At 39.1% G+C, this 288,358-nt stretch overlaps 2 protein-coding genes, 1 non-coding gene and 1 pseudogene across 6 annotated transcripts; all 4 read right to left on the bottom strand.

Annotated features, from left to right (window-relative positions):
- Window positions 1-27,775: 27,775 nt before the first annotated feature.
- On the bottom strand, window positions 27,776-100,866 carry Edem3 (ER degradation enhancing alpha-mannosidase like protein 3). 4 transcript variants are annotated; one of them, XM_026392839.1, is made up of 20 exons: window positions 100,486-100,866; window positions 95,875-95,920; window positions 81,365-81,465; window positions 80,838-80,877; window positions 76,129-76,241; window positions 74,933-75,086; window positions 71,503-71,637; window positions 68,534-68,639; window positions 63,493-63,590; window positions 61,731-61,856; window positions 61,184-61,267; window positions 59,012-59,095; window positions 58,366-58,490; window positions 53,644-53,809; window positions 53,271-53,425; window positions 52,217-52,373; window positions 49,882-50,073; window positions 48,438-48,603; window positions 45,053-45,238; window positions 27,776-31,707 (listed from the first exon to the last, which is right to left on the bottom strand). In XM_026392839.1, exons 1-20 carry the CDS (start codon window positions 100,644-100,646, stop codon window positions 31,298-31,300), a joined length of 2,805 nt encoding a protein of 934 aa, XP_026248624.1. In that variant the 5' UTR covers window positions 100,647-100,866; the 3' UTR covers window positions 27,776-31,297. The 4 variants fall into 4 exon arrangements, with proteins under 4 accessions (XP_026248624.1, XP_026248626.1, XP_026248625.1 ...); XM_026392841.1 differs by having other exon boundaries at window positions 52,274-52,373; XM_026392840.2 differs by having other exon boundaries at window positions 52,217-52,370.
- Window positions 100,867-127,431: 26,565 nt separating this feature from the next.
- On the bottom strand, window positions 127,432-266,050 carry Niban1 (niban apoptosis regulator 1). The gene is made up of 14 exons (XM_026392838.2): window positions 265,869-266,050; window positions 206,930-207,060; window positions 203,662-203,793; window positions 200,049-200,163; window positions 194,513-194,680; window positions 157,879-157,994; window positions 151,614-151,718; window positions 151,141-151,303; window positions 146,144-146,331; window positions 143,198-143,359; window positions 141,504-141,614; window positions 139,803-139,910; window positions 133,509-133,620; window positions 127,432-131,730 (listed from the first exon to the last, which is right to left on the bottom strand). Exons 1-14 carry the CDS (start codon window positions 265,921-265,923, stop codon window positions 130,640-130,642), a joined length of 2,757 nt encoding a protein of 918 aa, XP_026248623.2. The 5' UTR covers window positions 265,924-266,050; the 3' UTR covers window positions 127,432-130,639.
- On the bottom strand, window positions 163,154-163,260 carry LOC113185683 (U6 spliceosomal RNA). The gene has a single exon (XR_003301154.1). It is a non-coding gene; the product is annotated as a U6 spliceosomal RNA (small nuclear RNA).
- On the bottom strand, window positions 178,470-179,533 carry LOC113185624 (large ribosomal subunit protein eL33 pseudogene; annotated as a pseudogene).
- Window positions 266,051-288,358: the final 22,308 nt, after the last annotated feature.

Genomic DNA, 288,358 nt, shown 5'->3' with positions numbered 1-288,358 from the left:
ATGAACTTGGACAAGCATCTCCAAAATAGAAAAGTTCCATTAGTAACTGTTCAGGGAATAGACAGGACTCAGAAATGAGCTCCCTGAAAGAGCTGCAGAGTAGCTCTGCTGCTTCATCGTTTTTGAATGCCCCACCCATTGAATTCCATGTCCTATTTTTATTTTATTTATTTGTTTGTTTCGTTAGTTTTAGATGGGGTATTGTTATGTTGCCCAGATTGGTCCTGAACTTCTGGGTCCCAGCAATCCTCCTGCCTCAGCATCCTAACTAGCTGGGACTTCAGGTATGCATCACCAGCTCATGTCCTATTTTTAAACTCAGTTTTACCTTAAGATGACAAAACAGGTCTTTGGAAATTATATAAAGTCCACAATTTCGATCTGTTTATGAATTAGCATTAAATTGGAGAAGAGTTGTATGTATATACACATGTATATGCTGTTGCACTGTTTATATTTCTGTACTATGTAGATAACATATAAACATAAACATTGTACATTATATGTTACACAATTTATAAATATATGTAAATGTTATTTATGTTTTAGATGTGGTGTCCCCCAAAAGCTCACGTGGGAGACAATGCAAGAAGGTTCAGAGGAGAAATGATTGGGCTATATTCTTAACCTAACCAGTGAATTAATCCCTGATGGGGTTAACTGAGTGATAACTGGAGACAGGTTGGGTGTGGCTGGAGGAAGTCGTCTACTGGGGTCATGACTATGGGGTATATATTTTGTATCTGGAGAATGGAGTCTCTCTCTCTCTCTGCTTCCTAATCATCAAGTGAGCTGCTTCCTTCTGCCATACTCTTCCACCATGATGTTCACCCTTATCTTGAGCCCCAAGGAATAGTCTGCTATGTATGGATTGAGACATTTGAAACTGTGAGCCCTCTTAATAAACATTTCCTCTCCTAAAATTATTCTGGTCAGATCTTTTAGTCACAGCATCAAAAAAGCTAAGACGTATAAATGTATATGCATAATTATGCACTATGTGTATTTATGTTTATGCACGTTTGTACATATATGCATATGTATTCATGTATGTTCTGGGCTTAACGTATATTTTCCAGTCAATCCTTACAATTCTATACAATAACTGTTATTTTTCAAGCAAGGAAACTCATCAACAAGTTCAAATCTCTCACCCAAGGATGCTGAGTATTAACGAACATGGTATTTAACCTCAGTGCTGTCTGATTTTAGAGCTGGTGTCTCTCTTCCAGGATGTCATTCGTCTCACAAGTGACAATACAGGAACATCAAATTTTGGAACACAAAGGAAGCTCAGAGATCATTTACCTAACCTCTCCTCGATGGGAGGAATTGAAATGACTGCTCAACTTCACAGAGCTAATTAAGTGACCAGAGCTATGGCCTCTCTGAAGCTCCTAACTTCAGAACTCTACTCACACTGTGAGAGCACTCTGTGAGATTTTTGTTGGGATTTCTCCCAACAAAACTACTCTGGATGCGTATTCTGTATATAAAGGAATACATGATTTAAAAACTAGCTTTCACTCCGTTGGGTGTGGTGGCGCACACCTGTAATCCCAGCGGCTTGGAAGGCTGAAGCAAGAGGAATGAAAGTTTAAAGCTAGCCTCAGCAGTTTAGCAAGGCCCTAAGGCAATTTAGGGAGACCCTGTCTCTAAATAGAAAATGAAAAGGGCTAAGAATGTGGCACAGTGGCTAAGCACTCCTAGGTTCAATCCCTGGTACCAAAAGTAAATAGATAAATTTTCAAAAATACTCAAGTAAAAGAAAAAGAAAAATAGCATTCACTCTGCAAAAAAATTGTGCATATGCATAAAGAGTTGTATTTTTAAAATGCATATGTGTGTGTGTGTATGTGTGTGTGTATAAAATCAGAACATACAATAAAGGCATATAATCAATTAACAACCCCATCACTAGTCTTTCTTACATTCTCTTATTTAACACTACACAAACACATATACATGCATTCAAGGGTTGTCAATATGTGTTCTACAAAAACACCCCTCTATTCTCTGAAGTTCGTTTTTATCACTTAAAAACACTGTGAAAATCCTCCAACTCAACTGGCAAAGCTCTTGTTGAAGATGGCATCGTATTACTGGGTTGGGAATATACTGTAATTTACTCATTTCCCTTTCATAACTTCTCGTTTTTTAATCACCTGCTGTTTGCCCCTGCAAACAATGCTCCAGTGAACAACCCCACCCTGGGGCTTTCTTTCTATAGTGCAGACTTCCAGGAGTTGAACTGGGGAGTCAAAGGATGTGTAGATTTAAAATGCTAAGAGAGGTTGCCAGAATGCACTCCAAAAATGACTGTGACATTCCACATTTCCACTAGCAATGAATTCTTCTTCATGATTCCCTACCAGCTGTGGAATCACTTTTTTAATGTTTGCCAACCTGATGGGCAAGGAGTGCTATTGCACTGTTATTCTGATTTGCATTTCCATTAGCAAACACTTTTACATAATGCTGCGCTCTGTGCTGGGCTTGCTGTGCTCCTAGGCATATACAGCGCATCACCCTAACAACCCTCTGGTGAGACAGATGCTCTGAGCATCCCATTTGTAAGATGATGAACTGAGGCACAGGAACACTCAATAACGTGCCCCAGGTCACACCACCAGCTGTCTGTCTCCACAGGAGCTCAACTAATCCAATCGCTACACCAGAATCGTGGGTGCAGAATGTTTCCAGGAGTTTAAGAATACTTAAGAATGCTTTTTATAAACTCACTTTTTTCTTTTGTTTATGCAGTGTGAGGGATGGCACCCAGGGCTTCTCGCATGCCAGGCAAGTGTGGAGCCACATCCCCATCCATTCATCACTTTTCTATTTGATCACCTTTTTGATTTTCAATTTGAAGTGTCCTTTGATGTGTAGATTTAACTATAAACTCATGTCTCTTGATTCAGTTATGGTATTTTTTTAAACCACATGAAAGTTTTAAAATTTTATCTTCTGGCTTTCCTGTATTAGTAAAAATGTTTTCCCAAACATGCAGGTTATAATATGTGCACACATAAATTTCTTTTCTTTATTTTAGGGTTTTAATCAATCAGAACTTTCACATATGATGTGCGGTAGGGATCCAACTTCACTTCTTCCAGATGGACAGTACAATGGCATTGTTTATGACAGTACACTAACTGTCTTTTCCATGTAGTAAATTATATTATATTATTATTTGTATTGAGAACTATTTCTGAGTTCTTTAGGTTGTTTCATGGATTTTGCTGTGGTTTGTTTTTTTTTTTTTTAATTTCATACCACACCTACTGTTTGTTTTACAGTGACATTAGCAAATGGTTCAATTTCTGGTAAGAAAGTACTCCTTCACTACACTTTTCTCATTTATGACTACTTTTGGACATACACTCTTTCACAGGAATCTTAAATTTTTTATCCAATTAAGTAAAAACCTTTAGTTAGATTAGAATTAGAATTCCATGAATTATGCATATTATCGAGGAAAACTATTTTTGTGGTAAGAAGTTATCCCGTCTACACTATATCTTTTGATTGTTTTTCTGATCTTGCTTTAAATTACATGATAAAATATTATGTCTTACTTTCTATGGTTCCTGTGATTTTCTTATCTGCATTTATATCCTATATATTTTGATTAATTTTAGTATTATTGTGAATTTATTGGATTTTCTAGATATAAAATTATATTACCAAAGCTTCTATATGTCACTTTCTTTTTTCTAAATTTATACAAAATATTGTAATTTATTGTTTTCTTTCATTTACTAGAATGTCAAAATAATGTTGACTTATTAATAATGGTGATTATGCCAGGCACAGTGGTGCATGCCTGTAATTCCAGCAATTTGGGAGGCTGAAGCAGGAGGATCAAAAGTTTGAGACCAGCCTAGGCAAAAGAGTGAGACTCTAAGCAACTTAGCAAGATCCTGTCTAAAAAAAAAAAAAAATATGAGGTTGTGGCTCAGTGGTAAAGCATTGCTGGGTTCATTTCTCAGTACCCCTGATTCCCATAAAAAGTGTATCTGGCAAATAAAAATGAATAATAAATAATGATGATGATTATGAATCATTAGTAAGTAATAATGGTGTTTAGAATACTTAGAATGCTTTTTATAATCTGATTATTTGTATATTTTACTCACTTTTTTCTTTCATTTACACAGTGGTGGGGATGGAACCCAGGGCTTCACACATTCTAGGCAAGCGCTGTATGTCTTTTCTATTCCTGATTTCCATGAAAAGAACATTATTACCACTTCATTATTTATAATGATGTTTACTAAAAAATCGATATTTATTAACCTATCACATTTATATGCTTTCTGTTTATGTTTTACTTAGGTTTTTAAAACTAATAATGTGCTTTAGTATATTGGTATATATTATAAACCTTGTACAGTTACATTGATGGATTTATTGCTATTGAACCATTTTCATATTCCTAGAAAAAGCCCTCCTTGGTCAAACATTATTATTCTTATGACATATTGTTCTACTTGCTCATTTTTTTCAACATTTTTGCAAAAATGTTTATTATAGGATTGTAATACAGTTTTCTTCTGTTTTAGACTTTTAAAAAAAATTTCTTACACAAGCTATTTTTCAGTGTATTCATTGGGATTTATTTTTTGTTAGTTTTCTTATTTTAAAAAATTATTTGTATTTTGCCAGACATGGTGGTACAAACCTGTAATCCCAGCTACTCCGGAGGCTGAGACAGGAAGATCACAAGTTCAAGACCAGCCTCAGCAATTTAGCAAGATCCAGGCTCAAATTAAAGATTAAAAAGAGCTCAGAATGTAGCACCTCTGAGTACCAAAAAAACAAAAAAAGTTATTTTTCTCACTTCAGGGATACTGTAGCAAGAATTTAATCCCTAAATTTTGCTTTTAAATTGTTGAATGAAAGTTGGGGAAAATAGTGAATTTAAAATTGCAAGTCAACTCTTTTCTGAAAAGATAACCACTTGTACCGACTTCTGATACACTATCACTTTTGTTCTGGGATACATGAATAAGCCCTTTGTTTTTGCAAAATTCATTCAGAGAAAAACATGGAATCATTCTTGCTCCAAAAGGGAGCTTCTTGGCTTAAGCAGCCTGTGCCTGCATGTGCTTGTGCGTCTGCTGACTGGCTGATTCCTGCAGACCTGAGGGGTATCCTTCTGTCTGAAAAACACCCCGATTATGAAAGACCCCCCGTTTCCCTGTCCAAGGAGAATCACACGAAACACTGGCTGCAAAAGCACGAGGTGGTTTATTGAGACACAGGCGCCTGCGGGTGCCCAGCAGAACCTCAGCCGGAGCTTTGGTGAACTGGCACACCGGGCTTGGGGATACAGAGATTTTTATAAGGTTTGGGGCAGGTTTCGCGCGCGGGAAGCAACAGGTTTCTTATTGGTTTGTTTAAATCTAGCATATAGGCCACCTAGGGGGTACAGGTCTGCATTCCAAAAACCACAGGTCTGCATTCTATTCTTTCTGTTCCTGCTTATCTGTTCCTGTTTATTCATTCATGCCTCAGGATGTGGGTGCTCTGTCCTTTCTCAACCGGTTATATGGAAAGCACATCCTGAGCCTGAGCCTGTTTGTGACAAGCCCGGTATCTTGGTTTCATCTCTTGGCCTTAGGTAACTGGGCTGACTGGGCTAGGGTCTTTCATGTCTCTTGCCCTTGGTGTTTTATGACATGGTGAAAGGAAACCAGAAGTGCTTCCCTCTTCTGAAAGAATTTAGAATGCACCCTGTCACAAACTGTAGGACCAAATTGCAAGTGACATACAGTGAAGCAAATAAATCATGGGCCACCTAGGACAGCTAGGCTGAGTCTGTTTTGTAAAATTCAATGATCCAGAATCTGCAGATGAGAAACTAATATGAGGTGGCTTTCTCCTCCCCAGACCCCGGCCTGTGGATGGGTGTAAAATGGCATCTCCAGGAAGCCTGTGGGCTCTCCACTTTGAATAATACTGGCAAGAGGTTGACCCTAGGACCACAGATGGAACCAGGGAGGCTGTGTTGGGCAGAAGCAGACAGTATTTTGTTCTCTTCTGGCCTTGGGCAGTTGGGTCTGGACTTGAAGGTGTGATGCAGGGTTGAGCAGGCCCAGGTGGCAGAGCCAGGCCACGAGGTCCTAAGTGAGAGCCACGAAGACCTGTGTGCTCTGAGTGTGGCCAACTCTCACATTAGTCATGACCCGTTCTCTACTGCGTCCTATTACCTTTTGACGTTCCCAGCCCTTCAGAAAGTTCCTCCCCAGCCATGCTGAGGGGAATTAAGGGCGCTGCTCCCTCTGTGGGCAGCAGGAAAGCTGTGCCTCCGTGGCCACCTCCCCTCAAGACAAGTGGCCCAGCAGCTGTGGGCTCTTCCAGGATCTGTCTCAGGGTGGTGAGCCTCCCTGCCCTGGGCAGTCCCTTCCTGGACAGCTCTCCTATGGGGACCAAGTGGAGAGCTTATAAAATGCTGGCCCAAGTGACTCTGGACGCTTGGAGCGCAGTACTTTCTCCAGTGATTCTCCAGCAGGTTGGCGGAGGCTGTGTTGGGCCTGTGTTAAAGCTCATCTGCTCTCTTCCTTTCCTTCTTTTCATATGTTGGTCTCTTAGGACCATCCAGAAGTCCAGCCATGTCCTAGCTTCTGCCTTTGTAGAATCCATACTGTAAGGGCAAAGGGCACAGGCGCAGTGGCGTGTTGGCAAAGTGAAGAAGTGGGAGAGGAAGGGTGCTGCCTGACCTTGAGCACCTGGGGCAGAGGGAGGAGGGGCTCTCAGAAACAACGACAGGGTCAGATGGAGAAGAGGGACAGCGATCTGTGGAAGCATCTAGCACTCGGGCCCTGTGATCTGTTCCTCGCACCTGGTTCACTGTGGCACGTGGGAAGAAAGGCTCCTGAGGCATCCATTCTTCAGCTCCCTCCCACGACTCTCTCTTGGCCAATCTCCAGCCCTGAACTTACTATTCACTTACACCAGTAGGTCCTTGTCCCTCCAGGTGACAAGTCTCCCCATGTCCTGCAGTCTCATCCTCCAATCCAATTGTTTCTGTTTTAGGAGTATAATCAAAAACTCCCCTCACTTGCCCTTTCCTATTCCTCCTTCCAGTTCAAGAAAGAGTAACTGGGCCAAGATTTCGGATAACAGGACACAGTAGAGAATGGGTCATAACTAATGCGAGACATGGCCATCTCAACAAAATCTACTAATGCCTTGCCCTCAGGTCTCCACCTCTTTGAGAAGCGGCAAAGCCTGCTTTAACAAGCTTGCAAAATGCCTGTGTGTTTAACAATCAGCATCTGAGACCTGATAGGAGCTGCTTGAGCATACCACTAACAGGTATGCTCTCCAGGTCACCCCCAACCAGCACGCATCTTACTGTTTTTGCATTGTTACTGACTGACACAACTCTGTTGTCACTGGGCCCACACTGTCCTGGAGACATCACATCTGCTCTCATTCAGTCCTCACAAAATCAACTACTCCTCCCTCCATTTCACATGTCATGGATGCTACCAGAGGATCAGCACCTTCTACCTGGCCTGATTTAGAAAGAATAAGGCACTGCACTTGTTGGGAAAGCAGTGCACTCCTCTTACAAGTATTTTGTAATGTAATGGAGTTCTTATAAGCATAAATTTATTATAAAAGTAATGTATGACTTTGCAAAGGAAGTCAGAAATCAATCATTAATTCTTTCATGTTTTAAGACTATTCAAGGTGATGGTATAATATTTATGACCTATAGTTTTGATCCTCTGTATCCTTGGATTCCACATCCATGGATTCAGCAAACCAAGGGTAAAAATATTTTTTAAAATGTGTACTGAATACAATTTTTTGTCTTGTCATTATTCACCCACAATATAGTGTAACAACTATATACATAGTGTTGACATTGTAGTTGGTATTATAAATAATCTAGAGATGATATAAAATATGTGGGAAGATGTATGCACATAGTATGCAAACTCATTCATTTTGCATAAGGCACTTCATCATCCGTGGATTTTGGTATCTGAGGACAGATGACTATTGCATTTAATTGTGGGATGTAATCTAACAACCTACAATATGATACTGATTCTGTAAAATGGTAAATACATTAATGAAACAGTGGAAGTAAATGGGAGATGCTAACAGTAGTTATCACTGAACAATAGAAAGCAAAGATTTTTTTTCCTTTCCTTTTTACAGCTTCTGTATTTTCCACAGTTACTACATCAATATGTAGTTCAGTTAAAATGAGAAAATACATATTATTCTTATTTGGAAAATATAAAAATGACAACAAAATCCATGGTCTCACCATTCAGACTCACCACCAATGGTTTCCATTTTATTTAATATAATGTATTTGAAAGGGGTTTAATTTAAAAGAAATGGCAGTACAGAGCATGGGCTCTGCAGCTGCAGGAGAGCAGCCTTGGCCTTGTCTGACCCACCACATTCTGAGTGAGGGCCCAGGGAGGGTCTGGAGGCTCCCCACACCTTATCCCACAGGACTCTTTCCCATGTGCCTTTTTACATTATCTCTAATCTTTACAAAATCCCTGCAAGAAGCATATCATTCCCGTTTCAGAGATGATAATGAAACTCAGAAATTCATCATGAGGACAGGACTGTGTCTTATCTCGTATCCACACACCAAGCATCTTTTTACTGGGAGGCCCGATGGTTAGAAGCATGGTCTTTTCTTGGGTAGAATTAGGTTCTCGGGCCAGGCACAGTCACTCTTTGGGAGTGTGGTGTCTCCCTGAACACGCAGTTGAACTAAACTTCCATTTTTTATCAAATAAAGACTAGGAGATCACTTCTCTAAAAGGGTTGTTCTGAACATTAAATGACAGCAACGAAAGAACCTTAACACTGTAAGGACTAACCAACCACTCGGAGGCCGAGGTGAGACCTGAACACAGATCGACGTGGTTCCAAAATCCACGCGTCGTGCAAAGTCTCAACTGTGTAACGTCGTGGCTTCTTTTCTCTCCAGGGCTCCCCTCTCCTCTGGGAGGGGTCCCCAGGGGTCTCCTCCCGCGCAGAAACTCCGCCTTCAGCTGCAGCACAGCGCCCCCAACAGGCTGCGGGCCCCGCGGGCATTTCTGACTCCTGAGGCTGCGGGCTTGCAGGGGAGCTCGGAGCTGCCTCCGCCCGCTCCTGTGGTCTCCCAGGAGCCTGGGCAAGCAGTGTTCCTTCTGCCTGGCAGGTGGCCCTCCAGGGACTCCTTCCCCATTCCAGGTCGAGGCTGCTCCTTGCTGACCAAGTATCTTGGGCAGCTGGGTTGCAGGTGCGTCCTTTCCCCAGGGGGTTCTCCCTGCCAGGCTCTCGGAACCAGATTTTCCCGGTTACACCTTTGTCAGAAAACGTCAGCGCGCACGGGGAGCCGGGCCCTCCCGATGGCGAGCAGGTAACTCCCCGCTCTTTGGTGTTGGCAGGGGCTCTGCTGGTTGGCTCCTGCTCGCCCCCAGGGCCCGGGCTGGGAGGAAGCAATGGAAGACTAGGGGCTCCCAGAACACTGAGGAGTTCCTGCCGTTCTCTCCCGCGGAGCTGAACTTGAACTTGGAGTGGAGAGGGCGGGCGCGAAGGAGGGGTCAGCTTGGTAGCTGTGAGTTTGCATTTATGGGGAGACGTTCTTGCAGGGACTCTAAGGAGCGACCTGGAGGAGGCCTTGGAGGGGCCAAGGAAATCCGCCCAGGCCCTCAGGGTGCTGGAGCCCAGAGACACTTCTGCTCTGCCAGGAGCAGTGCCTTTTCAACAGCGCTGCTTCTCCTCTTGCTCAGTACCTTAGTATTCTGAGTGGCGGCCCCTCAGAGCCCGGGCCTGGAAGGCCGTCTAGGGTAGTGGTTGAGGACAAAGGTTTTTGTTTTGCAGAGGAACCCATGAGGCTCATGTTCCATCTCCTTTTCTCTCCCGTTGTGCAACCTCAGCTCCGGGGACTTCTCAGTTAAGGCTTGCTTCTCTGAAAAGCAGGGAGATCAAAATGCCCCTACTCATGGGGTACCTCCCATGAGTGTCCATGAGTGTCGCAAGGACCCCCCCCCCCCAGGTGCCCACACTGCGCCTTGTGTGTGTTATCTCATTTTACAGGGCAGGTAACATTTCTGAAAGACCAGGCGGCTAAAAGGCAAACAGCTTGCTAGCACGTTAAAGGGAAAGAAAGAAAAGAAATTGTTCAAGCCGGGAATGCCTGCTGTGTCAAGACACCTAATTAGCAAACAACGTCATAGTGAATTAGTGGGGCAAGTCTCCAGCTCCGCCAGAAGAGCTAAAATAAATGTGCCACCAGAGGACTCAGAAAGCAAAGCCTATTATCGTCCCAGTGATTCTGGCGAGTTTACGCACAAGTCAGGGGACTGGGCACGCAGCTCTGTCTTAGTAGCCGGCTAAACGGTAATTCTTTCAGACACACTTGCCAAATCACTAAGAGAATCCTACTGCCATCAGAGATCTCCAGGTCAATTGGGCTTGTCAAGTTGTAAGAGGAAACATCAAGGTAATTCAAACACCAAAATAAAACACTTTTGACAGTGGCTAAGCAACAACAGAACATAGGCAGTTCTTATGTAGAGAGATGCTTTCAACTGGCTCAAGCATTTCACAATGGAGGATTGCAGAGAATCATCAAGGTCCCTCTGGGGACTCAGAAATCCATTGTTGCAATCACCATTGATATCAGACCTTCCTTTTATCTCTCACTTATTTTTCCATTCATTCAGCCACGGAGGTGATGGCCATGCCATAATGGGCAGAGACAGGGTGAGGTAAAGTACCAAAAAAGAAATAGTACACACCCTTGAGGGACCGCATCCCTTAGGAAAGAATCCAGTGGAAAAGACTGGCAGTTACGAAAAATAACTGTGGCTCAGGTTTGGACTAGGATGGCCTGTGAGTGCTAATAAACTTGACGTTTATTGTGCAGGTGATAATGGTGCCATCAAAGAGTTTTGAACCCAGGAGTATGTATTCTGGGAGTGAGTGTTGTGCAAGATAGGGTAGAGGCAAGGAGGCCAGTGAGGGAGTGAGACCAATCATCCTTCATGGTGTTGACCCCCTGACTTTTCCAGTGTCATTTCACCCTTCCTCCTCTCCCTAAAGGGCATTCTGGCTTTCTCTCCACCTCTTGGCTGAAACTCTTTTTTCCTGTGGCACAAATGACCCTTTACTGGCCAAAGGCCAAAAAAAAAAAACTTTCTCAGTTTTAGCTTATAAGACCTGTCTCGTCCACTTGCATGGTAAGACATGAACTCTGGCTGGAAACTGTTCCCTGAAACACAATTTCTTGCTCATCTATCACCACCTCTCAGGATGTTGTCTGCTTCAGGCTCTTTACCCATCTGCCCATTAGTAAGCCCTGGTGTCCTGAAGACTCACCCTGACCCCTGCTTCTAATCTGAAATACACCCTGGGAAACGTCTTGCTTCCCCCACCCCCAAATTCTACAGTAGAATCCCTCTTCTATAGAAAATGTGTTAATAAACAGAACCTGAAAGTGGGGTACACTGTTACCACTACAGTTGGTATCAGTATTTAATTGTAATTAATCTCTATTTTAGGGTGAAGATTTGGGTCATATAAGTAATGTCCCATTCCCTTTAACCCTTGTTATATCTGTGCTGGGGCCTGTTTATGCCCACAATCGGACTAGAGGGACTGAGTGCATCAGATGAGATGTGAAAGAGACTGTGTAATCTTCTCAGTGATTTGTTACTGAGTTGCTGGTAGCAGGCCTTTCCCAGGCCCCTAAGGCCCAGCCCCCAGGTAGCAGGCCTTTCCCAGGCCCCTGAGGCCCAGTGCCCAGTTCTTTGTAATGCATGTCAAAGTGGCCAGCTCACTAGGCCATGAAAGCAGGCTTGCGGTTTTCCTGCTTGTCTGCCTGAGACATATGTGTTCCACAGGAACGCCAGGAACGTCTTGACCTTTTTCTGCTCTGGTGGACTCCCTGATAAGAGAAGTTTCAGTGTCTAACAATGGCAGATGTCGTAGCCGAATTTCTCCCCTCTCCCTCCCTTTTCTGAGTAATTTTCCACTCCTGCTGCTTGGGGGATATAAGGGGAGGATGTTAGTAATAGAAAGAGACTCCTGGATGAAGAACCTTGGTGTCCTGTGTATTTCTTAACCTCATCGTCCCTCGCCGGACTCGGTTCCAGTTAGCCGGACGCGGCACTGAGTGAAGTCTTTTAAGGTCACCATCTCAGGTGGGGATACAGCTCAGTTGGTAGAGTGCTTGCCACACATGCACATAAGCCCTGGGTTCAATCCCCAGCGCCACACACTCACATACAAAATCATCATCTCTGGTCCATCAAGGGCATCTAGATGCTCTTCAACAGATGAATGGATTTTTAAAATGTGGCATTTATACACAATGGAATATTACTCAGCACTAAAAAATAATAAAATCATGGCATTTGCAGGCAAATGGATGGCATTAGAGCAGATTATGCTAAGTGAAGTTAGCCAATCCCTAAAAAACAAATGCTGAATATCTTCTCTGATATAAAGGGGGTGACTCAAAATGGGATAGGGAGGAAGAGCATGAGAAGAAGACTACCACTAAATAGGGGAGAGAGGTGGGAGGGGAAAAGAGGGAGAAGGGGAGTTGCACCGAAGATGGAAGGAGAACCTCATTGTTATACAGAACACATATATGATGTTGTAATGAGAAAAAGAAAAAAAAGTGTGTCACATTAGATTGGATAGAGAGAAAGGATGGGAGAGGAGGGGAGGAGTAAGGAGGATAGGAAGGGCAGCAGAATAGAATAGACAATATGATGGATGTATGTACATTCCATGTATGTATTATATGTCAAAATGCATTCTACTGTCATGTATGACTAAAAAAATAAATAAAAATTTTTAAAAAGAGACATTTTGCTTCTTTTTTTCTCCATCAGTACATTGTTGATTAAAATTTAAAGAAAGCTCCCTGGGGCTGGAATTTTACTTTGTTCCTTGCTGATTCCCCAGGATTTAGAAAAGTGCTTGGCACCAGCCAAGGAGTCAAAAACATAGAAGTGAACGAGTCCTCTCTGTTTCATGTCTGGTGAATGTGGGCCACACACACATGTTCCTGGTTTGTGGAGGTAAGGGAGATAATGACAAAAAGAACTTTGGCCAAACTACTGAAGCATCAGATTAATAAAATTAAGAAGAGGTCAACTTTAGGATTTTTCAGCTTTAGATCTTATACAAACTTCTTACTGCATCCAAAAGACTCAAAACCTTTTGGGGGGCCCGGGGTTTGGCAGTCACAACTGTAAATGAGGTAAGGTTTGGGGATATAATCAAATCAACCAGCTATGAACTAGATCAACGTGAACACAGAAGCTCCACTCTGGATTGACGTCTTTCTGTTCTTTCATCTCAGCACAAATGCCTTAAAATTTGTAGATTGCATGCTTCTCTCTGATGGGGCTCTGGTCATGTTTTTTATATAGTTTAGTTTAAAAGATCCAGTCATCTAACAGAGCCTTCTTCCCTAAGGCCTGTTTGTGGTCTGCTCTAACAGGTAGGGCCCAGTGCGATCTGCTCACCAGTGTCAAGCCATCGATCGAGAAATGCAATGAGTGCAGTTCATTTCCTTCAAGTTGTTGTCCTTCAATTCATCATCATATTTAACTAAGTTCTGTTTTCACTTTCTTCCGGGTGGGGGCCACCCTGAAGTTCCTCGGGCTGCTCTGTCTGAGACCTCCAGCAGGATTCCAGGCCCTTGGAACATTTATGCTACCATGTAGGAATTTCTTATCAATAATAGACAAGATCACCTGCTGTTCCTGGCTCAAGCTTTCCCCAAACTTTCATTCTGTGGATTGAAATGAATTTTTGGTTTTGCTGCTTATACTTAAAGCCCAATCAATAATTAATCTTTATAATGAACAAGCAGCATTTTACACTGCCTTCATGTCTTCAGAGTTAAGTATGTTTTTTTTTTTTAAACCATGCACACATTTTTTTTCTCAAAAAATAAATAGTGCAAATGGAGCGTGCTTTATGTCCTTCTTTTAAACTACATACTAATCACTTTCAGACCCTTTTGATCTTTGCAAAGAATGCCTTTCCTGCTATGAGAAGGGGTGGTGGGTGTTGCTCCCCTGGGCAATGGATGACCTCAGGTTATGACCAGGGACCAAGAGTTTCTATTCTACCTTCAGAAATAAGGGCTGAGGATCAATTACTGCCAAGCCAAAGTCATTTTTAGCTTATGCTCCTAAAACTAAAAAATGGTGTGTTTATACAACTATAGACAGCAGGGCACCTCATTCTGTTTCTAGAGGTTCATTTCATAACTGGTTTCCACTGGAGTGTTCAAAGGAAGCTGTCTTGTTTGATGTGAGATGGGTGACAGGTGTCTTGCTAGCGTTTTCTTCTGTGAGATGGATGTTTGCTAACTATTGTTCTGAATTTTTATTCATTGTGCTCTCTGGTGGAGAACTTGGGAATTTCATTGTGTGTTTCATTTGTGGGGGAAAGTCTCCAAATGGTTTGAAAAGAGACCCTTAGCCCTGGGCACATGATATGTTTCTCTCCATCGTCTTTGTAAACAACTCTTTTTAAACATCATACGAGGCTAAGCACAAGAAGGAACACAATGGTGAGTAGAATTGGCTCCATGGTTTACCTCTGTATCAGGCAGTTTTTCATTTTTCATATAACACAGAACTCAAGACAGGCAAACTTGATAAGAAATGGATTTATTTACCTCATGGTTCCCAAGGTTCAAAGTGTACACAGCATACAGCAGGTTCTGAGCCAAAGACGGTGCATTGGCCCCGTGGCCTCGAGGCAGATAGTAACGGTGGAAGCGCCATCAGAAGCAAAAAAAGATTTCATCTGGAGGCATGAGGCAGGGAGTGCCAGGCTTGCTCCCTTTATAACAACCCTCTCCCAGAAACTCCTTAGGGATTACAGGAGAAAGACCTAGAGTCCCCTCTACTGGACCTCATTTCTTTCTTTCGTTTATGCGTGTATTATAGTTATACACAATTTGATTGATTCCATTTCAGTCCCTGGGCCCCCTTTCCCTACCTTCCTCCCTCCTCCATTCTCCTTCCTCGACGGCTCTTCCTTTCACTCATTTATTTATTTTTTGAATTGGTGCTTTGTAGATAGACATAAGGGGAATTCACAGTGGTATATGTATACATGCACATAGTGTGATCTTGTTAAATTCATTCGGCATTTCCTCCCATTTCCTGTCCCCCTTCCCTCCCTTTTGATTTCTTTCTTTAACTCTGCTGATCTTTATGACATCCAATCCTTGCCCCCTTTTCCCTCTCATTTTGGTCTAGTTGCCACACAGGAGAGAAAAACATTCAACCCTTGACTCTCTGAGCCTGGCTTATTTCACTTAGCATGATGTTCTCCAGTTCCATCCGTTTACCAGAAAATGACATAACTTCATTCTTCTTTATGGCTGAGTAAAACTCCAGTGTGTCTATATGCCACGTTTTCTTCATCCAGTTCATCTCTTTGACGGGCATCTGAGCTGAACCCATAACTTGGCTATTGTGAAGTGTGAGGCCCCACATCCTAAAGTTTCCACCTCCTCCCAATACTGCCATCCTGGGACCAAGCCACCACTCACACGAGCCTCTGGAGAGACAGAAGTAACTCATACCCAGACCATAGTGCCCTCATTACTCTCATTTCATATTGAAGCAAGACCCTTGGGTTTGGCTCCAACTTTCACCAAACAATGCAAACCTTATTTCCTACTTGGGTGGTTTTGAAATCAGGTGGCCTGGCTCTGAGCAACACAGACCCCACACTGAATCTCATTCTGCTGTGCTCTGCTGTCCCAAAGATATTTCAGATCTACTCCTCGGTTACCCTTTTCCCTATTAAAGTCCTAATGCCTAATTCTGGTTTCCAAACTTTGTTTAAAACAGAGGACTTTTTTTTTCTCTTCTTCAAAGAATATTTGATTTGGAAACCAAATAACGTCAAATAAATGAGTTTTGAAGCTACTTTGTTTCTATTCAAAAACAGGGTGGAATACTGACTGCCTCCCCAATTGTCTTTCTTTCTCCAGAAACCTGACAGAATTCTGCTAAGCCTACTGTGAAAACCACAGTCCAGTAGCTGGCTGATTTACACTGTGAAATGGCCTTAGAACTCAGCCTCTGGGGCCCACCCTCCAGGCTGAACCATCCATGGAACCTGAGCTGACCGACAATCTGGTTCTCAAGACAATCATCTCTGTTGTTGCTTTTCTGTATGTTTTTAAATCAGCTGCCTACCCTGCTCCGAATGCACCAGCAAAAACACATCTCCTTGTGTGCCTCTGGTGCTCCATATCACGCCCCAGGCTACTGCAAAGTGATAGAAACTGGGACTCAGCTTAGAAAGGACGGTCAAGCAGGGGGCCGCTATTGAAGTAGCTTTCCAATTCTTAGGACTCCGAGTTTCTTTTTTCCTCCTCGGTGCTTGTCCAAGAATCCGTCACCCCACTTAGTGTAACCAGCGGGTTCTTACCCACACACAGTTCTGAAAAGAGAAAACACTACATAAGCAGATCAGCTCTCAGATACTTGCAAAGAAGTCTGCAGAGAGAGAATATATTGCAGAGAATACAAATCTGGCTGATCCAGTATTTGTATTTTCAGAGAAGATTTTGGGAGGGAGAATGAGAAAGAGAGGGAGAGAGGGAGAGACAGAGAGAAAGGTTTCTAATTCAGACCTGCAGCATAATCTCACCATCTGCTGGAAAAAGTTCCCATGACACAAAATCCTGCAATCCCTTCCCTTCTCACACCCCTGCACTGTTTCTGCTTCATTGCTAGGAGAGGCTTTCTAGAACTGGGAAGTTTTTGCAAAGTTGCTGGTTTCTGCCAACATCACTTCCTGTACCCCAAATATTTCCCAGAATTTAGGGAAAAGGGGGACAAGGGAGTTTTGATTTTGTTGTTGCTTATCTGTCTTTAGGGACACTCTTCTCTTCCTGAATATAGAAAAAAATGCACCGGATAAAACCTAATGCTGATCAGGGGGTAGACTCACAGGATCTCACACACTATTGGTGGGGCTGTACATTGGTTGATGCAACCACCTGGGAAAAATAGTTTGATGCTATCTTTTAATTATTATTTGACTAATTATAATTGTATGTATTTATTGAGTATAACATGATGCTATGATATATGTGTATAATGCGAAATGATTAGACCAAGGGAATTAACATATCCACGATTCATATACTTATTTTTTTGTGTTAAGAACACTTAAATGTCTAATTTCTTAGCAATTTTCAAGTGTATAACACATTGTTGCTAAATATATAGTCACTGTGCTGCACAATAGACCTCAAAGAACCCACACTCCTGCCTGACTGAAACTTTGTCCCCTTTAACCAACATCTCAATTTCCCCCTACCCCCAGCTTTTGGTAGCCACCATTCTACTCTCCATTTCCCTTTTTCTTTTTCTTTTTTTGGTACCAGAGATTTATCCCAGGGGTGCTTAACTACTGAGTCCCAGCCCTTTTTATGTTTTATTTAGAGACAGTATCACTGGGTTGCTTAGCGCCTCATTTCTGCTGAGGCTGGCTTTGAATTCACTATCCTCCTGCCTCAGCCTCCTGAGCCACTGGGATGACAGGCGTGTGCTCCTTGCCCGGCTCTACTCTCCATTTCTATGGTTTCATTGTTTTAGATTCTGTATATGAGTGAGATTGTGCTGTGTTTGTCATTCTGTGCCGGAATTATTTCACTCCATGTAATCATCTCTGATTCCATCCATGTTATCACAAATGACAGGATTTCATGCTTTTTTAATGACTGAGTCATGTTCCACTGGGTACTTGTACCACATTTTCTTTATCCACTCAGTTGATGGACATTTAGGCTGTTTCCATTTCTTTGCTAATGTGGACAGTGCTGCAACGAACATGGCAATTCAGATGTCTCTTCGACATACTGACTTCATTGCCTTTGGATATAGTAGGTTGGATCCCATGGCAATTCTGTTTTTAGTTTTTTTGGAAACTCACATACTATTTTCCATCATGTCTGTTCTAATAACTTTCCCACACACAGTGTATAAGGGTTCCCTTTTCTATTTATCCTTGCCAACACTTAATCTTTTCTCTTTCTTAACCATAGCCATTCTGACAGGTGTGAGTTGATAATCTCATTATGGTTTTCCTTTGCAATTTCCCTAATGGTGAGTGACATCCAGCAGTTTTTCATGTATCTGTTAATGGGATTGCATTAAGCTTCTGCCATCAAAAGAAACAATTAAACGGGTGAAGAGACCGTCTGGATTGGAAGAAAACATTTGCAAACCAGATATCAGATAAGGGGTTAATATTCAAAATATATAAGGAACTCTAACAGTTGAAATGCAAGAAAACAGACTACCCATTAAAAATGGGCAAAGGATCTGAATCGACATTCCTCAAAAGAAGGAATGTGTGTAAAGGACCTTTGTGTATAAAGGGCCTCTTTTAAAGCAGGACTTTCCTATACACGGTGGAAAGCATTCCCATTCTAGGGTTTATATCTGAAAGGAATTGTCACACAGGGGAACACTGAGGCACATGTACAAAGATGTTTACTGCAGCACTGTTTATAACAGCAAAAGCTGGAAACTAGCCTAAATACAGAATAAATGACAATATAGTCACACAATGAAATATTAAAGTCATTAAAATAAATGATCTGCGGTTGCATGCATCAGTATGGATGAATTTTAGCAATATAACAGAAGTTAAAAAAAGAAAAACAAGTCCCTAAAGATAATACGGAGCAGACTATGCTAGTTAAAAAGTTAAAGCCATCAAAATGTAAAATACATGCTTTTTAGGAGTATATATTGATCAGATATGGCTTCATTAAAAGGAAATGAAAGGAATGATGAGATTTGATATGCTGTTTAGCTTAGATAAAGTGGTGAATGAGCTGGGGAAGGATTCATGGCTCCATGTGAACTTTTTTTTAAAACAATAACTATATTTTATTTATTTATTTGTTTTCATGTGGTGCTGAGGATCGAACCCAGGGCCTTGCACATGCTAGGTGAGCACTCTACCATTAAGCCACAACTCCAGCCCTACATGAGAATTTTTATAGGAGTCTTAGCTTTCAAATTCAGCAGTCGATTTGTATTTATTACATTATAATCAACAAAAACATTAACAGATAACAGCGATACATGTACTTATGAGGGGAATGTTCCTTGAACTATGGAGTATGACTAATTCAATTCTGAATATATCTGGGGTCCAAAGGGAAAAACAAAAACAAAACTCATGCGTTCACTGTGAATGAACTCCTCCCTGATTGTATCCTCCTAAGAGATAATCACGACTAACATTTTGGTATATTTCCTTTTAGCTATTTTTTCTAATTTGTATTTTTGAAGAAAAATATAATCATGATATTTAAACATAGCCTTATTCTTTATATTTTATATTATGTAAATTTTTTTAAATAGAGAGAGAGAGAGAGAATTTTTTAATATTTATTTTTTAGTTTTTGGCGGATACAACATCTTTGTTTGTATGTGGTGCTGAGAAAAAGGGAGAGGGCACAATTTACCAACATTGGGAAAGAAGAGAATATCACTGTATCTTGTTGACAATAAAGGATACAAGCAATTATTGTGAACAACTTTAAAAAAAAAATTTTTTAGTTTTAGTTGGACACGATAGCTTTATTTATTTTAGTGTGGTGCTGAGGATCGAACCCAGTGCCTCACACGTGCAAGGTGGGCACTCTACCACTGAGCTACAGCCCCAGCCCCATTGTGAACAACTTTATATCAATAAATTCAACAATTTAAATGAAATGCATAAGTTACTTGAAAAACCACAATACCGACAAAAGAAGAAAGGAAATTTAAATAATGATATGTCTATTTTTTTGATTGAATTTGTTATTAAACCTTCTCACAAAAGAACCCCAGGTCATAACTCAGTGGTAGAGCGCTTGCCTTACATGTGTGAGGCACTGGGCTCGATCCTTAGCACCTCATTAAAAATAAATAAATAAATAAAATAAAGATATTGTGTCCATCCACAACTTAAAAACAAAATAAAACAAACCCAGGTCCATTATCTAGTTAAGGGCTAAGTGATTTTTTTTCAATGAGCAATTTTGGACTTTGTTAATTTTTTTCTACATGTATAAAATACATCATATCCAAGTAAGGCTTATACCTCAAGAATTCCAGGTTGGTTTAATTTTTGAAAATCAGTCCATGTAATTTTCTGTGGTAATGATATAATGGAAAAAAGCCACATGATTCATGCAATAGATACATAAAAAGTATTTGACAAAATTTAATATCCATTCATGATAAATTCTCATTAAATTAGGAATAAAAAGAAGGTTGACCTAAAAAAAGACATTTCTGGAAAACATAGGTTAGCCACAGAGACAAACCCACTTCAGGGTACCAATTTCTATGTTAGTCAGCTTTTTCACTGCTGTGACTAAAGAACCCAACCAGTACAATTGTAGAGGAGGAAAAGTTTATTTCAGAGCTCATGGTTTCAAAGATCTCAGTCCATAGAAGTCTGGCACCATGCCACAGGGCTCCAGGTGAGGCTGAACATCAAGGCAGAAAAGTGTGGTGGAGGGCAGCCGCTCACGTGATGATCAGAAAGCAGAGAGAGGTCTCTACTTGCCAAATACAAACATTTTGAGCTTTTTGGAATTGGTGGGAGGAATTTTGAGGTGCTTAGCAGTGTGTCATGGTTTAGATTGAGGTGTCCCCCAAAATCTCACATGGGAGGTAATGCAAGAAGATTTGGAGGAGAAATGATTGGGTTGTATCCTTAACCTAATCAGTGAATTAAACTCTGATGGGATTAACTGGGCAGTAACTGGGGGCAGGTGGGCTATGGCTGGAGGAAGTGGTTCGTGGGGGTGGGGCCATGGGGTATATATTTTGCATCTGGCAATCGGAATCTTTCTCTGCTTCCTGATCCTCACGTGAGCTGCTCTCCTCCACCACACTCTTCCACCATGATGTCCTGCTGGAGGTGCCCTTCTATGGACTAAGACCTCGGAAACCATGAGTCCTCGAATAAACGTTTCCTCTCCTAAAATTGTTCTGGTCAAATATTTTAGTCACAGAAAAAATCTGACTAAAACAAAGGTGATCATATAAAGTTTCCTTCTGATAAATAAAATGAAAAATCTCAAAAGCCTATGGATTTACAAACTAATACAAAGTGCTAACACATTATTTTAAAATTAGGCAGATTTACCCCCAAGGCACTGGGAGAGCAGGAAAATTCAGGCTTTTTCCCATTACCAACCCCCTCCCCTCTTAGGCTGAAACTCCCTTTACTATACAGTCAAAAGTAGATCTAGAAGTGAGTTCTCACTGACAAGCAGGTAAACTACCAACTCAGCAACCTGCTAACTAGCTGATGGAGAGCAAGTCGGAGAATCCTCAGGATGGGCACTTCTCATGGAAGCATGCCAAATATGAAGTCAGTCTGTCTCTCTTTCTCTGTCTCTCTCTCTCTCACACACAAACTGTTCATAGACTTCCTAGTCTTCTGTACCTACTACCAATTTCATATAAAGGGATTCTGAATTTGATTCTCCAATTCAAAACTCCATCTCAAAGTCCAGGGTACGTGTAGCTCATTGGCAGAATTAAAACTATGAGGCTGCCAAAGCAAGGGTATGTCCAAGAGACTTTATTTCCATACTGGCATCACTAACAGGAAATGGAGGAAGTTAGGTAACTTGCTAGGATCACATAGCTAGCATGTGGTTCTGCACTTACAAATCAAATACTTCCTAAGCCAGCTCTGGGAATTAAGGCTTCTGGAATTTTGTTTCTTAAACAGGAGAAAGAAAATTTGATGGAAAAACAAGGTGACACAGAACCACCAAGACTCTGTGCAGCCCAAAGCCACTGCAGCAGGGCGGGGGTGGCGGGGCGGGATGCCTTCCCCTAGGTTTTCCAGGGAGCAATGCCTCCCACCTTTTTTGTACCAAGGATTTGCCGGAGTCCGGCTGGGCAAAATAACCGAGAGGTGACAAGCCACTTGAAGGTTGAAATGGGAACTACTTTATTGCGAGTGAACTCAGCAGGAACTGAGCAAGAACTCAAAGTAGGGGGCACCCAAGGTAGCAGGAGCTGCTTCTCTGCGGGACAGCAGAGGTACATAGACCCAACCAATTACACACAGCTTAACTTAATTAACATCATCTAGAAACAGTAGTCAGTCAATAAGGAATCCTCATCATCTTAATGGCTCCGTGGCGTTACTTCACAAACCACTCCTCCTGGCAAACTGCCAGGTGCCATCCTGACTTAAGTTGCATCCCCATCAAGGATTGAACCCAGGAGCGCTTTCCACTTAGCCACATCCCCAGCCCTTTTTATGTTTTATCTAGAGACAGGGACTTGCTAAGTTGCTTAGGGCCTCACTAAGCTGCTGAGGCTGGCTTTGAACTCGAAATCCTTCTGCCTAAGCCTCCTGAGCTGCTGAAATTGCAGGTCTGTGTCATCATGCCCCATGTGATGTCCCTTTTTGATGGTGAGTTTAGAATGCCCAGGAAAGCACTTTAGTCCCCCCCCCCTCCAAATCTAGTGTTCTGTTGGAATCACTGCCTTGTTTTACTTAAAATCCTTTCCACCTGTGTTCCCAAAAGCCTCTTTGGCAATTTCAAGCTCTTCCTCTGGTTTTGGAGATTGTGCAAAAGCTGGCACCGTGCAGCCTGGCTCCTTTGGCTCTGGAACCCAGCACACTTTACAACACTCATTTTACATGATGGAAACCCCTCTGGGCAGTTGCCTGGTTCATCTCTGCATGTCACTAGGAGGCAGCCTTGGTACTGCCTCGCAGAGCTGGCTAGCCTCCCTGCTTGGCTGGTTCCCTTCCGGAGATTCTCAGGACGGTAACTACAGTGGAGAATAAATCCTGGTGTCCTGAGGATGCACCTCCCTTGTGTTAACTTTTCCTTTTTTCTTCACACTGAGATTCAGTTTATTACCTAGTCTCCTGCTGCATAAGATCTCCATGAACAATTCAGGCCATTTCTTTTTTGCTTCTCTCCCAAACACCCGACTTCTGAACTCTCTTTATTGTTTCAAGGGATATTTTTTTGCTTTTTTTTTCTTTTTAATATTTTAGTTGCAGATGGACACAATACTTTATTTTGTGTGTTATTTTTGTGTGGTGCTGAAGATCGAACCCAGTGCCTCACACATACTAGGCAATCGCCCTGCCACTGAGCTACAACCTTAGCCCCTTCTGCTTTTATTTATTTATTTTTTTGGTACTGAGGATTGAACTCAGGGGCACTCAATCACTGAGCCACATGCTCAGCCCTTTTTTGTATTTTATTTAGAGACAGGGTCTCACTGAGTTGCTTATCACCTTGCTTTTCCTGCCCTAGCCTCCCAAGCTGCTGGGATTATAGGCATCCACGCCTGGCCCTTCTGCTGTTTTCTGATTGAGACAGGCGTGTTTCTGCTGATGGGATGCCTTCCCTGCATCTAAGTCAAAGGCCGGATCACCCAGCCAAGATGCTAGTGGCAACCAACAGAGCTGATTCCTACAGTGGGAACCTACAGGCAAAGCTTAAGGAGGGCAATCTGGAGGGAGGTGATGTGAGGAGGGGACTTAAAGGCACAATGGCTAATTATAGCAACCATATTGGGTAGGAGCCAACTTCTCCAGAAATAGCCATCCTTGAAAACGGGTTTATGATTATGCCCACTTCACAGGTGAAGAAACTGGGAGACCCAGTTCAAGGTCACAGAATAAGAGGCAGCCTCTGAATTCTAACCTCAGCAGCCTGGTTCCAGGGTCTGGACTCTCAGCTTCTACATTACATGTAATAAATTGAGGAGAAAAAAAATCTATTACATGTAATAGACTGAGAAAAAGTCAACTGCCCTCTTTAGTTCCCTTGGTGCCACCACTAGGACCCTGTAAGAGACTTTTCTTTTCCTATGACACCCCCCACCCTGTGAAAGTGCTTCTGGTTGTGGCTAAAGACACCACTTGCTAGGCTTTAATTTTTTCATCCATAAAATGGGAATAACATTTAAGCTATAAGCACCTGATAAGTATAGCCATCTCATAAAGGAGCATAATTATTACAGGGTATACCAAGTTTCACAGAGGTTAGGAAAGAACTAGCTAGAAATGTGATGTCTCTGGTTTCATGAATCTAGAACTTTCCATAATTGCCTTACCAATATAGAGATAAACGGGTTGGGAGGATGGGAGAGAATGTGTTCAGCATGTGCAAGGACCTGGGTTGTATTCCAAGCACCACCAAAAGAGAGGGGAGGGAGTGACAGGTCATTTATCATTCTTTCTTACAGTTCTATTACTCAGAATCTCTAATTTAGAAATGCTAGATTCAGTGATTCAGGACTAAAGGGAACCATTTCTGCCAACATCACAAAGCTTGGGGACCCCTGGATTTGAAACCACCCAGCAGAGAGGATCTGAATCCTGGTCTCACTGCTTGGAGTTCTGCCCTACACATAATTAAGATGAATAACAGCACAAAAGAAAAGAACAAAACGTATTGTTTCATTAATGGTTTTATTCACTGGGAAGAATAAATGTTGCCAATGAGAAAGACCAGTTTTCAGGGAATTATGACATTTTTGCTTGAAGGTGCAGAAAGTGTGAACAATGAACAGTGGACTGTCTAAGCCAGTGGTGGTTAACCCATATTCCATACAGCCCTGATGTTTTACAAATGCATCTCAGGGCAGCTCTGAAGTTAGTGATGACCTTACTGGCTGAATGTTAACTTGTAAAGGAATGGATGAACAGAGGCTATGAAACAAAACCATGACCTTAAAGCAGAAGCCCCGGAACTTCTTTGCTTGCTAAAGACATAATTAGTTCTAGACAGTGGTGACAAGGTCAAATCACTCCCCACCCTTGCCTTCTGTTTTCCAAGAAGGCCAATAAGGAGAATCAATGATGGGATGATCTCAAGAACCTGTTAGCTCTAAAATTCTTAGATCCCTATGTGAATTGTGTTATTTTCAAGGTCGACTTCTAACAAAAAAAAATATTTTTAGAATTACCTTTACCTTTACACAATTGCCTCAAAGTTCATACATCATTTCTTTTCTCCTTTTTTTCGGTATTGGGAATTGAACCCAGGGTTGCTTAACCCACTGAGCCACATCCTTAGCCCTTTTTAATTTTGAGACAAGGTCTAAATTGAGCAGGGTCCTGATAAGTTGCTAAAGCTGGCCTCAAACTTGTGATCCTCCTGTCTCAGCCTCCCAAGTCATTGGGATTACAGGTGTGTGCCAGCATGCCCAGTGGTACATCACTTAACATTTCTCAGTGATGACAAATCCTAGTTTTTTCAGAACAAATGAGATTTGGGGAAGCGAAAAAATGATTTCATATATTCCAAACCAGATACCCAAAGGCTTTGTGAGTGCCTTTCAAGAACTGGGTGCTAGTGAAAGCATGACGAAAGTGAATAGGCCAAACTTTTCCTTTCCTCAAGGGGTTCCAAGTCTTGTGATAAGCTGGCAAAATGGGTTTAACATGTGTGTGTGTGTGTGTGTTTTATATCCTAAGTCAGGCCATTCTGACTGGAGATAATGAAATGTTTGAGCCAAAGATCAGAGAAACTGGTGGTCACCTTAGAAATAAGACCTACCTCCACCATCTACAATTTTTCCATTCATTTGATTCAAGTGTAGGGGTCCAGCTATCCAGAAAAAGCTTTGTACACATGCAGGGAAATTTCTAAGTGCAAGTCCATGTAATGTGTATCCAGCAGGCATATGGGTTGGTGGAAGTTGAGGGCCTGCTCATCTGCATCTATTTTCTCAATGATGAGGCAAGTGACAGGGGAGGAGTGTGGGAGATTTAAACAGTGGGGTGAGACTTGTTTCAGAGTGCAAAAATAAAGAAATATGCCTGGAACTTTGGAAAGTAGTGAATCTCATTTGAGATTTCCAGTCATGACTGGTCAGCAAGAGAGGTGATTTCATCCAGTCCCAACAGCTACTTCAGTCTAGGTGTACAATCAGTGGGCAGTTGGATTTAATCATATTTAAGGTTTTGCCAAGTTAGTTCAATAGAGGAAAAGAGGTTAATGCTGGCCAAGATAGGAAGCAAAGTCAAGGGCAGGAATGGATTGGGATTCCTGAAAAATTATCAAACTCGGTGGACAAAGTTGAACTGGAAGAATAGGAAATAATGATTAGGGACTTAGATCACAGGGCTTTGAAAATGTTTTTAATTGTGCAGTTAAGACAACTGAGGCCAGAATACAATTAGCTTAAAGCTCTCCATGGGGCAGAGTGGCTGAATGAACAGACTAGCATTTCTAGTAGCAGCAGCTACCAGGGACTTAGTAGAGAACGCTATCTACTCTACCAGTGGAGGAAGCTGGAAGGAAAGTGGAGAAAAAAGACAAGAGAGCTCGCAGTGTTACACTGCCTCTGAGCCTGAAGGGAGTTGGCTTTTCTTAGAGGTTCAGAAAAAATGAAGGTGGGTGTGCCCCATGTTTCGATCAAATGCCAATAACAGAGCAGTGGGCTGGTGGGTCAGCCTTTTAGCTTGAAGTTCCTTTCATTGGTGTATTTAGGGACTTTGGTTCTCTCCTCAACCATAAGAGGAAATTTGAATCTTTTTAAGAAGTTATATCGTATTATGACCCCAATGTATTTTCTCAACATTACCTGCTGCTGTTAGTAGATATTTCTACCTTCAATTTTGGTAATACTGTGCCAAAAGTACCTCACGACTTCTAAACAGTCACTGTCCCACTGTCATTTGGGATGTCAAAAGTACATTCTTTTATGGGTTCAGAAAATCGTCAGTAGCTTCCCATTTGCTATCTCACTCAGGGTAGATGGTAATTGACTAGCCTAACCCAAGAACAAGACCAACTAGTTAGGTTTAAGAGGTGGAAACCTTACTAGCATGCAGAGGCTGGCACTTTCTATTCTCCATTAACGTTTAAAATATTTAGCCCTTCTTAGTAAATGGATACCTTTAAAATCAACCTCCCCTTTGAAAACTTTCAAAATACACTGTCTCTGGGTTCCTTTAACTCTGGCTGTAACAGAGATGCATTCGTTGTCCTGGACAAATGGGGACATGCCAAGACCAGAATCTTTGCCCAGAGAACCTAAGAATAGATAACTATCATTTCTCAACTTCAATCTCAGAAGGGGGAAAGGTCAAGTGGGAAAAAAGTGGCTGAGAAAAAGGTGAGCAGAGTCTGAAATAAGGGAGGAAGGCTGAGAAAGCCGGGGGAAGGTAGTGCACTGGAAAGAGCCCCAGCCTGGGCCTGCGGGAATTAGGCCTCACAGCCCAGTTGTTCAATGTGCACTTTGAGAAGGATGCTTACATGTTCAAGTATCAGTTTGTTCATTTTAAAGACAACAGTTACCAATGAAATGCGCTCAGAACCCTTGAACAGTACAGATGAAAAGCACAGTGTCATGGTATAGAGGTTACGGGAAGGAAATTACTTCACTGGAGTTAACAGGGAAGGGTTGGTGTTACTTTGGATGATAACATTAAGAGGCCAAGTGATTTTTATTAAATATAAGTAAGCCCAAAATATAAGCATGTTACCAGGATTGACACTGAATTATTAGTATTTTTCCAACCATCATCTGAGGACCCTTGACACTGAGTTGTGGAATTGAATTCAACATATGCCTGGATTCCTATACCCAAAGATGTCCCCCCCAAATTCAATGCCCTGGGATAATATGAAAAGAAAAAGAGAACAGAATGGTGAAAAAAATTAAAGATATCCAAACTATAAAGATATGCACAATAACTCTAAAAGTTCAAATTAAAACTAGACCTAAATATTTACATATTTTATTAAATCTTTACAATCAGTAATTATAATCAAATACACAATTATATACAAGAATTATATACATTTTGCCCAGACTTTTACATCACAGTACATAGTTTCCCTTAGAAATATTGTATACATTTATCACCAAACAATAAAACCCAACAACATAAGTGTTACAGCACCTGTTAGTACAGACATCTTTTTCATAAATTACATCATAAGAAAATATACGGCTGTAAATTGGGCTTTTAAAAATGTCTTTTATAAAATCTGAACATACAATGTTTCATTCACAGAATGTTTTTTTCTATGTTCTGACTGAAGCCTTGTGCATAAAACGACCAGTTGAATATTTACTAAATTCTACCCACCCCTCTAAAATTATAAGCACTATTTAAATTTCTTATGCTGAGCTTTCTTTATGATGAATTTGGCATGGGGTTTGGTGAGAGAACAAATGCTGGCTTCACTATAAAAAGGGTTCTGTGACAGTAATTTAAATCTAAAAGAGTTCTCAAGAGATATATTAGGGAAATTAAACTCAAAGTGCACAATTTTTCATTTTAAAATCTAATACTGTGAAGAAAAAAGGAAAAGGAAAATGTCACAAAGTAATTTGTTCTGAAACAATTATACTCTTTTTGGAAGCCTGTTACAGTTAAAAAGAAAAAAGAAAACTTAACCAACAAAATATACCATCCCAAACATATCTAGTAAATTACAATTCTTCACACTTAAAACTTTATGGAAAAAGTACTGCAAATTAGGGCATATTATTTCAGTGGATTTTTATATGCAAAAAAAACATATAGCTATTTTTATTAGGTAAACAAGTTAAGTTTTAAAACTTGAAAATACCTGAATTAAATACTTGCTCTAATAGATAACTTTTAACTTTCAGATAAAATCCTTACTTGGTTCCAGGTTTGTAAACATTGTATAAATCTTTCTTAGTCAATTTTATGGCTGTGGTGATCATTTCAGCTCTATTTCTAAGCAGTCAACATTTAACTGAGGTAGACCAGATGTTTCTAAATTCAAGGTCTCATAGAGTTCCCTGAATCTTTAGCAAGTAAATAAAACATCTATGCAAGGTATTTCACAAACAAAACATTATAAAAACTAATGCTGTTTGAATTTTTTAATGAATTAAAAAATGACTTCATGGCAGTATGTCAAATAAGTAAATGAATGCTGAGTCAATTATGTTGGTGTTTGAAGCTGAATGAAAAAATATATATATATACATGTGTGTGTATATATATTCTTAACTAGGGAAAAATTGTATATAATTCATTCTGGGTATTAAGTATAACTGATTAAACTTTTTTCCCCTCTTTTTAGGAAAGGATTTAGTTTATCAAACAAGTGAATGATTTGCTTCTAAATCTCAGTGAAAGGCAACAACTCCCCCTAATGGCCAAAGGGAGAGTAGCAGTAAGATGGCTGTTCCCAAAGGGCCTGCCACAGCATCCTCCATGCCATTAAGTTTTCCTTGTTGGAAAAAAAAATTATGTGGTTTTGATAACTCAGAAGAATTAGATTTAGACAGAAATGCTTTGAGTTACAAATACAAAATCAAATCAACGTATATAAGGCTTCTGTAATCAAAGTCTTAGAGGAACATCTGCTCCTTTTCTCCAAGCCCCAGTCCTATAAATCAAGGCAAGTCAAGTAATTAAGCTTCAGCTATTTTGGCAGCTTTGCAATTAAATAAACAAAGCACTATGTCTATCCTTCTGTATACTGTATGTATTATAGTTCTATCTTCTTACATCAAATTTCACATGCAGAGACTAAAAATATCCATTTTTTGGTGTCAGGTTTTAAGGGCCAATAAAGGTCTTGTTATACTACTTTTTCTCCCCCTTCCCTTCCCACCAAAGTGAATTCTTTATTAGATTTGTTACTCACTGACCCAATTATGTTTAGATTGAATTTAAAAGCAGGTATTTATCCCTTTATAAAAAAATATATTTACCTGGGATCTAAGACATACTGTACATGAATATACACAAGTACAATACAGCACTGCTGTTCTTCAACAGCTCCATATATAGTGTAGGATATTTAGTACCTCAAAACCAAGTTTTAGGAAAAGGTTATTGTGTGATGTCATGGTAAAAGAAAGGAATTAAGTCTCTCAAATATTCCTTTATAACTGATTAAGATAGGTTTAAGCAAATAAATAAAATGAGTAAAGCCATGATTTCAATAATGGGCTGTCTACCAATATCAACAACAAAATTTCAACAATTTAAATGTGGCCAGCACCAGACTGCCACCAAAAAAAAAAAAAAAAAATTTTCCTTAAGCTATATGGCTATATGTAGTTGCTACTGTGTAAATTCTTTACACAGGTTACCATAGAGTAATTTTCAAGTCCACATCAGAAAGAATATGTTAAAACAAAAAACAAAAACAATTCTAAAAACCATGATTCAACAGAAAATGTGACAGATTCCTTAGGTATAACTTTAGAAACAAAAGTTTCAAAGGAGAAAGTGGGAATTTTAGACTACTACCACTTTTATCATGGCTCCATAAGATAGAAAAATGGAACAGAATATATTCAGGTTGGCTATCCAGGCCTGTTGGCTCAAATTGCATACTAAACATGGGCTGGAGTAAGGCTGATGGCTAGAGGTAACCACCTCCAAAAGAAATGACTGGGAAAGATTTATAATCTACCCCACAAGGATATAACTCTAAGCTCCATTTAAGAGTAGTCACAGCTTTCCCTATGGAAGGCCCCATGGAAAGTTCATATTGCAACTTACAATTTCTCCCTTCCTCAATTTATCAAAAGAATTAAGTAACCAGTTTCCATAACATATGACCTTTTACCTCATCCCACTGATTAGTCTTTATGTGGAAAACTCACTGAGAAAGTATATTGGTTTCACCTTTGGTTTAACTGAAAAGAACATTGTTTGGGATGGGGGGGATCAAGTCATCTTAATCATTTGTCACTGAACAAAGTAAGCATAAGTGATGAGCAAAAATTTTTTATCATGAATGTATTTGTTTCATAACCAGTTAGGTCACTTAAAGTGATTTTGTGAAGGCAGCATAACCAGAATGCCACAAGACCCATATGTCTTCCCAAGAAGAGCCTCTTACCCCAAAACCAGGAAAGTAGAGCTTCCTTTAATTAGAAATCTACACGAACTCCCATTTCCCACTCCATTATTAACTGAATGTGTTTCTTGTCTATCCAGAGACTAGAATATGGTTCCTAGAAATGCCCAGTAATCTCTCCCTGGCCTGACATGCTGCAGGGTGTGCAACACTGTCATTTGAGGAGAAGACTGAGTTTTTCCATTTTGATGGGACAGTTTAAACAAGATCAATTCTAACACAGCATGCTCCAGATTCCTATGACAACTACCAATCCCAGTCAGAACGTGGTTGCTCATCACCATACTTAAAGCCTCCCACTGGAGAGCCTGCTCAGTATTAGGGGGTCTATGACCACAGTTTACCTTTGCTTTTAAAATACCTACCACAAGATTCTTTAGTGAGTCATAGTTCATCCTTCTCCATCATTTCAAATGCTTCTATATCTTCATTCCAGTCTGCTAATATGGAGTCTATAGGCTGGACCTTTTTACCCCAGCTGACGTTAGGATTGGAATCTTCCTCAGTTTCTGATTGTTCTTGAAGTTGGTTATCTAAATCTGTACATTCACCATCAAGACTTGTAGTCTCATGGTCTTCTGTGGGATTAGAAGTCTGTTCAGAAGGGGAAAGGCTTGCAGCATCATCGCTGTCTGCCGGAGACAACGACTCTGGGTGAGAGTTCAGAGAACTTTCCTCAGGAGACTCTTGATCAACCAAATCAACTGCCTGAGAAATCGATATAATCTGTTCAGCACTTTGATTCTGAGAATCATTTTCAGAGGATGGTTGTTCTTCATTTTCCATTTCAGGATCTGTATAGAAAAAAAAACAAACTTCATACTACTTTTCCTCTCAAATTTTACTACTGTACTTGAAAAGCCATACTGGTTTTTGCAATAAAAGAAAGAATAAAATGTCACACAATCACATTAATGTAGAACAGTGAACATCAGCACTGAAGAGAAGATGATTGTCTTCTAATAATGCAAACACATTTTCTTAATATTTATTTTGCAAAATATGCCAGCATTAGGAAATAAACATTCTTCCAAACTGAAAGGAATGACCAATAACAGCTAAGACTGACTTCAATGAATACTAGTAAATACCAAAAAATTCATTCAACAATATTAAAATGCATATAAATTTGCAATAAACAACAAAAATTTATTAAATATCTAAATTTAGGAAAGTTTGTACATGAGAATAGAATAAAAAAAAAAGTTTTTTCTCAGCAAAAGAAACAATAAGATAGGTAAATAGGGAGCCTACATCCTGGGAACAAATCTTTACTCCTCACACTTCAGATAGAGCCCTAATATCCAGAGTACACAAAGAACTCAAAAAATTAAACAATAAGAAAACAAATAACCCAATCAACAAATGGGCCAAGGACCTGAACAGACACTTCTCAGAGGAGGACATACAATCAATCAACAAGTACATGAAAAAATGCTCACCATCTCTAGCAGTCAGAGAAATGCAAATCAAAACCACCCTAAGATACCATCTCACTCCAGTAAGATTGGCAGCCATTATGAAGTCAAACAACAAGTGCTGGCGAGGATGTGGGGAAAAGGGTACACTTGTACATTGCTGGTGAGACTGCAAATTGGTGCAGCCAATTTGGAAAGCAGTATGGAGATTTCTTGGAAAGCTGGGAATGGAACCACCATTTGACCCAGCTATTCCCCTTCTCGGTCTATTCCCTAAAGACCTAAAAAGAGCATGCTACAGGGACACCGCTACATCGATGTTCATAGCAGCACAATTCACAATAGCAAGACTGTGGAACCAACCTAGATGCCCTTCAATAGACGAATGGATTAAAAAATGTGGCATTTATACACAATGGAGTATTACTCTGCATTAAAAAATGACAAAATCATAGTATTTGCAGGGAAATGGATGGCATTAGAGCAGATTATGCTAAGTGAAGCTAGCCAATCCCTAAAAAACAAATGCCGAATGTCTTCTCTGATATAAGGAGAATAACTAAGAACAGAGTTGGGAGGAAGAGCATGAGAAGAAGATTAACATTAAACAGGGACAAGAGGTGGGAGGGAAAGGGAGAGAGAAGGGAAATTGCATGGAAGTGGAAGGAGACCCTCATTGTTATACAAAATTACATACAAGAGGAAGTGAGGGGAAAGGGGAAAATACAAGGGGGAGAAATGAATTACAGTAGAGGGGGTAGAGAGAGAAGATGGGAGGGGAGGGCAGGGAATGGGGGATAGTAGAGGATAGGAAAGGCAGCAGAATACAACAGACATTAGTATAGCAATATGTAAAACAGTGGATGTGTAACCGATGTGATGCTGCAATCTGTATACGGGGTAAAAATGGGAGTTCATAACCCACTTGAATCAAAGTGTGAAATATGATATGTCAAGAACTATGTAATGTTTTGAACAACCAACAATAAAAATTAAAGAAAAAAATAAATTAAATGTGTCACCTTAGCTAAGCAAAGATGCCCAATTGTTTGGTCAAATACCAATATTTGTAGATGTGATTGATCAGCATTTGAACCAGTTGACTTTGAATAAAGCAGATGAATCCTCCAGAATGTGGGCAGGCCTTCCCCAATCAGCTGAAGGCCTTAAGAAAATAAAGACAGAGAAACCCTGAAGAAGAAGAAACTTTGCTTCCAGACTGCTACACAGGAATCCCACCTGAGTGTTCCAGTCTGCTAGCCTGTCTTACGGATTTTATATTCAAAACTACAAAACCATCTTTTACCTACATTTGCAGATTGCTGCTGGCCCTGTAGGTTTGGACTTGCCAGTCCCTTAAGATATATCTATCTATCTATATCTCTCTCTCTCTCTCTCTCATTATTTGAGGTTTCAGTTTCCTGCTGTTGTTTCAGCCAACCTTGGTCCAAAAATATTAAACAGAAAATTCTAGAAATAAACAACTCATAAATTAAAAAAAGAACAGAATAAATAGAATACAATTTTAAACAGCACATATCATCACTGCTATATTTTAAAATAATGTATCTTTGAAAAGTGAAATTATCACTCAGTAAGCTGTGAAGATTCATTTAGCAAGATTTTGGGTGAATATAGGTATTAAAGCAACAGATCAAATAAAATATTTTTACAAAGACAAGAAGAGATTATTTACAAAACTTCCCATTGTATGTGTATGAATTTTAAGGCATACTCATTCTAAAATCCACTGCAAGGCTGAAGAGTAGATTAAACCTCTTGTAATGAATATACAGTGAAACAACTAGAGGCACTTTATTTAGGGTTCCTGCAAAAGTGTTTAAATAGTATCAATGCCCACGTGCTATATCTTAGTGTCTGCTTCTGTGATGCAGTCAGTCAGCAGATAGCTACAGAGTGTTCACTGTGCGTGGTACTAGAGATAAAATGAGGGACAAAATCAAATGCTGTCCTACCCTTATGCATCCCATAGTCCAAAGGGGAAAAAGATATTTAAATACACAAAATAAAAACTCCAACTGTGACACATATTTTGAAAGAGGTATGTGGTGTTAGGAAAGCTTATTGTAAGTAAAGAAATGAGAGGTTCCTTCAGAAAGTAACCCTTGAGCTGAGATTTAAAGGATAAGCTGAGTTCATTAGTCAAAGAAGGAAAAAAAAAAAAAAAACCAGAAAATCTGAAGAAAATGTGGGCATGCAGACAGGATGTGAATTGATTCATCCTGCTTAAGAAGGAAGTTTATGTCCTTAGTTTTTTTTTTTGTTTTTTTTTTTTTTTTTTGAGGGAGAAGTCCTCACATATCTTCTCTGTCTTCTGAGATATAGAAGAAGTAAATTTAATTAAACAGTTAGGGAAACCATGATGGAATCCAAAGAAATCAGGGAGCTAGTTGCTTAGGGCTTAAGTTCCAAGGAGAACCAAAGAAAGATATTTAAGTTTCTTTCTGGATTGTACTGTTGTAGTTTAGAAGGACAGAAAAGGGTGCAGGATTGTGTTGCCTAGTAGTGAAGACTGAGCTTCTGACCACATATAATACAATATTACTTTTGAAATCTAAATAAAGCAATAGGATAAGAAAATAGAATAAACAGTATAAGTACAGGAAACAGAACTATAAAATTATTGTAAATTATTATAAAAACCTAAAGCAACTCTAATAAGAAAATACTAAGGCTAATAAAGTAATTTAATAAGATTAAAATCACTGCAAATACCTATCAATCCTCTATAGTAGCAATCACAAGCTAAAAATAAAATCATACTCTTTTCATAATAAAAACAAAATAAAGCTACAAAACAGAACTAAATTCATTGTGAAAGTTATAAGGCTCATATTGCTTACTACTATAAAATCATAATAAAAACAACACAGGATCTGATACACACACACACACACACAGACACACACACACACACACACACACACAAATATATATCTACCCAGAAAGTCTTAATTTTTTTTCATTTATATATGACAACAGAATGCAGTACAATTCACACTACACATATAGAACACAAATTTTTTGTATCTCTGGTTGTATACAAAGTATATTCACACCAATTTGTGTCTTCATACATGTACTTTTGATAATGATGTCCATCACATTCCACCATCATTTCTAACCCCATGCCCCCTCCATTCCCCTCCCACCCCTCTGCCCTATCTAGAGTTTGTCTATTCCTCCCATGCTCCCCCTCCCTACCCTACTATGAATAAGCCTCCTTTTATCAGAGAAAACATTTGACATTTTGTTTTTTTGGGATTGGCTAACTTCACTTAGCATTATCTTCTCTAACTTCATCCATTTACCTGCAAATGCCATGATTTTATTCTCTTTTATTGCTGAGTAATATTCCATTGTGTATATGTGCCACATTTTTTAATCCATTCATCTACTGAAGGACATTTAGATTGGTTCCACAGTTTAGCTATTGTGAACCAAGCTGTTATAAACATTGATGTGGCTATGTCCCTGTTATATGCTGTTTTTAAGTCCTTTGGGTATAGACTGAGGAGTGGGATAGCTGCGTCAAATGGTGGTTCCATTCCCAGTTTTCCAAGGAATCTCCATACTGCTTTCCATATTGGCTGCTCCAATTTGCAGTCCCACCAGCACTGTATGAGTGTACCTTTTCCCCCACATCCTCGCCAACACTTATTGTTGTTTGTATTCATAATAGCTGCCATTCTGACTGAAGTGAGATGATATCTTAGAGTAGTTTTGATTTGCATTTCTCTAATTGCTAACAGTGATTGAACATTTTTTCATATATTTGTTGATTGATTGTATTATCTTCTTCTGAGAAGAGACTGTCGGGACCTTGGCCCATTTATTGATTGGATTATTTGTTTTTTGGGTGTTTAGCTTTTGAGCTCTTTATATACCCTAGAGATTAGTGCTCTATTTGATGTGTCAGGGGTAAAGATTTACTCTCAAGATGTAGGCTCTCTATTCACCTCACAGATTGTTTCTTTTGCTGGGAAGAGACTTTTTAGTTTGAAAGTCTTAATACTTTACCTTTAAATTAGGAAAATGTTGTTAAGTATGTGATTACAAATGAATCCCATTTCTTTTCTTTTCTTCTCTTTTTTTTGGAACCAGATAGAATTATTTTAAAGTTCCTATGCAAGAATATATGTCAAAGAAAGACAAGATTCTGAAAAGAATCAGTAAAGGCAAAAAAATTCATACCAAAAAACCAAATGACTCAATTAATGGGCAAATGATTTAAACAGACACTTCTCAAAAGAAGAAATACAAATGGCTAATAAATATATGAAAAAAACATTTAATATCAGTAGCAATTAGAGAAATGCTGATCAAAACTACACTTAGAGTTCATCTCACTCCAGTCAGAATGGCAGTCATCAAGAACACAAATAATAATAAACTCTAGAGAGAACGCGTAGAAGGAGGAACACTTTCACACTGGTGGGGTTATAAAATTAGTACAACTACTTTGGAAATCAGTATGGAGGTTCCTCAAAAGGCTAGGCATGGAACCTCCATATGGCCCAGCTATGCCACTCCTAGTTATTTATACTGACAAAGTGAAGTCATCAAACCACAGTAATGCATGCATACCCATGTTTATGGCAGCACAATTCACAATAGCCAAAATAAAATCATCAGCCCAGATGTCCATCAATGAATAAATGGATTAAAAAAAGTATATATACACAATGAAGGTTTATTCAGCCATAAAGAAAAATAAAATTATATCACTTGCAGGAAAATGGATGGAACTAGGGACTATCATGTTAAATGAAATATGCCAAACTAGACAGTCAAGAGTCTTATGTTTTCTCTCATCTACAGAAGCTAGAGAGGAAAAAGGAAAAGAAAGGTGGGGGTAGATCTCATGAAAATCAAAAGGGAGTCAGTGGAGGAAAGGGATCAAGAAGTGGGAAGTATAGAAGGGGAGTGCTGGGGAGCTTGGTATACTGTGTACTGTGTGCATGTATGAATAGGTAACAACAAAGGCCATCACTACATACAACTATAATGTACCAATAAAGAAGTAGGGAAACTGAGAAACAAAGTTTGTATTTTCAGTCCTTTTGCTACTCCGAGGCCAAGAGCTTGCTTATCCTGGCGATTTGCCTTCAGTTTCCTGAAGGTGCTTTTTCCACAGTCAAGGTGAGGCTGATGCCCACTGAAATTGAAAATAGCTGTACAAGTTCACTTTGTGTTTTCTGATTTCCATGGCTGATAGGTAGCTTTAATAAGCACTCTTCTATTGACACACTATCTTGATTCTGTGTTCCTTATTAAGAATGGCTTGAAATCATGTTGATATTTGAGTGTGGGTATGCAAGAGAAAAGCATACTTCTGCTTACTTGTCCTGATTTGAAAGTGTTATTTTTCTATAATAAATGCTCTACCATAGAAATGAATGTGGCTATACTATTTCTCAAAAAAAAGTGGGAGTAAAAATAAAGAGTAAGGGGAGAGCAGCCATATTAGACATTAAAATTATTCAAAACAAAATATTTTATTATTGGCATAGGAATAAATGGATTAGTAGAACAAAAGTGCAATTCTAGAAAAAGATCCAACTATGTAAAAAATATTTGATATATAGCAAAGATGGTAGTTTAATTCCAAGAGAAATGGGTGGTTTGCTTAATAAATGGTATTTAATAACTGACCACTCAATTGGAAAGTTAGGATCCTACTTATATTTTAAAAATAAATTCCATGTGAATTAAAAACCAAAAATTAAAGAAATGGTAAAAATTCCAGAAGAAAACTTAGGAAAATATTATGTACACCTAGGAAGGTGTGATCTTTTGAAGAAAGACTGGAAACCCAAGATCCTTAAATGAATTAATTAGTATTTCTGGTTACATAAAAATTTTAAATAAAATAAATTAACATAAAGTCAAAAGATGCTATGCCTTAAACAATATATAAATATTCTCTCTATAACTGTCTTTTATATGTATATATCCTTCTACACATAAAAATAGGTCCTATAAATAATGTAGAAAGACACACAATCTTATTTAAGGAAGGCAAAACTTATGAATAGACAACTTAGTCCCTTTATATTTTTCATTTGTGTTGATAACAAATAATACTAATAACAATAATTTTGTCACTGTGGTCCAGTCCTGTGTGGCTCCTTTAAGCTATTAACCCATGTGGGACTCACTGAGCCAACATTACAGAAAATATTCCTTTTGAACCAATACATTATTCTTAGTCTTGTCTTGAAAGCCTTACCTTGGCCTATGTAGCTTTTACATACCTATATGCTTCTGATTTCATTACTAACCTTATGAATAAGATTTCTGGATATTGCCTTGCATCACCAGTTAAACCTGTCACTTATCACACTGTCTTCTTAGGATGTTCCTTTCAACTGTAATTTACTTGTCTGTTCTAGTTACACGTCTTTGGACTCTTGAATACAGACATACATCTCTGAAGAAGCAAGACCAATCTCAATGAAAAATATACATGTGAAGGCAAATCTGCTGTACAATTAACAGAAACATGCACTCTCATTTCTTGCTGCAAGGGATATGAACTGCTACTGCAATTTGCAACATTTATTAAAATTAAAAAACCTGTATCTTTTTCGCCAGCACTCCATTTTAGTAAACCTCAATTTTTCCACAGGTAAAAGTATCAACAGATAAGAAGACATGTACAGGATGTTCCCTGCACCACTGTATATAGTGACAAAACAAACTAAAAATCCTAGAACTGATTTGGACACTTAACAGTGAAATGATTAAATAAATCATTGTAAGTCATACTACAAAATTTAATGTAGCTTTTAAAAGAATAAGTTCTGCTACCCTACTAGCATGGAGCAATGTACTTAATATGGATTTAACTGTAAAAGGCAGTTACTGAATGATATTTATAGTATATACCATTATTGTGAAAAGGAAAAAAAAATCTATAACTTTGAAAGGTATGAAGCACAAAAGAAAATAACAAAGATTACATACCAAACTCTTAATATGGGTTGGTTATCTCAGGAAAATGAGATTATTTAAAAACTTTTAATATACCCCTGAGTGAACTTGTTACAAGTTGAAATTTTATTAAAAAAGAAAAAAGAAAAAAAAAAAGCAACTGGGCACGAGGATGCACAATTGTAATACCAGCAGCTCAGGAGGCTGAGGCAGGAGGATCACGAGTTCAAAGCCAGCCTTAGCAATGGCAAGGCACTAAGTAAGAAAGACCCTGTCTTTAAATAAAATTTACAAAATAGGGCTGGGGATGTAGCTCAGGGGTTGAGTACCCCTGAGTTCAATCCCTGGGTATATTCCCCCCCCCCCCCCGGCAAAAAAGGAAAGTTTCCCAAATGCCAAATGTTTTCTCTGATATAAGGAGACTGATTCATAGTGGGGTAGAGAGGGGGAGCTACAGATGAACTCTAGATAGGGCAGAGGGGTGGGAGGGGGCAAGGGGTTAGCAATGATGGTGGAATGTGATGGACATCATTATCCAAAGTACGTGCATGAAGACACGAATTGGTGTGAATATACTTTATATACAACCAGAGATATGAAAAACTGTGCTCTATATGTGTAATATGAATTATAATGCATTCTGCTATCATTTATTTTAAAAAATCAATAAAAAAGTGAAAAGTGTGGAGGGAAAAGATTCCATAACACATAACAGATATAAAAACATGTCCAACAAATCAATGAGAAAAACACAGACAACTCAACAGAAAAATGTGCAAGAACGTTGAGGAGGCATTTCACAGAAGAGAATATCCAATTGCCCTATAAATACATGAAAAAGGAGTCAACCCCATTAGCAACCAGTGAAATGCAAAAACTGAATACAAATTAGATGTATTCATGGAGAACACTATCCAGAATGGCTAAAATTAAAAGAAATGACCATAATAAGCATCGGCAAAAATGTAGAGTAAGAGAAGCTTCATACACTACTGGTGAGAGTGAAAATTTGTATAATCCCTTTGGAGAATAGTTTGGCATATCCGCTAAAGCAAGCAAGCATACATATGCTCTATTATCCAGCAACTCCATATGGACATGCTCAATAATGGTTATAGCAGCTGTGTTTGTAATAGACCCAAACTGGAAACAAACCACATGTCCAGCAATAGTAGTAGAATGGTTAAATAATTTGTGCTATGTTCATACAAAAGAATTTGATATAGCAATGAAAATAAATTCATTCTACCCATAATATGTATAAATTTCATAAACACATCATTAATCAAAACAACCCTGACTTAAAAAGCATACTGTGCAACTTTATTTCCATGACTCTTGAAAAACAGAGTGTTTAGAGATGCCTGATTAAATGATAATTAAGAATGCCAAGTAAGTGATGATTAAAAAAAAAAAAGTTTTCCAAATGATAGCAATAATCACTGTATGAGGCCAACTAAATTGAAAGGTAAAGGTGGATGGTTAAGATATCAAGAAGAAAACATTTTGGTTTTCACAAACTTATGGAACTATATAGAATGAGAAATACAGGCAGCAGTCAGGAAAATAAAAATGGCAGTTGGAGTTAAGGTCCTTCATACTACTATAAATCTTTATACCAAGATGCTTGTTTTTTTTTTTTTTTTATACCAGTGATCATAGTTTCAAGAGTATAATTTTTTTATATTGTGGGTATGTCCACCATTATGTACAACTATAATGCCCCAAGAAAAAAATTTTTTTAAAAAAGTATTACATTAAATTCTGGAATGCTGTAGCAGAAATACAGGAAGCAAAGGAAGAAGAAAATCTTGAGATCCAAAGAAAAGAAAATCAGTATTAATAAAAAGGGACAGGAATCTTAGTAAAGACTTAAGAAATTGGATTTTCTTCCTTCCTTCCTCTGTACACTGTTTACTGAAGCAAGGAATACAGAGAACTATTTAATGTAAAGAACTATATAATGTCATATAAATATCGTAGAACTATAAAAAGACACCTTAGATTTTACGGGACAGTAAGAGAAAGTTTCTTACCAAGATGCCGTTTCAATTGGACATTTAGGGGACGGGGACACATTTTCTAGTGTTCTCAAAGGGGAAAAGGGCCATGGGGATAGGGACAGAGATCGATAAGACATTTCCAGAAAGAGGGAAGATATGTGCAAATGCAAAAGAGCATGCAAAAATGTGCAGTCGTTAGAGAAGGACGGTAGCTAAGTAGCAATTCTGCCAATAAAAATGTTTGGGATGTTCCTCTCCAGGCAAATATGTTCTAGAGTTTTTTTTTCCTTGGAGTCAAATCTTTTCAGCCATCTGAGTTCTATAGTTCAAGTATAGAACATATTCACCACAACCAATTTGAGCAGGGAATAATCTTAGGAAAAGTGACACTGCCTGACTTAAATTGGGAGCAGTTCAAAGGATGAAACCTTATTTACTTTTGTAATTTTAATTATTTGTTTTAATGTGGTGCTGAGGGTAAAACCCAGTGCCTCACACATGCCAGGTAAGTGCTCTTACTACTACAACTCCAGCCCTGAGACCTTATTAATTTTGAAAAATCTTTCCCCCCATTTTCTCTACCTTTTTACCAGGTAGATACAAATATAGGAGTAGCCCTGAAACTGTCTTTCTATAGCACTGTAAGCTGCAAGCATGACAATGTACTAGAACTTCAAAATGCTGATTTATCCTCCTTGAGAAATATTAAGGAAAAGAAGAAGTTGATTCTTAATTATAAATTGCCTCAATTTGGATCTAAAGGTAACAAAAGTTTGGCTTTTGTTTGTGGGCACTGGGATTGGAATTATTAAGTATTTTATAAATTGAAATTTCAGAAAGATGAGACACATGAGAGATAATATTAAACATTTTGTTCAACAACAGAATGCAGACGACTTTTAGAAGTGCCACTGATTTGACTCAAGGAAGCAATATTTTCACTTGATAAATCACTAATGTTTTATCATCTGAAGAAGAATGGGTAATAACATATCTGAAGATTGTGGCAAGCAGGCAGGACTATTTCACGTACGTATACACTAATGACTAGAATTTACCAGAATAAGAAGATGGAAGTGGGAACAGGGGCTTGTTTGGGGGCTTCTGTTTTCTGTATTATATATGCAAAAGACTGCTCAATCAGTATGGTGTGACTTTATAAAGAAAAATACATATAAGTGGAATGAGGTTGTTAGAACAATTTAGAGGATATTTTACTGTTTGAATTTTAAGGCTGTTACTATCTGATGTATTTATGTAGTCTTAACTACTACCCATAATGATCCCAAATGGCCATACACATCTGTTTCTTCAGAATATAGCTGAGGAACTACTACTTCACAGTCGCCTGGGATGCAAGCAACTGTGAAGTAGTAGGTAGGATCTGACTCCTGTCTGCAGAGAGTCTGATTCAATACCTTGGTGTAGGATTAAGGAGGCTACACTTTTAACAAGTACATCAGCTGACTCTAATACACGGGAGAAACATGTCTATGTAATAATTCAGGATGAATTAATGATAACACTACAGACCTTAATTTCTTAGAACATTATCCTAAATGAATAAAGTAGTTAATTTCATTAAATTATTATCATGGATTTTTGTCACAAATATTAATAATTAAAACTTGTTGCTAATTTGGTTTGATAGAGCTGTATAGTTCTCAAAAGAGATGTTATACAACAGGATTTCTAAGACTTTTTATCTAAGGATCATGATGTAATAGAATCACAATAAATTTAAAAACCATCAATATATTTTTTAAAAATCACTGAAATAATGTCCTTTCACTGTAAAATCCCTAAGAGTACTGTTTAACAAACTTCTTTTTCCCTTATAGAATTAGTCCCCAAATCCTTTCTCTAGTATGGGAAGTACATTCTTTACCATAATCTTTAGTCCTAACCCCATGTGTGCCCCCTCCATTGTCAGCTTTTAAAACAAATCAATATTTTAAAATTTTACTTGTATTTAAACAAAAAAATGATCCAAAGTTATAAATACCTAAACAATAATGCTGTTAGTATTGGGGATTGAACTCAACACTGAGCAACATCCCCAGCCTTTTTTGTATTTTATTTAGAGACAGGGTCTCACTGACTCACTTAGGACCTTGCTAAGTTGCTGAAGTGGGTTTTTAACTCACAATCTTCCTACCTCAGCCTTCCCAGCTGCTGGAATTACAGGCATGCATGCACTACCATACCCAGCTTACAGTGACTCTTACATGAACATGATCTAGTGAATCCATCTATTATACAGAATGTATACTTTATAGAATTTGTTATGACAGGCTTGACAAAGAATTATATTTATTATGGGATGGCTGACTAGGCATGAAAATAATTTAATTACATTAAACAAGAAATTATGATGGTATTCACTGAAACAAAATTATATATGTATATATGTGTCTGTACAACACATACACATATATAATTTAAGGCTTATTAATGCAAGATACTTACTACTATTAATAATGTAGCTTGGAATCATTTTACCTTTTAATATTGCTGCTGAAATTCCAATGACAGCACAAAATGGGGGGAAAAAGCAAAGGCATTAAAGAGTTACATAAAATAATATTAATTTGCCTACATTTGGTGTGCCTAATTTCATGTATGTAGAAATGAAGATCTAAATTTAGAAAAATTGCCTGGGGGAAGGGAGAAAATAAGGCACATAGGAGGATTTAAGAAGAAAACCTTGTATTCTACTTCCATCTATGTGTCCTTACATATATATAGCCTACAGCCTACTCCATTGCTCTTCAGTAGCTGACAATGCAAAGAATCTTAAAAGATAAAGAAGACAAAACACTGAGAAGCAAACATCAGATTACTAACAAACTTTTTTTTTTTTTTTTTTTTTAAAGAATGTCCCACTTGGAAGTCACAATGAAATGAATCAGTTTCCTACACATCTACCAAATACGATAGGGGACGTAGCAACCCTATACAAACTGTACAACTCCACTCATGTAAGGGGGAAGGGAGGCACAGGGTGTCTGCAGCAAGTAAGAAAGACTGCTACCACAAGCAGGATCACAGCCCATGTCTGATGGTTCACATTCCCTCATCTCTCGCCTATCCCTGGGTGTAAACTATAAAAGAATACCAGTAAGACCTTTCCTTTATATAGTAGTAATTTGAAAGCTTTTTTAAAACCTAACACACACTTTGGCCTAAAGAGGACTACATGCTTTCCTGAATTCAGGTATGTTATCTTGTTCTTCAGGCACAGCCACTCTTATAAATACCCAGGTGATAAACCTAGATCTCAACAGTACAATACTGCTAGATTTCTATGGCCATCATCAAGACAATGGTTATATGAGTATAAGCGGCTGGTGAGACAAATTACTATCATATATTAGATAACATCATTCTATACCATCTATTCTTTTTCCTTATAAAAGACATCAAAGCAATCAGTGAAACTGAATGGAAAATATGAAAATGGCTTTCTTGATGTTGTGTATTTATCATCTGGACAGAACCATGGTAAAAATTATAAATTACATATAAAAATATAATTGTACAATCATTCTCATTCAGAAAACCGAGCAAATAAATATTTTACTACTCTTTATTTTCAAACCAAAATATATCCTGAAATCATCTAAAAATTTTACTTACTTTACCAATGAAAAACACACACACATACAACTCTCACTTTCTGGTAACTCATTTTTGTTGTAAAACTAGAAAAATTAATGCTAAGCTGCACAAAAAAAAAAAAAAATTATTTTTACCCTTACCTCGATCTTTTGCTTTATCAGAAAGGAGCACTTCGACCTCCTCATATTCCCGGATGGCATCTAATATGATACTTCCTTCTTTGCTGAATAAGAATAGCATGGGGATCTTGATGTCATCCGTATCCTTTCCATCACCTGCCATCTGGAACAGCGGGGCAGTATCACTGCTGCTCCCCTCATTGTCATCTAGACAAAATGAATGCAGCAAATATCAAGACATCTGTCCACTAAAAAGATTGATCATATGTTACTGCTCTTTTTTTTTTTTTAACCTGTTGAGAGATTTAATCTGCATCAAGAGCCAAAAAAAACTCCAAACATTTTGGACCCATTAATTATCCTAAAGAAATAATTCAAAAAGAAGCAAAAAACTCCATACCCAAAGAAGTTTACTGGACTGCTATTTATAATTGTGCACAATTATAAACTATTATAAACAAATGATAATGAAATATTTGATGGAAAACAAAGAAAAACAGAATGACAAATGAATCACAGAATGCAAAATTCTATTATAACTGTAAAAATTTCATGTGCTTAGGGAAAAGCCTGGAAATAGAAAAATTTAATAAACCAGATTACAGTGTCAGAACTATGAATGAGTTTTTGTTGTTCTAGATTCCCTTTAATGACATCATTATAGGTCAAACATCCCTTATCTGAAAATACAAAACCCTATGAAATTACAGATTTTCAGATTAGGAATTTATAAACTGATAGTCTATGAAAACATCACAAAATCCAAAACTTAAAACTCCAAAATTTGAAATACTTCTGGTCCCAAACATTTTGGACAAGGGATATTTATTCTGTATATTGTCTTTAACTAAACTAAAAATTGATATAACTTTTATATGTAATACAAAGAATAATTATGACTATATATATTTTTTCCTCTATAAACCAGTTACACCGTACAGTTATTTCACACTGGTTCAATAACATTTAAGCAGCCCTGTTTAAATGCACTGTTATAAAGGAGGGGTCAATCATGTCCACCCCCAGTATCACATGCCAACTTCCCTGAAGAAATTGCCTGTCCTATCTTAGAGCACTTGCTCTCATAAACCACTGCTAAGTGGAGAATACGACATATGACCCCCACTCTTAGTAGACAAAGGATGCTACCTGACTGTTTCCCTGGAGAACACAGAGAGACTGTCTGTGTCTGTTAGTGGTGAGCAGTAGTCCTGTTAAGTGATGCAGACTCAGGGTTGAGGCTGTCATTTAAAAAAAAAAAAAAAAACGATTGGAATTGATGAACAAAGAGGGAGCAGGCTGGTGAGAAGCTGGAGAAAGAGGCAGAATTACAAAGAAAAGCAAAGAAGAGAGTCGAGAAGGATCCAGAGATGCAGATAGAAACAGAAATAGAAAAAATGTTAGTATCATGGTTTCTAGTTTCTACTGCTACCTCTAGCATACATAGGACATATTTTAGACTTTGTAGTTCTCTGTTGTAACTTCCCATCTCTGAAGCTCAAAGCCATAAGACAATATAGAAACAAATCAGAGTGGCCATGTTCCTATCTAACTTTTTACAGAAACAGGCAGTGCGCTGGACTTGGCCTATAGTCTATTGTATGGTTTGGATATGAAATGACCCAGCAAAGCACATAAGTTAATGCAAGAGTTGAAATAATTAGATTATGAGGGTTGTCATCTAATCAATGGATTAATCTATTTGACAAATTAATAATTTAAATGGACTAATTGGGTGGTAATTGTAGGCTGGTGGGGCATGGCTGGAGGTATAGTTAGGTCACTGGGGGGGTGCCTTTGGAGTTTATGTATTGTGTCCAGGGTTCCTGCCACGTTCTCCTGCTTTCTGGATACCATGAGGTGAGCAGCTTTCCTCTACTGCCTGTCCTTTCGCCATGGTGTTCTGCCTCACCTTGGGACCAAAGAGATGGGAGTCAGCTAACCATGGACTGAATCTTTAAAACCATGAGCCCATAATAAACTATTCCTCCTCTAAGGTGGTCCTGTTGGATATTTTATTCATGGTAACATTAAGCAGACTACCACAATCCATAGTTTGCCAATTGCTGATTTATTAAATAGAAGTTCTCTTAATATTTATTTAACTAATAAATCAATATTGAAGAACCCATATGGAATAAACAAAAGAAATGAAAATAAATTTTCACTGAGATAAATCCTAATTTTAAATGTCTTTTTTTCCTCCCATGGTACTAGGATCAAACCCTGGGCTTTCTACTATGCTAAACCCCCAGACCTTTAAATGTCTTTTTGCTTACCCTGAATTCAGAAATCTATCCTAACTGCGGGGTGGGAGAAGATCCAAAATGGATATTCCCTGTGAGAAAAACACTACAGAAGAACTCACAATTATAGTAAGATCCCAGCTCTTCTACTTCTTTTGAAATGTAAACTCCTGTTTTGTTTTTTGGTTTTTTGTACCGGGGGTTAAACCCAGGAGTGCTTTACCACTAAGCCATATTCCCAGCCTATATTTTTTATTTTGAAACAGGATTTTACTAAGTTGCTGAGGCAGGCTTTGAACTTGAAACCCTCTTGCCTCAGCCTCCTGAGCCGCTTAGGTTATTATAGGCATGCACCACTGTACCTGGCTTCTATTTGCTTTAAACAGAAAAATTATGTTTCCCTTGACAGCAATCATAGGCTGCTTGCCGAAATATAAGTGATTTTCTATGAAGGGCAAAAATACAAAACCTACTGGTTGAAATATATAAAGTGATTTAAAGCTGGTAATTTATAATTTCAGTAGAAAAATATATAAGTGGATAAAAATTTGCTGGTAACTAGTACTAATATTGATACCCTCTGTTATGCCTAGAAATTTTATATATGTTATCTTTAAACCTTGCAACAACCTAAAAGGTATTTCTTACCATTTTTTATTGGAGCTCAAAAAATATTCTACATAACAACAAAAGGTTAAAAAAAATAATAAACTGTATCTGGGCCAATGTTACACTGTGATTTTGTGGCAGAGCCTGGAACTATGTTCACATGTCTCTGGCTCCAAAGCCTGCTTCTCTGAGAAAGAACAGAAGTTGTCAGGGGCTCCCCACTGGAGCTGGCAGAGTACAATTCTTGCCTTAAGGAGTCTCATGGGTACATTTTCTTTTCCACAGTATTGAGCATTGTTACCACTCCTCCACCACCCTCACTCTTTACCCCAAATATTTTCACTGATATTAACATACAGAAACAGGTAACTAGGCTTTAAAAAAAAAAGATATTATAATAGAGAAATTATTAAGTCATTGAATTATCTGTCATTTATGTTCTCAAAATAAAAATAATATGACAACTCTATAATAAAACTTTAGAAAACAAAAGGAAGAATTCTAAAGCTTCTCTCTCCCTGGTCGACACAATGGCACAGAGGCTTACTTACCAATGACAATGCCACCGATGGCTCCAGCATTCTGGATGTTGCGAGCCTTTTCTGCAAACATGCACTGTCCTCTTTGTATCAGTGCGATTTTTCCCATCACTGCCTCAGGGTTAGTAAGCTCTGAACAACCATTGTATGGTTTACTGCTTGCCACAAATCCTCGAGTCTGTCAGAAATAAAAGTAACTCAAATCTTCTATCTTCTCATATTACAATCTAGTCATTAAACCTCGATAAAGTCTATAGCTTTAATGAAATTAGAACATTTCTTTTCTAATGATAACATATCTAATATAATTTAGCAAAATTTTTGTTAACATTTTGTAACAGTACTCCATTGTGCTTTGTATTTGTATTGTGCTTTTGTATTTTGTAAAACATTTTTCAGAAATTACTAAACCTGATCTGTAGGATGACTGAAGGAAACAAAGCACATATTTCCATCTTGTTATGGGGCAACTCAGGCCAAGGTTAACATAATTTGCTCAAAGATACAATAGTTTTAGCTATTATCTATATTAAGCTCCTAAGTTATATTTTTGTTCAAATAAAGGTTCTACTAGTTGTTAAAGGTCTGAAAATAATTTTTTTTTAAAAAAGGATATTTTTAGTTGTAGATGGACATACTACCTTTATTTTATTTATTTTTATGTGGTGCTAAGGATTGAACCCAGTACCTCATACATGCTAGGCAAGTAGCATGTATGAGGGGCTGGGTTTGTAGCTCTACCACTAAGCTACAAACCCAGCCCCTGAATATCATTTTTTATATAAATTAAGGTACTAAGTCAGATCATAGAATCTGAGCAATATTTTATTTTACTTTGTAGTTTTTAAGTGCTGGGGATTAAACCTAGGGACTCACACACATGAAGCATATGTTCTACTGCTGAACTATATGCCAACTCCCCCCAAGATATATATATATATATATATATATATATATATATATATATATATATATATTTTAATGGGTTCTTTTTAGTTACACATGATAGTAGAATCCATTTTGACATAATTATACAAGCATAGAATACATCTTGTTCTAATTCAGACCCAGGTATCTCTCCTTCCTCTTCCCTCTCCCCATACCCTGTTCTCTTCCCTCTATTCATCTCTAAAAAATATTTTAAATAAAATTGTATATGCACATTACATACAAGATATACTTTAATTTTATTAAATCTGGGAGACTAGTTTTTTTGATGGTACTCAGGATTGAATCTAGGGGCTCATACACGCTAATCATGTGCTCTACCACTGAGCTATAGCCCTAGCTCCTAGGTTTTTATTTATTTTATATTTTAAATATGGGAGGGGGTGCTGGAGATCAAAACCCTAAAGGTTTTTAAAAATAAATTAAAACCACTGTTAGAGACAAAGAAATTAGACAATACTAAATATTTTAAATTCAGTTTTGACAAGCCTATTTCAAGTGGACATACCTCCTTATGTTTAGACAGATCCAGCCCAAACTGAGCTGGTCCAGCAGTCAACACTACCCTGCCAAAAAATGGGTGAGAGACAATTTGCACAGCTCGTGGAGGCAGTTGCTGCTCTTTTTGCTGCTGACTTGACAATTCAATCATCTCCTGCATGAACCTCAATCCATCTTCAGCATCGATTGAACTAGCAGCCTATGGAACAAACAGATTTGTTTCATCCTTCCTTTCTGAAAACTTCCACCATGTCTTTGATTTCCTAAGTGTACTGCACTATAGTCTCCTGCTCATAATTTCTCCTTTTAGTTTTAGATAACTGCTAAATTGGTGGTACTTGGGATTGAACCTAGGGGCTCATACATGCAAAGTATGTGCTCCACCACTGAGCTATAGCCCTAGCCTTATGGGCCTTATTTACTTGTCCCCAAAATAAATATTACTTCCAGGTTTGCTTATTTTCCCCACTGCCCCCCCTCAAGAGATAAACCTCATATCTGACCAATATCCTCCCTCCTTGAAATCATGAACTAATAGGCAGATTCAATTTGATTCAGAACACACAAATCAGGCACCTATTCTATCACAGCACTTCCCTAGGCACAGGGGAGACTGCCCCGTAAGTATGCTTCTAAAGGAGAAAGACATGTAAAATTAACTATGATAAAGTCTCTTAAGTGAAAAAGTGGAATAGATCATAGGCAATAACTGATTTTGCTTGTATATTTGAGAAAGATCAGAATAACATTTGAATTGAATCTTAACCAAGGAAAAGTTGGAAAACATTGTAGAAAAAAGATGGTGGATTCTTGACACTTTACAAGAAAAAACCAAGACTTGATGAAAGTTGGAGGGTTGAGGGCAGAATTTAAGCCTATTCTCAATTTTCTAGTGTTCCTGACTTAAAAGAATGATGTTAGGGTTTACTAATATAGAGAACAAAAAAATAAAAGATGAGCTGAAGTGGAAGTAGGAAGAGAGCAAAGGAGGAGGAGATGATTCAAGTTTGGACAGGTTGAGACTGAGATGCAGAAATGTATAACGGGTAGATTAAGGCTGGGTTTAGGACTGTAGGTAGTAGGTTTTCACACTACATCTAAGAAGTACAAAGATCACAGCTGACCTGTAGAAACAGGGAGGCTGCTGAAGAAAAGGACAGAAAGAAAAGAATGTCACCTAGAGTCTTAGGTAGCACCTATGTTGAGGGAGTATGCCAAGAAAGGAATTCAAAGGAATCTGCAAAGCAGTGAACAAAACAAACAAACAAACAAACAAAAAACCTGTGTTGCCAGAATATCCTGGACACCAGAAAGGAAAATGTTTTAAGAAGGGACCAGTCAATAATTAAAGAAAAGTTAAAGCACATTAAGGATTAAGAGTCACTTGGTGGCAATTTCATCACTGGAGCCTAAGTGAAAGTGCTAGAGGCACCACTGTCACTACTAGGGAGGGAGAGTGAATCAATGAAGAAGAAAACATCCTCTTTAATGAAGAATAGAGATGAAATAAAACTCTGAGGGAAATGTGAGGTCATGGGACATTTGAATTTGAGATGAAGATACAACTGAATATGATTGCAATTTAAAATCATTCAGCAAACTAAATTTTCTCAGAATCTGTACGCTTAATAAGATAAATAATGTAAAGGTCTCATGTTATGAAAACTTTTAAAGTAAAAATTTTCCTTAAAATACATGTTACTTTCCTAGTCACAAATACATACAAATTTTGATTTCTACAATGAATAAAATACTTAGATTCGGTAATTTTTTGGAAAGTAAGATAATGTGACACACTGAGATATAAATATTAAAAGTAATGACTAACTTCTAAAATTATGCTTGAAATTAAAGTAATAATGAAAAGATGGACCAAGAAACAGAAAATTAGATACAGGTCCTATATTTGTTTGGGAGGGTGGGGGTTTACTGGGGATTGAACCGAGGGGCACTTAACCACTAAGCCACATCCCCGGCCCATTTTATTTTTTGAGAGGTCTCACTAAATTGCCGAGGCTGGCCTCAAACTTGTACTCCTCCTGAATCAGCCTCCAAATCACTGGGATTATAGATGTACGGCACCCCTCCTGGCTCTGGGTCCTGCATTTGACTCTATTAATATAAGCAAAATATCCAATCTGATTTAACTGTTATTATACTACAAAGGGGTTAGAATTAGATTACTTTCCAAGATACTTCTAAATTCTAAAATCCTGATTCTCTAAACCATGTATTCTAAAAAAAAACAAAAAAAAGGGGCAGGTGCCATTATCTTATTAAACCTAAGGAGACCAAAAAGGGCAGAGAAGAGAGAGTATCTAATTAGTATAGCAAAGTCTTACTTGGATTGCATGTTGGACCAACTGGACTCTCCCATCTTTGAGGTGAATCAAACTCACCCCCATCTTCTTCAGTATTTCTAAATGTTCAGGGTTAGTGGCCATGAAATCTCTGGCTCTCAGAGGGGGTTTAGCTCCACTCCTGAAACTCTCCTCTCTGCTAAAAATAATTATAGGCAAGGCTTTAAAAATTATGAATTAGAATTACAGAGAAAATATAGAACAAATTAAAATGTTAGATATTCGCAAATTTGCTAATTTTAGAACTAATAAAACAGAAATAGCTAGAACATTTATTTTTCTACACATATTAATAAGTTGTATAACTTTCAAATATACTTTCCAGTTATAAAAGCATATATATCATCTAGATAAGGCAGTATTAGTCAACAGTACTCAAACTCTTTGAAGACATAGAGTAGGTAGTGTCTGTCTCTCAAAACACAGTTTTTTCTCCCAATATTTAAAACAAAACAATATTTGTATTAGTGAATAATGCTCACTTAAAAAAATTTTTTTAACTTCTTTATAATGGCCTCCCTAATGAAACTATCTGCAAGAAAATGAACAGATCAAATCAAACAGAATTTAAACCAAGAATCAGTAATACCTTTAAAAATAAAAACAAAACAACAGAACCCTAGTTTTCACTACCCACCAACTACAGACACAGGATAAATATTTTATTATGCATGTATCCTCTATATAAAAATGAGCTAGAGATATTAAAAACTGTTACATTCTGCCCACTACTATTACTCAGTTCAAAGGATTCATTGAAAATTTCCAAAATAATACATGACTGCAAATCAGTTTCACTGTCTAACTTTACTAATAATACAATGAGTGATATTTTTGGTGTAAGTGAATGCCTTAGCTGATGGAATATGCTCCTTAAGCTCTCTGTCATCTACTAAGAATTAACTGTGGTGTGCGCACATACAGATGTGCAACGACAAATCCCATCAGTGAGTGTAACTATAATGCACTGATACAAAACGTGTGTGGGGGGTAATAATTAATTTTGGTATTAATAAACACAAAAATTATACATTACACTCTGCTGATGCCTCTTGGACAGCTCTTATCCACCACATTTTTCAAGGGTTCACGAATGCTCTGGGCATACAATGGATCATTAGGAAAGAGAATCTGAGTATTTGGACAAGTCCAATCAAAATTACTGTCATCCAGTTCTGTATATTCTGAGGTCTACAATATAAAAGAATTTTATATAAATAAAAATGATTTTACTTTACATTTCATTTAAAAGAAACTTTTAACAAAAACATAAGAAAATACTATATTTACTTTTTCTCTTAGCATACATGTATTTATTAAATTCTAGTCATGGATTACCTTTTACTTAGAAAATAAAACAAATACATAGAAATGTAAAATAGAATAAGATATTTAAGTGAAAAACTCACTGTGTTCTTCTTAGAGATGCTTTGATTTGTAGTAGAGAGCCAAAGGGGCAACAGATGAGCTTCTGTGGTAAAGATGTAATCTTCTATGTCAAAAATAATGTCTTCTTTATCAGCAAATAATAGATACAGATATTTAAACATTTCAGCCAAGAAGAAAGAATCCATTCTAAAAATAAAAAGTCACAAATAAACAAACACATTAAAAACATCTAAATGTCAACTACTGAAAGACAGTCAAGGTTGATGACCTTGTCTACACCAATTTTAATGTCCAAAGATCTATAGAATCTCTCACTTCCCCAGTTTCAGAATAACTGTGACTCCAAGTATATTTTAAGGAAATAAAAAAAAAAGACCAGAGGAGCTGCCTCACACACAGACACACTAAATCTTGTTAATAATGAAGATAAGGTTTTTCTATAGGCCTCTAATGAGGGGAAGTTCTCTATTTTTTCTATAAAGGATCAATAGCAGAAAGGTGCCCCAGATGAATTTTACTAGTGAAACCCATATAAGAATTTTCAACTAACCAGGTGTGGTAGCTCACGCCTGTAATCTCAGCGGCTCAGGAGGCAGAGGGAGGAGGATCGTGAGTTCAAAACCAGCCTCAGCAATGGCCAGGTGCTAAGCAACTGAGACCCTGTCTCTAAATAAAATTTTAAAAATGGGGCTGGGGATGTAGCTCAGTGGTTGACTGCCCCTGAGTTCAATTCCTAATACCAAAAAGAATCTTCAACTAATATTAACAGAATGGGATGAAGTGATATGACTGATAAATTTTATTATGCAGCCATTTAAGTGATAAATAAGAAGGCTTTAAGGGTAAAGGAAACCATTTATAAGAAGTCAATGAAGAAAGTACAACATGAAGTCACGTGCACTATAATTCTAACTTTATAAATATTTATATATCTGTCAAGACGAGAATGAGGAGGAAAAAAAGGGGGTAAAAGATATGTGCCTTTACAAATGACTTAATGTTATAATGTTTTAATAACATTAAAAAAAGTTTAAATAAAATTAAGTATCAGGAAAAGAGCATAGCTCATTGATGGAGTTATAGTAACATCAAATTTATTTCCTGGTCCAAAGCTTCCAAGGTTTTGGCAGTAATAAATAACTTAATAGTTTACTAGACAGGTTGCATAGTATCAAACCTCTGGCCAAATATACAAATATCCTAGTATACAGTAGGCACTCAATAAACATTTACTAAATTGAAAAGTTTAAAGAACATTACTAAATAAGCTGGAGAGGCATCAGACTACAATAGTGGAGAACATGGGCTTTGGATACAGAAAGATCATCCACCAACTAGCTCTGTGATTACTGGGATATTGTATGAGAACTGTTGCTTCAGTTTACTCTTCTGTAAAAGGAATATAATAATAAACTCACAACACTGATATAAAGACCAAATGAGATATTATTTAGCACAGTACTTAGCATATACATGAGATCAATGCTACAGCTCTCTTTTTCTTATTATAAATGATTTCTTATTTTGGAACAAAAACTCACTTATAAAGTTTCAAAATTGTTTTGCTCATTTTGGATGTTAATCTCATAAGAATGGACAAAAAAACTTTCCCTTCAACTTGTAATACACTTATCATAATTTAACCCTGAAGGGCTGATAGTCACCATCATGAACAAACGTTATTTTGAGAATTGTAGACTAGTAAGTAAGACATTTGGCAAATTTGAGAACAAATTATAAAACATGATTTGTAAATATTTAAAAGAATAAGATCACTAAAATTTAATGAATTGGGTAAAATCAGCAAGTTGAATATAATATCCTATGATCTAATTTGTATTTAAAAGCCATAAACAAGCCAGGCGAGGTGCCACACACCTGTAATCCCAGTGGCTCAGGAGACTGAGACAGGAGGATTGCAAGTTCAAAGCCAGTCTTAGCAAAAGCAAGGTGCTAAACAACTCAGTAAGACCCTGTCTCTAAATAAAATACTAAATAGGGCTGGAGATGTAGCTCAGTGGTCAAGTGCCCCTGAGTTCAATCTCTGGTACCAAAAAAAGAGAAGAAACCATACATAAACAGATGCACAAATGCAAACACGTAGGCATTAAAAATATATGGAAGGCTATCAAATTGCTAACAAATGCTAGCTTAGGCAGGAAGAAGAAAGTGTCTTTAAAAGGATTTTCATATTACTCTTTTTTTTTCCCTTTAAATTCTTTTTGGTAATCATGGATTAGGAAAATAGGGTATTTTGAAAAACCAAGCGTGCACGCGTGTCTGCACACATGCGTACATTCAGGCCTTGGAGCACGTGGATGCTAGTAAGCTAAAGGATCCTGCCAGCAGAATAAGCAACCAAATGCAAAAAGCCTGTCCCTGAAAGCTCTCCAGTGCCATAGCATGAGGCACCAGTCATGATCCCACCCAAAATTCTTTCCAATAATTTGTTTGAGAAAAATTTAAGGTATGCTTATGCAAAATGCAGATCACTGAAACTAAGTTTAGCTTAGAGACTGAAACTGACTGAGATGACAGTCAACATCGTTTTGGTCTAGAAACAGAATAAAAAAAACAGCCAAGGAAATTTTGCTGGGATGGATATAAAGTTCTAAGTTTACACTAAAAAAGAAATTGGTTGCTCAAGAGCAGGGTGGAGAACATCCATTTGTCAGCAGGCTTTGGTTAAGCATCTGAGACCAGCTGGGGTCAGTCACAAGCTCACTGTGAGTAGAACACAATAAAGCTGTTAAAAGTCTAATGCAGGCGTAATAACAAGTATAATAAAGATCAGTAGTTGTCAACCATTTTTGGGGTGAAATGTATCTGAGAGGCAAAATGTCCCATGAGGAAGAGTAAGTTGGTGAAGGAGTGACCCTCACTAGATAGAAGTGTGAACCTGTCAGCCTCTGAGAAAATTAGCAATCCTTTGTCTGAATTCAGATGTTTATAGTGCTGCTGTGCTGGGCATATCTTGAGTTTGGGTAATTCTAGACAATTTTTGTGATGCTGAGGACTGAACCTAGAACCTTGTAACTACTAGGCAAACACTCTACCACTGAGCTACATCCCCAGTCCATGGACATGATATTTTGAGAGATATTCTACATACTGGAATAAAATCAGAACAGAGCAAAGGCAGTTGTAAGAGGTCCAGAAACTATGAGAAAAGGAATATTTGGTGGGAAAAAGAAAGACGTGAAATTTTGGAAAATGGAACCCCCCCCAAAAAACTAGTAAATCATATTTTCCTCTATAATATCTCCATCTGTCTCTCTTTTGCTACTATAGCATCATATATCTGTGGTTCCAATTGTTTCTTTCCATATATGTTTTATTCACCAACTATAAATTATGGGAGGGCAGAGACTGGTTCTAATTTACCCTTTCATCCTCACACCTAAGTGCAGTGCCTGGCAGACAGTAGGTGGTTAATTATTGTTCTTTGAATATAGTATAGTTGTCAAAATCCAATGTGCACTGACTAGAATTCTGATTTTCAGCTAACTGTGTAATCTTGAGCAAGTTCTCTAATTTTTCTTTGCCTTGGTTTCTTTATCTTTAACATGAAGATCATCACACAAGTATGCTTCAGGGGACGGTTGTAAGATCAGAGTTAAATACAGAAAATGCTCAGAAGACTGCCCGGAGTTCAGGTGACAGTCAACAAATGTTCCAGCTATCCACAGTATCTGCTTTCATTTCTTGCTGTTATCTGTATGCCTGCTTCCAGAAACCTACCCATTTCTTACCAGCTGTGGTCAGGTAAAGGGGTTACCAACAATCTGAGTGAAGGACTGAGGGACAGTCCTGTGAGTAGATGATGACTGCTCTGTTTCTCGTGTCTTTATTCCCTGAAACTTCTTTTGTCTTCTAACTCTTGCTCATCCTTCAGGACTCAGGATCCTGCAGGAACTTCTCAGTGACTATCACATCCCAACTGGCCTTCCCGTCCCTTTCATGTATTTCACAGCACTTATGCAATGTTTTAACAGTCTGTTTATCTAAAAAATAAAAGTCTGTATATCTGTCTGTCCTCAGTGACAGAATGGACGTTTCTTCATAGCTTTAATCCTTAAAAACTGCCATAATGCTAACCCAAGAGAGGCCTCAGTAAATATTTATGGAATGGACATTTGCTAATAAGCAAACAAGTTCAGTTAGCTAGATAACTGATCCTGGAATAATTGGAATGTTGGTGAATAGCAAATTGACCAAAGTGTGCTTTTTATAGCTTGAATACTTCATGCCATCCATACCCATCTAGTATCCAGTGAAACAGCAACTACCACTGAGGGTCTTACCCACCCCTCCAAATCAGGAACAGAGTAAGAGTACACACATTAACCAAGATGTGTTTTTGTGAAATGTTAGACCGAATACTATTAATCATCCAGATCTTTCACCATTATCTTGATAGTTTCTAACATCACACACAACATAAAAACTGTTAACAAAGGGGGAAAAACATTTCGAACACTCCTAATACCAAGGTTCTGATATTCAACAATTATTCATTCATCCATTTAAAACTTATTTGAGCACTTATTATATGCTATGGTAAAAATACAAACCTTTTGAAAAATTTTAAATGTGTCTATTCAAAAGAGCTTTAAAAATAAACAATTGCACCCTCTACTATACTTTATCAAAACATTAAACTTAGCTGAATCCTAGCAGCTATTTGTATTTTGTGCTGTTTCAGTTACCCTAACAAAAGGGGGAGTTAGCAGTTGTTTTACCTGTCCTCATGACTTCCAGTACGAACATCCTTCATGGCAGCAAATCCGCAAGGCACTCTAGCATACTTATTTAGATTTTCAATAAGTGTTTTCCCTACTTCAAGGTAGTAAGGATCTCCTGTAGCCTATTAAAAAGGAGAATATATATATATATATATATATATATACACACACATATATATATAGCTTATATATTATCCATTCATTTATCAAATATTTATTGAGTACCTCCTGGTGCCAGGCACTGTATCAGGCACTGTGATGCATGTTACACAGAACCTAGATCTGAAAATAAACCATGGATCCGCCTCACAGAATTTCTTAAACAATTGAAAATATGCTCAATTGCAAACTTTAGCATTTAGATTAAATTTCTAATGCCCCAGAAGGTTTCCAGAGACACATGCTTTAGAAAGCAGCTCTAGAAAACCCAAATTCTCTTGAAAGAATTGTTTGGCTAAATATGTTGAAAAGGCATAAAAAGTACACATAAAATCTTATATCTTTCAATAACTTTATGGGCTAGAAGAGTATAAATGGTGATATATCCAACCATTATAACATTAAATGTCAATTTCTATTATAAAAGAGTGAGAGATCCAACAGGGAATGGGGCTAAAAAGCAAAGAAAGGTAAAATATCTTACTTTATATAAGAAATAGGTACTTTCTGCAAATTCTGGCCTTAAAGGATGTTGAGCCCAATGTACCCTGAAATCTGTAGTAAATGCCTGAAAGAAAACATAAAATGTGATTAAAAGAATGAGCAGGCATTTCTAGAATATAAAGTGGCATATATTAACAGATAAAAGTAATTAAAATATCAATCATATATTTTCATTTATAAAACATAATTTTTCACTGCGAAAAATCACAATTAATTTTTACCAAGGCTACCCTTTTTATTAATTAAATGGATTACTCTGCAAATAGCCATTTGAGCTCTTAGGAAATCAAGAAAACTCAGTAAAAAAGTGATGAAATTCAGTAACTCTTAATACATGAATCCTGATGGTTTATATAATTGCGTTTTCTTTTTTTCCTTTTCCCACCATTTCCTTTTATTTTTGGTCCTGGGGATTGAACTCAGGGGCATTCAACCACTGAGCCACATCCCCAGCCCTATTTACTTATTTTTTTTTTTAATTTTTAGTTGTAGTTGGACACAATACTTTCATTTTTTACTTATTTTTATGTGGTGCTGAGGATGGAACCCAGGGCCCTGCACGTGCTAGGCAAGCACGCTAGCCCCAGCCCCCAGCCATATTTTGTATTTTATTTAGAGACAGGATCTCACTGAGTTGCTTAGTGCCTTGCTTTGAACTCATGACCCTCCTGCTGCAGCCTCCTGAGCCACTGGGATTACAGGTGTGCACCACTGCGCCCAGCTTGACCATTCCCTCTTAATTATCACTTACCTAGTCCTCATAATTCCTTTTAAATTTCTTTAACTGACAAAAACCATATGTGGTACACAATATGATGTTTTGATATATGTGTATACATTGTGGAATGGTTAAATCAAGCATTTCCTAAACATTTTTTTTGTGTGATGAGAAACATTTAAAATCTACTTTCATAGCTATTTTCAAGTATATATATTTCTATCTTAACATTATTTTAGTATATATTTTCTTTTCTAACAACCTCAAATCATTTTTGGAAGGGGACAAAGGAATTGATTAAAAATAAATCTTACTCTATTTGAAATTTAAATCTCTCAATAAGAGAGCCATCTGTTTAAAAAAGAGGAAACCAAAATCTTTATAGGAATCAAACAAAAATTTATGTGATAGATGTATCTGTTGAAACCTCATTTTATTCTTCCTGAATATGAACTTTCTCCATTGCCATGTCCTACTTACCTAAAGGCTATAAAACAATACTCTGTAAAACAAATGTATCAGGGAGCATTCTGAGTTAGTGGAATGCTTAGAACTCTCACAGAGAGTAAATAATCAGGGACAGAACAAGGCCATCACATTTGGAAATTTGTAAAGGTACATTTCTGGAAAGCCAAAAGGCATGGTATTAAAATCTTGTCATATAGATCTAGTAAGAATACTTATTATTAATATAATGTTAAAATTTTAAAAAAAAAAGAGTAATTCACAGCCAGTATGAACAAGGCCAGATATTCTCCAAATTTCCAGGAAGCATGTGTGACCAGCAAAAGTACACTTAATGTAAACAGGCATCAAACAAATATTAGAAAATAAAAGATGACAGGATCTCCCTAGCAGGTAGGTACACATGGAAAGTTAAAATGAGAGACTATTAGGGTGCTGAGGATACAACTTAGTGGCAGACAGCCTAGCATGTGTGAGGCCCTGGATTCAATCGCTAACACCATAGGAAAAAAATTGACAATATTGCAATGGCATGGGTTAGAAAGGTTGACAAACACTATGTTGGAATTTCTTTTTTCTTTTTTTTTTTTATAAAAAATTAATATAATAATGGCATTATCCAAAAATTAAGCTGCTCACTTTGATACATGAAGAAAAGCAAAAACAGGGGCTGGGGTTGTGGCTCAGTGGTAGATGCTTGCCTAGCATACACAAGGCACTAGGTTCGATCTGCAGCACCACATAAATGTAAAATAAAGATACTGTATCCACCTAAAACTAAAAAATAAATATTAAAAAAAAGAAAACATATAATGTTACATAAACAACAACAAAAAACCTATTTAACCAGGGGAAAATTAATTAAAAAGAGCAAACCATGTTGCAAACATGTTATGAAGATGTCATTTTTTTTAAATTAGCAATTTACAGTATATATGTAAATGAGAATTCTAAAGATTACTTGCTTACCTCTGGTAGAAAATTGTGTTTTTTAATAACTTGATATAGCATTTCATGAGTTTCAATAGCAGGTCTAATATCCCCCTTTAAAACCTAGAAGTCAAAAACCACAAAATGACCCAATAAAATATGAGTTAATTTTATATATAGTCATTTTACAAATGGATATGAGTATATTAAGACAACTTTGGAAAGGGACTATATTTTGTCATTCAATTTTAGAGATTATAAATGTACTTAATTAAAATCATTTTATTTTAATATCAACAAAATGTACTAGGAGAAGAAAAGTGAGGAATGCTGGAATGAATCTGACCTTTCTTCTGCACATACATGACTATACCACAGTGAATTTTTATCTTTATGCACATCTATAATGCAATAATTTAAAAAACTATAAATAAGTAGAAGAAAGATCAAGGGAGTAAAGGAAACAGGGGGAAGTAATGGGGACTGAATTGGAACAAATTATATTCCATGCTTATATAATGTCAAAATGAACCCTAACATTACGTATAACTAAAATGAATTTAAGAAGAAAATGTCCTCTCCATACCTGTAAGCCTGGAAAAAAGGCAAGCAAAGCATCCATCCAAGTCCGAGCATTCAGCATTGGTTTGTGGATATGCACGTCAAGTAGAAGAGGGGGCTGGCTGATGTACCTCATTATGGCATCATAGTGCTAAGAGATTATAATAATGTGTTCATTAAAGTAGACTGAAAAACACGTGCTACTCTAAATATACTAAATAGTGCAGTCAAGAAATTAAGCCTGAATTTATGTTCATAAATAAATTCACATCTGTTAACTGTGGAAATACTTGAATTATTTTAGATGGATTTTTTTTCTGAAACATATATTCTCCCTTATGTCCTTTAAGTCAGACGCAGAATACTAAGGACTGTATTTAATATGAGATTTTTAGAGGAATAAATCCAAACATCCCTACCTCCTTTTGGGATCAGCCTGTGGTTAGCATGCCTTTGCAGCCCAATGATGCTCTTAGCTCTCCTTGGAATACAGTCACAGGCTTCTATGTTACAGACTTAGTTTTCTCCTGTGTCTAGGAAGTTTGGTGCATTCTCAGCTAACTGGTGCTCACGACTACTGAAGTTAACATAACATCACTGTTCCTACTCTTATGGTCTCCTATCTTTGCTTTTTACGCTCTTAGCAACTCTTTTTCTCTTTCTTTTGTCTTCTCCTTGGTATGTCTCAGCTTTCTAAAGAGGACAAGCTGTGTTTATGAGCCAACAAAAGGTTATCTGTCCAAATTCACCTCAAGAAAAATCTTACTGTAATCTAACAAAAAATATATGTGATAGTATTTTTAAAGCATTCAATTGATAATTTAGTAGGGCATATAATAGGTTGTTTGGTTACTATTGTTACTTTGCTAGCTTGTCTACTCTTTGCTAATCACTATTACTGAGTACCTGCCACGTGTTAAGGCACTCTTCTAATCACTTTATGTATATGTATGTTTATTTAATCCTCCCAATAGCCATATAAATAGTATTAATACTTGCATTTCATAAATGAGAAATAAAGGCCAACAGGGTTATTAAACTTGCCCAAAGTCACAAAACTAACAGGCGGTACAATCAAGATTTAAAGCAGGATGACTCTCATACTTTTACCCTCTTACTGTCTCACATATGTAATGTGGGTGAACTGATGGGGTGGATAAAAAAAAGAAAGAAAGAAAGAAAAAAGGTAAAAATTATGCTTAAAAGAACATAATGATATAGCCTATGAGTTTGCCATATTAATTTCAGTTTGCTTCACTTACAAAGGCAATGCAATTGAGCTCAACAATCACCCCACTCCCCCAAAATTATGACTGTGGTGCTGATTCAGTCCTGACCCTTATAAACCTGCTTCTGAAATGCACTGTCATTAGTTTCTCCAAATTCTGCTCTATTTGGTATCATCAAGGACTAAGCCAAACTTTCAAGATTCAAAAAAAATTGGATTCCAAAGGAAAAAGCTAACTGTAACTTATTCCAATAACTGTCTTCCTTGCATAAAAGATGAGGTAAAACTCAAATCTACATATTTTATTACTTACTGGCAAATCTAGAAAATTTCTGATAAAAGATTAAAAAACAAAACTATTATGTAAGTTAATTTTTTGAAATGTATGTAGCTTTTACACTGTCTCTGTCTAATATCATCAGGGAATTCTGACAAAAAACTACCAAACATTTAAAAACAAATTATTTTTTAGACTGCAACTCAGGCAATTGAGTTTCTATCAAAATCTTAACTCAAATGAAATTGGCTATAAAATTAATACAAAATTTGATCAACTTACTGTATTAAATCTTTCCAGAAAACTGTCATCTCCAAGCAAGACATAGGCTTTCAAGAGATACTCATAATATGAATCAATCCCTGCTCCAACTCCACTATCTATAGAAAATACATATAAATGATCTTTCATTAAACAAGTCTTAAAAATTCTTTAGAGTACAAATGAGGGTACGAGTATATCAATAATGAAAAATTAGTCTAAACACGAAATTGTTTAAAGTAAAAATTATACATTTACAGAAATATTAACCCTACTATATAAATAATAGTTCCCTTGTTGATAATAGTTGTTTTTTTCTTTTAAAATCACTTTGTAAAATTGTTTACAAAGGGCTTATTTAAGAGCAAGAGATATTAGAAAAGACATATGGAAGATGGAATAGAAACAACAGTGATTTAGATAACAAGAATTACAAAGAAATAAAAGTGAAAGGGATAAAATACCTAAAAAACTATCAATTTTTAGCAAATTAAAGATTTTAAAAGAAAGGGCCCACATAATATAGAAAGGAGAGATACAGAGGAAAACCTACACCTAAAATTATAGTAATTCTTTTCAAAATTTCTCCTTGTCTTTGATATTCATACTCCTTCAGAAAGAAAGAGAAGATCACACATAAAGGCACTGAAATAAAAATGATATCACTTTGTGTGTATGTGTGTGTGCGTGTGGTACTAGGGATGGAACCCAGGGCCTTGCACACACTAGGCAAGTGCACTACCACTAAGCTGCATCCCCAGCACTTGCTGTCATATTTTAAAAACTGGCTTAAGAAGACAATGAGTGCTCACTTTAGCAGCACCTATACTAAAATTGGATCATGAAGCGTTTCATGTATCTAATTAACAATATTTCAATTTTCCCAATTCTTTGTGTATATAGTATTAAACAAAGTGCTTCTAAATGAAAGAATAATAAACATTTCAATCCCAGTTTAAAAAGAAAAAGACAAAAGAGCTGTATTTTCAAAACTTCACTCAAACATGAAAGCACAATAAAGATATTGTTAGGCATAATCCCTCAGCAGTTATTAAACACAAGAGTTTGGGCTGAAATGTAATTATCCCTTGGTATGTGCAGGAGACTGGTTTCAGGACTCCTGGTAGATACCAAATCCAAGGATGCCCAAGTACCTTACATAAATCAGTGTAGTATTTACATAAAATTTATGCCCATCCTCCCATTTACTCTAAATTGTCTTTAGATTACTTATAATACCTAATGTGATATAAATATTAAGAAAATGGTTATTATACCATATTGTTTAGAGAATGATGACAAGAAAAATAAGACTTTACATGTTTGGTACAGATACAATTTTTTTCCAGATATTTTCAATTCACAATTGGTTGAATCTGCGAAGGCAGAACGCACAGATATGGAAAGCTGACTCTACTTTTTGTTTTTTGGGGGGTATGGGGATTGAACTCGGGGTCACTCACCACTGAGCGACATCCCCAATCCTATTTTATATTTTATTTAGAGACAGAATCTCACTGAATTGCTTAGGGCCTTGCTTTTGCTGATGCTGGCTTTGCACTCCTGATACTCCTGCCTCAGCTTCGGATTACAGGCCTGCGCCAACATGCCCAGCCTGACTCTACTTAAATAAGAAGAGAGATAAACCCAGATGTTGATAGGAAGAGAGAAAGAGAGAACTCCAAGACTAAAAGAAAAAAAGAAACAAAGGGATGGGAGAACATACTAAAGTTTATGTTTTCAGGAGGCAAATGCAGGCATCAATGAAAAACAAAAGGATTCAAAAGAAAAATAGAAAAGAGACATACTGAAATAATATTAACATAGTATAAAGAATGTCGAAATATGTTAAAATATCAAATATGTAGATGGACTAAAATTAACAATTACGAGACAAAGACAAAACAGATTTAAAGATATATATTTTTACCAAAGACACACTTATAGCATAAATACCTGCAAAGACTGAACACAAAAGAATGGAAAAAGACTTACTAGGAAAATGCTATGCAAGATAAAGCTGATGTAGTTACTACCAGACAAAATACATTTTCAGACAGAGTATTATTAGAAATGGACAGGGTCACTACATAATGTTAAAAGGTTTAACTAAGAAGAGAAAGCAATTTAAAATGAATGCACTCAACAGAATATGTAAAGCAAAATCCAAAACTATAAAAAGAGCATTGTTGGAAATTTACCTAATTTTCTTAATGATTAATAGATCAAGCAAACAGAAAATCACTAGGATGTACACATATTATTAGTAACTAAGCAAACTAACATACATAGGGTTCTAATCTGACAACTGGAAAAATTACAATTTCTCTTAAGCATATGTGGAACATTTATAAAAACTGACTATGTTCTAGGCCAAAAAGAATACTTCAACAAGTTTCAAAGGATAGGTGTCACATAGACCATAAACATCATACACGTAGCATACAGACCACTGAACTGTAACTATTATAACATTTTTAAAAATATCTCCCTATATTTGTAAAGTGGAAAACACTTCTAAAAATTCTAAGAAAGTAGAAATCTGTGAGAAGTAGTTTTACCTCTCATTACAAACACAAATCAACTCCAGATGGCTTAAGAATTTCAATGTCAATAATAAAACTTAAAAACTTCTAATACTTAAATATCTTATGAACCTCTGATTAGTAAGAGAGTCCTAAACAGGACAAAAAAGTATTGATCATAAAATCAGACTGATAAGTACAACTACATTAAAAATTTAAAAGAACTTAAAGTCAAAGTTGTGAATCATAAACTGGAAGAAGATATATGTGAGACACACAACTGACAAAGAATTAGTATTAAGAATATATAAAAAACTTTTACAAATAATTCTTTTACAAAAGCACACACGAACCCAAAAGAAACGGAAAAAGTATAAGACCATACAATTTAAAAAACAAGGAAACATACATAACCAATAAATATGAAGTATTCAGCATCATTAGTGATCAAGAAAATGTAAACTAAACCATAACAGGATGTTATTTAGAAACTCATTTGTATGGCAAATACTTTAAAATCTAACAATATACAATATACAATGTTGGAGGGCATGTCAATTCACAGGTAATCTTATAGTATAAAGTGATGAAATAACTGTGAAAAACAATTGGACATTATCTCCCAAAGCCGAACATTAACTTATCTTCTGACTTAAAAAATTCCACTCCTAGGTACATGGCCAAGAGAAACTCTTAAGACATGTACAACTGGAGTAAACAACAAAAATATTCACAACACTATTGCTCACAATAGCAAAATTCTATAAGCAAATGCCCATGATGGAGTTAGTAATTCAATAAATTATCAAACAGCAATTAAAAAATTATAACTCCATGCAACAATATGCATGAATCTGAGTAATGTAATGTTAAGTGAAAAAAGTCTCATAGGGGCATCAAATATGACATCCTTTAATAACATTTAAAACAAACTACACATTTTTAAGAATACATGTAGATTTAATAAAATTTAATTAAAAGGAAATTAAGAGAACAATCAACATAAAGATGATGACTACTTCAGGTGGAAGGAGGCAAAGGTGTGGAGTTACAAAGGTGGGGAGAATCAAGGACCATGTTCAATAGCATATTATCAAGTAAGTTGCTGTTGTAATGGTTCATTAGTGGGTATTTATTATAAAAAAATGATTAAATAAAATGGGTCATGTATGGACCAATGATAAGTGTCATGTCATATAAGTCAAGAATTATGACCAATTCAAAATTAATTATGATTAATTAATTTATACAAGAGGCTTAAAGTAGGTTTAAAAAAAAGGAGAAAAAATGCAGAATTTTGAAGCCTATATTCAGTTTTCTTTCAGAAACCATTCAGATAAAACTTAGGAAAATTTTTATGATACTGAAAAGATAAATAGTTTTATTTTAATGTTTAATAAGCAATTATATAAGATAATTTTACTTATTTAAATATAGGCAATTATTTTTTATTTTATACAGAAACAAGATAAGCCCTGTGGAACATAGAGAATTATATAAAAAAAGATAATCTCATTAGGAACATTCTAGTATATTTCCATTCTTTGATGTTTATTTTATAGGGGCATTTTTTTCATTTAATTTTATTTTCTTATTGGTGTATCTCATCTATACATAATGGTGGGTTTCATTGTTACATATCTGCATATACATAAAAACACAATTTGATTAATTTCACTACCAAATACACCCCCTACCCTTCCCTGCTTCCCCCACCCCCACTCTAATGGTTATCCTTCTAATTCCATGGCATTATAGGGCTGTTTTATAAATATAAAATTATATTCTTTGTACAATCATATCCTATGTGTTCATATAACATTGCAATGTTTATTTCCTTAATTCTAATTCATTTTAGTAACTTAATAATTCAACATTCATATAAAATAACTTTCTTAGCTATTCTTTTTCCAGTGTTAAAAATAACTATATGATGAACACCTTTGGGGACAATTTTCTATAGTTTTTATTAAGCTAAATTAAAGAAGTAAAATTATTGATCAAAAGGACTAAGATCACATTAATGTGCACTTCATAGTAAATGTAGTGTGCCAAGGAGGCACTGTTCTAAATGCTTTACATTAACTCATTTAATCCTCACAATCAATCCGTAAAGTGCTACTATTATCCCCATTTTACAGATATGGGGATGTTAATATGGAGAGGCACACAGAAGTTAAACAACTTACCTCTGATTACACAGCCTCAATTCCAAAAATATGACTCCAGAGTCCATGTTCTTAGCTACTATGCTACACTTTATTTCCAGAGGTAGGAAAAAAACCCATGAAGGACTGATAACATTAAATATGCCCACTAAGCTATACCATGATGTGAGATGGCTGAGGTATCCAGATCCTGTAGTCCTCAAATAAATTAATTCTAGTGTTTCGTCTATACCCTATACCTATAATGCCATACCTATAAAGGCATGAAACAGAATATTATACAAAGATTATTTGAAAAAATGAAATCCTTTATTTCCCAACTATAATGAGGACATGAAGGTTTGACTTTTAAAAGCCCAAGTTACATACCTTTCCGCACCCAATCTCCAGTATGAATATTGATAGTCACACCCACTAAATTACTACTTCGCTGTCTTTTTTCCCATAGAAAATCAAGAGCTTTTCTTGCATATTCCTAAAATTTAAAAAGAAAAGCAAACTTGAAGAACTGCATGCCTTTGGAAAAAAGGAAACAAACAAAAATCAAAGGCCCACAGGATATTTTAAGAATTAAGTAAAATTCTTAAGCTAACCATTTATAATATAAACGTCTTTGAAGTCGTATCTTGGCTCTTTTTCAGTCAGTCTATTTAAGGACTCTGAAAATGCTTTTTAGTGGCAGTGATCCCACTTTGAGATCACCCATTTTCATTTAAACTTACAGTACACCTTCACAACACATATGTATCATTAAATTATATTAATGGCTGGCATATTAAATGCACTTGTTAAAATAATTTCTGTCACTTAAATGATCTAAGGAGTATCTAACCTCCTTAGATTCTTTATTGGAAGAGAATTTTAAAGTTGGAATGCTATCTTTGAAAGAGTCATTTCAGAACCTCTCTCTTTGTGGGGGAAGGAAGTACTGGGGATTGAACCCAGGGGTGTTCTACCAATGATCTACATCCCTGTCCCTTTTATTTTGAGACAGGGTCTTGCCAAGTTACCCAGGCTGTGTTCCAACTTGAAATCCTCCTCCCTCTGCCTGGATTAGAGGTGTGTACCACAGTGCTCTGCTAGATCCTACTTTAAATGACACATGACATCATTAGTAAAAAGTTAGTAAATTAACTAGGTTTCTGAACATTTATTTGGTTTTACCAAACTTACAACCTTATGACAACTTTTTATGTTTTCATTTTTAACTACTGAATATGAAATTAAAATGATTTCTGATTAAATTCTTAGTGTGGGATAAAAATGTTAGAAAAATAAAAGCAAAGGGCATGTAAAGGTGAAGTTAATTTCAGAACACAAGCCTAATAGAAGTACCACTATAAAAGAAAAAAATCATTAAACCAATCTGCCACTTTGTATATTTAAGAATAGAGTGTAAAGCAGGGCGTGGTGGCTCATGACTGTTAATCCCAGCGGCTTGGGAGGCTGAGGCAAGAAGAATGCAAGTTCAAAGCCAACCTCAGCAACTTAATGAGGCCTTAAGCAACTTAGTGAGACCCTGTCTCAAAATAAAGTACAAAATAGGCTGGGGATGTGGCTTAGTGATAGAGAGCCCCTTGGTTCAATTCCCAGTCCAAAATAACAACAACAACAACAAAAAGACCCAGTGAAATAGAAAACTTAACCCAAGTTTAAAATGGAACTCTAGGACACTAATACAAGAACTCAGACCTTTTCATAGGTTAGACCAAGGTTGGCAAACTTTTTCTGACAAGGGCTTGACAGTAATTATTTCAGGCATTATATGCCATGTTGTCACTGATCAAAATTCTCAACTCTGTTACTGTAACACAAAGCAGTCATAGGCCAAAATAATTAAGCATGACTGTGTTCTAATAAAACTTTTTTTTTAAAATACAAAAATAGAGAGGGTTGGGCATATAGCTCAGTGGTAAAGCAATTGGTGAGCATGTGCTAGACTCTGGATTCAATCTCCAATATCATTACTTAAAAAAAAAAAAAAAAAAAAAAAAAAGGCAGGTAGTGGCTAGATTTGGTCCACAGGCCAGTTTACCTATTATATCAATGCTCTGTCCATCAATTGCATCAGGTTGCTTCTCTGAAAATCAATTACTGTATATTCAAGAAGTTTTTAAAAAATCATGATTTTCAATAGATTTAGTTATAAACACAAACAAGCCCAGTGGAAAGAGCATGAACTTTGAATTCAGAAAGAGATGGATTCTAATTCCAACTGCATTCATTCACCCACTAGCTCTATAGGTCTCTTATCCTCTCTTAGCCTTATTTTCCTCACCTTTAAATTCATCAACATCTCTGAGTTTGTGGCTCATATTTAAAAGTATGCAATAGTATTTAAACTTTTTAATGAAGGGAAAACATTAATCAACAAGGTATGGAATAAGATTTTTTAAAGGTTACCTGTTCCACCATGATAAATGTGTCCTTAAGACATCTGAACATACAGACACACATACACAAAAAGATCATTTCACTTGTTTTATTTATAGTCTGATCCAATGTCTATAATGCTGGTATGCATTTCTTATTTCTGTTTTGTCCATGTGTACCATTTGCTGAATTTTAAAAAACTCACCTAAGTCATATGTTTGAAAAAGAGGGTGCTTTATGTAACTATTGCACTCCAGTGACAGGCTTACATAATTAGCTTTTCAAAAAGACAGAGAGACAGAGACAGAGACATAGCTACACCACAACAAACTATGTGGATGTTAAGTCTTCTAGATAATAAGTAATATTTCCCTTGGAGTAAATACATTTATGGATCAAACTCTCAATCATGACTTACATGCAAAAATTTCACTATGGTTTTAGCAGAGTAGTGAAGGTTTCCAAAATGCAACTGACTGTTCAGAAGTCTAACAAAATAGACATAGTATTTCATATAAGACATTTGTATTAAGGAGCCATGAAATATTTTTAAAAAAATTTTTTTAGTTGTTGATGGACCTTTATTTTATTTGCTTATTTATATGTGGTGTTAGGAATTGAACCAAGTGCCCCACATGCGAGGCAAGTGCTCTGCTGCTGAGCTACAACTCCAGCCCACGGAGCCATGAAATATTTATATAATATAGCTAAACAATCTTCTAAGAATAAAATTAAACTTTTATTTTGTAGTTTGTGAACAAAATACAGAGTGATATTTAACATAATTGCTTCGCAATGACTTTGATGTTTTCAACAATTAAAAACTATGTAATAGAATTAGATGAAAAGTTCATCAAAATAACATTTATCATCCAACTGATAATCTTAAAACTTAACCAAAGGAAAACAAATATGAAAAGAGCTATGCCCAAAACCCAGGAGATCAAAGACCATGAAAAGCAAACCTCAAATATTGTTGCTCCTGTGAATCGACTTAAAGCAGCAAACTCAAGGATCAAGGTACCTGCACATGCTGTACAGGTATCTGTCTCAGTTCCCGTGCGAGCTTCCGGTTTTCTGATGCCAAACTTTAAATTGATCTATTATAGAACCAGAAGACTATAATTAGCAACTATCAAGAGATATTAGATTTTTTGATAAGAAATTACCTTTTTATCAAATCATGAAAAATAATTCATGAAATAACTGATCACTGAGATTTACTCTGATGAGCTTTGTGACTTTCCAATTAATGTCTAAGGAAATACATTCTAAGCACATAATATTCATGTGCCATTTTCTACAAAATTAGCAAGAAGGATTCAATCTTTCTTTTATTTTATTTTTTAGCTTATGGGAATCCTATTGTTGACATTTGGTCTAGAAGCTGGTAGGCTCCTGTCCTCTTGACTAGGCCTCCAGTGTCTGATGTAGAGCAGGCACTGGTAATGGTGTCCAATTATTAGTGTAGATGTTAGAAACAAAAAGCTTATTGCCCTACTTACTTGAAGGCTTAAGACAAAAAGATACAAAAGTATTAATAAACTTTTATATTTAGAAGGAATCTGAACCTGGTTCTTCCTGATCTTGAGTTCCCGAAAAATCACAAAGTGGTTTTTAAAAAGGATACTTTTTTATTGAAAAGAAAAACAATAAATTACCTACACTAAATTTATCTACATTATCTCTTTGCTATCCTGGAAAATCCTTAAAACGTGTACAAATCATAACAGAATTTCTATTAACCCTGTATTTTAGGACATGATCATTATTCGACCTTAGGAGTAAGACCTTATCTGAAAAGTGGACAAGTTGCTTTCAATTAACTTTAAAGAAATGGCAATATGTAGTGTGGATAAGCTTTAAAGGTCAGTTTAAAAAATGTCCAGCAGCTCTTACAACAGCATTTCTGTCTAGCAAATTCTTTTGGGTTAAAAACAGTAACACAAATTTTATCAATTATGTATGATACCTAAGACAGAATGGTTACACAAATTTTAATAGGCAAAAGCAGTTATTTACTAAGTATGTAGAAGGAAGGATAGAAAGACATTTTCTTCTGGAGTCTCTCTTTTTAAAAAAGTTTAAAAAATCTTTGTTTACTATAATGCTCATGGTATCTTCTATTGCAATTCCATGCTTGGTTTTCATATTATGGTAAAAGTAAAGAAATGCTAGATTCCTCAAAATACAGCACCTCTATTTATAACAAAAACTAAAAATATTCACTAAAAATAAACTTAATTAAGTAAATATCTATATATTGTTTAAAAATAGTTTAAAATTGCTTCTAATTTTAATAAGTTGAAAGTGAATCAACAAAAAATTTAACCAATAAGCATATAGATTCACATTAAAGAGATTCTATTTTTTTCTCATTAAATTGGTAAAAAAAAATGATAACTGTTGGCCCCAGCACCACGGCACATGCACTTTTATGTAAAACTGAAAAAGTACAGAAGAAACTTTCCGGGAAGCAATTGGGCAATTAAGTAATTCCTCTTCTAGTAATTTAGCTTAAATAAAAAATGTAGTCTCTTTTTTTTTTTAACAGATTTAAGAATGTTTTTACACACGTAAGAATGTTCACAGGAAAACCTATTTAAAATATCAAAAACTGGAAACTTAAATTGAAGCTTATTTCTAGGCTTTTTCATTAAAGAAAAAAGTGCTGATCTTAACCCACTAAACTTAATGGATAAGTAATGGGATGTGTACTCTAATTTGAAAAGCACTAGCCATTAGCATGCTATATGTCTACCTAGTCAAAGATGGCTTTTTTTTTTTTTTTTTTTTTTTGTGGGGTGGGTACTAGGGAATGAACTCAAGAGCACCAAGTCCTATTTTGTATTTTATTTAGAGACAGGGTCTCACTGAATTGCTTGGCACTCACTTTTGTTACAAAGATAATTTCTTGATGGAGAAAACAGCCTTACTGATTTATACTGGTAGAGAAGTAATGCCAAGTAATAGATAAAGTAGGCCTAAAAATATGGACTGAAAAAAAAAAAAAAACCCAGGCATTTCAGGGGAACCTAGACTGCTTTGGTTGAGGTGGAAAAATGATTCCACTGGGGTATGGTACTGTAAGAGAATGCCAAAAAGTCTACTGTCTAACTATGAAGAGTTCTAAATGATAAAGAACACTTAATACAATAGGGACGATGAATGAGCAAAACTTTTAAGTTATGCTTTAGTAATATTAATTTTTCAAGTGCTCTGGATCATAAACCAAAAGAGAAAAGAGTAGGATAGGTATTTACAGAAGTTTAGGAAAAAAATTATATTTGCTTCAACAGTATAGCTGCAATAAGAAAAGGGAAAAAGTGATAGAGCTTGGTAATGCCTGAGGTATCTGACTTTGATAAAAAGAAGAAAATAACAGTGCTAATAAAGAATGAAAAAAATCAGAAGAGACAGCTCTTTCCATCTTCAATGACCTCCTTCCCTCTGCTTTAAATAAAAAATTCTCTCAGAGGAAAAATCAAATAAAAAATTCCCACAATGACTCTATTGCCAGCATTCCTTTAACTACCAACACAGAAGAAACCCCCAAATAAGTGGTCCACATGTACTTTCTACCTACTTTAGATTCTTCTTTCCCCTTTAATTTACCCTACTACAACCTTCAAGGTTCTGATTGCACTTGATTCTCCTCAAGTTTTCTAGGATGGTGTGTGTGTGCGTGTGTGTGTGTGTATGTATGTGTGTTACTAGGAATTTAACCAAGGGTGCTTCACACATGCCAGGTGAGTACTCTACCACTCAGTCCCCCACCTCTTTTTTTTTTTTTTTTTTTTTGAGGCCCTGTATTACTAATTTGCCCAGAATGGCCTTGAACCTGGGATCCTCCTGGCTCAGCCTTCCAAGTAGCATTATCTGGGATTATAGGAGTGTTGCCATCATGATTGGTGAACATCTCCTTTATAAGTTCCCATTTTTGGATTTTATAATACTATTTATATTTATATATTTATAATACTATTCACCAGCTCTACCTCCTCCTCATTCCTCTGTCTGTCCCCTCTTCTCTCTGGTCTTTTCCTTTGGAGAATAATACCTACCTGCTCTCAGTGCTTTGACCATAACTTCAGCACAAACAATTCTGGCTCAAGGTTTAGTCTAGCATATATTTCTTCCTTCTGCAGCATAATCCAAATTGTTATACATAGACACAACAAAGCTTAAACTAATCTAATTCTCACATCACTCAAATGTAAGTTAATTGAAATGTCAATATAAATTTATTATATAGCTTTGAAGCATTTTTTTCCAGTGCTAATAAAGAATGAAACCACTGAGAAACAATGGCTCTGATCAAAAAAACATTTAAATGTTTTGTAAAACAACAAAGGAAGTATACAAAGACTGTTATACATATTTAGAATTACTTACTCTTGGGTAAGGAAGGCCACTGGTAGTATTGAAAGCTGGTAAAAGTTTGTAACCCAATTGCTTTGCCATTTGCAGAAGTTCATCATTGTACCACTGCATGTATTCACCTTTTTCTTTCAGCATGATTGCCAGTGAGTGTCCACCCAAAAGACCCCTGTAATCACAGAGATGAAATATTATCCACCTCTTATAGACACTTAAACATACCACCTAAAAATGTGTGAGCATTTTGTTATCAACAAGTAAACGTAAGTAAGGAAAGACCATAGAAGACCTTAATTCTTTACTGGCTACTTATGTTATGGCAAACTATTAGAATTACATAGCCAACATCAGATATTCTATGTTATTGTAAAGTGTTTGGCATTTTTAAATACACTAAATTTTCTTAAAACAAAGAACATCCTAGACATCGCATCTAACAATCATGACAAATTAATCTTAACAAATTGCAAACTTAAAAATTTATCACCATAACATTTTAAAAATAAAAACCTCCTACTCCAGTAAGTGTAAAAGATTCATAAACTCTGAAAAGCTACATTACCACTCATATTTAATTGAAGAGTAGACTTATTTGAACAAAAGGAAATGAGGTACAATAAAAGTAATTATTAAATATAAAAATTTACTAATGTTGAAATGAATAACTAAATCTTATAATTACACATTTAAAAAAATTTTAGTTGTATGTGGACACAATATCTTTATTTTTATTTGTTTATTTTTATGTGGTGCTGAGGATTGAACCCAGGGCCTCACGCATGAGAGGCAAGCGCTCCACCACTGAGCTACAACCACAGCCCATAATTACACATTTTTAAGCACCCCAAGATCATTTCACATTGTTTAGTTGAAAGGCAATCCTATAAATTTGAATTTATTCAGCTTCGTTGGGAGGTGCATGGCTAAGTTTAACCAACTATGGAAGCTAGTGAAAAAACCTGTGACATAGCTAATACGACCTATGTCCAACCTTCTGTTGCTTTTTACATAGGGAATACCTCTGATTTGAAGCTACCACTCCAAAACCAGCTGCTGTCTGTGACCAATATAAAGCAAGGTTTTCCTAACTCTGTGGGACAATACTCCAGTTTTTGAACATAAGAAACTACTTCCTTACCTTTGATCCATAAGCAATTTACCCTAAGCTTCTCAATTACTAAAATTAAAGCATTGTTGGCTTAAGTACTCACCCCAGAACTCTGATGTTTGTTTCAAAGACAGAAACAACGACATCATTATCTAAATTAACATCTCTTAAAACTTTTCTCACAGCTTCCTCAAATTCTTTAGTTTTATTTAATACCTAGGAGAAGAAAATTACAAAATAAAGTTCTTTTCTACAAAGTGAAGGACAAATATTCTCAGAATGAGCTACTAAAAGCAACTTACAATACTTTAAAATGCAAAAAAGTGGCATATATAATAATTAATATTTCCCTTAAGTGTATTATAAAAATGTCATATCTCAAACTAAAAAAAATTAAATGCCTAATTACATAGCCTCTTTATACCTTTCTTTTTTAGACATACTGAAGTATCATTTTTTTTTTTTAGTTGTAGTTGGACACAATACCTTTATACACCTTTATTTATTTATTTATTTTAATGTGGTGCTGAGGATCAAACCCAGGGCCTCGTACATGCTAGGCAAGCACTCTACCACTGAGCCGCAACCCCAGCCCCATACTGAAGCATCTTTAGAACTTTAAAACAATCATTAGCAAAACTGATACTAGTTTCTTAGTACATGTTGGGCATCTCTAAGCCAAAAATTGGAAATCTGAGCATTTTTGAGTTTTCAAGGTTATATTGGCATTACTCAAAATGTTTCTGATTTTGGATCATTTCAGATTTTTGGGTTAGGGATCCAAAAAAGTAAAGGCTATTACAGCATACCAAAATACAAAAACTGAAATCTCTAACACTTCTGGTCCCATGTATTTCAGGAAACCACCTTCCCTCATAAATATGTGTGTTCGTTCTCTCTCTCTCTCTCTCTCCACATACACACATGAAAAACCTATGACCTCATGAGGTGAACTTTACTGGGATTGGTTTCCAAGTCAAAAACCAAACAAACCACCCATCCTATATACCAAACACCATCTTAAACAACAGTTTACTCTCAGAAGAAAGTGCTTTCTTTAACTGACTGATCCTAAGCGTACACCTGCCATCTTTATCCCATGGTCGTCCTGTTCATTAAGGAAGCTGTGTAATAATACAGCTCATAGGCTCTCAGTTTGATCCCCAGCACCAAGAAAAAAGCAGGTCCTGATCGGAATTCTGGTTCTTTCACTTACTACCTCCGATCCAAGTCAAGTTCCTTTAACCTCTGAGCCTGTTCCTTCACCTAGAAAAAAGAAGAAATGCCTACTCCTTCGGTTGCTTTCCTTAAATGAGATAATGTGTTTCAACTGCTTTTAGCAAAGTGTCTGAATACTAAGTCTTAACATCAAGTGTCTAACCTCATTACTATTATCACCACGTAGGTCTAAAATTCTGATTAAACAACTCTGTGGATTCTTGCATGAGCTCTATCACATGGCTCACTGTTTTTACACAGGCTGTTTTGATCTTTCAGTCTAAATTAAGGCTGCATGACTAGATGTTATTTAGAGACTAGACGCATTAGAAGTGTTCTTCCTTCACTTGACTGTTCAATATTTTTGTTTTAGAGTTGTTTTTTTTTTTTAACTTGACCTGATACTTTCACAAAAAATTCTAATTCAGGTTTAAGACATTCCATAAGATTATGTGCCTAATTTCAAGTAAAAGTAAATCAATCAGAGGCAAGTTCTAAGTACTAAGTCTTTTCAATCTCAAAATCCATGTAAACTCTGCAGCAATAAAAGTAGATACAAATGGTCCTGGTCCCCTCACTTGTGGAATGAAACACAACAGTTCTACCCTCCCCACCCTCCAAACACATACATTTTAGTATCCAGTTTCTAATCGCATCTCACCTTCTCCCTAGTCTATCTCCTGAGTTTTTCTTTTTCTGTCACTCTTCTTACAAATCTCCTTCCACATGTGTTCTCTAACTGAATAACTTTTCCCTCTTCTCTCCAATATCAAACTAACCAATAACAGTACAAAATCATGTGTTTCAAATGAGAATAAAAGGGGACAGAGTTATCTCTGTATATAATTAGCTAGAAAATTTGTTTTAAAACAGCTCCAATAGTTTCTTAATCTTCTAGGTGATAACAAAAGGACAATCCAGATCTCATCCTTTCCCCCATGATCTTTAATCTGTTTCAATTTTTTTCTACAGATTTCATGGTAATGTTGAATTTAAAGGCACCCTTAACATTTCACTGTTTGACTCTATGACAATCAATAGAAACTAGATACCTGGTATTTTGAATAGTTTAAATTTGAAGATCAAATTATGGCAATAGAAATTCTACTTAACATATTATGGTATGAAAAAAATAAAAATGGTAGAGCTGTATACACTGTTACAGTGATATATCCTATTAATATTTTCAAATTGTTAAATCACCAAATGAAAAATTAATCACAGAATAAAAGCAAAGTCAATCAGAAATATTACTACTTGTATTGACAAATGTATAATATAGCATTCCTTCTAACTATAGCAAAACATTTCAAAGTACTTTAATTTCCTCTAATTTTTTGTTTAAATTCAGAAGAAAATATTTAATAAAAATTCAAAATGAATTTATATATTTCAAAGCTTTAATACTATGTAATAAGTTACTTTCATTATTCCCTGTTGAAAAGACTAAAATTTAAAGATTTCATGTAGTAAGTTTTTAAGTGTTTATCAGACTTTACTGATTTTTGTGCTTGACTCCTCTTAGACAGCTTCAACAACCAAGCATTACTTATCTAACTCTAAACCAAAGATTAGTGAGAAGTAATATAGCTATTAGGGACCAGCACCTATTCTAGACCCTTTTGTAGTAAAAACAGGGGTCCACAGAAATTAAATAATTTGGCCAAGTATCACTTCTTGTTCAGAGCGAGGACACAACTTACAGCACAATCTTGTTACACCACACACTTTGGTGTGACCTACTAGATCAGAGTTCACATGTTAGCAAGATTCCTAGGCAACCTACAGTACATTCAAGCTTAAAAATTACTGCATACATCAGAATCATCTGGAAACTTGTTTATGTGCTGGGCCTCTCTCCCAGTTTCTGACTCAGTATGTCTACAATACAGCCAGAGAATTTGTATTTCTAACTAGATCTCAGGTAATGCTGATGCTACTGGCCCAGGGATCTTATTTTGAGAACCAATGCCAAAGTGTGTAACAAGTATAACCTGAAGGATATAACCTTCATAATAATTAATGGCTTCCCCATTAGAGAGGCTGACAGATTTCTAAATATAGGAAAAGTTATGCATCCTGAAACTACTTTTTTCTCCTTCATTTCTGATAATATTTTGGAAAACTCATATGTTGAGGTCAGTGTTCATGAAAATCAACTAATAACTTAAGAGAAATGATGAAAAACTTGTTACATAGAGAAATAAAGCTGAGACAAATAATGAGAAACAAATTTAAGCACACCTATGGTCTTTCCCAATGCAAAGCTTCTGCTCTTCACCTACTCCCCAAAGTAGACCTGATATGTAACAGGTACAAATAAAAATTACCTATACCTGTACAGGTACAGTTAGCAATAAGCTATTTTATGCTGAACACCCAGGACAACTAAACCAAAAATTAGGCATCAAGTAGGAGAAATGAAAAAAAATGTACATTCTATTTTTCATAGATATTATAATGGGGCTTACACATTCCATTAGTCTCTTAAAAAAATGAAGTTCAAAACTCTGACCCAGTTAAGAAGATCTAAACAACCACATTTTTCTCAACCATTGACACATTTTAAAACTGAAGAGACTCAACTACTATGTAGAACTATAAAGCTCTAATAGAAAATTTTTAAAAGAGGAAAAAATAAACAGTAATACCCAGCGTCACCCAGAATAATTAAATCAGAATAACTTAAGCAGGGATTCCCCCACCCCCACAGGTGATCTTTGTAGGTTGCTATTAGAACTGAGAATCTTTGTTCTAAAAATAAAATATGCCTTGGTAAAAAAAGAATATTGAAACTATCCAGAAGCAAAGTTTGGTTATGAAAACTTTCTGCTACCCTGAAGATATTTTTGTCTTGTTTTGTTTTTTGAATACTAATAAGCACTTGGGACATCAACATCAGGCCTAAAGAAAATCCTTAAAAGAGATTACTTTTATACTATAAGATCTAAAAGAAAGACACTACTTGAAATCATAACATCTGGAACTCAATCTTTCCCCTTTGTGATTTCAAATAGTTCTACATCATATGAGCTTGAAGAGAGCCAAGAAGTCATTAATGCTAAAAATTACCGTTCAGAAAATAAACTTGTTTATGAACATAATGTAAAAAGATTCTAGTTAACAATTTCAGTGTTATTGTGGCATATCATTATGAAACAAGAATATCAATGACATTTGCCAAAAGTATTTTCTTCTAATAGCTTCAACCCAACTTAAAAAGGCTAGGAGGGGGCTGGGGTTGTGGCTCAGTGACAGCAATTTGCCTAGCATATGTGAGGCATCGGGTTCAATTCTCAACACCGCATATAAATAAATAAAACAAAGTTTCATCAACATAAAAAAAAAAAAAAGGCTAGGAGAACCTCCCTAAGATGTCATCACATAAAGTGACAGCCCTATAAATTATTTGGGTATTTCTATTATTCTGCATAATTTCACTTGACATTCACTTGACACCATTAACTCTACAGTGATTTATTTAGAAGCAAACATCTGCACATCTTAAATTCTGAAGGCTTTTATTTTATACTGTATTGATTATATTTATAATACTTGAGTGAGTATATTATATCCAAAAAGAATCAAACGTACCACAAGAGTGTCCAAAGAATCAATCAGTGTCAGGGAAAATCTGAGAAACAAGTATAATGAGACACAAAACATTAGCATTCTAAGTATTTTATTCACAAAGTATAAACAGACATACCCACATCCTATTACTGGTAGCTTCTATTAACTAGTACTTCCATATATCTATGTTGCAATATAACATAAAAAGCACTGAATGAATCTGAAAAGTCTTAACATTCTACACATCTTTGAAGATATACACAGACATTTATTAGTGATTTTAAAAACAAATGAAAATATAAAAGTAACAACACTTTATAATGTTAATATGCATATAGCTTTAACAAACTAATTTTTCTCCAATCTAAGAGGTAAATTGATCAATTTTTTTTACAAAGACAATAGAAAGGAACAAAGGTATTTAATGTAATACTTAAAAGTGATTTTCAAAATTTAGCAAATTCCTGGAAAGTTAGATTGCAAACTGCCTCTAAGGAGCCTATGACATGGGACTGTGAATGCTAGGCCAGGCCTTGCACTCTACTCACTTTCCCAAGGCATCATCCACATCGCCCCGACTTGGCTCCTGGCCTCTCACTCGACCTCTACAGGTTAAAGGCATGAGTTCATCAGCTGGGTAAGCATGTTCCTGCAAAAGAAAACTTACTAAGTCACTAAGGAAGATAAGAGAAAGTACAAACCATTTAGGAAATATGACCTTTTCATGGTTAAAAAAAAAAAAAGTAAGATGAGATTTAGTCAAAAGTTGTACAGTCTGGAAAATTTTAAATTATAATTACTAATGTAACACCTGCTTGAAAAAAAGTCAAACAATACAAAAAACATTCCTTTAAAAAGCTGATAACCAGGGCTGGGGGTGTAGCTCATTGGTAGAGTATTTGCTTAGCATGTGTGAGGTCCTAGGTTCAAACCCCAGTCCCAAACAAAACAAAACTAAACAAAAAACCTATCCAAATAAAAACTCCCCACACAATCTAATTTCCCTCCACTAATCTCATTCCCCAGAGGTTACTACTGTTAAGACTGGCATTTAGGATTAGGGTTGTGGCTTAGAGGTGCCTAGCACGCTTGCCTAGCATGCTTGAGGGACTGGGTTCAATCCTCAATACCACATAAAAGTGAAGATATTGTGTCCACCTACAACTAAAAAATAAATGTTAAAAGACTAGCATTTATCTTCCAGATTTATCCATACACATTCAAATGTATGTACATATATAATTAATAATTTTTATTTATATATAGGTGCTATGCCACATGCATATACTACTCTAAAATTTGTTCATTTGAATCACAGTGAGGTTTCCCCCCATGCTAGAATACTATGGATATACTACATTCTAATAACTGCAAAGTAATAATTTAATATTAGCTAATAGTCACTGAGCACTTACATTCTAAGCACTATTCTATGATTTTAATAATTTAATTATCACAACAACCCTCTGCAATAGACTCAACTCCATTTTACAGCTGAGAAAATTGGGGCCTAGAGAAATTAAAGAAGCCTAGGCCATGCAGGTAGTAAATGAAGGATCCAGAATTCAAAGCAAGGTATTCTGACTCCAGAACCTATGGTTCCTGCTCCTCAGAGTATTCCAGTACAGACATGCCAATTTATTTATATCTTCATTGATGAATATGTAGGTTGATTTCACATTTTCAGAATGCAAACAATGCTGCAATGTGCACAAGGCCTTGGGTTCAATCTCTAGCACCACCAAAAACAAATAACAAAAAAAACAATGCTATAATGTGCATCTGCCTCTTATACATATGCTAGAATTTCCGTGAATTACTTGAAAACAACCTGCTGAGTCAAGGGCATATTAATTTTTTAGTATTCCCTTTTCTAATAGTCATAATTAATTTTTGATATTATCTAACCAATGGCATCAATTTACAATTTATTATATTCTAACATAGGAGATAATCAATGCTTTATATTTTGCCAATCTGGATTAAAAAACTGTAATCTCAAATTTCAGTTTTAATAAGGATAAGCATCTTTTTGTTTTTATTAGTCATTGCTACTACCTTTTTGAAATGTTTGTTTATACCTTTTTTCCATTTTTCTGGGTTATGGGGGGGGTGCAAAAGAGACATTATGTTTGTTATATGTAAATATTTTTCTCCTGTCTTTTGATTTTTTTTATGGTGTTTTCACATTAAGCTTTAAATATACAGTCTCTTCCTTTTCAGGCATACTTTATAAGACAACCCTAGGCCTCTGAAAATAGTACTCTTACAATTGAATATATTTTTTTCTTACATTTAAATATCTACCTAGAATCTACTTTGTGTTTATAATGTGAAATAGGGAATTTAACAGCATTAGCACCCCCAACAGCCAATTTTATAAATGCCACTTTAAAAAAAAAAATTAGTTCCCACAATGATTTTTCTGCTGCAATAAATTATTAAAATGTACAGAGATTCACTGCCCGCAAACACACATTTTTGTAGTCTCTATTCTGTTCTGTGGACATATTTGCCTATCCCAAAACCATTATCTTAATTATTCTATCTTTGCACCATACTTTCTCACATTGATTCTAGATAATTTTAAAATTTCCTTCATATGCTAAAGTTTTAATCAGAAGAACCTAATCTGGGAGAACTGATGTCTTTACTGATTCTTCCTATCTAGGAATATATTACCATATTTATTCACAATTTTATGAATTCAGTTCTCACATATTTTTTATTAAGAGCATATTCAGTTCTGACTTTTTTTTTTTTTTTTTTTTTTGGTACCAGGGATTGAACTCAGGGGCACTCAACAACTGAGCCATATCCCCAGCCAATTTTGTATTTTATTAGGAGACAGGGTCTCACTGAGTTGCTTAATGCCTTGCTTTTGCTGAGGATGGATTTGAACTCTTAATCCTCCTGTCTCAGCCTCCCGAGCTGCTGGGATTACAGGCATGAGCCACCGTGCCTAGCTTCTCACATATTTTAATTAGAGCATTATAATTATGCATACATATATTTCTAATATTATTAACAGGTACTTTATAGTTTGGATTACTGAGATTTTTTTTTTTTAGAGAGAGAGAGAGAGAGAAAATATGAATAAATTTTAATATTTATTTTTTAGTTTGGGGCAGACACAACATCTTTGTTTGTATGTGGTGCTGAGAATCGAACCGGGGCCGCATGCATGCCAGGCGAGCGCGCTACCACTTGAGCCACATCCCCAGCCCTGAGATTTTCTTTTTTTAAAAGAATGACATGACATTTCATTTTCAGTTTAGATGCTGATAAAGTACGTGCAAAAATCTTTTTTCCTACCTACTATAAACACAAGCTGAGCTTGAAAATAAAGAAATTTTCAAGTACCAAAAGTAAATAGTGGATTATAGAAGATAAAGCTGCATGACTACAACATAAGCACTAGGAATAAAGAGGCTTTAGTGGGAATCACAGTAATGCCTAAAGGGCACCAGAGTTGATGCTGCTGGCCCTGCACATGTGGCCATAGCCAGGACCAGGCTCTCTAAGTTGGCTAGCTGCTTCTATGAAACTGGACTGAAATATTTCCTACCTTCTAGTCACAGAATTAATAGAAAAGGAAAGAAACAAGAAACACCTGCTAAACTTTATATTTTCTTCACCAAGGGAGAGTCATAAAAGATTTTCCCTAAGATTAATACAATATCAGAAGCATTTAGAGGTTAGAAACATTGTGTTAACTTCATGTTTCAATTTTAGAAAACAATTATTAACTTCCTGCCAAGAAAATAATAGGATTACCATACTCTTACTTTTCCCCACTTAATATAGCACTTTTGTCAGCTATGTTATCATAGGCAGTCTACTCTTCACATGGTCTCACTTTGCATAATTTTCTACCACTACAACTTAAACATCCAAGAACATGGTTCAAATGTCAGTTAGTAACTGCATAAAATACAAATTTTGATGCTAGTTCTTTAGCCCACAAATCACTACATAAATAACAGATGTTTATCCTGATTGGCAGTCAACTGTATTACTTCCTTCAATGTCAGTCAGTAACTGATCACTCTGTATATTCATGTCCAAGTCCTTAAGTTCACACATAGAAAGCAAGGATGTGGTATGCTGACTTCTTGTCATTCAGTGATAATCATCCTATGTGACAGTTTACAGACTGGATAATAAAAGAGAATTAGTCAACAAAGATGAAAGCTCAGGAAAGAAAAAGAAAAATGGAAGGTTGGAAGTGAAATTCGAATTGAACCTAAATGGGTTTAGAGAAAAAATGGCTGACCCTGGAAATGTTAACACTGCACCATTCAAGAAACATATGCAGCCAGAGAAACTTAGTGAAAGCCAAGTTACCAACATAACTTAAGAAAGTGGTTGGGAAAGGATGAAGACATCACAGAGGAAGTGAGGCCTGCAAAAGCCTTCTTATTGAAGGAAGTCCAGGAACATTTCTTGACACTAAAAGAGCAAAGGATAAAATGTCAGAAGTGGATCCAAACTTAAAAGCAGTGTGAAAATTCATCAAGCATAGAAAAGATGCTTGCTCCTATCCTAAGTGATACAGTGAGAAGCCACAGGCAAGGAAGCGTTGTTCAAACTGCTTTTAATGAGTGTTTTACAAAGAAAAACAACTTATTTTTCAATATTTTTAAATATTTTTAATTGTGGTATACCAAATATCATTTTGCTATTTTTTCCATTTCTCTCTAAATTTATAACCATCAGAAACAGACTTTTTAATGTTTTGACAAAGATTTTTCGAGGCTTATTACATTTGCATTTTAGTGTGGAATCTCAATTCCCAATATTGCTAGTGTTAGAGCCCTTCTACATGAGGGGAGTCAATTACACCATTTTTCTATGGACTCTCCATTCTTGAAGTTTTAGTTTTGACTTCTCCTAGTTGCCCAGTGTCCTCAGGTAGTTTATTTATATTAGCTTATTTTAAATATTGTTCTGGTTTTCCTGGGACAACAATCTGAATGGATGCTTGAGGCAGCTTTCCTTCAGAAATTGGAAGATACATCTCCACACCCTTCATATATTCACTGGGTACTGCTGTGGCAAAGTTTCTAAGAGCAGTCCAATCTTTTGTACACTGTACGTAACTTGTTTTTATTACGTGAATGCCCATGAGTTTTCATTCTTAAATTTCAGCAAGAATGGTTCCAACTACATGTCCAACTTTCTCCTACTGCCTCTCACTCAACTGAATTATCTAGATTCTAAACTCATAGTACATTAAGTAAAAGAAAAATAGAGACCAGGAACATTACACATACAGTCAATAGAAAGGCAAAGACAAAAAAACAAAATTAACCAACCAAACAAAACACTCAAAACTTTTAAAACTAGCTGAAGAATACGAAAAAGAAAAAGCATCGAAACCTAAAACCTCTTCAAGTATTCATAAAAATTGAGTGCTCTATGATTCATTCCCTGAGGAAAGGATTCCAGGCAACAGATGTTTTGATATAATTAGAATCCACATACAGCTACCAAATTCTGAATTCAATACAGTACTCAGTAATTTTTTCATCATAAATACCTAATTACTTTTACATGTGTTTTTTACATGTCAAATTCCTAATTACTTTTTCAGGTGTCAATTCCAATAGAACTGATTTCCCAGAATGGACATATTTCACTGCTTTATAGTTTAATATTTAACATATAAGTAACAGAAGTCAGGAAAACCAAAATTTTAAAAGTTGCTGATGTATTTCAAAAGTCATTCTGTAAAAAGCTCATTAAATGTTAATTTGGTTGTTAAAATTTCCTTTCTATTTTAAACCCCTGCTTAGAAAACTTCACACTATTTTTAAGGTTTTATAAAACAGACACAAATACCTCTGTCTGAAATAAAATACAAACTCCAAATAAAATATGAAAATCCAAACCCTGAACTTACCTAATAATAAAAATGTAACTAGCAAGGAAAGCATAACAATCGCATAAAGGAGTTTTGAGCCACGTATGAAAATATTTTATGTCCTTTTGTTTCAAGATTAAGGATAAAAGTAAGACCACACCCTTTTCTTTGGGTTAACCACAAAGCAAACTAGAGAGGGCTCCAGAGAGTAATGCATACGTGGCAAATAAACAGAGACTTCAAACATCCTGGCTGTCCCAAGTACAGTAGTATCTCCTCTTCACAGTGTGCTTCCAGGCATGACTGAGAGCCACGAAGACATTTAATAACTACCACTCAGAAATAAAATACGAGTGATAAAAAAGTCCTATACAAATTAAGTGTATGTGCCTAGCTAAAGCAAAAGGGTAAAAAGTAAATTATAAAGAAACAGTAGACTGTCCACATCAGACTTAAATTTAATAGGGTCTTGAGGTGACAAACTGATCTAAAACAATCAAAGAAACATCAAAAATTTACTTTTTAGTAAAATAAATTCTAAAATTAGTTAAGAGAAAAGGTTTTATACTACTAAAACCAATAATTTAAAAAATCATTAATTATAAAAATTGTTGGAAATACCAGTTATGCTTATTTTCAATAGTTACATACACTTTTTAATGTTTTATTCCAGATCCTCATTGTTAAATATCCTTCCTCCCTAAGGCAGCTAAGATACTCCTTCTTAAAATAAAAACACAACAGAAATAAATAAAAACTAACAAACATACTAATAGAATATGCTAGCTACTGTACCTGCACAATCTACCAATTGTCTTTGCAATTCCACTCCTTTTCTATTTATCACTTATATTCATTTATCAATTTTTTTCAGGTGTTTAGAAATTCACTTATCTAAAGTATTTGACTAACTTCCTACACTGAATATTTGTTGTCCTTTAAGGTATCCTATTTCATGAAATGTTTCTCTACTGAGAAGAAATAAGTAAAAAAACTGGAGTTGTCTCATATGATTTTAAATTAATACTACAGATGTAATTATATTTCAAGTTTGTATTCAAATTTAGATGAAAACAAAAGTCTCCAAATTCTTTATTAAAATCAATTTGGTTTTGGCCAATAAAATAAATCAAACTGATATAATATTGTTATATGAAAAAAATAATAAATAATGAAATAAAGTCTTGCTACTAGCAGATTTTTTGAATAAAATATTATAACAAGGGCTGGAACTGTAGCTCAGTGGTAGAACACATGCCTCACATGTATGGGACACTGGGTTTATCCTCAGCACTACATAAAAATAAATAAAATAAAGATATTATGTCCATCTACAACTAGAACCCGTGCAAAGAGGGTTTTAAAAAAAAATTATAACAATAGATGCAGAAAAAGCATCTGGCAAAATTCATGATCAAATTTCTCATTCCAGGAATAGAGGGGAATTTAAGTTGATAAAGGGCATCAACAACAACAACAAAAAAACCCAACATCTAAACTTGTACTCAATAGTGAAAGACTTTTACCCTAAAATTATGAATTAGGCAAGGATCTCACCATTTCTCTTCAATATGCTACTGGAGGTCCAAGCCACTGCCGTAGCAGATGGCATGACTGACCACATGGAAGATCCTAAGGAATTACCAAAGGGCTACTAGAAACAACAAGCTCAGTCTGTCAGAAGACAAAAGTTACTCTATTTCTGTGTAATATTAATGGGAATAAGGGAATTAAAATTAGAAAACTATCATTTACAATAGCATCAAAATACAAAATATTTTGGATAAATTTAGCAAAAGCTGCACAAAGACCTGCACATTTAAAACTACAAAATGAGGCTTGGACATTAAATAAGGCCTAAATAATGAGACAGAAACATTATATTAATGGATTAAAAGACAATGTTGTGGGGGCTGGGGATGTGGCTCAAGCAGTAGCGCGCTCGCCTGGCATGCGTGCGGCCCGGGTTCGATCCTCAGCACCACATACCAACAAAGATGTTGTGTCCGCCGAGAACTAAAAAATAAATATTAAAAATTCTCTCTCTCTCTCACACTCTCTCTCCTCTCTCACTCTCTCTTTAAAAAAAAAAAAAAAAGACAATGTTGTTAAGAAACCAATCTCTTTAAATTGATTCTCAGATTTAAACTGTACAAGAAAGCTCAAAGGACTTTTTAAAATAGAAATTGACAATGCGATTCTAAAATTTACGTGAAAATGTAAAGGATCTAAAATAGCCAAAACCATACTGAAAATAAATAATAAAACTGACAGATCAACACTGCTTGAGTTTAGAACTCAACATGAAGCTATAATAATCAAGACAATGAGATATTGGTATAAGGTTATTTAGATCACTAGAACAAGATACAGAGTCTACAAAGAGACCCACATGTGCATACAAATGGTCTATGGATTGTTTACCCCCCACACACACACATGTATCATGGTAATTTAGTGGGGAAAGAATATTAATTTTAACAAATGGTGATAGAATAATTGGATAGGCTCATAGGAAAAAAAATGTAAATCCACCTTTACCTCATACCATATACAAAAAATTAACTCAAAATGGATATAAATCTAGATGAACAAGTTAAAATTATAAAACATCTATAAGAAGAAAAGAAAAACTTTGTGATCTTGGGCTAGACAAATTTTTTTAGGTAAGATATTAAAGGCATGAATTATAAAAGAGAAATTGATAAATTGGACTTGATAGATAATCTTTACAACTTAGTAATAACAGAACAAATGACCTGATTTTGAAATGGAAAAAAAAAGATGTGAACAGACGCTTTATCAAAAAAGATACAGAGGCTGGGATTGTAGCTCAGTAGTAGAGAGCTTGCTTAGTATGCTTAAGGCGCTGGGCTCAGGGCTGGGGATGTGGCTCAAGCGGTAGCGCGCTTGCCTGGCATGCGTGCGGCCCGGTTCGATCCTCAGCACCACATACCAACAAAGATGTTGTGTCTGCCGAGAACTAAAAAATAAATATTGAAAATTCTCTCTCTCTCTCTTTCTCTTCTCTTAAAAAAAAAAAAAAAAAAAGGCGCTGAGTTCAATCCTCAGCATCACATAAAAAAAAATAAATAAAATAAAGGTATTGTGTCCATCTACAACTAGGAAAAATATTTTAGAAAAGATATATGAATAGCAAATAGGCACATGGGAAGATTTTCAACATATTATACACCAGGAAAAATCAAATTAAAGTCATAATGAAATAGCATTACACATCCACTAGAATGGTAAAATTAAAAAGACTAAAAATACCAAGTTTTTTAGAGGACATTTAGTAACAAACTCACACACTGCCAGTTGCAAACACAAAATATTGCAGCTACTTCAGAAAAGTTTGGAAGTTTCTTATAAAGTTAAACTTACATATGATCTAGTAGTTCTACTCCTAGGTGGAAAATATATGAAAACATATGTCCACACAAAAACTTGCACTCACGAGTTCATAACAGTTTTATAATAATATCAGAAACAAGTTAAATACTCATCAACAAATAGTGTTCTATCAAAACCAACTGAACATTACTGAGCAACAAATACACTATGATGTCTCACCAATATCAGTAAATCTCAAAAGCATCATGCTAAATGAAGAAACCTGAATCAAAAGACTACATACTATATGACAACGTGAAATCCTAGAAAATGGAAAACTACTGTGACAAAAAAAATGAAGCAATATTTGGAAGGGTCCGAAGTAAGGGAAAGGAATTTACTGCAGAGGAGCACAAAGAAAATTTGGGGGGATGTTAGAAATGTTTTATATCATGATTATGGTGGTAATTAAATAATTACATACAAATGTCAAACTAAGAATTGTGCACTTAAAATTGGAACTTTACTCCTCATAAATCATACCTAAATTACAGAAAGATCTAGTTCTCCTGAATTAAAACTCTATTTGGGGTACCAGAATATAATTAAAAAACATTATGAGTTAATATGATAGCATATAGGTTTGGTGAGGTTTTAGGATGCTACAAAAGTAGAGGTCAAGGAACAATGACTAATACATGATAATCCCCCAATGGTTTATACAAAGAGATAAATATAAATTTATATCCTCTAAAATACTTTGTTTGTAGATTTTTTTTTTATTTGCACTGTGGATTGAATCCAGGTACATTTAATCACTGAACAATGTCACCAGTCCTTTTTATTTTTCATTTTGAGTCAGGGTCTTGCTAAGTTGCTTAGGGCCTCACTAAATTGATGAAGCTGGTCTCAAACTTGCTATCTTCTTGCCTCAGCCTCCTGAGTTACTGAGATTATAAGTGTGTACCACCATGCCTGGCCAGATTATTCTTTTTAATGAACAAACTATTAAAAAGAAACATCAGGTACAGTCTCAGATGGAGAAGATGAAAAAAATTCCAGATGAATGTTCAACAATGTGAATGAACTTAATGCCACAGAACTGGCATTAAGTTAACTGGCATTAAGTTAACTGTATACGTAAAAACAGTTTCTCGGGTTCAACAATAAACATTAATTAACTATTTCTTTTACGAAATCAAACTTAAAAGTGGTTATAGCATTAGCTATGATTTTACTAGTTAATGGACACTCTGCTTACCAATTCATTCCAAGTCTACTTGTAATACTTAGTGCTCTACCAAGTGCAATTATTGCTTAAGAGAGTTTCTATAGTAGTCAGGAAAAACACTGGGAAATAAATACCATGTTAGAGTTAAGATCCAAAAAGGTTCTACATTTGTGTGTTCCAAATACATGTCATTTTGTCATCTACATTAATCTGTGAACTGAATTTAGCATAAAGATTCAAAAATATGCTACTAGGAGCCCTAAAGTGACTATGGTCTGGGGTTAAGTAAGGTTACACAAGATTTGCCAAAATAAATGTCAAATTTCATGTTATTTTGGGAAAAGAGAAAGCCATCTGTGCAACTCACTGTGGATAAACTGAATTCTGATTAGGGTTAGAGATCTGTCAATCATTACAATATTAATGATTATGCCAATAATTGAAGAGATCAGAAAATTCCTGAATGTAACTCCAGGGATAGCAGAGATATAATAATCTACCAAAAGCGGGCAGGACATTTTTATTAAGAAATAAACTGAAGAAAATCTTTTATTTCATGACCAGAAATAAAAAGTAAACTCAAAGGGCACATGCCCAGAACAGGAAAGAATGTATGTGTTTTAAGGAACTTCTCTGTACAATCTGAAGAAAAAGCTCAGAATTAAAGCTTAAATGAATTTTAGAGGGCAATATCAATCTCAGGCAGAGGATACATAATAATAATAGTAGTTATTATTAGTAGTTGTTAGTAGAATAGGTAGTAAATTCTTACATAGAGCTATTATCAGTAGCAGTTGTGAGGAGTAGTAGTCAATTCTTGCATAGCACTTCCTATCACTATAAGGCTTGCAAACCATTGTCTCTATTTCACAGAGATGAGGAAACAGGCTCTGGGAGATTAGGTAACTTTCCCATTGTAACCCAGCTGGTAGGTGGCAGAGCCACCTAAGGGTATCCTGTTCCAAGTCCAGAGCTTTTGCTCTTAATTACATTATGTTGCCTGTCTTTGGAAAATACCATTGTTTTCCTGGGAACTAAGAAGGCTAAAGGAACTGTTAACTACAGACTAGGCCAGAGAATATAAGGAAAACTATGAAATGAGGAAAAGCTATCAACATTTATTAAAAGCTCACCATGCACCAGATATTTTACATTTTAGCAGAGTAAGCAACTGACAATTACAAAGTAAGGAGATTTAAGAACCCCAAATTCACCATAAACATGAGTGTGTGTATGTGTGTGTGTGTGTGGGGGGGGTAATGAGGATGGAACCCGGGAGAGAGGGAGGGGGGCTGGGAGAGGAGATGAAGAGGGGGAGGGGGGGAGAGTGGGGGGAGGGGGGAGAGTGGGGGGAGGGGGGAGAGAGGGGGGGAGAGAGGGGGGAGGGGGGAGAGAGGGGGGAGGGGGGAGAGAGGGGGGAGGGAGGGAGGGAGAGAGGGGGAGAGAGAGAGGGAGAGAGTATGTGTGTATGTTAGTTACTGGGGATAGAACCCAGGGCTTCAAGTATGCCAGGCAAGTGCTCCATCACTAAGCCACATCCCCAACCTCATAAATTTGTATTTTTATTTTTTGATTTGATACTGGATATTTAACCTAGGGGTGCTATACCACTGAGCCACATCACCTCCCCAGTCCTTTATATTTTTTATTTTGAGACAGGGTCTCACTAAGTTGCATAGGGCTTCCTTGATAAGTTGCTAAGGCTAGCCTCAAACGTGTGATCTTCCTGCCTCTTCGTCCTGAGCCACCAGGGTTACAGGTGTACCCCACCTCGCCTGGCCATAAACTCATATTTTGAAGAAAGTTATTATTTCTTTGGAAAAGGCAAATATGGAGTGTAATACTCAAATACAAAAAATAAACATTACTTGATTTTATCTTTACCAATAATTCACTTTTAAAAAAATTAATAAGCACTTATAGTCCACATTCAATGCACAGAAAATAAAAAATTAAAAATAAAGAAAAAGAGTCTCTGTTCTCAAAAAATCTTATTGTTTACAATAGTACTTTGTAATCACCTCCATTTTACATCACTAAGACATGGCTCCAAGGGGTTAAATGATCGGTTTAGGGCTAAACTATTGAAGAGCAGACTCAGAAGTTGAACTCAAAACCATCTAACCCTAAAACTAATACATTTTTGCGTGGTAACAAGCTAACAGTGTTTCGGAATGTAGAAACTAGAAAAACTTTTCAAGTAACTTCAAATAACAATTAAAAGGTACCTGGATTCTCTTTAATATTTTAGAACTGTGTCATATCAGTTGAGAACCTGAAAAGGGGAAGGATAAACTCTAGACTAAATCTTGGGTTACATACCTCACAGATTGGGCCTAACATGAGGACAATGCAAGAGTCATGCAGATTGTAAAATATTTGAACATTTAAAAATGAATTGCAGTGAGTATGGCCCACTGGAAATATGGGAGAGGCTGCTTTCAGAAATTCCCAGTCTTTGGAGTTGAAATCTCTCTAGCTTAAATCTCATAAGTAGTTGTAGCAAAAAGTTAACCTGGTTAGATTACAAAAGGAACTGGGCCAAAAAGTTCGTTGAAGACTGCCCTCAGTACCTGCTTTGTCACAAACTCATTATTTAAGTATACTCTATGGTGAGAAAAAAATGCATTGGTATAACTTTCTGTTGTTTAAGAGACACAAGATATTAAAGGTATCAAGCTTTATAAAGAGAGGCTCCTATTCCTAGTAAGAAGTAGTAAATTTATCTAGTTAAATACTTTTTTCGACTTTCTAACCAAAAGTCTACATTTATGAGATGACTATGATTTGGGGAGTAGAACATGAATCTACCTGCCCCTCTCAAAACCATTAGCCTAGACTTGTTAAACTATGCTTTATCCAAACTGCATTAAGCAGGTATAAATAATTTTCAAAAAACTATTAAGGGAATGGCTGAAGTCTAAAACTTAAAACTCTTGTTTTCAATGTAAATCCAAAAACTTAATTACTATCATATTCTAAAATACTAAGAAGTCAAAATGTGCTCTTACTAAATGAGCAATATAAAAAAGAACAAGGATTATCAAATGTAAAACATGTTTTAAAAAGACAAAAACAAAGTACATATACTCAGATGTTCATCAACAATAATGATGTTACTTTATGAAGATATTTGGTTGATATATAATAAAAATGGATTCAAAGAACTATATACCTCTTGAAAAATATTGAAAACAAAATTCTACTTAGCTCCCTGCCAAACTTTTGCCAACTACATTTTAAAGACTATAATCATAAAAGAAAATCTGCTAACATTTTTATTTCATTTTTGGTACCAAGGATTGATTCCATACAGGGGCCCTCAAACACTGAGCCACATCCCCAATCTGCTTTTTTATTTTTGGAGACAGGGTCTCACTAAATTGCTTAGGCCCATGCTGTGTTGGCTTTGACCTCTCGATCTTCCTGCCTCAGCCTCCCAAGCCGCTGGGACTATAGGCATGTACCACCACGCCTAGGACATATTTTTTAAATGTGAAAACAAGGTTATAAAAAGTAATTCTTGAGCTAGAGATATAGTTCAGTGATAAAGTTGCTTCCCTAGGATGCCAGAGGCCCTGGGTTTGATCCCTAGCTATGCAAAAAAAGAAAAAAGAAAAGTAATTCTCGGGATAATTTGACTGAACACTTAAAATTACACAAATTTATATGCAAAACTTTCTTTTAAACTCTAAAATCTGCCCTACAGATTGTATAATAGATGTCAAGAATTTTCACCTTGTAAAACTGAAACCATATTTCATTTTAAAGGAGTTTTAAAACAGTATAGATGTATAGATTAGTATAGCAGAGAGCAAAATGTATTCAATTCAGAGTTCATAAGGATATAATTTGAATGGAAGCTAGGTGATACAATTCGTCTCTTTTAATAGTTTTCTTCAAAGATTATATAAAGTAATAAAAGTTTTTTAACTTAAGAATTTTCCTTAAAGTCACGGCTAACTTCTTTTTCATGTTTTCATCCCTAATATCTAGTTATACAAAACACTCAATGAGCATTGTTGAAAATGCCCAAGGAAGCTTTATTTATTTATTTATTTTTTGGTACCAGGGATTGAACCCAAAGGCGCTTAACCACTGAGCCACATCCCAAGTACCCTCCCCCCATTTTAATATATATTTATTTAGAGACAGGGTCTCACTGAGTTGCTTAGGGCCTTGCTAAGTTGCTGAGGTTGGCTTTGAACTCTCATCCGCCTACCTCAGGCTCCCAAGGCACTGAGATTACAGGCTTGCTCCACAGAGCCCAGCTCCAAGGAAACTTTAAATACAAAGATTAATGATTGATCGATTTTCAATTTATTCTTACCTATTTGGTAAGAATAAATTGAAAATCTATCCATTCACTTAAAACCACCATATTCTGTTGCTTATGCTTGCCCAGATGTTTTTAAAATCTTTTTTAAAATTTCTTTCCATATTTTGTTAATTGGTGCTTTATAATTGAACATAAAGGTGGAACTCACTATTACATATTTGCTCATATGCACACAATAAAAACTTTCTTTAAAAAATATGCTAGTAATGTGGGTTTCAAAATTCCCAGTTATGGTGCCCATATAATAATCAGCTTATATAAATGAAAAGATAAGCTTTCTACTTACCATATAGTTACCATAAGCATGATCAAACATTTCCAGTACTTGATTCCTAATTTCAAAAAACACAGAAATGGAGAAAAGTTAAATACATTATATTTATCATGTTACAAAAAGTTAATTTTCCCTAAATATTCCAACAAAAAGCAAAAGAAATATTTAGTTAGACAGGGACATAGAGAGTCAGGAAATATACCAGTTAGTAAATAAATTTTCATAAATTCACTGCAAAGAGCTGGGCCAAACTTTACTCCTGGTAATTGAAAAAAAGTTCATCTTATAATTTTTCCTAAAAACAACAACAACAACAAAAAAAAACACCTGCAAATGATGTGTGCCATAAACAGAGGGAAGAAATCTTGATGAAAGAGGGAAGGAAATCTGATGATGAAAACCAATTACTATACCTCTTAACATAATTATTTAATATGTCTTGAAAGGGGAATACTACTGGAGAGCTCCAAAAGAAATAATTATTGGTACCATTCATTATTTATTCCTATGTGTCCTACCAAAAGAGAGGGATGGGTGTGTGTGAATAGTGATATGAAATAATATTTAATCAAGCCAATGTCTTTCTAGATAAACTGAATAAAAGCAGTAATGCCTAGTTTAAGAATATATTTATGGTTTGTCACATTTCCAAAAGATATATTTTATGATATACTCTGTTCCCTTTAAACAAACAAACAAACAAAAAACCCTGTAAAAATAGTACTCACCTGTAAAGTGAGAAACCGAAGGCTCAAAAAAATTAATATGCTGTAGCTAACATCACTCAAGACCTTCAAGGTGACTATTTAAAAAGGATTTCAGATTTACTAAACGAAAACCTATGAACCAGACGTACTGGCACATGCCTGTAATCCCAGCAACTTGGGAGGCTGAGGCAGGAGGACTGCAAATTCAAAGCCATTCTGGGCAACTAAGTCAGATTCTGTCCCAAAACAAAAAGCACTGGGGATGTAGCTCAGTGGTAAGGCACCTCTGGGTTCATTCCCAGTAGTGCAAAATAATAATAATAACAACAACAGAAAACAAAAACAAAAGAACCACCTATAAGGTTGGGACAAAGGAATCAGTGTCTCAACGTTCAGGGGCTTGAATGCTATTAGAAAAACCACAAAAGTATATGTTGTGGCCAGACAAGGTCAGAGCTCTCAAAAATTAACAGAGGACAATAGCTAAACAATCTATTATTAACTCTTCCCCAAATTCCAATTACTAGTAGCAAGAACTGAAAAAGTATAAAGAAATAGATAGTATTTTTATTTTGCCTCCTATTATAATGCAACTGTTATTTTTGTCATTGTAATCGTGGATGATGAAATACTGATAATCAACAACCTAGGAGACAGAAAAGACCTAATTTCTGGACCCTGGCTAAAAGACCAGCAAAATCAGGTACACTCAAACTTGTGATATGAATAAGCCCTGAAAACATTTTTTTAAATGAATAATAATAATTTTAAAACACCCAATCAGTAAACCCAGGTGCAGGCCTATAATCCCTGACTACTAAGGAGGTTGAGGCAGGAGGGAGGATTCAAAGTTCAAGGAAGGTTGGGCAACTTAACAAGATCCTGTCTGAGGACGAAGCTGAGTGGTAAAGTGCAGGCCTAACACACACAAGGTCCTGGATCCCCAGTAACAGAAGGAAAACAACACCTCATCATTAGAAATATTTTATTCACTTGGTTAAAACATTCATTCTTTATGAATTTGTATAGATATGATAGAATATTGGGGGCTGGGTTGTGGCTCAGTGGTAGAGCACTTGCCTAGCACTGGGTTTGATCCTTAGCACCACATAAAAAATAAACAATAAAGGTATTGTGTCCATCTATAATTAAAATATTTTTTAAAAATGATTAAAACCAAGAAGTAGAAATTGCTATAACTAGAAATGGTAGTGCCTAGGTGGGAGTGTTCCAAATGACAAGCTTTAACTTGCTAACCCAACTTTGCAAGCACTGAATTTTCAAAATTATAAGTAAATTATGATTGCTTACAAGTAAGACACACTATTTTTCCAATCCTTTCATTTTAAAGGATCCTTTCTTATGATCAGCAAATTTCACAACACATACTTCAAAGTGGACATATTTAATATCTAGCTGCTCTCTGACTTACAAGTCCTAAGAAAGACATATTTAAACACAAAATAATATCTAAATACAAAAGAATTGCTATATTAAACAGAAAAATTGTTTCTATAAGATTTTATATCTTTTAACAACTGAATAAAAATGTATTGAAAAGCATATCTCCAGTTTAAAAATCATGTCTTTTTCATTTTAGATAATTTTTAAAGTTACATTGCCTGCCAACACCTATGGTAATTGAATTGTTTTATAGTCATTTTTAAACAAAAAAGATAGCATTAGCAAAAGCTGCCCTAACATTTGGAAACAAAATTAAAGAACAATGTATTACATGAAAGATAAGACTATGATCAGGTAAATAATCCACAAACTACAAGCAACTGCTTACTATTCATAACAATCCCAGTTTTTTATTTTCTGTTTGGTTTGGGGTGCAGGGAAAAGGGTAGGGCATTGTCTTTTTATCATAAATCTTATTTGGACTTTTTTTAAAAAATCACACAGGTGAATCTAATAAATCAGAGTTCACATTCTGAAAGTTTCCAAAGGAGACAGTCACCATGTATTTGTGGTTTGTAGCTCTAGTCTTATTCTACTCTTATTCTAGGACAATCTAAATTAAGAAGCCTAAATAACTGTATTTCACTTTTGCAAATGATCTCAAATTTTGAGCTGAAATCTCAAGCCCATTTGGTTGGATTTTTCCAACTGAAAATTAATTCTAATAAAAAATGAGTTATCCAATGACTCCTTCAAATAATTTTTTAAGGAGAAAAAACAATGGTCAAATAAAATACCTATGGTCCATAATCAACTTCATATATCTAAGTTTTAAGAAAGTGCCCAATGGATGGGATCTGAGATCAGACAGACCATGGTTTGAAAACTGGTTCCACCACTTACTAGCTTCACAACTCTTAACAAGTTAACCTTAAATCTCAGTTTCTTCACTAATAAAATGAAAATCCCATTCACCTCATGAAATAATAGTATCACAGAGACAACACATGTAAAGTACTAACAAAATGGGGTATTCATTAAAAGTTGTCAATGATACATTAAATTCACTGAGAAAATGTAAGACACTAATTAGTTTACTGGGTAATTCTGTTTTGATAGTTAATACTTTTATTTTTTTTCCATTATGATCTTTGTTGCTATTTTATTTAAAATAGATTCTTGCAATCATTTAAATAAAGTACATAAATTAAAACCTGATGGTTCCACCTCCCTTTCATCCTAACGCTACGAAATAATTATCTTTTCATTTTTTCAAATCTTATTAGACAATATTTTTCTTTAAAAAAGTATGGTATAGTACTATATATAGATTATTCCACAACTTGCTTGGGCATGTGAGTGTGTGTGTGTGTTGGAAAACATCCTGAACAGCCTTCTAAGGACGCACCTCCTTCTTCCTAATGCGTGAATCTACTCCATAATACATGCAACATATTCAAGCATTTCCCTCCAAGGAACAGTTCTCTTATAATGTACATCAATCTCAGTGCTTTTATTTCTCCAAGACGGAATCCCAGGGGTAGGACTGATGAATCAAACAGTATGCACAATTTTTTAATTTTGTAAATTTACAGATACAGTCTGTAAGTCACATTTACACTCCCATTAAGTTTTTTCCCCAAGTCGTAATTAGCCAGAACAGTATCCTTGTGTTTTGTATTTACTAATCTGTTAGGCAAAAGTAGCTGTCTTGTTTTAATCTGCATCTCTTACATTTATGTGGTTGAATAACTTCATGTTTATTGACCACGTGAAGTCCCTCTTCTCTGACTTAACTGTTCATACTTTTGCCCGTTTTCTATTGGTTCTCGGCTTTTTTCTTATTCTTATGCGGAATCTCGTGCCAATTAGCATTACTGAGACTAAATTAAATGCTGAAAATACAACTGATAGTTTTATGACACTTTCAAGCCGATAAAACGACTCTGGGTACAGTGAGTAGGTACACTTATTTAGGACTTTTGATTAATACTATCAAACAGTCTACTATGAAAACCGCAGTCAGGAAAACACTGCAAGGAAATAGTAAAATCTGTAAAGTTCCAATGAACGTCCCTTTTCCCTAACAGGTGTAAGCCTTAACTAATGCGAGATCAGCAACATTTTCCAGCTGGGAGTTCATCTGGGCGAGAAATCTAACCACGCCTCTGTGGGCAGGGAACCTCGGGACTCTCGCACGCGGCTACACGGGCTGTAGCCCCCTCACGGGTCACTGACATGGCAGCTGTGTTGACACACCGCGGCTGGACTCAAGGAGCCCGCACATGTCACCGACAGCCCGAGCGACACCTCGACAGCCTCTCGAGGTCACGTCGCGGGCAGCGGTTCCCATCTTCCCGGACCCCTGTCCACCCCTCCGAGGTCCTCGCGCGGCAGCAGCTGTTCCACTCGCGACAGGGGAGGCCACTGCGCGCCCGGGTGTCAATGACAGGCACCTCGCCTGTGGTCAGCCTCACCAGGAAACCCACCCCAGGCTGCCAAGCACCCTTACCCAAGCTTCTGTTTCTCCTCCCTACTCATGGGCGCGGCCACCGCCGTCCCCACGGACGTGGCCGACACCAGGCAGAGCGCGGCCGTCGCCGCCACCAGGCTCCATGGCGCTCGCTGGGGGACCGGAGACCCAGAGCCCCGGCCGCCGCCGGCTTCGCTCATGGCCCCGCGGTTCCGCGCACGCGCAGCTGCTATGCCCGGTCCGTGGGACACATCGCCAGACGCCGGTGGCGAGGGGGCTGCAAGCCGTGCCGCGGGCGGGACGTGGAGTGAGGCGGGCAGCCGCCGGCGCCAAACTGTTTGCTGAAGCCACCGAGCCGGTCCCCAGCGCCAGCGCTGCCACCGCCCTCCGCCCTCAGCAGCAGGGAGCGCCTCCCCCAGCTTTCCGGTGTCGTAGTCTAGGAAACCGCCTCCCCCAACGCTACTTCCGGGTAGGGCCTCGGCGTTGAGCCTCAGGACCAATGGAGACCGCCTTGGAGAGGGCCAGCGCCGGCGCCGGGCGAGCGCATTGGCCCTGAGAAGTGAGACGTGGACGAAAGGCGGGACGGGGGAGGGATCCGCCGCTGCGACCCTCCTCCGACCCTCCAAGTCGCCACCTGGAGACTTCCAGTCCCAGCCTGCGCTGTGGAGCCCCGCACCCCCATATCCCTGCTCGCGCCTCCTCCGTAAATTGCGTCCCTGGCTGGCGCGCTGCACCCTGGGATGTGTAGTCTTCGCGGGGCGCGAGCGGCTCCGTACGCCCCGCGCTCCCCAGCGCCCCGCGGGCATCCTCCTTCGGTGGGCTGCAGGGTCCCGTCAGCTGTTGATCCCTCTTCCTACGCGGGATGTTTCCCTGAGGGCGGACAAGATGAGGCGCACCATACCTAGGTCGGTGCTTAGGAAGTAGTGTTGGAACCGTCCTCTGCCTTCAGGGAGATTACAAAACACGAAAACAGCAAATGAGTTAAGACTTTGACAGCATTGTGCTCAAGTGTTACTTACATTATTTTATACACTCTTCTTGACTCTAATAGGTAAGTACCCACCACCAGCCCTCCATCATTTGCACACGAGGAAACCGAGGCTTAGAGGAATTAGTGAACCAATCCTCCTGACACTGCTGGATTGCATTGCAGCCAGCGTCTGATTCAGAAGTCGTTGCATTTAGCACTGGGTCAGAACCACAAAGACGAAGAAGGGTGCATAAGGACTAGTTATCAAAAAAGTTAGGTGTAAGATAAAATGAGCTGTCGGTTCCTCTTGAAAAAGCACATTGCTTTTTCTTTTGTGGTATTTCAGTAAGTGCATAGTGGAGGAGTGTGGATGTGACTTCTGTGACCACAGTAAATTGCTTATTTGTCCCCTCAGCGGAGTTCAGATCTCTGGATACTTCCTTGGCTTGTATAACTTTACCACTTACCTCTTTGATTAACCATTCAGGCTCCATTAGTGACGCCCCTTCCTTCACTCCCCATCTCTCCTCCTTCCCCTCCTCCTCCTCCTCCTCTTCTTACAAATACAGGTTTCTTTCTGTCCTCTTTCTCTTCATTCTCTAATTATTCCTTGGTGATTTCTTATATGGAGCCAACTCTATTTCTTGGTTGATTTCTAGATCAGTGTATGCCCTGATCATTATACCCATCCTCCCTAAGAGAAATTTCCTATGCCTGGCCCAAGAGTAGCTCAAATGTAAAGTGAATGTATTTAGAATCATCTTCACCTCATCCTCTTCCCTTATAGTTGGTGTCCAGTCCGTTGCCAGATTACATAGATTCTACCTCTGGTATCTTTCTAATTATTGCCTTCCTACTCCTACTTCTGCTTAGTTTGAGTGTTCATTACCTCTTTCCTGAACCATTGCAATGGCTTCCTTGTGATTTCTCTACCATCCTGTTCTTTTTTACACTGCTACCAAGTTGGCATTCAAGGACATCTGCAAATGCTCTGCACACTTTCTCCCTTCTCTCCTGCCCTGTCCTCAAAACTTATGCAAGGATCTTACATCCTTTCTGTGCCTTTGCTCTTACCGTCCCCTCTTCTACCCCACCATCTTTGTAGAATACCCACAATCCCCATTAAGGCTTGGATCAGACTCCATCTTCACAAAAACCATCATTTTTAAAAAATATTTTTTAGTTGTAGATGGACACAACACCTTTATTTTATTTGTTTATTTTTTTATGTGGTGCCAGGGATCAAACCTAGTGCCTCACACATGCTAGGCAAGCGCTTTACCACTGAGCCATAACTCCGGCCCACAAAACCATTATTAACCTTCCAGTCAGTACAACTCACCCTCTCTCTTGTTCCTCCATTGTAGTCTGTGCCTTTATTATTTCATATTTCACAGTCTATCATGTTCATTAGATTGTGACCACTGGAAGGGTAATGACTTGTTTATTTAGTACCAAAACTCCAACCTGTGTGTTTCCTACTAAAATGTTGAGCATTTTTGTTTTCTGATCACTTCAGTTTTCTCACCTATAAAACGAAAAAAATATATGGTTTTTAGGTACATACATGAATGCTGTCAATCACATGAGGTCATTTCTAAAAAGTGTTTAATTTTATCTTTTTATGAACCTGCAATCCTGCATTGGTTAAATCCTGGATCCTCTCTGGCAAACTTAATGATGAAGTTAGCTAAATCAATAAATACCTATGAGTTGATCTTGGCTGTGTGATAGAGAACATAACACATTAAAGGTCAACACCAATCATCCAGTATTTGAAAACTAAGAACAAAGAACATTGAAAAACAGTCAATGGCTTTGAGTTAATGGAAATACAATCAAGTCAGAGTGGAATACTGTCAGTGACTCATTTTTCTTTACCTTCCTGCTGTTCAAGCCTTCATAAGAAGTCCAATTTGACTATTAACTCATTAAGAAGGAGCATACTGAAGAAAGGGAGATACTGGCTTTTAGGTATTTAACATTGTCTGCATTTTTGTTGTTTGAAGCTAACACTGCATTTTTAAGTGTCATCATTGAGAAGCCAGAACATATTTTTTGTTGACTTGCTAAATAATAAGCATCTTTTTCTTCTTTACTAAAATTTATTTTTTAGCTAATGGTTGAGTCCATTTTTCACTGACCTGCAAACCTCTAAGTAGAGAAGCTGATGTTGCCTAAAAAGTATTGAAATGTATCATAATCTAAGGTGGATTCCCCCATGGAAGTGAAACATATATTTATTTACAAATGCATTTCAAAAGAGAACCCATTTATGGTTGCAAGTGCAGCTTAGTGGTAGAGGGCTTGCCTGGCATGAGTGAGGTCCTGGGTTCAGTCCCTAGCACCAAAAAACAAAGAAAGAAAAGGAGATAATACTTACAATAATTAAAAAGGAGAATCTATTTTAACACCTTAATGAAAATAATAGGAATTCTTAATTATCAGTTTTGGACCCTAGGAAAAATTTATAAGCCCAATATACTACTGATTAAAAGGATATAGGAATTAATTGAGAGAGCTTGGTGTTTTACACGGGAGAAAACACTGGTGAAAAGCCCTTAAGGAGAATAAAAGATAAGGACTTTATGGGTCAGCATAATTCATAGATGGGTAAAGCCCATTAGAAATAATAAGAAATTGCTGGGTGAGGTGGCATAGGTCTGTAATCCCAGTGGCTCAAGACGCTGAGGCTGACCTCACAAGTCTGAGGTCAGCCTCAGCAACTTAGCAAGCCCCTAAGTAATTTAGCAAGAGCCTGTCTCAAAATAAAAAATAGAAAGGACTGGGGATAAGATTCAGTGATAAAGTGCCCCTAGGTTCAATACCTAGTACAGAAAAAAAAAAAGAATATTAAGTAGAAGAAAGAAAGAATAAGAGTCATTTATAAAGTGCCCTTTAACCAGCTAAGAGTTTGTTTGCACAGCCTTGTACCTTATGTAAATATCTTTGTTCTGTCAGCTGTGAGGAAGGAGTAGGAGCTTAGATAGAACCATATGGATTCACAAACATAAGAGAGAGGCTCCACTTTAACATTATGGCTCAGAAAGAGTCTGGGAGGCTTGGACCAGCTGCATGAGACAGGTTATACAGCAGCAGTTGCCTCTAAATGAATTCTTTAATATTACAGATCCAGTTACTCTTAAAATTCTAGCATGGAATTTGGGAGTGGTGGTTTTGTCATTCTTCACATCGCTTTTCCCATTGTTTGTGAGTGTGTGGAATTTCCAAAACACTTCTCTTCTTGAGAACCCAGTCTTGCAATCATGAACTCAAGACAGTGCTTATTCTACTTTCACAGCTTGGGACTGGAGGCCCTAGAAGGAGTACTTCATGAAAAAAGTAGTCAGTGAATGTTGTGGACTGACTCCCTGCATAACTGTCTGACTTATCCAAATTCCAAGAGAGAGAATGAAGAATTCAGATGACTTGCTACCCCAAAGATGTCCCCAGGCCTTTTTCTATTTCTCAGACATGATTTGAGATCTAATATTGAAATTAAGCTGTATTTTCAATCTCTTTTGCCCAAGAATATGCATTTTAACAAAATTTGATGCTATTTCCTTTTATACTTACCCCAGAACACTAAGGTAGGGGGACTTTTGCACCCAAATTCTACCACATTAAGTATAATATGATGGAACCAAAATAGACCTGTAGACCAGAATAGAGGACAAAAACATACATGGGAGAAAAGATTGCCTCTTCAACAAATGGTGTTGGGAAAACTGGAAATACACATGTAATAAAATGAAATTAAACCTCTACCTCTCACCACGCACAAAACTCAAAGTGGATCAAGGACATAGGAATTAAACCAGAGACCTTGCGCCTAATGGGAGAAAAAGTAGGCTCAAATCTCCATCATGTTGGATTAGGCCCCAACTTTCTTAATAAGACTCCTATAGAGCAAGAATTAAAACCAAGAATCAATAAATGGGAAGGATTCAAACTAAAAAGCTTCTTCTCAGGAAAAGTAACAATCTGTGAGGTGAATAGAGAGTCTACAGAATGGGAGCAAATCTTTACCACAAGCACATCAGATAGAGCACTAATCTCTAGGATATATAAAGCACTCAAAAACCTTAACACCAAAAAAAAAAAAAAAAGAAAAACCAAACAACAAATAACCCAATCAATAAATGGTCCAAGGAACTGAATAGACACTTCTCAGAAGAGGATATACAACTAATCAACAAACATACAAAAAATGTTCAGCATCTCTAGCAATTAGAGAACTGCAAATCAAAACTATTCTTAAGGTTTCATCTCATTCCAGCAAGCATGGCAGCTATTAAGAATACAAACAACAATAAGTGTTGGCAAGGATGTGGGGGAAAGGGCACACTCATACACTGCTGAGCCAATCTGGAAAGCAGTATGGCGATTCCTTGAAAAACTTGGAATGGAACCCCCATTACCCAGCTATGCCACTCCTCGGTTTCTACCCAAAGGACTTAAAAACAGCATACTACAGGGTCACAGCCACATCAATGTTTAGAACAGCACAATTCACAAATTATGCTGCTAAATTATGGAACCAACCAAGATACCCTTCAGTAGATGAATGGATAGGGAAACTTTGGTATATGTACACAATGGAACATCACTCAACATTAAAAGAGAATAAAATCATGGCATTTGCAGGTAAATGGATGAAGTTGGAGAATATAATGCTAAGTGAAGCAAGCCAATTCCAAAAAACCAAAGGCTGAATGTTTTCTTTGATATGAGGATGCTGACTCAAAAAGGCGATGGAGGGGGTATGGGAGGAATGGAGAAACTTTAGATAGGGCAAAGGGGAGGGAGGGGAAAGGAGGGGGCAAAGGGGTAGGAATGATGGTGGAATGAGTTAGACATCATTACCCTAAGTACATGTATGAAGACATAAATGGTGTGAAAATACTTTGTGTACAGTGACTTGAAAAATTGTGCTCTAGATGTGTAATATGAAATGAATTGCATTCTTCCATCATGTATAACAAATTAGAATAAATCAACAATTTAATACAAAAGTATAATATGAAAATCACACCTTTGGTGTAGAATTAGATTTACCAGTCAACTGTGGGAACTGAGATGCACATCTCTTGGATGCATTGAAAGAGCATTTACTGGAAGATCATTCCTTTTTCAGGCAAAGTCAAAATTCCAGACCACAGGAATGCCTTTTCCTGAAATGATAAAGAAAGAAAGCGGTGGGTCCATGTGTGTGGGTTGAGAAATGCTGGTCTTTTCTCATCAGAGGGTTCTAGAAGAGATTATGCTGGCCTAAGGCTCAGCAGTGAGCTGGCTGCTAGAAATAAAAAGTGCTATTGTGTGAGGTAGAGGCAGCCCTCTGTCACCCATAAACCCGTCACTGGTTGACTCTGTTTACGCCAATTAGTGGCTATTGTTCCATTATTTTTCATGGGCCATTCTCTGATATTTACTATTTTTTGGAGCTTCCGCACCAAAGTTAAGCTACAGCCATTGATATTTTCTTACCTTCTCTGATGATGCCTGAGTCTTGCCAACAGTGGGCCCTCAACAGTGATTGGCAGCAATGGCAGGATGACAACAGAGACCAATAATAAGGCCAGCTAGACAACCTGGAATTCTATGATTAAAGTAATTTTTTGTTGTTGATTTTGTTTTTGCTGTGTGCCTTAGATTTGGTTCAATTCCAGGAAGGTTTTATTTTATTTTATTTTTTATTTTTGGAGGGATGTGTGTCAAGGGGAGGACAAGTTAAAATTGGTTACCATGGTCTGAGAGGGAAAATAAGTGTTTTAAGTAGGGAATACTAAAAAGAGCATTATTTCTGTGAAATTTATACCCAGTTCATTCTAAAAATAAATCATTCACAATAAGCATCTTAAATTTTTAAGATCTGAGAAATAGAAAATGTTTTCTAATAAAATTGTTTCTTACAGATTTATTATTCATCTCAAAGGATCAAAACCCACTATAAAATTTTTAAAAATATATTTTTGTATAAAGAGATTATTTTAAGGCAGACTCTTTGTAAATGGTTGTGAAAATGAAACTTTTAGCTGTTGTGAAATCAAAACTTAGTGTATATCAAGTATTTAATAAATATTTATTGAATAAATAAGTAGAATTCCTGGAAGACAGAGATATGAGTAAAGATGAGTCTATCTTTAAAATGTTCAGCACTGTAGATTGGTAGCATACAGAAACCTTGTCAAAATTTATAATAAAACATGTTGAACTCTTGGCTACATCTTGAAAGTATCCACTAGGTATTTTGTGGTGTCATGGACGGGTTGGGGGTGATGGTAATGTTTTGAGCTGGGAGAATGCGAAAATTGTTGTTTATCACATTTTCCAAGGAACAAAATTCCATTATTTCCTAATCTAATACATGAACACTACCTTCATCCTCCACCCTCACCCTTTTACTTTGTTAGGATAATGAAATTTTGGTGGTTGGTTTCTAAATGAGTTCTTAACATCATTCTGGGTGTTTTGTGTGTGTATGTTTTTTTTATCCTCTTAACAATTCTTAGAGGTAAGTACTATAATGAGTCTCGTTCTCCAGAAGAGGAAAATGAGGTACCAAGTGGCCCTCAGTTTCCTGGTCATTAAATGGCAAAGCCACATTTCAAACCCATGCAGTCCTACCTCAGAGGCAGCATTTGACCAGCCAACACCTGGCCTCATGAGTGACTTCCAAGATGAGTTAGTGCCTTCCCTGCTGCCAAACTGACTAAAGCAAAAGTCTGTAATTTATTTAAATAGTGTGCTGCTCTCATCCAGCAGCTCGGGAGGCCGAGGCAGGAGGATTGTGAGTTCAAAGACAGCCTCAGCAAAGGTGAGGTGCTAAGCAACTCAGTGAGACCCTATCTCTAAATAAAATACGAAATAGGACTAAGGATGTGGCTCAGTGGTCAAGTGCCCCTGAGTTTAATCCCCAGCACCAAATAAGTAAATAAATAGATAGATAGTAGACTCCTCTCAAATTGGAAAGCAATGCACAATTTATCCTATTTGTAACATTTAATTAACTTATAGGACATCTACATTGCCTTTAAATGTTTTTAAATATAAAAGGCATTCATTAACTCTATAATGAATAATTTACCGTTCCCAGCTATAAATACAGAGTCTGTAGGAAAAACCCTCTCTGATGGGAGATATAGGATAAGCACACGAATCATACATGAAGCAGCAAACAAATGCCATCTGAGAAAAGCAAATAGAGTTAAGGAAATTCAGGGAGGTAAAGCTGCCAAATTTAGTGACCTAAAGCTCTAAGAGTGTCCTATCTTCTTGAGTGTCGTTTGTAATACCTGCTCTGCTATGTGTAAACCATGATGAAATCTTTGAAGATGTCATAATGAGGAGCAAGACCCTAGAGAAGGTATTGATAAGTTAGCATTTCTTGGTTATAAGGTAAGATTCATTGAACTTAATAACTATATCACATGAAATCCTCTGAGTACACTTCTGAAAAACTATGTTCCTCAGTTTTCTGGAAATACTGTTAAATGGGCTCCCCTACGTCATTCTCATTACTCCCTATTGTCTTCATCATATTTGACCTATCCTTTCATTCATTCATCAGTTTAGTCATTCAGTAGACATTTGTTCATAAGTAGCAGTTTGGGCAAACGGTTGAATGGCTGTACCACTCAACACAATGGAAACCACAGGTGAAGGACCATTGGGAAGAGGAGGACATGAGTTTGGTTGGGACAGATGAATCTGAGGTGCCTGTGTGACATTCAAGTGAAGGAATACAATAAGCATAGAGGCTAAATATACAAAACTTGAGAGTCACTAGCCACATAGGTGGTAGTTACACCCATATAAAAGTAGCTCTTAACCTGAGGGGTAAGTACCCTTAGGAGGTCTACCATTTGCTTCAGGATGTCCATGTCATCCTAAACTTTCATCATGACTTCTTCTCCCCAATCCCCAGTGAAGTTTCCTGGACTTTTACCACAATCTCCATGATGTCCGTGACTCCCCAAAAACGGATAAAAATAATTGTGGAAAGAGAATGATAGGGACTAGGGTTGTGGCTCAGCAGTAGAGCACTTGCCTAGCACGTGTGAGGCCCTGGGTTCAATCCTCAGCACCACATAAAAATAAATAAATAAATTAAATGAAGGTCTTGTGTCCAACTACTACAATTAAAAAACAATATTTTTTTTTTTAAAAAGAAAGTTGGGGACTGTCCAACAGTTAAGAGGGAGAGGAAAATGACTGGGTGGGGGGAAGACCAGAGCTGGTGGTGGTACATGCCTATAATCCCAGGGACTTATGAAGTTGAGACAGGAGGATTGCAAGTTCAAAGCCAGCCTCAGCAACTTAGCAGGGCCTTAGCATCTTGGTGAGATCCTACTTCAAAATTCCAAAAAAATTTTAAAAGGGCGGGGACTCAGCTCAGTGGTAAAGGGTCACAGGTTCAATCCCCAGTGCAAAAAATAAAAAAATTTAAAAAGCAGAAAGTTTGGAAGCAACCATGGAAAAGAACCATGGCAAAGAGTAATAATTCAAAGGACGAGAAAGTTTCAAGGAGGGTGTGGTCCATGGTGTCTCATTCTGCAGAAAGGTCAGTTAAAGTCAGAAAGGTCCTTATCTTATTTGCACATTCCTCTAGGGTGGATTCTGTATACTCAGTTAATGCAGTTAATGTTAGTAGAAAAACATTAGGGCCATTAAATAATTTGAAAAGAGTGAAATAAAAAATCAAAATTAATAAAAAGACATGCTAATTTATTAGGTTTGCCTTCACATGAATAAATAAACATATGAGATTGGACAATAAAACTTTATTAAGTCATTTTACAAAGTTTCTTCTAGGTAGTGAACTGAATCAATCTCCCAAATAATTAGAGCTAGTTTTATACATAGGTAAAGTAGGCACAGCTGGGCTGGGGTTGTGGCTCAGTGGCAAAGCACTTGCCTAGCACATGTGAGACACTGGGTTCAACTCTCAGCACCATATGTAAATACATAAATAAAATAAAGGTCCATTGACAACTCAAAAAATATTTTTTAAAAAGTAGGCAGCAGCTTCCATGGAGTATTTGAAAAGATGCTTATCCCTATGTTTCACCCTCCTGTTGCTACACTGAAAGACCAATTATTCTGGAAGTAGTGCATGTGACCTGGATCATGTTTTCTGGGAGGTTGGCCACATTAAGCAGGCTTAGTGTGTGTGTGTGTGTGTGTGTGTGTGTGTGTGTATGTGTTTTAAAGAAGGAAGTTTTGAGCATAGTAGTACAAATGACAATGATGATGCTACAGAATAAGCCAAGGTGCTAGAAAAAAGTGACCCCAAATACAATGGCTTGTACAAGATGGAAGGTATTTTTCTCAGGTAACAGTCAGAAGTATGTGGATGATCCAGGGCTGATGGCCTATGTACTCGATGGTCGTTCAGGAGCTCAGGCTGCTCTATCAGTTGATAGGTGTCTCTAGGGTTCACCAGCATCAGATAAAGTATCCAGCCTTCCTGATGGTAGAAAGAGAAAGGACAGCAGGCAGCTTCCTTTATAAAGATGTGGCGTGGAAGTTGAACATCCCTTTATTCATCTTTTGGGGAAGGAGCTAATCCCTAGGCCACACTTGGCTACAAGGCTGAGATTTTTTTTTTTCTCTGAACAGCCATGTACCCATCTTAATTTGGGGATTCAATAACTAGAAAAAAGAAGAGAATAACAAATATTGGGAAACACTTGGCAGTCTGTGTCAAAATCGTTGCTTTGATGTCTTTGTAAGTCATCATTAAACTTATAGTGAATATGCAAATGTGAATTTTTAAAACACTTAAAAGATTTCTAAAATGGGTTAGCTGTGGGAAAATCAATCCCAGTTTACTTTTCACTTTTATTGCTATCTATAGTTTTATCTATTGAAACCCTTACTACTATAAATAAATTATCTCTTTGAAAAGATGCTTAAAAACCTCATTATTTTGACTGAGCCTTGGGGAATCTTTATAGTTGCCCAGTTTATCATTTTGGCTTTCCTTCTCCTTTCTCCTCAGTATCAGACGTGTAGAAATAATATGTTACTGGAAATACTGCAAGGCAGCTTCCCTTGTGAGTACTTAAGTCCCATGGTGATAAGAGATGTAGCTAGTAAACAGTAAAAGCTAGAATACTAGCGATTGAAAGAGCACCTAAAATTAAAGAATAAAAAAAAATATAGTAGCCTTCGCATAAAAGCACCACAGAGATGTTACTTCTTGTTCCATTTTTGGAGAGGAGGAGCCTGTCAGAGTTGATAAGAAAAGTTAGTGGTTTGCAGACTTATTTGATTTACTTTATATTGGGTTTTGGCAAGAAGGCAGGGAAATCATGAGAATTAACACTCAAGGGAGGGAGAATGTAGCAAGTAAACAGAAGTCTTTCTTCATCACCTCCATTCTTCCAAGATTCCAAGAAACTTGGATTTTTAGAAACAATTCTGTTCTGTGTTTATGAAGGTTTATTTTTTTTCACCCCTAGAAATCTGATTAGATTTCACTAATGGCATGTGCTCAAACTGTGAAGTCCACCATCCACATGTGGCCCTTTGATCACGGGAAACTGTTCATTCTCAAGTGTAAATAGACGGATTTTATTCTAATATCACAGATTTCGGAGACTTGTTAAAGTATGTGAGATGATTTTTGAACGTTGATTAAATATTTAAATGGATTTTTAGATATATTGCTGAATAAACTATGATCACTAATTTCACCTTTTTCTTTTTGCCTGTGTGTGTGTGTGTGTGTGTGTGTGTGTGTACACACAAGCTCAAGCTCTCCTGTGCTTGCCTGCTCATATGCTGATGCAGATGCAGGCACTGAGGATTGAACCTAGAGCCTTGTGTATTCTAGGTAAGCACTCTACCTCTGAGCTACACTCCCAGCCCTCTTTTGCTTTTTCTAATGTAAATTAATTAAATTTTAAATTATGTCTGTTGGATAAGAGAGAAGGTAGCTGCTCTTTTCCAAGCTTGAATTAATCTATTCCGTAGTAATTTGCTTTAACCTAAAGGTTGTGAAGATTTAAACCAACAGCCTCTCCACCTAAAATTCCTTCATACTCCAAGTCAATGCAAGAGCACTTATAGGATAGATAGGGTTGTTGGCTTGGGGTTGAGCAGTTTTTAATGGTGGATGTTTTGCTAATCTGCATAAAGATATTTTCTATTTATTACTTCTATCAGATAGCCCTTCCTCACATTGGGAAGAAATTGGGTTCTTTGTACTTCAACTTCTGAAACTTTTCTCTTTACCATAATAAAAATAAACCTAATTCTTGCCATATGAGTCTTCCTATTTAGTTGAATTTAAAAAGTACAAGGCTGTGCAAGAAAAGCTGTCAACAGCTGTCAGCCACCTTCCCCAGCTCCAGACTATTCCTCCCCAGGGCAAACAGAACAGTCCCTGTTGTCTCTTATTTGTTTGACAAATTCTCATATCAATAGAAGTTCTTTTATCAGAAAATTCATTCTAAGCTCTGCAAATACAAGTTTGTGGAAGAAAGCAAGTCATTCTAAGATGAAAATAGTCACTAATGAACTGAGCTCTAAGAAATTAGCCTGCACTCAAACATCACTTTCACACCAACGTCATTAGGATACAATAGTTTCTTTCAAAGAGAGTGATTTAAATACCAAAGGATGGAAAAGCAAACCAGGAAAATAGAAGAAATCTTTTAAAGGATGATTTTTTTTTATAATGGTGTGACAAAATTCATATGATATGAATTGTCTCATGTGATACTATCAAATGATTATTTCCAGGAGAAGGTTTTTTTTGTAAATAAGACAACAGCACGTTTGTGAGATAGGTTGAAAAATATGACCCTAGTATTTTTTCACCTCCTCTAAAGGGTGAGGTCTCATTTCCTCCCTTTGAATTGGATCTGGCCTCATGATTTGCTTTGGTTTATAGAATATATTAGAAATGGCAACATGAAAGTCCCAAAGGTCTGGCCCCAAGATTCCTGTAGTTTTCACTTTGGGCCTCTTGAAATGCACCTGCTAAGTAAAGGAGATCTAAGCTGGTCTACAGGATGAGGAGTGACCACACAGAAAGAGAGGTCCAGCCAAAAATCAACACCAGCACCTGTAAATGAGGTCATTGTGGTCATCCAACCTCAGTTAAGATGCTAGATAATTGCAGCAAATAGTTGACCTTGGATAATGAGAAATGTTAAAGTTGTTATTTTGATATACAAAACAACAACTTTGTATACAAAGAACTCAAAGAGTTAAACAACACAAAGACAAATAACCCAATCAACAAATGGGCCAAGGACCTGAACAGACACTTCTCAGAAGAGGATATACAATCAATCAACAAATACACAAAAAAATGCTCACCATCTCCAGCAATCAGAGAAATGCAAATTAAAACTACTCTAAGATACCATCTCACTGCAGTAAGAATGGCAGCCATTATGAAGTCAAACAACAATAAGTGCTGGCGAGGATGGGGGGGGGTGTGGAGGTACACTCATACACTGCTGGTGGGACTGCAAATTGGTGCAGCCAATTTGGAAAGCAGTATGGAGATTCCATGGAAAACTGGGAATGGAACCACCATTTGACCCAGCTATTCCTCTTCTCGGAGTATACTCAAAAGACCTAAAAATGGCATACTACAGGGACACAGCCACATCAATGTTCATTGCAGCACAGTTCACAATAGCTAGACTATAGAACCAACCTAGATGCCCTTCAATGGATGAATGGATAAAAAAAATGTGGCATTTATACACAATGGAATACTACTCAGCACTAAAAAATAACAAGATCATGGCATTTGCAGGGAAATGGATGGCATTAGAGCAGATTATGCTAAGTAAAGTTAGCCAATCCCTAAAAAACAAATGCCAAATGTCTTCTCTGATATAAGGGAGGTGACTCAAAATGGGGTAGGGAGGAAGAGCATGAGAAGAAAATTACCTCTAGATAGGGAAGAGAGGTGGGAGGGAAAAGGAGAGAGAATGGGAATTGCATGGAAGAGGGAAGGAGGATCCCGTTCATTATACAGAATACAGGTATGACGATGTGAGGTGGGGGAAAAAGCAGTGGGTCACATTAGATTGGGTAGAGAGAAGTGATGGGAGGAGAGGGAAGGGGAAGTGGGGAATGGAAGGACACAGAATAAAATAGACATTATTATTGCTGTGTGTATATACATGACTGCATGACCAATGTAATTCTGCAACCTGTACACTCAGAAAAATCAGAAATTATATCCCATCTGATTCAAAGGTATGATATGTCAAGGTCATTGTACTGTCATGTGTAACTAATTAAAACAAATTTAAAAAGTTGTTATTTTGAGTCATTAATTTCTGGGATGGTTTGGTATGTAACAGTAGATAACCTGATTCAGATGAATGATCATATTTTCATAACCCACCTTCCCCTACTCTATTATCTCTCTAACCTCTGTCTTTCAACTCTCCTTCTTATGCATTCTAACCACATATCTGTTTGCTGTGACTTTACCCCAAGCACAACAAAGTCAATCCTGGCTTGCAGACCTTATCCCTCACCTCCTTCAGGTCATTAATTCTGCAGAAGACTGACCCCACTGGGGCTATATTAATCTACGCATTTATCTCTCAGTCTTTAGTTTTTGTGTTTGACATTATCCTTTCCAAGTTTTGACTCTGATCACTTGTTTTTAGTTAATCCAATGAATATTTGTTAGAAAATGTTATAGGAAAGAATCGACAGAATTGTTGTAATTAATGAATCAAGGCTGTAATGCATAATTTTACTACAGGATTGCTGATTCTGAGCAAATTGCTTTTCAAAACAGATTCTTGGTAAGAGCTCTGTATAATTTTTGAAGGGTCACCAGTTTTAATTAAGTGGAACAAAGCCACTGCTTCCATGATAAGTATTATGTAACCAGGAGGAAAAAATAATTAAAGAAAGCTCTCCAATTTTATGGTTTACTAAACTTTAAATAGAGTAGTCATGAACCCACTGCTGTAGTGCACACCTATAATCCCAGCAACCCAGGAGGCTGAGACGGGAGAATTCCAAGTTCAAGTCCAACTTGGGCAACTTAGAAAGACCCTGTTTCAAAAAAGTAAATAAACAAAGGGCTGGTGACGGAGCTCAGGATAGAGTCCCTCTGGGTTCAATCCTTGGTATGACAATAAATAGATAAATTAATTAAGTAATTAAAAAAGAATAATTATGATCTTGTTCTGTCCAAGCTGACAGAGGCTTTCCCATCTTCATCTTGTAGCTTGCTTGGGCATTGACAAGTTGCTGACAGGCAGGCGGATAAAGAAAAGTTCACGCATGACTTTCACTGGGAATTCTGCTCCTGACCCATCAGAGATGTGCTGAAAACAGTTGTGGGCATGTGTTTGGTCTCTTCTCCTTAATGGAGTCTATTAATGTTATTGTCAGGGTTTTTTTTTTTTTTTCCACCAAGAGAGTTTCTATCTGTGCTTTTGATCTAGAAAGCATTATTTTGCAAACAAAAACAAACAAAAACCCATTTACACATCAAAGGATATTCCAGGTGAAAATTTTAAAACTCAGTAGGCTTTTCAGATTTCAAATAACCATATGTTGTGTTTCTCACTACACGGCATGTTGTGATTTAATGAGTGCCATCTCTTTCGTGTTTGCAATTTCTGAAGGCCCATGAAGCAAATGGAAATGGCCTTAAATAAATTAAGTTTTCTTTCATGTTAGACCTCCCAGGGGATTCCTCAGCAACACATAGCTGAGACTATAACCTGGGAGTTCCTAACTCCCATCTGGCCAGGCATTCACAACTCGCCGCCATGCCTAGTGCTTGGCTTCCTATGATGGGAAGAAAGTACCAGCAAAGTAACCTGCCAGATGCCAGGATGTCAAAATAGGAATTCTGATGGAGAAGATCTGAGTTGAGGTCAGAACTTCAAAGATCAGAAGAACCCTTCAGAACAGTTCTTGTCAAATGGTGATTTTATTTGTTCTCATTAGTTGTACATGACAATAGAATGCATTTTGATACATCATACATAAATGGAGTATAACATTCTTCTGGTTGTACATGACGTAGAGTCAAACCAGACATGTAATCATATATGCCCTTAGGGTAATAATGTCTGATTTCTCCTACTATCATTCCTACCCCCATATACCTTTCCCTCCTTTCCCTTAACTCTGTCTAGTCCAAAGTACCTCTGTTCTTCCCTTGCCCCACCCTTACTGTGAATTAGCATCTGCATATCAGACAGAACATTAGGCCTTTGGTTCTTTGATATTGGCTTATTTCACTAAGCATGATATTCTCCAGCTCCATCCATTTGCTGGCAAATGCCATAATGAAGAACGCTTTTGCTAAATTCAAATTCTAATTAAATTATTATTAAACATTCATTTTTTCCGATTTGACGGTAATACACCTTCATTGTAAAACATGAAGATGATCTCACCACTTCAAGCCATCCTTTCCATTTTAACAGTTTTCTCCTCGGCTCTTCTCTCTGTGCATATATGTTTGACCTTCTTGTGACTATGTAACCCATAGCTAAACCTTTCCCACATTACTACAGTTTGTAAACAATTCAAAGTTGCTATACCCAGATATAATGAAAATAAAACTTGCAGAAAGATTCAGATGATTCTTCTTGGTATTTTGAAGTTTATTCCAACATGAGTTTGGAGGCCTGCAGTTAGAAGGGACGTTATCTATCCTTTCTCTCTTTCTGGCTGGTCTCAATGGAGTCTGAATCCAGTTCACTGGATGAGTGCCACAGGCTATATCTTGCTGGAGATGATGTCTCCTACATGCATTAGTGATGTAGAAGTCATCACCAAGCATAAGCCACATTTCTCAATGATGATCTAAGCCACTACCCTCCCTGTGTAGCTGTAGCCCACTTTGTTAATGGTCTGGTTTTAAAAATAATTTTTAATGACTATTCTATCATTTATATTCTATTCATAGATGGAATACTACTAAGTAATAAAGTTCTTGGTTGCAAACAATACTCTTGCTAATTGAAGAAACTAGTATTTACATTAATGTGTTCTTTTCTTGGAAGGCCCAAGAACCTGGCCTGAAGAATCTACACCTGTGACATTGGAGCCCTGCTGCTGGACCTCTGTCTCCGTCTCTCTGCCAGTCCACCACACTCAGCAGAATGGATTTTCCAGAGACACCTCCTATTCTTATCAGTCTTTTGAATAGTAATTGTATAAGTGAGCCTGCTTGGTAGAGCATACATCAGATACCATGGCCTACCTGCAAAGGAGAGTGGAAAAGTTAAGTTGGTGGCTTCTAATTTAACCACACATATTCTTATAAGGTGAGAAATCTCTCCCATAGGGGAAGATTATTCATAAGCTTCTGGACAGACAAAAAGTCTTCAATACAACTACATAATGCTAGATTGTATAAATGTTTCATAATATATAAATTGTATATTTATACATTACATAAATATTTCATAATATATTTAATAATTCCTTTATTGTTTAGCCACTTAGGAAATTTTTTACAATCAGGTTTATTGAGGTATAGTTTGCATACAAAAAAAAATTGACTCTTTTATATGGTTTACCCTTTTTGGTAAATGGTTTTATGAGTATTGACAAAAGTACATAGTCACGGAGAAACCACCATAATCAAGACACAGGATGGTTCCATCACCCCACAAAATTTCCTCACATACCACTGATTTATTTTTGTTCTTATAGTGTTTCCTTTCCCAGAATGTTAGATAAGAAGAATCATAGTATGTAGGCTCTCCAGGTCTAGTATTTTCTACTGTACCCCATTGTTTTGGGATTCATCTGTATTATTGTACATCTCAGCAGAACAAGTCTTCATTACTTTGTAGTATTCCATCTATGAACGTACCATAGCTTGTCTATCTATTCACAACCTGAAGGACATTTGGATTGTTTTGGGGTTTTGACAGATATAAAGATAGCAAACAATGGGCTGGGATTGTGGCTCAGTGGTAGAACATTCACTTAGCACATGCAAGGCCCTAGATTTGATCCTCACCACCACATAAGAATAAATAAATAAAATAAAGGTATTGTATCCAACTACTTCTAAAAAAAATAAATATTAAAAAAAAGATAGCAAACATACTCATTTGCCTATGTTTTTTTTAATGAACCAAGTTTTCATTTCTTTTCAATGAACAGCTAGGTTTAGCATTATTGGATCATATGGTAAAGGTATATTTAACTTTAGAAAATACTGCCAAACTGTTTTCCAATGTCATGCCATCTTGCATTTCCACCAGCAATGACTGAGGGTCCCTGTTGTATCCTCACCAGTACTCAAATTTTAAAAAAATTTATCTATAGCTAATATGTGTTAAAAATAATATTGATGCTAACCCTCAATGAAATTTCAGGACAGAAAACAAAATTGTGTAATACAATACAGCGAACCTCAGTGAAAAATCATGCTCTTTCCCTGTTCCTCAACTTTCCTGATGAAATTTCATCTTCTTGGAGATAGGAAGAAAATATGAATGACGTAGTTACTATTACCTAGGTGAATTAGTAGTTGGTTCTGTCCAACTCCAACAGTTCCACATGGGAAGAGTTCCTTTGAAAAGAGTTAGAAGTTCCTTTGAAAAGAGTTAGAAGAGTTAGAAATGTCCTGTATCGTTTCTGATATATCAAAACCCTTGGAATTTTGAAGGACAATTAGCCTTGCACATTGAGGAAAGGAAATGAAAGCCACTAGAAGTCTAAAAGTTACGATCAATATATATATATATTGAGCCTGAAGTGACTTTGAATGTTCTATTAATTTCTCTGACTTCTGTATTTATCATTTGCATTGAATTTTCTCATCTACATTGTGATTTGGCTCAGTTCCTGATTATCCACCATTCCATATCCATTGCCCATCGCCTACATAACAACCTTAGTACCAAATGCACCGATTCCCCTGTCTTCCGACCTGCTAGTGTCAGCATTTTGATGTTTGTTTTTGGCTTCAAACCCAGCCATATCTTCCAGTTTTCACCCCATCCTTACCTGAATGCCTGTGACTTTACATTATTGATTACTTGGATGGGAACACTGATGGTGCATAAAGCAAATTTATGGATGACATAAAGCCAGATGAATAATATATTAGATGACAGGCTGGAACAAAGAACTCAAACTAACAATGTAAATTGTAACTAAATGGATTTTTGAATTTTATTTTACAACTTAACTGCATGAGCACAGAATGGGAAGTCATGAATTTCTTCTGCCACATGTGGAAATGGCTTAAGGTATAAACAGATGACATATTGTATGAGTCACTGGAGTGGTGCAATTAGTGGACAGCCAAAACATAATACAAAACAAAAAAAATACCTTAATGTGGCCAGAAGCTCACTAATAGAGTGATTGTTCAAAATGGAGTGATAATCCTAGTTTGTTCCAACAGGCCACAGACCATGCTTAGAATATCAGATTGAGTCTGATGTAATACACTCTAAGGCAGACAAAGACAAACTAGAGTGTGTCTACCCCATCAAATCAGCTTTGTATCTTTCCAAGGTACTAATAAAGAAGCCAGTGGACACATTTCATCCTCATCCTACCTGATCTTTTCTGCAGACACACTGACTACCCCCTCCTTCAAGGTGTCTTCTCTAGTTCCTAACCATTGCTCTTACTTTTTTTTCTAACTCCCTTTCTGACTTTCTCCCCACTTTTCCCACATCTATGGATGCTACCTAAGTTTCCTAGCTCACTTTTCTATAGAGTCTCAAGGGAAATATTCTATCCACTCTCAAAGCTTCAGCTACCACATATATGCCTTTGGCTCTCAAATTCTTATTCTAGCCTTGACATATTTTGGGCTCTTGTTCTATACATCCATTTTGTGGGAGTAGAAATTTGTGATTAGTAAATGCTCAGAAGACCACAAAGAGGTCTCAAAGAGGAATAATCAAATATCAAAAAGAGATTAACAAGACACATCAAGTTGAAGAAAAGATTTGCTAAGACAAATCTAGCAGAGATTTCTTATGGTCTGGAAGCCCTTACAGATGAAAAAAACTATGGAAACACCTTTGTTTTTCCCAAATTGCATGCTAGGAAGAGGTGTTTTCTAGAAAGAAAGGATTCTTATGTCCTTCTCCAAGCTGGGGTCAGAAGTAGAAAGGGTATGTTGGTGAGCCTCACCTTTAGAAATAAGTTGAGGGCTGACAACAAACAAGTCTTTCTTTTACCACCTCTGAAGGAGTTAAAAATGGTAGATCTGAAAACTTGAATATAAAAAAAAACTTTTAATTTTTGTAATTTCAGAGTTTTTATTGTTTTATCCCATTTATGTTTCCCATAGTTCTCGGAAGCAAAAGCTTTCACATTAAATTGGGGTGGGGGGAGTATTCTTTGCATTCCTTTGAAAATAACAAGTAGGGTAGATAGTGAAAGGAGGTGTCTCACTCTGTGTCAGGTATAGGGAAAAGAAATCTGTAGGTGTCAGACTGAGGTAGAGGCTATTGAAGGAGAAGGGGGATATTTTGATAAATCAGCTTCTAGGAAAAAAGGAAAGCACAAGGAATTAGTTTGTAAAAAGACCCAACATAGAAACTCAAAGCCACGCCACATTAAAAAGAGAAGGATTTGGGAATATTTCGTCTGAAGAAGACATCTCAGTTTGGAGATATTTGAAAGCTGTTATGAGGAAAACGGCTTGGAATGTTGTGTACTGCCCTGATGGAAGAAACTGGACCCACAGGGTGAAAATTATGGCATGCGTTTGGGGAGGTGAATGAAGCAGGGGAAAATGGGAGGGCCATATTTTTTACCCTCTCATTATTACAGTTGTCTGGAAATGGCGTGTGCTCCTTAGAGAGAGAGTGGGTTTCTCATCCCTGGCAGATGACCACACAGCAGGCAGGTTTTAAAAAGGAAATGCAAGCACAACAGATGCATTTGCACTGAATGAACTTCAGAGAATGTTCTAGCCTCAAGCGTTTATGATTCTATGAGTATATTGATGTCTAGACATTGAGCACAAACTTTCTGTCCTCTAAAATCTTAACCAACTGGTTGAGACAAAACACATGAGAAATCATTAAAGATTTCTTGGTGGCACATAGAGAAATGCCCAAATCAATATCGTTAGCAATACTAACCAAGAGAATTCATAGGAAGGAAGCTTAGAATTATGTGGTCCTGTGGAAAAGGAAGAGATTCTGGGGAGACGGCATACGCAAGAAGTAGAATAAAATTGTCATAAGTCTCAAAAACTTTTATTCAGCTTTTATTAAAAATTTGAAAGGAAACTGTAGGTCACTCAGCACAACAATATTCTTTTTTAAAAAAATTTCTTTAGTTTGTAGATGAACACACAGTATCTTCATTTATTTTTTTGTGATGCTGAGGATCAAACCCAGTACCTCACATATGGGAGGCAAACACTTTACCTTTACATTACAGCCCCAGCTGCTGCAGTCTGGCTGGGCACAAAATAACCAAGCCACCACAAAAGCCTTGTAGATTCAAACAGCAACTCTTTATTCTTGAACTGTCACCGGCACTCTACATGCACGTTCTGGGAAAATCCACACACTCCACCCGGCTCTGCATACTAAATACTCTCTGAATCCCCTGAGAACTCAATGGGAACTCAAGGAGCGGGCGCCTGAGGCAGCAGGATACGCCCTATTCCCAGCAGGATCCACCCTAAACCCGGATCCACCCTGGTCCTTGAGTAGGGTCACCTTTCTCAAACATTCATGCAATGTCACTGCAAATGACCTGGGTCCAAGGCAAGTCCATTTCCATAATGGAGAGTCCTCCCTCTAAGCAACATTGGGTAGGCTGACAAGGAAATTGCCATGCGTCATTCCTACTTGGCTATGGCTCTCAGCACCCAGCCCAGCACAACAATATTCTAATGAGAAAACCTCACGGGCAAAATCTGATAACAAGTGTTTTCAAGAATATTGTATCCTGGGGGTCACATTTTAATAGGCAAAGGAGAGGGGTAATGAATAATGTTCATCAAATCAGTTAACTTAGCATTATAAAGAATAAAGGGTATTAACCAGGCAGGATAAAGGTTGTAAGTAAGATTTTTATTTGATTGTTTGGTGGTAGGAAATTGAGTTTCTAGCTAGTGTTTTGTTTTATTTATTTGTTTGATTGATTTAATTGGGAGAAAGGAAAAGAGCTTCCTTCAAAAGCAGGTACATGTTTATAGTTATCCCCCTAAAGGAATTTAACTTTTTATAGAGACTATAATTATTTGCCATAGAAAAATGCATTGGTTATTAACATTTTGGAGAAAGAATTGTGCTTGCTACATCAGTTACAAACTATGTTTGTCATATGTGATGTTTTGGCACTCTCTTTGAGATAATTAACATGTTAACTGTCACCACTGAACTTATTATAATTAGTCTAAGAGAGATATAAACAATTTAAATTTTTTTTGTGCTAAATTAGTGGTAAAATCTTCTTTAGATCTTTTTTCTTACAAGGTTTATGAATTCTAAAAAAGATATTTTTAATAGAAGATTCATTCTCAAAACCAATGCAAAAATCAAGGTTCTGGGGCTGGGGATATAGCTCAGTTGGTAGAGTGCTTGCCTCATATGCAAAAAGCCCTGGGTTCAATCCCCAGCACCACAAATAATACTAGTAATAATCAAGGTTCCTTGTTAGATCAAAGGCTTGGAGTTGGGAACGATCATGTTTTGTTCGCCCAATAGCAAGTCTGGCTCCAGCAGAGACTAGACATTAGAAGAGTGCATGACAGTGACTTAGATTGGCTGAGGGAGTATTTATAGTTAGTGCAGTCTGGAGGCAAGAGTGTGGGTTTTAGAGACCAGCAGGAGTCATTTGAATCCTGGTGAAGTAAACAGATTGCACTGATAGTCCCTGGTTAATGGCATCCTTGGATTTATGCCCAATGTGGTGTGACCTTGCAGCTCTCCTATCCTTTGAAACTTGGCCAGCCTCTTGACTTCCTTTAGCCAACAGAATAGGGAGGAAGTGATGGCAGGCCAGTTCTGGCCCAGGACTCTAAGAGCCTTCTGCTGGCTTCTCCTTCTGTCTCCCTCTCTCTTTCTCTCTTTACCTTGCTTCTACCTGAAGAATAAGCCTGGACTAGTCTGCTGACATCTGGGAGGCCACATGGGGTAGAGCCCAGTTGTCCCAAAGGTGTCTAGACTAGACCGACATCTAGCCACTCAATTCCCAAACATATTGAGAGAGCCATATTCAGAGAACTATGTACCTGATGCTCAACCTATAGTCTTTGGCTCAAGAATGTTTTAAGCTACTGAGTGTTAAGAATGGTTTGTTTTGTAATGATTGCTACATGGTACAACTGCTTAACTAGTCACCAGCTATGTAACCTGCAGGACATTACTTAATTTCTCTGAGCCTATTTTATTCATCTGGGCTTAAGTTTTATAGTACATTACCTTTTTAAATCCCCACAACAACTTTTAAAAAGGAAAGTGAATGAAGTGACAGTTGTGCAACATTCTCACAAAGGACCTCAGAGAGAGAGTGAACCTAATTGATAATCAGGCTTAATGAAGAATTTATTACAGTCTGGACACAAAGTGACCCCCAAAGACTAATGCGTTGAAGCTTGATCCCCCGTGCAGCCAGACCAGAGGTGAAGTCTTTGGAAAGTGATTGGATCATGAGGGCTCTAATCTCATCCGTGCATTAGTCCATTGATAGTTGAATGGACTTCTGGGAAGTGGGACGCAATTGGAGGAAGTCACAGTTACTGGGGGGATGCCTCAGAAGATAATTTCTTGTCCCTGGTACCTCTCTTTCTCTCTGCTTCCTGGCAGTCATGAGTGAACAATTTTCTTCCATTATGTCCTTCCTCCATGATGTTCGGCCCCACATCAGGCCCAAAGTGATGGAGCTGGCTGACCATATACTGAAACCTCTGCCACCAAGATCCCTCCAATACCTTTCCTCTCTGGAGTTGTTTTTCTCAGGTATTTGTCACAGCAAGAAAAAGCTGACATGGAGTTCCAAAATGTGATTTGATTTTTTTTATGTGTATTAAATTTCTCCCTAAAGTTAAATAATTGAAATTTTCAGAACAGAAAAGATAGCCCACAAATCTGAATGGAATGAGGGCAAGGACTGATTGTTTTGCTTACCACTCTATTCTCAGGGCCTGGCAGAATATGCAACACAGAAAGTAGTTTCAAAGAGGGGGCAGAGAAGGGCAAAGCTAACCAGAAGGGTCCAGGTTCTAACAAAGAAAGGAGCCTATGTTTTCTTTATTTATATCAGAAGACATCAAAGAGATTCTATGGAAAGTTCTTCACCAAAACAGGATAGAGGTGGAGGCAGGTAGGCTGCTCAGTTCCTAGCTGCTCGGGCCCATCTTTTTTTTTTTTTAATTTTAATATTTATTTATTTTTAGTTTTCGGCGGATACCACATCTTTGTTTGTATGTGGTGCTGAGGATCGAACCTGGGCCGCACGCATGCCAGGCGAGTGCACTACCTCTTGAGCCACATCCACAACCTTGGCGTTATTAGCACCACGCTCTAACCAACTGAGCTAACTGGCCGCTCGAGCCCATCTTTGATGCTGCATGAGAACACTTAGCAGAGCTGAGGGGGAGTTCACTTGCATTTGGGATATCTATCCCTGTGGGACTGCCTCGGGAAGTTCCCGATGCCAGATCTACGCCCCCATTGGCTACGATGCTGAAGAAGGTCCTCACGCATTTCACGGATGGCTTCCTGCAGCGGTACATTGAAAGCATCATCTAACACAAATAGAAAAATTCAAGGACTCAAAAACTTGAAGCCTCCAATAGATAGAAATAAAGACACCTTCCTTTTTTCCCCTCATGATCTCACTCAAATTTATGTTCAAATAAAATCACTTTCCCCAAAAATGGGAGTGTAGAAGGCAGGAATTGAAATCATACCAGGAGAAGTCACCTCTTAGTTTCAACGTCACCTCAGTGGCTTCTTCAGCACACAAACACACTTCCCTGCCCAGTGTGCCTTGTCTCCCACCCTCTTGGGATGGTTAACCCACATAGAGTCCTTCCCCACTGCATGTAAGTACTGCTTTGTGTAGACACCAGGTGGAAGACACACCAGGTCTGCAGAAAGTCTAGAACAGCACCCACAGAGGACGCGAGATTCCTGGAAAGAGTTTGTAGGAATGAGATAAAGGAATTTTGGTAATTACCAAGTTTTCTTCAGGGTTTAAAAGAGGCAAAAAGAGGGCAGGCTTAATAGGTTCAATAATTAAACATGAACTTGGGTGGATAGTCAGTAGTTGCTCCTCATGTGTGCTATCAGGACTCTCCTCCTCTTCTTGCAGAACTCCCATTGGTTTCTAGGTCTTCCCAACTAGACTGAGCTTCCTAAAAAGCAGGGACCATATCTTCTTTCCTGCTCCTTGCCCAGCAAGAGGAGAAATGGCCAGAAGGCAAAGGCTCTCTATGAGTATTGGTGGGTTTTGCAGACTAGAACGCAAAGCAAGGGAACTTTTTAACCTTTTTTCATAGTTTATATCATGGAGACCTTGGGAAAGCCCATTGGAAGCCACTCTCCTATCAGGGTTCATAGTACCCCTGATTTGGGGGTAACTTGGCCTTCAAACTCCCTCCTGAAAAAAATGGGTTTGCATAAACTCATGGTCAAGTTTCATCAGTAAAACAGCACACCAGGTTGAGTAATTGCCATCTTTACACATCCTTCAGGTACACTGAACGGTCATCAGCTTTACTTTTATCCAACATCTGGAATGGGTGATATTTACTTATTCATTCATTCAACATGGATTGAGCATTTACTATACATAAGGACTGTCTGTCTGCTAGGGACACAAAGATTGAAGACGGGGGTACATGCCCCAAAGGCAGAGGGAAGGTAAATGGCTACATTAGAGTAAGAGAGGAGAACAGAAGTAGGCAAGTAAGTCAGGGTGAGAGTTCAGAAAATGTTATTGGGTATGGGGGCAGGGTGGGGAGTTTGTCCTCATGTGTCCCGACTTTCAGGAAAAGTGGGAACTGGCCAGATGGAAAGGGAGAGCTGGATGCTTATGGTAAAGTGAAGAATATGGCAAAGATTTAGAGATGCTCAAGAAACAGCCACTCTGAGTGTGGCTAAGGAGAGAATAACTTTAGAAGACTCTTCTCAAAGCCTCTACTGTCCGAAGCTACACCCAATAAGCATAGATAAGAACAAAAACAAAAACACCCCAAAACTCTGCACACTTCCAAATCAACTCCCTCATCTTCTCCAATTCCAATATGATTATTGGCCCTACATAGAAGGTCCAAAGGGGCCACTCTGGGACTGATAATTGGATATTGTAAATTTAGTATGGAAGAAGGAGAAAGAATGATAAAGTTTATGCCACGCTGAGCATCTCCATAGCTGCTAGACTTGATTTTTGCAACGTATCTCTCCTGCCTGAGTGGTTGGTGTAGAATTAAAGCTGAGACAATAGACAAGGTTATGTCAAATGAGGAAGCAAATTTCCAGTCTAAGTTCACGTCACAGACATTCTGGCCATGTCCACCCTGAGAATTTGAGTTTGCTGATTGCAGGATCACAACTACTGTGTTTGCTTTTATTTCTCCACCACCCACTATAGTCAATGCCTGTATATAACAGATACACAGTCATTATTTTTTTTTTGGTGAATGAATTCATGGATAAATGAGCAACTGTGAATGAGAGTGAATAAATACAATTTTATAATTATAGAAGGACTGAATGTTTTGTCCAATGTTACCCACTGAAAAGATATTTAAGATTGAACAGCCATTTAATGCGCTGAGTAATGGCCCATTTCTGTACTATGGGTGTGATCCAATTCCTAGAAAAATAAGCATATGCATTATCAAAGTGTAATTTCCCCTGGCATTAAGCGGCTTCCCTGCAGATTCCGTCCTAACAATAGAAAAGCAAAAGTTGCACAGTGTAGCAAGGGTGACTCACCTTTCATTTCTGCTCCTTCCAGCTCAAGTATGACATTTGCTTAAAAGATGAAACCAGTCCTATTCCAAATAAATGACATCTGGACAGCTCTTCAAGGATGAGGATTTTATTGGAATATAGGCACTTGGCAGAGTAAATGCATGGCTACAAAGTGTTTTGAGTTTATTTGCTTCAAATAGTGACCATAAAAATAAAACTACAGTATAGATTTATTTTTTTTTTTCTTCATGAAGTTGCAGACTTCTGAAGCCAAACCCCCAAACCCATTTGTTTATGGAAAAGTACGGAGGCACAAGTTGCCAGCTTTTTCACCTAGTGAAACTGTGTTGTTAAGTCAGCAATGTCCTTCCCTTTCCCCATCTGAAATTGCTGTGTAGCACCTAACAGTCACTTCTTATAAGGAAGGAAAGTCTGGGAGGATAGTAAAACTCTCTGAAGTCATGGGCTCTGATCCGGAGAACTGCAAAACCAGCCTTGAGAATCTTTATAATCAAATATAGGTCAGACCTAAGAAACTGCTGTTCGTCACCTTCAGCCTCTTTATAAAGCTTTTGGAAAAACTGAAATCTTATCCTTATAGTCACAAGGGTAGTTTTTTTTTTTCTTCTTTCTTTCTTTTTTGGTTAGGAAAAAAAATAGATAATGCAAGGCACTACTCTCTGTCCTCCAAACTACATAGGAAAAAATGACAAGCCAAGTTTTTTTTCCAAGGAAAATATTTTCTTTGTGAAAGGTCAACAGTAACATAAATGGTTTAATGTCATCATTTTTGCCAAAAACCATGTCTTTGGATTTTAGGCATTTCTAATGCTTTGCCCATAACAGAAACCCCCCAGAGCAAAACGTGGAGGCTGCTCATTGAGATCACAGTAGCCTGGCTCCCACCAGGAAGCCACCAAAGCAACACACACAAACCAGCGTGAGCAGCAAGACAAACACCTGGAAGTTCTTCCCTTCAAACTGTTAACACGGTTACAGATTAATGCGCTTCTGTTTCCTGCTCCATCCTAGTATGTAACAAGCACTCTGCTTATTTGAGAGAACTTGAGAAGTGTGTAAAAGCAAAGTTCCTCGAATGCATTTTCCAGCACATCTTGCCACTTCGAGCCTCATCCTTGATGTATAAAAGAAGGGCAAGGATACTGGTCCTTCCGACACAGTCAAATGAATCCTCCTTTAGGGTTGGAAAGTTCTCAGCTTTTTTAAAGGGGGCGAGAAGCCCTGAGGTGAGCAAAGGGAAGAGGCTCTGGAGGGGGGCTGGCTGTGCCCTAGGACTGCACCAGCACGGGATCTCCTAGGGACAGCGCAGTCTGTGGGGCTGGGCACTGCTCCTTTGGCTCCTTGCCTTACTGGGCGATGTTTCTGGCCATCTGGCTGTCAGCCCCTTGGACTTTGAACTTTATTGAAGGGAAGACTCACCAAGGGCAGAAAGCCTGCTTACAAACAGCTCCCTTCCTAACAGCAAGCCCCAAATAGCCCGTGCACAGCAGCGAGCAGGGTGTTCAGTTCCCACGTTTCCTGAGCAGGGTGACACGTGCCAGTTCCTGCACTAGGCGTCAGGGATATGAAGGGTACTGCACATGCAGGAAGCCATTACTCAGGGCTGTGGGCTTGCAGCAGGAAGCACATAGGATGACTAACCCCTAGGCTCTGTCCTTGAAGAGAGCTTCTGGGAGAGGCAGGAAGTAAACATGATTTCAATACTCGGGGCAGAAAGCCAGGATGTGAGGGAGGGAGCCCAGGGTGGGCAGGGACCAAGGGAGGAGTGGCCTCTTGCCCTCCTCACCTGTGATGGGATCACCCCGGGACATGAGGGTCTAACCACTCTAAGAGGAGCTGAAGCAATTCAACAGGAGACCATTCGGATACTATCATTCATCCTTTATGGGGAAGGGAAATATTTTAATTCTTGATTAAATGGCTGACCTGTGAAACCAATTCTCTGAAGAACTGATGTAAATGTACTTGATGGGGATAATCAAAACAGGCTTTTAGGGCAATATGTTGAAATCTAATATTAAAAAGTCTCTGGAAGGAATCTTCAGGATGTAGTACTTGGGACAATCTGGCATTTTCTGAAGGACAACAGAACAAATCTTAATTTTTTGCAAGTAAGTCTATTCTATCTTGAACATTAATGGTTACAGACTATGCTCCATTTAGAAGATTTGGTATTCTCAAAAATATTTCTATTTCCTTCCAAGAAGAAAGAACAGCAGCTTTTTCATGGGGTATCCCCAGTGGTTTTTAACTCACAGGAACTCAATTAACTTGCTGAACGACCAAATGATTTCTACTTTTTGGTAACATTTTTGGAACTTGATTATACAAACCTTGGCTTCTGTCTTTATTCATTCCTTTTTTTATTCATTTATTTTGTTCCCTTCTGTGAATGAGTCAGGATCATTTGAATGGAAAGAGAGAAAGCTGCTATGGTTTGACAATTGGCACTTGTTTTTCTTCTAGACTAAATTCTCATGGGTCTTTTAATTTGTATAAGACAAAGCACCTTACCTTTTCTTTTGTCATTACTATGCCTAATACTGTATGTGGCGTGCAGTAGCTGTTCAAATAATGTTTTGTTTAACTAGTAGGCTTTAAGCGCCATAATTTAGCTGAGTTCTTTGCACCGTCTATGGCTAATTTGAAATGCTTTCAGGCTTATCTACGCCAATGAGATTTCCTTGCCTCATCTGAATTTCCTTAAAAGGTGATGAACTGATACGAATCAATAAGATTCATTAACAAGAAATTGATAGCAGAATTAGGAACAGGCCCAGACAAGATCACAACCTTCCTCCCTCAGTTTCAACTCAGCTTCTCCAGAGACCACACAGGCATGGGCGGCCCCCTGGGGCTGCACATGGCAGGGGCCACTAGGTTCCTGACCTTCCCTTCCTTGCAGCCTGACTGAGGACCAATGCTGAGTCTTGAAGAGGCTGTGAACTTGATAGAGTACATGGTGAGGCTGGAGTTACAGTGTGTATTTGTATTCTTACTCAAAATTTCAAAGCCTTAAAGTGCAAGTGGAAGACTGCACCCGTGCAGTGTGAGAACACCAAGCCCTGAGCTCCCTCTCCTGGCTTGAGCTCTCTCTCACCCCAGCCCTTTGGTGATGCCTATTAAAATGCTAAAGCAATCATTCATGGTGGAGCAGTCCTGTCCCACAAGAGTCTGCCTCCATGTTCACACCCTGTGTGTGTGACCTCTGGAAATAGTTCAGAATTTTTTGATAGCAACTCCTAAGCATGCCCATAACTAGAACCCTTTAACTGACTTTGTTCGAAGAAAGACTCTCGCCAGATTATCCCTCTCACTCCTCCAAGGGCTGCTCTGGGGTGCTCTCCTGACAAGCTTCCCACTCCTTCCCGTCCTCTAGGCCCTGGGTGTGGGGGGCGCTCTCGACCACCCACTGACACTCATGAACGCGGGCAGCCTTAACCTCAGTACCACTTCCCACGGCTGGGGCTGTGCAGCTTTCCCCTCCCATTGCTTCTCCTTCCTCAGAAACCTGGCTCTCTCTGGGGCAGCCGGGGTCAGAACCTACAGTGCCAGCCTCCTGCAACGCGGCCTCTCCTTCACGGGCCTCCGGCATGGAAGTCCCTGCTGCCGGCTCCCTCTCGGGGGGCTCCACAGCCTCTGCTGGCCCCTCCGCAGAGCCTGGACAGCTGGCCTCCTGGCTGATCTCTCCACTGGCTGGCTGAGAAGCAGGGCTGCTGGCCTCTGGAGATGCCCCCGTGTCCACTCCGGGGACCTCAGCCTCTGGAAGGGGAGGTTGGGCCTCCCTCTCACGGACTGGGCTTTCCTCAGAGTTGTCCTGGGGGGCAGCTGCTGGACTGCCCTCGGTGTGGATCTGGGGTTCCTCTTCTTCTTTTTCATTTTCTTGGGGAACCAGTGTCTCATTGGTGTCTGTTCCCATCCCCAGGGCTGACTCCGCTGGTCCATCATCAGTCACCGTCAACAGCTCTCTGAGCTCCTTCAGGGATCCAGAGGCGGCCATGGGCTCGGGCTTCCCAGGGCTGGGTTCTTCATCCCCAGGTGGCTTTCCCGACCTCGGCTCTGCTGAAGGTGTGCTCAGGGCTCCTGCTGCGTCCTCTGCAGCCAGGTCATTGAGCACCTGCTCATCCCCACCTGGAGGAGGGCTGGGCCCAGGGAGAGAAAGGCTTTCTCCTTCTGCCTCCGGCTGCTGGTGTTCCCCGGACTCCTGGAACACCTCGCTGCCACTCGGGGGCTCGCTGTCTGGAGCTTCCGGAGGGACAAGGGCAGACAGTCTCCTGGCAGGGCTGGCCTGGTTTGACCCCGGGGGGGTTTTAAGATCTGTTAAGCTGGACACGCTTTCACTGGGCAAGGCCAAATTGTCTTCAAATAAGTTGTGCTTCTTCAGAATCGCAGCCTCCTTTATCACTGAGATACACCGGAAAACACAACACAGTGTTAACACTCTGCTTGGCAAACCTGGATTTTCTCATTTTTATCCAGAAACCAAACTCCCCCGCCACCCTCTCTGGATACCCACATTCTCAATTTCAAGACCCGGCTTATGGCCATCCACTCCAGGTCCCCTTCCCTGATGACCAGTGACTACAAATGTCTCTCCAGACTCAACCCTGGCAGCATTTGTTCATTCATTTATTCAAACTGCAGATGTCTGTGGGGCATCGATATGGAACCAGCACTGGGAATCCAGAGGTGAATTAGAGATGGCCTTTGCTTTCGGAGGCTCACAGTCTCCAGCAGCGTCTCACTCAGAGAGGGCCCATCACATTGCATGCTAATACGTGTAGCTCTGTGTGTCCACCTAGACTGGAATTCCTGCAGGGCAGGGGCGGCCTTTTTGCCTCTGCTTTTTCTCAGAGCACATTCCTGAGTGTGTCCTAGGTGTTCAGTTCTGATCATGCATCTGACAGAGCCTTGTTGGCATGAAAATCTCTGCTCACGGAGACCAGCCTCAAAGCCTTGGGAGGGAGGCAAGACAGCAACAACAAAACAGTAGCAGCTGTTTCTGGCCACAGGCCTCCACTCCTGGCTGTGAGGGCTTGCGGTCCCAATAAGGCCACATTCCTGGGGGTGCCATCCCTATCAGAGGCAGTATAGATTTGTGTCTTTGGTATAATTTTTCATCAGCTTGCCATAGACTATTGTAATGAAATTAGGATATCGTGACAATTTTCTTATTTTTTAAAAAATTTATAGAATTTTATTTGAAAAACAGGGAAATACAGAAGATGTGAAATGTTTAAAGTGCATTGTGACAATTTCTTTTTTAAACATTTCTTTATAATTTCATTAAAAAACACTCATGGGGAAATACTGATATAATTAAGTTTTGACAGTTTTCTGTCCAAAGGAAAGGAGCCTGCTTCCAAATCACCCAGAGGTGGCTGTGATAGCTGCCTGCAGCCCTGACAGGGTCCTCCTTGGTGTGGACACCATGCCGGCCCCTTTACACGCCTCATCTCCTCAATCCCTGTGATTAGCTACTGTGACATGCATGGGCCTTGTGCACGGCCAGTTTTCTGTGTGGAAGCATTTAGGGACACTCCAGGTCTCTGCCACGGAGACCAGATGCCTCCTAGGCCTGCAGTTTGATGGTGGCCCTCTCCAGCATATTTTTATCAAAGTGTCCCCATTTACACTCCAATTCCAGGCAAGCTCCGATTCCACAGCACACGGGGTGCCAGAGTCCTAGCAAGGCTCCCAGGGCACTGTGTCATCATCACTCTGTGTCTTTTTCTGTCTGGCCTAGCGGAGGTGAGGAATGTGCTGAGCAAGCTTGGGTCGAGCCTGCGGCTGGAGCCACCGCTGCCCTGCTCCAGGAGGGGCCCTGAGCCTCTGCCCACAGCTCTTTCCCCGGTTCTATCTGGCACGGTGCATGGAGACAGCTCTTCAGAAGAGACCCTCATTTAATCCCCCTAAGCCTCAATTTTCTCATCTGTTAATGGAAGCTTAACATCCCCATCTCCAGAGTTCATGTTTGTTGAAAGAGGATAATATCTGAAGGGCTAGCACACTGGGTGCCAAATCAGGGGTGCTCAGTCAAGGTCACCTCCTTCCTTCCCCACCCTCCTGGCTCTCTCTCTAATGCCAACTGTCTCTTCCCCTTTCTGAGTCTTCCTAAGTCCCACTTCAGAAGTCCTTCCCTCTACAGAGAGTTCCCTCCAGTGCCCCGTGAGCCCGCTTACCTTTTAGAGCTTCATCGAGGAGGATCTGATATAAAATCTCCTCATAGACATTTTCAACGTGGATCATATTGGTGTGATCTGCAAAGATGAACTGCTCGTATTTCTGAAGCTCCTGAAGAGACAGAAATAAGAGGATGAAGAGGAGAAGCCGTGCAATGGGATTTCTGGTCTCGGGGAAGATAAGGAAAGGGTGACTCCCACTTGTGATCCCCTCCTGGGAGTGGGAGGGAGGGACGAGGGTCCTGTTGGCCCACAGGCAAAAGATGCTTAGATAACAGCTGAGTCCAGCCATCGTGGACTGTGTCCTCTCCCATCTGAGTCCCTCGAGGCACGCAGGCACGTAGGCAGGGTTAACTGCCCAGGACAGGGTGGTGCCTGACCCTTGGCAGTTCCAGTCCCTTCCCTCATCCTGGGCACACATCCTAGGTGCCTCAAGGGGGAAGACAGAAGAGATTTTTGGACCATCTCAAAACCTTGTCAGGCCTTGATAGAAAATAAGGGTCTGGGCTGCCTTATTTTCTATCAAATCTAATGTATTTCCTTTTTCCTTTTTAATTTAATGCCAACAGTATTTTATTGTATATATAAAATATATTATATATAATATATGCTATATCATATATTATACATAGTATACAATAAAATACATAGATTTTAAAAGTACAGTCCAACAATGTTAAATATATAAATATGCCCGTGTAACCACAACCCAGATCAGGATGGAGAACTCTTCCTTTGCCCCCAAGGCTCCTCCTTGGCCCCCTCAAGTCCACAGCCCTCCAACAGAGAAGCACCATCTGACACACATCATGATAGATTCCTATTTGCTTGTTCATGAATAAACAAAATTATATATTCATTGTGTTTGTGTTTGCTTTTCGTATTTTTCCGTGTTTCTGCATGTATCTGTAGCTCATTCCTTTCCATCGATAAATAGCATTTACCATATGGATAAACTAAAATTATTTATCCATACTCCTTGGACATTGAGATTTTTCCACTTTTTGACTGTCGGAACTGCCATGTTATTGGTACATATTAATTATAGAAAATGATGGGTTTTGTTGGGACATATTCGTACATGCATAGTACATATTTTGATCATATGCACCCCCCCCCACTGTTCTCTCCATGACAGTAGAATGTATTTTGACATATCATACGTACATGGAGTATAACTTCCCAGTTTGGTGGTTGTACGTGATGTGGACAACCAGCTACACTGGTTATGTATTCATATACGAACATAGGAAAGTTATGTCCGATTTATTCTACTGTCTTTCACATACCCATTCCCCCTCCCTTCCAATCTGGTGAACCTCCACTCTTCCCTCCCACAACCCCTCACCTATTATGAGTCAGCATCCACCTATCAGAGAGAGCATTTGGCTTTTGGTTTTTTGGGATTGACTTATTTCACTTAGCATGATAGTCTCCAGTTCCATCCATTTACCAGCAAATGCCACAATTTCACTCTTCTTTATGGATGAGTAATACTCTACTGTGTATATGTACCCCATTTCTTTATCCATTCATCATAGCATGAATAGCCAGAACCATCAGTGCAAAGATTGCTGAGAAGCAGGATAACTGGGTTCCATTCCAAGTTTTCTGAGGAATCTTCATACTGCTTTCCAGAGTGGTTGCACCAATTGCAGTCCCACCAGCAGTGTATGAGTGCATTGCTTCTTTCCCCATATCCTGGCCAACATTTATTGTTACTTGGTTTTTTTTTTGTTTGTTTGTTACTCAGGATTGAACCCAGGGGTGCTTAACCACTGAGCTACATCTCCATCCCTTTTTATATTTTATTTAGAGACAGGATAGAGCTATAGTAACAAAAATGGCATGGTATTTCCAGTTGCTTAGGACTTTGCTAAGTTGCTGAGACTCTTGGCTTTGAACTCGTGATCCTCCTGCCTCGGCCTCCCGAGCCACTGGGATTACAGTTGTGTACCGCCATGCCTAGTTATTACTTTTATTCTTAATAATTGCCATTATGACTGGAGTGAGATGAAATCTCAATGTAGTTTTAATTTTTTAAATATTTACTTATTTTTAAGTTTTAGGTGGACATAATATCTTTATTTTACATTTATGTGGTGCTGAGGATAGAACCCAGTGCCTCATGCATGCTAGGCGAGCACGCTACCACTGAGGCACAACCCCAGCCCTCCGTGTAGTTTTAATTTGCATTTCTCTAATTGCTAGAGATATTGCACATTTTTTCCTATTTTTGTTCACTGACTGTATTTCTTCTTTGTGAAGTACCTGTTCAGTTCCTTGCCCATTGATTGATTGGGTTATTTGGTGTCTTGGTGTTAAGTTTTTTGAGTTCTTTGTATATCCTGGAGATCAATGCTCTATCTGAAGTGCAGGTGGCAAAGATCTTCTCCCATTGCGTAGGCTCTCTCTTCATGATTTGATTGTTTCCTTTGCTGTGAAGAAGCTTTTAGTTTGGTACCATCCCATTTATTGATTCTTGATTTTATTCCTTACACTTTAGTAGTCTTGTTGAGGAAGTTAATTCCTAAGCTGACATGAAGGAGATTTGGGCCGACTTTTTCTTCTATTAGGCACAGAGTCTCTGGTCTAATGCCTAGGTCCTTTATCCACTTTGAGTTTTGTACAGGGAGCGAGATAGGGGTCTGATTTCATTTTATTACATATGGATTTTGGGTTTTCTGGCACCGTTTGTTGAAGAGGCTATCTTTTCTCCAAGATACGTTTATGGAGCCTTTGTCTAGTGTAACTGTATTTGTGTGGGTTTGTCTCTGAATCTTTACTCTATACCATTGGTCTTCCTGTCTGTTTTGGTGCTGACACCATGCTTCTTTTTGATACTATACCTCTCTAGTACAAGTAATTTAAGATCTGGTGTTGTGATGCCTCCTGCTTCACTTTTCTTGATGAGGATTGTTTTGGCTATTCTGGGCCTCTTGTTTTTTCCAAACAAATTTCATGACTGATTTTTCTATTTCTGTGAAGAACATCATTGGAAACTTCATAGGAACTGCATTATATCTGAATAGTGCTTTTGGTAGCATGGCCATTTTGATATGTTCCAATATTAATTCTGCCTATCCAAGAACACGGGAGATCTTTCCATCTTCTAAGGTCTTCTTCAATTTCTTTTTCTTTTTATTTCTTTCTTTCTTTCTTTTTTTTTTTTTTTTTGGTGCCAAGTATTGAACTTGGGGGCACTTGACCACTGAGCCACATCCTCTGCCCTATTTTGTATTTTATTTAGAGACAGGGTCTTACTGAGTTGCTTAGTGCCTTGCTGTTGCTGAATCTGGCTTTGAACTCGTGATCCTCCTGCCTCAGCCTCCAGAGCCATCTTCTTTAATTTCTTTCTTTAGTTTTTTGAGGCCTTAAGGACTTTATTTATCTTGGGTCTATACCTAGAAGTGAGGTTTCTGGGTCATGAGGTAGACATAGCTTTAATTTTATAAGACCCCTTTTCTGGCTGAAGAGTCATGTGAGGATTATTCAAAAACATTCTCCTCCATTCTTCCAACTGACCCTGACATTTACCCATTCCTTCTAAGATAGCCCAGGCATGATGCCAAATCCCTTAACCTTTTCTGCTGTCTAAGGATTTCCCAGTGGCTGCCTGTGATCAGCACAAGGACAGGGCAGGGGTCATAGTGTACCAAATCATGTTCCAGTGACCAAGTCAGCAAGCTTTGCACTGATGGTTCTGGCTCTTAGAGAACTAGAGTGGGATTTGATGCCTTCAGCAAGTGAGTGGAATCACAACATTCAAACAGATTTCAGTGCTAAGACTTGGGTGTGCTGTGGTCCAGGTTTGTAATGCCAGTAGGCAATGATGGGATCCCTTGATACCCACCTGAGAGGAAACCCAAAGGCTTGGAGAGACATGAGCTTCAGTGACTCCTAGACAGTTTATGAGACCAGGAAGATGGACAGATCACTGCCCAGGAGACTGGACACTGTCCTGAATGCACCACTGGCTCCTGGGTAAGCCATGTCACCACTCTGAACCTCTGTCTTTTCCTCTGCTAAATGAGGGACAGAGGTTCATGCGTGGAACACCATTTCATCTTCCCTTCCTCTGTCATTCATCCCTGAGGACCAACTGAAGGCACGACTCTGGCAAGTCCTCCCTGATCCTAAAAGCAGGGTCCAGCACAGTCCCAGGAATCCTCCTGCACTGGGCCACTGTTGTGCTCCCCATGCGGCATCCCACATGCCTGTCACCTGCCTCTACACTGTGAACTCCAGGACAGCAGGACACGGCTGGGCACAATGCCTTGATCGTATTTGATGCATTTTAATACGTGGTGACTGAATAAATAGACCTTTAAAGTTTCAACCAACAGAATAATTCTGTGAGAAGGAATAATGGAGGGACATTTGTACTGCTGTGACATGCCCAGTTTTACAAAACAGGTCTTCTATATTGAATTGATTGAACTTCATCATATGCTTAATTCTCTGAACCAATTAAATTGGAATCCTGGGGATGAGTCTTGGGGATTTTTTTTTTTTTCCAAAGTTCCCCAGGTTCTTCTAATAGCAGCTAGGATAGGGTTGAGTGCCACAGAACTAGGAAGTTCCCAAGAACCAAGGCAAACACGTGACAGTAAAATAAAGACTCCTATGAAGCAGATAATCCCCATATTTACCCATTCTGTAAATATAGAGCTTTGAAAGCTCATGACACTGACACAAAACTCAGAGTCACCGGCTCTTCTGAAAGCAGTATCTCTTGGTTCAATGGCAGGTCTCTGTGGACTGGACCCAGCTCACTCTGCTGAGGCTCGGAAGCGAGGTGCAGACAGGAAGGGGAACCGTCTTTGCCCTGCCCTTGTCTGGGAGGAGGTGGCTCTGAGACCTCCAAACTGCCTTAGGGACTGAAAAAGAGAAGTCCAACTGCAGGCACATTTAGAGGTGGACGCAGTGGTGGGCTGCACATAAGGCCAAGGGACAGTCAGGTAGGCCAACTCTTTCCCCTTTAGCTTAATCAAATGCTTTTCTACTAAAGAAATACGCCCCCAGAAATAAATGCCAATACTAGATACACCAACGACTAGCTGAAGGAAAATGGCGTTTACAGAATATAAAAGTGACCAAAGAAAATTCCACAGTGAAATAAACTCACAGATGAATTTTAATGTGTCATTGCTTGGAGACTCTCCAAGCTGCCAAAAAGCCCTTTATGGGATAAAGAAGTTCTTGAATCTTTACTCCAAGAGGGAGCAGGCCTCGCCAATGCCCAAGCTTGCAAGTCATTCTTAAAATGCAGAAGTGTGACAGGCGAACAGCTTCAGGGAACCCACCATGGTACAGGTGAGTGTGGACTGTTTAAATTCGGGTGGGAACCTGCACTGTGACTTTGGGCTTGTTGCTTAACCTCTCAGATTTCCTCATTTGCACAATGAGGATATAAACAGGACCTCCTCAAAGGGCTATTGTGAAATTTCTTGCAATAATCCACTTTGTTTAAGCATCGTAAGCATTCATCAAGTGTTAAGGGTATCATTCTAGTCTTCTCAGTCTTAAGAAAGATACTGCAAAATATTATTGGCTACATTTTTAAAAGATGAATTCTAGACCAAAAGAGGAGAAGTGACTGGCCCAGGGCCCAAGGGCAGAAACATGCAGGATCTGGGACTTGAACCCTGGTTCTGAACCAGCCCTAAGACTCCACTTGCCCACGACTCTTCCCCTCAGACCAAGTCACACCTCTGCGATCATGGCTATCCTTGTGTGCCGGCTGTGTGCAGCACATTTACACAATGTCATTGATTTCAGTAAGCAAACATTACTGGATGTAACAGAACAAATACCCTATTGTAATCATGTTGCTGGAGATTTTCTGGATGTTGAAGTCAAGTTTCGGAGCACATGTTGGACTTATGAGCCGTGCTATAATAGGGAACACCTGGTCCCCCTTAGGCATTCAGTGCCTTAGCTTGGCTCAAGTTCAGATAATTACCCTTTGAGATTTCCTCTAGTTCAGGGGTCAGCAAATCCTGGCAGCTTCCTGTTTTTGTAAATAAAGCTTATTGGAACACAGACTTAGATCTGTCTGTGCGCCGTCTCTGGCTGCTTGGGTGCCACAACCGCAGAGTTGAGCAGTCACAACAGAAGTGATAAAATGGCCCATGAAGCTTAAACTATTTACTATTTATAAAAAAAAAAAAAAAAGTGTGCCAACCCCTCCCCAGGCCCAGTCAGATGTTTGCAAGTACAGAGCAGCGAAAGAGCTCATTTGAACTTCAGAGGCAATAAGAGCAGGCTCTTTAGGGTGACCCATTCGCTTACTGGTTTGCACGTGGATGCCAGTGCCTTCTGCATGGTGGGAAGTGTGATCTGAACCAGCGCCTCCTGAAAGATCTTCTTCCGGATGGTGCTGCTGTCATAATCATATTGCTGTCAAGGCAGAAACATATGTTAAACAGGAGCACGACAATCTGTTAACTTTCCCTTAAACAAAAAACTCAAGACGCCCACGTCATCTCCCTTCCCCAACCCAAACTTCTGAGGACTCTTGCATTTCCAAGGTCTCAGAGATCTTTCTGTGTCATTCCTGCATATACTCTCTAGGTGTAGGTGGTGACGGGATGACCCATCTCACCATCCCCTCTGACAGATATGGAAACTGAGGCAAGGTCAAAACAGAGAGGTGGTATCCGTGTTATCAAGCAGTTGGAGATGGAACGAGGGGGTGAGTGTGCACCTCATCACCCTGTCTGGGTAGGCCCCTGGGAGTCCCGGTTGGCTATTACATTCCACTCTGTTCTGCAGGCAGGGTCAGTGTGTCGCAATGATTTGTACAGAGAAGAGAGGGCCTGGCTCGTAGCACCCTCAACACTGAGACCTATCAACCAAAGAAATTCAATATCTAGAACAAGAAGGATGACGGCTCTCTGTTCTGAATTGAATACCCACACCTGGAGCCCAGGATTTGATTTTCGATGTCACTTCAAGGTGATCACAGACAATGTAGAGAACAGTCATAGGCATATGAGCAGAATGGTCAGGCCAACTGAAGGATAGTTAGGTGAGGGCACTTATCAAGTATTATGGGAGCACTTGATAGTGGCACTATCTTTTCTTTCAGGTCAATTGTAAGTGCATCATTATTATTTGTATTATCATGTTTTCATTGTTTTTATCATTGTTTTTAATTGCAATGATTTGGTTGCTAGAGTTTCCTCTGGTCTATGAGACATCAAGAGCAGGTGTAAAATCCAAGGACCTCCTCCAGGCTTTGACCTTCTGAGAGCAATGTTTAGGGGAAACAGCAGATGGTAAAAAATTAGTAGATCACCACTGACTAGCTGATTGAGCTTTGGTAAAAAAAAAAAAAATCAAACTTTTTGAGGATCCGTTTCCTCATCTGTACATTGGGGATACATTCTAATCATCTCACAACTTCCTGTGAGAATCAAACGAAACAGCCTAGGTGTTTTTAAAAAGCTTTAACAATAACTGTAGTGACTTTATATTTATACAAATTCCTATTATTGCAACCATTTACTCTGCACTCACATGTGAAGCCAGTTTAAAACAATTTCATTTGGCAGATATCTTTTCCTTGCAATTCCTTTGCCTTCAGATTTTGATTTTTCTTAAAAATGCTGGCTGATTTTATGGATTTTACTATGTTGTGAACTCTTTAAAGAGAGAATCTGTGCCTTGCTTGTTTTTATATATTATGCAATACCTGTCACAGTGCTTGTGGGGACAGCCAATAACGTTTGTCAAGTTCGACTGCTGTGAAAGTAAGCTTAGTTTACAACTAAGCGGTGGGTAAGGATGTTTAGTAGCTGTAGTCCCCAAAGTGTCCACTAGATGGCAGAAGAGGCATGAAAGCCACTGGGGGAATTGCTGCTGGATGACAGTCACGGGGAGAAGGAGAGGGGAAGAGCAGATTGAAAGGGAGGACAAGATATGTTCACCTAACAAAAGAAACAGGGGCTTTCTTGTTTTATGCTTCCACAGATGAGAAAAAGCCTTTACCTTCAGGACTCGGAGCTTGACCTTCTCAATGGCAGCTGCAATTTTGGAGGCGTCTCCTTGGAGATGTGGGGAAAGCAACTGCTCAAAAGTGAATACTGCATTTTGCATGAGCTAGAAACCAGAACAACACAGAAACAGAACAAGTGAGAGGCTGGGATGACAACCCAGCTGTGTCCATCTGGGCTTGGAGAGAAGGGAGGGGTTGAGCCCACAGAGTCCTGCTGTTCTGGGAGGTGACCCAGGGCAACGGGTTCTCATCCACTACCTGGGCTGTGAGACCAACAGCCACATGGCTACAGGGCAATCAGTAAGAGGTTAGAAGGGACGTATGCAGGTCTGCATGCATGTATATATATATATTTTTTCCTCATCTGTTTCCCATTGTCCCTCATCTAGAAAGCCCAGGGCTGTGGGACTGAGACGCCCCTCCTCCATGCTCTGGTGCTGCAACCACAGATTGACAAGATGAGGTGGGAGCCTTTGCCAACCATTTACGGGCTGCACCTCCAGGCTTAGGTGGACATCAACTACTCCACAGCACATCTCTCTGCTTCCCATCCTACCACCTCACATCCTTCCTTTCTCTGCAAGGCTGGGAAGGGAGGGAGGGTGAGGTCAGGAAACAGAGACAGTTCAGATAGATGTCTTATTCTCTACAGTTGTACCTGTATCCAGTGCTCAGGGGTGCACTCTTATCTGGACTGCTGTTAAACTGTAGTCCAGTTTTGTTCCTTGCCCATCTTTAATCCCTCATGACTCAGAGGTTAGGTAATAAGATATATTGATGAATCCTACCCATAACTGTTAAAAAAAAAAAAAAAAACGCTCCTTTCTTTCCCATGCCTGGGATTGATCCCACACCATTCAACCCATTTTCAACACTGTAGTGAACTTATCTAAGAATTTGTGTCACTACTGAACTGTGAAGTGGGATCTGGCACAATGTCCAGCCTAGAGTAAGCTTGCCCCCAAATATCTGTGAAACAGAATAGTGTCTGATTACACCTTTCTTCATTTAGGAATACTGTAATACGGAAAGAGTTTGGTATTCATTTCTGTTCCTGGGGAAAAAATTCCTTGTGGGTTAAAAAAAAAAAAAGGGAATCTTTCAATAGACACAAGAAATTCAAATATGAAGTCATGATTGATTGACTGGCTTACTCTGAATCAGATTAGGAAATTAACTTAAGCCAGTAGTTCTCAATCCCAGCTGTGTATTAGAAAGAGTGGGAAGGCAGGCAGGGGAAGCTCTCTTAAAAATTTTACATATATATAAATTATAAATATTTACATATATAAATTAATATTTATGGGAATCACATATATAAAATATCTGTCCACCTACTTATATACATCAATATATATTCAGAATCACTGGGGATAAGGTGGAGACATCAGTATGTCTTAAAATCTCCCCAGAAGTGTCTAAAGTGCAGGCCAAGCAAGGTGAAAAGCACCGAGCAACCAAGTAATAACCAATGAATGCTACTCTAGTCCCTCAGGTATTTCTTCTCTGTGATGCTCATCAACATAGAAGGAAGGAGAAGCCTGTGAAGGACAGAGTGTGTCTTCAGTCAACAGGACCGAGGAATCGTGCCCATTTCCCTGCGCGGCACCAGTACCCGCTCGCCTGCCAGCACTTTTCTCTGCCCCCTCTCCGTCCTCATGAACCAGGGCTGCCCTGCGGCTCCCACCTCCTGCATGTCGTTCTGTGTCCTCTGGACCACCAGATCCACGTGGGGGCATCTGAAGCGGCTCTGGAGTTCCTGCAGGCGCTCTGGGAGCAGGTTGACTTTAGTGTAACAAGGTTCCATCTTCACAGAATCCAGAGGAAGATTCATAAGCTGGTCTAGGTGCTGCGTTTCAGTGAAGAGAAAAATTAAATACCTTCAGACTGGAGCCCTATTTCCTACATGTCATACAGTTAGAGGGAATCACTACTCAGACCTGGGACGCTTTCAGCTGCTTTGTTTCCATTCTTCAGTGGGTCCCTTGGGCCACTCTATTGCTAGGACAGAAACCCATGTCAGAAACAACCGGGTGACAGGAAGACCCAGGGGTGCCTGCAGGGGGACTCCCGCTGAGTTCTTGATAAACTCCAAGTTCTTGATAAACTCCAAGTTCCCACTTCAAAGCTCAAGAACCAGGCAGGCTGGCTCTTTGGCAAATGGAACTGGCAAGACTTTCTTAAAGGAGTGACAGCCCTCTCCTACACCCCAGAGAGACTAGGATGCTCCCTGGACTCCCAGACTCGGGGAGGGAAGCAGGCTTCCTCACACCCCTCCAGGCTCTGCAGGGCGCACAGGGCTTCCCTCTAAGAAGGCCACCCTAAGGTGCTCGTGATGGAGAGGGGGGAGAGGAAGAGGGTCGACAGCAGACACCCAGCTTTGAAAGCTGGGGTCTCTCCTCCTCAGTTTGCACAACTGCCACCTTAATCAATGAGGCCACAGGGCTTCTTCCAGCCAGAGCCCAGCTGCTGAACCCCCAGGATTGTCAACACACTCTCACGTGCAAATGTTGCCGAAACAGAAGCATTCTGTCTTCAAAGTTTATTTTAAAATATTTTTTAAACTGAAGAATGGATGCTTAATATAAAAAAGGAGACTAGGTGGAGAAGAAGACAGAGAGAAGGACTCCAGGGAGAGAGGCAGGTTGAACCTCGGGAATACAGGACGCATGTCTGTCAGGAAGTGTCAAAGGGCCATTCCCGTTGTTCTTTAAAGGGAAAAATTACTCTCTTTAAGAAGCAAATTATGGACTGGTTCACTGAAGTGGAATTAATGATCAGAAGCACAGTCGAATTTGACCCTTGTTGTGTGATTAAGGAATGTGTCATTTAAAAAAAAATATGTCAATTATTTAAGCAGGCAGGGGAGGAAAAAACGGGGTTGTCACTTTGCTCTTCTTAAATTGTCAAAGTTCAAACAGGCAATAACACCTATCACTGATGGCAATGTGGGGGAGAAAGCCCCTGCCATATACAACTAGTGGAATGTAAAATTTAAACCTTTTTTTAAAAGTACAATGAAAACATCTATTAACATGAGAAATATACCTTTCAATCCAGGAATCTATCCCACAGAAATAAAAACATCATATATAAGGATATATGTACAGGTAATTTATTGTAGCTTTGTTCATGGTGCCAGCAATATTGGGATGATTGAATAAATCATGGTGCTTTCATATAGGAAATATTATGCAGCCATCACAAAGAATGATTTAGAGCTAGAACGGTTACCGTGGAAACAGTTTCATGAAGTATTTTTGAATGAGAAAACTAATAAGCAGTGCCGTGTAGGAAATATAATGCCACTTTTCTAAAAGCAAATCATAAGAAAATAGCTTATGAATATGCATGTTTATATACTATATAAGCATGGGGAAAGTACAGGGTAGCACCTGCTAAGCCAGTGACACTAGTTAATTTAAGAGGAGGTGAGTGGTGTTCCGGAGGAAAGGGAGTAAAGGCAAATTTAAAAACCAGGCTGCAAAGAAAACCTCAAAGGGTTTACAAAACAGTGTTGTTTTTATACAATTATACATTTGAATATATGCATAGGGACATAAGAAAGAGACAACACAGAAGGGTGACTACAGCTTATAACAATTCATCATGTGTTTTATCAAGAGCTACACACATTTGAAGGTTCCCAACACAATGATATGGCTAATGTTTCAGGAGGTGGAAATGCTAATTATTCCAATTTGATCATTATGCACTATATATATATGTATCAAATTATCACACTGTATCCCATAAATATGTACAATTGAAAGAAAAAAATAGCTATTAGCTTTTAATGATGGAAGGAAGAAAGGAGGGAGAGAAGGCAGAAAAGGAGGGAGGGAGGGAAGGAGGAAGGAAAAGATTCAGAATTAAATCATCTGGTCTAATCTACTGACTTGTTGGGATGTTCATCACGATATGTCAAGTAGAAAACCAAGGTGCCAAGTTACGTACATGCCAATTATTCTCAATTTTAGGGTACACCATATCCTCTGGAAGTCTTGCTGAAACAAGATATCAGGGTCCCTTCCCCAGAGTTCCTGATATGATGAGGGGCCTGAGGATTTGCATTTTTAACAACCAGGTGATAATGACATGCTGGTCCAGGGACCCCACTTTGAAAGACCCCATTCTATATCCCGAGTGTATAGTTTTGAAAATAAAAGAATCAAAGAAAGTTCTTTAAATGAGGGTATATGCTTATATATTTGGAAGAACAAAGAAAAAACCCACAGGAAAACACATGGAGCTACTTATATTACTAATTCAGGGAGTGGGAATGAAGGTGGCTAGGAGTGGGGGGGGACTGGATTCGTGTGTATCAGTGAAGATGATTACTTTTGCCTGTGAATATTGTGCATGTATGAACTGAGTATACTCTTTCACTTATACAAACATTATTATCTTTGCAACTTGAACATCTTTAATGAAGAAAATTAGGTGAATGGATGTATGTATGAAGGGGCAAATGAATGAGGTGGCTGGATGGGTGGAAGAGAGGCCAGATGAGTGGATGGGAGGGCAGAGGAGAGGGAGGAGGGAGAAAAGCAGGCAGGTGGGCAGATGAAGCACCGTGGAGAGGGCAGCCCCAGCAGCCCAGCTGCCCACAGCTCCTGGCTTGCCATCCTACCTGCTTTAGCTGGGCGCCGTCTTTGGTGGTGCGAAAGCTCTGGCCGAGTTCATCCACTTCTTTTTCAAAGAGCGAGCGCACCTCACTGAACCCTGAGCTCACCGGCCCCATGAGCTCCTCCAGAATGGAGGCCAGGAAAGGCTGCACACTCTCCCCACAGCTCTTCTCTGCGGGTTGGGCCACCAATGCTGCGGAAGGAAATAGCCAAAAAAAAGTGTGACTTAGGGTAAAATTGGATCCAGGGCACTGGGGCCAGGTCAGGGCTGGACGGTGCCCCATGGAACCACCCAGCAGCCTAGGCAGGTTCAAATGGGCCAGAGATGGGCACCAGGGTCCAGTGCCAGGGTCATCAGAATGGGAACCAATGGCTGCTCTGAGAAACCGTGCAAACAGACGCTCTGCCCTCCTGAGTTTTCTCTTTTGCTTGGTTTCTGTGAACACGCAAAACCTAATACTAAGAAGAAAATGCTGGGGACCAGCCTACTCCTATCCATCATTCTCCTCATGTATGCAGTTTTTTTTTTCTATAGACATAATTTATTATTTTATAATTTATATTTTTATATATTCATTTCTCTAAGAGAACGAATATAATTCCATCACCCACCCCGCGCGCGCGTGCGCACACACACAAACTTTTTAAGGACAATCTTTTCTCAGTCAAATGGAACAAACTTGCATTCAGTTTGCCATCACACCTTCTGTCCCCATTCACAATTAAAGCAAATCCAAACAAGACCACAATATTTTTTACCCCTGATAAGGAAAAAAATATAGCAACAGATATGTACAGAGTACAGAAAATCACAAAGAGAGATTTTTAAAAATGTTGCCATAATTCCTCTCCCCAGAGACATATAGTCGCTTTGATTTGGAGGAGGAAGACCATGGGTCTGGGTGCGACAGAGCAGGGCAGGGGAGCCTGTGGCAGCCAGCACAAGGGGAGTCTCAGGATCAGCCAGCTTCAGAAGCAGTGAGTAGGGGACCGGGCTGAGCCTGCTCTGCGGAGCTGGACAGGTCACAAGCCTTGACACAGCATCCCAGAACTCAAGGGAAGCTCAAGCCCCCAGGGCATCCCACCTCCATGTTATAGATGGGGGAAAAAGAGGCCTGGCAGTGTTGGGTGACTCAGCCAAGGTCACATCCTAGTTTGCAAAAGTGACACTAAATTCAAGGGTGTTTTTAAAGTTCTTATTGGCAAAGAACTTGCTTATGGGGAGACGAATGGTTTTGGTTTATAGAAATCAGTCAGAGTCATGGAGGATCAAATGGGTCCTTTGATTCTGAGAGTCTTAGATGAATAGTACTAAAAATATTTGGGATGTAAACTATTAAACAGGCCTTGGAATTACTAGGAAAAAAAACCATTTTGGTTTTATGGTTCAAATATGAAACAATCTATGCCTGGTAAAAATGACTTCTTTTGATATTAAAATGCAAAACTGTTTGCCAGGAGAATAAATTAATTATTAGTTAATTAAGTGTGAGAGGAACTACTTGAAAAGAATCTAATTGAAAATTTGGAATAATCCTGCAACGTGAAGTCGTGATTCGGCAGAGCTGGCCGACTTCCCCTGCAGCCTGGGGTGGACAAGGCTTGGGAGGGTGGGCGTGGCAGGGGATGCTCCTCGGGGCACTTGCTCCGGCCTCCTGTTTGCCACAGGGTGCTCCAGCCCGCTCTCCTGCCTTCTTTCACCCCTGTTTTACCTGGGCCTTCCTTCTTCCATTTTTACTCATAAACATCCTTCTCATGTCTTCAAGGCCTAGATCAAATGCCACCCATCGGGGACAGCCTAATGCCCTGGTACCACCTGAACTATGATCTTCAGGTGACAGCTTCCTGAACTACGGTCTTCAGGTGTCTTCTCACGGGCTGCTTGAACTCCACATCCCACACTTGGATGCTCTGCTATTTTCTCAAGCATGCAAAGATGCGGTGGTGATGAATACCGTGTTGTGACTTGTTCATTCAAAAGGCTTGCTCAAGTGAGGACAACTGTCACAAAGCCCTGAGGGGACCACGGAGCCAAAAGGAAGGGTTCAGAGCCAGACTGCCACTCACTAGCTGGGCAAGTTCCTTAATCTCTGCCTCTGTACCACGGAGCTCATAAAAGCCATTCCTTCCTGGGGTTATGATGAGGATTAAATGGGTTTACGATTTGCAAAGTGCTTAGAACCGAGGAGGAGCCCTGGAAGCCTGCAGTTCCTTCTAACTCTTACTGTACCTGTTGGCATTATCATTCTTTCTAATTGCCCAACACTCAAACAGACCCTCCTTAGGATGCACCCGCACAGTTTTCTGAAGTTGAAATGGGATCCTGACCGGGAACCACTAAGCTTTGTTCTAACCTCTCAGGGCATCTCCCATATTCTTCCTTCTGTCTCTGTATCTGTGACAAGAAGATAGTCATCTTCTTACCTGGAAAATCGTGTTGTCTTTTAATTCTCACAGCCCATGGACTCAGCAGAAGCAGAATAAATGCTGAAGAAATGAAAAGACAACTGCGGAGCAGAGCTCAAGTGCAGAGAGCCCTGCTCACCACTCCCACAGTCGTTATTGTGGTTGTTTGAAATCCAAGGCCCCTTATCAATGCAGCCTGAGATTTCTCTCTTTGTTTTAAGGTAGGAAACCAGAGGTCTGGTTAAAATGTGCTTCCGATATTTTGTTTTAAAAAGACTTCAGGGTTTACTTCTTTTTAAAAAATTTTTTTTCTAATTTTTTGGGGAGTGATCAACCACTGAACCACTTTCCAGCCCTTTTTAATATTTTCTTTAGAGACAGGGTCTCAGTGAGTTGCTGAGGGCCTCACTAAGTTGCTGAGGCTGACTTTGAACTTGTGATCCCCCTGCCTCAGCCTCCCACACCTCTGGGATTCCAGGTGTACTCCATTATGCCCAGCTTTTTAAGGTTTCTTTTAGGAAACAACTAATAGTCCAGGGTAGAATCTTTTTCCAGTGTATGAGGACACACAGAGCCACAGATTTAGATGAGAGAATGTTTTGAGCCATGGGAATGTCTGTGGTTGGGCCCAGCGCAGCCCCAGAGGGCAGAGAGTTGTCGCAGGAGCTGGTGTTGGCAGTGTGAAGCTCTACAGAGTGTTTCAACGTACAGTCAACCCTAGATCATTGCGCTCATGGAGCAATGAGACCTGGACGACTGCAAACGGACAGAGCTCTGGAGTTGCTCTGCCTCTGGCTTTGGAAGGCATCGTGTGAACAGACCCAGACAGACACCACGCACTCGTGGTGTTAGGCCTTCTCTCATCTTCTCTCAGGCAGGAATTGTCCTGAGAGCCCAGAAGCAAGCTAAGCTGCAGTATGAAGAGGGCCTGAATTGCACAGGAGAATCCCCCAATCGGACAATCCCATCAGACTGCACGCCTTGGAGTCCAGGAACTGGGGCCTCCGTGTGCATTGACAAAGCTCCACCGAGCTCAGGAGGCGGGTGGTAAACATTTTTTAATAAGCCAATGATATCTGAGAACTATCTAAAAAGATTGTTGATAACCAATCACAAATGAGCCTACCTGCTCTTCCTCTGAAATGACATCAGGTTGATATGTTCGTGGGGTTATGGAGGCCTAAGATACCTTAGAATCTTAGGATTTATCTTGGGGGATTCCTTCAAGGCCACTTAAGTCCTCTCATGGGGGAATGAGCAAACTTTTCCATCAAGAGCCAGAGAGTCAATTTTGTCAACTCACGGTCCATAAGGACTCAGTTCCAACTACTCAATTCTAATGTTACAGCAGACAGCGGCTACGGACAACACGTGAATGGATGAGCATAATTGTGTCCCATAGAACATCATTTACAAAATCAGGTGGTGGGCCACAGCTTGCCAACCCCACCCTTCTGAGCCCTCCTGACTTCAGAGAGGAACAGAGGCAAACAGAATCCAAGTGACCTCCCAAGTACGTAGGACTGGCCAATGTTGGAGTTGGAGCTAGAAACGCAGATTTATTGACTCTAAGCCAAAATTGGAGGCTTTCCAGTCAAAAGAAAGTTTGTTATTCATTTAACTATTTGCTGAGAGTCCCTCTATGCCAGATATGGTACTAGGCAAGAATATACTTAAGTAAACCAAGACAACATGGCTCTGGTCTTTTTTATTTTTTTTGGTACCAGGGATTGAACTCAGGGGCACTCAACCACTGAGCCACATCCCCAGCCCAATTTTGTATTTTATTAGAGACAAGGTCTCATGGAGTTGCTTAGTGCCTCACTGTTGCTGAGGCTGGCTTTGAACCTGCCATCCTCCTGCCTCAGCACCCCGAGCTGCTGGGATTACAGACTTGTGTCCCCGCGCCTGGCTTGGCTCTGGTCTTTGAGAGCTTACAACACAGCAGAGGTGGACAGAAGCCACTTTAAGTCCATGTAAGAAGTCCAATAACTGGGGCAGCACAGACAGCATCAGGATACACAGGTAACACCACAGGGCATGAAGCAAGTTCCCTCCACCTCGTGTCCACGAAGCTTCCAAGGAAAGACCTAGGCTCTTCATGTCACCTACAGCGGGCTCCTAGTATAACTGTTATCACCTCCCCAATTCCCTCGGTTTAATTCTCTAAAACTATGAACAGTCATCACTCAGTATTTTGGGGCAATACCCATCTACCTCCACTACTGAGAACACCAAAACCCAAGGGCACTCAAGTTCCTGATATAAAATGGCACAGTATTTGTGTTTTACTTACGTGCATCTGTCTGTATACATGACATACTTTAAGTCATCTCTAGATTTCTTATAATACCTAATGAACACAAATGCTGCATAAATAGTCGTTACACTATATTATTTAGGAAATAATTTTTAAGAATAGAAATCTGTACCTGGTGAATACAATTAAAAATATATACTTTTCTGATCTGAAGCTGTTTGAAACCACCGATGTAAGACTTGCAGATACAGATGGCTAGTTAGAGATCTAACTATGAATGAATCCCTAAACATACAGCTTATTTAATTAGTAGGAGCATGGATTATCTCCACTGACCTTTGATCTTCCCAATTAAAAAGTTCTTTGAGTTCACAATCTGATCCATGTCTGATCGGACTGTTCCCTCCAGGCCCTTGGTCAGAGCTCTGCATTCCTCCTTCAAGGCACTTAATCCTTCTGAAACTTGGTGTTGAACCAGGTTGTAAGCCTCCTCCAGCAGCTGAAAGGGAAGGACACATGAATCTTGGCTTGCAGCGGGGAGTGTGTGAGGGGCTCAAGGAGAGGGAGGAGGAGGGTGGACGCAGACTCCCACGGCATGAATGAACCGCAGGCGCACTCGAATTTTTCTTTTAAAGTTCAAGTTTGTTTGGATTAGTCCTCATGCAAGTGAACTAAGCAGGCTTGAGGTGGGCATTTCTTCACCCAGGGAATAAACTATTTAAAATCAGCAACAACAAATGCCCTGAAAAGGAAAGGGAAGAGGAGCTGCACTTTGAGAAGCAGGGCTGCAGAGCAACCTCACCACTTACACCGAGCCAGGCCCTCTTCCGTTCATTCTTCTTCCCCTTCATTTTAGGCAGCAGGTCTGTCTGCAGGGTTGGCAGGAGCTCCTCCATCACCAGGTTGCTCAGGATCTGGGGCGTGGAAGAGAGCCCTAGGTCAGCCAGCTAGTCTGAGCATTGGGCCTACTAGAGATCTCATAGTGGCTGTCCCCGTCCTGGTCTTTGTGAACTCTGTTGGGGTAATGGTGTGTGTGTGTGTGTGTGTGTGTGTGTAGCTAGGGATGGGGATTGGACACAGGGCCTTGTGCATTTAAAAAAGACCCACTCCACCATGAATCAGACCCCAGCCTAGGTTAATAGCTTACCCCTGGTTCTGAGGCCACAGAAATATCAACTAAGACAATCTTGTGGGGTAAACATGCTTAAACATTCACAAGGAACAGAACCGTCTGCTAACCCTCCTCCAGTGCCATTTCCTCATGGAAAGAACACCATCTTCACCTTCTCTGATATTTAGAAAAAGAAAAGAGGAGCAATGTGAAGAAGAAGAGCTCGAGAACAATCCCCAGACGGCCTAAAGCCCCTGAGCCACTGCATTCCCCTGACCAGCACTTACATCCTGCACCACCACCATGCCCAAGAGAAAGGCTGAAGGTCCAGATGTGGTGGCAAACACCTGTAATCTCACCAGCTTGGGAGGCTGAGGTAAGAGGATCGCAAGTTCAAAGCCAGCCTCAGCAACTTAGCAAGTCCCTAAGCAACTTAGTGAGACTCTGTTTCAAAACATTTTTTAAAATAGAAAGGACTGGGGATGTGGCTCGGTGGTTAAGTGCCTCTGGGTTCAATCCTGGGCCAAAAAAGAAAAAAGAAAGAAAGAGAGAGAGAGAGAGAAAGGCTGAAAGGAACACTAAAGATTTGCTAATGCCAAGGTGAAGGAAGAGCCACAGAGAAGATCTGCAAGGTTGTTGGTTAAACCTGCTCTCTAAAGGCTGAGCTCAAGCCTCAAAAATGCTCCTGCCAAGAAGGAAGAGAATGTACCCAAAGGGCAAAAGGAAAAAACTGATGTGGGCAAGAATGGTAATAACCCTCAGAAACTGGAGATGTCCAAACAAACCAGGCACAGAGGCCTGAAGGTCCTGGAGATGCCAAGGAAAGTGTCTGCTTTTTAGATGACTCTCTACTTCTGGGGACTGGACAGCTTTAAATACTATTTTTAAATCAAGTTTTATAAAAACAGAGAGTTTTGTTTTACTTTTTTTAAAGCTATGTTGTTGACACACAGAACATGTTATTGTTGTTTTAGGGGCAAGAAGCATGTATCACAAAGTCTCCAAAGCTGGATTGTTGTGGGGAAAACACTTTTCTCTTGTAGTTTTGAGGGACTTCCTCTTGGCTCCCAGAGGAGGGATTCCTTGACGATGACACACAGCCTCATGGCATGAAAACACTAAAATTAGTTTTTACATTCTCTTCTCACTGTCTGTCTTCAGTATCCACTTAACCTCCTTAAACCCAGAGACCTATGGGAACCTCTTCTTCGCAAAATTGGTTATCAGTATGTCAGACAACCTGGACTTTCCAGTGATACCATTAAGATAGTATCCCTCAAAAGTTTCCCTTTCTAGCCGGGTACAGTGTCACAGCCTGTAATCCCAGCGGCTCGGGAGGCTGAGGCCCAAGGATCATGAGTACAAAGCCAGCCTCAGCAAAAGCAAGCCACTAAGCAACTCGGTGAGACCCTGTCTCTAAATAAAATACAAAATAGGGCTGGGGGTGTGGCTCAGTGGTCGAGTGCCCTTGAGTTCAATCCCCGTTAGCCGCCTGTACCCCCCAAAAAGCTTCCCTTTCTAGATAGTGGATCTCCAGATGGAGAGTTCTGCCATGTTCCTTTCCTTTCTTGAAAGCAGCGATGGCTCATGGAAAGTTGTTAAAAACATGCTGAATGTGGTGTCAACTGTCACCCTGAACTTGTCCAGTTCAGAGCACTGAAAGAAGTTGTCACTGGGTCTTACAGTGGCTTTTGGATGCTGGTAGTCCACACTAAGAAGGGAGTTTAAAAGTTGTTGGATACCGTTGTCTGTCCATATCCTGCCTGAAATAGTATGAGTGTTTATGAAAAGTATCTTAAATAAATCAAGAAAAAGAAAGAAATACTTTGAAACAATCGGACGTTGGTAGGCTAAGCTGAATACAGGGAGGCCAGGGTTTTTTTTTTTAAAAAAATGTGTTCCTAAATCTCTCCTAAAATGTTCCTTGGATCAGTGAAAACATTTCTTTGAGACTGAGCAGATCTACGTCCATGCATCATTGCTCCCTTAACACTGACCCTTCTGTCTTTACCCCACACCCCACCCTCAAACTGCAGCAGCTCTGCTGCTCAGCTGCACTTTTACAATGAGTCTTCTGGGGCTCAGAGCTCAACTTTCAACAGCATGCTGCAGATTAAGATTTGCAAAAGGGATCTGGGGTGTAGCTAGCTCAGCGGTAGAGCACTTGCCTAGCATGCATGACACCTTGGGTTCAATCCCTAGTATTGGGGGGAAAAATGATGTACAAAAGGGCAAGTGTAGTGATGGGTGGGAATGGAAACAGGCAGAAAAGCAGAGACTCACTCAAGATATCTGTTCTGTGAAGTTAAAATAATATTTATCCAAAAAAACCTGATCTTCTCCTTCTCACTTTTCATAAAAATTCAAATGATGCTTTGGGGATTACAGAAGATTTCCTCTGAGGTCACTGGTCAGCTGCATGCTAGTGGAAACACTTGTGAGCTCACTAGATTTTGCCTTTCACGAGGGCTCTGTTAGGGAAGGGTGTAGGCTTCTGCCCACACTCCCAGGTGGAGGTGTACCAGCCCTCTAGTCCACCTGTGCCCCTGGCTTCCAGGAGAGAAGGCTGCTCAGGTCAGGGCAGCAGGTGGGGCTGCTCACCTGCACTGTGCTTCTGCCTACTGGGATGAATGGGGATGGGATTTCCACTAGTCCTGGGAGCCCATTGGTAGAGATGTATTTACCTTTCTTAACCATTCTCTGGGGGCAGTTAAGAGATGAATCATCATTTTCTGAGGAGTTGAACAGGAACTTGACATGTACAAACTCCACGGAAATCAGCAAATCCAACAACTACATTCTGTAAGTGATTAATAGTCCCCTGGGAAGGGCTTCATCCTGTTCAGATGGGCAAGCTCCCGTTTAGAATGCACCTGCCTGAGCAATCCAAGTGTGGCTTGAGGAGAGGTAGCTAAGAGGCACAGAAACTAACACTGGAGCTTATGACCAATAGGAAATACTATCTTGGTTGTAAAGTATTAAACTCAAAAATCATAATAAATGTCCTAATGCGCCCTGTAGCTGAGATTGGTTTGAATTTGAGCTTGAGTATGAATAGATTTGAAAAAGAGGCAAATGTTTTATAACAAGGCCAAAGGGGGGGGTGGGGGGAAGAACATTCCATTTGGGTGGGCTTACAGTTTTCTCTGGGTTTTCCCACACAATGTTCCAAAAAATTTGGTTTCATTTTACAACCATGGAGTTGACAAGTAAATATGTCTGGGAAAAGAAAGAGGAGGGTAGAAGTGGGGGTGAGTGGATTGGGGCTTAGGAAGAGCTGTGGGTGCTGACACCCAACTGTCTCATTCCCACATCAGCCTCCTCTGACCTTCAGCCCATCCCACTTCACATGCCCAGGGCCCACTCTGGGATTCACTACCCTGGTCAGCTCTCCATAACCAGGGCCATCGGCCTTGGGCTTTTGTAGAGAAAGTAGCTAATCTAACAAATTACATCATAACAACAAAAGCTTTCTCTAATCTCCTCCACACAAGACAGAATCCACCGAGTTTTACCATGAGGGTCCTAAAAATGTAATCTCATCTAATAAAAAAGAACAGGGAGAGTGTGGGGAGAACCTAACCACTGGGATACGAAGATTTTAAAGTTTTATCGCGCATATAATCAAGCATGTCATTAGGCTGATCACAACCAACAAACTGGGGCTCACTCACTGAAGGCCACACCACAGTCTTCCTTTCAGAGACCGAAGCTTGAGAAAGCTGTGGGGCCCAGTGGACAGCACCCACTTCCTGAGGTAGGCCTCAGGTCTGACGAGGCTGCTGGGCCCCCAGCCCCGGTGCTACTGAAGGACTGTGGGTGAGAAATCTATTTAGAAGGTCACACTCAAAACCCTTCAATAAGAGGACAGCTCTAGAATGCATGGACGAGGCCTGAAAGGTGGATAGTTTTCTTGAAACCACTCAGCTCTGGGAATTAGGAGCTATGGTCTCTCCCATCTGGCCGATGGAAAGGCAAATAATAAACTTACCAACTGGGAGCTGCTTTACATTTTGCAGAAGACTGTCTCTCATGATCTCACTTGATATATTATATTGACAAGTAGCAAACGTGTTGATTTTTTTTTATTGATATACACATAGTTTCACCTTAACAGTCTGTCAGGCCAGATATTTTGAGAAACTTCTTAGTCTGAATCCTTGCCGAAAATAACCATTGCCAGGGGACCCCGCCATACTTGCTATGTGAGTCACTACTATGAAGAGATAATGGAACAAGGCTGAGAATCTTCTGATATGGTTCCCAGGGGTGGGGGTGGGGGTCACACAGTGTTATGATTAAGTTTGTCATAGGGAGGGAAAAAATGCAAATAAACCCAGAGCTTTAGGTAAAAGAAGTCATATTCTCAAATTCAGTTACACTTTGCCACTTTCTTTAGCTCCTCAGTCCTGACCTCTTCGCTCTGAGCTTAGGTATTAAGGGTGATGGTGAATCAACTTTCGCCAGCTTCTCCAGGCCCATCTGTGTCACAGACTGGCTTTGGACAACCTTTCTGAATGTTCTTTTCCTCACCTGGAGAGTGCCGGACAAACACCCTGAAAGGCACTTTTAGCACTCAGGTTTTATGAGTCTGATTTCACTAAAGAAACTCAGATTCTTCATGGGGCCACTTGGTAACTCTCGTTTAGTTGATAGAAGATGGAATGCTACAGTTGTTTCCTAGAAGGTCATTCTTATTGTCCCTCCTCTGGATTTTTCCCCCCTGACTTATGGTATTTGATTGTGTGTGTATATGTGTGTGTGGGGTGTGCTGGGGATCAAACCCAGGTTCTTACACATGCCAGGCGAGTGCACTACCTCCAAACATCCCCAGTACTTGGAAATAAAAGGATTTAGAATCGAAGAAGGGGCTGGGGAGGGAGAAAGATTCCAGTTCACGTGGCAAAACAGTGAAGAACAGCTCCATCATCGTGAGAAAATTTGGGCTTTAGATGTTTAATGAACATACAGAGGGCAAAACACCATCCAGCACCTCCTAAATACCGTTTCTTGATAGCAAATTTCAGCAACCTCCAAAAGAGGCTCTCTTGGAGATGCAGCAAATATAAATGCATAAATATCATTCCTGGACACCATGTTTCTATAACTGAATAATGCGCATGATCAGCCACATGAACAGGGTCACTACGGAGGCTAGGATCAGAGCACAAATCAGCTTCCTTTGGAGATTTGTGACCACACTGAGATTTGCTTCACACTGAGGTATTTAGGCCATGACTGGCATTTTACTGGGATCATGGGAAATTATAAGGGATCACAGAGGACACAAAAGTAGAAAAGATAAACAAAACAGATAATTGGCTAGTGCTTTTGAAATTTGTTTCTATTTACTACTTCACTTATATGTCATTCAGTACCAAGTTATGTTATGTGCATGTATGACTGTCACAATGAATCCAATAAATTAATTAAAATATATAATATTCCATAGATAAAGATAGTACTGTGCCAAATATTGCTTCAACAATATCTCACTGAATTCTTACCATTCTACAAGGTAAACATTATTATGACCATTTTTTTCCAGAGGAATAATCTGAGGCTGAAAGAGGTTAAATAATTTGCGAGATTTAAATCCAAGTCCAATGACCCTGTCTCCACCCCCCCATACACACATTGCACAATACCCCATTACTCACATCTGCTTCTAGTCTGGAAGGATGAGGTCATTTGGGAGAAGTGGTGTTTTGATAAAAGACAGTGAGAGCAGCTTTCCACTGTGCCCGGGGTGCTTTGGGCTGCCCTATTAGTGCCTGGCCTGGGGTTCTTTGTAGTGGGTGCCCAGTAGCTTACTGACTAACCGCTTCTAGCCAAGAGAGAAATGGCCTTTGGAATGACATTTTTCATTCTTGCCACTTCTCTTCTGATTGCTTATTAAAAATAACCCTGACTTCCTACCAACCAGAAAGAGAGAAGATCCGAAATTCTGAGCCCTGTGTTACCTGGATTTCATCCCCAACGATCATTTCCCAGGATCCATAGTGACCCTTCTCCTGTCGGAAGAACTGCACAGCTTCTAAAAAGGCTTGGGCTTCAAATGTCGTCTGCTTCCTGTAATCTGGAGGAAAGAGGAAGGGACAGTTAGCAGAGGAAAATGCTCTAGTGTAGATTTTTCCATGGTTCTTCAAATGTAAAGGTTGAGGTCTAGCATTATCTTTTACAAGTCATGAAGTTATGAGACACAGAAAAAGCAGAGCAAGCACCCAATTCAAAGTTCATTTGCAGGTGGGCATCACGTTACTTCTTCACCACCCTAACTGATTAATTCCATCAGCCGGAAGCAGACGAAAAACCTCCTTTTTTTCTCCTGTAAAAATGCTTCTCTCTCTCCACCGAGGCACCAGTGACTTTGCCCTACCAACCCCACATCTCACTCATACTGCACCTCTTGTGTCCAAAGTATCTCAGTTTCCCAAATACAACCCCGATTTCTTTGTGACCTAATGTCAACTATCTGTGAAAAGGACATCTATGTAATATGCTAATTCATGCAAACATCAGACAATAATTATTAATACACCTAGAGCAGAATACCCTTCTTTGAAACACTTGACCTGTTTCACTGAGATTTGGCAAAAATTGGAGGAAAGTATTATTTCTTATGATTTTACAGATGAGGAGACCCAAAGCACAGAAAGATGAATTAATGGCTCAAAGACCTAGAGATAGTAAGTGGCAGATCCAGGGTGACTGACTTTGAACTTTCTTCTGATCAACATACTACATTGCTTTACAAACTAGTTTTATGGGTTTTTCCTTCCAAAAATATTGGACTGTAAGTGGTGTTATAGGTAAGAAGTCATATCCCACCACAAAGGAATGGATATCCAATGGCAGGATTTTATTTATGTGTGACAGAGGGAGCTGGGGCCAAATGTCCACCTTAGAATTTCACCAATTGCACCATACAGGCCAGGGCCTTCCCTTCCAACACATAAGACTAGATTTTGCAGGACACAGTGATAACACAGCTGTAGAAATCTTAGTGGGAAATGAACTTTTAAAATAATCTAACCAGGGCTGAAGGTATAGCTCAGTGGTATAGTGAGTGCTTAGAATGGATGAGGCCCTGGTTCAATCCCCAACACCAAAAAATAGAAAAAGAAAAGAAAGATCTAATCAAACAGTAAAGAAATCAACTTTCAGAAAGCGAGGATGAAGTGAGGGAAAGGGACAGAAGATGGAATCGGTCACTTGAAGGTGTGGATTCACTGGAAGACCTTCCTAGTTTTAGTCAGTGGGTTATTCAGTCAAGGGCCAACTGACTGATGGGGCAACTGGGCAGAACTAAAAGAGGATGAATCTTCTCTGCAAGGTGACAACCAATTAACAGGCCGTAGGGAACTCTTTTGAGATTGGCTTACTAGGTCCCAAGTCTCAGGAGCTTGGAAAAGAGAAAACACATTTCAGGGTGTAGACTCTAAAAGGGTTCAGGAAAAGTTCTTCAGAGATAACCTGAAGACCAGATTTTCCACCTTCAAAAATGTGAACGAGGAAAATGACATTTCTAATATCAATATAAAGATCTCATCAAATTCAAAAAATCAGAAAATGGGCCTGTCCCAAGTTTTTGAGTTAAAGTATTTTCTTTTCTTCCTTGTTATTTTTCTTGGCTTGGCAACTGATTGAGTGTTTAACCTCAGAGGTTTAGAAAATGAAAATTAAGGTCTTGCTATAAAATACACAGCACCATTGGTAGTGCTCTCTCTCTCTCTCTTTCTCTAGGGGCTTGATATGGGGTTCAGTACACTGGGAGGGACTTGACCGAAGGAGATGGAAATGGTAATTACTACATTGGGATTCCAGATTGACTCATAGGCTCTTATTTTTAACAGCTGTTTTTATTTCCAACCCAAGGAAACAAAGAGATGGAAGAAAATGTGGTACTGTATTTGGACACAGGGATCATGGCCATAATCCCTGGCCAAGGAATGAAGTTTTAAATTCTTCATGTCCTTTTGAGAAGAATAACTTTTCTTATTTCTTCCCCTGCTGACCTCAGTAACTGGAAGAGATATTGTAAATCCTGTGCCTTCCCTTCTATGTCTACATCAAAGCAAACAATGACACTCACACAGATGGCTGGGTAGCTGAAGATGGTTGGGAAAAATAACCAAAGAAGTGGGATGTGGAGACAATGATATGGGTATCAGAGAGAAGTCGAAGAAGGAATAAAGGAAGAGCTAGAATGTAATAGTGGTGGGAGTGAGGCACCCTACCATAAGGAGAGAAGAAAAGCACTAGTGATCAGATGGACCACAAAAGAAATCATAGTCATTGAGCCATGAAGCCTGAGAATACCCACTCTTTACCATGAAGACAGACAAACGAGATTTTAACTGTGCCCTTTCCATAAGGGGAAAAAAGGACCTCATCTATTGATTTATCATTATATTTTCAGCTTGTAAGTCAACTAAATAAATCTATTTATACCAAGCTTTTAGAACAAATTTGTCACTAAATTGCTTTATGAGTATCTGTTCTTATGGCTATAAACAAAACTCAATGGCAATTGCCGGGTCATTAAGCAGATAAAAAACAAAGGTTTGCTTTGCAAAAGACAGAGCTACACTGCAATAGTAATATGATCTTCATTTCTCTTAAATTGTTTTAAAAGGCATTACTGAACTCAGTCAGAATGTACAGGTGTTTGAGAGAAACCAGATTATCAGTTATTTGATCAACTTCCTCCTGCAGATCTCAAGGGAAAATTCCAGGATCATAATAATCACGCTCTCTTTCCAACAAGCAAATTGAGACTTTAGTTCAGTGGCCCCCAGGATCAAGAATGGATTTTGGTCTTTAGACTTCCTCCTTGCAAGCAGACTCAGGAAAATGGCAGATATCAGCCCAGCGTGCTGTAATTATGAGGCCATTTAAGGAGACAGATGTCCCCAGGGAACAACGTAGACATCATTAAATTCTGCTCCTTTATTTTATGGATGAGAAAACTGGGACAAAGAAATGGTTAATTTCGTAGCTGAAGGTCACACAGCTGGTCAGTATCGGAGCCAAGAGTTGAAGAAGCAGCTCTAGCGTGTCATAAGCAGCCTTGGCATTCACGCTAATTTAAGTCATGGTCGATGGGAGTTGGAAGTGATCTGAAAGGTCACCTCCCCCAAGCTCTCCTTCCACATTGGGATCCTTCAGAATCCCAAACACTCATTTTGGCCTTGGCTTGAACATTTTCAATAACAGAAAGCTCACAATTTCATGAAATAGCTCTTCCTGTCAAGAACTACTCTAATTATTTGAAAATTTTTTCCTTCTATTGAGCCAAAATATGTTGCCATGAACTCTGTCTCATTAATCCCACTTCTCGCTTTCAGAGCAAAATAGGCAAGTTTACTCCTGTTCCATGCGGTAATATATATAATATATTTATATACACATATTTACAGTATATATATATATATATATATATATATATATATATATATATTATATATTATATATTAAATTTCAGCCCTCCCTTTTCCTTCCTCCTTTCAGTGACACATTCTAATTTATCAACATCTTTCTTTAAAACTTAGTCCTTAGAAATGACTCCATGACGCTGGATATTGTCTGACTAGTGCAAATTAGATAAAGTAGAAAGATTATTTTCCTTTTTTTGATCTCTAACCTCTTTTTTAATACAATAAATTGTTGACTCATATCTTTCCTGTATCCAATAAAATCCTTACCTCCTTTCATATAAAACTCTTGCCAACCTAAGCCTCTCCTAACTTGTATTTCTGCTTTTGACTTTGTAGGATGGATTTTTAACACTCTCCCTATCAAATGACGACTTCGTGTTTTCAGCCCAGTCAGCCAAAGCCTGCCAAAATCATTTAAAAATTGTGATTCTGTCCCCTAACCTTTTTTTTCACCTCGGTATTGTTAGAAAATTTGCTAGGTTTGCCTTCTGTGTTCCTGTCACTGATCACGGATAAAACATTCCCCAGATCAGGGGCACAGACTGAGAGCCCTGGGAAACAAAGTATTTTGGGAGACATGTGGGAGACACATTTTGGCCTTCATCCAACAGTCCCATCCCAGGACCGAGAAATGTCTAGGAATGCACAGTTCTCCTTTGTCTCTCCCTATTTCCTCATCCACACAGCTGCATGGAAAACTCATATTTGGGAGATAGGATTAAAAACTTTGCAAGCGAAGGAAAGCTTCTCTGGGCCTCTTGGGGACAGTTATTCAGGAGGCCAGCCAGAGAGGCATCGCTTTTGTTTTTTTCCACTTATGCAGATTTACAACATGTCTGAGTCAACCGAGAGCTCCTAGGCCCGGGGAGTCCATGTAGACTGCGACCCTGGCTGCTGTGTCAGGACCGGGTTTGGAAGCTGCCTTGTTATTTTATTTTATTGGTAAACCGTGCCAAGCCATGTTAGCTGATCCGCCTGGTGATCTGTGACAGTTATGTAACAGCGTTGCTCACTACACTGCTGTGGCTGCTTCTCACTGATGTACCCATCGTCTAAACCATCTTTGGCTTCAGGTCTTATAACACCCTTCCTGGGAGATTGGCACTGAAGCTGCGTGCCCCAATTTCTTCTCCAGATCTATCTTTGGATCTATCTTCTCTTGAAGGTGTGCAGGGGAAGGTGACCAATACTGAGTAAGTCCCTGCCACGAATCAGGAACCATGTCTCATGATCCCAATAATCCTGCTGGGTAGGAAGTAACCTCCACTTCACAGAGTTGCAGGAAGACACAAATAGCTTAATGTAGTCCAGCAAGGTCGACTCACCTCCAAATCTGCTCACTTCCAAATCCCATTGTGGTTTAACATTAAGAGAACTTTTTGAGATGATTTTTAGATTCATATGCTATTGTAAAAAGGAACACAGATATTCCACATACTCTTTACCCAGTATCCCTCCTGCAGTACAATAGCACAACCATGAAGTTGACATTGATGCGCTCCAACCTTCTTGTTTAGATGTCACCTGCACTCCTCTGTGTGTGTGTGTGTGTGTGTGTGTGTGTTGTGGTTTAATTTTAAAGTTGTTTATTTATTTATTTTTCTAAATGGCTTATTGAAAATTGCAACCACCAGTTGAATTTAAATAAGGCAGTGATTCTTACAATATCATTTCTTAGAGTCTCGAGAAGCTTCTTGGCTTCATTATTTTTATTTGTTCTTAAAAAGAAAGAAGCCAGTTCACAATTACAGCAGCTAATACATAGCATTTACCTTGGGCCCAGAATCACTTTGGGCGTAACAGTATGGAACGCTTCACAAATCTGCATGTCACCTTGGCACCGAGGCCACACTAATCTTCTCTGTAGTGTTCCAGTTTTAGAATATGTGCTACCAAAGTGAGCACAAGCGTCACTTTAAAAGGAACCTGCCTTCTCTAAGTTTAGAATCTTGTCATTCCGGATTTTGATCGATCTAGCTCAAACTCCCCACTTTACAAGTGAGTCCATTGAGGGCCAGACAGAATGTAGCATGACATTACTACAAATAAAACAGAACAAGTGAAAACCTCCTCCCCGGAATCCATCATGAATGGTGTCCGTTCTAAAGAAACGGTACTAAACATTTTAATTTATATTTAAAAGCCTATTTATACATGACCAATATAAGCAGGTATTTTTTTTTTTTTTTACTACACTCTAGATGATAATTCCTGTAAAAACTAACCCGGGGGCTGGGGTTGTGGCTCAGTGGTAGAGCGCTCGCCTAGTGAGTGCGAGGTCCTGGGTTCAATCCTCAGCGCCACATAAAAATAAAAAAATAAAATAAAGGTACTGACAACTACAACTAAAAAGTAAATATTAAAAAAAACTAACCCAAGGTATTGAGAATAAACTGGTAAATTTTCAGAGGTTCTGAACTATATTTTGTAAACTCTTTGATTAAAATACTAATCTGTATATATCACAGACCTACAGCTACAGTGGAGAGGAGCATGCCAAGAAAGTATGTCCCCCTCAGGGGGACGCAGGGACCGTGGGTTTGCTCTAGATGAAAATACCATGTTATGGGTCTTCCCTTAGAGGACACAAAATGCACCTCACACAAAGAGAAGGAAAGCATTTCTAGTGAAGACTTTGTTTTGAAAGAACATGTTAAACACCCAGAAAAATGACGCATGCCTCGCCCAGCCAAAAGCAGTCATCTCATAAATTCTTGACTTGTCAATAAAATTTAAAAGAGTGTTTGTCAACAGAGAAAAGGAAGTGGTGATGACTAGAACAAGTGAAGACAGATTGGCCTCATTTCCTTTAAACGGACCAGATTGGTAGATTAGAAGGGTGGTGGAGACATCCTGAGTCTAGATTTTTCGCAAGGCAATTATCAACGCTTTGCGTGATTTTGATTGACACACTGAAGAAGTTTAGATCGGCTGATAATGCAAACAGCCAAATAGTTAGACAACCCAAGGGATGGGTGCTGGTTAAACGGCTGAGGCGATTGCTGTAGGATACTTCCCCTAAAACATTTCCAATTATTTGGAAAAGGAGCTATATCTACATATATCTGATATGTGAGATATATCTCCTTACAGTTATCAAATTTTATTTACTTCCTACTGTATATCAGTAACATAGTTAGGTCCTTGCAAAGAAAAAAATATATATAATATTTTTGTGGGGATAATGGGGGTTAAACCCAGGGGCTTCACACATACTAGGCAAGTGCTCTACCACTGATCTACATCCCCAGCCCTTTTTATTTTATCATGAGGCAGGGTCTCATTAAATTGCCCAGGCTGACCTTGAACTTGAAATCAGCCTCAGCCTCCCAAGTACCTAGGATTACAGGCAGGTGTCACTACATCACACCAATATAAGGTTTTTAAAATCAAGTTCCTCACTGTCTACAGGATTACAGAATCAAGATTCAAAATGAAGTATAATATGGATAAATGTAGCACTTAATCCACAAACACAACTACAATAATGAACAATGTGTGCCCAATACACAGTAGATGTGCAACAAAAAATTAGCAAGTACATTGAATGAATAAAGGTACAAATTTTGAAGGAAAAATCAAACCCAGACCCTGGGGTTTCACATAACTGTGAGATCAGTGCAGGTCAGAGGGGCATGTCACAGGTGTCCACAAAGCAGCTGAGGTTGGATCTCAGAAATGTGGATGGCAAGGAAAGTCAGAGACGGATTCTGACATTCACTCTCCTGAGTTATTGCTCCATACCTGTAGCTCTTTTTAAAAAAATATTTTGTTTGAATTGTAGTTGGACACAATACCTTTATTTTATTTTTATGTGGTGCACAGGACCAAACCCAGCAACCCTCACGTGCATGCTAGGCGAGCGATCCACGGCTGAGCCCAGCACCAGCCCCAGCCCCACACCTGTAGCTCTTGCTAGCACCAGAATATTTTGAAACATTTTAAAATAAAGAAAACAGGTGGAGTTTTTTCTTCCCTTCCTGTCTCCTTTGCTTCCTTTCTCCCTCCCTCCTTTACCAACTTACATACTAATTTAAGAGGAATCTCACAGCTTTAGAAGGAAAAAAAAAACAGAAAGAGGAGGTCTCCATCTACGTGAAGATCTGCCGGGTCAAGAGCAGTGCGTTTGGCCTACATAGGTTCAGATGCTAGAGTCTGAACAGAGTGTGGCGGATTTCAACTCAATACAGGGGCACTTTTTTAACATTTAGGCTTATCTTTTTTTTTTTTTTTAAGTGAAATAGGTTCCAATAGGACGTCAACATTCCCTTCACAGGGATCCATCAGGGCCGAGTAACCCTGTAGAACGTGTACAGACTTGCTCAGATCCTATTATTATACACTATCATGGCAGCCCGTGCCTATGGCGATAATTTTATGATTACTATAATCATGTGAAATACGATTTTCCCTTCGACTGCAAGTTTCAAGATGGGGCTACTGTTTGTATTCACCACGGTACAACCCCTAGCACATAGCATTTATTAATCAAAGAAAGGAAGGAGGGAAGAAGGAAGAAAGGAGAGAGGGAGGGAGGAAGGGGGGGATTAAAACACCAGAGGGAGTACTGGGCTAAATCTTCTAATCTGAAATTTCATGGTTACAAACAAAGCTCAAGTGTTGCAACTAAATCAGAGGGTCATAGTGAGCCCCTTCCCTACTGTTAGAAGGAGCTCTGGAAGGGAACTGATATATTCTACCTAATGTATCTCAGACCTCAGTGAGCCTCAAAATCCCCTAGGCTTAATCCCAGCCCCAGAGTGACCCAGTGGGCCTGGGGTAGGGACCAAGAATCCACATATCTAACAAACTCCAGTGAGGCTAAGACTGCAGGTCTAGGAACCCACTGAGAACCCTCCTCTGCCCAGCCTTAGGGAGTCATTCCCAAGCACCTCAGTCTCCCGTGGTGCTGGTTATTAATTCCATTCTCCACCTTGCCCCAGAGGTTCTGAGTCAGCAGGTCTTGGATGGGACCCAGGAATCTGCAACTCAGCAAGCTCTCCAGGTGATTCTGTGGCAGGTGGTTTAAGGACCACAGTGTGGAGAGAAAATAACCTAGAGGAGAAGACTGGGCTTTTGAATGGTTAGGCTCTTGATGACCTTGTTCTCCCATTAATAGGTTAGGAAATGTCCCTTTTACCAATGCCCACCCGCTTTACACCAATGTACCCAATTCAAAGCGATGCTTAAAAATAATGTTATGATGAGCTTTGTTTAAAAAGTATGTGGGTAAAGAGTCGACCTTTGTCACCAGTTCCACACACCATTCCAAACAACCAGAGCTCTGCCCGTGGAGGAGGACCGCCCTCCTCCCTTGAAGCCCTCATCACCAGACATCAGTCCTCAGCTGTAACCCTGGTTGATCTCATGTCTCCTTTTGAATACTTACTTAGTGGCTCTGTGGTCTGCATCTTGAATGTGACAGCCTCTTCTCTAGCATAAATGATCTGAGTTCCCTTTACCTTAAGTTTTTTTTCCCACCAAAGGCTTAAAAAAATTAAAATGACCTATGCTCTAGTTTCTCCCCAAAAGTAAGGCTATTGTCATAACTTGCTTCTTTCTGAATACCAGGAAAATACCCTGTGCCCTGAAGCTGTGATTCATGGAAGTCCTCCACCAGCCTTTGATAATCTATTGTCCTTTGTGCCTCCGCTACCTGGGCAGAACCAGGCCGACAGGAATAACGACTCCATCAGTTATTTCCTCTCCTCCCAGGACAAATATCCGAGGCTTTATCTGAGCAGATTTGTTTTCTAAGACAGTGAGTGCAGAACTCTCTCCCGGTCCTCTCGTAGCTATCTGAGGAGATGCTACTGAAACGTATTCAGGAGAGAAAAAAAGACGACACTCAAAAGCTTCAGAAAAACAAATGAAAACTATCTCATCCCCTGTTTAAAATGTAAGTTGAAAAGCAGCTACCACGTAAAGTTTAAAAGGCAGCTGTGGCAATGCACAGGTTGGGTTATCTTTCAGTGACATTGTGGGGAGTGGTGTGGCTTACCCCAGGCCCGAGTTTTCAAAAGAGGAAGATACTCTTCTGGTCACAGACTGCTCCTTTGTTTAAAAATTTTATTATTATCATTTTTTTTGTAGTTACAGATGGACAGAATGTCTGTCTTTATTTATTTATTTATTTATTTTTATTTTTATGTGGCGCTAAGGATTTAACCCAGTGTCTCACATGTGCTAAGCAAGCGCCCTGCCACTGAGTCCCAGCCCCAGCCCTGGTCCTTCATTTTTGGATAGTTTTCTTTTATTCCTGGAATAGGGGACAGTGTGTGGTCATGACACACAGAAGTGTTAGAGAATTTCTTCCTGACTGGTTCTGTGGGTGACTCTACCATCTGAACACAGAACCCAGAGTTCCTCTTACCCACATCCGTGACAGCACACTTTTGTAAGTAAAGACAGATGATAAAATGACACTAGAGAACAAATCACTGGCACCAACAGGCGTCCCTTCTCCATATCCATGACCAGATGGCACCTACAGGGCACAGCACTAATGATGCTGTCTGGGGATCTCCCACTCATCGTCACCACCCATGGTGGGTGACAGCCTCAACCTTGAACTTGTCAAGAGATTTTACAGTTTACACCATCTCGTTTGATTCATACAGCAATTTTCATGAGACAAGTTAACCAGAGGTAATCATTCCAGGTAAAAAAAAGGGGAAAACTGAAAACAAAGAAGTTCATGTCATTGCTCAAGGTCAAAAAATTAATTTTATTAGTTTACCAATACAAATAAAAATAACAAAAAAAATTTCTTGTCTGATATAGACTCAACTTTTAAAAGGAGCTAACCTTACTTTAAGCTTCTTAACTCCAGCAGTCTATTGTCTAGGGTAATATAACTCACTTTCCTTATTTGTGACTTTTCCCCGAAGACCAAAAAATTAAATCGACTGTGCTCCATTCTTTTTGAAAGAAGTAGGAATGGCAGCCACGGACTCCTGGAAAACCATCACCTGTCCTGATTAGGAAGGTGACGAAGTTGGCAGACTTCCCAGTCCCTCCTTAGGTTTTGAGGGACAATAACAATTTAGTAATCAGGTTCTTAGAAAACAGATAATTTTTTTAATATTTTTTTTAAAGTTGTAGTTGGACACAGTACCTTTATTTTATTTATTTCTATGTGGTGCTGAGGATCGAACCCGGGGTCTCACAGACGTGAGGCAAGCACTCAACCACTGAGTCATAACCTCAGCCCAGTTAATTTTTTTTTTTTTTTTTGTAAATGGAAGCCTGAGAAGTCATGTACTAATAAAAATAGGTCTACATTCCTGACCTAGTACAAGAAGGAACAGTGCTTCAATGGAGTATGTTTTAATTTCTGTGTGAGCAAAGTCCATGATGCACAACAATTTTGCCTAATTGCTTAAAACCAAAAGATACTCAGAAAGCATTTTGCTGCTGGGATGGTTGAAGGCCTGTGTGGTGTGTCAGTATGTGTTGTTTCACTAAGGGATTCAATTCGTGTGGTTTTGCACTTAAGATCAACTACATGATTTTATTGTGAAACTCTAAGCATTCAAAATCATTTTCAGTAAAGGCCAAGGAGGATGTCATTTAATAACTTAGCTAACAACAAATTTAAGCAAAACAAGATAGGATTACTGAATGGAATATTACGCAGGCACTAAAATAACATGTGATGAGTTAGAAATATCATGGAAAAGTAGTTCAGGATGATTTTTTTTAATTGCCATGACATTATGCAATGACATATCTGAGCTGATTAAGCAATGTGAAATGCACAACCGTGTGAGCAGGGATTGAAAGGGAATGAATAAGAAATGAAAAGTGAATTATAGGAGATTTTTGTATTTGTGGCTTGACGTTTGTAAATGTTATGCTGTAATTATCCTTTGGAAGATGCATGCTAATTCAATGAATTTTTTTTTTAACTTATCCTCTCATGACCATGGGTGATATCTGCCTCTCCAGAGCCAAGATGGCACTGCGGCAGTTTGCCTCTTAGAACCTGAGAGAGTTCCCACGAGCAGGGGCAGCTGCCAGACCACAGCAGGCTCCACAGTCCCAACACGCAAGGTGCATGTGCATCTCTCTGGAGCTTGAGCCCAGCACGGGGGGTTTCCGTGGGATTTCAACCGAAGAGCCCAGTCTTTACCTCTCCTCCTGACAGAGACTGTTCAGTGTGGTTTACTCAAAAGAGGACTCCACTGCCTCCTTCCTGTGTCTTGCTTTTTATAAATAGAGGGTGAAAAACCCCTCCCGTCCTGGAGCACCTTGGGGCCTGTCCCAGAGGTCCTTGCAAGTGTGTGTGACTACTACCTCCTGCTCCCCACCCTGACAGCCAGATCCCGGACAGCACACATGCACATGCATTGGAAAGTGGAGAGGTCACCCGTGACACAGCTGGATGAACTTGTGTCCCATCACACAGTCATGTCTTCGAGGACAGAGGCTGTCCCTGTAGGTTACAGCTCAGGGTCCAGTGAAAATCAAAACGGGGTGAACTGGGTGCTATTTCTCCTCCTGACACTTTTGCTGTGACACTTGAGGCGAGTTACTCTCTTTCTCTGGGCCTAATTTCCTCATTTCAGAAGACATGCTAACTGTGAATCTCCTTTTTTGGCTATGAAACAGTTAATTCTGTGACCATCTTAAAGTACCGCTGGTTTTATTCACATTCAGATAGTGCTTTCCACGACACGATTCCAACTCTGGGGCAGAAAGTTCCAGCTTCAAGGCCACAGTGACCTTTTCTTCCCGTCAAACCTTCTCTCTCTTTCTCTCCCCAATACTTATCTTTCTCTAAGCTGCATAAAGTGATCCACGTAACTGTTAGCAATGACATATGTGCCTTTCATTATTTTCTTCTGGGCAGGGTTTGTTCCAGAGTCTCTTTGCCCTCCCAATTCCCTGAGTAACAGTTCATGTCGTGGTTACGACCCTGGGCTTACCATAGGGGCTAAGTAACTAAGCTAATAAAATAGAGCAAATATTCAAGATTGCCATTTCATGACCTATGACAAGACTGTAGTAAAACTGACCAACGAAACATGAAATCATTAACTAAGATGGTTACGTGAGCTTGGTCTCTAAAATACCCGCCCTCCATTTTTCCTTTGAAAAACTAGACTCAGTGTCTAATATTCTTTTAAACATTTAACAAAAGCATCGTGATTGATAAAATCATTCACTTTATGAGAAAAAGTACCATCTTAGTTTGGTTTTTTTTTGCATAAAAACTCTCAGCCCATTTAAGAAATCCTATCTCCACCAGAACTTTGTCTCTCGTAAAGGGCTGCAGAACAAATATAATCACATACCCTTTGACCAAATCAGGACTATCAGTCGGGATACAGGTCAGTTTGGGATTGTTCTTGTTAACTGAGGAATCTTAAGACTTTCTGTTTGCTTCTGTGCTGAAGTTATGGAAGCGTTGTGTGCACTTACTTTGGAATTCAGCTGAGCCCGATGTTCCAGCGATTAATCCCATTTTAAGCAAATCTGCCCTCTCAGGCCCTGATTTGTGCGGGCTATTATTTTCTTTCTTACTTGAAGCCAAGGGTGGGTGGCAGCCCAGCCCAACTGGCCCAAACAGCTTGCTTCTCTTCTTTTGCCCCTTATGCTTCCCATGGAACCTTCTCCCACTCCGACCCTGACACACACATGCACACAAGTACCTTTGCACACACTTCATTCTCTCAGCTGCATGAAATAATCTTAGTTTTAAGCCATGCATGGTGGCTCACATCTGTAATTCCATTGACTTGGGAGACTAAGGCAGGAGGATCTCAAGTTTGAGGCCAGCCTCAGCAACTTAGCAAGGTCCTGTCTCAAAATCTAAAAAATAAGAAGGACTGGGACATAGCTCAGTGGTAAAGTGCCCCTGGGTTCAACCCCCAGTACTCATCATTATCACCATCATCATCATCATCTATATGTAAAGACCTTCCTTGGAGCAGTAGCAGGGGAAATGAAAGGGCAAAGAGACTCTAGTTTATAGAGTAGAAATACAATGAAAGCCATGTGTGCAATTTTAAATTTAACAGTAGCCACATCAAAAAATAAAAATAGGTAAAATTGATTTTAATATTTTAACCCCAAATATGAAAAATATGCAACTGATCACTATAAAAATTAATGAAATATTTTACATCCTTTTTAGTAATAAGTCTGCAGAACCTGGTGTGCCTTTTATACTTATATTTTGGTTTGGACTCTGCACATGTCCAGTGGCTGCCTGATTGAACAACACAGCTCATGGTTTAAGAGGTAGTTGTTCATCTGAGGGGAAAGGAGGGAGGCAATGAAAGAGAGCATGTCCCTGTTCACCTGGCCAGGTTCAAACAGCATGATTACCAAAAGGATCTGTTCTAAATGAACAATGAAGGGAGAGATCTGACTTCTCTAATTCATCATTATACACATGGCACAGTTTATCTCTTAGAATGATCTCAGGGTTAGAGTAATACACAAAAATAAGAAATCAAGTGGCTTGCAACAAGTCCCCGAACAGATTAACGCTAGTTCAAGTTTAAGCCCCTTGACAATTAGATCTTACTCACAAATTCTACCTTATGGGCAGTGAGGAATCCCTGCAGTGCTAGCTTTGAGACTCTCTAACAACAATGCCATCTCATAATATTTCTGTTCAGTGTGGTCGAAAATTGCCAACCGCCAACAGACACATTAGATGAGATCATTTCCAAACAGGATACAGTCTTACAACAACCTGGTATATTTTTAGCAAGAAGCTGTTCACTCAGCTCGTACCCTCTCCCAAAAAGAAAAAAAAAAAAAAAACAGAGAAAATATTTCATGAATTTAGGTGCCCCAGTACTTGTGGACAATCCCAGTAGTGGCTATGGACTTGAATCACATGTAATTAACTCATTCCATGGACTTATTTGAAAGAATTGGTGCAATGATCTGATTCCCTTATGGTAAAATATAGAAAGAGGAAATTAAGACAAAAAAAACGCCAATTCTTGTGTCAGAGCTTTCGGATGAATCAGTGTGAGTGTGTGTGTATGCACGCATGTGTTTCCTATGGTAGTGAGTTTGTTATAAGTAAGTGCCTCTTGGGTATTCCCAGCTTCTAGTGGTATTTCTGTGACTAAGGAAGACACATGGAATCATAGAGCTAGAATGGACTTCTGTCCGGTCACTTCCCTACAACAGGCAGCACTTACATGATAAATAAGTGTAATGGCGTATCAATCACTGCAGACCTATAATCAGTACTAGTGATAGTAAGTGCTAATGTGTAAATAGTGTGGGTCTCCAGGTTAAAATCCAACATGTGTGCATCCTTTGGAAGACACCGTCTCCATCTGTCCATGTGTCACATATGAGAACATTAGGTTCCTGATGTTGGCAGGCTCCACTGTGTGTGACCTTTATTTCTTGGGTTACAGTTGAGGACATTTCACAAGCAGCATCTTGTTTAAGGTGACAGATCATGAGTAAAGGGAGGACTCAGCAGAGCCTGGCCCTGGGCTCTCTGCAGCTAACAGTACTTTCCTTTGTGTCCTCCACTCAGAGAGGGAGCACATGTGACAATGCTGAGCCTATCCCTGAGAGCATGAGACTGGTCTCTAAAATGAATTCTTAAGATCGCCTATGGAGGGCTCAGGCTGGGGCTCAAGGGTAGAGTGCTCGCTTAACGTGTGCAAGGCCCTGGGTTCGATCCTCAGCACCATATAAAAAATAAATAAATAAATAAAACAAAGGTATTGTTCCCAACTACAACTAAAAAATAAGTAAATATTAAAAAAAGCCTGCCCATGGAATATGACTTGTAATAGTTCAATGATATTTTCTAAAATAACCTTTAAATTAATGTGGTTGTAATTAGAATCCCAGCAGGCATTAGGGGCTAATTAATTATAATGAATGGAAGCTCCACAAGTAAGAATCTATTTCTAAAAAAAGTCAAGACATAATATGAATATGAATGTCAAATCTAAAATGAATGAATTGTAAGAGAAAATTTTTCTAATCAGATATACAAATATACAACAAAAAAAATCTGTAATTTACTATAAATCAAAATTTCATCCACACGGGAATAAACAAATAGACCAATGGAAAAGAAAAGAAAATACCTAGATAACCTCAAACACACACACACACACACACACACACACACACACACACACATATGTAATTTTTATATTCAGTGGGAAAGTTAGATTATTTCATAAACAGTGCCGGCACAACTGGTTACCCATCAAGCGAAAATGCTGAGCCGCTGACATACAATATAAATGAACATGATTTCCACACAGACTACAGACTTCAATATTAAAAGAATAACAACATAAAAACTTTCAAAAATTAGGAAATTATATATATATAGTCTAAGATTATGGGAAATCTTCTTACCAGAGGCAGGAAATCCAAAAACCATAAGAGAAAAGATGGATATATTTGGCTGTATAAAAATCAAACATCCTTGCTTGGCAAAATATATTAAAGGCTACAATTAAAGGCTAATAATAACAATCAGTACTGGTAACAGGTAAGAGATGATTTTATTTTAAAAGTTTTTAATTGGGCCAGGGATGTGGTAGAATTTGGTAGAATGTTTGTCTAACATGCATGAGGCTGCAGGTTCAATCCCCACCAAACACACAAAATAATGCCTCTAAATATATAAAAGATATAGATATATAGATATTGTAAAGGGCAATATATAAGTTTTCACAGAGCTTTTACTGAAAAAAGAACAAGAAAAGCATGAACAAATAAAAATGGGTCAAGAACACTGATGGACAATTCTCAAAAAAGTAAATCCAAATGCTGATAAATATCGGGTAACCTGCTCAGACTGGCAGTCAGGGAAAGGCCACGTTGTCATCTTGTCAGAACAAATAAAGAGCCAAAAGACCTATTGCCCGGAGGAACACAGATAAAGGGTGCTCTCCTACACTCACCCACTCTGGAAATGTGAAACTTGACAGTCCACCTGGAAATTCATCTGGCAACATCTATTAAATTATAAATGCATTTATCCAGCAACCCCTCTTCCTGGACCTGCCTCACAGAAATAAGAACACGAGGACATATTTAATCAGGGAGCATAGAGACAAACTGGGAAAGAAAGCGAAGGCCGTCACCAGGAGAACTGATCAACGCAGAGTGCAGTCCTTGGGCTGTGTCTGCCCATAAACAAACTAGACTACGCCAGTGCACTCTGAGGAATTTCCATGAGGTCATGAGTGAGGAAAACAAAATACAGAAAAACGTGTATCACATGGTCCTCTTGTTCATAAACAGTGACCAAGAAACCTTACCATGTATTTATGTATCTGATAAAAGATATGGGAAGATTCATACAGGGTTTTTAATACTGTTTGTGGAAGGATTCAGGGAAAGGAGGAGATCCAAGTCACACATGTACATAAAATTACATGTTTATATATGCATGAGTCTATGTATTTAAATGTATTTAAATATATGCATATTTTAAAATATGTTTTATACAATATATGTTATATATAAATACACATATATGTGTATATATATGTACATATATATATATATATATATATATTTTTTTTTTTTTTTTTTTTTTTTTTTTGGTACTGAGGATTGAACCCAGGGGTGCTTAGCTACTGAGCCACATCCCCAGCCCTTTTTTATATTTTATTTAGAGACAGGGTCTCATTGAGTTGCTAAGTGCCTCAATAAATTGCTGAGGCTGTCTTTGAGCTGGCGATCCTCCTGCCTTGGCCTCCCAAACTGCTGGGATTACAGGTGTGCACCCCCGAACCCGGCTATAAAAATATATATTTAAAAGAAAAATTTTAAAAATGGGGGAACAACATTCATTTGGTTCATTGAAACTTTGCTGCCTACAAGCATGTCCCCAGCAGGCTTACATCTGTCAGCACCTCTCTCCCTCCGTGGATCTTCTATCAAATGATGGCAACAAAGTACACAATCTCTAAGGCACTTTCCAGCTGTGGCATGATCATTGGATGTCTCGGCTTCCTGTGTCGCCAGGTTGAGAACATCAGTTTGGCATATTTTCCCCCAAACCATACAGTCTATGGAAAGCCCCAAAGGAATCTAAAAGCAGAAGCTGAGAACACACCTCACCTGATTTCTGTTTTAACTGTTCTGATTTTTGTTTTCTTGACCTGGCTGGTGTCGATTTTCACCACGACAAGGAGCCACTGTGTGTCCTGTGTGCAAACTTGCACGCCCGTGCTTTGCTGGTGTGCTCCGCAATGCCCATCCAACTCTGCTCAGTGACAGCTGGTCACCAAACAGGCATTTTAAGGGAAGGCCTGGACAGCCAAGGGGAAGGGGACAGCCAAGGAGGGCGAGCGAGCCAGGCAGCCGGCTCCACCCTCGCCCTGTTGCCTGGGGCTTTAGAATCAATCCCTCCTCACCCCCGCACTTCTGCAGGTCAGCAGAGAGGAATCTGAAGCCTGGGCACAAACCTCATGGAAAAATGGATGAAGGGACGGGAATGGGGGAAGCTGTCAGGTCAATGCAAAGACTGTAGATCGCAAAGGAAGAGAAAATCAGAAAAGATGGAAGAGTAGACCCTGCCATGAACCCGAGAGCTGCGGTCCAGGAGGGGTTGGCATGGAGGAGGATTGATACAGGTCAGGGCTATAGGCAGAGGGGGCCAGGAGGAGGAAGGCAAGCCTCTGTGGCATTAAGGATGCGAAACCACAAGCCATCGGGAATAAGGATGGGAGTTCAGTAGGAAGAGCTCCCCCAGAGTACAGCACGGAGGGAGGGGGAGACCCAGGAGGCAAACTCCCCAAACTTCCAGAGGGAAACAGACTGGTTTTGTATACATGCTAAAATTTTCCAAGTATTACAAAATCACTGTCAAAAGATTGTGAAATAGCGACAGGTCACCACTTTGGTTTATCCTGAGACTTTGAAAAAAAAATTGTTAGATTAGGATTGAAAGTGAAACCCAAACAATAAACATGGTTTATGGGACGACATTACAAAAACCAATGGGTGATTTGATGAAAATAGTTTTGTATCTTGATAATAAGGTTGATTATATATGAAGTGTTGACTGTGTATCAGTCACTGTGCTAAACACGTTCCTTAGGTTAATCTCATGTCATTTCACCATAGCTGTATGGGGGAGGCAGTATGAGTGTCTCTGTCCTACGGACAGGATCTGAGGAGTAATAAGAACAAGTAACACAGCTCCTAAGTGATAAAGTCATGATCTGAGACCAACATAGTCTGATTCCAGCTGAGCATAGCAATGCACACCCGTAATCCAGGTGATCAGGAGGCTGAGACAAGAGGATCATAAATTCAGGATCAGCTCCAGCAACTTAGTAAGACCTGTCTCCAAAAGAGCTAGGGATGTGCTCAGTGATAGAGCACATCTGGGTTTATTCTCCAGAACAAAAAAACAGTCTTGATTCTCTATATGAAGCTATAGTATAGTGGTATACTATACCCCCTACCCCACAAAGAGAAAATCCATTTTAATATGCAATCTCAAGTTCTGAGAAAAGCTTCCTGTGGGCTGAAAATCTACTTCATGAAGAGACATATTACTATCACATCCAAGTACTTTGTTCTCACAAAGATCTGTTATGCAAAGGCTCTAGCCCTCTCTGTTTAAAAGATGCCTAGGTTTTATTTTCACATATTCTATTTTTTCTTTGAGAAGCAAGGCAGTAGGTATATTAGACATTGCAGGCCACACAGCCTCTGTCACAGCTACTCAGATGTGCCCTTGATTGGCAAAAGCAGCCCAAGAATACCCAGGCAAATGATGTGGCACTGTTTCACACAGAAATAGGCGACAGTCAGATTTGGCCTTTAGACCCATTTGCCAATTCTCACCCTAGACCACATGATCCTCAGACTAATTTGCTGTGTTACTCCTTCACAGAATCCTTCCCTTGCACCCATCTAAACCAACCTCTCTGTTATAACTTCTTGGTGCACCTTCTACACACATCTCAATTTGTGATTGAATTTTTTAAAAATTAGTATGAGTTTGTAACCTCCAAGAAGGCAGGGATCCTATGTACAGCACTGGATTCCGAGCACCCAGCAAGTGCTTGGGATACAAAAGGTGCTCAGCAAGTATTTGCTGACTGAAGGAAATGAGGAAGGAAGAGAGGGAGAGATGGGAGTGGGGGATGGAAGAGTCAGTTAGTTACTCAGACTTAACCTGGTCTGTCTTCCAAAGTGGAATTAGTCAAAAAGCCACCTCTCCCAGCACCTCTGGGAGTATGCAGTCTTACAGACTATTAGAAACCAAGTGCCTTTTCGATGTGGGAAAGAAATCATCCTTTATCCTTTTCTTCATAGGTGCAAGAGCACCCACAGTTATTCTCCAAGGAAAGGAAAGAATGAGAAGATCCACCTGGTCTTTTTCTTGCCAGAAGTCAACACGAGACCATGTGAAAGTAAATATTATGAAGTCACCTGCCGACTTTCCCTGGCACCTGCAGACCTTCCCTGGTTTGTCTTCCAAGGTTCCCCGGCCTGGTTAACAGCCGCTGCTGTACCATGATCAGAAGCCACTGGCTAACAGTGGGTCTCTTGATTCTCCACGGGTCCCCTTCCCCTGGGTGCTCCACCTCTCACCAGGTCTTGTTAGTTAAGGTTCCATCCCTCCTCCACGAGTGCCAAGGACTTCCCAAGTAGCAGTCCACTCTCCCTCACCTCCTCCCCCCATGTTGTGGCAGGATCACTAGGTGACTTGCCCAGGGTTCTCAGCCTTGTGGAGGCCCTGAACACTAAGTCCTCCCATACCTCGAGGGACCTCATCTTCCTTCAGAACAGCTGACATCCTATTCCTAGATGGACAAAAATATAAAGATGGCTTTTATTTTCATTCTGGCAGATTCTAAACTGACCTGAGGGTCTCTCCTCTGATACTCTGAAGGTGTCGCTCCTTGTAATACAATAGATGGCGCGTGTTAACAGGTGCCGTTTGGGGGCTTTAACTGAATTCAGATTTGATTTGTCCTAACTTTGAAGTACACATTCAGTTTCCACTTTTAATTAAATAAAATTCCTAGAAGCAAGCAACTGCAATGGCACTTTCAGGAATTAGATTGCCTACATTTGTAAGAGACACTTCTTTTTTACCAAACACAAATCAATTTTTATTTATTTTAGTTAGTCTAAATCCTTGAGAGGGACAGCATCACACGGATTCTGTGTCCTCAACAGCTTTAGCAGGAAGATTGCTTTGGAATTTGGCCCGAGCCCTGATGCTGTTTCCACGGACACGAGGAGTTACCTTTCCCAAGATTACTTTGGTTTTGTCTGGTTGGCCACGGAGAGTCAGGGTAATATCTTTGGCTTTGTACACATGAGCCCAGCTCTTGCCCAGGTAGAATTCAGTTTTGTCTCTGGAATAAATGCCTTCAATTTTAAGAAGTGTTGTGTGCTCCGTTTGACTCTGGAGACCCCACTTACAGCCAGAATAAAATGGCCTTGCACATAGCCTGCCAGACACATCCGCCTTTCAGAAGGTCCTGTTTACAACAGGTCTCCTCAGGCTCCAAGAGGGCAGAAAGAGAAAGGCCTACGGGAGACACTCGCACCTTTGGGAGCAAAAGAAAATGTCTGATCCTTCTTCTAATTGACAGAAGATATTTGAAGACTTTTTCCTCCCCTCAATCATTGACCAGCAGAACATACTGTGTCAGTTAACAAATATCCTGGGACCAAAATACCGGACAAGAATAACTCAGAGGAAGAAAAGTTTATTTTGACTCATGGTCTCAGAGATTTCGTATGTGGTGGGGGAACTCCATGGCTTTAGGCCCAAGGTGAGGCAGAACATCATGGCGCAAGGGTGCGGTAGAGGAGGGCTGCTCACCTTACGGCAGCCAAGAAGCAGAGATGGACAATATGATGGATGGATGTACATTCCATGTATGTATTATATGTCAAGTTACATTCTACCGTCAAGTATGACTAAAAATAAATAAATAAAAATTTAAAAAAAAAAGAAGCAGAGATTGGGGAAGGGGCCGCTGGGAAGATGCATCCCCCAGTGACCCGCCTCCTTCAGCCATGCCCCACTGCCCATGGTCACCACCTGGTTAGTCCATTCCCACTAGGGTAGGCTGATGAGGTTACAGCTCTCATAATCTAATCATCTCACCTCTGACTCTTCCTGGGCTAACACAGGAGTTTTTGAGAGACGTCTCCCAGCCAAATCATAACACATCCCCATTTTTCTCAGGGATATAACCTGGTTTCCAGACCCCGCGTATTCTGAACACATTCTAGAATACAACAGCAAGAGCAGAGGTATAATCGTGAATTGGGCTTAGCTATCTAATAGCTTTGTGATTTTGAATTTCTTCATCTCCGTGTGCCTCCGTTTTACCTACAAAATGAAGACACAATTGTTTCCTCTTGGTATTATCAAACAGACTGAGAGAGCATGTTAGTATTGTACCTGGTTTAACCTGGTGTTCAACAATAGGTTTCTCGTATTACCACTTTCTAAAATCCCTCTTAAAATGTGGCAGGGAAAGTGCTTGCTGGGATCTTTGACACAAGCTGTTAGAAGCTGAGAGGCAAACATTCCGAGTCCACCACTTGATAACTGCCTGCCACTAGGCAAGTGACTTTCCTCTCTAAGCCTGTTTCTTTGGAACAATAACAATCTCTAACCAAAATGATTGTTCTCCTCCCTAACCAACAGTGGTCGGAACACAGTAAGTGCTCACTAAATATCAGCAAAGTGAGTGTTTTGTCATTATTATTGGCAACTGAATTTCTGACAAGTTAGAAGTTACAAACCATTTTATTCCTATTTTCTTCCTTTAGGGACTGTATAGTAATCAATGAACATTTTATATAGATATGATTGAGTTCTGTGAACAAATATGAGTTAAGGGAAGCTCTGATCTTCTCTGCCATTGTTCCAGGAAAGCGCATGGAGGGGATTGGGGTTCAGAAATCACGTCAGTGTGAGGGGGGTAGTGTCTGCACGGGCTTGGGCTTGTCGGTGGTGGTGTTTTTGTCACTTATTCTAAAGCAATGGTAAAGTGAAATCACCAATGTGACTGTAGAGAATCATGTGTCAAATGAAAGCATATGTGTAGATGATAATAAAGAATTTTTTAAACAAAAGAAAGGAATGTTCCATGGGGCACAGCCAGGAAAACAATAATTTAAAGCATGGCATAATGTGAGACATCTCACTTTGCCAGTCTGGTCTTAGAAATCTGACTGTTAAGATGGGTTTTCATGAATTACATATGTAATAAGCGCCAAACACTGCTTTATATAAGGAAGGAAAGAGGAGCATGAGGCAAGGTTGCAAAGCTGACATGCCTCAGGAAAATAGAAAAACGCAAGTAACTGCATGAGGCGTCAAGGAAGAGAGCTGAGTCTTCCAAAAAAACGGTGTCTTCTTTGATAACAGAAGAAGAATAAACCAAGCTCCCAAACAAACTGGCCTTCCTTAACATCCTTACGGTTTCCAGACACTTCCTCAAATGTTTGCTCTTTCAGTTAGGAAAAGAAAAGGAGCGTGTGCTCACTGTGGCCCAGGTCAGGGCTGGGGGCTGAGATGCAAGATGTTCCATGGGGCAGAGGCAACCTCCAGGAACCTCTTGTTTTAGGAGTCAGATGAATAAACACTCAGCGATGGTACAATGTGCCCGGTGATGAGAGCGAGAATGAAGAGGAGAGAGGGACAGATGGACGGACATCCACCTCCGATAGAGCAAGAAGGCTTTCTAGAGGAAATGACACATAATCTAAGGCCTTCAGAAAAACTAGAGCTCCCCAGTGAGTTAAAGGCCCAAGATTTAGTTCTAAGAGCAGAAAGAAGCAAAGGGCAGTGAAATAGTATTATAATTCTAAAAGATGTTCTTTGGAGGAAAATTCACAAGACAAAAAAATATAATTTTAAGATTAAAAGGTATAACAATCCATTCAACTCCATTACTGCTCCCTAATATTTTACAATTTCAAATCTACTCCCTTCTCTTCAGTTATGATATTCATATTTCCAGCACCATTTTAATTAGATCATAAACTACTTAGATTCTTGATCTGATGAAAGGATAAATGGTACCCTCTGAGCAGTACTTTAAATGTATTCATTTAAAACAATCAATGTGAAACCAGAAATCAGAAGAGGAATTTTTCAAGAGGTGAAAAAAATTTAGACTCCCTTCTCTGGCCAATGGGAATCTATGATGGGAATTTCCCTGTACTTCATCACAACCAATCCCACTATAAATGTCAACCAACCTATCTTAAAAACTAGTGACATTGAGAACCTCACCAGGCAATCCCAGGTGGCTTTTAGCTTGCAAGGTATCTATAGAAGAAATAATGGAAATTCTCTACCTCTTCTACCCAAACAGAATCCAATATTTCTTTTCCCTTCAATTAACCATTTATTAATGTGCAAGTGAGCTGTTTCATTTTGAAAATGGACATTAAATATGATGACCTGAATCTCACAAAAGTTACAAAGTGTGGTATCTATACAAATGCAGTGCCAACCAGGAAGGTGCAGCCCCCATCACACACAATACACACACCACACTTACCCAAGGTATATCATATTGAATGATCTTAATGAACAGCCTTGTTGCAAAATTCTGTGGCTTGTGACTAGGGCATACAAGTGCCAGGAAATACAACTTTGTATGTGTTAAACTTCTGCAGACAATAACTGCAAGTGCAAGCTATCTGTTCTCAGCAAGGATGACTCATTACTGTTGCCAAAAGGAGTCTATGACTTTCTGGAAAGGTTTTTGATTCTCAACTCGAAAATATCGAAGCTGATATCTTAAAACTCGGAAAAGTGGGCTAAGGGTTTATCTCAGTGGTAGAGTGATTGCCTAGCATGTGTGAGGCTCTGGGTTCGATCCCCAGCATCCCTCCACAACACACAGACACATTCTCACAACTTGGAAAAGAAAACCAGAAGGGTACCTTCAACTTTCCTCACCAGGGATCTAAGCACAGCAAAATGGTTCAAATGTGTTCTAAAGCCCATCTGGCCTAAATCACCATGTTCTCTGGAACAGAACCACTGGGTTTGGCCAAGAGTTGACATGAAAGGAGATAAGAAGGAACTGAAATGATGTTCCTGGTCTACTTTACATTTTTTTTTTATTCTACCTTTCCAAATATCAGGAGAAAATAATTCCTCGAACGCTCCACCATCAGTAGAATGGGCTAGCCTTACAAATGGAGTCTTGTTCATGACCTGCAGCGAAGACAATGTTCTGCACACATCAGACCCTTGAGACAGGTTCCTTTGTTCCCACTTTGGTCTATCCTGAGACTTAAAGTGTCATTTGTACCTGACATACATGCACAAACTAGCAGAAAAATGGTAATCACCAATCTAGGCGACTGGGAAGTCTGGGCTGTCCTCTAGTTTCTATAGAAGCAGGGGAGGAAAGAGAAGTACAAATAAAGTAAGAAGTCTCAGTTTCCTTCTGAGCTGGTACTGGCCGAGACCATGCCTGATCTCCACAAAAGGAACTTGCTCGTCAGTGGCTTAGTGTGGTACAATGTGAAAGTAGGTATTATGATACCATTGCCCCTCCCCAACTTCCTCCTCTTTTCCATTCCTTTCTAAGCCCCATAAAAAAGGAATGTCTCCTTAACAGCCATCGGCTGGGGATCTGAAGCATGACTTGTGGTTCTCAAAAGAAAACTCTTAAAAAAAAAAAAATCAGGTCAAGTTGGGACATCCCCCCAGCAAGAGCCAACATGGGAATCTAGTTAACATAAGAAAATGCTGAAAGGAAAAGTAAAATGAGGTTAATTATAGAAAACCTAGCGAACTAGTAATACATAAGCACCATCCATTTTTCAACCCCACCCCTGTAACACCCTACAAAATTAGTCTCAGCTGTAAATTTGTATAAGCCAAGAAAGTTCTAGTGTTGGAAAACATTATTTTTTACAGTCACAATTTATCACAGGAACACCCACTTGGGTTAAGGCACAACTTCATGTTTCAGAGCAAAGAAAAGACAACTTCTGCATCTCAGTTGCCATCTAAATTTCAACAGATGTACAGTAACTCACTTCCCTCTTAAACGAATATTAAGAAACTAATATGTCAAGTTTAGTAAGAAGTGACCAACCTCAAATCATGTGGTCCTGAATAAGAATTTGGATTCAGACTTTCTTTCTTTCTTTTTTTTTTTTTTTTTTGGTAGCAGCTAGTCACATCCTGGGCATACAGTAGGTGCTTACTAAGTACTTGCTGATTGGAAGTCACATGGTACAGTGGGTTGGAACACAGGTTTTGGAGTCTGACTGCCTGGGATTAAAACCTCAGCTGCAACTTCAGGATCCTCATCTTAAAAACAGGGATGAGGCAAATCACACTGCCCATCTCACAGGATTTGCTGTGAGGATTAGATGAATTCATACAGTGGTTTTTCCCAGTACAGAGAATTTCTATTACATAGAATTAAATAATACAGAAGGCAAGAAAAAGGGTCATATTAGAAAGGCCAAACTCGGTAAAGAGAATGTATCTCCATTGTACTTACTATGAAGTTTAAGATTACTTTCAGAAAGGAAATGCTGTAAAGAGCCCAGTTGTGGTACCCTAACTAAAATAATATAAATGGTTTAATTTTACCATATAAATGCTAAACACATTTGGGGCATTCAATGCTTTTTTTTTCCCCATTGATCACTTTTTAACTATATTATTAAATATCATTTCAAATACCAGCTTAACATTGTAAAAATCCTAATTCTTTATTAATCATATAGTTTAAGAAAAATAAAAATTAAGTGATTTATTCATGAAAATAGAAGGGACACCAGAAGGGACAGGGAGGGGTGAGGAAAGAAGGGAAAGGGGAAGTACCAAGGAATGACCAAATGATACTGTTCTGTCATGTGCATGTATAAATATGTAACAATGACTCCTACTATCATGTATGATTATAATGTTACCAATTAAAAAAAGAACTAAAAAACCCCCTAAGTTGTTTAAAGCAAAACACCTTACATCTGAGAGGAAAACCCCAGGCAGCTGTCGTTCTGTACCTCTGAAGGGATGCTGTTTGAAAGGCAGGTTTGGGGGGTCCCTTCCTCAGAGATTCTAATTCAGCAGGTTTGGACTAGAGCCAGGGAATCTGAAATTTTAAAGTTTCTTCCCCTCCTTCCTGACTGAACATAATTTATTTAGAAGCAAGCTGTGGACAGATCACATTTTGAAAAGCACTGCTAAAGTCTTTGCCTATGGCTAACCCTACATGAATAACATCTTCTGATTAAGCAGAGTTTTCCGAGAGCTGAGAGTTACTCCATTAAGGTTGGAACTATTCTTAGTGGAAGCCTTCCTAAAATGTATTCCACATTTCTCTCCCTGTCTTTTTTTTTTTTTTTTCAGTACTGGGGATTGGAACCGAGGGGCACTCTATCACTTAGCTACAACACTAGCCCTTTTTTAAAAAAAAAATATATATTTTTTAAATTTTGAGACAGGTTCTCGATAAGTGGCCCAGGCTGTGCTCAAACTTGGGATCCCCTTGCCTCAGCCTCCCAAGTAGCTGAAATTTACAGGCATGCACTACCATGTCCAGTTTTAATTTCCTTATCCATATAATATACAAGGTGCAATTTTATCTTACTGAAGGGGTTTTTTAAATTATTGTTATGGATGGTGTGCGCTACAGTTGCAGAGAACATTTGTTATAGAGTTACCTGAAGGACTATAGTAGCCCCATAACTGTCTTCAAGTTTCAAGTTCTGAATGTCAGGTTTAACTTTTGAGTCTTCTTAAATGGCTAATGTGCAGCTGCAGAATCTCACGGACAATGTAATGGGGGATGAACCGGGGCTTCAAGATAGAAGCAGCCTCTAGAAATCTGCTGTTAGTGAGTCACCTTGTCAACACCATTCAACTTTTTCTATGGGTGTCTGGCAAAATGGTATGCTCTATACCCTAACAATCCTCTCATTAGAAAAAAAAAAGATACACTAGATCAATTACATTTTCAAAAATATTTTAAATACCCATGAATTGATAATAAAGTAGGAAACTTTATTTTTATTTTTATGAGTTTCTTTTTTTTAATCTTTATCTTCTTTATTTTTATGTGGTGCTAAGAATCAAACCCAATACCCCACACAGGAGAGTCGAGCACTCTACCACTGAGCCACAACCCTGGCTGTTTTATGGGTTTCTTAATGGATAGAATGCATAGCCCTCAAATTTATATGTTGAAGTTCTGATTCCTAGAATCTCAGAAAGTGACCTTATTTGGCAATAGGCTTATTGCAGATGTAATTTGTTAAGATGAGGTCATTCTGGAGTAGGGTAAATCCCTAATCCAATATGACTCGTGTCTTCATAAAAAGAGGAAATTTGGATGAATACATACATAGGGAAAATGTCACGCTGAGATGCAGACAGATCATAGTGATACTTCTGTTAGCCAAGGAGAGAAGCTTGGAACAGATCCTTCTCTCATTGCCCTCAGAGAGAAGCAATCTGACCACATCTTGATTTTGAACTAGACTATAAATTTCTACTGTTTTAGTCACCTAGTTTGTGGTCCTTGGCTATTATGGCAGCTCTAGCAAACTAATACAAAAAAACAAAAACAAAAGCCAAGCGTTGAAGCTAGCTTTCATTTTGAAGGCATTAGTAGAATCTTGTGACCTTAAGCGACACTTTTACGGCCTCTTCAAATGCTGAGTACCAGAACCCAAGTCTAACTGCTTCTTTGGGTTTTCTATACATTTCTGTGAAGCCTCCATACCATGTAAAAATATCAACATTAAATTAGGCTTGTAGACCTTTGTCCTCTTAATCCATCTTTGGTCAGCTTAATTCACAGATCTTAGTAACCGAATCTAAGTTTAAAATAGACAATATATTTGGGGGTTAAAATAAAAAGATTCAATTAAAGTTCAGGTTCACAACAGCCTATATGTAGAGGAGTATGTTAAAGGAATTACGGTACTTTAAGTCCTCTAATTTTTCATGGTAGTTAAACACGTTGATTAATTTTTGGATTCAAGTTAAGTCCTACAGGCTAAACTTTCTGGGACCACTTGCAAAATAGAAATAGAATATATTTCTATTATATAGCAATAATAATTCAGAAGAAGGCAAGAAAGTAAAGGAAACAGAAAGGTGGAATACATAGAAAACACAAAATAAGTAGATTTAAAACCAAAAATAAGAGTGATTATAATGGGTATAAATAAACTGAATGGTCCATCTAAGAGACTGTCAGATGTTTTTACTGGGTAGATTTTCTATGTAATCCCTAAAAAAAATTGGTGTAGCTACATAAATATTAGACAAAAAAGATTTAAGGCAAATAGCATTAACAGAGAAAAATATATCATTATATAATGAAAAAAGAGCTCACTAGGAAGCTACAACAGTTTTAAATTGTGTATCCATTTAGTGTGTTTGTGTGCATATATCTTAAAATTAGAAGTCAACAATTAATAGAATTAATGCAAACAATAAAATAAATAAATCTACTAAACATCATGGTGGTAGATGTGAACACAATGATCAGTAACTGATCATTTTAGGATAGCAAAAAAATAATCAGAATTTAGGTTTGAAGGGCATAGCTGACATTGCTATGTCAATTGCACCTATGATTATAAAGTAGGTATTGACCCATGAGCTTACTGACCACATATTGGGCCACAAAGCAAGGTGCAAAAAATTTTCAAGGACAATATCATATAGACTATACTGTCTGTCCGTGATGAAATTAAGCTAGAAATCAGTAATAAACACACAACGGATATTTGGAATTTAAGAAGCACAATTCTAAGTAGCACATAAGTAAAAGAAGAAATTACATAAGTTAGGAAACATTTGAATGATGATGAAAAATACTGCACAATAAACCTGAGAAAATCAGCTAAAATAGTTTGTAGAGTGAAATTTATGGCATTTTACTTAGCAAAAGAAAGACTGATGACGAATTAAGTATTTTAGTTTTCCAGTGTTACAAAACCAATTACCCTCAAAGCTACTAGTTTAAAACAGTAACAGGGGCTGGGGCTGTAGCTCAGTGGCAGAGCACTTGCTTTTCATGCGGGAAGCACTGAGTTCGATCCTCAAAACCACAGATAAATAAACAACTAAAAAAAAAAAAAAAACAGTCACAAACACTCATCATCTCTCATGGTAGTGAGTCAGGAACCTCAAGGCAGCTTGGCTAGGTGCTTCTGGCCTGAGGTCCCTCATTAGCTGCAGCCCAGGATGGCCAATCCTGCAGCCATCTGAAGGCTGACAAGAGGAAGCACAGGCTTCCAAGGTTGGATGACTTACATGGTCCTTTGGTGCTCTTTTCTTCAACCAGGGAGCCCCATTTTCCTCCTTTTGAATTTGGATCAAACACAGTGACTTAATTATGAATAGAACGAGGCAGAATTGATGCTATGTGACTTCCAGGACAAGGTCAAAATCAGAAAAACTGCTGCCTGCTTTCTCTGTCTTTTGGATCACTTACTTGGGAGAACCTCACCCTTGACATGTGGGAACACACAAGCTGTCCCCTGTGGTGGGTCCTCCTGACAACAGATGTGTTTGTAAAATGCCACATGGATAAAGTTTGAAAATATGCAACGGGATCGAACGCATGGGGTAAAGCTATCAAAAAGAAGAGCACAAAATCCAGGATGGTATTCTCTCCAAAGGAAAGAAGGCACCAGTAACAGGGAAGAACACGGAAATTTCAGAGGGAGCAGGGATTTTCTCTATGTCTCCTAAATACGTCCTAAGCATTCGTGTATGTCTGTTCAATATTTAACTTAAAAAACTCTGAGTAGCTAATGGAACGGACAATGTAGCCCCTACCTATTGTGGCTCTCTTCCTTCTCACATCCCTTCTCTAAGTTTGTTCTCGATGTGTGTGTGGGAGAGGAAATAAATATAGCTCCCCTTTCTAGAACAACAGGAGAGCATTTTCTCCAAGCGCTCCTGGATATTGACTTTTAAAAGAAGCCTATACCCTATGCAAGGTGCAATTTAATCTTACTGAAGATTTTTAAAAGAAATTCAGGGATAGATGCTAAGTAGAATCCTTTCAAAATGTTGATCATCTCACCACTGATTAAAACATCCATCACATTGGTTCTGTCACTTTAATTAGTATGTTTCAATCTCAACAGATCCCAACCACAAGTTAACAGAAAAAAAGGAACAAAAACTTGAAAACTATTCAAAGGTTGCCACAATCAGTCACAATCATCTCAAAAACTGTCCAGTGATTTTTGGAGGCTACACCATCTAAACAGCACAGACCAAAAAAAAAAAAAAAAATTTTTTTTTGCTTGAATTAACTTCAATGCTCTGCTTATTTAGTCTTTTTTTTTTATTGTAATTGTTCCAATTTGTCACCCTCAACTACTGTAAACACACACTCTTTAGACCTTCATATCAAAATAACTGTTTGGTGAGTGGAAGTAGAAAAGGGGTTGAGCATCAGTGGTTTCAATGAACCAGTATCGGGTTGGACAGGCCAAAAGAAGCATTTGAAAGCAGTTCCATGACAACACAGCTCTAGGCAGCAATGAACTTAACCATCTTAATAAAGATGGGCCAATGGTCATAAACACAAATAGCCGAGAGGGAGCAGTTCTCTGTTGTTCTTGTCTCCGGTGGAGACCCGTCCCTTCAGCTCCAACTCTTAGATTTCTTTGAGAATTTCAGGTAATTGAAGTAGAACCAGAAGACTAAATATTATGAAAGCATGTTTCAGATCAATTATTTTAAAATGATTCCGACCCATATGCTCACAAGCAGTGTAAAGTCTTTTTATTTAAGTTGTATAAAATCATATGTGATTTGCATTTTGACTACATGAAATTTAACCTGTAAATAAGCTACATTCTCAGCCACTTTATCTCCAGAGCAAACCTAAAGATATGCAAAGATAAAATCCTGTTTAGCAGGCAGACAAGATGCCAAGGTGAGCTTTCAGAGTACCAATGAAGAAACCCGTCCCAGCTCTCTGATGACCTCAGATGAATAGCTCTGGATTTGCTTCACTCCCGATCATGCAAATGTATCACAAGAGTGATTTGATTCAAAAAGGAGCATGTTTAAAATTCCCCAAAGATAAATTTTTATAAGGCCTGATATGTATAACTGAAACAGTTGTCGAGAGCCATTAGGATATTAGGACGTCAGGATAACTGACCCCCTGCTATGACCTATTTGAGCCTTATCACAAATAAACTCTAAGGAGACAAATGGGTGACCACAAAGGTCTCCCCCAAATTTAGAGTTTGATGACTAGTCACCAAGGACCAGAAAGAGGAAGTGATGATTTCTTAAGAGAAAACCACATACTCACAAAGGAAGAAAGAGAAATATTTATAATTGTAGAATACTAACTGTGTGACACAAAGAACTCAAGCTAAACTCCAGGAGAGACTGCAATCCAAGCAGAGAAAAATCCTTTTAAAGACTCTAGTTTGGCACAGTCCTACTAAAACAGAAAATTGGTACTTAGTTTTTATGAAATGGTAATTACCAAGCAGTTTGTGTGCATGCATAAAGGTTTTTATGCATTGCAACAAAAGTATACTATAAAATATTTCTTAAGCCAAAGCATCCAAAATGATGTTTGTAAAAGTTGTATTCTTATTTAGCATTCTCCAAACATTATTCATTTAAAGTGCCCCAAAAAGCCTAAGCAATTTTCCAACTCATAGATATGTGTTTGTCCAAAAATATAAGTTTGTGCCATGAAATTCAGAAGTATGTTTTCATCTATTACAAACTAAAATTCATTGTAAATTTTCAGCAAGAATTGTTTGATGCCCACACCCGACACTTAGTCCCTCAACTAATGAACTTGATTCATAGGTAAAAATGGGCTCTGGGAAGAAATTCACTTGGCGAAAATAGATCTGAGATCTGCCACTGAGGACTAGAGAACCTAAAACTCCACGCATAAATAAATACACCAAAACTATTTGCTGTATCTGATTTGAATTATAAGTGATTTTTTGGTTCTAAAATTCAGTTTAATTCAGCAACATGTATTGAACACCTAAAAGGTCCAAGTGCCAAAATCAAATCTAATAAAGGGGTCTGGTTTCATATGGGAATTCTGGGATAAGAGCTCCAAAATGCAATCACCAGTGCCAAAATGCAATCACCCTCACAGCTCCACATCCAGCCTGCTGACCCCATCACAAGGACCTTTGGAGGTGACAATTTGTCACAGGTGACTGAACAGCTTGCTGAGGTTTACAGAGTGTCTTTACATCATTGTGGTCATTTTTGTCAAAATCCCCTGGGTCATTCTTCTGTACTTTTAAATCCACTGCCCTCGTGCTTACCAGATACTCTACTGTCCCTTCTTCCTTAGTGCTCATAATGATGTGAACACTGGCAATTGCTTAGGGCAGTTCGGCTGTCCTCTGGCCAGCACAGCACTGTTGAGGAAAACTTTGCCAGTATTCCACTTCCTCGGAAGAATTATCATTCATCCAGTGATGGCTGTCCTCTAACATCCACCTCTTCTGTTCCTCAATCCTTTAGGTGGAGGTCAATGGCTTAACACTGACCCATTCCTTCATTCAACACTGCACTCCTCCCTGCAAGCTACCAGCATCTGTTACCTGCCAAAGCTTCCTAAGTGGCCTTCTGGCACCCCAGAAAGCTATACCTACCCCTACTGTCACCGTGCACTGCAGCCACTATGACCTTTCTAAAGTGGGTGCCTGATCAGGTCATTTATCTACTTAAAACTTTTAGGTGGTTCCCTATTTCTGTTAGAATAAGATCCATATTTTTAAGGTGCATCACAAAGCCCCTTATAACCTGGATCTCACCTGTCTCCCCATCTTTGATGGACTCCTATCTAAGCAACAGCCACAACAAACTTCCTCCAGTTCCTTGGATGGCCCAGGCTCTGTCTTGCGTCTGGCTCTTACATATCCCATGCCTCCTGCCAGGAACACTTTTTCCTCTTCCTGCAAAGTCACATGCCAAGGAATGATGATCCTGAGCCAGAAGAGCAGACTCACATCCATGTGACCATTATTCCATATTGTGTGTGTGCAGCCCTCTAGGTTTATCTGAAGTTTTAACTGTATCTCTGTAACTGTAATGACCAGATTTTGCAAACTAAAATTCGGAAGAATAGGACTGAATTTGGGATGATAGCACTTGACTCAGAACATTTTGGGATTTAAGCAAATCCCATTCTGGAGCAGCTGACATTAAGAACCCTGGCCTTCTCTGGTGAGGGACAAGAGACAGGGAGCAGCAGCTGTTGTTCTAGGCATATGCCACTCGATGGGCTTAATATTAAGTGACGTGAAGTGAGGTGTTCTGCTAAAGATTAATCTTGAGAGTTCTTTTTATGCCTGCTCAATAAAGAGGTACCAAAATCAAACCAAAGCAAAACACACATGTGTGCACACCCCCACACCTCCATGTTCCCATAAGAGTGTAAAAATCTCTTGGCCCCTAAATGTTCCCCTCCCTTGAAGGAAGGAAAAGCATAAAGCTTCCTACTTTTTTTTTTTTTTTTGGATGGGGGAGTAGGGATATAGCTCAGTTCGTAGAGTGAACAATGCCCAAGGTTCAATCCCCAGCACCACACACACTCACACACACACACACACACACACACACACCAGAAAGAGAAGCGAGACAGGAAAGACCCATGAGCTCACCAGCCCACAATAGCCAACCACTGTTCCCTGTAATGTCATGATGGTCTGCGACTCTGACTGGAACCACTGGAAGTTAGGCCAGATTTTCTGCATCAGGACTTAGTGAGGGACAAATGGTTTCTGGACAGAAGAATGTGCCACAGACCCAGGGTAATAAAACTAGGCCTCATTATCTTAGTGCCTTTGATAACTACTGGAGAGCAGACTTGGGTTTTGAATCTGCTGGAGTCTTCCATAAATGGTGTCTAAATGCAGGCTACATAACATTCAAAAACTCCCCGGAGAAATTCCTATTATGTACATGGGAGGGGGAGTGTGGTCAGCCCCACTTGGCTGGGCCCAGAACATTCTCTGTTCAGTGAAACTTCGCAGTTCTTGTGTTCAGTGCCAACTGCATGTTCGTACTAGACCCAGAGGTGGTAAGAGTATTGAAAAATGAGCTGGATGGAACAGGCAGAGCTGGGCGATTCTGTCTCTCTGAAACATCAAAACCACAAGGCAAGATATTAATAAGGGAATTATTTTTATAAAGACTCTAACTAGTCAGGAGTCAATATTATGATGAGTTGCTATAGCAAGACAGAGTGACATTATTTTTTTTTCCATTAGCCTTCTATTGATATGCAAGTTAAAACCCAAGAAATGACTGAGATGCATCACTAGCGACTTGCTCTGTAGGACTGATGGTCTTGGGAAAACCCCTGAACTTCATGGTGTACAGTAACATTAACCACAGTAGGAAATAAAGGTCCTCATGGAAGGTAACTCTGCTCAATGTCAACTGCTCAAGACTTTCAGCACTAGACAGGTGCCTCTTGACCTTCATGGGGCTATATTCTAATAAACTCATCACAAGTTGAAAATGCACCTGACCTATCCAGCTCCAGAGCTTGCCTAGATTTCCCTAAATGTGCTTAGCACACTTGCATTAACTTAATGTAGAAAAATAATCTAAGGCAAAACCTATTTTATAGTAACATGTTGAATGCCTCATGCACACAGAGGTGGGCGTTTTGTAGACATAATAGGATGCAAAAACACAAAGCATGAGATCCAGAAATCTCTGTCAACACAATACACTGAAAAAGTATTGGTTGTTTCCCCTCATGATCGTGTGGCTGCCTGGGAGCTGCCCTCACTGCCACTGTCCAGCTTCAAGAGAGAATCACACTCATTATTATGAACCCAGATGCATATTGCTTTTGCACTGTCATAAACTAGAAAAATCATTAATTCTAATGCTGCCAAGTTGAGACCATCTGTAGCCACTTCTTCCCTAGGCCGTGACCTCTAGTTAACTCTTTAACACATTAACTTTGATAACTATCAAATCAGAATATGTTTTCCGCTCGCCCTGTTTGAGTCTAAATATGCCCTGAGAGAGCTACTTTGCATGCTTCCTTCCTGTGTTCCTAACACCCGCATGGAGCTGGGCACAGAGTTAAGGCCGATGGCATTTGACTGGCTGTCTTTTTCAAAGAACACAATGCATTCGCATCCAGGTATCAAAAACACCACATAATGGAATGAAAGATCTTTTTATTATAGCTGGAATATTCATCAAATCAATACCAGAGGCAAAAGGGTCTGAAGCAATGTCACTCCGGGTGTGGCCTTTGGACCAGGAGCCCTTGGGTCACTTGACAGTTTGTAGGAAAAGCAAAACCCAGGGCCCAGCCCAGACCCAGCGAGTCAGAACGTCTGCGGGTGGAGCCCAGACACCTGGGTTTTAGCTGGGCTCTCCCGGTGAGTCTTACAGACTTGCAAGTTCTGAGAGCCATTGCTTTGGTTTTGGGTACATGTCCCCTAGAGGTCCATGTGGTAAAGGACTGGCCCCCAGCTGGGTGTTTACGGGAGGTAGAGGAATCTTTAAAAGCAGGTACACTCTGGGAGGTCTTTAAGGTGATTAAGGATCTGTCTTTGGAGGGGATCATGGGGCCCTGGTCCCCTCCTCACTCCCTGTTGCTTCCCAGCCATGAGGTGAGGGGCTCTGCTCCACCACCTGCTCCCACCAAGATGTGCTGCCCGCCACAGGCCCCAAAGCAATGGGCCCGCGACCACAGACTGTAGCCCCCAACCCTGAGCCACAGGAACCTCATCTGTTATGGCGACACACTGAAAGCTGACTTCAGACAAGTGGCACGGTTATTCAGAAATAAAGGTGAAAAGAAACGAGAAATGTCATAAAGACTAGAATTTTGCCCCGGTCAACTGGCACATTCTTGCTGGCATATGGATTAAAAGCATCAGGAAAGAGGAGGAGGAGGAGGAATCACGTGTGGGATGATAGGCATGAATAGTCACAGAGCAGCCACGACCACCAGATCACCACGCCCCATTCTGTCTTCCTGGCTGAACAACCAGGGAGCAGGCCACCTTCCTCCAGTACAGCACTGTCACTTCCCTGGGTGTCCCTCCCCACCCCCGGGGCAGTACTCTCTGTCCCTCCTTCTAGGAATCTCGAATGACCAAGTCAACTCAGGAGAGGCAGCCCCCTGGGGACGAGAAGGAAGCTGTGCCGTACCGTGATTCAGGTGTCTGATGCAGTCACTCAAGAGGGTGCTGAACTTCTTCTGGTCCGCGGCCTCGTGGAAGCAGAAGTAGCCATGTCTGAGGAAGGGCTGCCACAGGTACACTGGGAAAGGCTTGGGCAGCACCACCAACGGCTGAGAGTTCTCCTTCTCACTGGAGGCTGAAGACATATTGAAACACAATCTCAACACACAGGTCTCTTACCTTAAATACTGACTTCAGGCTGGGAGGGTATGTGGGGCAGGCCCTGGGATGGAACAGGGTGAGGGACATGCTAGTTCGGACTTCTGTCCATCCCTCCACCAGCCCTCCCACCCCCCACCTCTAGTCTCACTCCATGGCTGATGTCACCGGTGTCATCCTGACTGCCGGCCCGTGGCTTCTTCTCTCTTACCTGTCCTTTTAGTCTGCTCTCGAGTAGCTGTTGCTGCTAACAACACCTCTTCACTTCTAAGAGCTTCTGTCTCCCCATTTCCTGTATGTTTTGTTTTGTTTTTAAAGCTATTTCTTCTCTGTCACCTTGTGGTTCCTTTGCTGTCCCTCCAAGTCACATTAAGTGACGGTGTTTGCGCTGGTCTTCAGTGGTTTCTACTCCACTCTGTCTACACCAGCCCAGGGTGAGCTCATCCCCTCCGTGACATTTCCTATCATTCCTGGACTCCCCAAGACCCTTCCCGCCTTCCTTCCTGTCATGCTCTCCCATAGAACATTCTCTCTCTTCCTGCAAAAGTTGGTTCAGAAGCCACCTCCTCTGGGATGCCTTCGCCAGCACCTCCTCTGCCACCTGAGACAGAACTGGGTGCTCCTTTCCTTGCTCCCCAAAACCACTGTGATGACCGGTTGCCATGTCTGCACCCACACTCAGGGGACAGTGGTGGGGAGAGTGAGGTGAGCTTCCCCAATGATTCTCACAGTTGCCTCCCCAGGAAGCAGAGCCACCACCCTGAACGGTGGGCTCCTAGAGGGTAGGGACAGCCTCTCACGTGTCCTGGTATCCTCAGCCCACAGCACAGTCAGGGAAACCAGGAGACCTTTAGCATCAGAGTGTTCAATCAACAGATGTGCTTTGTTGGCTTGGGGAATTTTAGAAGCCCTAAAAAATAAGACTTATGTTTTCACTCCAAATCCTTTCCAAGCAACGCATGTTCAACCAGGTTACTCGGCAGAAGCCTTGCCTCTGCGTGACTCCTTTCCTGCATTCCGGTTACAAGCCACTGCACATGGCTTAAAGTCCCTGCTTCTTTCCAGAGTCACAGAGAACATGCAGAAGGAGAAGCTGGTTGGGTGTTCCCTGTGTAGAGAATGAGCAGGGAATGGGAGGAAAGAGGACCCCCTAGAAGGTTGCAGAGAGCCCTGGCATACAAGAAACTCATCGTTCATAGTAATGATGAGATGGTGAGAAGAAACGTTTTAGTTTGAGACCATCCCATTTATTGATTCTTGATTTTAATTCTTGCACCAAAGGAGCCTTATTAAGGAAGTTGGGGCCTAATCCTACCTGATGGAGATTAGAACCTACTTTTTCTTCTATTAGAGGCAGAGTCTCTGGTTTTATTCCTAGGTCCTTGATCCATTTTGAGTTGAGTTTTGTGCATGGTGAGAGATAGGGGTTTCATTTCATTTTGTTGCATATGGATTTCCAGTTTTCCCAGCACCACTTGTTGAAGAGGCTATCTTTTTTTCTCCAATGCATGTAATCTGTGAGGTGAATAGAGAGCCTACGTCTTGGGAGCAAATCTTTATCCCTCACACGTCGATAGAGCACTAATCTCTAGGGTATGTAAAGAACTCAAAAAGCTAAGTACCAAAAAAACCAAATAACCCAATCAATAAGTGGGCCAAAGACCTGAACAGACACTTCTCAGAAGAGGATATTCAATCAATCAACAAATACATGAAAAAATATTCATCATCACTAGCAATTAGAGAAATGCAAATTAAAACCACTCTAAGATTTCATCTCACTCCAGTCAGAATGGCAGCTATTATGAAGACAAACAACAATAAGTGTTGGCGAGGATGTGGGGAAAAAGGCACACTCATACACTGCTGGTGGGACTGCAAATTGGTGCAGTCAATATGGAAAGCAGTATGGAGATTTCTTGGAAAATTGGGAGTGGAACCACCATTTGACTCAGCTGTCCCTCTCCTGGGTCTATACCCAAAGGACTTAAAAACAGCATACTACAGGGACGTAGCCACATCAATGTTTATAGCAGCACAATTTACAATAGCTAAAGTGTGGAATCAATCTAGATGCCCTTCAAGATGAATGGATAAAAAAAGTGGCATGTGGCATATATATATATATAAAGGAATATTACTCAGCAATAAAAGAGAATAAAATTATGGCATTTGCAGATAACTGGATGGAGTTAGAGAAGATAATGCTAAGTGAAGCTAGCCAATATCAAAATGCTGAATGTTTTCTTTGATATAAGGAGGTTGATTCATGGTGTGATAGGGAGTGGGAGAATGGGAAGAATAGATGAACTCTAGATAGGGCAGAGGGGTTGGAGGGGAAGGGAAGGGGCATGGGGTTAGATGGTGGAATGTGAGCATCATTATTATCCTAAGTACAGGTATGAAGACACAAATTGGTGTGAATATACTGTGTATACAACCAGAGATATGAAAAATTGTGCTCTATATATGTAACAAGAATTGTAATGCATTCTGTTGTCATATATAAATAAAAAAAAATTAATGATGGGAGGAAGGCCCAGAAGGAGCCAGTTCCTGGTAAGTTAATAAAACGGGATTGACTCAAGGACAGAACAGACTTCTAGGGGGCATATACAGAAGCCCTGTTCCACTGTCCTGGGACCTGAAGGGAACAGAGTGGAAGCACTGGGGACAAAAGCTGGCCTCCAGCACAAAGCCTGGCACACAGTGACTAAGAATGAATCGCCATGTGAGTTAACAAACTAATGCGTGAACAGCGGCATGCTGTGGACACCTCTAGATGTCACAGCATCCTATCAGCCCTTCTTTCTCCGCATAAAAACCCTGATTTTCAGTTGGGCAAATGACTGCATGAAGACTGTTACATATTTCCAGCTTCCCTGTAGTTTGGTACCCCATAGCTACTAAGTTCTGGCCAATGGGATGTAAGTAAAGTGGCGTATGTAACCTTGGAGAAAGGGAATGAACATCTCTCCTTCTGTTTTGTCCTCCCTGTTGCCTGAAATGAGAAAGCTGTGGCTGGAGCTCCAGCAGCCATCCTGGACTCTGCTACTAAGGTCCACACAGCCTAGAAATAAATAGGAGAAAACTAGACAGAGCCTGTCCCTGACAAATTTATGGATTTGCCACACCAACTCTGGATTAAAACCCAAATATTTCTAGCAAGAACATAGAATGCATTGATATTAATACCTTAAATGCATATATGACTATATGACCGGTGTGATTCTATATCATGTACAACCAGAAGAATGAGAAGTTACACTCTATATATGTACGATGTGTCAAAATGCAGTTGACTGTCATGTATATCTAATTAGAACAAAAAAAAAATAATAATAAAAACTGTGTATTTAATTGAATTTTTCTTCATGTGCAGCAAACCAGGATCTAACTAATAAAATGCCAAATAAGTGAATCACTTTAGCAAAACAACAGTCGCCTTAATATTCATAAGCTCCGGTGCCTTTTCTCAATCAAGCAAGGTCAATTCCTTTTATCTTGCCTAAGTTTCTTTTTAGTAGAAATACTATCACATAGTAAGTCCTCTTGATTAACATGGTTTTGTGAATCAATTCTCCTTGCCCTTTCCAAGATGTCACAATTTTGTACAAACAACTGAAATCAACTTTGACCCTCTGCAATTAAAAGCTTCAGCAAGACCCATAAAATCCACTCCTATTAGCCTAGAGTTCCCTCACTTAACCTTTTACAATAATTTTTCCAAATGCCATCCATCTGCATATTTTCTGAATTGTATCACAAAGACATCACAAATGACCTACTATAGAATATTCTATTTTTAAAACTCAGGAGGCCACACCATATGATAAAAATAGTCATTGAAATGCCCCAATCTGAAGCCTTGGGACAATGGCATTAGTCACATAAGCCTTGTGTTTTTCATTGCTTTTCATTCCTCTGGTATGATTTCATCAACAAATCAATAAGTATATTGTCTGTTCCGATGGATTTCCTTGAAAAGTTCTGGAGAAATTCTGAACAGCCAACATGTTGGTATTCCATTTCTAGCTATAGCTCTGTAGTCAGGATGGCAAATAAATAAATGTTGAGAGAAAATATAAAATATAATAATGTGTATAGTGCACATAAAGTGTTGTTTTAGCCTGAATTACTTAGTAATAATTTGTTAATCTAGGTTTATGATCCATGTACTAATCCCATAATTGTGTTATTAAAAACACTATGCTAAGCATTCTGCACCAAAATAACAATTGATGGAATGATTACATTTTCTCCCATAAATTATAATGAAATGATTGTGCCTATTAATAAAAACCAGGCCTCTCTTCAAGAAGCCAAGTAATTACTATGTGGTATGATTTATACAAAGCCAGATGGAGCTATCACATTATTCACAGTTCATGAATCTCTGTGAATTGCCCTATTTAGTCTATACATTATCCATCACTTTCTCTCTAAGAAAAAAAAAAAGGAGTGAATGAGAATCAAAGAATGTTAAAGCTAGAAATATCAGAAATACCCTTTTAGACTTTCAAGTTCAAAGCCCCATTTTAGAATTGGAGAAATAGAAACCAGAACGGTTCAGCAGCCTGCTCCTCTAAAACATTTGATAAGTGGCACAGTGAGAAGTAGATAAAAGTCCAGGCTCCCAGTTCTGAGTTCCATGCTCTGTCTATGGCAGCGCTCAGCTTTATTTATAGACAGGTGAATTGATACAGTGCCTTTTAAAAATTTTTTTACATATTAGCTATGAATTGCTATAATATTTAAATTCGTTTTTTTTTTGTCAATTTGGGATGTTTAATTGCATATCACCCCAAAATTAGAAAGACAATAATCCCCCAACAGGGTCAGTCTTGTTTATTGAAAGAATGGGATTGTGCTTTTCACAGACTGAGCCCTACCTGTTTATTTCCACTGCTCTGGGAGGTGCTATCAAAGCCTGCAATATGTTCAAAAGCTTCCAGGTACTTGACCAATAGCAAATTTTCCATGTGCTAGAAACACGTAACTGATTTGTGCAATACTAAATGGGACATCAAATAACAGAAGTGGTATAACGTTGGCTAAACAAGAGAAACGATGTCAACCCTTTGTCTGTGGGGCGTGGGTTTCTCAACCTGGACATTACTGATTTTTTTCTCTTCATTGTTGGAGACTGTCCCATGCACTACAGGATCTCCAGCAGCATCCTGGCCTGTAGCACTCCCATTTTAATCGTAACAACCAAAATATCTGCAGACAATGATAAATGGCCCTACAAAGTTAAATTCCTCTTCCCCATTAAGAACCACTGCTCTAGCTCAATAAAATCAGTTTAAATTTTCTTCCTTGAAAAAAGAGGCTCAGTGACTTACCAATAGGGTCTGGGAAATGCCTGTCAGACAGTAGGTTATATTCATCTTCTGATGTTAACACCTTGCCACCAGCTGGAAGAATTCGACTTTTAGGAGCCGCTCCCTTCTGATAGGCCTGGGAGGAAAAGGCATAAGTGAATGAATTTCTTCCCCATTTGGATTTTTTGGAAAGTCATATTAAAAATGGACACATAGACACAGATACACATACCCAGAGACAGAAATCTCCACACTAGGTCATTGAGTTAGAGCCATTTATTAAAAAAAAAAAAAAAAAAAATCTGCTCTGCATACCTGCCACTTGCAAGGCAGTATCTAGTACTTTTGTGTGATGGTTACAACATGTCAATCAGGGTCCCTAATCTCGGGAATATTCCTCATAGATATGCTCTCGAATAGGAAAAATGACTTCAGCAACATGCACACGATTTTTAATTTATAAAAGTGCCTTTAAAAAAAATACACACCCCAGAATCATACACACCGCATTTACCATTTCAGTCACTAATGCCGAGTCATTCTGATAACCGAGAAGGTGACAACCTCACAGTTGCTGTACAAAATGCTCGGTGACTGATGTGGACCAGGTTCAGTGACCAACAAGACGATGCAACAAGGAACTGTTATGATGGTTACTGGATTTCCATCAGAAACTTTAAAATGTTGCTGTGATAAAATATGCCAACGGCTTGGCCCTCAGATGTGACTGTTGGGCATAAAATAGTTGAGATGGTAGTGCAGTTTTGTGACATCAAACCATTCTGGCTGGCAGACAGGAAGCTCTGCTGTTTAAGAAATGCAGAAGAGGCACAGAGCATCACTAGAGCAGTTAGGCAGACACAGCCACAAAGTCACCCAGATGAAGTATGTGTGCCGGAAGGGAGATGCCTACATCCAGGCAGAATTTTTGAAAATAGAAACCTTAACGCAAGCTGAGAATTGAAACCAAGAAACTGTGGGACCCAAACGCCCAAGTGTACTCTTGGGAATAACTAAAATAACATTGATCTAGGCAACAAACTCAGAATAACAATAACACATTCTGCATCAGTAAGATAGCGAGTGAAGAAACCCAAACTAAACAAACTCTCAGATATCTAAGAAGTTTGTTTTCATACTTGTGAGAACCATCCATCAACAGCGTCAACACATCTGGGATCCAGAGCCTAACACAGGACAATCTAAATGTATGGTTTGGAGAAATTTCAGAAGCAATTTGATTCAGGCTGGACTCAAATGTGAATTGTTATTAGTTATAATAAGCTCATTGGCTTTCATAAACATTACATTGTTTAATCCTAAAAACAGAATAATGAGTTAGGTATTATCTCTATTTTACAAGTGAGAAAAATGAAGCTCAAAGAGATTGAATCATTTGCCGATGGCCCAGCAGTGAGTAGGTAACAAATCCAGGATTTTCCTCATGTCTGTCCAGTCCCAGGGCCAGTGTGCAGAGGGCAGGCTTACCAGTGCTCCTGCTTAGTTACCACGCAGAATTGGACTCACAATAAAACAACAGGTAATTTATAGGTTCTTAATGTGCGATTCTGGGGTGTGTATTTTTTTAAAAGCACTTTTATAAATTAAAAATCATGATTTTATTAAAACTGTAAGCAATGATGACAAATGGCTGGAATTTCCCTTCAAATATCCAAGTGAGTTTATAAAAATGTGTGTTTATTATCAAATTCAGTCATTCTATCTCAATGACCACAGGTTGGTAGAAAGTAATGGACCAAAAAAAATAAATAAATAACCCATCAGTATCACTCATAAATTTCAAGTTGAGGGAGCAAGTTTTCAGAACCAAGAAGTAAAACAAACCACCAAAATTTGATTCACAGAGAAATTTCAATTAGCGTTAAATGTAGCAAAAACCTTAGTAAACCAAAGAAAAAGCCCTTCAGGGTTTCCTCCCAATTTAGTTAGAAATAATCATATCTGCACAACATTGGGTTCAACCAAAGGCCTGGCTAGGTGCTAAATGCCTCAATAAATTTATTTATTGTAAACAACAAAGGGATCATGCATTCATTAATGAGAAAACTGAGGTTCAAAGAGATTTACAATTTAGGTAAGGACATATCCCTAGAAGCTGGCAAACATGTGACTCAAAACCTGACAGATTAACCAATATGCTACACTGCCTCTCCTCAAGCTTCTCTGAAAGGACATTATAAGGGGCCGTAAAAAAATAAGGCAGGGCTGGGATGTGGCTCAAGTGGTAGCACGCTCGTCTGGCATGCGTGGGGTGCTGGGTTCGATCCTCAGCACCACATAAAAATAAAGATGTTGTGTCCACCGAAAACTAAAAAATAGATATTAAAAAATTCTCTCTCTCTCTCTCTCTCTCTCTCTCTCTCTCTCTCTCTCTCTTTAAAAAAAATAAGGCAATCTGTTATTACTACCATTGCAATTTGCAGTGTATTAATACTTTGCTTCTGAGTACAAATTAAGTGTTGAATGAAATCCTAACATAGATAAGTGGAGAAAGAATAAACTTAGCCAATGTTGAAGGAAGTAAGTCTACTCAAGAGAGCACTTGAACCTCATCCAGTAGCCTGTGAAATATGTTTGTGCTATATTTTATTCCTAATTTCTGCCAGAAATGGGAAGGAAACACATAGGTCTGCTTCCTACTATGGTTTAGTATCAGGCAGATGGCTCCATACCATGCAGCTTGTTCTGACCGCTCTTGAACTTTGCAGAATTTTAAACATGTTATGATCTTTAACTGGTAAATCGTAATTACTCATTTCCAAGGAAGGGGTTGAGGATTTATGTAGATAAAACTGTGTACAGTCTGAGATCTGAAAGAAGCCATTGGGATCATTCAACCAAATTTTCTACTTTTGTGGCCCAGAGACAGCAGGTCACTTGTCCATGAGTTCAGTTCCAATGAGTGGCACTTGACCTAAACTGTACTCTCCCAAATTCGCTGCCCAGTGTACTTTCCCTCGTGTGTTACATCCCTATGTGGGGAAAGAAATAGGAACCAAAAAAAACCAAAGTCCTCTCAAGGTCTAGTCATTTTATATATATCATCTTTCAACCTTTTACAAACAAGAAAAATATCCAGGAAAAAAGTCCAAAGGCAGCCGGGGGAATAATCAAGAAGTGGAATAAAGTATGTGGAGTGTTCTAAATTCCCAGGAACCCAGGCAAATCCCGTCACAACCTTAGTGAATAAGTAACTCCTCTGCCTTCTGTCACACACAAGGCCTAAGAGTGGGAAGACATGAAGACAGCAGAGGGAAGGACGTCCAGCCAGTGACTGGGAAAGACCTGGAGGCTGAAGGACCGTGGGAAAGGCTCCTGTGCGAACTCAGCCACTCTGCGCAGCCTTCCCTTTTCACACTCACTTGTGATCTTGTGCTCAAAGTCTATCTTGTCCCCAGGACTGCAAACATCTGTCTAATCAACAGCTATTTAACCAGAACCTTGTGTAACACTTGGCCCAGAATAAAAATTCAATAAATGTCATTTTAATTGAAATGATCCCCGAATGAGTGCTTCTTGCACGGATCTGTGGCAAAGGAGAGGACGAGCCGATCCACCTCGCCAAGGGTTTAAGAATATTGCGAGAACCTGGGGTAACAGGGAAATGTCTCACCTCTCTGTTCTCATAGCTTTCCACAGCAAAATCATTCTTAACCACAACGTATCTGTCCTTCCATTTCCGTATGTCTTCAGCAAACTGTGAGAGCTCCGCTTCGTACAAGACGGTTCCTGGTTCCAGCGGTGGCTTAAAGAAGATGGACAAAGTTAGCCATCTCAACAAGAGAGGACACACTGGGTTACCATAGCCTTAGTCCTGGTGTTTCAAGGCCTGTTTGAGGAAATCATGGTGTGCAGAGAACCTGGGGAAATGGTCGTTCCTCCTCTCCTCCACCATCGCCCCTTCCTCCTGACCAAACACAAATATTTGTCCTATTGTTATTTTTATGTATTAAAAATAACGTTTTCATTTTCCTGTATTATGCTGTAGGTATAGGAGCATATGGTAGAAGGGATTATAACAATCAAGTTGTACCTTGCATACACATGGCACTTAATAAATGCTCGATAAGCTGTGGGGGAGAGGGAGTGAGTTGGGATAATGTAAGCTGTGGACATCTACCCCAAATCCCTGGCATGTCTCAGGGTAATTTCCAGAAAATCAGAAGAATGAACAGGTGATTCCTCGATTCATCACACCTCCATGTGCGCCTCAAGAGCCAGTGCTCAGTGGCTTTCCCAAAAGCCATGGCAACCCAGGCTTACAAACACTTCACCCCTCCTCACACTCCTTGATATCCTGTTGGGTTCAAAAACAGGGAGGCATCAAGCCAGCAAACCTCAGTTCTACCTCTCCGATTTAAAAGGCTGGGCATCTCTCCTTAACTTTGATGACAGATGTGGTACAGGGGAATCTCCAGTAGATTCCTACGAAGGTCCTCCATTGGGCTTGCTGTGTAGGGATAATTTCTATCCATCTCATTGTACAATTCCCACCTTATTTCAAAATATAGTCCAGCAAAGTGGCTTAAAGTTCCATCGTGACAGACAATGTGGCAGCTTGATATCTTGCCTGGTTAAAAGGTCAGAGAGGCCAGGCGCAGTGGCTCATGCCTGTAATCCCAGTGGTTTGGGAGGCTGAGGCAGACGGGTTGCCAGTTCAAAGCCAGCCTCAGCAAAATTGAGGCGTTAAACAACACAGTGAAATCTTATCTCTAAAATAAAATACAAAATAGGGCTGAGAATGTGGCTCAGTGGTCGTGTGCCCCTGAATTCAATCCCCAGTACCAAAAATAAAGGTCAGGGAAGACCTCACTCCCTTGTCAAATGAGGTTGGAACCAATATCAGGGGAACTTCATCTTCTTACATGCAGCTTTCCTCAAGCTGGGCCATCAGTGGATAAGCTTGCCAGGCTAAAAATGTGAACTCACCCTAGACTTACTGCATCAGATTCTCTGGGGTGTGGACCAGAATTTGCATCTATTTTGTTTGGGGACAGGCTGGTTTCAAAGTCCTAGGCTCAAGCACTCTCCCAATGCTGGGACTACATGCTTGTACTACCAGCCAGCTCAGAATTTGCATTTTAAACAAGCTCCCTAAATTTTAAGAACCAAAGCTTCACAGGGATTCCTATCAGCTCTCCCTACATACCCGTGTTGCTGAACCTCGTGGCTAACAGCCTCTGTGTGGCGTTTCACCATTTATCACCCACTTCCTCCTTGAAATCCTGTCCTCATTGGCACCTTACACGTTCCTGATTTTTCTCCTACTCCACAGGCTGTTTTTTCTTAGCCCACGTGTCTGGATCCTTCTCCTCTTTCTGATGTCCAAATGCTGGTGGGGCCAGTACTCTGCACCTCTTCTCTGCGTTCATTCCTCAATTATATCCCATGACTTTCCTCCTGGTTATAAGACAACAACTCCCCAGATGGCTCTTCTCCAGTCCCAGTCTCTTCACTGAGCTCCGGATCAGAATACCCAACTGCCTATTCAATATTTCTATAGGTGTATGTAAAATAAGCATCTCAACCTTGGCAAAAATGAACTCAGGCCTCCCATTCACTCCCGAGTAAAAGGCAAATCTATCCACTTATCACTCAGGTTAAAGACCAAGAGATCCGCACTCATCCTGTCCTGCTAATAGCAAGTTCTGTCACCTCTATCATAAGTACCTCTTCTCTCTACCACCACCGCCCTCCTAGTTCAATTCCTCTCCACTCTTCTCTTGGGCTTCTGCAGTAGCCTCCTTGCCAGTCTCCCATTTCCCCTCCCTTCCCATAGTCTATTCTCTACCCACCCTTCATAGGTCACTCTGTCTTCAGTAGCCTCCAGTGGGATTTCCCTTTACATTTAAAACAAAATCAACCCCTTCTGGTGTCCTACAGGTCTACACAGCCTGGTCTCTGTCTGCCTCTCTGTAATCGCTGCTCATCCCTGTCCCCTGCACACAGCACTCTGGGCACGCCAGCTTTCCCACCCTGACTGCAGGGTCTCTGGTTACTCTTCCCATGAACTCTCATATAGCTGTCATTCATTCCAGCCATCCCTACAGAGGCCTTCCCTCGCCTACCAACTTCCCCAAAAGAAGATGTCTGCTTTATTTTTCTTTGTGGCATTTTCCATGACCTGACATCACCCGATGTTTCTTTGTTTGTTAGTTTATGGCCTGACTCCTGTGTTTGAATATAAACCCCAGGAAGGCAGAGAATTGGTCTCACTCTCCAGTTCTAATTTGCATTAGCACTCTGTCAGAAACAACAGTCTGACAAGGAGGTGCTAATAAATATGTGTTGAGGTTAAAGTTAATAATGGGGCAAAATAATAAGAATACATTAGAGAGCTCAAAGAGAAAAATCATATTTGATCAGGAACCAAAATAAAAATGCCCATAGCAGAAGACACTGCAATTATGACTTTTAAAAAACTGAACTTTCCTACAGCAGGTCAGATTTCCTGATATCAAAGCATCAGTGTGGAAAAATCACATACTAAAAGTGGACTCGTGCCAGTTTCTTTTTATATGGATTACACCATCAGCAAGAAATCATACAGGGCTGGAATTATAGCTGAGCTGGGGTTGTAGCTTAGTGGTAAGAGTGTTTGCTTGGCACATGTGAGGCACTGGGTTCAAATCTTCAGCACCACAAAAAGTTAATAAATAAAATAAAGATACTGTGTGCATCCACAACTAAAAAAAAATTAATGAATTAAAAAAAGAAATCTATATATTCTAATTTCTAAGCAAACAGGATTTTTTGAACATGAATGATTTCAGGACATATTTTTTAAACTACCATTCAAATCATCATTTATTTCTGAAACATTATGAACTATAAAGCTTTCTTCAGTGGGAGAAATTCATGAGCAAAAGGTCCATAGTTACCTTGGTCTTCAAAAATTGTGACGTTAAATCTCTTTGCTGTTCTACTTCACTGCGCACGTGATTGCCGAAAGCCACCGAATACTGGCGACTGTAGTATGGACCAAAGTTTTTGATGGCAGCCTCAGTTTTCCCTGGAAAAATATGAAAATTATAATTTTAAATGTAGCATCTCTCACAGAATAGACACCAACTACACAATTCTCTCAACAGTCTCCTTCATGCCACTGTTTCCCAGGGATTCGTTCCCAGCCTGTGTTCCCTGATAATGTCCATGGCCTCTGCACCTGCCTGGCTCTCTCCCTCCCCTCTGGCCGCTTTCCAAGAGACTGCAGGAACCTAAGGCTCCTCACCCAGTAACCAAGAGGGGTTTTTGTCATATGCCATGGGCACAAACTCAATCATCCTCCTAGTCCTCTAAGACCATTCTGCCTGGTCTCTCTACTTTGCCTTGCTCTTTATTCTCCTGCACATCCAACTGTTCAGCTTCTTACTCCCAACCCTCCCACAGTCCACCCTTTCAACTCTGCATACATGTCTCTCCATTTTTCTCCAGATCCATGAAGTTCCACCTCTAGACTTTCAACCCACAGTCCTGGATAAAGCAACAAAGAGTTTCCTCTAGTTGTGGTCCTCTGCTTCTGACTTTTCAAGATTGTGTATGTATGTGTGTGTGTATGTGAAAGAGAGAGAGAGAGAGAGAGAGAGAGAGAGAGAGAGAGAGAGACTGAAAGCATTATATAATCACCATGAGATCAAGGGGGGGAACTTTGGTGTAGGAGTCTGGGGACCTCGATTGTGGTCCCATATCTAATTGTGAGGCAGAAACCAGCTGTCTGACCTCAGCCGACCCACTCAGCTCTCCAGGCTCCAGTGTCCCATGCCACATGCAGGTCTGATCACAGAGGTACAGCTCCCTCACAACAGTGATTGGCAGCTGCCATAAATAGTCTATCAGCACCAGACACAGAATGAGTCTCAACCACACGTGGAGAGTGTGAGGATTAGAAGTAGAGAGAGAGTTGGACCCTGGGAACTTCCTCCTGCTTTTCCAGTCCCTCCTTAGCTTGGGGAGTATGTGAGGCGGGAAGGTGGGCCAGAAAGGGCAGCTTAGAAGTCCTTCTGTAGCAGCTTAGAAGTCCTCACAACATTTTAGTACTTTCTACAGAAGAAAGAAAAAAAAATGTGAAGTTTCTCTGCCTGTACCAACAAGTAGTTAGCCCATGGAATAGGATATCAGCCTGAGGAAAAATAAACCTGACATCACATTCCAAAATATTTTTTAAACACTTCATGTGAACTTGGCATAATTTTTGTTTTCCAAATTTGATATTACAGTCAACAGAGAACTATTAAAATATAACTTATTGGCAAAAATTGTTTAAAGCTATTCTTCATGTAATATTGCAGAAATAAGTGAAGCATTCTAATCTAGTGTACTGAGGTACTACTCTATAAAAGAAGTGTACAAAAATCTGTTTGTACACTTAGGAAATTACCACCCCAAACATCCAGAATATATGAATACCCTCCCTATATGGATAGAATACTTTTGCTCAAGCATCTTAGTCTTGGGATATGTATGAGATAAAGGAGAATTCTTTTGCATTCCTTTAGCAAAATGACATTTACTGGTCATATTTATGGGCTTTAGTAATTATTTCTTGTAAGGTCCTTTGAGACCCACTAATAATAGATTCTGTAGACATGCAAATAAAAGCTCCTATAATTTCAATCAGGCATGCTTTTGCTTGCTTTGTGAGTTTATGGTATTATAGTTAATCAGTATTTGCATAATACTTTAATATGCTCAAGCTTTATAACCATCTAATTGGTTATTATTTTATTAGCTTTTATTACCATGCAGCCATAGTAAAATTCTATATCCTTGTCTATAATTTTCTTACATAGGAGTGGGACATCCCACAATGAGAATGAGTCTCTCTTTACCAAAACAAAATGATTAACAAAATTTGCCCTTTAGCTCCAAGTGAGCACTGCTTTCTGCATCAAAAATGCAGACTGTTAATTGCTGATGCTAACTTTTGCACTCTTGCAAGCATTTGGATGGAAATAAAAGGAGGTTGTGGTCATTTTACCATGACCTCTATAGAGCGTCAAAAGCTGACCTGCCACATCACCAAGCTTCTCCCAGGTCCACCTTGCTTCTACTGATGCGCTCTGACGCCACCACTCCCTTTAAATACAGGAGAAGAATGCTTCTGTGATTTAAATATGTGCATACGGTACTATCAGCACATCACCGGCCAGGCAGCACTTATAAAGCTTCCTTAGGTAATTAATCCAATGATAGGTTCAGAAATGTAAATAATAGTAAAAGCGTACTGATTAATGAATGTGTGATCAGGCACTGTTCTAAGTATTTTTGCGCATGTTGAGCATTTCATTTGCTCCTCACAAACTCCTGTGACATGAGCCCCGAACCCTATTTTACAGCTAAGAAATTGAGGCACAGGGAAAGACTCCAGGTAACACTCCTACTCACACATGCTTTTTGTCTTAGCTCACTAATACTAACATTTTGCTTTTTTTTTTTTTTAAGTTCTAAGGACAAAAGAACCTAATGCTTATTCTCCGGATGTATCTGGATTTTAGTTTAAATAAATTTGAACCAAAATAAAGGAGCCCTGGGTGTGGGGATCTTGAGAATAAAAATAAGGTCTGACATTGGGCAAATGTCACAGTAGTTGGAAAGACCCACTCTGGAGTAGATGGACATGGTTTCCAGTCCCATCTTTGCTACTTGCCAGCTGTGGGGCCTCAGGAGCATTACGTGAAGCCAAGAGTAGCAGCCTCCTGAGGTGGGTGTAATGGTTACATACAGCAATGTAGCTCAGCACTGAAGCGGGCACACAGAAGGTGTTCAAGCTAAGATGATGAGAACAATGAAGCCCCCTGTCAAGTACCAGGAGAAGGTCCTCAAGCTGAACTAGGAATCAGGAAGAATCCCAAAAGCACTCTTGCTCAGGGGGCATCCTGACCTTCTGTAACAGAACAGCTGCCCCACCTCTTGCATGCTCAAAACAAATACAACCTGTACGTTCACAGATATATCAGAAAAAGAGACAATCCGTGCATTGATGAATTAAAACCAACCAAGTAAAACATTAGGGCAAAAGGCACTCATTAGTAGCAATGCTGCATTAAGCTTCTCTCTCTCAGAGTCTTGATTTTCTCATCTGTCAAACGGGGATACAATGCCCAGCGTTTCGTGAGGAGTCAATGAAAAATTCACCATGTGAAAACAAAGTGTCTAAAATGACTATCCACTAGCTGATCAATAAATTTTTGCTATTATTTAATATTCTATGGTGAAAGCATTCAGATAAGCAGATCATCCCACAGGCGCCACACAAAATTAACTCAGCTGAAACCAGCTTGTTTTCTACAGTTTTCAAGATTCTTGAGTATTGAATTTCCTTCGTTTCCCTGCCCCCAGATTAAGGATGACATTCTCTTTCCTAAATTGTTTGTAAAATGGTGCCAGATCTCCTATGAGAGGGAGGTTGGTGACTGGATAATAGAAAGATGAGGATAGATGGAAGGGCTTCTTCCACAATTTGGTACATCAGCTCTTGGACATAGCGTATTTCTTTTGATCCTACTCAATGACTGTGGCCTGTGCTGAGCACTGTGTGGGTACAGTTCACCCCACAGGCCACAGTCTTAAGCAATCCAAAAAGAAGCCCCTTCCACAGCTCTATCCACAAAATGGAGCTTCGCTTCAACTTTGGAAAAATAAGAGAAGTTATCTGGTATTCCTTTAAAAGGCCGCTTTAACCCATACAGCCTCAAACTTGCAGCCCTCATTTGACTCCTCCTCCACTCCCACGTTCAGTTCTCAGGTGCTGTCAGTCCTATTTCTACAATATTTCTGGAATCTATTCCTTTTCCCCCACCCCAACCACAGCGCCTTCTATAAAGATTTTATTATCTCTCCATAACTATAAAGAAATCTTCTTTTAAAAATATTTCTTAGTTGTCAATGGACCTTTATTTTATTTGCGGTGCTGAGAATTGAACCCAGTGCCTCACACATGCCAGGCAAGCGCTCTACCACTGAGCCACAACCCCAGCCCCAAGAAATCTTTTAATCTGCCCTAAGTCAGCACCACAGCAGAGCACAGAAACCTAACTAGCTCTCAGCTCTTAAAAGGGAACAATAAAGTCAAGAGCGGAGTGGGACTGATATCCAGATCCCAGAGAACTGTGGGGAGGACGCCAAAGCTTGGTTTGTGGGGCAGAGGCAGCTTCTGAGAGGGCCAGAGTCCAGAGCTGATGGGGCAGAACAGGAGAAGCCCAAACCAAGCTGGCAGTGGTCCCACTAAAGATAAAACTGGCACAAGTTACCAAGACCCAGAAGCTAACGTGGGGAACCGTCCTTCAGAACCAAGTCATGGCACTGATGCTACTAGGGAACAGGTTCAGAAGCCACAGGGAGCCTACATCATTAGTCATGGAGGCGCAAACCTCTGGCCAGCCAAGTTTCATCTGACACGTGGCTGCCAGACCTCGTCACTCCCTACCTTTGTAAAAACCCTCAGCAGTTCCCCCATTGCCTGAGGAGCCTGGATGCCTCGGCCTAGTGCTGGAGGGATCTGGCACCAGCTGTCTTTATTTCCCGCCTCTTCCACTCAACCTTAGGGCCCTGTGGATACTCATGACCTCGCTCCTTCTGCCCCCAAGAACCCTGCAGCCACATTCAGACCCTTGGAGCCTAGAAGGCAATCCCAACCCTAAAAGAAGGTTTTTGAATCTCTTCAGCAGGAAATAAGCTCTTCTTCTGCATTCTCCTGAAACCATGGACTGCTTTTGCTACAGCTGTTTAAATACAGCTCATCCTTCCTCCAAGGGTATACTGTATTTATGCACTTAGCAAATATTTGTTGAATGAATGAAAGAGTGGTTGAGTAAATATTCAAGACTGACTAAAGCAAATCACAATGCATATTAATAATGAAACCTGTGCCAATTTCCCAGGAAAGGAGAAAGGTATAGTTTTCAGCTTGAATATTTATTATTAAGAATATACCACCGGGAATGGTCATGTACACCTCTAATCCCAGCAACTCAGGAGGCTGAGGCAGGAGGATTGGGAGTTCAAAGCCAGCCTCAGCAACTTAGTGAGGCACAAAAAAAAAAAAAAAAAAAGAAAAGAAAAAAGAATATACACTCAATTAATTCATATTTGCTTACCAAAATTTAAAAAAATCAGACTCTTAAAGGGTAATTTCTTTTAAGATTTTAAATGATTTTTGTGCATGAAATATTTGTGGGAAATTATTTACAGACAAAATCCCTTCTTAGTTTGTTCTTTTTCCTTGACCAGTCTAGAAACATAGGAGGTCTAGTTAAAACTTACATGAAGTCTGAAGAACCTGAATATACTCAGCAAATATTTGTTGAATGAACGAAAGGGTTTCTCTTCTAGAAGGTTCTTTTAAAGCTAGTTCCCAGTCCTACAAAAGTCCAACTCAAATCTACGCTTTTTCAACAATCTTGAAAGATACCGTTTATAGTAGAGGATCTGTAGTTCCCTGTTATTCCAGTGTCACAACTATGATATATTGTAGAACGTCTGACAATTCAGATTCCTCCCTGTTTCTATTATTTTGGGGAAAGGAGCTCAGAAGAAAGAAAAGATATAAAAAAATCCAAACATTATCTTTTCTGTATTCCCTTCTTTTTTATTTTTTAAAACAGGATTATTGGGCTGGGGTTGTGGCTCAGTGATAGTGTATGCCTCACATTCGTGGGGCACTGGGTTCGATCCTCAGCACCACATAAATTAACAAAATAAAGATACTGTGTCCATCGACAAGTAAAAAATTTTAAAAAAAAACAGGATTATTGTATTTGTATCCAGTTTTATTTACAAAACACTTCATCTTTATTTTTCCTAGACATTCTAAATAAATCATGATTTTACACATGATACATTTCTATTGCTATTACCAAAAAAAAATACAGAATTTTAAAAATTTACATATTTTAACAAGATGGCTATTTCCTGGGAACTGATGTAAATCCACACATGAGAGAAGGTTAATCAGGCCCTTGGCATTGTTTCTTAAAAGCCATGACAGTTTCAGGTGAAGATTAATTTAAGGAAACAAGACAAATGCCTCTGAAAAATAAAATATTCTTAATAATTGCAAACTAAAGTACAATATCCACTACTGTTTATTTTCCCCAGAGTTTCCTCAAATTATAAAAGCTTGAAAGCCTTATGAATTATATGATCTCAGTTTGCTCAGCGCCATCTCTTTACCCCTTAGGGTGGGGAAATCGGAAATCCCAATTCACCACACAGAGGTGCAGAAATCTAATTACACAGAATAATGCCCAAGGACTCTCTTTTTCTTCTAGCAAATGCCCTAGAGAATGAAGATAAATTGGATTCTCCATAATTGAACTAAAGGGTGTGTGTGTGTGTGTGTGTGTGTTTGTATTTTTTTAAAGCACATTTATTACTGGTGCTCAAGTGACAGGTTTTTGAACAGACTCCACTAGGTAAAGGCAAAATGATTCATGGGCAGCCTTGCTTCTGCAGCCTCCCCTGTGGAAATTCCACCTTGAGTTAAAAATATGAGCTATAAACCAACTTAAACTCTCTATGATTTACTTTGGATATTAATCCACAAAGAGAAACATACAGCATTCATGCTCACCAGAGCTTACATTAAATATATATTAAAAGTCATGCCAGGACCCTCCCAGGGCTCGGTGAGCATCTGGAAGAAAAGCAGGCACACTCAGGAACAAACAACAGAACACACCTTCCTCGTTTCCCACACTCACACTCACAGCCTTCCTCACTCTATGAGTAAAGCTGAGAGTAAGCTTGCCCTCAGACTACTAGAAACCCTACGTTTCTCCCAAGCCTGTTCTAAAAAGCAAGTCCTGTATCTTTTCCTTGGCCACCCGTCTTTTAAAGGCACTTACGATACTACATTAAAGAGCAAGCACCAGGAGACGCAGAAACAGTATTTTCTACCAAGGAGCACAGTCGCTGAAATCAAGGTCCTGTCTGCTCTACATACTTGTAGACTAATACCTTCACATATTAATATAGGTAAGCGAAATGGGAAGCCAGGCGTGGTAGCTCAGGAGACTGAGGCAGGAGGGTCCAAAGTTGGAGGCCAGACTGGGCAACTTAGTGGGATCATGCCTCTAAATAAATAAAGGGCTTGGGGGTGCAGCTCAGTGGTAGAGTGCTTATCTAGCACATGCTAAAGCTCTGGGTTCAATCTCCAGTGTTTCAAAACTTAAAAAGAGAAGGAGAGAGAAATGGGAGAAGACATAGAAAGGAAAAACATGCTACCATTTTGTAAGTTTTAATTTCTACTACCTTATTCTATAGAAAAATAAAAACCTCACTGTGGTCACCTTTTCCACATTTAGAAAAATCCAGAACAGATTTCTAGAACTGTAAGGACTTAAGTTTGGTCTCCTCTTTCTCTATTATTGTTAGAAAAAAAAAAAAAAAAAAAAAAAAAAAAAAATATATATATATATATATATATATATATGTCAGTACATTTGTGCACACATCTTTCTTGAGCCATAATTAGATGGAGGTAGCTTTGAATTTTCTTCTATTTCATTTGGATAAAGTACTTGGAAATTTCCAAGATTATTTTGCCATTACCTCACAGCATGCCTCTCATTTTCTCATGACACATCGGATGAGAATAAATCTTGTTTATTTTGCCTCTTTTCTAAGCTAATGTCCTCCAAGGAAGCTGCAGATTGGCTGTCTGTTCTTTACAAAAAAAAAATGAGAGGGAAGAATGTGAAAAAGGAAATTAAACTAATCTGACAGCTGAATTTTCAGACAGTATCAGAAGAACTGTGATTTTGAGAGAAATAATAATGCTTTTGCTTAGTGGACAAGCTTTTTTTTTTTTTTTTTTTTGGTTTTGAGGACAGTGTATTACCAAAATTCAGAAATCCAAAGAATGAGATTCCCTTTGCTCTTTTTGAGTCTAATCATAGTTACTAAATCTTTTCTGTACATATTTTTAGCATAAGCTTTCAAATTGCTCCACAATCCTGAAAATATTCCTTGCTTAGAGATTGCAACCATGCAAATGAACACAACATGGCCATTAAAGAAGACAGGCCAGACTCAAAATAGACCAGGCAGCAAGTACAGGAGTTTGACTGGTTTCCCCTCTGCAACCCATTTGGTCTTCTGGTGTCCTTCCCATTTTCTTATTTCATGTCACTTTTCTCCTCTCCACATAGAGGTACGTTTGTTTCAAATACTTTATAGATTCTCTCTCAAGAATCTATGCCATTCGTGTGAAAAAAAAATGCATTTCTAGATAACTGTGGTTTGGGCTCAGGTGTGCTTATATTCTGTTCACCTGAGAACTTGGGAAATAATAAGGAACAGGCTTGGCTAAGAAATGAAAGGCGGCATTTGTAGGCTTTAACAAAAACTTTGAAGATTATTCAACACTTCTGTAGGCCAACAACTTTTTTGAAACTATTTACAATGATGACAGGGTATCCATTAGAAAAATTTATTTTAGCATATCATTACAAGATTTTTGAGAACGGCCATCATGGTTCTACCCACCATCCTCTTGAACTGATTAGGCACTAAGTCTCTGTATATAGTCCTCTTGATAATAATCTAAACATTGCTAACAATAAAATCTGATAAAAATAAAAGAAGAAAATACAGCTCATTCCACAGTCAAATTTTGATTTTTTTGGCAATGCAATAATTTCCATTCACTAGATCAGTTAATTATTATTAAATTTTAAATTCCTGAGTGATAAACATGAGTGGAAAACCATCCAAAAGTTATTGTATGTGATGCTCTAAAAGTAAACAAGGAAAAATAAATGCTTGCCAAAAACTCCAAAGGTACTATACAGAAAGCACTAGGTTCTCCCAAGCCACCCCCTTTTCAGATGAAAATTGCTTTTCTGTAAAGTGAGTTCACATGGCACTTAACAAATGTGCTGCAACCTCAGGATATCAGCTCTGCGTGGAGTCTAGGCCTCACGTTGGAATGAATTCCCCCCTAACTAGTCATTCAAGCATCCAAGGGATTAAGTCTGAAGTAGCACTGTAAATAACTGAGACCACCTTCCTCAGTGCACCTAAGTGCGAATCTTGAGTTCCTGTGGGTGGCAGCCCAGACATGCCCAGGCCAATGACATGCCAACTTCTATACTGATAAAAAGATCAAAGTTTACAGACTTCTACAACTGGATGGGATCAAAACAGTCATCTCCAACGTTCTCCTATTTTTAGATAAAGAAATTAATTGGCCCAAAGTCATAAAACTAGTTAGCAATAGAACATTCATGAAAAAAATTTTTTTGAATACCAATGCCAACTTTTTAAGAGTTTTCCTCTGCTAATCCAATACCGATTTTATGGAGGAATCCAAGCATGTTTTATAATTAATTAAGGAATGTAAGTAAACTTTGGTAATAAAAATCACATTGCCAAGAAGCCTTATGAAATGATTTTAAATTGGGGTAAAAAGATGTGTTGACTTGACTGGACCATGAAGCACCCAGATGCTTGGTCAAATACCATTCTGTGTCTGAAAGGGTGTTTCTGGGTGGGATTAACATTTGATTGGAAGACTGAGATTGATTGAAGATTGCCATTCCTAAGGCAGGGGTACCTCAATCCAACCAGTCCAAGTCTTGTATAGAACAAAAGCACTGAGTAAGAGGGAATTTTTAAAATTTGTTTTAATTAGTTATATATGACAGTAGAATGCACTTTGATACATCATATATAATGGAGTATAATTTCTCATTCTTTGGTTATACATAATGTAGAATCCCACCAGTCGTATAGTTACATATCTACATAGGGTAATGATGTCTGATTCATTCTACTATCTAGCCTTCCTACCCCCATACCCAGTAAGAGGAAATTTTATTCTGCCTGAATTCTTTGAGCTTGGACATTGCTCTTTGGACTCAGACTAAAATATTGGCTCCTCGTGGATCTCCAGCCTTTCAACTTTTGGACTAGAACTACAATATCAGCCCTTCTGGGCCCAGCTTGCCAACTGCAGATCTTGGGATTTATCAGCTTCCACAATTTCATGAACCAAGTCTTCATAATGAATATGCTTTCATATTTCTTCATTATGTGTATGTACACACACACACACATAGATATATGTATCCTATTGGTTCTGTTGCTCTGGAGAACCTTGACTTATACAGATATCATTGAGTGAAATACATTGAGTGCCATCCCAATCATCAATTTATTTCATTTAACATATATCAAACTTTCGGAACAATAACAAGTTGAAAACAAGCAAACGCCTAGTGCTTCTACATAATGCATTCTAAAAATTACCAGTAGAAACAGCATGCCAGTGTTCCACAAATACACAAATCTGTGCTTAAAACATTCTATTAGGTGATCTATGAAAGGCAGTGAAAGCATGTGGCTCAGCTTCATCCAGTTGGCAGAAGCTGCCAGCAAGAGGACAGAGACCCAGCAGAGCTCTGAGCACCAGGGAAACCAGTTGACCTTATCTGAGTACCCCTTAATCCTATTCAGGTGTTCCAATTAAGTGGCATCACCGTCTCAATTAAAGCTGCAGTCCTCGCTGGCTAATAACGTAAGGCTCCCTGGGAAATGCACTAATTAAGTAGATTTTCTTATCTACCAATTAAGAACTTATTTTCCATGAAATCAAGGTTAAGAGGTACTACTATGGACCAGATCTATCATCTGCAGGGTATTTGAAATGCCTTTAACCAAGTTTCTCTTGTCTCTGCTCCGTATTCAACTTAAAGCATGAGCTAGAGACCACTAATAATGAGGTTTTTGTATATGTGTGTATTTTCTTTAATTATGATACATTTCAAAAATATAAAATAATAAAGTGAATAATATGTATGCCTGCTGCCCAGCTAAGTAAATGTCAACATTACGGCTTATTTGCCTCAAGAGTTTTTTAAACAAGTTATGATAATTATATTTTTTAGCTCCCTCTACCCTGCCCCACAACATCACCAGGTACCACCATGTGAAACTGTTTAGTCCTACAAATCATTTTAAACTCTTACAGCATATTTTGTATCCATATGCAATTAATCGCATTGTTATGCATGTTTTCAAACTTTACCTGTACTTCTGCAGCTTGCTGTCTTGACCCACACCCTATATATGACATGCATACATGTATATATGTACACACATATACACAACCTGTGTACACACATGATATATTTCATTCTAGTTTGTTTTAAATGCTTTCTATAACTCTAACAGTGCAACCTTTTTCCTTGTTAGTGGGCCTGTCACTTATTTCCTTTGTTTTTTTAACTCTTATAATCAACGCTGATATGAACGTTAGCCGATGTATCTCCTGGTGCCTATATGTGAGTTTACCTAGAATGTGTTTCCAGAAAACTGAAGCAAAGTGCCCTCCAAAGTGTGTAAGCCACTTCTCTGCAGCAGAGGACCAGGGTTCTACCCTCCCATGTCCTCAGAAACTCTTGATATTGTCACACTTAACATTTTTGTCTATTTGATAGGTTAAAAATGGTACCTTAACTTCCGTTTACTAGTGAAGTTGAGCATCTTTTCATATATTCACTGGCCATTCAGGTTTCCTGGATAAATCCACACCCTCTTCCCCTTCGCCATCTTATCTTATTGACATGAGAACATTGCCTATAAAGTTTATGTATGAACCCTTCTCAGAAACATTGCAAGTATATTTTTATGATCTGTGCCTTACCTGTTTGCTTCAATTATAATGTTATGTTGAAAAAAAGTTTGAAAGTTTAATAAAGTCAAATTTCACTAGTGTCTGGATTAGGAAATCCTCCTTTATTCTTTTTTTTTTCATGAGGACAGTCTCCTATATTTTCTTTTGAATGCTTTTTTCATTAAGGTCTTTTACTACTGAGGGTTTATTTTTATGTAGAGTATGATTTATCATTTTTTTTAATTTTTTATTTGTTTGAATTAGCTATACATGACAGTAGAATGCATTTATGCACTTTAATATATCATATTTCTCATTTTTCTGAGTGTACATGTTGTAGAATCACATTGGTCATGCAGTCACATATATACATAAAGTAATAATGTCTGTTTTGTTCTGCTGTACTTCCTATCCCCACACCTTTCCCCCTCCCCTCCCTTCACTTCCCGCTACCTAATCTAAGGTAACTCTATTCTTCTCTAGTGCCCCCCTTACTGTGAATTAGCATCTGCATATTAGCAAAAAGATTCAACCTTTGATTTTTTGGGATTGGCTTATTTCTCTTAGCATGATATTCTCCAGCTCCATCCATTTACTGGAAAATACCATAATTTGATTCTTCTTTAAAGCTGAGTAATATTCCATTGAATATATATACTATATTTTCTTTATCCCTTCATCTATTGAAGGACACCTAGGTTGCTTCCATAGTTTAGCTATTATGGATTGATAGAGTACGATTTAGAAATATGTTTTTACATACAGATAATTGTGAGACTCTTCTTAAATATTATTATCAAGTTTCTGCATTTGGATGGTTTGTTTTGAGCTCTATATTCTGTTCCAGTGGTCTACTGTTCATCCAGTACTGTTATTAATACCTTACTGTCTCAGTTATTATAGTGTTAGAATAATTTCCAAGATCTGGAGAAGAAAATTCCCTCCCATTCGTCCTTCTTCAAATTTCCTTAGCCATTCTTTGCCAATGTTCTTCCACATGAATTTTGGGTGATTTATGTCAAGTCCCATGGATAAACAAGGCTGACTTTTTATCAGAATAATAATGGATTTATGGCTGTCAGATTTATGATGTAGTCTTCCCATCTAGGACCACAACTATAGCACCAATGTGTAACCTAGGGAAGGCATCCCTGCCTCAAGGCAGATGCAGCCAGTCCCACCTGAATGGAGAATACAGCGTGGGCTAGATTTTAGCGCTGCTTGCCCTCCAGCCCCAGACCTACTGAATAAGAAAGTCTGGGAGTGCAACCTAGAGGTCAGTGTTTTAGCAAGTCCCCCAAGTGATTGTGATATACCAGTTTGGAAACATTGGTTTAACCTGGTAAGTCCCATTGTCCCAGATATGGAACACCTATAGAAAATTAAATTGAGCAACAAATACATCACTTCTGGTAACTTTTTAAATAAATATTATGTCTTTAGGGTTCTATTCTTTTGATATGATTAGCACATTTGAAAAAATATAGGTATTTCATATACATGTGATATATTAAGGATATATAAGCTCTAGATTATGGTTTATTTACCAGCTATTTTAATGGACCTGTGTCAATTTCATTGAAATATTCACATAATTAAAAACTTGGGACTTAATGGGTTAATCAATTCCCTATCAACAGATACTTGGGCAGTTTACCTTGTGAAGTATAATCAATGCTGGAATAAATCATGTAATATATGGGTTTTGTGCCTGAGCAGGTGTATTATAAATCAGACACATTTGCAAAAGTCAAATGCCAAGACAAAGAGTAAATGCATTTGAAATTTTAACAAAAATGGACAAACTACCTTCCATAGGAATTAGACCACTTTGCCAATGAGAGAGTCCTCTTTTATGCACATGTAGAGAGTTAATAAAGAGCCCAGAAATATCATCCCACCCACCTGAGCTTAAGCCCTCCATTAAAACTGTAGTTAACGGAGAATGGGAAGAATTATTCCCAGCATTGAGATTTGCAATGTACATTGTATAGTTTCACCAAAGAAGAACTATAAATAGCAGTTACATATAACTTATGGTTCCATATTATACTTCACTACACTATTTCCTTAATGTACCTTGCAGATTTTTGTAGGACAAGCCAGGAAGCTCGAGCCACATCCCCAGCCCAAGCCAAAGCAACATTTATAATACCATTCCTTTAAGAAAAAGCATTCCAAAATCCAAACCACTGACTTAAATTTCAAACATTTGGAGTACATGAAGGACTGCTGGATATGAGAATAGAAACTGTTATTTCCATTTTGCCAAGGGAAATGTTTTAAAAGTGAATCCTCTCTTGGATTAGGTGAACTTCCTGCGGTTGATTGGATATAGATTGGAGGTAGTTCAGGTTACTCTTATGAAAACAAATTTGACTTTTTGTGGAATAGATTAGTAGCTGTTTTCTATCTGTGTTGCCCAGAGCATGGTACCATTAGGGGTTCACACGAAGCCACTATGAGAGGGCCCACTATTTCACTTAACTAGCACATCAAATGGGAGACCTCTGGGGTTTCAGATACATCTAAAGAGGGCTGGTTCAATCTCAACACAGATTCAATCTGCTAAACAAAGATAAACTTGGAGTAGCACAGGATTCTTCTCCAGAAAGATGCAGGTCCAAATCCCTGTTAAGCTAATTCCGCCATGTTGTTACCTAGCCTTCGCCAAGTTACTTTATCTTCAGAACATATTTTGCAGCTGTGAAGCCATCCACTCAGCTACTTTCCTTCAGGGAACAAAATGGGATTCTTTCAGAGTACAGTAAGCTCTCCGAATAAAAGATGCAAACATTACAAGAAAGGTTTCAAGAAACATTTCAAGAAACATCCTTCCTATGCTATAAAAGCATTGTCTCGTAAGTGTCGTCTGCAAAGCAGGTTAACATATGTCAAATCTCACATGGTTACTTTTTTAAACTAATAATTTCATTTTAATAGCCATGTGTGGCTATCATATTCAGCAGTGCAGCTGTAGAAAACCTTCACATCTTCATCTTAAAAACAGGGATAAAGGGCTGGGGCTGTAGTTCAGAGTGCCTGCCTCGCAAGCGTGAGGCAGTGGGTTAGACCCTCAGCACTACATAAAAATAAGCAAATATAATAAAGGCATTCTGTCCATCTACAACTACAAAAAAAATTTTTAAATGGGTTTAAAGATCACTTATCTGGTCCTAAAAGTCTCTTCAGCTGCCTGATAAAAAATAGAAAATCCTGTTCACTACCTCAGATCTACTGAATCCAAATGTACCTGAAAGACGACAGAGAATCTGTTTTCAATATTCTCCTCCAGGAGATTCTTATGATCAGGCTAGTTCAATGTATTTAATAACATCATAATGAAGTATAGATGCCTGCATTTCTAAGCATGAGCAAGATGTCTGGTGCTGAGCACATTCCAGAGGAAGAAGTCTTGTGTTCTGGAGATATTAATTGTTCACATACCTGTTCCCTGGTATCAAAAAACCCACTTCAAAGCTCTTGGAAAAATAGTAAGACAGTCTTGTATTTCTGGAGGGTAGGGACGGGGGCTGCCAAGTTCCATGTTCCAGAGTGCAGAGGGCTTGTCTTTGTTTTGTTGTGATAAGGAAGAATACAGCAATGCGAGTCCAGGATCTCTTGATGCATAGCTTAAAGGAGGGATGATCTGATGATCTTGACTCTATTCTCAATTTGATATGATAAATTGTGTTTGAAATCTGGTAAAGGAACTTGGAGTGGGAAGTAAGAGAAAACCACTGATGTACAGCTGCACCCTCAAAGCAATTTGAAAAACAGAAAAGAGAGAGAAAAACAGAGGAGACAAAGGTTGAAAGAAAAACTCCAGAGCAAAGTCTTCCTGGAGGCCAGGTTAACTTCAGGAAACAAAAGAAGAATGATCTCAATAGGATTAAAGGGTGTCTTTTTGGCAAACAACCTGCATTCTAGTCCAGCCCTGAATCTGCGGCTGTTTCCAGGAGCATATCATATCACGGCCACAGAGAGTTCTGCAACTTCAGTACGGTTTCAGAAACCCACGAACATTCCCATTTTGCAGCTGTGGGATCCATCTGCTCATCTACTTTCCTTCAGGGAACCAAATGGGATTCTTTCAGAGTAAACGAGGCTCTCCAAATAAAAGACGCCAACATTACAGGAGAAAGGTAATTACTTACAGAGTAGGAACATCCCCTGTTAATAATGTTTCTGTGGGCTCTGCTCATTAAGGAAATAGATCTGGAGAGTAAAAAGAGCTATCATGGGGTCTGCGTTATAACAAAGATCCCCAAACGGGGGAACACAAAAATGGTAATGAGAGGGAAAGAAAGTTGCAAGAAGGGAGTAAATTGTTTACGTGTAAAACTAAAAGAAGCTTAGGTTAGAAATTTCACCTTATTTAATTTTAACATGTACATGATAATGTTAGGAAAATTCTACGTATTTGATTTTTATTTTGCTAATAAAGTGGGAGATAACCCAGCTACGAACAACAACAAAAATGCGTTCACTTCCCTTTATCACAAGTATAATTCATTTATATATTTATGTGTTACATATATTCAGATAAACTATACATAATGTGGCCAAGACTTTAAAATGAGGGCTTTTTTTAAGTAAAATATTTTATTGCCAGGATAAGATAGAAGGTTGCTTTTAAGTTTCCATTTAATGTAACAAAATAGAAATATTTTATATTTATGATAATATAACAAAAATAAGTATTTCAATCATTAAAGGAAAGAATGTATGAATGAATAAACTGGGTATGGGTAAAATCACCACTTCTCCTTGCCTATAACATTCCCTCCCTCCCTCCCTCCCTCCCTCCCTCTCTCTCCCTCTCTCCCCATCCCCCCTTCCTCTTCCCATCTCTCCTTCCTCCTTCCTACTATTTTACTAGAATCTCCTGCAGCCTTCCTGGCTCTTGCCCTTCTTGATTTTCCTAGCCCCTAGGATCTTTTCAGGCTTAATTTCCTTCATTACCTATCCTTGACCTCTGGAATTCCACAGTTTATCCTTTAATACTATAGTCAAGAATACTTGGATTTTCTTACCACTCATTATCTTTCTTCAAAATCTTCCCAGCCATTTTATAGCCCTGGATCAACCCATCTGTCCATTTTTCTGGCTGATTCTTGCAGGCTTCCCAGGCATGCGGAAAATCGTGGAAAGCTGTGCACTGGTTCCAGTACAAACAAATGAGCACTGGCCTGGGCCAGACCGTCACTACCCAACAAAAGTTTCTCATGCCTAATGGCTGACTGGTCCCCTTTTCAAAGAAGCTATTGCATCTTTATAAGTATCCACAAATCCTGGTCTCCACCCTCCGTTTGTTCTCAGAAGATCCCCTTATTGAAGGAAATACAGGTATTATAAATGGCATTTCTCTCATACCAGTCCCAAGTTCATTTCATCATCAGCTATACTTTCCTTCTTCCTGCTTGTCTCAAAAGGAAACTTGCTAATATTCTCTCAGACTCACCCTATCGATCATCTCCTTTTTCTTGGATCATCCTTATCTCCTTCTCTAATGGTTTTTTAACCCACAAATTTGCTCAAGCCCTAAAGAAAAAGAAGCACTCATCTCCTTCAGGCACTTCAAACTTGCTCCCATCTCTCAGTTAACAGACTCACCATCACCTGGGTGCCTGCAGCAAGCATTTCAGAATTTTCCTTTACTTTCCTCCTTTTGGTGCCACAATCAACAAAGCATGCCCATTTGACCTTGGAAATATCTCTCAAATGCAGCTTGAGAAATGTTCCCTCTGCCTGGAACCCACAGACATAGGCAAACTGCTGTTGATCTTCAGAGTCAACGGATCATCTACTCTGAAGCTTCTCCTGGCGTCCCTTCACCCACCACCTCAGTCATAATTAATTGCTCCCTTTCTATGTTTACCCAGGCTTTTAGCTGAACCTCCCCACCCCCACCTGGGCCCATTTCTACACTGTAGTTTAGTGATAGAGTCACATGCCCTTTTCCTCCAGTACATCAGCTCACTGAACAATCACTACTCATCTTTGTCCCTGAGAACCTTGAGGTCAGTACCAGGCATAAAGTATTCCTCCATAAATATTTGATGAATTGACACTGCAAATATTAGCTTATATCAAGTGCAATTTCCTTGTATACCCTCCCAAACTCCTCCACCATGGGACTTGAAGGAAAGCAAATGGAAAATGAATTTTCCACATGAATGGAACATTGATATCAATGTTTACACTTAGGAGTAGTACCTCTGAAATTCTTCAGAAAGCTCCATTCCAAACCTGTCTGATTCTTATATATACTACGAGTTTATTTTCCCTTCATTAGAGGGCCAGAAAGATTTCAAATAAATAATAATGTGTCAGGAAGACTCATCCTAAAGCAATATGTTTTAAAATACAGGAATTTAGGATGAGACAAATTGGAAAAAGGATGATCAGGATGATCAGTAACTTAAGTGTTTTAACATCTGGTATCAACTGGTCTGTCCTGACCTGGAGGTCAACCAAGCAGACCTGCTCCTCTCCTGGGGCTCAGGAGGGCAGCTCTCACAGGGAGCATTTGATTCCTCTTCTCCAAATCCTATCTGAAGCTCACTGTCCCATTGAGAGAAAAGAATCAAAGCTACACATTTACCAAGAAAGCTTTGAGGTGAAATTTAGATGAAGATACTGCTTATGTGGCATGCATATGCACATGCCCCCCCCCACACACACACACAACTTGGTTAATTTAATCCAACTCAGTGTGACAGGGAAAGAATCAGCTTTAAACTGTCCGAATAGCAGACATTATTTACTTGCTAGGAAAGAAAATACTCAAATTTATTTTGGGAAAAAAACTTTTAAAAGAACAACCCTTCAGAAGAAAAGAAGTGAGCTACCTTTTCATCCGTTTTGCTCTTTCATTAGCGGCTTTGGTCTACCTGTGAGAGATGGCAGCAGGTGAAGGATGCCCAGGGGTGGCAGGGTAGACACCCTCGGTGATGAGTGTAAAGTGCATGTGAGTACACAGTGCCTTCTGAGTCACCTGATCCTTGATAACCCGCATGTAAGGAAGTAAACACACAAAACAAACTCTAATTAATAACCGACCCTTTCCAATATTTTTAATCACACATACTCAAAATCAACCTCCAGGTGGAAGGAAATTTCCTTACAAGGGAAAGAGATGAAAAGCTTTGTTTCACTCAATTATCCAGGAATAGAAAGAAAAAAAATATAGATAGATAGATATAGATAGATAGGTAGATAGATATAGATAGATAGATTGATCTTACTTGTTAAATAAGATCTGCCAAAGTCAGGGAAATGAATGGACAAGAAATGAGGCAAACTTTAAAGAGGAAGTAGTTTTGAGCCTTAAACTCAAGGGCATTGAGGAGTAGGAAACTCACAAATGTATAAAAATGGAAAATCAAGGGTCTTATTTTAAGAAAGAAACTCAGAGCCTGTGACTGGTTTATCACAAGACATGAAGGACACCCATTTTTATTTTTATTTTTGTAGTTGTAGATGGACAGCATACCCTATTTATTTATTTATTTATTTATTTTAATGTGGTACTGAGGATCAAATCCAGTGCCGCAAACATGCTAGGCAAGCACTCTACCACTGAGCCACAACCCCAGCCCCATCCATTACTCATTTATGGCTATTTGGGGAGAGTTCAAGAAAATAACCCATAGAGACCACAAAGACAGAAGGTGTATTATATGTAAAACCCTTTTAAAGTTTATCATCAAGTGCATGTAAATCATCAAATAATAACCTAAGGGAAACATCTTAAAGAGAATAAGATCATCTCTTTTATTACAATTAACTATGATTATTTAAAATTCAATAGATTGATCCTAGATACCATAATTGTAGAATTTAGTAACTTTCTGCTTTAAAGTTATAAAAGTTAAAGCAAATAAAAGTTTTCTCTCACAAAAAAAAAATGTGTTTTTAGATTTCATTATGTGTAATACAGTATGAAAAAAAGTAAGATTAGGGAAGTATGGCATATTTTAAACCGAATGGAACAATTAAAAGGATATTTGTAAAAAAGAAAAATCAAACATGTAAAAATGCATCATAAAGATAACCAAAAACAGCTGGGCGTGGTGGTGCATACCTGTGATCCCAACAGCTCCGGAGGTTGAGACAGGAGGATCTCGAGTTCAAAGACAGTCTCAGCAAGGGCGAGGTGCTAAGCAACTCAGTGAGACCCTGTCTCTAGATAAAATACTAAATAGGACTGGGCATGTGGTTTAGTGGTTGAGTGCCCCTGAGTCCAATCCCCAGTACCAAAAAAAGAAAAAGAAAAGTGAGCAAAGACTTTCATAGAGAAAGATCACAAATAAATAAAAGAAACAAAACCAGCTATGTAGAGAAAAAAGACTGGAAGGAAATACATCAAAATGATAACAGTATAGCTCATAGATAAATTATTTTCCTTCTGTTTTTATAAAGGTATATGCCATACAGACATAGTGTACTTTTAAGTGGGTATAAAAGAAATTTTCTCTAAGGAAACTGTACAAAGTAATAACCTGCTTACAGAGTATACAATATTTGCCCAAATTACATATTACATATCATTAACTTCGTACTTAAAAATCAAGGCAAATGGGTGGTCTATTAACTGCCAGGTAAGGTATAATCAATCCAATAATTTCAAGGGTAGTAATCAATGGTAATCCTCAAAATAGCATCAATTCTGCCATCATTTTTGAGGCCAGACAGTTGAAATAAGTAGTTGATTTAGCTAAACTATATGACTCTGAACTATGATTATTTGAAGCCTGGAGTCCCAATTTTAAAGAACCATTATTTTTTAAGAGAGAAAGAAGAGAGAGAGAGAGAGAATTTTTTAATATTTATTTTTAGTTCTCGGCGGACACAACATCTTTGTTGGTATGTGGTGCTGAGGATCGAACCCGGGCCGCACGCATGCCAGGCGAGCGCGCTACTGCTTGAGCCACATCCCCAGCCCCTAAAGAATCATTTATGGTACAATAAAACCAACATGGGCTCATCTGTTTCTCTTCTCATTTTTGCTTTCATGTTACAATTTTCGAAAATGATACTTTTGAAATACATTAGATCTTCCTTGCGTGCACCTAATTAGGGCAAATTAATTCATGGGAGTTGAAGGAACTACCTTCCACAACACTTGACTCTCTCACTGATTACCTTTTGTACCCCTCTCATTTTCGTGGGATGCATGTAAGGCACAGATATTGAATCATTTTCCTGACGGTTTCATTACACTTGGCTTTCGATTAAAATAACCTCTCTTCCCATCTCTTACGTTGGTGTCATAGTTTGTCCATAGAAACTCCCTTCCTTGGAATTCCATCCAGTCCTCTGCTAAGTCCCAAAGCATTTTTATTTTTCTGTCAGCCCTACTGAAGTATGATTTATACCAAAAAACTCACCAAGTTTAAGAGTAAAATTCAGTGATTTGTAACAAATGCTCATAATTGTACAAACATCATGATCACAATATGAAATATTTTTTCACACCAGAAAATCCAGATTTAAAAAAACTAATTCAGTCCATCTAACAAATACTTACTTTTGTAACAAATGCTCACTTACTTTTGTTCTAAATATTCATGTTCCCTCAAAATATTTAATATTTATATAAAAAATATAAAATGTTAAATTTTTATGTTCCCTCAAAATAATAGTATGTTAAGTGCTTCTAAGTAGTGTTTTGGTTTGACTTACTAAGTGATATTTAGTAAGTTAGATTTTCAAAAAGTGTGAAAGAAAGGCCTCTGACACTTATTTTTTGTAAATAGCAACTTCCTGGGCTTTTTTCTTTCTCAAAGAAGAAGAAATATGTTTTCAGATACTTAACTTTTTAAGACATAAAATTCATTAGCATAAGAATTTCCCTCTGTGCCCAAGTGCTCCTGAGTTCAATCCCTGGTACCCCCCACCAAAAAAAAGAATTTCCCTCTGAAAGTATGTCTTCTTTTCTCCATAAAATGGATTCTACATTTAAATGTAAACTTTGTTTTTTCAAACTTAATATAACAATAAAACAAGAATTATTATACAATTCTGTGGCTCAATGGTAGAATGCTCACCTGGCACGCGTGATCCTCAGCACCACATAAAAATAAAATAAAGGTATTGTGTCCTTCTATAATTAAATATATATTTATATAATATGTAATATATATAAATATAATATTATATTTATATAATATACATATTATATATAATATATAAAATAACATATTATATATTTTATTTTATATATATATAAGAATTAGTTAATTGTTTCAGCTCAACTAAGGTGTAATCAAAATTTTAGAGTATACCTGGAAGGACACAGAAAGATTTGTATAACCTCTACTAAACATCATGCTTAGGATTGTACACATCACATTTCACCATCTAACCAGCACTCAGTAGATTAGAACAAAAGCAATCCTCTTAAGATGGCAATAGAAGTAAGACCAAAGGCATGAATTAAGAAATCTTCCAGCCTCAGAGTACACCCAAAGGATCAGTCCACTCATGCTGAAGTTGTCCTGCTCACGTTGCAATGACCTTGACTGCCAGGAATAAGAGCCACGGGATGTTTACCTTCCAGGTCGTCTTTTGCAGACTTTTCAGGACTGTCTAGTTTGCTGAGCATTGCTTTATCCTCTTTCATAACTTCCTACTCAGTATTTCTTTTACCAGTAAGCAACTAGAAGAAAATGGATAGGGTAAAACTCAAATCTATTCATTTTGCAAATGAGCAATAAAATAAGTCTTCAGAGATTCGCTCTAGGTACACTGCTGAGAGGAAAGTTTGAAATCTGTTCAATTCAGAGTGAAGGCTGCCAAAACACAGACAGATATATCTATCAACCTGCTGCCTGGAAGAGAAGGAGAATGACAGTCTGATTTCTTTTGGCAGGTTTCCCACATCTCTATTTGTAGGCACACTCTGTAGTTCAGGATGTCTGAGATGAGCAAGCTCAAAATGGTAAGAATGAAACTGGCTCAAGGAGGGTAAGTGATGTGATTTCAATACAAGAATATATGATTTATAAAATGTGAACTATCAAGAAGTAAGCAGAAGCCAGGCGCAGTGACACACGCCTGTAATCCCAGCAGTTTAGGAGACTGAGGAAGGAGGATCTCAAGTTCAAAGCCAGCCTCAGCAAAAGCAAGGTGCTAAACCACTCAGTGAGACCCTGTCTCTAAATAAAATACAAAATAGGGCTGGGGATGTGGCTCAGTGGTCAAGAGCCCCTGAATTCAATACCCAGTACAAAAACAAAACAAAACAAAAGAAGTAAACACACAACAAAATCACAAAATCATCCATTAAACCAACTCCTAACTGGTACATGTAACAGGTGAACGGAAGCAAGAACCAATATGTCAATGGTGCCTCCTCATGCACCAGATAGGAGAAACAGGGTTCAAGTTCATGAATGCTCAGGGCACCAGCCTCCCTTCTGGCATAGCCCTTTGGTAAGACGAATGTACTCCCCAAACATCCATTATGGTTAGAGGGTACATTAGTGCACATCAGGAAACCAGAGCCACAACAGGATATGCTATAGTTCAACCAATTGAGTCTTTGAAAGATAAAGCAAATACTTTAGCAAAAGGTAGAGGGGCCCAAGGGCACATCCTAAAGTCCGTGTATTCCATTGTGTCTAAGACGCATATTTTATTTCCCTTTTAACATCTATAATTTGGGAGTGTGTTTTATAATCAATGCAGTCTTAAACTGCCTTCTACCAGTTGTTATCAGTAGTCGTATGTGCACAAAACTTGGTCATAGGCGTTCATATTGCTGGCATCTTAACTGAGCTTTGTTTAATTGTGTTCAATTAATTGCCATTTTACATGTCTTTTAAAAATTACAGTGATTCAAACTTGAAACAAAAAATTATCATGTAAGTAGAAAGGCATGAAAATGGATAAATTCAATATTAGTGGAATAAACATTTGTCTTTGGAAGAATTCCACCACTCACTATTTTACTAAAAAGCAACAATAATTTTGTGGCATCTGAACAACAGATAAATGGAGCTGAGTTGCACTTGGCTACAGAGATATGTGCAAAAGATTGTCTATCTCATGCCAAGCAATACATAAGAGCAGGCCAAAGTGCTAAATATCTCAGAACAGATGCAAGAAATGTCAAAGCAATGAGAAGCTGGTACGACTGATTTATGTGAAGAATAGGACAATCATTAAACATAATTGGCAACACTTTTTTTCTTAATGGAACACAAAATAAGGTCAGGTTCAAATCAAACAAATGCCACAGTCAATTTTGTCTTTAGCACCCTCTCCATGGTTCTCCCTTCAGATATTTCCATATACCCCCAACTATTTCTGCACATCAGGGTTACCTTTTGCAAAATTTGAAACATAACATCTAATTGTGAAATGAGTTATGGAAAAGGTAATCCCAGTGTCTATGTAGAATATTAAGGATAGGGGGCTGGGGATGTGGCTCAAGCGGTAGCGCGCTCGCCTAGCGTGCGTGCGGCCGGGGTTCGATCCTCAGCACCACATACAAAGGAAGATGTTGTGTCCGCCGAGAACTAAGAAAAAATAAATAAATATTAAAAAAAAAGAATATTAAGGATAGGTAAAATCTAAGACAGAAGTCTCCTTCCCTGAGGATCCACCAGTCTGACATCTCTTTAATGCCACATGTTCCATAAGCCCTTTTGAATCCTCTCAACCTCAAGTGATCTATCCTTCCTTTGAATCCCCTTCTCTGCTATTATAGAACCTCTGGCCAATCTCCTGTTATGAACCAGGGATAGTACTAGACACTTCCATGTATACTTACACCATTTAATCCACACACCTTCCAAAGTAGGGTCTCCCTAGACTCTCTGGGTGTATTGAAAAACTAATCCTCATAAATTTACACTCATGGCAAATATCCTAATTGGGACCATAACTTAGGTCTACTGACTTTGTACCTGAGGCTATTTCCATTAACAGAAACACCTACTTCATCTTACAATGGTGTGGTTATCTTACCTATTCTCTTCACAATGAACAAGACTTGGATTTTATGACTGACAATCAGTTTGAACACTCGCTATAGAATGTCTGGCTTCGAGCAGGTACTCAAAGTGTGTTTAGTTAGAAAGTTGTGCTCCAGGTATTCCAATCCCATGGTGATTGATAGCAATGCAGAGGTGGGAGTCTGAGGACCAACTGGCCTCCTTGACATTGTTAGAGGTTGAGGCGAAATGAACACTTATTGGAAACTGGGATGAGAAAGATGAGAACAGTGAAGAATCTCAATATGTATGTGGATATATCATGGGCTCAAAAGAGGCAATAATTGATGGAAATTATTGAGAATGGAAGATCTAAAGTAAGCAACATGATAGAAATGTATTAAAAGGGGAAAAATGTAGAAAATGGAATAGTGGTTTGTAAGAATTCAACCTGGCTTGATCAAGCTGTGGTCATAATTTTGGGTAAAATGTAGGAACCTGGGAAAAGAAAGCCTAATTGAGTAAATTCCAAAATCCAATGACACCAACTGAGGTTTGTTTGTTTATTTGTTTGTTTTGAACTTTGATCTGGGATCCAGAATGAAAAATAAAACCTCCTTCTCCAGGAACTTATATGGGGAGAGAGAGCTCAACTTGGATCTGGTGGCAGAAGAAAGAGCTACAGTCTCGGGTGAAAGTCAATGGAGACCAGTGAGAGAGTAACAGGACTTCAGAGTCTGAAGAAGCCAAAGCTGTCATCTAATTCTACTTATTCTTATGAGGATGCAAAAATAAGAGAAAGCTAAGCGCCTATCTAAAGGTTTACATTTATGCTAAACTAATTAAGTAGCATGAGCTTGCCCTCTCAGAACTGACCTCATCCGGATACAGCCCTGTTCCCAGATATCCTCATCAGATGGGGAAAGCCATATACTATTCACTCGAGAAAATGCATCTCTGCTGGGCCTCCACTGTGGTGGATGCTAGAATCAGGATCCTGATAGACAGAGAACGAGATGAGAGCTCACTAACTCCAGGAGTATAGTTCTAGAGGCAGGCTCTTCCTGTCTTTGATCTCCAAGAGAATGAAAGTAGGTAGTTTCCCAAGGGAAACAGGGATGGCATAGAGAGATAACACAGAGCTCTCTGTTCCTTGGGCTTCATAGTTTTCATTTAAGTTGGGCATCTCTAATCCAAAAATCTGAAGTCCTTCAAAATTCAAAATTTTTGAGCACCAACATGATCCTACAAGTACAAAATTCCATTCCCTGAACAAAATTATTTTTTAAAATTGTATAAAATTACCTTCAGGCTATATGTATAAGGTATATATGAAACATAAGTAAATCCTGTGGTTAGCTTTGGGTCTAAAGTCCAAAGATATTATGTACATTCAAATATTTCAAAATCTTAAAAAAAAAAAAAAAAAGCTGAAATCCTAAAGGCCAACTGATCTAGAGGCGAATAGTCTAAATCAGTATTACTGGGATGAGATCAAGGTATCAGCAGTCCCACCAACCTCTGGAGGGCCACACTCCTTCCAGATGTGTTAAGGGAGAATTCCTGACTTATTTCATATTTGGTGGCTGCAGGCACTCCTTGGCTTGTGGCTACATTACTGGATAGTGCCTCAATCTTCACATTGGCTTCTCGAATGTGTGTGAGTGTGTGTGTGTGTGTGTGTGTGTGTGTGTGTAACTGATCTCTTTCTCTTATGAAGATACATGTGAATGTATTTTAATAGCCTCATCTCAAGATTTTTAATTTAATCATATCTGCAAAGACACTTTTCCCAAATAAGGTAGCATTTCCAGGTTCCATGGATTAGGACCATCCTTGGGAGACATTCTTCAACCTAATGCACCTCATTAAGAAAATTCATCTCCACTGTTAATATAAAAATATTTTCAAATAAAGTAACCCAGTGTCTCATATGGACCCAAGACTTCTCCATCCTTTTCCTATTCCTTCTTTGCATCTTTCCACCTTACATAGGAATATTTCTTTATAAGGAATTAATTATAAGTTCATCAGAGGAAATAATAAATATTAGGCAATGCAAATACTCAAAAATAATAAAATGATCATTAGGTATTCACTCCTAACTTTTCTTTTTGTAGCTGATTTTTAAATCATTCCTACAGTGGTTTTAGAGGTCATCCACCTTCTATTGTACCATTTCTGCTCCAGAGAGTGGTACCCATTACTTCTTCCCCTTCTGCTTCTCTGCATCACCACAAAGAAAAGACCAAGTTACACTCTACACAGACAGGTGAGGTTTGTATATTGTTTGCATATTGTTTGATTCATACATCACCACTCTCCTGAGCCAAATGCTCTATAATTTCTGAAGATATCAAATGAGAGCTGATTCCCTCAATGTGTGCAGCATAAAGAGAGGACTGCAAACAGTCAATGTCATGATAGAAGGAAACATGGGTGCTGGGGGAAGCTCAAAAAATTGAGTAACGTGTTGAGGAACCGGATTCAAATTCCAGTTTGCCACTTACTTTCTTAAAGTGTGACCTCTGGCAAATTATTTTAGTTCTTTGAGCGTCAACTTTCTTTCCTGTAGTGTGCAGATAAAGACTGTCCACTCTAAACAGGCCGTTGTGGGAACTAAATAGCATAATAGATGTTCAGCACATGGGACATTGCAGGGGCAAGGAACTCTGAGGCTGCGGAAGGACTGGGGAAGACTGACAGACATAAGGCCTGAAATGAACTTGGCAGCAGGTGGAGGTTTATCAGGCCAGTCCAGACAAAGGCTGAGAGCATGGGGTAACTGGAAAGAGATCAGAAGATAAAGCCAGAGAGGTGAGCAGGACTCGGTCATGGAGAGTTGTTGGAAACACTGTAATGGGGAAGTCACATGCTCAGATTTATACATGTCAAGGGTGGTTTGGAGATCATTGAAAATGAGCGTCGTGAAGATCAGTTACAATTTGGTGCAACAATCCTGGAAAAGCATACAGTTGGCATTGACATGGAAATCAGTAAGAGAAGAGGTATATTAGAGAACTTTAGAATTTACTAGTTAGTGGTGAGCTGTTTGAGGCAGCTAATGGAGAAGAAAAAAATAAGGACACCTCCACATTCCTCAAGTTATATCTGCATAACTTCAAAGCAACTAAGAGAAGGGCCTGCCTACCTTTTTCTTCCTTCTCTCTCTCTCTCTCTCTCTCTCTCTCTCTCTCTCTCTCTCTCTCTCTCCTGTTCTCTGTGTGTTTTTTTTATTTCACATCAAATCCTTCCTTGTGATGTGACTCTAAAAGAAATTCAAACTAGGACATCAATACAAGTATGCTGGACATATTTTTCAGATTTAAAGTGGTTGTCTTGACCTCTTGGAGCCACTAGGAAAAGTATTTTTAGATCCTGTTAAGCTTTACTTTCAGAACATGTAATGATTGTGATGGGAGTTCCAAGCTAAAGCATATTTCTCACCCATAAGAAATTATACAGTTCTAAAAGAGGACTTAGATGACAAATATAAACAAAATTTTAAAGGTAGGCTTTTAGGGCTTACCACAGAAATCATCACCAATATCCCATGACCAGTGGAGAAGCTGCATGTTTAAAAGCCAGCTCAGTAGCTAAATCAAGTTACATTATCAAATACCCATTGGATAATTTACTCCTGAAGCAAATTGATTACCATTCCATCTGGGAAGGATTATGGATTATTTTTACTCACTTTTCTGATTTTGCTTGTCTTGCCCTGATTAACATCATTCAACATTCAATTAAAGTGTGTCGAGTTGTTATTATATGTAACAGTCCTAGATGCCTTAGAATTCTAAGGGAGAGCACCCTGCAGGGTGAGATGCAGCCTGTTAGTGCAGGGCAGAAGGCACTGGGAACCGGTAAGTGCCACGGACAAGGCTGTCAGAGACCGGAGGACAGCTGTGCTCCCTGGGCGAAATAAGCAAAGGCAGAGACCAAGGCAGAAAGACTCTGGGGCAGGGAGAACCACCAGAGCAAAAACACACAGGGTGACAAGACCAAGCCTTCTCCCCCCCCCCCCTTTTTTTTTTTTTTTTTTTTACTGTCCCCAGTAAGCAGTCCTTTTCTGGTGCAGATTCCTCTGCCTAAAATAACTTCCTTTCTTCCTTCCTCCTTCTGTGAGTCTCAATTCAAAGGTTGCTTCCTCTAAGAAGCCTTCTCTGACCTTTTTAGGTAAATTTAAAGTTTCCTTTTGGGAATTCCCAAAGCCCCTCTGAACACAGTTTAAATGCATTCATCACTTAATATTAAGGGTGACTGGCGGGTTTTAAGACCCCATGTTGCCACTTGTCATCTCAAGCACTTGGGGCAATGACTTCACTTTTCTGTACTTTGATCTCTTTATCTAGCAAATGGGGTGCTACAGGCTAGGATGGCAGAGCATAAGTGACATCCAGGGCTTAGCAGCATGCCCACCAAGCTCAGGGCTCAGTAGGTACCAGCCACTCTCATTATGACCCACTCAGAACTCTGTCTCCCACACTAGATGGTACACCTCTAGTGGGCAGGGATAAATTCCACTCATCTCTGACAGAGATTGCATATTTCAGTAGCCAATGTGTGGATCTGGAAGTATTTCTGAGAAGACCTTCAGGAGAAAATACTCAGTAAGCAGACAGTAATTCAGAATTTGAACTCAGAAGAAAATCATTCACCAGGATGTGTACAATTGAGAGCTGTATTCACGGTAGTGATATCAAGAGATGGAATCGTAAGAAGAAAGGAGAAAGGAAGAATAAGGTCTAGAATAATCTCACAATCTGGAAAAGAGTAATCTCCCTATCTGGAAAGGAAAGAAAAGGCAGAAATGGTGGGAAAGGGGGATTGGCCAGATTGGTAAGGGAGAAACAAGGTCATCCTCAATCATGGAAAGCGCAGGAAGTAACAGATTCAAACAAAAATGGTGGTCTCAACAGTGGCAAATGTTACAGACAAGGAGAGGGACAACTGAGCAAATTGGATTTCATGAAAAGAGGCCACCATTCATCTGTGGGCAGTTTTTGTGGACAAGTGAAGGTAGAGGCAGGAATACAAATGAGTAGTAGTAAGGCGGAAGGATAAAAGTCATGAATATAAAGTTCTAATCTTGAAAAAGTTTGGTGGTTAAAGAAAAAGAGAGAAAAGGAGAGCACCCAACGTGGGTGACAACAGAAAAGAACAAGGGAAGGATTGTGGGCTGTGAGGGTGGAGACAGTGATGCTGGTACTGGCGAGAGGGGTTAGACTGAAGCGTTTTCTCCAAAAGAAGAAAACAGTGAGGAAGTCACGTCTTCAGACAGAGTGAGAAGGAGTGAATAAAAAGCCTGGGTGCTGGGCTAACCTGAGGTTCTAGAGAGACATCCCAACCCTGAAAAAAAGGGCAGTGTGGGTAAGAGATTATTCAGAGACCGTGCTGGCGAGAGAGCCATAGCCCCTAGTGGCCAGCGCCATCAGAACTGTGGCTGGACCTCAGTGCATAAATAAGAGTCTCCATGCCCACTGCAAGACCTGGCTTTGAAGAAACCAGTGATCGTGAATGGCAGCAAAGGTGCATGGTAGTGAACAAATCTCCCCAAATGAACTTAGCAGGCCCAGCAACGACCTGAAACTTTGAATTCCTCAAATTGTGTAATACCACAGACTTCCCTCACACCACCGAGTGGTGAGTGGCTTGAAAATATAGGAAAGAGAGCAATTTATGATTTTTTTGCTTTTAAATGCTTTTCTGAGGAAAACATATTAAACACCTAATATGTGGTACCCTAAGTAGTGTAAATTAGCATCCTCTAATTTATTTGGGTAGGAGTAGGGAAAGAGCTACTGTTGTCTTAAAACCTTGTCACAATCCTATGAGTCCTCATTAACTTACTATTAAAGCAAATATTTAGCAAGAAAGTTAGGCAAAGCGATTTTTTTTTCTTATGAATTCTGTCAGTAAAAATGCTCACACACATTTAGGACTCTTAGTTAAGAGACAAATGGTTCTTGTAAAAATGTGAGGAGGCCTTCCTACTTCTGAACCAAAAAGGTACAGTAGAATCATCAAAGCCTTTTCACCCACTTTGCTGGAGAGGGTTTCTCTGGGTGGATGTCCCCCACCTCTCAGCTGGCTGCAGGGCCAGTACATACAAATACAGATCTGGACACCCTGCGCTCTATCCTTTCTGTCCCTTGCTCTTCTTGTACACTCTTTGGGAAATTTTTATATACATTTCATCAGCTCTTGACATCACCTATAATAATACCCAAACTTCACTCAAGGATCCGATTCACAAAAGGAGGAAGAAAGAGAAAGAGGAGAATGTAAAGAAAGGAGAAAAGAAATTGTAGCACGCACACTAAAGCCAATTGAGGCTATTTAGCATTCCTTTCCTTCTCAATGCCAACAAGTTTTATTCTAAGTTAGGAAAGTTAAACACCTAAAATGCCAACACTTTTATTTAGAGAATCTGGGAGAGATTCCATGAATCTCCTGAATTCAGATCCCTGGGAGAGGGGAGAAGGGGAACACAGCATACGATCCTACTATTACTTTACTCACGTTGCTAAAACCATTTACCATTGCTTCCCTGAGTTCCATGTTAAATAATATCACAGGTGGGTGCCTATAGGCATCTTCCTGCAACATGCCAAGATTAAGCAATAGATCAGGTGCTCAGAGGTGAAGGAGACCATATTTGCCCTAATTGGTAACAAATTCTTCCACTCATGCTACAGCTCTCTGACCTAAGTCAGATCTAATCCTCCCAGTTCTCTTTAAGAAACATGTGTCACAAAGTATTAGCCCCATTAAGAACTGTGTCTCTTCTAAGGGGCTGGGGTTGAAGCTCAGTGGTAGGGTGCTTGCCTTGCATGTAGGCACTGGGTTAAATCCTCCGCACCACATAAAAATAAATAAAGGTATTGTGTCCATCTACAACTAAAAAAAAAAAAAATAGTGTCTCTATCATGCTAAGTGAAATAAGCCAATCCCCAAAACTCAAAGGCCCAATGTTCTCTCTGATATGTGGATACTAACAAAAAGGAGGAGAAGAATAGTACTTAGGATTAGACAAAGAGGAAAAGAAGAGAAGGGAGAGGGGATAGGAAAGACAGTAGAATGAATCAGACATCACTTTCCTATGTTTATATATGAACACATGACCAGTGTAACTCCACATCACATACAACCACAAGAATAGGAAGTTATGCTCCATGTATGCATGATGTGTCAAATACAGTCTACTGTCACATATAACTAAAAAGAACAAATTTTAAAAAAATAAAGAGCACAAACAAAAAAAGTATCTCTAGGACTTAGAAAGCCATACAGTACTATAGATAAGGAGAGTCGTGTCTGTCATTGAGGTTTTTGAGGTCATACAGGGTCAATGTCTTCAGTTACTCCAACATGGAAGTACAGAAAGCAGGTGTCTCCCACGAGAAGGATGTTCATAGTTCCCAGAAGAAGAGGGAAGTTTTTAACCATAGAGAAGTATATGGAGACAGTGTAATGATAGCTGATGACAAAATAGAGGACCGATCTTGACTTAAATTCCCCTGGCCCAGAGCTCAACAACAAAGACTATATTAAGAGAGTGCTTAGAATCATAACAATGCCTACAGTTTGCAAGAACAAATGAAGTGGCTGGTACATAGCTCAATGGTAGAGGGCTTGCCTAGCATGTCTGAGGCCCTGAGTTCAATCCCCAGGAAAGCATGCGCACGCACGTGTGCGCACACACACACATACACACACACACACACACACACACACACACACAGTAAGAGAAACAATTTAAAATTTGCAGAGGTTTCTGAGTTGTTTATTCAAATACTCACAAATTACTGACCTGTAGAAAAAACTGAGGGAATTAACAGAGCTCATCATGAAAGTTATGTAGGCCAAGAAATACAATAATAAACTATCAGGAAAAAAAACATGATAATTATGGTATCTTTCCCCTTCCTGCATGAAAATTATGCCTTTCTTGCATCCATTTAGCTATTTGCAACTTAAAAGGGGAGGTACGTTTTGCGGGTTATAAAATACAAAAACACTTAGCACAGCAGAAAGAACACAAATGAGATCGACAAAAGCCATGAATTTCATCACCTGTTTAAAGAAAATCTTTACCAACATATTTAAAGCCAAACTTCATAGATATATGTGCAGTAGAAATGTGCTGAGAGCTGCCATTTGTGGAAGCATTCCATTTCTCCTGGACACTGTCTACGGAGGAGCCCAGCACCCGGGAAGACTGGCCAGAGCGTCTCTCACACTCACACCTTAACTGCACTCACTGACACTTCAGCCAGTGACTTGAAAAATCCTCAACCCAAACAGGACAAAAGTCACACACAAAGATGAGAACATCAATGAGAATGTAAACAAAGTGTTTTGCTTATTTTGGAGAGAAAGTGATACCTTTTTCAGTAAATCAAAATATGGAGAAAAATGGTTAAGCTTTTGGGGCCATGCACCCCTTTAATAGCCTGCTGAAAGCTTTGAATACAGAAAAAAAAATTAACGTAGTCACAAAATTCTGTCACTTCAAATTCCCTGACACCAAGTCAAGACACTTTGATTTAGATGTCTGTGAAGCATCCTTCTGAAATTAGCAATCCTGATGTTCTCATTTATAAAAGAAGATCAGGCCTGGTGCGGAGGCCTGTAATCATAGCAGCTTGGGAGACTGAGGCAGGAGGATCGAACCTTCAAAGCCTCAGCAACTTAATGAGGCCCTAAGTGACACAGTGAGATCCTATCTCTAAATAAAATACAGTAAATGGGCTAGATATGGGGTTCAGTGGTTAAGTACCCCTGAGTTCAATTCCCTGATACCAAAAATAAATAAATAAAAGATCAGAATACATTATGTGGGAAGCCTGCATTAGCCCATGAGTGGAGAAACAATGGCCTTGGCCTGAAAGGCAAAGAAAAGAGATTACATCAAAATGTATGGATGTTTCAGTTCAGACTTAAGTTCAGTTCCTTAAATGACAACTCCTATAGCGTTACAGTTTTATAAAAATGAAAGCTTTTTGCAGATGTATCGTGGTAAGGATGGCACAACACTATGAATCTATTTAGTACCACTAAACTCTACACTTTAAAGTGTTCAGATGGTAAATTTTATGCTATGTGTATTTTAACATAATAAAAAATAGAAAATATTCAAAGAAATAAAAATGATGACTCCCACGGGGTTGGGTGGTACACCACTGTAATCCCAGGGACTTAGGAGGCTGAGGCAGGAGGATTGCAAGTCCCAAGTCATCCTCAGCAACTTAGAAAGAGCCCATCTCAAAATAAAACACAAAAGTCTTAGGGAGAAATTTCTATTTTCCTAATAGAGGCAAAGAGGCTATGTTTGAGGTTCAGGTTAATGGAGCTAGAACACGTTAATGCTGAATGGCACAGGAAAGAAAAATAACTGTTTTGTTAAGAAGTTGAAGATGTATCTTGCTGCTTCAATATTTGCAATGTGCTAAGGAAATACAGTGTAGCAAGTTAACACCAATAACACAGCAACTGCAAATTGTTGTTCAAAAATGACTCTCAAAAATTTTGCTCATATAGTTAGTGGAATCTTAGATGAATTAATTAACTTAAAAATATGTGTTAAGTGCCAAATTTTCTCACACATTATACTAGACACTGTGGTTGATGCAACCCAAAGGGAAAAAAGAAAACTCAGAATTTTAAGCTTATCACAAAAAAGAGGTGGGGTGAATAGGACACTCTTCCCAAAGGATATATGGAAAAGTCATGCATGCATTTGTCCCTGACATTTGTCCCTGACAAATGCAACAGCTCTGTAGACATTGCTGATTGCCACCTAGAGCATTGGGGAATCACCTCCAAAAGATATCCAAGGACCACTAGTACAAGGAAACCTGCCACTGCCCTAGGAGGAAGTGAAGGGACCGTGGTCACTGCTTCTTATTGGGGGAAATAGAGTCTCTGTGCAGACAAGATATGACCAGTCAAGTTTGTTGTCTGTGTTTCTGGTGACTGGTTCTGGAACACAATAGTCTCCTGAGACATCATAAGCCACTAACCCCCAGGTCTTCACGGGAGTGTCTGCACTACTGAAGACAAAAGGAGAATCGTTGGCACCTAAAAAATCACTGGCTGGAAACTGAAAGACCCAGAGGTACAGATGGGGTTCTTGTAGCCTCTTCCTCTCAAGGATTAAGACTTTGGAAAAGGAATACTTGGGGAGTGGTGGGCTAGAAGAGGTGAGTAGGGAATCCGAGGGCCACCGCTATTCAATGCCATCAGGTAATACAGTAATGGGCTTTCGGGAGGGTTGAAGCACATCTCGCAAGAACAGGGAAGAGTTTAGATAGAATATGAAGAAGGGAAGAAAGCAATGCTTAGATTAAAACCATGAAGCCAGTTATCATAGAAGTCTCCGGTCATGCCGTGGGAAAAAGAATAATGCACTCGGAGTCATGAGATTCCTATACTTTTTGGGAAAAGTTCCCAACATGACTCTCAAGAGTCTCATAGATGTATGGGACCAGTACAGAGCATGGGAACTTGTGAGAAAGATGACAAATACCATCTTATACTAGTTACTGGAATTCGGGTGTACTCCAAAGAAATATCAGCAAGGAAGAGAGAGAAAGAAATATCACCAATCACTTGTGTGATTGAACCATGAACCTGGGTGATAAAGACAATGAAATAGCATTTGCATGAGGATTAAATGAGAGGGAAAAAATCATACTGTTGATGAATCAGATATTAGCAGACTCTCTGGCCAAATAGAAGAAATGGATGATGTGTTTCTAATTCAGTTTACAATGCTGGCACGAAGGATGAAATCATGATGGGAAACTTCCACTACATGCAGTTAGAGACTCAACTAAAAGCAGAATGTCTGGCAAGTTAGTGCTTGGACAGAATAACAACTTTCTCTATAGAAAGAGGTAGTTGCCAGGGGAACTGCTACTTGGAGCCGTGCCAGCTAGTGAAGTGAAATAATGAAGCTTGGATGAAATCAATGGTATCATTATTGCTTATGGCAGAAGCACTCTCGGCCACCCCCAACTCTCACTCGCTTTCCACTGTCTTTGTGGAAATATGTTGCTGATGTCCAGGGCTCCAGTTCCGTGGACCACTCTCTAGCATCTGCACTACCTGCCAAATTGTGTGCCTATCAATCAACCAGTTGTGTTTCCTTTCAACCTATTCATGCCAGTTGTCCTGGACATGATGCATCAATCACTTAAATATTATACAAGCTGAATAAATGTTAATGTAAAAAGAAGAGTTGTTAATTAAGTCGAATGCTTTAGGATGTTTTCATAGCTACAAAAGAACTGCTGTTTAAAATTAGGTGTAGGCAAGACCACTGTAAAGGTCACTTGAAAACTTTTTTTTAATATTTATTTTTTAGTTGTAGGTAGACACAATATCTTTATTTCAATTTTTTTTTAATGTGGTGCTGAGGTTCGAACCCAGGGCCTCCCCTGTGCTAGGCGAGTACTCTACCACTGAGCCACAACCCCAGCCCTACACTTGAAAACTTAAAAACTGTGAAGAATATAGATCTAGATGGAGTCTCTAGTAAGATTTCTTTAAAGGTGTTGCCCAAGCTAGATGCAGTGACAAATGCCTGTAATCCCAATGGCTCAGAAGACTGAGGCAGGAGGATAGTGAGTTCAAAGCCAGCCTCGGGAAAAGCAAGGTGCTAAGCAACTCAGACCCTGTCTCTAAATAAAATACAAAATAGGGCTGGGATTATGGCTCAGTGGTTGAGTACCCCTGAGTTCAATCCCTGGTACCAAAAAAAAAAGGTGTCCCCAACTTTTTAAAAATTCAAATTACAAATAATGAAAAAGTTACAACACAGGACTCAAATAACTTCTTTTAAAAAGAACTTAGCCACAGAACAAAATCCTATCATTTGCAACAATATGTATGGAACTGGAGGATTTATGTTAAATTAAACAAGTCAGACACAGAAAAACAAGTACCATATTCTCTCTAAAATATGGGGGAAAACATTAAAAGTGTTGATCTAAAAGTAAAAATAGCAATTACCAGAGACTGGGAAGAGTGCTGTGTAGGCAGGGGACAGTGGGAGAAGGGGATCAGATAAGATCAATGCACACAGTATACATGTATGGAAGTATCCCAAGGAAACACATTTATATGTACAATTACTATGTATTAATTAAAAATAAAGTGGGCATTAGGGCACTATAAAACAGCTACAATCCAGTGTACTGGGAAAATTTACGGATAAGAGTGCTCAGCATTGCCAACAGGGAGAGATGCTAGAAGAGTTCAATGTACAAATATAGATCTGATTCTCAAAAGGAGAAAAGAGGAGGAATGAGTGGGGATTTATAAACATATATTGAAGACTTTGAGCTTTTCAACACCAGGAAGGATTATAAAGTTGACATTAATGGATGGCTTGCAACTTCATGATTTAAGCAAATTGATGAGAAGTAGTATCTGTTTCTAAACTAACAGCTGTTATCAAATTTATTGGAGAAATAATAGAGACATTCATTTAAATTTTTTTTTAATTGTAGATGGACACAATACCTTTTATATATATATATATATATATATATATATATATATATATATATATATAGTGCCAAGGATCGAACCCAGTGCTTCCTGCATGCTAGGCAAGCTCTCTACCACTGAGCCCACAACCCTGGCCCCTCATTTTTTTAAAGCAGGATCAAAACCAGAATGACTGCGAATGGGAGTGGAGGAACATTCTTCATATTTTTGTAAAAAGGAATCTGGCTCTACAGGAAGCAAAGTTGCCTAAAAAGTCTATATAGAGTTCAAGACAAAGACCTGCATTGTCCTCCTCCTTGCTCTCTATTGGATCACATGACACATAGTCAAAGCCTGTGATATCTCTATAAAGTGTGGCAGCTCTTGGACCCAAAAGAGTACAGGAAGATTAAACAGCCAAAATGCATTGGGCTAGAGAACAGTGCCACTAAGGCCAGGCGCTGCAGTGAGAAGATGTCTGGCTTCAGACACAGGAGTCCAAAAGTCACATGATTCCACTTACAGAAGGTACCCAGGACAGACAAACTCGTCAACGGAAAGTAAAAGCAAGGCCACTCAGATTTGGAAGACGAGGAACAGGGAGCTGTTACTTAACAGGTTCAGAGTTTACATAAGGACCACTGGGGTCTGAGAGTGTCCCTCAAAGTTTCATGTGCTGGAAACTTGGTCCCCAGTCTGGCAACACTGAGGGGTGGTGCAACCTTTAAAGATGAGGCTCAGTGCGAGGAATCTAGTTATTAGGGTTCCACCCTCAGGAAGGATTAGTGTAGTTCTCCAGAAACTCCGTTAGCTCCCACTAGAGTGGGCTGTTATAAGATAAGCCAGACCCTGCGTGTCTCAGGCTTCCTGTCTCATCATGTGATCTCTTCTGCATGTGCTTTTGCCTTTGAGAAACCATCCCCCATGAGGTCCTCACCAGAGGCCAAACACCTGCAGCTGCCTGATCTTGGATTTTCAGACTCCAAAACTGTGAGCTAAATAAACCTCTTTTCTTCATACATCACTAGCCTTAGGTATGTTGTTATAGCAACAGAAAACAGGCAATGATGAGGATTATGGAAAAGTTTTGGGGACAGATAGTGGTGATGGTTATACAATATCATGAATTGCATACATACAAATGGTTGAGGATAAATATTATGTCACATGTATTTTACCACAATTTGGGGGAGGGAAAAAAAAGTCTGGCTGTGACCAGAGATTAAACAGAACTGGGTTTGAATTCCAGATTCTTGTAATTTGAGTTCTCTGCCTACACAGACAGAAGTCCTGGTGCTGATCAGGAAGAACTGGCTGATCCTAGCAAGAAAGCATGGCAGAGGACTTGGCATGGGAGTTAAGTGCCTGCCAAGAGGCAGGGGTGGAACTAGGAAGAAGTCTGCCCTGGCATAACTCATGAACAAAATAACTGTCCAAATATGGATTGGTTGGCTTGAGGAGATAGTGAGTTTCCTATTACTGCCGGTTCTGAAAGCTGCTCACCTGTTTGATAAGAGCATTCAAGCATGAGGTGACCTTTAATGACCTTTAAATTCCCTTCCAAAAGGGCAAGCAGGTGATGTTTATTCCTTTACCATAATCCCCTTGAACTAGGAGACATATTCAGAAATCTCCCAAAATAATGGTGAAGTAGAAAAATAAGAGATACGGAAAAATAACTCTCAGATGATTTAGTTATTCCACCTACTCTTGGATAAGCTCAGTTGGGAGATTCAAGAATATGTAAAAAAAGAGAAGAATCCTTTGGCATAAGAACAGTCAAATACAGCAGTCATTATTATATAAGTTTATAGAATTTGTTTTCAAGAGTCCTTCAGATATAGATGATACCTAGAAAGGCCTAATTCAAGTACATTTCTCTCTGTAAGAGGTCTAGAGTCAATTCACACCTGTTCAGAGGAAATACGTATTCATCTACTCATTCATTCAACAAACAAAGATTGATGAGAGATAACATGGAATACAGAAATGGTAGGAAAATGAATGAGATAAAATTTCTGCTACCAAGAGCTCAGACTCGTTACTGAATTCCAAGAGGTCTGATATTCAGTGTAGCTGATATATTATGCATCTGTTATGCCTAAAAACTGAGTTTTTAAAAACTACAATTTAAAAAACTGTTCAAACTCTGATCCAAGAAATAATTCTAGGAGAATAATCATATATATATGATTAAGATATAATATATATATGATTAAGATTATATATATTAAGATATTAATATATTAAGATATTCAATTAAATATTATTATAATTATAAAAATTTGAAAATTATCTAAATGCCCAACAAGAGAGAAATGGCTAAATAAATTATAGGATATACAAAAACTAGCATGCTCCACAGCCAATAAACACTCTTTAGAAGAATATTTAGTGATGGAGAACTTGTGATATAATATGAAGTAGCAATATATAGGTTTGAATGAAAAATATGGTTCAAACTTGTGTTTTATGTGCATTAATAAATTTGTATGATATTAAAGAAAGAGACAGAGATACTTGTAGATAAAAAGAAAGGAAACAAATTATTTATCGGTGGATTGAGGGAATCAGGAATAATTTACTTTTTTATATATTTTCCTTCATCTTTCATGTAGTAATTTTTAGGTAGATTATTACTTAAAATATTTAAATAAAAGTGATGTTTTTCTTTAATATTTTGCCCTAATTTTGTTTTAAAATCTTCTACATTTACTAAGCTCCTGAGTGTGTGATTTGCCTCTCTTCTTTTCTTTGAAATTTTTGTTCAAAAAAGTTGGCTTATAGTAATAAAAAAAAAAAACTATCTTTCATTGAATCCCTATGAATAGAACACAGCATGGCTGAATCCTCACAACTAAATGCAAATTAGTTGTTAGTACCCCATTTTACATATGTAGGAACTGAGGCTCAGTAAATAACTTGTGCAAGGTGACCCAAATGGGACCCAAATAGGAGCTGCTCTGAATCCTTGGTTCACTCTTCCCACTAAATCACACAGCCACCCATGTGTCCCTTCTATTTGTCCAACCAACTATAAGTTTGAAAACAGAGTAAGAGGTGTCACAGAGCACTTTCCTTTGAAAACAGAATTGTGAATCTTGCGAGAATAAATATCTTGTGTTCCTTCAGACTATCAAAGCTAAGTCAGGAAAATGCTAACAGGTATGAATTTCACATAATGAAGTCTATTAGGAAACTGAGGATGACCATATCTACAGGGTTTGGATTCCTGCTCTGCCACAGACCAGCCACAGGCCAGACTCCATCACAGTCAACAGCCATCACCATCACTACCGCCATCTTTGTTGAGTGGAGACCAAGAAAGAAGTAATAAACAGAAAATTCAATCAACTGTTTATTTAAAACAAGATAATTTTTATCTGCTTTTCTCTCCAAAATAGTAAAAAAAGAAAGAAAAAAAAAGGTAAGAACCCTTCCCCCAATCCCAACTCAAGTAAATGCACCAGCCTTATTAATTTAGAAGTAGCTGGTCTCAAGAGATAATAGAATCAGTTTCTATTATCTTAACAGGGAACAAGGAATGTGAACCAGGTGGTGAGAAAGTGTCTGACTTTTTTTACAGGTCATCCAGGATTGTGTAGCCCAGTGAGATAAAAATTTTAAAAGGTAACTGAATGATGAGAAAGAGTTAATGTAATTTATTCCCCAGTGTAATTTACTCCACATTCTTAGGCAGACAGGCCCTAGACACACTGTCTTTTCACTCCATCATTCTCCAGATATGTAACAGGGGCCATTAAGCTAGGTAAAAAGATGAATTGCTAGAGATGATTATGCATGCCTTCAGCAGCCCATGAAATGTACCCAAGAACAATAAAAATATCTGATGACCTGTCAGGGAGATGCTTATGCAAATGAGGATATCATGATTATACTTCTGCTTGTTCATCTAAAGGCTATCATGAAATATAGATGGAAGAACTTCACTTGCTCAGTAGCATCACAAATAAGAAGCTGGTTTCAGATCAGGGTATGCTGGAAAGGAAAATTCACGGCCAAATGCCTTATTCAGCTATAAAAGAAGACAATAATGGACATAGATCAGCATCCAAGCTTATTTCCTTTAGAAACAATAATTTTATCAGATGACAGTTCTTACTCTTCTCTTGAATTATGGTATTTGGTGCTGAAAATTATTTGTAATCCTCAGAAGTAAAATATATCATAAATATATGTCTTCAGCATCTTTCTGCTCTTAAATAGCAAATGATATTTCTGACCTGAAACTCAATAACCTTCAAGGTGTCCACTAGTATTAAGACAAAGAGAAGTCAACACAACAGAAATAAAGCTACACAGGAAACTCCTTATGGGAGCATGAACTCAGTTGTGTTCTTCTCAAGTCCAGCCTCTTCTTCCATGAGAAACATATGGAAGAGCCGGGCTTTGGCTTCAAGGAGAACTTTGTCCATTAAGTGTTAGACATACAGAGTCACCACAGATAATCTCTCTGGGCCTCAGTTTCACCATCTGCAAAATGAGGTTACTAGCACCTACCTCAGGAAGTTATGGTGACAATTTATACGCAGTCACATGTATGAAGTTCTAAACATAGTGCCTGGCAGGTAATTTAGGGCCTCATCGACACATGATAGTCACTCTTAGGCAAGACATCCATCTGCCTACCTGACATCTCCACTTGAATTTCAACTTAACATGACCCAAAATGAGCTCTTCGTTTTTGTCCTTACATTTGTTCCCCCAGTCTCCCCCTGCTTCAGTGAGTGACAACTCCATTTTTTCTACTACACAGATGGTAGACCTTGGAGTCGCCCTTGAAGCCACTTCCTGTTCTCTTATATACCACATATCTCATCAGCAAATCCTGTCGACTGCACCTCCAAAATACGTGTATCACCCAACTTCTTCTCACTTCCGCCAGCCATCCCTTAGTGGAAACCACCATAATCCCCAACCTGGATCATATCTCCAGCTTCTTCCTAACCTTCCTTGCTCCCTCTCTTCTCTCTTTAACTCCACACAGCAGTTAAAGAAATCACTGCTGCTCACAACTCCCCATGGAAAACAGCCCAAGCCTGACAATGGCCTGTCCACCCCTCTGTGATGTGACTCCCCCTCGGTCCCTGCCCTGCCCTGGCCAATGTTCCCATCACTCATCCTCTGTACCCACACGGGCCTTCTTGATTCAAAAACCTTATCACCAAAGCCAGTCTTGTTCTTTCTTTCTTTTATTTCTCCTCACCGCCATCTCTGTGATTTAGCCTGTTTTGTTCATTGCCTTTCATAAAACAGGGCATATTCTATTTGGCGACTATAATGAAGGCGGCCATGAACACTTTACTGTGAGAAATAGATGGGTTCCGTGAAGTTTAGATTGTAAGGAATAAACTAAAGGCTGCAATTTGGCTTGGGGTGTGGCTCAGTGATAAGGCATTTGCCTGGATCGCACAAGACCCTGGGTTCAACCATGGTGTTGCCCCCCCCAAAAAAAAGAGGAAGAAGAAAGGAAGAAAGAAAGAAGCTACCCATTGTTGAGAGTCCCTGTCCCTATCACAGTGTTAAGCACTTTACAAGAATTGGTGTCATGAATCTTCACAACAATCTTAAAAATAACCATCTCTTCCCATTTTGCAATGTAAGGAACCAAAGTTAGAGGTGGGCAGATACCTTGCCAAAGGCTGCACAGCTAGTGGGGGTCAGTGACTAAACACAAGTATCTGCCCACCAGTCAAGGCACTGTGAATCAATAAAATTACGTGGTTAACATTATAGAAGAATTCTGCTGCTCTGTAAGCTCATTTTATTTCATCCAGTTTTCTGAAAATGAGTAGATACATATTGTAAATAATATTTTGAAAGTTTTTATTACATATCTTAGCAAAGCTCACAATTATTTGCAAAATATGTCACATGTATCTATTTCTTCTCTTAATTAACAAGGCAAAAATTTAAAAATATCCCTGGAGAAGTGCTGAGTTTGGCTTGTCAACACATTTCAAGGTATATAGTTTTACAAAACCCATATGGAGATAGGAAGGGTTTGTGTTCCCTCTCTTGGACATCCATTGATGTCAGTGGTTGTGATGATCTGAAATTAGCCAAGTAGTTAGTTAAGGTAGGTCTGAAGAGTTTCTTGTGAAAGTGCCAAATAACAATTATTAAAGACAGAAAATGCCTAAACACGAAACATGTCAGTGAGTCACTGAAATTATCATGGGTCAGAAGGCACTCCGAGAGCTCATTTTATTTTTTTCTTTAATTTATTTATTATTTATTGTTGGTCGTTCAAAACATTACATAGTTCTTAATACATCATATTACACAGTTTGATTCAAGTGGGTTATGAACTCCCACTTTTACCCCATATACAGATTGCTGAATCACATCAGTTACCCTTCCATTGATTGACATATTGCCTTTCTAGTGTCTGATGTATTCTGCTGTCTGTCCTATTCTCTACTATCCCCCTCCCCTCCCCTCCCCTCCCCTCCCCTTTTCTCTCTCTACCCCTTCTACTGTAAATCATTTCTTCCATTTGTATTATCTTGTCTTACCCCTCCTTTCCTCTTATATGTCATTTTGTATAACCCTGAGGATCGCCTTCCATTTCCATGCGATTTCCCTTCTCACTCCCTTTCCCTCCCACCTCTCATCCCTGTTTAATGTACATCTTCTTCTCAAGCTCTTCGTCCCTACCCTGTCCTTGTTTCCTCCCCTTATATCAAAGGAGTCATTTGGTATTTGTTTTTTAAAGATTGACTAGCTTCGCTTAGCATAATCTGCTCTAATGCCATCCATTTCCCTCCAAATTCTATGATTTTGTCATTTTTTAATGCAGAATAATACTCCATTGTGTATAAATGCCACATTTTTTTTATCCACTCATCTATTGAAGGGCATCTAGGCTGATTCCACAATCTTGCTATCGTGAATTGTGCTGCTATGAACATCGATGTAGCAGTGTCCCTGTACCTTCCCCTAGAGCTCATTTTAGATCTTAGAATTCTACAGACCACTGAAAATGAAAAAAAAAAAAAAAAAAGAGGGACAACTGCTGAGTCTAGGTGTCATATCTTTTGCAAAGAATGTGAAGTAATGTAACTATGATTTCAATTACAACAGCAAAATATACAATTTAAAGAGCACTAACATTATTTAAAATTTCTAAGTGGGTGGGAGGGAATGTTGTATTGGCAATATATTAAAATAAGGGCCTTATTATCTAGGCCTTTATCTTAAATATCTCCTAACTACACAATGGCCCTGTTTGAGTCAGCTTTTTCATCAGTGACTAAAAGACCTGACAAGAACAATCGAGAAGGGAAAGTTTATTTTGGCTCAGGGTTTCAGAGGTCTTAGTCCGTAGACGGCCAGCTCAGTTCCTCTGGGCTCCAGGTGAGGGAGAGCATCGTGGCAGAAGGCACAGCAGAAAAAGCAGCTCAGAGCATGGCCACCGGAAGCAGAGAGGAAGCTCTGCTCACCAGGAACAAAATATAAACCCCAAAGACATCCCCCAGTGGCCTGCCTCCTCCAGCCACACCCCACCTGCCTACCGTTAATCCATTCAAGTGGATTAGTGCACACTGATTAGGTTCAGGGACTCGTAACCCAATCATTTCATCTCTAAACTTTCTTGCATTGTCTCACAAATGAACTTTTGGGGGCCCCCCATAGCTAAACCATAACAGTCTCAAGTATGATCCTACAGAAATTGGTAAGTTGGGCTGGGGCCGTAGCTCAGTGGCAGAGTGCTTGTCTGGCATGTGTGAGGCATAGGGTTTGATCCTTGGCACCACCTAAAAACAAATAAAATAAAGGCTTTCTGTCCATCTACAACTACAAAAAAAAAAAAGAAAAGAAAAGAAAAGAAATTGGTAAGTTACAGACGGAGACTGAGTTGGAGGGGGGGAAACCCCATGGGAAGGAATATTCTGAAACAAAAAGGTCAGTAAAGATTACAGATATCCTCTTTATTATTTTTAAAAAGTGTGGGGGAGAGCAAAAGAAATTAAAGCCCATCATTGGTTTATTTTAAATGCTTTTCACTCTACCACCACCTGGCTGTGAGGAAGGGGTAGTCATATTAAATATGGGTTCCCCATATTTCCATCCCCATAAGACCAAATCCAGAACAGATAAGGTTGTGTGTGTGTGTGTGTGTGTGTGTGTGTGTGTGTGTGAGTGTTAAATCTATGGATGAAGACTATAGTCCGTAGATTTAAAATTTTAATCTATATAAGCTTACACACACACACACACACACACACACACACACACACATATTTTCAGGGTTCTTGCTTATGGCTGAATTATTGAATATGTTCAGGGTTAGACTAGAAACTCAAAACTTAGAAATTTTTGGTCTGGTTTGATTAGACATCACGGACTATGAGAACTCTGTACCAGGAGTGTTTCTGCCATTACTCGCTAAGCAGGTGAGGGCAGCTCATTCAGCCTCTCAGAGTACAATAAAAGGGTTGCAGCACTATGAATCCCTTTATGAATCTTTATCTAAGAACAGCAATGTAAAAGAAGTACCATGCGAGCCATAGATATGAGCCTTAAATGTAACTTTAAGTTTCCTGGGGCAGGGGTTGTGGCTTAGCGGTAGAGTGCTCGCCTAGCACAGGCGAGGCTCTGGGTTCAATCCCCAACACCACATAAAAATAAATATATAAAGATATTGTGTTGAGCTACAACTAAAAAATAAATATTAAAAAAAGTTTCCTAGTAGCTACGTGAAAATTTTTAACTGAACAAATTCATGTTAACATATTGTATTCAATCCATTAGTCCCAATCTGTATCACTTCAATATATAATTGCTACTAAGTAATATTAATGAGCTAGTTTGCCTTCTTTGCTTTGTACTAAATCTTCAAAATTGGTATAGCTTGAATTTGCCTCTTCAAGATTGATATACTCTTTGCACTCAATCTTCAAACTTATATCATAAATTTGGAATTCCACATTTCAAGTATTTAAGTCACTGACATCTGATGGCTACTGGACGGTGTAGATTTAGAGGGATTCAACTGTTCCTACTTAAAGATAAAAAAGATATATAATCTGCCTTCAAAGTGAGAATCCACTTGAAGCAGAAAAATCATTCATCAAAAGGTTAAGTGTAACATGTTCAGGGTGATATAAGAGGCGACCGATAGAGAAAAGAATAGGACTTTTTTAATATAAGAATTACCTGTGGAAAGTTACAAAAGGAGGCTGGCATATTGAAATGGGAAGGTTAGATAGAAATGGTTCATGCCACCTTGAGGCCTGGTCCACCAAATCTACCCACAAATTCCTGCACCCTTCTTCCCTTACCTGTGTTTATGCACCAGTCTCCATCAGGTATTTGTGGCCCTGAGTAAGAGAGTCCCTAGGTCAGGGTAGGTCAGGGTTCTTAAACGGGGATTTATGATGGCTCTGTGGACCAAATTCAGGGGTTTAGAGTCGAGTGAGGAAAATACCACCTTTATTTTTATTAACCTCCACCTTTATTTTTATTAACCTCCAACTTCAATTCAGCATTTCCTTCAATTATGAATACAGGCAACAAACCACAGAACTTAGCTGTGCTGTGACCTTGCCACCAGGCTCAGGAATGTTTTCATAGTACATTTCATTTGCCACAGGTCTTAGAACAGCACTTGTTAAAAGTGACAGCGGTTATTAAATCCACTGCAAGACCTTGCCATTGAGTGCATTCCTAAAGAAGCATATATCTTACTATGGCAGTGACTTTTAAACATGTTTTGTTAATTTAGTAATACTACTTCTTTAGTCCTGTGGTTGTTTTGGGTTTTGCTTTTAATTTCATTTTAAAATGTTATTCTAAGAAGGGGTTCATAGGTTTCACTAGAATACCAAAGGGTCCACGGCACAATGAATGCCCTAGGTAAAAAGTGTCTGGGTCCCTGTGACCCCACTCTGATTCCTAACTGGAATCACTGAGATGTGAGGGATGATTATTTCAGCTGTTTGCCCATTGTAAACACCGGATAGCTGAAATCTAGCTTTGGACTGCTGCAAGCAGACTCCACACAGTGAAGAGAAGGGTACTGGATGTCATGTGCTGGTAAATGGGGTCTCAAAAAAATAAATAAGTGAAAGGACCCATGTAATGGCTGGTTCCAACCACTAATGTGATATCTGTGAACTCTGCAATAGGAAGGAATGTCCAGAGCAAGCTCTTGCACCTGCCAGTGTAAGAGGAATCCTGGCCTACTCCTTGGATGGCTGTTCCCCATGACAGTTCCTTGGAAGGTGTCTTCCTATTGCCTTTTCTTAGCTTTAGGGGAGGGGATGGTTTTGAACCTTGAGAATAGTTACTTAAAGGTTTCCATTTAAACCATTGTGACTGACACTTTCATAATGAGTAAATAAAGCAGAATACCTTACATGCAGTAATTTGGAAATTCAACAAGCTGTTGAAAAGAATCTAATTAGTACTAATTACAATCCTAGAGTGTCCCAACACATTATAATGCCATTGCTTCTGTAGAGGCATTGTGTTTAAACACTCAAACATTAATTAGTCTACAGAACAAATGTGTAAGATAGGTATTATTTGGCAGAACGTGAAAGCCAATTATTTACTCTGCAAAGGCTGATGCCATTACTGATCGTAAAACAAATTGATTAGCATAATAGTAGAACTGGGAAATCTGGGAATCGCGTTACATTTATTATATTATCTTACTCATTTCTCAGCTCCATTTATCTCCCAAGCATTGCTACAGCCCCTGTTTTACATATAAGAAACTGAAAGTAGCCTGCCCACAGATACAATATCTATGGAGAATCCAATTTCAGATGCAGCAAGGCCTCAGGAGATTGTCATGCCTGTTCTTCAAATATGAAAGCTCCAATAATTAGACTTCTGTGCCTTGCTTCCCAAATATAAATTTTCCCTTTGTAATGGAAAAGTTACCTAGCAGCATCATTTTATTTAAAGTTAAAATGACCTGCAATACTTCTTGCATCATTTGAAAATTTCATAATGTGTTTAGATGAATTTTAATGCCATTGAGCTACGGCCCCAGCCACTGCCAATGTTCTTAGTAGGTCTAGGAGAGGAGCAGGGTAGCCTGCAGAGAACTCTGTGTAGGGGAAGCTGGTGAGGCACCAGGGCTGGTCTGGGACCAGCGCAGATGAGCAGGGGCAATTCAGAAATGAAGGGAAATTATGGATATTCTTTTAAAAAGGAAATTGTTAATATTTGTCATGTCCCCTTAACTATGGGGCTTACAGAGACAAGTACCAATTGTCCTCACATGCACTTCAATCCCCAGCACCACACACACACACAAAAATCCGGATCATTTAGGATCAAAACATGAAATCAAAGTTTTAATAAATGTTTCATCTTATACCAAGGGACAAATAACAGGTTTGGCTCACTTGAAGGGCTGAAAAGAGTTAAGACACTGCTCAAATCTGATCAAGTTGATACTGTTTTCCATTAAGGAAAAAAGCTGTGTGAATGGGCAATTTCTAGAAGAAAGACCTAGAATTTGTGGAATTATCCTGTTCCCTTTCTCTAAGACATTTACTTTCCAGGCATGTGGTAGGCATTCAATAAATGTTAGCTTTTACTATTGTTGTTATCATTCCTCAGAACAGGAGTTATTTGTAATTAAGAACTGACATCTCAGTTGATTTGCTACAGGTCTTAGTCATACTCTAAAATTCTTATTTACTTTAAGTTTAAACAGTGCATTTCAATTATTGTTATTCATTTAATTCCCTCCAGCATAACCATTTTAAATATTTATACTCAGATATTACACATATGCCATGTTGCTAATAAAATTTATCCTTATTCTAACTCTAAGCCTGTGTCTGCATTGCTTGGGCAATTATTCAGACATATCTATCTAACACATGCAGCATGACTTACGTAGGAAATAATTCCTTAAACAAACACATGCAGTCCAAATTTGGAAAACCTCTGAATTCTTTTGGGCTAATCATAGAAATTGGTACTTGTCTCTGTGAGTTAAGGGGACATGACCACTATTAACAATTCCCTTTTTAAAAAGAACACCCATAATTTCCCTTCATTTCTGAATTGCCCCTACTCATCTGTGCTGGTCCCAGACCAGCCCTGGTGCCTCACCAGCTCCCCTTACACAGAGTTCTCTGCAGGCTACCCTGCTCCTCTCCTAGACCTACTAAGAACATACGGCTGGGGCCGTAGCTCAGTGGCAGAGCACTTGCCTAGTTGTGTGTGAGGCGCTGGGTTCAATCCTTAGCACCACATAAAAATAAACAAAATAATGACATGCTGTCCATCTACAACTACAAAGACAAAATTAAAAAAGAAAAGAACACTAGTAGCAGGTCAGCACAGCTATCCTCTCTCCAGATGTCCCAACCAATTACAGAAACACAGAAGTTGTGTTGTTCTTCCTTAAGACTAGTATTAATATTAGGAAACTAGAAGTATTCTTCTATCTTTCATTTCTCTTCTGTACTTTAACAGATGGAACATATTTGTAATTACTGCCTATCATCCTTGTCTGCTAAATTCATCATGCCTGTAATTCCTAACTCCGTTCTATTGGTGTGTTTATTTTTTTCTTGTAGTTATAGCTATTTTCCTGTGTTTTTCACTTGCATAGTCATTTTCAATTAGATGCTGGACATTGTCCATTTTACATTGTTGAAAATTCATTTTGTTGTATTCCTATAAAGATTTGGGCTTTGTTTACTCATGCAATAAAGTTATTTGGGATTGGTTTGGTTCTTTTGAGGTTTTTTTTTTTTTATTAGAGCAGGTCTGAGCAGCCTTGTAGTCTAGGGTTAATTTCTGCTCACTACTGAAGACTCTGCCCAAGGACCAATATTACAAGGTCTTTCTATTTTGGATGATGGAAGCATGAACTATTCCCAACTCTGAGTTCCAAGAATTATTTGTCCCTATAAACCCAAAGACACATGATCTTTGTTCCAGAACATGGTCTTATATTATTTCTTTCATAATTTTCTCCCTTATCTTTATTCTTTAGTCAGACATTAAAATTTTTGGATTGACTCTTGGATTTTCTTTTTAAATATTGCCTTTTCTATTTTTCCTCTTCTTTCTTTCTTTTTTTTTTCTTTCTTTGCTACTAGAGAGGGAACCCAGGGGAACTCTACCACCAAGTTATATCTTTATCCCTTTTTTATTTCTAATTTTTAAGACAGAGTCTCACTAATTTGCTCAGTCTGGACCCAAGCTTGCATTGCTCCTGCCTCAGCCTCCAACGTCACTAGAATTACAAGCATGCGCTACCATACCTGGCCATTTTCTATCTTTTTTCTATTTTCTATATATTTTCTGAAATGTTTTTCAACTTTATTTTGTAAAGTACCAAGTGGATTTTTAAGTTTCTGAGCATCAGATTTTTAATTTGCAAGAGCTCTTTCTACTTCTATTATCATATCATCACATCCTGAACCTGTTTTACAACTCAACAGTTGTTTTATTGTGTAAGAAATCCATTGCAGATTTTAAATCTTTTTCTCCTTTCATTCATTCATTAAACTAACATTTACTCGTCAGAAACCACGTCCTTCCCTTTGTTCTTCACAGAGAGAGCAACTTATGATCCTCCTGAACACTATCTCTCACGTGTATCTCATCTTCCTACTCTACCAACAGTTTTCTATTTTAATTCCCTTTTTTTATTCCACCTGAGACATTTATCAAAATTTGTAATGTTGCTCACCTACCCTGGAGCCATTCATGCTTCTTATAACCGAACCTGATTTTGTTCAGGTGTCCATGATCCATAGCCACATGCTTCAGGAAAGTAGCCCCCCGACACCTCATTTGAGGGGCAAATTTTGATTGGTCTAAAACATCATAATAATTCCATACTCTTGCCAGCAATGGCTTAAGAAGACATTTGTGCCTAATTCTGACCAGTGGAATGTCAGGGAAGTCTGCTAGCGAGGCATCTGGCAAAGATTTTTTTTTCTTTCTTTCTTTTACAGAGAGACTTAAAGACTGGATCATTTTTGGAGCCAGGTATGGTGGTGTACACCTAAAATCCCAGCGACCTGGGAGATTGAGACAGGAGGATAGCAAGTTCAAGACCAACCTTGGCAATTTATCAAGGTCCTAAGGACTTAGCAAGATCTCATCTTAAACTAACACATGAACAAAGGGCCAGGACTGGGTGTGGTGACACACGTCTATAATCCTAATGGCTCAGGAGGCTGAGGCAGGAGGATCACAAATTCAAAGCCAGCCTCAGCAACTTGGCAAGGCCCTAAGCAACTTAGCAAGGCTCTGTCTCAAAACTAAAATATTTTAAAAAGGGGGGGGGGCTGGGGATGTGTCTCCGTGTTTGAGTGACCCCGGGTTCAATCCCTAGTATCAAAAAAAATTATTTTTCATTCTTCAGTGAATTAATGAGTCCTGGCAATGAGCATCCATAGCTGCTAACATCAAAAGGAGAGACAACTGGTTGGGGCTGGGGCTCTGGCTCCGTGGTTCAGCACTTGCCTAGCACAAGTGAGGCACCGGGTTCGATCCTCAGCACCACATAAAAACAAATAAATAAAATAAATGTATATGTGTCCATTTACAACTAAAAAAAAATTTTAATGGGAGAACAACTGTATATTATGTGTCATCAAATGAAGAACAGCAACACACATAGTCTTGATTAAAAAAAAAAAAAGGTTGAGGATCAAATCTCACCATCTCTCTATTTGTAGAAAATACAGGAGAAATGTGTGGAACTGCACCAGGAGCAAACTCTTCACTGTGGAAAACCACATGTCAAACAGCCCAGCTCCTTCAACAATATATATATATATATTGAGATACTTGAAAGATATGTTTTTTAAGAGCATAAGACTACAGTGTTTAGAAATGCATGGCTGAGTTGATAAAGCCATAAGGAAAATCTGAGAATCATTATCGTAAATCTAGGATGAGTGGTCTGTGACTGGGGTGGCCCCTAAATCACCATTCCTCCTGGTACTCTCGCCTATGAATAGTTCCCTCCTCTGGAATCTGAGCTGGTTCTGAGACTTGCATTACCCAACAGAAGATGGCAGAGTGATGTCGGGCCTCTACAGACCCAGGCCATAAGAAGTCCTAGCACCTTCCTGAAGCTTTGGTGTTCTTGCAAACCCTGATCCACTATTTTAAAAGTCTGATCATCTACTGGATCAACCATGTAGGAAGGCTACCTGAACAGAAAGAAAGCCTTCCCAGCTAAGTCCAGCCACCAGAGGATCTGACACTGAATCAGGAAGGACCACAAGCAAAAATAAGAAGTAGAACCACACAATTGGACCTAGTCCAGACAGCAGAATTGTGAACAAATAAATATGCTATTAGAGCCCGTGTCTTTAAAGTACTCTGCTGCGCAGCAGACTATCGCAAATAATGGCTATTTTTAGAGAGACAAAGGTGACGGGAACTGGGATGGGACACATGGAGGTTTCAGCAATGGTTTCTTTTTTTAGTGGGAGTGGTACCAGGGATTGAACTCAGGGGCACTTGACCACTGAGCCACATTCCCAGCCCCATTTTGGGTTTTATTTAGAGACAGGGTCTCACTGAGTTGCTGAGCACCTCACTTTTGCTGAGACTGGTTTTGAACTCGCAATCCTCCTGCCTCAGCCTCCTGAGCCACTGGGATTACAGGCGTGAACCACCATGCCCAGCTGTAGAAGGTCTTTCTATTTCTTGACCTGAGTAATAACTGCACGGATATTTGTCTTATATGATTCACTAAGCTATGCATCTTTTCTGTGTGGTTTTCTGATCCTATGTTTTATTTTAAAATAAGAATAGGTTTAAAAAGGAATTAAAAAAATATCCACATGGTTTGGCATAGAGACACTTACTCTTCTTCCAAAATTCCTTCAGAATGGGCTTTTAAAAAAAAAGAAATCACTTCTGGGCTCCTAGCAAAAACCATTCATTTGTTCTAATCCTATAGACATATTCCATACAACATCAAGCATAGAAAAATGAGCTTTTTTGGGTCTTAGACCTTGCAATTTGTGAAACTGAATAAATTGCTTTCATATCTCTGAACCTTTTATGCTCTCCTCCAAGTGAGAAAAACACGCAGTACCAAAAAAAAAGGGGGTACTTTTAAAAGCTGGCTTGCATTTTCTTACTGGCAACAATTTGCTAGTCTCTTTTTAAAATAAATTTTCCAGTTTCAAAGGACAAAAATCTGCACTGCATTTGGGGTTTTGTTTGGTTGTGTGAGTGCATTTTAGTTTGAAACTTAGAACTTCAGCCTTCATGTCCTATAATTTAAGAAAGTGCTTTAAACTACTGTAGCAGATGGAGTGTGCTTTTATTCTTTCCATCATCCTTTATCTTCATTTCCCATTTCATGATGCAAATTGTTATATGGACTTTGCTCCTTAAAATGATGTTACCTAGCTTTACTAAGAAAAAATAAATAAAATTTCCAATTAAGAGATCAGAATTCTATTATTGTAATTTATACGGCATATTTTATAAAACTTTCATAGTACACTTATTTTAATTAAATTAGAAACTATTGCTATAAATTGCACCCCTGCTGTTGTACTTTCTACCTGTGAATCCAGTTCAGACTTTCCCAAAGATTACAGTAAGACTACAGTCAGTTCAGCAGTCCACAGCAAAAAATAAAGTAACATAAATTACTATTATCCCCTTAGTAGTTATGATTACTACAGCACCCGTCATGGTGTGGTCCCTTGCAGTCAGTTTGCAGTGGAATGAGGTGCTCCATCGAGAACAGGTCTTGATTCAGCATCAGACCCCATGGGGCTCACCAAAGGTTGTATTAGAATTCACTGTTTCCTCCACAAGGACAGGAGAAAATGTTCATTTGTCTCAATCTGCTGTCTTTACTTCCTTTTTGATTCAATCCAAAAAACCCCTCTCCATTCACAAAATCTTTTATGGTTTTCCAACATTAGATTTGGTGCTTTCTAAAGAGCATTCCTTCCCAAAATCTTGGTTTCCGTTCATGAAGACTGAAGGAAGTAGAAGGTAATAGCTGACCCTGGAAATTCCCAGTCTGCAGCAGTGTTCCTGATTCAAAACTCCTAGTAGTTTCATCAGTAGTTTGGGATGCTTGAAGACATTTTTAAAATCAGAATATATTCTGTTTTTAAAATGGGGATACAGCTCAGTTGGGAGAGTGCCTAACTCACATGCACAAGGGCCTGGGTTCAATCCTCAGAACTACACACACACACACACACACACACACACACACACACACAAGAATATAAAGTAATATAATGGACCCTCTCCCTCCTCTTTCCCCTACCCAGCCCCCTAACTCTCACCAGAAGAGCTGTAACTCCTTGCTTCTCAGAAGAGTCCACTCATTTCTATAAATTAGAACCTAAGACAAATACTAATGGTAGAATCATTATTTGCTTTCTATTTTCTTTGGATTAATTTTTCTTAAAAGAGAAAATAGGATGGCATTTAATACATTGGCTACAATACTTTTGGCCACAAAGAACAGATAAAGTTTGCCTGTGGATAAGAGTAATAATACAAATAACTTATTAAGGTCCAGAGGTAGGTACTCCAGAACTCATTATGGGGGTTCTACCGTGTGAACGCCACAGGAGCCTGAGCCCCTTTTGTGCAGTTACTCCACTCTGCACAAACACTTTAAAAAGTTGCTTCATGATCCAAGATGGCTATGTAGAAGCTCCTTCCGATTTGCAGAGCTCCAAGTATTACCTTTGTCCAGTAATGCCTTTGTCTTTAGGCTAGCTCCCTCTTTTCTTCAAGAAAAAACAGCAACTCACACCTCTCATTCAAGTGCAATGAAATCCAAACCAATCAGCACCACCCTACCGGGGCCATACATGAAGATAGGCTCTCCAAAACAGTGCCAAATGGGACTCTGTTAGGAAGAGGAATGGGGAAAGCAAGCTGGGTTGGCATCCCACAAAGACTACCATACTCCGCATCCTAACGTTTCCATCACAGCCTACTGCCATTGCTACTAGCCAGGTAACTTGGACCCCACGGTGACCGTCAAAAGGATTAGCTCAATAAACCAGACCAGTTCTTACACCCATCTCCCATCAGCAAATTATGCAGAAGAAGTAGTAAAAGTGTGACCTAGAGCTACGCACTTGCATTGGTAGACTGCAAATGGGTCAGGCTTTCCCGTCCTCTACATTGCCAGTGAGACTCCACCTCAGATACTTATCAGCATAAAGCCACCAACACGGGTGTCACTATGGGAGCACTCCCCTAAGAGAAACGTGTGCTGCCTCAAGCTGAAACTCAATTCTGACTTTATAAACATCAGATGGTTGATGAGCATTTCCAAATAAACCCCTGGGCCCTTTACAGACTGTCACTGACAGTGGAGTAGAGAATTAAAGAGGGAAAAAACAAAAAAAGATTTTCCAAACTATTGGTGCCAGCAGGCCTAGAAGGCCCCCCCCCCAGCACTCCCCCAGCACCTATGTGTCCCCATTCTCAGCCGCAGCACTGATTTTCCAGTACTTTCGTGATTTTCTACAGGACTCCTTACATGGGAGAGTTTCAGGTTTGTTTTCTTTTTGATTCATTAAAAATTCAATAGTGATTTTTAAAAGGAAATAAAATCATTGCTTTAAACAGGAAAACACATTGTACTTTGGGAACTTGTGTTTTCATTTTGTTTTGTTCCTGGTTTTTTGTTTGTTTGCTTGCTTTGTTTTGTTTTTAGCTAAAGTTCAATATTAGCCATGTCAAAAGTTTTTTTTTTTTTTTTAGAGAGAGAATTTTTTTAGTATTTATTTTTCAGCTGTAGTTGGACACAATAACTATCTATCTATCTATCTATCTATCTATATTTATTTATATGTGGTGTTGGAGATCGAACCCAGGGCCTCACCCGTGCTAGACAAGCGCTCTACCACTGAGCCACAACCCCAGCCCAAAAGTTTTGAAAGGAAAAAAAAATATGGCATAAAAAGAAAAAGACACCTTAAATTGACCATTAATGCCTAGATTAGATGAGTTTTGTTCCTCACAAAAGGAAAATCCTTGTAGATTAGTGCCAAAAGCATCACTAAAGGCTAAATGATGACACTGAAGACAAGTTGGTCTCGGTATTATTTATTAACAGAAACACTGTATCATGGGAAATTACTGAAAGTCCTCTAGAAACCATACTAAAATGTAGTCCATTTTAAGAAACATAGGTGTTGTCATCTTCAAAACTGACACTTTCACAAATGAAGTAACTTCCCAATGCATCTCATATCTCTTTACCTAGAGACTGACTAAATCCAAATAAATGATGTGTTTTCAAAACAGCCACATGACACAGATCACAGTGAACACAAAGTTTTAAGGCACACAATAAACTGCAGCTGTTAAAGGACTTATCTGAGAGGAAACAATGGATTGACTCATTAGCATATTGGAAGTACAGATGCTTAAAATACATATGAAATAAAGTTAACAAAACTCAAAAAAATATATGGACTGGTCATTCCCCATATTAACAAAATGTTTCAGGCTTGAAAAAAAAACTTATTGTCTGGGCTACAGGAGCTTTCAAATTCATATTTCACTGGTGGCTTCTTTATGAGAAACAGTTCATAAAACTGTATTTAAACTTTGCAGTCATACCTACCATTGTTTGCCTACAACTAAATCGAAGCTTGAGAATGTTTATAGGCTAAGGGATGGGCGAAGGGTAAAGACAGGGTCATGGTTTTGTTCAGGGACTGGAGGCTTCAAAACCACCAAGAACTCCCAGCCCCGTGATCTGCATTTGCTCACGCAAGAACAATTCACAACACAGTGCATTTTTCCAAGGTTCTTTTCTTTTTTGGCAAGACTAGTGTTCTCACTTGAAGCCATGTCTCATTTTATCTGGAGGTATTCTAACTTTTTAACTCTTTTCTCCCCTCCTCCATGACACATACTTGAAAGTCCCTTCCAAAAAGAGAAAGAAGAAACAAAATTGAACCAGGCTATGGCATAATCTGCTACAATTTTACTCATCCAAATGCATCCATGACAAGTCCTTCAAATGTACCCTGTACTTTTGTATGTGTAATAATTTATTTCAGAATAAAGAAGAAAACATTTTCTTATATGAGTGCGATACCTGCATCAGTCACAATAGCTCTCATGACCTTGAAGTCTTCAAGCAAGTTTATCTTCATATTGCTGAATTTCAGATGATTACTATACATTGCTTTGTTTCAACTTCAGGTGCTTTGAAACTTTCCAGTGAAACAAAGTCTTACAGAGGCCATAAATTTAATGTTGCTAAGAACCAAATACAAGTCCTTCTTTACTGTTCTGCTGCACCTTTCTGCCCCACCCACGGGTGAAAACAAGCAAACTGCCAAACTTTCCAGGCGGGCTTAGTTTAACTAAACAAAACGTCCATCTTTTGCCCCTTTTAATAAACAACAGCAAAGGGATATGTGATCACCTTTTCTTCCCTGACAGTACAGATTGTTGATGATCTTCTACCTTCAAAAGCACCAGAGCAAGAATCTGGAAAATCAATTACAGTACACTGCCCTTCGAGTGCCCTGATCTGATATCCTTTTAAAGTGATTTTAAATGTTGTGGCCACAGAAAACAAATATGGAATAAGAACACCAAATAAAGACCAGGCGCGATGGCACAGGCCTGTAATCCCAGCAGCTCAGGAGGCAGAGACAGGAGGATCGCAGAGAGAGAGGCACTAAGCAACTCAGTGAGACCCTGTCTCTACATAAAATACAAAATAGGGCTGGGGGGTGTGGCTCAGTGGTGGAGTGCCCCTGAGTTCAATCCCTGGTACCAAAACAAAACAAAACCACCAAATAAGTGTCTAGGACCAGAAAGAGGTATTGGGAAGAATTAAGGTAAAATTTAAGGGTTTAATAAACTAGGTATTAAAAAGATTTCTGAAGCCAGGAAATACACCTATCCCCCCCACCTTCCACACACACAGAGACTCCTAAATTTACAAGATCATGAAACTAGGTAATGGTTGAGGGCAAGGTTAGGCTGGGGGGGAGACCTAATACACCAGGAGATAAAGGCTCATCACTTCCTGCCGTTTCAGTTCGGTTTGGTTTTTGGTTTCTTCTGCCTCTTTCACTTTACCAAGTCGCTTTATCTCTGACCATCTCCCCAAATGAGCTTCTCTCCATCTGTAACTTTAGCAACTCTTACAAAACATGCCAGGGTTCCTCATTTGCTTTCCTCCCGTCTCTGGGGAGGGAAGGGGACCGTGCAACCTGGGAACGTAATGACATGGTCTTTTCTGCTTCTGATGAAATGATCCTGCAGGCGACAATGAAGTCCAAGTGAAGCCGTGGCCGCGGCTGCATTTTACAAAACCCAGCCAACATCACACCGAGGGAAATTCTGCTTCTCAGGCCGGGAATCCCCAGGGAAACCTCTAACAACCAGGGATATCCCCGCTCTTTTCTTTGCGGCCAAGTTCAGAACTCAATCCAGCTCCAGGAAGGCCAGATGTTTCCGGGAGGGGACCGAAATGACCCCCGGGTGGGCGGGAGGAGCGGAGGAGTAGTCATCTCCTCCTGGCATCCTGCACCTGCCCCTCTCCCCAGCGTCCGCCGGTGCTTCCCAGACGGTGACCATCCCAGGTCCCCACCCCGGCGGGTGCGCTCTGCAAGCTGCGCTCCTGCCTATAATAGGAAACCTGGCGTGGCGCAGGTGGGCCCCCGGGACCCCGCTGGCCCCGGCTTGCCCCTGCACCCTGGGGCGGGTGCCCAGCGACCACCCTGGCCCCGGGACCCCGGCGATCGGGCGTACCTCTAATGTAGGCGCACTTGCCCTCGTCCAGCTGGCTGGAGGCCGAGCCGCCCATGGTGACTGTGTCGGGCGTGCAGAGCGCGGCGACTTCCCAGCCCGAGTCCCGGACAGGACTGGCCGCTCCGGACTGCGCGCGCTGCTCGCTCCTGAAGGTTGATGCGACCGGGAACCCGGCTCCGTAATTAAGGGCAAACTTCCTCCAAGAGGCGTCGCCTTCTAGGGCGCCTCCTCCGGGTCCGCGCCCTCTGAGGATCTGTGGGCTGGCCTCGGCCTGTCTACCCGCCCTCGCCTCACTTCCCAGCCCCCAGGGGCTGTCTAACCCCGAAGGACTGCCCGCTCCTACTCATTGCCGACTTTCGCTTGTTTTCACCAGTTTGGGGGCAGCCCAGAGACGTCCTGGAGGAAGTGGACCATTTCCCAGTTGACTGTCGTGCTCCCTGATCTGGAACCTTCCCCACTCACCTGGAACCAGGAGGAGGCCAGATTCCCTTGCTTTCTCACCCTTCTTGTTGAAGCACCGGTTCTCAAGACCCACCTGAGATCCTCAGCACCCTCCCTCTCCAGCCCCCTAAACACATGCCCACACTTCAGTCTAATTAAAGCTTCTGGGAGTGGGACTCCAGGATCTGCTCCAAGGGAGCATGTGCGGTGGCCCACGCCTGAAATCCCACGCACTGGGGAGGCTGAGGCAGGAGAACCGCAGATTTAAGGTTCAACTCGGATAACTTAGTTGGACCCTGCCTCAAAATAAAAGAAGGGGCTGGGGGTGTAGCTCCGTGGTGTAGGCCCTCCGGGGAATGCCCATGCACACTGAGATATGGGAACCAGTAGAGGATCTCTTCCTGCAGCCAAGAAGTTGGGCCAAGGAGAGAGTGAGAAAGGAAGGGGGGAAAGGAGAGAAAAATGTTAAAACCTAAGAACTAAGGCTGAGTCTTATACTCCCAGACCTAAAACTTCCTGAGACTCTATGGAAGATTCGAGAGAAGACCTTCAGGTTGGTCCTCTCCTTATCAAACTGGAAGTAGATCATTAGAAAGGACCCTTGTTCTTTTCCCACAACTGCTGTTTGGCTTGGCAGTCACTCCCAGATAAGATCAGCCTGGGCAGAGGGGTCACCAGGATTCCATCCTATACTTAGTAGTCAGATGTTTAGCAACTCCTGTTGACTTAACCTCAAGGTCAAATGGTCCATACACCACAACCAAAGCCTGAGGAGGACTTTGAGGGCTCCCCACCGCAGCCTCTGAAGTTAATCAACAAGCACTTTAACACAAATATTTCTCTCACCTGGAACCCAATCTCTTATGCCCCACATTCCAATCCATCAGAAAGTCCCGTCAGCTTTACTTTCAGAATATGTCCAATATCCAACCAATTCTCCTGCCCTCCACTGCCATCATTTCTCAACTGATCATTTCAGTGTTTCCTAACTGGTCTCCTTTCTTCAGAGAAAAAGCCACCATCTGTCACAACCTAGGCCTGGCTTATTCTCTGACCCCTTCCACCACCACTTACCTCCCTGCTCTCTGCTCCAGCCATGCGAACTTTCCAGCTTTTCCTGTGACACCTCAACCTCAGGGCCTTTGTACTTGTTCTTCCTGTGCCTACAATGACCTTCTCCCAGATAGCCACACAGGTACTCTCTAAGTCTCTCACTTCATTCAAGTTTCTACTTAAATGCTAATACCTCCTAGAGGCTTTCCTTGATCCCCTGTCTACACACAGTCTTGAACACCACCCTTGCCCTTTGTTATATTTATTCATATCATTTAGCATCATCTGACATATTTTCTGTCTTCTCCTGTTGATATATAAACTCCATAAAGCCATGAATTTTCTTTATCATTGGTCTTTCTTGTTTGTTTTTTTTAATACATGTTTTATTTTTCCATTTTTATTTTCCCTAAAGGCAGATATTTTTGTCTATTATGCCTTCTGATATATCTCAGATGTCTAGAACAGCACCTGGCATATAGTAGGTGCTCAATACAAAAATCACTGAAAAAAATTAATCAATTAAATATAAAACATTAAGAATATGGACTCATCAAAAACTCTTCTCCAAAAGGAAGGGAGGGGTGGGGAGAGGGGAGGCGGGGCAGGAAAGATGGTGGAATGAGATGGACGTCACTACCCTAGGTACGTGTATGACTGCACATGGGGCAGGTACGTGTATGACTGCACACTGCATCATGTACAAGCAGAGAAATGAAAAGCTATGCTGCAGTTGTGAACCATGAGTCAAAATGCATCCTGCTTGTCATATATACCTAATTAGAATTAATTAATTAATTAATTTTAAAAACCAAAACTGTCCTCAATAAATGAAGAGCATTTCCAGATACCTACTCAATGATTTAAACTCCTCAGTGTTGAGCTCTTCTGTCAATGTTGTTAATGTTCTAGTCACTGATAATGAAGTGTATTCTTACTTTATATAATGAAAGGAACCCCTTTCATTACATAATTCGCTGCAATTGTGCCTCAGAATGTTATTATTACTGAAGAAAACTAATTCAGATCTCCTGCCAGAAATATAGCTTTAGCTTGTCACCTCTTCTTTAGGAATTCTCCGAGAAAAGACTGATTATACCAATCGATCATTCTTTCCTCTTTGTGGCATATACACCAGGAACAAGGTACAAGAAAGGATCTGCATGGTGTAGTATTAACAGGTTTATAACCTGGCAGCTCCAGCTTTGAACAATTAACTAGCCGTGTGACCTGGACAAATTGCTTAAGTCGCCTGTTGTGTTAATCAGCTTTGTGTCACTGTGACAAAATACCTGAGGGAATCAACTTAAAAGAAGGAAGGGTTCTTTTGGCTCACAGTTTCAGAGGTTTTAGACCATGGTCTCATGGTTCTGTGGCCTTTCCATTCCTCTGGGCCTGCGGAAGCACACTACACCAGGGCAGGAGTGTGCCAGAGAGAGAGGACAGTGCTGGGATCCAAATATTCCCTTTAAAGCCACGGCCCAAGGACCTGACTTCCTTCCATTAGACGTCACCTCCTAAAAATTCCACCACGTGTGGAACTGGATACCGACCTTTAACACACAGACCTTCGGGAGACATTCCAGATCCAGATCATGGCACCTATCTCGGTTTCTTCATCAGTTAAATGGAACTAACAACATTTCTTTCACAAGCTGTTGACAAAAAAAACCAATCCGGTCAGGTCTGTGAAATGCTTAACATTCCCCTGAGTATTAGAGTGTCCAATAAATGGAAGCTAGGATCATCACCAGCGAGGGCAGGATTGATCCAGGAAGCAATTTTCTAGAGAAAGTGAAATGTTATTTGGATCTTGAAAAGCATTGTGCTGCATTAAGAAAGAAACTGCTGCTTTTTCTTCCCAAAACAAATAAAATTCTTTTTCTCCCAATGGTTTATAGGAAAAATTAAAGAATTCATTATTTTAGTCATAGTATTTAATATTTGAAAGTCCTATGTGGGCATCATTTTATTAATCACACATTAAAAGTAAGTCTCCAAGTAATTCAATAACTTTAGGAACCAGATTGAATTTCGTATGACTCAAATAAGCTCATTTAGAAAATCTCCTCTGCAATGTTCATTTCCATTCTGTATCAGTATATTTTGTGTTAAAATACTCCTATGACCCTTTCTTTCAGGTGATATCACACACCAAAATAATGATGTCAACATCTTCATTGAGATACAATTCACCATACCATAAAATTCGCCCATTTAGATAAACTTTTTAAAAACCAAATTTGTTTGATAGTCATATAATATCCTAAAATATTGTATTTGGGGATTCCCTTGCAAGGAGAATTATGAACTTGTTTGCTATGTTCTCATTTGTATAGGGACATCTGTCTCTTGGGGGTATTTAACCACCTACAGAACAGGAATGGTCTCAGACTTTGTATTTCCCTGAGTACCTCATATTGCCCTATAATACAGGAATAAGAACTCTTAAATTACTTGACGAATTGGTAACATCAGTTATGTAATTTAATCTTCACAAAACCCATTCAGGTAAGCGTTATTATTACTATTTAACGGATGAGGAAACCAAGATGAAGAAATGTAAGAAATTTAGGGCTGGAGTTGTGGCTCAGTGGCAAAGTGCTTGTCTTGCACATTTGGGGCCCTGGGTTTGATCCTCAGGACCACATAAAAATAAATAAATAAAAACAAAATAAAGATATTGTGTCCATCTATAACTTAAAAAAAATTTTAAAAAGAAATGTAAGAAATTTATCTAAGGTCACTGGAGCCCTGGACTCGTCTGACTCCAGAATTCATTGTTTTAATCCTGAGTGTGCTTCTTTTATCTTAAGTCTTAATTTTGTTTCACAGAACAAGCTGTAGAAAGCTGAACTGAATAAAATGGAATCCAACTTCTGCTCATCAACAATTTTTGAGAGGGAAAGAGCTCCAGGAGTTCCGGGGTGTGTAAACTTTTGTTAGAAGAAAGGACAGATTGGGCTGGGGTGCAGCTCAGTGGCAGAGCATTTGCCCGGCATGTCTGATCCCCAATGTTTTAGTCAGCTTTTTCACTGCTGTGACTAAAGGACCCAACCAGAAAAACTGTAGTGGAGGAAAAGTTTATTAAGGGGCTCAGGGTTTCATATCCACAGACAGCAGGCTCCATTCCTCAGCGCTGAATATGAGGCAGGACTTCATGACAGAAGAGTGTGGCAGAGGGAAGCAGCTCACCTGGTGATCAGGCAGCAGAGAGAGAGAATCCACTCTCCAGGTACAAAATATCTACCCCATAGCCATGCCCCAATGAGCCACTTGCTCCAGCCACACCCCACCTGCCTGCAGTCACTACCCAGTTAATCCCATCAGGGATCATTTTATTGATTAGATTAAGGTTATGGCTTAATCATTTCTTCACCAAATCTCTTGCATTGTCTCACACATGAGCTTTGGGGGAACCCTGACATCCAAACCACAACACATGATACCACAAAAATAAATAAATAAATAAACAAACATGAGAGCTTTAAGCAAAATAAGCAAGAAATGGAAAGTCAAGGATCATATGTTTTCTCTCATATGTAGAAGCTAAAGAGAAAACAGAGGAGGGAGGAATCTCGTGAAAATAGGAGACCAATAGAGTAGAGGAAGCAAACCAGGGGAAGGGAGAGAAAGGGGAGCTACTAGGGGATGAAATTGACTGGATTGTGTTATGTGCATGTAGGAATGTATAACAACAAATCCCACTATTGTGCTAATTATAATGTACAAAGAAAAAATATAAAGCATGTTGCTAAAGGAGAAAAAGAGATTAATACACAATATAACAGTAGATAATCAAATGTTAGTTCATTTAAGTATGTAAGCACAGGATTTTATTTTTAAAAAATTTATTTGTGCTCCGAGTCTAACTAAAAACAAACAACAAAAAGGAAGACATTGATTTTTTATTATGGTGAGCAATGTTTATTCAATGAACTTTTCAAACACGAATCATCACAATTTTATATAGCACTCGAGCACTGCACAAGACCTCTAAAAAGTAGAAGTATAAATGCTTTAGCAGAAACCAATAAAGGCGTAGAACTAAGAATGACAAATTTAGAACCAAAGAGAAATTTAAAGGTGTAGGCACACAGCTTCAAATAGGTCAAAGACCAGCACACTCGTCTTTGTTTAAAAAAAAATACATAGATATATCATAGCCAAAGGCAACCAGAATTCTACAGGTTCTTTAGGATGCAAAGCTCTGAACTACCTTGTGCGGTGGGGGTGGGAAGATGCTGCATTCGGTACTAGTGCACAGTACTAGGAAAGAGCGCCACCTGCTGGACCACTAATGATACTCTGTGCAGGGCCAAGGTTACCTGGCATTGAGGGAAATAGCACTGCCTGGGGTCCAAACCCAATTAACAGGAGTGTACTTGGGTCAGTTTATAAGTCACTCAGTATTATTCATCTGTTTCTTACACATACTAACATTAAGCTTCTTTTCAAATGAATTACCCTCTAGAACACATATGTGGTTCCATTCCTAGTCTCTTTTTCTGGGATTTACATCGATTATTTTACAGTACAAGCTTGTACTTATTGTATATAATACACATTTTGACATGAATTTTAATGTAGTTTGTAAAGCCCTATTTTTGTTCTCCTCTCTTTCCCTCTCCCTCTCCCTCTCCAGATTTAACCCAGGGTTGCTTTACCACTGACCTACATCCCCAGCCCCTTTATATTTTATTTTGAGGTAGGGTCTCACTAAGTTGTCCAGGCTGGCCTCAAACTTTTGGTCCTCCTACCTCAGCCTCCTGAGTAGCTGGGATTACAGGTGTGCACTACTGCAGCTTATTATTGCTTTTTGATGTCCCACAATGTGTCCCTTTTTCCTGATCTAAGAGCGGATCCTTACCACATCATTCCCCACCCCCATATACCTCTGAATATTTATACTCACAAATGGTGTGGGGAGTGGGGTAGAGATGTTCAGAGCTCAAGTATGGAAAAAACATCCCCTCTTCTCCATTGGCATGACTTACTGTACCTGTTTAAAACTATCTTCATCCACCCTACTTCATTCATTTTCCCATTTTAACATGACACCAATTTTCTGTTCACTTAGGTTATAGGTGATAAAGCTATTATATTGCATATGTTAAGGTGAATCCATGTAATCAGATTGCATTCCACCAAAACTTTAGCTAGGGTCAGCCAGAATCATGTTTGAAGAAGAAGAAGGAAACGTAATCTAGAAGCAGGGGGTCCTTTAGGACACACTATGCTAGTTATTTCTAAACCAGGCCAAGGAGAATCTTACCCAGGATCTCTGCATTGCAGCTATTGAAGAAGACTGGGGTTCCCCTGGATTGATAAACTGGTAGAATATGAATCTTGAGCTGCTAAGTGGACATCTGTCCATCAAAAAGAGAGAACCCTCATTGAGAGAAAATAATTCTCTGATGGCATCTCATTAGTTGAGTCCTGGCTCACCCACTCATATGAAACCATAAATTCTCCTTGTTTTTGTTTGTGAAGCAAATTTAAAGTAGATGTCTGTCTTCTTTCCCAACCAAAAGCATTTTTACAAAAATAAGGCTTTAAATAAATTGCTTGTATGCAAGATTAAAATATTCCATAGCTAAATTATATTCCTTTATACAGTTGATTAAAGCAAATAAAAGCAAGCATCATTGTCCATAAATGATTTGCAGTATGAGCCAACAAATGTCAGTTATTATATATGACAGTTGACTTTTCTCGGTAATTTATCATTCTTTATAGTCAGTTTGGATTTATTCTCATTCTAGGCATTTGATTAATAATTGACTATACATATACACTAATTCCAATTTAGATTTAAAAGCAGCTGGCTCAAATTTTGGCAAAATAATTAGCAATCCTGCTTTACATCATGATCTGGATATATAGAGAAATGTACAGGTCTCATTTTATATATATATTATTCCTTTTAAAATTTGATTCAAATAATTCTAAATTTACTCAAGTAATGATGCATTTAAATGAGGAGGTATGGTAGAATTTGAATTAGAATTAAAACAGATTGATAGAAAATTTACAGCATTAATGGTCATGTTTTACATGGTATTATTGAAGTTATAGCTGTATAAATTTTACAACTTAATCTTCAAATTCTTGAAAATAGCTACCATAAGAGCGATAATAACTTTAATTTAGAAATAGCCCAGTATACATAAACTAAGCAATGTTGAGAAAATTGTCAAAAAGTATCAGTATAGAACCTGCTGGAGAAAAATAGCATCAAACTTCTGAGTTGTCGGTGTTTGTTCCTTTGTTTGTGTTTTGATTTTTGTTTTTTGAGAGAGTTGCACTTTTTCTTAATGGCTCTGAGTCATCTCTACCGTGCAGAACACTCAACAAATGTTTGCTTAATGAATGAGTGTTCAACAGCAGATATAAAAAAAATCTTTGGCACAACAAGAATTTTTTCCTGTTGTTGCTCTAGGTTCTGGAACACAGTCATCTGCACTGAACCAGAGGGGATTTCAGGTGGCCTTTTTTTTTTTTTTTTTAAAGAGACTGAGAGAGGAGAGAGAATTTTTAATTTCTCCTTTTTAGTTCTCGGCGGACACAACATCTTTGTTGGTATGTGGTGCTGAGGATCGAACCCGGGCCGCACACATGCCAGGCGAGTGTGCTACCGCTTGAGCCACATCCCCAGCCCCTCAGGTGGCCTTTTTTCAAGCTTCTTTATCCTAATAGTGAAGGAATGGAGAACAAAAGAGATAAATTAGCTGCACACAACAGAGATGAAGGTGGTAAACAGTTAATAAACATCTATCAAGTGCCCATTACCTAATAAATATTCGGCATGTTTCAGATAATGGAGATACCCCAGAGCAAAGTCTGGTCTTCAAGGGGCTTAAATTCTAGTAATTACAAGACATGTAAATGAAGAAATCAGATCATTTCAGGTCCTGATACGCGATGCTAGGAAAATGCTAATGAAGAATGTTGTAGTGGAGAATGACAGGAGATGATTTAGGTAAATTCTCTATACTGAAAATTTACCCAGATGTGAGCTAGGTGTGAGTGAAAGATGGCCATGCAAGAGTAGGAGGAAGAACATTCAAAATACAAGGGCAAAGCCTGAGACAGGTATGTGCTTCATATGTTTAATGGAAAGAAAAACAGCTATAGCTCTTCAAAGAGAATGAAGAGGAGAAAATGGGCAGAGATGAGGGGAGGTCATGACAGACCGATGTCCACCATATTCTTTCTGACCTCCTGCAAAGTTTTAAAGAGTTCTGGTTTATTTTAAAGATGTCAATTTATATAGCAACATAATAAAGTATTCAAAACTCAACAAACCTAGAAACCATAAAAAGGAAATGTGATGGTTTGGATATGAGGTATCCTCCAACAACTCCTGTGTAAATATAGAAATGTTCAGAAGGGAAATGAACAGATTGTGAGAGCTGTAACCTAATCAGTCCATCCTAGTTTGAAATGGAGTAACTGATTTTTCATGATTTAGTATTAATCTTAAAAAGGCAAGATGCAATATGCATAGCATGCTAAGACTTATTTAAAGAAGGATATGGAGAAATATCTCTGGAACAATATACAAGAAACAAGAAACAAGATATATATATAGGCTGGGGAACAGACAGAAAGTGGGAAAAACCCTTTGTAAAATGTGTCCACTTTCTTATATGATGTATTTGTAAACATTTAAGTGTATTATATATTCAAAAACATTGTGCAGATTAAACAAGGAAACTAATCATATGTTACATACAATCTGAGGAACACAAAACTATTTTTGTAAAAACAAATTTTTGGAAAAAAACCTTAAAAGTCCATTAACAGTAAACAGAGTAAGTACATTTTTTAAGGATTTTTAAAATTGTAAATGAATATAATACCTTTATTTTATTAATTTTTATGTGGTACTGAGGATCAAACCCAGTGCCTCATACATGCTAGGCAAGCACTTTACCACTGAGCTATAACCACAGCACAACCCAAGTAAGTAAAATTTAAGACACCCAAAAAAAACAACAGACTACTAGGAAAACATGAAAAGACAATGAGGAGACATTTTATGTTACAATGTAGAAAAACTAAAAATACAGAAAGTTCTCTAGGATACATTTTTTTAAGAGACAATGGTGGGGGGCTGGGGATGTGGCTCAAGCGGTAGCATGCGTGCGGCCCAGGTTCAATCCTCAGCACCACATACAAACAAAGATGTTGTGTCCACCGAAAACTAAAAAATAAATATTTAAAAAAAAAAAGAGAGACAATGGGTTACATAGTAGCCTACCATTGGTACAAAATGTGGAGAAATTTATATATGCATAAAAGTTTATTGGCTTTTTTAGGGAAGGGAGAATAGTAGCTAGAGAATGAGGCTTACACAGAGATTTTTTTTTTTTTTTAACTATATACCCATTTGTATCTCTAAAATCCTGAACCAGAGGACTGGGGTTGTAGCTCAGTGGAAGAGTGCTTGCCTAGCATGTGTGAGACACTCACTGGGTTCAATTCTCAGCAACACATACAAATAAATAAAGGTTCATCAACAACTAAAAATAAAAGATATTTCATAAATATTTTTTTAAAAATCTTGAACCAGACAAGAGTATTACATATATTTTGCAATATGCAAAAAATAAAATTAAATAAAATGCTATACACAAATACAAATACAGACACACACAAAAATTGAGGTCTCATTCTGTTGTGTTATTTAAATTTTTCCCCTTGTATTTTGAATATTCTTCCTCCTACTCTTCTCCTACAAGATAGTGATTAAAATGACAGGTTCTGACATTGGGCTTCCCGGTTCAAACTCTCATCCCATCAGTGCTCTGTACCTTATTTTTCCCATTTCCCAAGATGAGAATCCTAAAGTCATTCTCAGAACTGAAAGACAGAATGCTTTACCCAGAGGAAGTCAACTATCACCATTCCTAATTTGGTGTGGTTATCAAAGTAACAGAAATTTTAAAGTAGAAGCTATTCCTTTAAGTTTTAAATTGTTTATCCAAAATGATACATCATAGGTATCAGTCCCCATCAGTGAAAGAAAAAAAAAAAAATCAGGCCATTTAACTGCAACATAAGGATGGATATTACAGATGCAAACAACATTCATGGACAAGTACTTTGTCATTAAGACATTTTATCATCCACTACTGTTCTTTCTTTTCATTTTAACATGCTGTAGTTTTTAAGCTATAGCATTTTATCTACTGGATGCTTATTATCCTTTTGATAATTATATGTGAAACCAGTAGTAGAACCCTGGCTGCACCCCTTCCATTCTATCTGGTCGTGTGTGTGAGTGATCCTGGTCACCCTCTCATGTTCTGTGAGCCCCCTGAGGACAAAGATCACAGTGAGCAGTCAGAGTTGTGTCCTCAGTACCTTCCATGATGCCTGGAGCAGAACACCAAGAGTGAAGGACAGCTGTGTGAACAGACAAGTGAATGAATGAATGAATGAATGAATGAATGAACGAAAGAACGAACGAACATACAAAAGAAAGAATGAGACACTGAAGGTTTATGGAAAGTTCACAGACAAAAATAGTTTCATCTGCTTACCTTTTCATGAATTCCAAGGAGCTACTTCTTGAGGGTTCTCTCCAGTGGCAGTTCTAAGAACTACTGAAGGAAGGGTGTCTAAAACATTTATTAAGTACCTACAGTGTACTGGGCATGTATAGACACTTTAATACATGTTCTCTTCTCAACAGTATAAGTACAGTAATAAGGTAGAAATTATTTCTATTTTATAGCTAAGAAAGGATTATCTTCTAACGGGTGCACACAATCTATTCAATTATGGGAATTAGAAAATCATAACATTAGGTCTATAGCTGTTTTTGTTTAAATTTGGTGTGTCCCCCAAAAGCTCACATAGGAGACAAGGCAAGAAAGGTTAGAGAAGAAAGGATTGGGTTATGAGAGCCTAAACCTAATCAGAGCATTCATCCACTTGAATGGATTCCCTGGATGGTAAATGCAGGCAGGTGGGGTGTGGCTGGAGGAGGGAAGTCGTTGGGGGGGGGGGCGTGCCTTTGTCCCTCATGAGTGGGGCTGATTCCCACCCACCCCGCTTCCTTATGGCCATGTCCTGAGCTGCTCTCCTCTGCCACAATCTCCTACCATGATGTTCTGCCTCACTTTGGGCCTAGAGCTCTAGAGTTGGCCAACTATGGACTGAGACCTCTGAAACCATGAATCCCAGATAAACTTTCTACCTCTACATTGTTCTTGTCAGGTCTTCTGGTAACAAGAACAAAAGAGAAAGAAAAGAAAATAAAAACAAATCCCAACAACAACAACAACAAAAATATGGGTAGCTCAATAGCCTGAATTCTGCCTATTGAAGTTTAAAATGATCCATCTTCCTCAAGTTAAATGTTCTGACTCAGAGATCAAGATGCAGGATTAGGTAAAAATAACCCACACTTAAAGGTGTGGCTCAGAGGTAGAGCTCTCACCTACCATGTGTGAAGAACTGGGTTTGATCATCAGCACCACATAAAAATAAAATAAGATATTGTGTCCACCTATAACTAAAAAATAATTATTTTTTTAAAAACCCACACAGCAATGCCTCTATATATATTTCTGATCTCTTTTCTGATAACACCACTATAAAATTCCTTTTGCAGCTAACTTGCACCAAGGTAGTCAGGAATTCTGCTAGGATTTACCTTGTTAGACATCTCTTTGCTTTACCATCTAGAACTTTTGTAGGCTTAGATACATTGGATGAGTACACTACTGCTTTATGTTATCCTCTGCTAATAAATATATATCCACTAGAGTACCTGTGATGATTCAATTTTATGTGTTGATTGATATAGTCTATTATGCCAAGCTGTTGTCCAAATGCTAGCCCAGATATTTATGTGAAGATTTTTTTTAATTAGAAAAATAATTTTAGCAGACAAGAGAAATGACATCTCTGGACCTCAATACACATACAGGGTCTAATAAATAAGGTGAAGGTATTTTGTAGATGTGATAAACATCTATAATCGATTGACTTTAAATAGAGGAGACTATCCTCAATAATGTGGATAGGCTTCATTCAATCAATTGAAACAGCCTATAATCCCAGCAGTTTGGGAGGCTGAGGCAGGAGGATTGCAAGTTCAAAGCCAGCCTTAGCAACTTAGCAAGGCCCCAAGCAACTCAGCAAGACCCTGTCTCTAAATAAAATATTAAAAAAGGGTTGGGGATGTGGCTCCGTGGTTCAACACCCCTGGGTTCAATCCCTGATACAAAAACAAAACAAAAAAGACTGCAATCCAGAATTCCTACTGAGTTTCTCCGGGCTGCCAGCCTGCCCCCAAATTTTCAGATTCAAGATGGCAACTTCAACTCTTGCCTGAATTTCTAGTTTTCAGGCCTGCTTATAAATTTCATATTTGCCAATCCTGCCATCCCATAAACCATTCATCTTTTCACATATATAGGATATTATATAATCAGAATGGTTTTCTTTTCTTTTTCATTGTAAATTGCAATGATATGTTTTAAGTATTTGAGGAAAATACACCAACATAGGGGTGGTCAGAAACAATAGGCAGGTGCTCTATCTGTCGCTAATATTTGGATACCTGGCTCCTGCACATCCTGGCTCTTTTTGCTCCAATTACTTCTCTCTTGGCTTCACTCCTGTGGACTCTCCAGTCTCAGGACTTGTAAACGAAGTTGCCCACTCTCACAAACTATTAGTTCTGTTTCTCTTGAGAATCTTGACTGCTACAGTAACTACATTATTTGTAACAGATCAAAAGTAAACTAGTATTAAGATGACTGAAGCAAATAAGAGCCTCTAATAGCATTTATTCAAAAACAAATCCAAAATATGCTTTGGAATCTTTTTTATAATGCATATTTTTTAAATATCTTTATTTATTTTTATGTGGCGTTGAGGATCAAACCCAGTGTCTCTCAAGTGCAAGGCAAGTGATCTACCACAGAGCCCCAGCCCTAGCTCCAGCTTTGGAATCTTTCAAACTCTAATTACAGTACAAATAGACTGAACAACTTGAAAATAAATTTAATTGTGAGTCATTTTAATTTTAGAAATCCTTGTGGTTATACCTGTAAGAGAGTACTGAGGTTGTCATTAAATCAGGCAAAGAGAAAATGCTACAACTTTATACCCTCTGAAGTGCTAATTTCAGGGATTCCCTAGAGTTTTCTTTTCAGTTCTTAGCTTGTATCCAGATTGTGTTGCAATACCTGTCTTTAGATGTGTTCCAGTAAAGTGTGTGTGTGTGTGTGTGTGTGTGTGAGCGCGCGTGGCTTTCTTGTTTTGGTTTGGTTTTGGTCATGAGGATCGAACCCAGGGGTGCTGTAACACTGAGCTATATCCCTAGTCTTTTAATTGTATTTTGTGGCGAGGTCTCACTAAGTTGCCCAGGCTGGCCTTGAACTGACCATACTCCTTCCTTAGCCTCCTGAGATATGGCAATTAGAGGTGTGGGCTGAACCCTGCCTGTCCCAACAAATTTAAACCCACTGAAGTAGACTATCAGAAAAACATCTGGAGTAACAAAAAAAAAAAAAAAATATGGAGGGAATTGCTATTACAACAGTTGCTCAGAGCGGTTAGGTGACAGCCATTTAGCAACACCCAACAGCAAAGAGAGAAAAAAACATAAAATGAATTGACTTTTCTGAAAAACACAAGAACCTCAAGTGTTAAATAGATTTAGACCTCTGAAAGGTTAAATGAGTAGACTTTGAGGGGGACCTACCATGGACCAGAGTGTTTTCTGGGAGCTGGACACAGCCTCCACCCCTGCAAAGAATGAGGAAAAATAAAAAGAAAGAACCTGGTGTGGGAGATCATCCAAGTTAACAAGCAATCCCTGTGATTTGAGTGCTGTAAGTCATCTATAGTCATTTATGAGAACACTTCCCACAGGCATGGACTGAATGCTTATATCCTGCTACAGTTCATGTTAAAATCCTAGTGCCAAAGCGGGGATTTTGGAAGGTGATGAGGTCATAAGGGTGGCGATGTCATGAATGAAATTATTGCCCTTGTGAAAGAGATCTCAGACAGCTCTCTGTCCCTCTTTCTACCCTATGAGGATGTCACCAGAAGTCAGCAGTCTACAGTCTTGTGAGGGCCCTCGGGAGACCCAGCCACGTTGGAACACTGATCTTGGACTCTGAGCCCCATAACTAGGAGACATCAATTTCTGCCATTTACAAGCCACCTAGTCTGTAGTACCTTGTTAGGGTAGCCTGAATGGACTAAGCATCCTTCTTAGGCAAGAAGGACAGAAAGATTATCCTGCCAAAGAGAAAGGGAGAGCAGAGGGAAGGTAAAGAAACGACAATATCAACAAGGTAAAGCTTCTACCCAGGTCTCCAAGTTGAAGAGGCAGGGATTTTGAGGGTAATGAGAAAAAAAGACACCATGAATAAGGAAGATGATTCTAAAATATCCCAGGCAGAAAGAGGGAGCTTCCAAAGACACAGAGTTAAACTCACAGGTCAGCTGCTCGGCTTTGCTGTAGGGTAACTGGTGAGGCACTGGGGAAGGTGAAGCAGGGAAGACAGGGCTTTTCAAGACCCTGGATGTGGGAAAAGGAAGCAGAGACACCTGAGTGTGTGGTCTGGGAAACTGTGGTTGGTGGAGAGCAGAAGACTGGTGATTGACAGAGGGAAAAATGAATGAATTCTGCTGGGGAATGTTGAGATCAATGAGCCAGCAGAGTATCAATCCCCACTGGAGATTTCAAGTCATCACTTAATAACCTGGGACTGCCCTCAGGAGAGAGTTGCTAAAAACACAGGACTAGTCATCATTAGCAAACTGCAGATTAGCCAGAGGGAGCAGGCAGGACAGTATAGGAAAGAACCAGGAGCCAGGCGCGGTAGCACATGCCTGTAATCACAGCAGCTTGGGAGGCTGAGGCAGGAGGATCATGAGTTCAAAGCCAGCCTCAGCAAAAAGCAAGGCATAAGCAACTCAGTGAGACCCTGTCTCTAAGTAAAATGCAAAATAGGGCTGGAGATGTGGCTCAGTGGTAGAGTGCCCCTGAGCTCAATCTCCAATACTCAAAAAAAGAGAACGAGCCAGGAGCCAAACACGGCTGAACCCTCATGTTTGAGAGGCATGTAAGAAGGCACAGCCTGCAGGAAACTAAAAAAAGGGCAAGGAGGTATCATTGTGTCTTTTTCTTTTGTTTTATTGATTATAAATTATAATTATTAAAATATATAAAATTAAATATATATTTTTAAAATGTACAATTTTTAACCAGTGATTGAACTCAAGGGCACTTGACCACTGAGCCACCTACCCACCCCTATTTTGTATTTTATTTAGAGACAGGGTCTCACTGAGTTGCTTAGTGCCTCGCCATTGCTGAGGCTATCTTTGAACTTGCGATTTTCTTATCTCAGCCTCCTGAGCTGCTGTGCACCACCAGACCTGGCTTACCGTGTTAACCATTTTTAAGTGTATAGTTTACCATGTTGTGCAATTACTACCACTATTCCCAAAATTTTTTAGTTGCACACAACAGAAATCTTGGAACCACCAAGCAATTGCTCCCCATTCCTCCCCTCTCTCCAAACAATGGAAGCTTCTCATCAACTTTCTTTCTCTGTGAATTTTCCCAATGTAGAGGTCATATAATATCTGTAGGATCATATAAGTAGAATCATATAATATTTGTCCTTTTGTGTCTGGCTTCTTCACTTAGTATAATGTCTTTGAGATATATATATATATATATATATATATATATATATATATATATATATTCTAGCATGTATCAGAACTTCATTCCTTTTTATATATTGTGCCTTTAAAATCAAGAAATAGGGGCTGGGGTCTTGGCTCAGTGGTAGAGCGCTTGCCTCACATGTGTGAGGCACAATTCTCAGCAATTCTCAGCACTGCATATTAAAAAATGAGAAAAATAAATGTCCATCAACAACTAAAAAAAAAATTTTTTTAAATAAAATAAAATCAGCAAATAGAAGCAGAGAGAACAGCCATTGTGGGCGTGTCAGGACTAAATCCAAGTCTCACACCGTGGAGCTTGCCAGGGGAGGCAGGAAGGAGACAAGTCAGTTGGGAGGCCAGAACCAAAAACGGAGAGCAGGCGCCAAGAACTCTGCAGAGACCAGAAAGGCATCTGAGAGTCCGAGGCGGCTGGATAAATACTCATCTGAGAACCAGACAGAAAGCTGCACTCACACTGAAGAATGAGCCCAACACAATTTTTTTCTTTCTACTGGGAAGTCCCTGTGGACCCACAGATTTGTGGGTCCAGTTCCTGTATAGATGTGCCCCTGCAGTGCAGGGAGTTGAAGGGGTACTTCTCTGCACAGTTACTGTCTGAAGGAGAATATAGAGCAGAGGCCAGAGAACACATAAAAAATAGGTCATCGAGCAAAGGAGGACAGGGAGGCTGAAGAGCAGGCTTAATCCAGATAACAGGAGCATCCAGATGGAATAAGCACAATCGCAGAAGCCCACAAAAGCTAGATTCTGTCCATGCACGCTTTGTATGAGCAAGGCAGCTTCGCCTAGAGCTGCTGAGACTGAGCCAACAGGAATGAATCTAAGAGAAGATAAGCAGTTGGAACAAAAAATAGCTAAAAGGTACAGGATCAAGGTCCCCACATACTGATGCCAGGGTCAGGTGCCCTCTGCTGTTTCCCATTGCCCTCATGGTAACATTGATGCCCCCAGAAGCTGAGAGGATATTAGTGCAATTTCTGACCAAAACAAGTATTCTAAATGCTTTCAAGTCCTACACATGAAAATTATGAATATTCCTTCACCCCAACACACTGTGGATTGGAAAGCTTCTCAATAAGTACCATCCACCCAAAACATTAATTTTTCCTTGTAGTAATGTGTTCACCAGCTTCTGAATCTACCACTTAATTTTGCTGAATAAAGCAAAAAATATATATAGAAAGCATCCTTTGAATGATATCTAACTTTTCAAATACATTGAGTGGCATATGCCTGTAGTACCAGCGAGTTGGGAGACTGAGGAAGGAGGATCACAAATTTGTGGCAGACCTCAGCAATTTAGTGAGGTCTCAAAATTAAAAATAGAAAGGGCTTAGGGATGTAGCTCGGTAGTAAAGTATCCTTGGGTTCAATCCCTGGTATAAAAAAGAAATCAAATATATTGACAATCGGGCTGGGGATGTGGCTCAAGCAGTAGCGCGCTCACCTGGCATGCGTGCGGCCCGGGTTCGATCCTCAGCACCACATACCAACAAAGATGTTGTGTCCGCCGAGAACTAAAAAATAAATATTAAAATTCTCTCTCTCTCTCTCTCTCTCTCCCTCCTCTCTCACTCTCTCTTTTAAAAAAAAATATATTGACAATTTGTGGTCTAATATATAATCTATCTTGGAAAAGCCCACATGAACTCAAAAGCACTATATATTCTTTTGTGGCTGGGTAGAGTAGTCTACATATAGCCATGAGATACAGTTGACGTATAGTGCTGGTCAAGTCCTCTAAGACCTTGCTTATCTTCCGTCTTGTTCTATCCATAATGGAGAATAGGGTATTGAGGTCTCCAACTATCATCGTCAAATTGTTTCTTCCTTCAATTCTGTCCATTTTTGCTTTATATATTTTGATGGTCTGGTCTGTTATTAGATGTATAAATGCGCTTTGTTTGTTTGTTTGATTTTTGTGGTACTGGAGATTGAACTCAGGTCAAGTGCTTAATCACGGAGCTCCATCTCCAGTTTTTTTTTTTTTTTTTTGGACCAAGGATTGAACTCAGGGTCACTTAACCACTAAGCCATATCCCCAGCCCTATTTTTTTTTTAATTTTTTTTTTTTTTTTTTTTTTTTTTTTTTTAGTTTTCGGTGGACACAACATCTTTGTTGGTATGTGGTGCTGAGGATGGAACCCGGGCCGCACACGCATGCCAGGGGAGCGCGATACCACTTGAGCCACATCCCCAGCACCCCCTAGCCCTATTTTGTATTTTATTTAGAGACAGGGTCTTGCTGAGTTGCTTAGTGCCTCGCTTTTTGCTAAGGCTGGCTTTGAACTCAGGCTCCTCCTGCCTCAGCCTCCAGAGCCTCTGGGATTATAGGGGTGAGCCACCACACCCGGCTGCTTAGTTGATTTTTTGCAGTGAAACATTTAAATTCCTTCCCGATTTCCTTTTGTGTATCTTTTGTTACTACTTTCCCTGTAGTTACCGTAGGGGGTTATATTCAACATTTAAAGTCACAACACTCTAATTTGACGTTAGATCAGCTTCAGTTCAATAACCTACAAAGACTCTGTTCCTGTAACTGCTCCGCTCCCAACCCTTTCAGGTGTTGTCATCACAGAATTCCATCTTTACCCTTTTCGCATCCTAAACAGTTACATCGGACAGATTCTGCCGGTGTGATTATTGTCTGGGAGACGCCTCAGATTTCCAGTGCTTTCTCCCCCTTCTTCCCGGAATCCTCTCACCTGTGTTGGCCCTTATCCTCTCCAAGCAATCTCCTGAAGCTCTTCCCTAAAGTATGACAGTTTCCTTGTGAAGATAAATTTTGGTGCCACTTGTAAAGACACTTTTTCACATTCCTAAATCTCATCTAAATCCTCATGTTTAGACATATTATTATCAAATTCTTTGTCACCGTGTTTTTTAAAGATCCTAATAATATCTATGGTTACCAACAAGCTAACATTCTCTGCTTTATCAGAGAGGCAAGCTCTCAACAGACAGGGAAGAGATTTCACTAAATCAAAGACACTTACTAATGGCAATTAAAAGGCATATTACTTCACACATCAAAAATTGCTTTAATAGCTACTCATTTGGCTGCATTAATACACAAAAACAAAATCTCTTAGCCATTTAACAGACTAGAAGGCTGTTAAATAAAATACATTAAAGGCTTTAACACTGAACCATGTCCACTCAAAGCACACAATTCCCTGCACATATCTAATGCTATTTCTCATTTTCAAATAAATGTTAACCTTAAAAACAATCCATTTTCTCAAAATTCTCCAAAAGTTTTTATATTCTAGTGCCCTTGGACCTTTTGTCTCCATTTTCTCTTATTCATCCCCTGGAAACAGACTTGGATTACTGTTGGTTTAAAATAATGAGTCACAGATTGTTTACTTCACACCTAATTGTACCCTCAGTGAGAATGACAGCTTGTTATAACTAAGCAAATTAAATTACTATAAGGTCAAGTTGTGATGAGTTCAGACTAGCTAGATAATTACAGATATGGGTCACTAGTCTCTCTACCAAGAACATATTTAATAATGAAGTAAGTAACACTTATTAGCCATCTATTATGTCTAGTCATTTCAGATACATAGTCTCCTTTGACCCTTATAACTTGGCCACTAGTTGAGTATAAGCATCCCTATTTTATAGTTTGGGAAATTAAGATAAAAGAAGTTAAGCAACTGTGCCTCCCGCCCACCCCACAAGTAAATAGCTAGATGGTGACAGAACTTTCAGGGGTTATTATTATTATTATTATTATTATTGTTCTGACTCAAAAAAATTGATCTTCTGGCTGGGGTTGTAGCTCAGTGGTAGAGTGCTTGTTTAGTATGTGTGAGGCACTGGATTCTATAAACACCATATATAAACAAACAAACAAATAAATGAAATAAAGGTCCACTGAAAACTAAAAAAAATTAAAATTAAATCTATCTTCTAGGCTGGGGATGTAGCTTGGTGGTACAGCACTTGTCTAGCATGGGTGATGCCCTAGATTGAAGCCCTAGTACCACAAACACACACACACACACACACACACACACACACACACACCATGTGTTCATTTTTTTTTTTTTGGGGGGGGTACCAGGGACTGAACTCAGGGGCACTCAACCACTGAGCCACATCCCCAGCCCTATTTTATTAAGAGACAGGGTCTCACTGAGTTGCTTAGCGCCTCACTAAATTGCTGAGGCTGGCTTTGAACTCGTGGATCCTCCTGCCTCTGTCTCCAGAGCTGCTGGAATTACAGGCGTTCACCATCGGTGCCCATTTGTTCTTAATGCAAGATTTTGACATATACTATTGCTTTTCATTTTAATATATACATTCACATTGGTGGTATTTTTATCTGAAATTAGAAATTAACAGTTTCCTTGTTGATACTGTGGCTTGGCTAAAAAGATACAAAGTAGATTACCTTAGACTTGTTACTTATAAAGAATGTGCTACTTAGAGTAGTTTTGATTTGTATTTCTGTAATTGCTAGAGATGTTGAACACTTTTTCATATATTTGTTGATCAATTGTATTTCTTCTTCTTGTTAAGTGTCTGTTCAGTTCCTTAGCCCATTTATTAATTGGTTATTTGGGGGGTTTTTGGTGTTTTTTTGAGTTCTTTATTTATCCTAGAGATTAATGCTTTATCGGAGGTGCATGTGGTAAAGATTTTCTCCCAATCTGTAGGCTCTCTCCTCACATTATTGTTTCCTTTACTGAGAAGAAGCTTTTTAATTTGAATCTCACTCCTATCAGAATGGCAATCATCAAGAATACACGAAACAATATGTTGGCAAGGATGTGGGGGGAAAGATACACTCATACATTGCTGGTGGGGCTGCAAATTTGTGCAACCACTATGGAAAGCAGTATGCAGATTCCTCAGAAAACTGGGAATGGAACCACCATTTGACCCAGCTATCCCACTCCTCAGTTTATATCCAAAGGGCTTAAAATCAGCATACTACATTAATATATTCACGTCAATGTTTATAGTAGCTCAATTCACAATAGCTAGACTATGGAATCAACCTAGGTGTTGCTCAATAGATGAATGGATAAAGAAAATGTGGTGTATATATACTCAATGGAATATTACTCGGCTTTAAATAAGAGTGAAATTATGACATTTTCCAGTAAATGGTTGGAGTTGGAGAATATCATGCTAAGTGAAATAAGCCAATTCCCACAAAACCGAATGCTGAATGTTTTCCTCTAATATGCAGATGCTAATTCACAATAAGGTTGGCAGGGGCGCACTAGGGAAGAATAGTGTTACCTTAGATTAGGTAGAGGGAAGTGATGGGAAGGAAGAGGAGGGGATAGGAAAAATAGTAGAATGAAACAGACATTATTACTTTATGTATATATGTTACTGCATGACCAATATGATTCTGCAACATGTACACTCAGAAAAATGAGAAATTATATCCCATCTATGTATGATTTATCAAAGTGCATAAATGCATTCTACTGTCATGTGTAACTAATTAAAACACATACAAAAAATAAATCCCTAAAAAAAAAGCTCCTGAGATTAGTATACATGTATGAATCTGTAACAATGAATGCCACTTATTAAGCATAATTATAAGGCACCAATAATAATATATGCATAGATTTAAAAAAAAAAAGAAGAAGAAGAATGTGTTGCTTCCTGGGCACAGTGGTGCAGCCTGTAATATCAGTGGCTCAGGAGGCTGAGGCAGGAGGATCACAAGTTCAAAGCCAGCCTGGACAATTTAGAGAGTCACCAAGCAACTCAATGAGACCCTGTCTCTAATAAAATACAAAATAGGGCTAGGGATGTGGCTCAGTGATGGAGTGCCCCTGAGTTCAATCCCCGGTAATACCTCCTGCCAAAAAAAAAAATAATAATAATGTGCTACTAGTTTTAAGTAATTTTAATACTTCCAAGTAAACACGTAAATTATTTTTTCAGATGATAATCTTGTTTGTGTTTAAGTTGGTGAGCAATACTCATTTTCTAGACATTATTTAGTGAATCTTGGCATGTTTTTATTTTCTCCCAAACAAAGCAATATACAAAATAGTTTGAAAACTTATTTTTTTTCTTGGGCCCCAAAGAATTGAACCCAGGGTTGCTCAACTACTGGGCTACCCCAGCTCTTATTAATTTTATTTTGAGACAGACAGAGACAGACACAGACTTCTCTTGCCAGATAAAAAATGTATACCCCAAAGCATGTCCCCATAGACCCACCTCCTCCAGCCACACCCTACCTGCCTTTTGTTTCCACCCTGTTAATC

Source organism: Urocitellus parryii, chromosome 9, assembly GCF_045843805.1.
Source record: "Urocitellus parryii isolate mUroPar1 chromosome 9, mUroPar1.hap1, whole genome shotgun sequence".
In the NCBI taxonomy this organism is placed as follows: Eukaryota; Metazoa; Chordata; class Mammalia; order Rodentia; family Sciuridae; genus Urocitellus; species Urocitellus parryii.
The sequence above is the reverse complement of the archived record's forward strand: the minus strand, read 5'-3'. Positions and strand labels throughout refer to the sequence as shown.

What these genes read in the sequence shown, in the direction of transcription:
- Edem3 (XM_026392839.1), bottom strand. Translation starts at nt 100,646, where the DNA reads ATGAGCGAAGCCGGCGGCGGCCGGGGCTCTGGGTCTCCGGTCCCCCAG. An exon ending in TTCTGGAAAGATTTAATACA is followed by an intron (nt 61,857 to 63,492) that starts GTAAGTTGATCA and finishes ATAATCTCTTAG; the next exon opens with CACTATGATGCCATAATGAG. An exon ending in ATCTGTCTAAACATAAGGAG is followed by an intron (nt 48,604 to 49,881) that starts GTATGTCCACTT and finishes TATTTCTGACAG; the next exon opens with ACTCGAGGATTTGTGGCAAG.
- Niban1 (XM_026392838.2), bottom strand. Translation starts at nt 265,923, where the DNA reads ATGGGCGGCTCGGCCTCCAGCCAGCTGGACGAGGGCAAGTGCGCCTAC. An exon ending in TCGTTGGGGATGAAATCCAG is followed by an intron (nt 151,719 to 157,878) that starts GTAACACAGGGC and finishes TCCACGCCCCAG; the next exon opens with ATCCTGAGCAACCTGGTGAT. An exon ending in CACAGAACGACATGCAGGAG is followed by an intron (nt 141,615 to 143,197) that starts GTGGGAGCCGCA and finishes TCTGGTTTCTAG; the next exon opens with CTCATGCAAAATGCAGTATT.